The sequence below is a fragment of the Neodiprion pinetum genome, chromosome 1, assembly GCF_021155775.2.
Source record: "Neodiprion pinetum isolate iyNeoPine1 chromosome 1, iyNeoPine1.2, whole genome shotgun sequence".
Classification (NCBI taxonomy): domain Eukaryota; kingdom Metazoa; phylum Arthropoda; class Insecta; order Hymenoptera; family Diprionidae; genus Neodiprion; species Neodiprion pinetum.
Window position 1 is genome coordinate 3,505,398 of NC_060232.1, and position 243,793 is coordinate 3,749,190.

Below are 243,793 nucleotides of genomic sequence, written 5' to 3' on the forward strand. Positions count from 1 at the left end.
GATATCTATTTTTGAGACTGAACGTAAATCGAATTTAGAAAAAAGCAGAAAGGATACACAGGGTACTTTTTTACAAAAGGAATATTAAATATTTCGTAAGTAAGGACGTAAGCTAAAAAATACTCAATTTATAACCAATCTTTACGTGTATAAATATAATTAAGTATGTACACGTGGCATTCCACGACCCAAGTGGGTTTTAGATTGTTTTTGCAGATTTCTTTAACCACTAGTGAAATAAAAAAAAAAAAAAGAACGAAAAACCGATTCCAAAAGTGCCATTTTTTAAAAACTGATAAATTTCAAACCGGTTCTATGATTTAAAATGTGATTCTTAAACTCCACACGATAATGAGGTCTCAGTATTTACTATTATTTTCGCAAGTTTTTAGTTCTTCCATGTGAGAATTGCAGTTCTTATTTTTTGGATAGGTCACAATTTTCTCCAATATTGATTGATTCCAATTTATATGAAATTCAGAAAAATGCCACAAGTTCTGAGTACAGTTAATGCCGGTGAAATTTTTTTCACAAGTTATCCGAGCGAAAAAATCAAAACTCTAACTCCGACATGGAAAAACTAAAAACTTGCAAAAAAATAGTAAATATTGAGATCCCATTATCTTGCGGTGCTTCAAAATTATATTTTAAATCATTGAATCTTTGTGATTTTTTTGAAATTTCAACAAATAGCAATTTAGAATTGATTGTTCGACTTTCCTTAAATTTCACCGGTGGTAAAAGAAAATCTGAAAAAAATGTTGAGACCCTTTTGGGTCGGTAAAAACATCGTACTGAAACACGATCAAAATCAAAGGAGGTGAGGAAAATGGGCTGCTGATTTGACGCGAAACGCCTCATATCTAAATAGATTATTCGGATAAAATTTCATAGGCTTTACTCGTAATTTTTTTAAACGTGACCAATGAACTCGACTACATTTCAGAGTGAAAATTAATATGAAAAATCGGACATGTGTAATACGCTAAGGCCGATGTATCGGTAATATTGTTGACAAGAGTCCAATGATGATGATGCAATAAAAAATTTCGGAATCTTTAATCCAATAAACTCGTCTCGCGATTCTTGCAGCATTCCTCACAACAGTGCTAATTGCACCATAATAGGTTATTCGTACAATCTTGCAGTTAAAAATTTCTGCAATAATAAAACTCCGGGTGAATTGTTCGTAGACACGAGAGGACAAGAGGTTGAACGAAATCGGAAAAAAATAAAAATAACAGTCATTGCAATGATAATTAGAAGTAAGCGATTCGATAGATAAACAATTAATAACAAATAATTTATTCAAAACTTTCTTTGCATAATGTATTATACATATAAAATCGGGCATGGAATGCAGGCTAATTGATTTCACGAGGCTAGATAAAAGTGTCGATCACAGTTCCACTAATTTTCTAAGTATTCTTCAACCGGATCGTGACAGTTTTTTTCGCGGGTGATTTGGCGGTTGGAGGGTTATGCAGGTATAGGGTGTAAAGGCTTACCGGGGTAACCAGGATATACGCGGTACGCGAAAGCGTGGTTTAGAATATCGCGAGGGTTTGGAAAGGGAGCGTTTTGGTGCTGGGGGTGGGGTGGCGGAGGGGGATGGGATGGGGTGGGTTTCCACCATGATTTCCATTCGCCAGCCATCCATCTTGTTTGAGACTGGAAACTGACAGATAGACGCGGATCCGAGTGCCGGTGACGTGGCAAGTCTTGCGTGCGAACGCGTGTGCGTGCGTGCCTCGGGAGGCACGGGCGTGTGAGTAGGCGTGAGTAGTATGCGTGTGCGTGTGTGTGTGTGTGTGTGTGTGCTGGAACCTCACCGCTTTCCTCGGAGTGGGTTGAGAAGGGCTGCCTGCCACCACCCGCCTGTTTGCGCGCCAGTTCTCTTTCTCTTTCTCTCTTATATACAGCTCTCTCTCTTTCTCTCGCTTCTCTTCTCTTCTCTTCTCTTCTCTTCTCATCTCTTCTCATCTGATCCTCGCACTCCTGTATTTGCGCGTAAGGGACTAGCAACGCCGTTGTAACTTTTTTCCACGTTACTTTTTTTTTGCCATTTTTGTTTTTGCCAGTACACTTGTTTTTTTGATTTTGTTTTTTTTTTTTTTTATTTGAGGTGGGGGAGGCACGCGTTTTTGCTCTCCTTCTCTTTTGGTTTCGTCGGTTTTTTATCCTCCCAGATCGCATCGGTTTCTACTACGCACGAATTTTTTTCAATTATCGTTTGGCGCATGATGTTGTCGTACAGATTTTCATTTCTTTTCGCCGATCAGCGTAGTCAAGAATTCTGTGGTAATCATTCGTCATTTGAAGTTTTTATCAGAAAGACAACTACATTAGACGATGTCACGCGTATCTCAATTTTCACCATCCTGCAGGGCTTCGAATAATCGGAATAAATGCTTTTGTCAGATAAGGGAAAATTTTTGACACTTCTGATAACTCAGATTTTTTTTCTAATCACGTTGTAAGATCAACAAACTCGATTTTCTCCATTTAGGAATTTTATTCGATCAATAATTATTGAAGGGTCGTACAAAGATGTTTAGGATAATTTCGTAACGGATAGTTCTCGAAACGTATGGATGAAGCGTAACAACTAATGTAAAGTGCAACGTAAGGAAAATACCTGTCTACAAAGTTCGGGATCTATTACTTAGAATGAGTAAAGCATTATATCTATCCCCCTTTACTGTACACGTATTACAGAATCTACATGCTCCGATTCATTGACTTTGAACGAGGTTCGACATTCAAGCCGGGCCAAGAATTTGTGGATTGAACAGCACGGAAGAAAATAAGCGTTTACCGTTACAACGGTGTGTCATTTATGGCGATCTAACAGATACCCGTTACGACTATTGTACAGGCGGTTGAAAAAATACATGTTAGGTCAAAGTAGAACGACATATTTTGAGTGGGGGTAAAAATCCTGAAAGACCAAAACGTCGAGTAATCGAAAAGCCGAAATTTTCGAGATACGAATTTTAAAACGACGATCGATCAGTACCGAAATTGGGATTTTCGAAAAAATCACCCGGTAGAATAATTGTTTTCCCAAAAGCTTATTTAACCGAACGCTCCCTTATCCGAAAAAGTATTTTCAGAACAGTCGGCATTCCGAACGAACAAAGCACAGAATGTGGAGATACAGGAAAATGAAAGTTCCGAAATGAAAAATGTAGAGCAGCTGATACTTCGGACAGTAGCAAAACCGAAAAAATTAGTTGTCGACAATCGAAGTTCAGAAGGAGCAAAATTACGATTCGCAAAATGCAGAAAGGCCAGAAGGCCAAAAGGCCACAATACGGTTATTATGCTTATGTAGACGTATGCTAGATGGCACTGGACATCGGCCATCGGATACGCGTGCCGTTGCAGAAGATATATGTGTTTCTGACGTCATTCAACATTCCGGAATTTTGACCATTCTGTCGTTAACGGGTTTCGGGATTTCGACCTTTGGAGTCCTCGGTCAGCCGTTATTGACAAATTCTGACTCATAGATTTTCGACTAAGGCGCGAGTCTGACATTTGAAAAGTCGACTTCTTGACCCTCATTGCTGTAATCTAGGCCATGTTCCAAAATAAAAAAATGTCGGTATAAATTTATTTATACATTTTTGCATTCTCAATTTCTATCTTTTTACAAGTCGTCTTTTTACATTATTAACTGTCGGTAGTTTGACTTTCGTGAATTTGTCCCGTCGACTTTTTGGCCTTAGACATTTGTGTACCCCGTTCCATATTTTATAAAATATTTGTGAATCTCGGTTAGATTTGATCGTAAAATGTTAACAGCTTGAAAATTTTATGAACACGACACTTACAGGCCATCTGCAACTCCAGCCGAATAAACTCTACGAATAATTTCTACGACTTGTTTCATGCAGTCTTTGCAGAAATGCATAACGTTATACGCATATATAAGGTGGTCTACATTTGCGCGTATAAAAATATAGATATCGATATGATATAATACGCCTACACGGGTATCAACAGATCTCTCTCTCGGTGGCCTATCAATAAATACAATGCCCTGCAAAGTCGTACCCCCGACTGATCTATATAAGTATTTGAATTTGAATCAGATATTTTCACAGTCTGGATTTACCACGAATACGCCTTCGAAGGATTTGACTTTTATCCCGGATGAATAATGGATGAATAACGTCATAAAAGAATTGACTATCACAGGCTGGAAATCCTCGGGACTTCGCCGCAATTCTCACCGCAGGTTCTCGCCGCAGCGGCGCGATAGAAAGAAAGGCACTGTAAAGAGAAAAAAAAAAAGTAAAATAAACAAAATAAAAATTGAATCGCCAAAAATCTGCACGTATAGGCGACCATTTCTGCCGCACCGGGGCGAGTTCCTCCAGTTAAAATGTAGAAAAATTGAAATGGGAAAGGCGAAGAATGAATAAAGATCAGCCGAGGGGTCGGAGGGCTGAGGGTCGGCCTTCCCTCGCCCCAAACTCCGCAGAGGTTCCTCGGCGCGGTAACGCCACGTGATCCGGTTCGCGGGGGTGCTGCACGCGAGTGATATTAGGTAGAAACGCATGAACTTTGATATATTCGAGAGGGAGGGCCGCAGAGGCACCAGACTGCGGCAAGTATCCGAGCTATACGTGACCTGCAACTTTCCCCAGACATCCTCCTGCCGATATACGAATTACGTTTGGCCGATATTTCAGAGTCGCTTACCTTGCGCGCGTATGTTCGAAAAATTTTCCGACTACGATCAGTTTCCACGCCTCGGTGTTTTCGCTCCTCTTTCGCCACTAACGGCATCCCGCTAATTCGTCGTCCGTTTTGCAGCTCGACGATCGGAAAAGCGCGAAGAATTTCGAGGAATGGAATGACGGAATTTTTAAACCCGGTCGAAAGTTTCACACTGTTTTCGTATCCGCAATGGCAGACCGATAAGAAGCGAGAAAAGTGAAGACGCGGAGCGTAGGCGATGAAAACAACGGAAAATAAAGCAGAAAAAGAATCGTTGCAGGAAAAAGAATGAGGGCGCTGTCAGCTGGTGGAAATTATTCTGATTATGCTAATTCCGGTTCTGTTCCACTCCTTTACCCAGGCGTCCCCAGCCCCATTCCCTCCCTGCTGCTGTCTACGCCATCTTTCACGGCTGATATTTATAATATAGGGGCGCTCCGGCAGTTTCAAAACTCTTTTTGGCCATCGCGCGTACGAGTTCGCGTGCAGAAGGTGGATCGCGTGGGGTGGCTATGCGGGGAAAAATTTATTCATAATCGAAATTTCGGTGTTGGTATTCCGAGATGACGCGGTTCGTTCTATACCGGATTCTAAGTCTCGCAATCGAAAACTTGTAACTCATTTTTTGGGCAAACTTTCACGAAAATAGCGTTTGCAATGCGTACACAGAGGCCGCGTGTTGTGCTAATTCGCGGCGGGGGTTGGCGGGTTCATTGAACTTGCTAATTATATGGTTGCGGTAAATGGTTAGTGATTATAATTTTAATTGTCCGTATAAATATTCAAAGCGATAAAAACAGTGGAGCGTGACGTGTCGGTTCTTTGCGGGTTGGCAAAGGGGATGCTGATCCCCTCCACCCCCCTGCGAAAGGAACCCGGAGGGCAGCAGCTAGGATATCCACCCCATACTGCTTCTGTTCCGGACTGCCTTCCTTGTGCCTAAGTTATCCTTTTAATTAAAACCGCTTTATGCATAAATATATACGTATCGTGTATAAATTCACCCTCGGCGCTTACGATCTATGCCACGGTTCGTCCGACGTTTTCGATTCATTGTTAACGATTAAAGTACAGAAATATCGGGATATCTTCTCCTCTCGAAACGTAAATCGGCCCAACGCGCACGAGCCTCTTTTTACCTCGTGCCTGTAATTTCCCGATCGCTATAACCGATATAACCGCGGTGAGGCGGCGCGATCGAGCTTTTTAACCAGCTTACACAGTTTTTTTGAATCCACCTAGCGTGTTTCTACTCCGCTCTTCGTGACTCGCAGCGATGACAGATATCCGCAGTCTTTAATATTATTATACACACGCTCACGCACTCTGCACCGCGCGCATTACCGTACAGCACCAAATGTCCGGCCTTTTTATGTAATTGTTAGGAAATTACACGTTGGGTCAACCAATTATAACATAAAAGATCGATATTAGCTGTAGAGGTGAAAAAAAAAAAAAAACTGCAAAGAAACTTTGTTCCGAATTACAAAGCGCCAAAAATCAAGTAACATCAACCCTGTATCGTTTTCAACTATAGATATCAATTTTTCAACCCTCTTGTCATACAAAAATTGTTTGCTCCTCCGTCAAATGAATAGAATAATAAAAAAAAAAAAAGATCACAACGAAAATTAATTAATGCAATGAAAGAAAGAAATTTTCCAGAACAACATATGAACGACGATGAAAAAATCATGGTGTAATTTTTCGGAGAAGACCTGCTGGACTGATCTCAAGATGAGATGAGAAAATAGATACCTGTTTGGAAGGCAACAAGTATCTACTGGATGAGAACAAAACTACGATGTGACTTTTCGAAGCGACAATTTCACCCACAAAAAGCAGTAACAACTGTGCTGCAATGGAGGAATTCGTTGCGAGCAGCGAGGATTGCAGGGCCGGGAAGGCTGGCTGGCTGGCTCAATCAGTAATGGATTTTAATTATAGGAGGGTGAACGAGGGAGGACTGGGGGCTTCACGAGCGACATATTGCTGCCTCCTGTCATTAGCCGGAATCGAATCGAGAGCCCCGCATTTGCGGCGTGCCGAGTCCCCAGGCCCCGTTTCCGAAACTTGATCGCCGAACTCGACGTAGTCAACAAGTGCGACGTGATCCGTACATCGATTTCACCGGACTAGTGGAAACGCGCTCGGAGAGTTGGGAGTGAAAAGACGCGGTCTGAAGTGCCCTGGAATTATTTTACGGGGGGTTGAAACCCGAACACGGACAATTGCTCGCAGTCGCGAATCCGCTAACTCGGTTAATTATTTACAATACCGCCGTCTGCGTCATCGACGATGTTGAGAATGCGAGTGACCAGACCTTGAAAATCACACGGAACTTTTTGAGGTGGGTATCGAAGGTAAATAAGAGATAATGTCTCCCGTAAAATGTTTGTTTGACTCGGAACGATTTGCTCTCGAGTCCATTTGATACCCCTCCTGACGAGTATCGTCAAGGTTCTCGGTACTTCTCCTCGTTTTTCACAAACTCTATGCTTATTAGGGTGGTCCTCATTTAGAATGTTGACGAATTTATTCCGGATCACCCTACCAAATCAACTATAAATAATTCAAAAACAATTCACAATTTTTTTCAAATTTTTATATCAACCGTAACCCGTGCCTGTAAGAGGAAGGATGTCCCAATTTAAAATACACGTGTTTCGGACACGTTCTTAGGATAACTTTTACTGTAAGAGTAATAATGTTCGAAAAAATCCATTAATGTGAGGTTTTAGTGAGCATTATAAGTGCTACTATCTGAGAAAAAATTCACATCATCATACCAGGTAATATAGACAATTGCATTTGATTGGTTGGTATGATGATGTGAATTTTTTCACTAAATCTTCGCAATTACAGATTGATTCGAACATCGTCACTCTTACAATAAAATATATGCTGAGATTGTATCTGAAACAGGTGTATTTTAAACGGTGATATCCATCCATTGACATAAAAATCTGAAAGAATTAGGAAATTGTTTTTGAATCATTTATAGTTGATTTGGGGGGTGGTCTGAAAAAAAAATCATCAACACCCTGAGTAAGGATCACGGTTATTGGGTCAAATTTCTAATGCTCGCCAGTCTGTAATAATCATTGAATTTGATTCGGATGGGCTGCAATGAATCAGGGAGGCACGAAGTACCGGTAAACAGGATAAATCTGTGCTTACACCTTTTGTCGCGTTTCGTCGTATTCCAACAGTTTCGCCACACGTATCCGCCTTCCGTGTAAAATCGCGAAAAGAAAAAAGACGAGTAAAAGCCTATTTTCCCGTCAAACGGCAAAGCAGTTTTCGGCTATAAATTAGGTGTACTTTAAATTTTACCGAGATTTATTGCGCGCAGGAATCGAACGTGACGCGGAGATCAGCTGCGTTTCATTATTTTCAGCTAAAAACATTGGCACCCTTCTAGAAGAGAACTCTCAAAGACTGTAACTAAAACAACAACCCTCAATTCTTCAAGCTCCCCCATCCTCCACTACTGGAACTCGGAATTTCCGGCTACCGCCCGTTGGACGTTAGTTTCTGAATGTGGTAGGGGATCGGAATCGCCCTCGGGATATTAATCACGGGACTCAAGTGGGTCCGTGCATCCCGGTGCACTGTGGCAACGCCTGATCGCCCGGGGACTCTTTCTCCTTCGGAACGACGGCACAATACCGATGGGCACCTGGGGGAAGGAAGTGTTTGCATTCATCGTGACAGAGAGCGAGACACGAGCTTGTGCAGCTAGTCGAATCGAGCCGCTGAGGTGTCCGGCCTTACGTTTGGGCATTTACGCGCTTCGTAGGTGGCCAAGACGGAATTACTCGCTCGGGCGTTAATTAATCATATATTATGTGTATGAATATAATACACGAAACTCGCAAACGCGTTCAGACCACAGCACACTCAGACATTACCCAACGTGCCTATATACCTGCGATACGTATACGTATGACTGTATTATTTTCTATTTAAGTTGCCTCTCAACTTCCTCGAAACTTGCCCCTTTCGGAGGCGGGGTTCCAGCCATTGAATTCTGGGGCATTCACGGTGTAATCGTAGGCATACGGGGATCCCCGTGCCCCCCCGGACCCCGGCTTGCGGGGCCCCTACTGTCTGTACACAGGCCGCACCGTATAAACATGTCAGTCTGTCTGCCTGCCAGTCGAGCGTTCATCCATCACTCGGCGTCTCGGAGCAACGCGAGAGCTTCTATGGACCAGGATTTCGTGTCCTTTTGCCCCCGCTGCAGCTCGCCAATCTCCCACCTTCTCGTACGTATCTACTTACGTTTCGCAGATCTGCAAGTGCGAGCAAAAAATTTCAGCCTCACTGATGTGAAAAAATATACTTGTATGTAGGTACACGTGCGCATGGTCGAAAATCGCTGCGGTTGGAGATGCTTTTGGTCCGATTATCGCGCCGTCTTGATAAATTCATGTCGCGTTCATTTCTCCGAATCTCTACACGAAATCGTTGCGATTCGTAAGTAGGGTATACAGTTTCTTTTCTTTTTTCCTTTCTTTTATCCGCAGATACTTTTACAAACTGCAGAATTTTGCGGAACGACTTGATTAATCGGGATTACATTTTTTGACAGTTTTCACAATCTTTCGTGAATAGAGTTTACGAAGTATAGCCGCCGGGTGAAATTCTGAAGAAATGATCGAGGATTCTCGTAACAAAACTTTTTCTTGCACAGTTCGTACGCGTTTCAATATTTTTCGAAAGTACCTTTCGAAAAACTTTCGAAACGGACACACCAGTTTCTATTTGAATATTTTCACCTGTTTTCGTTTCCGGTGTATGATTAATGCTTGCTAAAATCCGCGAAGCGCAACGGTGAAAATCCGCGTGTATCCGGTCGTTTTAGTTTCGGATAAATCGTGCGTGGCGGCTACAATTTTCCAACTGCATTCGCATTTCGCACGTAAACGCGTAGGCATTATTCGCATTTCGTAGGTAAGGCGACGCTGCCGTGTAGGTACGTTGCTATATTCCCAATTCCCCTCGTAAATAACTCGTCGTCGTCGTCGTCGTCGCGACGGCAACGAACGACGCAAGTTTCAGGATCGAGTTGCTTCGTGAGGGAGTTCTCCTAGTGCTGCAGGAGATGAAAGATGGGCTGGCACGGCAGTTCCCGTTCCTCTCTATATCTATATAACCTGCATGCAGAGCCGAGGGCGGTTTAAAGGGTGGTGATGCCTGTGCCGGTGCGGTGTGACGTATGGCACGGCCTCGCGTATAGCCCGCGAATCTCGTCGTGGTGTGCGAAGAAACGGCGTCGAGGAAAGCGTCCGCACCGAGAAAAGCAACCGCCTCCCGATTCCGCGTCGACGACACGGCGGCATTGTTGCCAGGGAAATCAGACGAAAAGACGCGATAACTAACCGCATAATAAATGAAGTGTTCACAGGGGTGTACGTGCCTCTCCTCTCCTCACCTCTCGTAGCACCGTTCTTCAACATACGCAGGCTTTTCTCTCCGAGGCTGGCTAAAAGTGACATCGGAAGTAAAAGAGGGACTGAAAAGATTCGCCATCGACTACGCGCCGGTCCGACGGATGGGGGAAATTTTTTAAACATGCGTGCTTTGGAGAACCTGTTGTATCGGGGGCTAACTTTCATTATTCAATTCGCCAACGGAATCTTAGCAATTGTTGTCGAAAAACGAAAACAGAAAAGGACTGTCCACGATCAATCGAAACTAAAAATTTGTTAATGGGAATTGTTAAAATTGTTCAAAGAGTACTTGCTCAAGTTTCATACGTCAGTCGTTACTTGAAATCTGACAAAGTGTGGGAAAAGCAGTTTGTACTTAAGCACGCGAAGTACATCATACACAGTTGGCGAGGGAGAAACCGTAACGACCGTTATTGGAAATAAGAGTGTCAAATCTTTACTAATCAGTTTACTTTTACCGCAGTGAAAAATTTAGATTTTCACTCTTCGCAGAAAATTTTTATATTCAAATACCCTTTATAAAACTTCTTTGAAACCTAAGATTCCAACTATCCCAGAGTTCTGACCTTTCGTGGACGCTTTTCGTCCTCTTTCCGTTCAGCTGATGCACCCTGATTACCCCTGTGATATCTGAGACAGTATGCCACGTAACATCACCGCGTACTCCGCGGTTATGTGCATACCCATAATATCGAATGTCGGTTTGTTATCGGAGGTTCAACGAGGGCGGAGAATCGGGAGAAAAAGAACGAGGGAGTGAGACGAAGAGCAGGGGGGGGGGGGGAGGGAAGGTTTTCTATCAGAAAGTCATCGAGAGAGAACGAAGCCCGAGAAGGTGGGTCGTGATTGATACCTGGGGCTTCCTGGACCTCGGCTCATCATCATCACGAGCGACCTGGTCGTCGTCGCATAGCCGCATCATCAGGCCTCCGTCGCCTCGCTAATTCACTGATAAGAACCGGCAGAGGACCTTATTCGAAGGACTGCGGGGGTGGAACGGGGACAACCCCCGATACTTATTGGCTCGCAGTATCTCCGAGACGCGGGCTCGATACCCGCTAAAGAAGTAAAATTGCCGGGGTATCGTCGCGGCGGTAACTCGATCTAAATGAGCATCGCGGGGTTGTAAACTACGTCGATACACCGCCGACACCGGCTGACCGCGAAAATTTAAAAAAGGACGAGAATCGTTGGGACGACATCGCGTCGATGCGCGAATTGGCTCGCGAACTCCTCCTCGAGCCACGGATAAGGGTAGTGGAGAATTTGTCGCGAGTGTGGAGGGGAGGAGGGTGAAAGGTGGTTAGGCGCCTCCACTAAGAGCTGTCGGCCGATAATCCCCCGCGGGATCCAGTCTCCTATCAACACGGCAGTAAATTTAATGCGAGATTTCGCGATAGTCGGTTCTGCACCCGCAGCGAGGAGCGAGGGCGGGGGGTGCAGGTAATGTGCGACTAACGCTGTCAATTGATCTATCGGTGAATGCCGAACAAGGATCCTCGCTCCGCGCGGTTACGGATTCGAGAGAGCCTTAACGAAATCTGGTAATGGGCGAGATAGCAGGTGAATGAGTAGCGAGGTTTCCTTCGCGGGATATTCGCCCGGGGAGAAGAGGAGGGATTTTCTAACCCGAACGCGGTGGAACGATTCTACACCAGACTGCGGAAAGTACTGCGAATAAAATCGTGGAACTGGGTGAGAGTCTGGGGATGAAAATATCGGGTCCCAGACCATCGCCGTAGTTTGGAATAAAAATATTCCTAGCTGAAGTGGAAGACCGTAATTTCGAAATAAAGGAAAAAACAATAAAAACAATTAGTTTCCGAAAATTGACTACGTACCTACCTACAGAGAGTATTTCACCGTGCGATCTGTGATCGTCGATTTCTTTCCCAAGTACAAAAATCCACTCAACTTGAGACGTGACTGAAAAAAAGTTTATTTTTGATTGTACGCTCGAACTCGGGGAGCAAAATTCGAGGACAGCCAGTCGGAGCTGCTGCGCGGATCCGAGATTTGGTAGGGAAAGTAGGAGAGAGAGAGTCTCGACCCGAAACGCAATGAAGTGTCGCGGCGGGGGAGGCCGATAAGGCGGAGTGAGTAATGAGCAATGGCACGAGTGATATCGAGAGCGAGAACGAGGGAGAGTTTTCGAGGGCGAGCGAGAGAGACGGGGCTACAAATCAACTTTTATATCAAAAAAAGTTCATTATTGGTTCCCCATAAAAAGCAACGAGAAGATTCTCGGGGCTGAACGAAGGGGGCGAAGAGACGCAAGAAGGGGTAGCGGCAGATGAGGGGGGGGGGGGGAGGGATGGGGGACGGGGGGGGGAGTTTTAAGCACTTTCGTCAATTTTTGTCATTACCTTCGATAACGCGACTCTCGCCTAGCAGTCTCGATAGAATACAACGGGTGATTTTTTTGGCACCGCGACGTCTGCCCGAAGCCTTGAAATTTTTTTTCTCTTTTTTTGGTAAAGTTTTTACGATCACCCGTTTAATCGTTTGCTAATTTTTTTGAATCGTTTGAATATCTTTTCAGGCGCTGCACGGTTTTGCGGTGTTTAAAAATGCACCAAACCCCCTTTTGCACCGATGCAGAGGGGGTGTGTCGGTAAATCTAAACGGTTGTCGTTTCCACATCCTGTTTCACTGTTTTCCACCAAATAATTTCAGCTTCATTCTTCATTTAGCTTGGCACAAACTGCCGCAAACAAGCGAGCAGCCGTCGGTGCCGCACCCAAGTCGCCCCGGCAGCGGCCGCATTTATATTAAAATACTAAGAAAAACTTCCCCTGGAATCGTTAATTTTCTGCTTCCATTCGCTTCTCGTAAATTCTCTGCCACCGCCGACCGCCGCTTCGTCTCGCCTCTTCCTCCTCCTTGCGAGGCTCGCCGCGAAAAATAATACGAAAAGGAAACGTTGACCATTATTTCCCCCGTTAGTACAATTTCATTAAAACTGTTCTGTCTCCTCTTTTCTTTTTTTCTACCCGAAGCCGGGTTGTAATATACATGCGCGTACCGTGCAGCGGCGGAAATCCGATCCGTCAAATCGGTAACGACTGCAGGCATTCTCTTCGACTTCTTCGTCGAACGCGTCGATATCAGAGCACAGTGCAAATTGTGCAAAATCGATTTGAAAAGATCACCGACGTACGATAAATCGCGAGGAATCTCTCTCAGCTTGTCAGAGGCTGTGCAGCTGCTCTTCTGCAACCATCATTCTTGTTGTATCTTGTTCTCTCCCCTGAAATGCATGTAAGAAGTGCGGCCAGTCAGCGGGCCCAAAATATGATGCGAGTATCGGTTTGCTTGCGCGCACTCGCGAGAAAGAAACTCGACTTTCTCCTCTCCTCTCTCGGCTTCTTCTCTTCCCCTCTCTCTCCTTCTCCTCCTCGTCATCCTTCTTCTTCTCCTTGTCCCTCTCTTTCTCATTCTGCGACGGGGGCAGGTACCTCTATCTATGCTCTACCTACCGCCGAGATAAACCGCGGAATAAAGACGCCCCGGTGACAAAAGGAACGCGTCTTTAAAAAGACAACAAAATATGATAAATGATCCGCTGCACGAAGCGGCCCCGATTCCCGCGGCTTCCCTGCCGCCGTTTTGCCTCTCGCGCAATGCCGGCTCGATTCCGACTCGCCGTAGAGTGTTTGAGATTTAGAGGAATAAAGAAAAAGGGAGAAAAACGAGAAGTAAAACGACAGGCATACACACCTACCTACTTGAACGGAGGCGTTGGCTTGTGTGTGCGCCAGAGATCTCCTCGGCCATCGCGCAAGGCTTAAACTCCTGCGATCTCCTGAGATCCTACAGGCGGTCGTCTCCGGCGATCCTGGAGGTCGTCATGTTCGGCCGTCATACTCGCCCGGGGCTTTTTGGAATTATTAACGGCTACTCTGCACTGTTTCTTTATTGTGCGTATTATACGAAGAAACCGAGGACGATGCGCGTGACGAAAAAAGCGCCAGACAGAGTCAGACAAGAAGTTTTGAAATTCTCTAAGAAACTCGCGATTGGAATTTTGAACGACCCTCTTAACTCGATCCAATTCTCGCCTCATTTCGCACCGTCGAACTCCCGCGCTCTGTATATACACCGTTTGACAATTCTCGGATAGCTTTCGAGTACTTTCAGAGATAGGGATAAAAAGAGAGGCTCGGGACATGAATTAATAGCGCATTGCCCCTCCCTGCTAGGCACGCCGGCGACAGGATTCCCTGATATTATATGTCCAACATTCTACAAAATAATTTTTTCTCCTCGTAAGAAGAGTGGTGGGAAGGTCGGTGGGGAGGGTGGGAGGTCGCGAGGATAAGATTAATGACTGTGGGAGACAAGAACTTCAATAGAGCGACTCGCTTTGCAAATTAATCTTACACGTTTCTTTAAAACGTATTAATAACTTCTTTTTCCGCCAAAATATAGATTGTCGAGGAAAATTTTTATCTCCTTGAGAAAAAAAAAAAAAAAAAAAAAAAAAAACAACGAATTAATACTAGCGGCGTGATCACTGCACGTACACACTTCTTTGATAATTGATTCGCACGTACGTCAAGATCCGCGAACGCAATCCTTAAGGTACCGAACAAAAGGCTGGAAGCTCGGAACCTCTGCAAGGATCTGTACAATAAACGCTCTCAGCTATTCTTCGTGCAATCGGCTCGCTGCAAGTCCGCAAGCAATCACTGTCATCCTTGCGATCTTTTCACCCCGTGGGATGAATCCGCGGAGATTAATGTCGGGTTTAAGAACACCGTGGTGTTCGCATCCATGACGGCGATATTCCGAGCAACGAGTCGTACGAAGAGCTGCAGCGGCCCAGCTGTAATTCACGTCATAAAAAGGCCCAGTTTTCTTCTCATCTCACAGTATTATACGGTACACCGCAATACCCAGCTGACCGGTTGAACTGTTCCTGACCCGCAGCTTAAACGGTACCGTGCAACGGAATCCGAAGCGAAGCTGCGGAGCGTGGTGTAATGAATTGATACTTGTACTTGTTAGTGTAATTACCTCCGGCATACCTACATCTCTCTGCAGGGCTCTAAGAAGACTGATGATTCCTCCGGCAGCGGCGGCGGAGGCGGCGGCTGACCGCCTGTTGCTGCCTCGCCCTCGAATCACCCGGTTCTCTTACCTACGGGAGATGCCCTGACCGGGTCCCGGGCACCCTGGAAGATCGGGAGTGCGGTGCGTTTACATATATATATATATATATATATATACGGAATATGGGAGGAGCGCCGATCGTGAGTTTCGTCCGCTCGCGCACTACTTGACTAATCGAACGTCAAACGCTAATAAGCAACCACCGCCACGATCTGCGGACCCAATTTCCTCCGACTGACCCGCGTCGAAGAACCGGTGCAATAAGTCGGTTGAGGAGTAGTCACGCTCTGACTTAGATTTAACTTTCCATTCATTTTCGGCAGCGATGCAGCGGGAGGATCGAGCTAACCGTTTCGTTTGCCATTCCTGCGCCACCTTATTATAACGAAAAACCCAATCAGGCCCGCTTTTCTGACCGACTGTCAACGACACAGTTTATCACTTTTAGCCGCATGTATTTAAAAAAAAAAAAAAACAAACGTACTTTTACGATAAGTACAGTATGTGATCTGTCGATGATCGGCAGGTGAGCTTCGAACCTGTTCAAAAAGACGCAATAAGCTCACAGCCGACGTGTTTTTCCTCTTATTTCTCGTGAACAAAACGACGAAACCGAAAAAATTGTTTTTTTTTTTTTTATTTTACTTTCGACAGGCAAGAACAGGCTTCAGTCTGACTTATACCACGTTACGCCTGGCGGTGAGGTTGGTTCATTTTTCACGCGGTGTCTGTCATCTTGGAAGGGATCGGGCATGATTATTGATAATTACGTAATGGGGCAGGGATTATGCGAGAAAATTCAGGTGATCCCGTGCGGATGGAGGGGGCCTGACGGAGCATTTGCGAACGAATGATAATTCGAGAGCGAGAGACTCGTACCTGCGGGATGTTGCGTATTTATACAAAGTGTGCTTCGTCCTCCCGAAAACCGGGACTGCGGTAAGAACGGCGAGACGACCGCAGGCTTGGCTTTGTGCCTTTGACGTTTGACAAATAAGAAACAGGACTCAGCCGTATCATTACAGACAGGCCTATCCTATCCTTATCCTCGCGGTGCGGACCGCCAGCCGACCGGCCGACCGGCGGACGGTCGATCCTTGAAAACTCTTCGGCGACCTAATCAGGACGAAGACGCGCCGCCTCATTAGTCAAGTCTCGGGGATCCTGCGGCTCCTCGGTCCTCTCGCCTCGGGCTCTCGCCTATTACACCATCCTGCGCGAGCGCCAGCGATCCCTCCGGCACGGTCTCAAAAATGAAAATAATATCTAATGGGCGAACCGATTGTTCTTGTCAAGCCTCTCGGTCTCCTTCGGGGAAAGCTCGTTCCGGAACCTAGCGGTCCCCTGCCTGCTTCGAAAGCTCCCGCGACGCAGGAACCGCGACAAATCCACGTGTGAACCGGGCCTAAAGCTCCCTCGGCGATGCGACGTGTCACCACGGATGTTAACTATCCAATAAGAGGCAATCAACGCGTGTCAGTTCGCCCGGCTGTCGGGCTGTCGAGCCGGTGCCCCGAGACCACTTCGTTCCCGGCCCAGCCGTAGGTGATGGATGGGCCTCGGCGGCATGGTAACGCGCCTCATTCCGCTTCCCCAATTAAACAATTGCATTCAAGTTCGTTCATCCGAGGCTCTGCACCTTGTAGCCGCTGCACGGGCGAAACGATCGCTTCTTTCCGTCCGCACGCCTCGGTTTTATGTACTTTTTCACATTTTTACACTGATTTCGCGGACCCGTATCGACGCCGCTTTTTCTTCCCCGTCGGTCAGGGTGAACAGGATGCGCCCTTTGTAGGTGACGCACGTCCGCCGTGGGACCGAGGATCGCAATCGTATGCCGCCCGCATAAACTAACAGGCGCATCGGATTTCGCATAAAATTCTAGGCGACGCGACGCGCGATTTCAGGAACGACATGCAGACGTGACGCGTCGCGACGGATCGGACGAAACGAAACTGGAAACTGGACGGCTCCGGTTGTTATTGCAATTTCATAACGGCACGTTCGGGTGGAGGATGCGCGTCGTTCTTACCGTTTCATTTTCGCCGACTGCACGCCCGTATCCTCCTTTTTTCGCGTTTCCGGAATCAACGATCGGGTTATTGAATTTGTTTCGCATTTGCGCGATCGGGGGTGATAAATCATGGCGGATACGTACGTTCGCTGACCGGAGACGTGGAATCGCCTCACCCACTTACAGGTACCTACAACCCGAGCTTTATTATTCAACGATATTTCATCGGCCTCGGCTAATATGCCGAAACGTCTTCGGGCTCCCCGGGGATTATACTATCTTGATAAAACAGCAGCACTGCATATTTTGCAACGTACCTACTATAACGGACAGACGATACGCCGACGGCGTAGACGTAGACTCGACTACGTAAGACGATAAGAACGTCGAGCAGACCGAGTCTGGGCCAAGAAGAGGGTTGAAAAATGATGCACCGTCACTGGCTCGGCTAAAAGCACAAATAATTTTTTGGCACTGGTAAACACGCCTCCTTCGCCAGCCTGCAAAAACTTATACTTGCGGAACGTAGGTAACGCCGCGTGTGCCGCGTACGTGTTACACTTTCTCCTGTATTTTCAGCGCCGTGTTTCAACCCTCTATCAAATACCGATCCGATTGAATAATTGATTCCACCCCTCCCCCCCCCCCCCCCCCCTCCAATTACCTTCCTTTTGCCTTTAAAGTCTCGGGACCAACGCGAACCGCGTTTTCGGCAACCTGCGGAACGCCGATGACTCATCCCTGACCAAAACTCGCCCCCTGTTTCTCACCGCCGCCGCCGCCGCCGCCGCCACCCTCAGGGAAGACAAATGAGCCGGAGGTGAAAACTTGCCCGATAAATACCAAAGGCGACACAGTGTTTGACCGGGGAACGGAGAACGCGGGGCAAGAAATTTCTGCGGCCGGGCGGACCTCTCGCCCTTTCGAACCCCTGCCCTCTGGCCCTCGGCCCTCGGCCCTTTCGCCCTTCTTGCATCCAGCGGCACCCACCTCGCCTCTTAGACTGGACAACCGAGTAACGCGTGAGCCTCATTTACCCCGGCGAGTCTGGCGAGGCCCTTTTCTTGGCCTGAATTAAACTACTCGGCAGGTTAATTCGCCGGATTTTAATGGCCGCTGTTATCCAAACGGAGTTTTTTAGCCGGTGAATGGCCAGTTCGAATATGAAACTCGGGCGTTTTCTCTAGACACTTTTACCTCAAAGCCTCGAGTGCGGGATTCCCGCGTGATACAAGCGCGTTGACTACACTGTAATGACGTTTTCGGTCTTTTTTTTCCCCTCTCTTTTCAACTCCCGCGTCGCGCGTAGGCGAGGCTGGGAATGAATTTTTTTTAAATTCATTAATATACAAAAAAAATGTTAAGTGTAAGGGGGAGAAAATTGAAAAAAATTAAATACCACGGATAGGAGAAGAAAAACATCGCGAGTCGCCAACCCTCGCGGATTTCATAAGTTGCGTGAACGTGTAATAACATGGCGTTTCTCACACGCGTTCCGCGTTGCTTCGTGGCTGCAGCTCGGTGTTATTAATGAGACGCGTCTGCCGCATAATATTCATTACCACAAATAGTTGATTATGTACGTTGCCTCGTATATTACTACTGGCCCGACAAAGGACGAGAAACACGGTGAGGCCATGACGAATTAATCTACTGATTAAGGCAATCCCCTGACATCGTGCTGCTACCACATATTTAATACGTCACAGGAAATCAAATGGCTTCTCGCTTGTGATCGTGAGTTTTATTTTACTTCATTTTTGCATTTTTGTTTTCTTTCCTAGCCTCTCTTTTTTTCTCTCGTCACGTTATTCGCCTCGCTCTCTGCAGGTGCGCCGCTCGCGATGCTCAAGATACGTCGAAAGACCAACTTACGTGCACAACTTGTGCCATTATATCACTGTCGCACAAATTCTACTTATCTCCGTGTCGTGAACCTTGTCGCAATCGAGCGGGTTACGATATCAGTTGAAATTATTCTCAGTTCTACCACCAGATAAGTACGTTCGTTAAACCGTTTACAATATATTCAAACAATATTTCCCCGTAATTCGTACAATGACCAAACAGCGACGTAGATGCACTTACAAGTTACGACACAGTCATCTCTTTGATAATAGATGAAATAATAGATAGAGTAAAATTTTTCTCGGGGGATGATTGAACTATTCGATCTTCCATCTTTCAGAGGTTGGCTATTCGACGGCACTTTGTGATAATCGAGTACATCCTCTGCGGATTTGAAAACGTCAGACACGGAATCGAATTAATTATCCATGGATAAAGAATGAACGTACGGCAACCAGCAGCGGCAGGTGTGGCTCTGTGGATATAAAATGGATCGGCGGAGGACTAGTTGGGATGCAAACTGACAATCTGAGTCCCCTGGGCTTCATCTTTCTATTTCTGTCACAGTCTGTCGCTCATATCGATTCTTCGAAGACAGGAGACGTTCCAGGAGCCGGTTGAATCTCGGTCGGATCCCTAAGCGACTCGAGTTCCACCCCGTCCCGTAACGCGCGGCCCCTTTCGCCCCCTTCGACCCCCATTCCGCTCCAGTCGGTGCCGCTGGTTCAACCCCGTTATATACTTTATATATCGACGGCTCAGCCTTTGTTTTCAGTGACACGCCGCTGCAGCTACGGCAGCCCAAGAGCTCCTGGGATCGCGAAAAATCATTTTCTCATTCGACTCGGTCAATATTGGCGCGAGCCGAGTTTCTTCGTCTCCGCTTCGACGATCGGCCGGAAGGACTGCCAGACCTTATGAAAACGGATGGCAATCGTTTCGATGAATGAAATTTGCAATTCAATTGAAATACGGCAATTTATATACTCCCTGCGGTCCTCCAGGTGTCGATACACGAAACCAAACCTCGGAGCTGGACTCCATGCCTGTTTCTATAGGCAACATATGTACGACTGTTTCGTATCTATTGCTCTAAACTTTACTTACACCGAGTTCGAGGGTATATTTGCGCGAAATGAGGCTATATTTTCGCGCATCTACTCTTTGAACCCCGTTATTTTACCCGCGTCCAAAGGAATGCTACGTCTTCCGTAACCGATCGTTGCAATATCAGATGTGAATTCATCCAAGTGTTCGGTAGAATGATACACGGGAGATAAAAATCCGCGATGTGGCAACCCCGCCGTTTTATCAATGGTTTTTGTGACAACTCGATACAATTTCAGTGACAGATTACACAGCTATATTCAAGGATTCCACGCTCAATCCATCACCATTTTTCGATATTTCGGTACATTCATCCATCAAAGACGTTCAAAAATCTGAGCCCATTCTTATACGATGCACGGGTGGATTTCCAGCTTATACTGCACGCGTACAGGGCACACACGCGTGTTAGAGAATCGCTGCACGCGTGTCGAGTTGTTATTATTATTATTATTATTATTATTATTATTGTTCGCATTTGCGTGCGAGTAAAGTAAACGGCACTTGGGACTGGAAAAAAACAACCACTCGAAAGGAAAATTAATAACTATAAAGAAATTTTTCCGCAACACGTGCATCTCCGAGTGCCGCATTCGCGTCCTGACCTTTCGACGTCGAAACCCGTTGCATAACGCCAGACGGAACGCGGTGAGATATTAATCATTTTCCATCTAGGGAGCGAAAGGCGGCCGCATAATGCAGTTGCGCAGCCGCAACCACCTCACTCAACGAACGATAAAACCGCTGTAAGTCCGAGTTCTTCCATCGCGTATCGAGTATCTGGTACGATTATTACCACTTCCCAGTGCAGTCATTTTCACTGGGAGTGAAAACCGGCGCCAAAATTTGTATACCGTTTGACAGCTGAAACGCGCGGCCGCTGCGTGCGGAGATCGTATAACGCGGAGGTACGAATTTTCGGCAGGTAGGTGAAACCCCGCACGCTGTGTGAAAAATAATCGTGACAACGTGAGGGAAAAGCGACTATCATGGCGCCCGTTACACGCGAGGACGTATTTAGCATCACGAATTGATATAAGGCCGGGTATCACGTGACCCGTCGAGACATCAAAGGCCCTGGAGGGCACGATACCAGGGCGGGCCCTCAGGTGCCGGTTGGCTACCACTTGCTACCTACGATCGGCGGACTGTGTCACGAGGCACGCCTACGAGTCACGCGAGACATCTTCCACCCCCAAAGTATATCGGGCGTTGTAAAATTCGGGGAAAATTTGCAACGCCAAAGTTTAGCTTTTTGGTCGATCCATTTTCGGCGAGCGTTTGTGCCATGGTGTTCGAAAGAGGTGAAACGAAATCACCGCCATCTCTAAACGGCGACTGACTTTCATCGGGGCAAATTTACGGAGGTGCGGATCAGGGTGGATTTTGTAAACCGCTGTAGCGGTCGTGACGAGTGACCGATACGCGTTTGCCGAAGGTTGCGAGAGTCGGACTATCGGGCTTTACATCTCCGTGGCACCGAGCCGCTATCTTGTTGTAATCTCCAGCCTTCTCCGGGGGTAAATTACTCAAATAATATGCCGGAATTATTTCCGCAGGCTGCGCGATGTCCCGCAGATATGTATACACTGCAGGGGCCGGTTTGCTCGCATTATTGTGCCCCGGAGTCCACTGTAATGATATCCGTCATTATATCCGTCCGACTGTGAACGGTTTTTTACCTTTCGGTCTTTTTCCTCGTCGAGATCGCACGAGATACAGGAGCTGGCCAGCGTTCACGGACGAATTACACGGGTCCCTTCGCCGATCTTTCGGAGCTGGTTCGAGAATTTGGGCATATTTTTATCGGAAGCACAGCGGTACGGTACCTTCGTAATTCGTTTCAACGCGCATCAGGCCGACTAACGCATTTCATAAAAGCGGAGCTTATCAGCCGCTCGTCTTCAGCTTGCTAATAGACCACCGCGCGTCGTGTGTGGGTGTTCGGGTGATTTTTTTTTTCTTCTACTTCTTCTTCTTCTTCTGCTTCTTTGCAGCTCTTCTCGAGGGTGGGCGAAGCTTTTTCGGCCGAGAGTAGAATACGGCGGCTGCGGTACAACCAGCACACTCTCATCCGAGTCTCCGGCTCCCGTAGCGGCATTCGAATTGCAAATACCAGAATGTTTGCATGTTGTTGTCACCGCATCGGTGCCCGGTGGTGGGACGGGGCTCGGGGCTCGGGGGCGAGGCGGTTACGGGAGGAGAACTCCTCGGGAGGAAATGGAGAGGAACCGACTCAAGTCTCAGATAAAGACGAATAAAAATAGGCGAGCGGACGAAGAGATAGGGGGTGCGCAAGGGAGACGGCGTTTCCTGCCCGGGGAACATTAGCGCCCTCGATACCCCCGCCCCACGATCTTCTCATTCTTCCTCCCTTATTCCGCCACTTCTTATTCTGCCTCTTCTTATTCTTCTTCTTCTTCTTCTTCGTCTTCTTTGCCCTCGTTCAAACCGCGCCGAGTTCGCGTCGCGACGCCGCGCTGGCATGGCATCCAAAATCAGCCATCTCTCGTGTCCGATCCATCCCTTGGCTCGAAGCGTCGCGTCGTACATCCGTTCGCCCAGCTTCTTTGTGTACCGCGAAACGCGTTACGTTCAGGTGTATGATAACTCAAGCCGTGCGATTTGAATGGATGTTCAGTCAAGGGTTCCCGAAAATCGCGCATTCTTACCGAGATTACGTTTCCCGAGATAGGCGGCCCGCGCCTTGGAGCCGAAAACCGTTGCAGCGGCGGAAAAGGAGGAGAATTATTTTCGAAAAAACGCGTCCTTATCTTCCCTGTAACCGCGCGTGCATGCCGCGGTCTTCCGCACCTGCGGGACCACGGGTTCTTATTATATATACCTAAAGGAAGAACTTTTGCGGGCCCGATTACGATAATACTGGCTAATAATAGTGCGCTGGGGAGTCGGGCACGGATTGGCTGCCTTGGGCCTGCGGCCCCGTAATTGCGCCTGAGTGATGGTTATTGGCGGTGGATGGCCGATCACGATCGAGGAGTCGTCCCAGCGACCCCGAGGAGAATAAGAACAAGAAGAAGAAGAAGAATAAGAAGGCTCCAGCCCTGAACGCACCAATTACGCTCAAAATGCGACTTTGATGATTGGGTGCGGGCCAAGACGGCCATAGGGCCCATCGGACCGATGAGAGGGGGGCCCGCCGCGTTACCATCCTTCTCGACATCTCGGTGTGCCGGTTGAACGCGTCGAGCAAGGCCAGCTGCGGCCGCGGCGCGAGACGCGATAATTATATGCGAATACAGCCCGTCTACGAGCGGAAGAAACAGAATTTTCCCTCCTCGTTTTTCATGCTTTTCGCAAAACTATCGCGTAACGAGGGCTCGGAGCTATCGGCGGGTAATCGGAGACGAGCTTTTGCCCGAAATTCGAACAAGGCTGTCCGACCCTGCAGGACAAGAGAACAAGCGTTGACGCGGGAGGGTTCGTCTCGGGATCCGCCCGTCAGGCATCGGGGCTCATCAATACGCCTCCGTCGGCGTCTCGATGGGGTGACTGAGGACCCGGGAGGGAGAAGAAAGGATGCTGATGAGTGAGCCGCACACGCACCAATCCGTCTCCCTCCGTGTGGTGAGAATCGTCACGTGTTGAGCAGCCCTCGAACGAAACGTACGCCGTTCGCTTATCGCTCGATGTTTCCGCATGCTTCAACGTCAAGTGGGTAAGGTACCTACTTCACCAGGTGAAATCCACAAGTGCAAAGAGTCCTTCCTTCTTATTTCTCGCGGGACAGGTGCCGAGGGATAATTCCGCGTATCCGTCCGAAAATTACATACAACCTGGAAACGATTATTCGAAATAAACGCTTCGCGGCGTTTCGGGGAGCGAAAAATGCGCCTAAGAACGTTTCGCCGTACCGAATGGAAGACCACTTACATATGCCATGACCGTATGCTCCTATTTCACCTCGAACTTTCCGCCTAGCACGTATGCTTTCCACTGCGGCAGCGGCGGACCCGGCGTGTAATTAATTTCAATTATAAAAATATCATTGTCCTTTATGGGCGCCGGCAGGTGTTCCAGGGTCAGGGAGCGACGGCGTGCTCAGTTTTCGATCCTCGTCTGCGGTAATTCTATCCGTAACGAAAAGAAGAAAGAAAAAAAAAAAAAAAAACAACAACAACAAAAAAATTAACGCAATTAGCTTATTCGCGACGTTCGAATTAAGTATATTCTATCGTCGAGAAAATATCACTCAAAATTAGCGGCGCGGTGAAGAGAAGGGGGATGAGGGGAAGGCCGGAAGCTGTTCCCTTTCGCTCCGGTCGGGATCATCTTCCCCCGGTGACCCGGAGGCCGCCTTGACTCGGATCCGCGAAAGCGGTGTGAAACGGTTCGCGCTCTCTTCGCCCGACAAAAGAGCGGTTAATTATGATTCTTTTATGAATTGATTTAGCCGATCTCCGCGGACCGGTAGCTCGCTGCGAGCGTGAGCCTCTGTATAAATACGGGGCACATTGTGTGGGAATTAGCCGACTATTAGGCGTCGGACAATGGGAATTCTCTTCTTTCTTTCAGGCGAACCGGGATCACGCCTCTCGCTTCCCTTCATCGCTGTCAGGGGGTTGCAGCGAACGAACAGGCGGTTGAAAGCGCCTTGCCTCCCGCTCCACGGTACGGAATCGGCCCCGATATGTATCGGATTTGCTTTATTTTTCATCATCGAAATAAGTCAGCAGTACCGTTATCTCGCAACCCTTTTATAATTAAACGCGCTTCCCCTAAACGATCGCTTCTCCGGGAGGGGGGATAGCCACGCGGGGCTTCGCTCGAATCCGTTGGAACGGGACGGGAGGAGCGGTACACAAGCGGTTTTACTTTTAAATTTAGTACACGAACGGTTTTCTCCCCCCCCCCCCCCCCCCCCCTGCCTTTCCTCGCGGTTATTTACCTTTCCGATTGCTAAGTAAAATAGAGATTTAGTTCTTTCGGGGTTTATTTTAAAGGCGTTCCTGCGCGGTAGGTTTCGATAAATCAGCCTTCGGTTTCTGTTCCTGATTCCTATTCCCCGCGCAACGTTATCCTATAGCGCAAGGTACATCGAAGAAATATATCCCGCAAAGCAATGCACGTCTTTTACGTTTTTTTCCAAAAGTCAAAATCCCCCCTAAAAATCCCTCTGCAACGAATGTCTCACGTATCTATTTGTCCTGACGTTCAATATAAGCAGAGAGTGAAACAGGGAAAAACTAAAACCGAGGGCGACACTCCACAGGACCCTCCTAGATTGCTCTGACACAAATTACCTCTTTAACGGGGGTTAGTTGGTCCAGTCGCCTTCTCAAGATCCAGTCCAGGGTGGAAAGATGTAGTGGTCCCTGGAGGACCGGTCCGGAAAGAAAGAGTCTTCGGGCGTCCAACCGCCCGGCAGAGGCCAGCGTCAAGACGTCCAGTCGCGGCGTCCCGGTGACAAATAGACGCGGACTTCCCGCTCCCAGAATCCTCGGAACGAAATAGCGCTTCCGGAGCAAATCTCAAGGATTCGGTAACGGGGGATTCCGCGCGTCGACTCGATCGTTTCCAATTTTCCGATCGTCGTTCAGTGGGTCGATTTTCAGTTTAAACCGATCGATCGCGAGGCGACGACCTGGCGTGAAACTCTAATTAGCATGAGTGTTTTTAATTTTCGGAATAAGGGGGGCCTGCCGTCTTCGACCTCGGCCTCGAAGCCTCCGCGGCAACCCCGCGATAAGTTTGAGACTCCGCCTGCACCCTCTTCGTCTCCGGCTTCCGGCACTCCTCATATCTTTCCCCGCGCCTCCCAAACCCACTCTCATTATCCCGAGGAAATTAAATATGTCATCTGATTCTTAAAGTTAATTGGAAGTTCGGCCCACTTTAAAAGCTCGCCCAATTTCTAATTCATTAGAATAATGTATTGATGAGCTCGTGCAGGGGACGTCCCCAAAATTTAATCCAGCAGAACCGACGCTGACTGGTTTAACCTTGCATTCGGTCAATTCTCAGTTATAACTTATACGGCGAGAATCGACGCGTTCGCGGTAATCGGAACGCTGCGCGATGATTATTTCCAGAAAAAAGACCGCTCCCAGCAAACTTAGGGTTAATTCGCCTGGATATGGTCAAGGGACGACTGTATAATTAATAATTTCATTTCATCGCGTGACCCTTGATCCGAGACATCTTCCGGGTATGCACACAGACGGACACCTCGTACAGGTACACCAAAACGATTCTCGTGTTAATATTTTCTCACAGAACCGTTCAAGCCGTTCGAGGAAAGCTTTGATTAAACCGTGGGGTTCGTGATTCATGCCGCAACCGCGCTTTGTCTGTACCACTGATGATGACTATAATTATTATAAGCTTATCAATGCTGCGGTGTCTAGACTTGCCGGTATAATCGGATGCAGTGATGGAAGTTGTTCGCATAACTGACTCGACGAGCCCGAAGATGACCTTTGACACGATCCTGCGACCTGGCGCCCCTCGCATCTCCGCAATTGCGTAAGAATTTTGGCTCACACGATCGCTCAAGCCAACTCGGTTCTATTATTAGGTTAATTTTTTTTATACACACCGTAAGCTCGTTCATCATGATCACCGATCACTCGTCACTTCGCTTTGTTCGGCAGCGGGGGGACGGACCGAGCATGTGCTTCACCGAGGTTGTTGTTTTTTTTTTTTTCCCGGGACAATCCGTGGAACCAAATTCGACTCTCTTAGTCAGAATGCCCCAAAAATTTTCCGAATGACGCGTGGTAGACCTGCAGGACATCCACTCCTCTCCGCCCTAGCTCTGAGCTGCGCGATTAGTTCGTCCGGAGACAGCGTCATCCTCGTAACTATTTAGCAGTGTCAGGGTGATCTCGTTTCAGGGACAGATAAATGGAAGCGCAGGAACGGGGAATGAGGGGAGGACATGTGGAGAGACGCTCTTCTCTCGTCGAACACGCGGAATATCCGTCCGGATTGGCGGTGCGGAGGTTCGTGGCGGCCGACTGGCTAGTCACCGTTGCAAGTCATTCGCTTCCCGGAGTAGAACCGAGCCGAGCTGCGATGAGATGACTATACCCCGAAAACTACAGGCTCGTGCGGATAAGTTGATACAAACGTGATACGCAGGATGACTCGCGCTTCCAGGGATCAATAGCCGATCTATTGCTTTCGCTGCGGGTGTAAGCGGTAGGCGCGGCTTAAGACAGGTAATACCTGCGGGCACCGGAGCGCGTTCATGACCGTTGAAAAGTTTTACACCTTCGAGTGCTCGCGGCGTTACAACCGGTGTCCGAAAACAAATGATCACTTTCATCACCGCTGCTGGTTCGCTTTCGAGATCGAACGAAGGTTCTTTCTCTCGACAATTCTGAAGCTGGAAATGGATGGAAATGCGAATTTTTCGACAACAAGATCAATCGCACGGTGTGTACGAAAGGAGACCGGATAATGGTTATCCCCGGGCGTAGCGGCGTGCATGTAATCCTTGAATGTTTCATCTCCTTCGTTTGCAGGACGCAGAGAAGACGAGCGTCTTGTGGGTGGAATGAGATCCGTTGCGCAACCCTCGGATATCTCGCGTTTATTAGAAGCCGGGGGTAAGAGGATCACGCGGTAATAAACATCCAGTAACTCATGCTGCCGGAGAAATACCAACCCGAGGAACATTCGATTAGCTAATATCAAAACCGCAGGTCGGGAATACGCGCGTTTGTATACGTGTGTATACTTATATCGTTGCACCGACTTGACAACCTACGAGGGCAATTATCCGATTACAGTTTCGTACCGCAGCTGCAGCGAGCTAATGTCACTCCCCGTGAACCACACTTTGTGCATATCTGCAGTAGTAAAATATCACGTTTCGCTGCAGCATGTGAAGCAACCAAGAATCTTGGCCGCAGACGGTCAGACGATATGCAAACTGGGCAATGCAAAGAAGCGTATGTGTCTCGACATCCGCATTGCTTTGTTATAATCAATCACGTGCCGTTTTTCCTCTATTATTCATTCAATTTACAGCCTGCAATTAGAGAAGGTCGAAGGTGGTTTCTCAGCGGGATGTATAATGAGCGCGCGCCTTTGTCGATTCACCTGCAAAAGTCCGCGCGTCGTTGCGTGAAAAAAAAGGTACAAGCCGTACACGTGCGAGCGAAAGTTTTCGGTAGGAATTTCGAGAAGCTTTACTCAGGGATTTGAAAAAAGTCGAGCACTTCGGACACGCGTTGAGATCCAGTTATTTTTCATTAAACGGGTGCAGCGTGCCCACTTAATCGCTGGTAATCTATTTAATCAAACAAAGAAGGGAAAGTCCTTCGGATCTCGCATTCCAGAGTTGGCATGGTATTTGCATTACCAACCATCGTCGGCGAGGACTGCCCTTAACTCTGTTTGCCGTAGGTGGCCTATGTACCCAAGCCATGTACACACGCATACACGTCGTCGTACCCACGGCTCATCCCACACACAGCCACTGGTTACGGTTACCGCGGGATGTTCGTTGTGCGGGAGAGCAAGGGATGCTTTGCCGCCTCTAGGAGGGGCTGAGGGGGTGAGTCGGAGGAACGGGAGGAAGAACGAGAAACGCGGCCGCAACACACGCGGCGGCTGGGCCGAGGCAAACCAAACCAAAGATTAATGCACTACACTTACGAAGGTAATTTGCGCCAAGTGTCGGCTGGCCAGTGTCGCTCCTCGGGCCGTGGGCGTTGTTGCATGGTGTCCAAACGATCCTGCAGGAGGTGCCGTTGGATTCGGTGAATAGTTTCGGAGACGTCGGGATGCACCCTCCGAACACCTTGCAATTATTCTTCCTCGACTGTTGTTTTTCGTCCGCAGATCGCGGTGCAAGCCTCAGCCAGAAGAACCCGGTGGAAACGAATTCCACACGTGGAACACGCTGGAAAGGGATCTTAGACTCTGACACCTCGGAGCGCGCAGTGGAATGAGATGCAGGCAAATTAAACCTGCATAATTAAACCGAGATCGGCGCCCAGACTCTCTCGTCTCTCCAGCTGGCCCAGGACTCGAGCAAAAGGAAATTGGCCGCAAGTCAAGCCGCGACGTGTAGTCCGCACGTATATATCGCTAGCTAAACCAACAAGGATCAGGGTTTATTTCTGGCGGAGGCAGAGAGACGCTGTGCGGTAGCGCAGCAACATCTGGTCGCTATGAAGTATAAAGAGGCCCGCGATATCATCCACAGCGAATGCTTAATTAAAACCTCAGCCTCTATCCCCCTTCCTCCCTACCTTCTCATCCCCCTTCTCGACAACATCCACGTCGTTCGAACGGCCCTTCGCAAGAAGCGACCGCCGCGCTTTACTTGTATACGTTTCGTTGAGCTGTTCTTAGGGGTCTACGGGGATCCGGAGATGCAAGGGATGGGGATGGGGATGGGGAAAAGAGGAGGAAAGGCGCGCATCCTCAATACCATTCATTGTTGCTGGCTGACAAAGCAGGAAACCCCGACCAGCGGGGGATTACCGCGTAAAAATCGTTCGCTTGTGCAAAGTTTTATTCATTCATTCGTTCGTTCGTTCGTTCGTTCATTCATTCATTCATTTATTTATTTGTTTACTACCGGGTTGACTTCATAGCTCTTCGCATGCTGAATCTACTAACGTTTGGATGACCTGCTTTGGTTTTCTTCGATTCTCAGTTAGGCAGTGATAATTCGTTCACTGTATACATAAATAGAAATTGTCGTAGAAAGTCTTGTCCCGCGACTAGCACATTTTCTCAGCCTTTCGAACGATGTCTAATTACTCTGGGTCAATTAGAGCTCAGACCTTGAAATTTTCAGATTCAGTAATAACGGTTGTACAGTTGCAGCCGTTCGTCCCGTAGCCTCGATACGCTGTCACGCGAATTACGAACGGATAATTGCATACAACGAATACCAGAAAATGGGAAAAATTGCAGGTTGTACCGTTTTGAAAGTAGAGACGGATCATTCTGCAATGTCGATGAAACGACAGTTTTTAACGGAATTCCGCGACTTTCGTACCTATTGCATATTTATTCAGTGTATAAAAAAAAAAAGAAGAAAAAGTTGGGTGTTCACTCAAGTATTACGCAATGGAAAGAAAACGGAATTTTTGGTCCTGGGTTTGTAATGAGTTTTTCCCGGATGTCCCCGCACAGATGCGGCGGCCGGTGAAAAAAGGGAAAGTTTCGAAGTCGGGAGTTGGAAGTAGGCTGACTCCCCGAACCTCTCTCCCCCCGTTTTCCGTCCCTCGGTTTCTCTGCCGCACAGCAGCACCGCACTTATATTTCCCCTTCGGAAACTAGACTCGGAGCCCGTACCCAGTGATCCGATGATTGACAGTTGAGCCCCGCTCGACAACCGCCGCCTGCCACGCTAAAATGGCTCCGAAAGATGGTTTAATTTTAATGGCGGAAGCATAACACCGACGCACCGTTCGGGTACCTGCCCCGAACATACTTTTTCCATTAATGTTTGCCGACGATATTGATAACGCTAATCACGCTACGTCTCATTGTAACCTTCAAAGACCTCCACTGCCTTACCACTCAGTCCTACATCCAGCAATTCCTGTGTCAAAGTTCGAAAATTCGAGATGCGGTATGCACAAAAAATTGTTGTACCAAAATACGATACTGATTGTTTAGTTTGCGCTACGGAGGTTGACCTAATGGAATTCGATTTCAACTACATCCTCTTGACGTAGTGGGAGACGAGAATAATTAGTTACTGAAAATTCTAAAAACATTTCATTGTCTTATTACATAATTATGCATTGAAATTAATTTTGTGTTTGTACAAGTAGAATTTAAAAAAATAGAATTGATAAAACCGTTATTAGTTATGGTAAGTAATGAACTGAGTGTTTATTGGAACAAACTTGGTTCCAATGAGCCGGATAAAGGTCGAAGTAAGGGGTTGGTAGTGAGTGAAAGTCGTGGGTTGTATGAGGTAAAATGCGTGATCTATTTGTACCAGGCGCGTATAGTTTTCACGATACATTATACATCCTTCTAAGAGAGCCGGCGATGTCAATATATATGCAAACGCCGACATAACGATCTATCGGCACATAAAATATATACAGGGTGAAAGGGGAGGAGGCGGAGGAGGAGGATGGAGGGCGACGATGGTGGCCTGGGGAAACGATGGCAGCCAGGGGCTCCGTACTGCTGCGGGTTGGCGGGGGAGGCGGCTGAGAGAAAACTCCAAGCTTAATATAAAACTTCATTTCGCAATCGGTGGCAGGCACGAGTAGAAGAGAGGACTGCCTGCAGATAGAAATGCCAGTGACGTACGACGTCGGGGCGAGAGAGACACAGAGAGAGAGAGAGAGAGGTAGTAAGGGGGGACCATCGATTAATTCGCGTCCACAGCTTCTAGCGCAAATTATTATCATCGCCGTCATCTTCGGGTCTAATTTCACTCTCTCGGTAAAAAAAACGTCGTAAAACTTCGCTCGTGATTTAAAAACGAGACTGGTGTATAAAAATGTTACGAGAAATGAAAGATGCCAGCATCCAAGCGGAGTTCGCTACTTGACGTTTGTTGCTATGCGCATTTGATGTTGCAGGCTTTTCGGGATTCCTGCGATTTTTTTATCATTCAGACCAGTTGAAATCGGTCGAGGAAAGTCTCGAGGGTGCAGGTTGCGAAAGTGCCGAAGCTTTTGGAGCTGGTGAAGCGCCAGCACCACCCTGGCACCACCCCCGCACAGAACGGTGCGCGCCCACCACATCTGCCGCCAGATTTAACTATACATTACAGACACACGATATGTCAAAGTCCTATACTTCATATCGACTCTGCCATTTATTAAAAGTTTCATCGCGCAACGCTACTGGCTGTGCCTCCGAAATCCATCCTTCTCCATTCCCTGATACTTCGACGAAGAATGCCGTATGGGGAAAGCATATTTTTTGGAACTGAAAAATTTCCCTGCAAGCTTGATGAATTGATTTAAAAGCAGAAATAGAGGCAAATTTTTCATCAGTACCGCGTTGTTTGTTCACCGGATCGTCACACTTGCGACTAAAAATGCAGACGCGCCGGAGCGAATTGTAAAAATTGCGGACGAAGAAATACGTCGGAAGAATGACACGGTGGCATGACACTCGGAGACAATTAAGGTTTCAGTCTTGTCGGAAGTTCTCGAGTCTGTTTCAATGAAGAATCACTCGTCTGGCTCATATTCAAGAAATTCAAAACACCGGTGAGCGATTAGTCGAAAATCGTGTGACAAGGCGCTGTCGATCAGCGTCAGCTTCGCGAACTTCAATGTCCACCCACAGGCCACGGTACACCTACTCACAATGTTTACCGTATTTCAGAGAGGTGACGTCTCGCTCTGACGGTACGCTGTGCTTGTGCTAAAGTGATCATCAAAGTTAATCATTAATAAGTGACCATGAAAAACATGCGTGAGGTTTGTGAACAGTGTGGCCATGTAAGTGGAACGAGACGCGTCATGATTGAATCGGAGAAATTGAATGCTCATCCGTGCAAGCTGGTCGGCTATTCCTGCCACCTTCATCTGACCCCGTCTGCCAGGTTAGTAGCCGTCTCTTATTACACGCCAATGCAGCATCACGTTTATTTTGAATCTGGATGACCGAATAACAGCTATGACCAAACTGATGGCGAGGTATGTAACGATTCCATTTCGGTTTGGCACAAACAACGAATGACTTTATGTATTGAAAGAGCGTAAAAAGTGTGTTGACGAATCTCACGGACTGCTTTTGTGTACTTGGACTTTTTTCAACGCTCAAAATTCATCCCCTCTCCATCAACCGATCGGGTCACGCATCGTGTGAAAAAAATGCGTCCCGTTCTAACGGCACAAGTCACTTTCAGAGTCCAAGGGGTGTACCTACCTACGTAACGCTTTTTGTCGAATACAGTTTTTTAACGCCGTTCAAGTTCTCAATCAAACCGCCTGTCCAAATGAGAGCTTCTCCACAATGCGGATCAGGGTAATCTGTCATCGAGACTGACCCAATCTGTCTCGATGATGCCAGCCGGCGCCCTGCACGGTGCAGTATGGGCAACTAGTCGAACCGTTGGAACTACCGTAGGTTAACCTTAACCCAATGCGTAACTATGTGTACAACCATACATGCCTCAGTCCCTGTGAACTCTACGTCAAATCAAATCGCTATGCCAATGGACAATCTCTTCGTGATTCAAAACGTTGAATGACGTGTAATCATTACGAGTATTAAAGAGTATCACTTTCTGCATTGCCCTAAATCCTGAAATCTGATCCAGGATGAATTGTCGGGTTGAAAATTGCGCATCCAATGGTATCTTAAACAGAGTTGAGTCAAGGGTATAGGGTATAAGGCAGATCGAAGTGGTGGGGCTAATGGGACCACGGTGCTGAAGCGGGCTCAGCTGATCTCCTCAGTTCAGCTTGGGAAGTTGCACTGGCTACGTTTCTAAAAATTGTTGCACCCTCCACTCAACGGATTGTTCAGTGCGCGTCTTTCCATCGTAATAAAATTCACGAATTAGGTTGTTCGTAATAAAAAAATATAAGAAAAAAACCATTCCGAGTGTGTTCGATGACTGTTTAGGCTGTGATCATCAGCGAACATCGAATGTTCACCAAAGAGGAAAGCGACGTTAGTGGGTTATAAAAAATCGAACTCGTGAAAGGATTGTGGAAGCTGGAGAATAATAGTTTAAAACTGACCGATGATTGTCCGACGACGAAGAATGTATTTGCTTTCACAACACTACCTGAGGAACGGGGATGTCGTCCGACCATTTTGGATTGAAATGCGGTTAAACGAGTCACTATTCGATGACCATACGGTGTTCCTCGAGGTGAAGGTGTAGCTGGAGGACCAGCGGACCGCGTGGTCGAGCACGTGACGACACCCCCACCAAATTCCCGGCGTCCCGACGCCGCGCCAGCGCGTCCCGCCCACGCCGTGCGCCCGACGTCGCCGCCGCCCCAGCCGCCCTCGTGTACGACGACGACCTCTCCGGCGCACAGAGTCACTCGCTCGCACTCACGCCGACCGCACCGAAGACTCAAGCCGGTCCTCCGAGGACCTCCGAAGCCTCGCGCGAAGGCCTCTCACTACGCAGCCCACCAGCCCGCCTACGAAGAGAGGGTTGAGCTCTCCGGGCACCGCGGCCGCCCCGCCATTGGTCCGCCGGTTAGCTCACGTGACGTCCTCACGGACGATTGCGGAGTGCGGAGAGCGGCGAACGGAGTGCGGAGAGCGGAGAGCGGCGAGCGGAGAGCGGAGAGCGGAGAACGGCTTCGTAGGTTACCGAAGAAAAGAGACAGCAGTAACAACACCGACTCGTTACCAACAACATTCGTTGAGTGAAAAGGTACCAACCGCGGACTGGCTCACATCGCCGACCTCCATTCCGTGCGCGTTCCTAAGAGCGAGCCAGTCGGATTAGCAGGCTTGTGTCGCGGCTGTGTTTCCGTGTTACGAAATCCTACCGATTTCCTACTCGACCCAGTGACAGTGTTTATTTTATTCTCTTGTAGTTTTGAAAAACCATACACTTCTGTTTTTTTTTTATTTTCCTTTAACATCTTCCGAAATTGGTTCTAATTCGTTTGGGTCAATACCTAGACGGCATCTCCGTCGGCGTTACAATCACACGTAAGAGGGCTAGTGAATAGGGATACACAGTGAGCGCGTGTCGCCGATCAGTTTGGTTGTCAAGTGATCTCAACATCTCAAATGTGATACCCGCTGATAGTACTTTCTCGACAATTTTCTCCCATTTCGTTAAAAAGATGCGCTACTCGGCGGTGAACGCCGTCGTTCGCGATCGGCAAGTTCTGATTAGGTATGTGATATGATTTGGGGCGAAAGCTGAGGCCCGAGCGTTTAGTGAAACAGTGAGTAAGACCAGTGTGTTTGCGGTGGTTCCGCGCTCCCTGCATGCGCGATAAGCAGGGACCCGCCGTGCATCCTCAGGAGGCACACCGTCAGTCGCTGCACCATCAGCAGCAGGGCCTGCTTCAGGCCCACCTTCAGGGACTGACGGTCGACGACAAGGAGCTGGTAGCCGTGAAAACGCGGCCGTCAACCCCAGTCCTGGCGAACGACGGCTGCGGTGGTACCGCCGCCGGTGGAGGTGGTGGTTTCTGGTTGGCGTCGGTTGCGGCCGGGGCCGGGGCTGGCACCGGGCTGTCACCGCACGGGGCCCACCCGGCCATGGACCCAACCTGCGGCCCCGCCGAAACTGGCTTCATAAACAGCCAGCCGTCGATGGCGGAGTTCATGACCGCCCTGCCCCAACTCGCCGGCGATGGACCGCTGCAGCACTCGCCCGGAGCCGGGGGGCCTCTCAGTCCGGGGGCCCACCACCCTGGCTATCACGCGATGATGGACCCCCACGGAGTTCCCGATCCGTCCGGCGTCAACGTGCCCGAGTACCCGTGGATGAAGGAGAAGAAAACAACGAGGAAAAACAACCAGCAAGGTAAGACGGTCGTAGGATTATCCTCGCCGAGAGGCTTGCTGGCCCTGAAAGTGAGGGTACCTGTTTTCGATGATGAGTGGAAACAGTGGGAACTAGAGGACAAACGTGGCTGGATATTATATCGCGAATCACGGTGATCTGATGATAGGGTGCCACTAAGGAGAAACGAATACTCGGAGAGAAATCCTAATGATATAAAAATGGGTTTCATCGTGAAACAATTTTCGAGTTTTTACCGAGGATCGGTCGACCGATTTCGGTCCTGTGCTGACGTGTTTGTATCTGCAGAAACACGTAAATAATTACCCCGTGTAAGCAGTCGGGTACCGGCAGGTCCTGGTAACCTGTAATCAACTTACGCGGAAGTCTCGATTTGGCGCCCTTGAAGAATTTGCCGTAACGATTGGATCTGCGACTGTCTGGAGGACGATTTAACCCCGGTATTAAATTCCAATTCTCTACCACGCACGCGGTACATTGCAATTTGCGTGTTGCTCAAGGGCAGCTGACGTAACTTTTCGACCAGTTGTTGTTCTTCGCTGGAAACGCAGGAAAATAAATCCAGCTGCACCCAGCCCAGCAATTATGTTCCAATTTCCCAATCTTTCTTAGCCCGGACCAGTAAACTTGAGTAAACTTTATTCTCGAACCATATGCGAGAATCTGCGACGGACTTCGAGACTCATGATCACCGTCTCATTTCTCTGAATCACCAACGCGCCGGAGTGGTTAACCACTAATCCTTCGTCCATCTTGACTTCTATTATTGGTACACGCTCTTTGACGGTATAACTTGGAATTTTGCTCGTTCCTCGGCTCAACATAACGGGGTGCCGAAGTACCGTCGGTTAATGACACTCGGAGATACTTATTTCCGACCATAGATCCTTACCACATCTGGATAGCATAACGCAGCAAAAGCCGCACGGTTTTCAACCATTCGCAAACATTTCCCACTAAATCACGGTGTATCATTACTTCTGCCATTCCGTATTCCTCTACTCAGGTATACCACCAGACGCACGGTTACTCGGAATTATCCACGCTGTGGTGGTCACCATATGACCGACCATGCGGAACCCTTTGACTTTGGTACATTTGTCACGGTGGTGACTGAAATGTGTATTTCGAAATGTAAAGGCTTCGGCATGTATTTTTCTCTGCAAGAATCTAATGTTCGTAGAACTCTGCAACGTGCTCGCAACGTGTAGTTCCCCACAAATTAAACCTCACAGGAAAAGAAGGTATTCTTGTATTAATTTTCTTGTACCAAGATAGTTGAGGATGACGATCAAATCTAGAAGCAGTGAATGTTGGGCACGGTTCTTTTCGTGTAGCAACATTACCGGCGATTAAAGTGAACACTGCGTCGAGGGGAATAACAATTTGCGAAAATAGTCGATTAATTATTCAGCGAGGATACTTTGGGTGAATTTGAAAAACGCGTGGTAAATTCTAAATCGCAAGAGTCAAAGATCCGGGAGTACGGAGACAGGGAGTTTGATCGGGTCCCCGAGCACCCCTAAGGGACGTGGGTATCAGGGAGTCGTTTTCCGCTAACTTGTTGACTATTGTTGGCCCATCGAGAACCAATAAATCTGCGAAGCGGTCGAGGCCCGCGTCGGATGGAGGAGAGAGAGCGGAAAGGGCGAGACGCGCGGTGTTTCGCGTACAGGGCAGGCACATAAGCGTGCGGGCGTATAGCGTCGGGGCGCGAGCCGTCGCCGTCGCAGTTTTGGAAGGGGTTTTATGGCCCCGTCGAGGACGGGAAAGGGTCGCCGTTTAACGACGAGCGGTTTCGCGTTGCGGTGACAATTTAACGACAGACGATGCTTCCCGCGGGTTGCAGGGAAGATTAAGTATTTGGCAGGAAGGTTAACCGGGCGCCGGCCGGCGGTAACACGCGGAATCATCTGTAAATTGAGCGTCGCGTCGGGACGGCCATAACTCACCCGTGGGAGACCCACAGAAACGGGGAAAACTAGGAGGGACCGCCGCTCGGTGTGTCCTTATCACCGTCATTCGCTGACCGGCAGGACCCGCCGGCTTCGCGCAAGGGTCGCCGGACGGCGTCGCGACGCCTGGCCTTGCCCCCCCGCGTGATTTGCGGTCTATCCTAATATTTTCCCGGCTTATCGTCCAGCAATTGATCTATTAAACCGAGCAGACGCCTCTTAACGCGTGCCATTTGACCACCGAGTTGTCGTTTTTTAAGGGCCGTTATACTCCAAGGATGATCTCGTTTCTCCAACTCTGCGTGATATTATACGGGTTGTTTAGTTACAGTGTTTTCTTCATTGCACATTATGTGTACGAACAGCGGACAGTGATGGATTTCAAATGCCGTTATATTGCCGCGATAATGTATACCGTATACGCTGCGTCTCAAGTAGCTCGTAATGTAAGTGAAAAAAAAAAATTCATTTTCATAGTTTTAATAACTCGTGTGGAATAGCGCGCGGTTTTTTTTTCAATTCTGTTTTATTTTCACTAAAGTTTCGCTACGGCATGGCACTGATAAACTGCTCTCGTAATAATTCAGTCTTGGATTTGAAATTACCGTTATGTACGTTTTTAATGCATTAGATTAAATTAACAGCGTCCTGTCGTTGATAAATACTCGTCGATTCCACGCTCTTGCACCCGGTTTGTGTGTCGGTATCAGGTGCGGTGATTTTTTGGCCTGCTGCCGGAAGGTGGTATTTCGAAATCTAGAAATCCGGCCATAATTGATAGTCTCACACTTGCGGTAGAAAAGGCTCATCGACTGTACGATCGGTGAATATCTTAGAGCCAGCAATTAGATAGCTGTAAATATGAGAAACGCAGGGAGTAATGGAAGTTTTATTCTTCTTTACTTCTAATTAACCGAACACATTGAGAAACGCCGCCAAGCCGCCTTGCCTCCATAGAATGATGCATTTTAAAAGTTTCTGTCTACTATCCCATTTGTCAAAACTTTATAATCTTTATAGATAACGGTAAAGCTTGCAGAAATTACACACCGCGGACTGTTCGCGAAATTGCAAGAAGAAAATTCAAGCGCGTTCGGTGCGGGGATAAGAATTATCCTCGTGGCGCATATTGTGAAATGTAAATTACTGTATAATATCCGCAATTTTAAATCCTGCATTTGCCCATTTTTCCAAATTGCAAATTGAATATGTAATTTGTGCCCACCTTGTGCGACAAAATTCAACGTGTCGTTTATGTCTTGTAAAAATTATACACACACGTTTCGGTAAGACCTCAAAACGATGTTCGAAAAATTAGCTCCGGGACTTAACGCGTAAAATTGTGACGCCATGAAACTTCTCGGCTAATTAGGCACGTCCTTGACGTTGTCTGGTTGTTATTGCGGAGGTATCATACCGCGGCGATAATCTGTTACATCGCATCGTGTCCTCGTTCTCGATTGGGACCGACAATTTTTCAATACCCTCCCACGAGAAGACTTCCCAAAGTTGGCGGCTAATGGAGTATTTTGCATCGGATAGTTTCGCAGGGTATCCAGAGTCTTCTTTTTCTTAGGCCAAAATTTTTGAGTCTAAGTATGGAAGCGGACAGCAGCCGGAACAATGGCCGAAGACATAATATTCAAAGTCCGCGGGATGAAATACACGCGATGTTTTACCGGGTGAAAACTTCTCGATTAATTAATTATGTCCTCGGTGTTGTCTGCCTGCGAGGTATCAAATTCCAATCTGTTATATCGGGCCTTGTCCTCCTTGTCCTCGCGGCAGTCAGAAGACAGAGGTTTAGCGGATCTGAGCGACCGCATAGAACGGGCTAGGGGAGGGAACCCTGATTAGCCGAGTTATTTGCCAAGAGGCTTAGCAACTGATGTCTATACTTGACGGTAATTCTTGGCGTTAGTGACAAAAAGCTGATTCCTTGGGTGTTTTTGCGACGCCTTGTTCCGGGCGTCTCATCAGTCACCGCGTCAGCCGAGGCGTCGGCGTCGGCGTCGATCCAGCCGAGCCCTGGACTCCCTAAGACACCGATGTGTCAATTAATCCCCGCATCCCCAGGGATCAAGCCGGGCGAAGGCGGCCGCTGTCCTTCCTCGGCACCTCCTCCTCCCCGTCCGAATCGCAATTCGGTCCAGCGAGCACGAGGAGGATCTGTATCGAGGCCGCGTCGACGTATCCGATCTCGATTTCGGACGCCAATTTGCACGCTGTTTCAAAAATTTTCCCGAAGCGAACCGCACGGTCGCCTGATTTCGACCGAGCCGATCGTCCTCGATAAGGGTGATCGAGAATTGCCGAGCACCTGTCTGCAGGAGATAGAGAATAAAAAAGGAACTGCGATCAGCTCGACTCGAATCCCGCAAGAGAGAGCGTCTAATTTGAAGATTCATCGCCGAGTAAATCCTTGGCAAATTAGAGATCGCTCTGCCGAGATCAAATTCTTTCTGCGGCTGCGGGAAAATATCCTGCGAATCTGCCGTCGACGTACCCGCAACCGTCTACTTCTCCCCGGCATTCGACCGCGAACCGACTTTGCCACAGAGGAGAGAAGTGGAGAGGAGAGGACGGAGGACCGAGGGTCGGAGAAACCGGGCGACTATCTTGTTCCCCCGTTTCGCAAACGTCCGATAATTTAGGCAAGCCAAGCGACAGCGCGGCGGATCTCGGCCCAACCAACCAGGAACTTGATAGCTTGATTCTCTAACGTCGACCTACATAAACCTCCCTATCACCTCATCTCGAAATCCCCGCTAGGATGAACCTCGAAAGTTCTTCCACTCAAATTTGAATCCTCGAGTCGCTGAGTGACAAGGATCTCATTCGATTTTGACACAATTTTCCACCCCGGTTTGGCCGCAGTTTCACCTTGACGTATTTTTCTAGATGAAAATGCATCCGTCGTTTCGAGGCATTTTTCTGCCTTTCACGTCGATGCGGATCGAAAGAAAGCAACGACGTTACACGACCCGATCTTGAGCGAAGAAGCCTGCGGGCAAACCCTGAACGGCATCATGCAAATAGAGCGCGCGTTCCCTGCCGCGAAATAATAAACATGGAATAACAAATTGATAATCCGGTACCCCATAACCATACGCATATTTTCAACTAAATCTCTGGCTCGATGCTAAAAGAAGTTTCCTCGCCCGTTGTCGCGCCAAATGGGACGCTATAAAAGTGTAGGCTGCCCCTTTGCCGCCCGGTATTCACCCCCGTTCATTCCTATCTCTCTCTCAATCTCTCTCTATATTCTCTCAGAATCTGAATCAGAAAGGGAGCGAAAGCTTCTCGTGAAGTTCTTTGAATGCAACGCGATACTTTGTTCTAGCCAATCGCGCGGCGATGATTGGTCGAAAAAATGTGGAACTTTCATTTTAACCCCACAGAGCATTTATGCAAGTTCGAAAAAATTCGAAAATATAAAGCCAAGGAACGGAAAGGGAGGAAAAGTCCTGGCAAGACGGGGCGCCGAACCACCCGCTGCTTTTCTCCTTGATGATAATAATTTTATGTAAATGTTTTCGGTGAACGGCCTAGCGTAAGCGGAAGATCAGCGAGTAGGAAGGAGTGCAGCTCAACGCCTCGCGCGACTCCGGATTTTTCACCCGCGTTTGGCACCGGATGATGCCTGTGCGTATAGCGACGAGGGGGAGCGTTCCTGTTTTTGGATGGGTTCCTATATCTGTTACTTTAGTCACTCGTAAAAGGGAAGTAGGTGTAAAAATTTGCAGGGAGTCTGCTGAGTAATAGCATATGCAGGGGGATTTCGCGGCTGCGATATAACTATATACAGGGTGGATCGTAACGGTTTGTTACTCGAGTAAACCGAACCTAAAATTCGGTGAACCAGAAGGAGAGTCAGGAGGCTAGAAAATCTCCGCCAGTTGTACGAACGCTGCGATATATCAATAAGTGTTTTTTCATCCCTCCGTTTCTGCCTAACCGTATATACGGTGTGATTTTCCGAGACGTAAAGTATTCGGTTTCTCAAGATTCGGGGTAAAAAGTTTATTCGGAGAATATAATCCTCCTCGCTGCAAATTTCATTGGATTTAATGCTCGCTCTTTTTACACGTGTTTCACCTCAAGCTCGGAGAACTCTCGGGTCTGAGTGATGATGATAGAATATTTAAAATCTCTAGTGTCACGTTCTCTCAATTACTGTAGTTAGATGTAACGCGATTTTCTACTTTCTCAGGGTTTCACCGGCTCGCTTACGACTCTCAGATCCTATCTGGGCGTCAGTAAAATATGTATTCTTCACCCAACGAACAAGGACAATTCTGTAGATTCAAGAAGAGGTATCATGCGGTCTCACGTTTCATTCGTTTATTCCACGTCGCGCATACACGACGGTATTTTATTGTCTCGGCATAAATTACTCATAATTTGCTCCCCCTCCCCGCACCCTTCATTACACAACAATATACACGCTCTTGCGAAACTGTACAATTTCTCGTTCACGCGGGGAACGCTGCTGGTTGCCATTGTATAAGTAGCCAGACTACATCTATTTTTGAGGAGACAGCTAAGCTAATGGCCAACTTCCATTCAATTATTCTTTCCGAACTCAATACGGTTCCTGTCTTTTGAATGCCTGTATATCTGCTCGTCAAACATCACGTGGAAACCATCAATTGTACAATGTCGGGAGTCGCGTTAAGTGTACACGAAACATTTCACCGGCCTAATTGTGTGTCCAGTAAAAATACACGACGCGTTTTGATACTGGAGTGAAAATTTTTAAACGACTAGACATCGGAAAAAAATTACCCCAGTAACCTGTAATTCGAATGAAAATATTCATTCAACCACGATCCATATACGCCCTAAAACGAAGACAATTTTTCATCCCCGTAAAATTGCTAAAAAATTTCATATGATATTAATTTCCACTTTCATACGTGTTACGCTTGTTACTCACTTCGCAGATAATGATTCACTGATAAATTTCCTCGCCATCACCCTCAACCGAACCTTGGTATCAATGTCTACATGTGTTGAGCATCTGAAAAAGGTACATCAAAACCAGACTTAACAGGAGGTAAAAATTATCCTTATTGTCATGTCTGCCATACTTTGGTTATTCCTTTGGTTTTCCGACTTTTCCGTTATCTGCGAGTAGTCTCGGTTGGTCTAAGTGTAATACAGACCAGAAGAAAAATCGAGAATAATATTTACTGTGATTCAGCAATGGGTGAATGTAAGTCGATGGTATAATGGGAGCGACTGCGCGTGTTTTTTGCGTTTGTTATTGTCAATTCGGTATCAGCGCATCTCCTGGAAAAAGAGAAACGAAAATAAATCGTTGCAATTGGTAATCGGCGATCTTCCGGCGTTCCTCGTACTTCGTTTCTAGGCCAGATTTTCAACTCGTTGAAGTTAATTCGCGGGATCGGAAGAAACTCCGAATGACCCAGCTAATGAATTGCCGGACTGGGACTGTTTATAAACCGTTTAACCGTTGGCAGGATCGTGTTTCGAGGTGGTCGCTTGCGCGGCTCGAACTTGCGGAGGTGGACGGCAATGTTTATGGCCTAGCGAAGAAAGGAGACCAAGGAGAAACGGAGAGGAGAAGAGTGGGCAGGAGAGGGTTGGCCGAGGGAGGCAGTGATGGATGGAGTTGGACAGGTCGCGGAACTCTGCACCCTCGCGGACCAGACCTACAATTATATATTATTTATGAATATTATTAACATAAATCAGGCGATCGGAAAAGTCGATCCACGCTTCTCATTCGGCGAGATTTCGTCGCACGATCGTACCATCGTAATCTCATCGCTGAGGAGAACAATCAAACCCGGAATACTAAAGTAATAAAGAAATTCTTTACGGCAACGCTTCTCTAAAAGGGCGATTCTATCTCCCGCACGCTGCAATGTTGGAGGTAACACGCGTGTAAACCTGTTTACAATAACGAGCTCAACGCCTAGCTTGTGTTACAGGATTACCGAGCCGCTGGTGACTCTGCAAGATCATTTCACAGTCGCTGTCGGGGGGGAATCGGTTGTTGGTAAAGCGGCGAGAGCGCGAGATTGGAGGGACTACCAGAGTGTTGATTGCGGTCTTTGATAGTGGCTGAGATTCTCCTCTTCTTGCAACCTGTTCCGCGTACCGATCATCGCCGATTTTTATTTTCATTTTAAATCCAGAGGATAGCCGAAGTTCGCACAACGAGCCCGCATCGCGGCGATGATGAATTCACCCGGAATACCGGGTGACTGGGCATTTCGCCGTAAAAAAAAACGATTCGCCAAAACGCAGAACGTACGTACGTACGTACAGCGCAAGCTGATAAATTCTCCACAGAACGTATAATCACTGCAAGTAATATGTGTGTATAATACGACGCGTTTGTTTTTTCGCGGAGCTAAAGCCACGGTTTTTCTCGCGTGTATTCGTAAATCTCTTGACTTCAGCGACCGGCTAGTCGTATCGCCGTATTCTTTTTGCCCGAGTCCTGCAGCACCGGCCCCGCCAACTCTCCCCTTTTATATTAAAAATGAACTGTCGCTTCCACTGACGACGTCGACGGGTATTTGACTGTACTACCGCTTTTATTTGATAAATCGCAGAACGACCTCCTCTTTTGGTCATCTGAATTTCTAATGCATTATTTTCCCCAGGTCGTACCATCCGCCCGGCAACGTCGAACGTCGAGGGTGAGGGTGAGGGTGCAGGCTTCCCGGAACGGGGGTGGGGCTTTCTGCCTCTCTTTCTCCTCCCCCTCCCCCTCCCCCGCCCCCGCTTCTCTTATCTCCCTCTCTCTCTCTCTCTCTCTCTCTCTCTCTTTCTCTCTCTGTCTCTCTCGCTCTTATTTTCTACCGTCCTCTTCACCGCCGAGTTGCGGCTCCTTCAACCTCAGGCTCATCTCCATAATTTGTCATTATGATATTATTACGCCGAGACGATGTTTGCTTCCTTGATGTCGTTGTCGTATGAGCCACTCAAGTTGTTAATATTAATAGCGAACGCGTCTACAGGAGTGAGTATTTATTATGTCTATCAGAAAACGCTGCATGCAGCAGGGCAGCGGCCACTGCCTGATTCTGCTCCCCCCTTCCTTATCTACGTACTCGTCAACGCAATTAATGGAATAATTAACCAATTAACCGTCCAGCATTCTCGACTCAATTTTTATTCCCTCCTGCCGCCGCGGCCATGCTTTGAATACAACAAAACCTGTTGTCTACCGTATACAACCTGACCATGGAGATTATAGTCTGCAACTAAAGGGCATTATTCGTCCGAGATGCAGCAACCGCAGCAGCCGAGGCACAGACCGATATTTCATCAACGCCAACTGTTTAAGCTTTGTAACACCCGAAGACGCCAGTCATTCCGTATCAAAGTGTGCCGCGCGTCACGTTCTTTCCGATCCAATATAAGGCGTTTTCCGCGCTGCATTGCATATTCACTCGCATCTTTTGTGAATCGATTTTTTCTTCAGTCATATTTCCGTTTGCTTCGCACTCGTCGCTGAGGGTTTACTTGCGCAATTAACAGAGGGAATTATCAGCGCTGCGAAAAATCACCGCATTGTCGGAATCCTTTAAAGTCGCGGTACGTATCTACCTTAGAAAACCGGAGGGTTGCGGACTTCATAGCAAAACATGAATGCCTCGTAATTGGTTCAAAAAAGGAATGACTTAGTCACTTTGAGCAATGTATCAAAACCAGTTATTTCAAAAGCGAAAGAAAATAGTTTTCTACTCTCTGGTCTTGAATTTTTGTTCTATTTTCAGTCGTTTACTGAAGTAGAATCTGAAATAGCGCCGTAGGTCTCCGTTTTTTGAACCTCGCAAGTGAGAATTGTGGACTGAAAAATAGAAAGGGTGAATATCGACTGATTAAAGTCAACCGTCACCCTCTCAACGACTTAAAGAATTTACCGAGTCCAGTAGCCCGGCATCCACATCCGGTCTTCACCAAGCATTTCACTTTTAAGGGACATTAGGTAGGGGTAATCCCCGCTAGCCTACTGCGGCATTCGCACCCTCCTTCCTCTTTCCTCCTTCCTCCGGTGATTCCCGGATCTTCTTTCTCCTTGGGGTCCCTCGTTCCCTCATCCTCGAATAAGGACTCGGTGGGGTTGTCCTGGGGGTAATTAGCCGGGAGCCAAGACCGTCTCGCGTTGAAAGATTTCCTGCCGGCAAACCGTGCATACGGTGAGCTCGAGCTCGAGGAGTTGTAGAGGCAGAGACTCGTTGAGGCTCTGTTTAGAAAATGTCAGGCCGCCAATAAAAAGTCATGCAACATCAAACAGCAGCTGAGGAGAGACGGAACGAGAGGGACGAACGCCGAGGATGGGGTCGTAGCTGCAACGAGTGCGAGAAGGAAGTGACGTCGAGAGGAGGGTGGATTTCACAGCTTCATTATCAAGCCGTGCAATTACCTTTCTGCCGGGACGAAAGACGCCACCTCATGCCGGAGCCGAGTCCGATGACTCCGCTGCCCCATGTGACACTTTCAAAAAAGGTTACCTTCTTCCCGAAGGACGCATTAAGCCGGCCTATAATCGTACTTTCAGACAGTCTATGAAGTATGTGTCTGCAGTCTGACAACGCGACGTGAGGCGTACATGTATCGCTGGAAGTACTCTGTCAAAAACTGGAACACTTGGTGTGCGTTGCAATTTGCAGATGATCCTTTGAGGAAACCAAGCAACGCTTGCAAATACCGAAGACTGAAACCGTGCGCTGGAAGGTGGAACTACCAGATACTAGAAGCCGTCTCGATCTCAGGGTGTGGAGCAAAATTCGCGGCATGGTAGTGGAAGGGGGATCGGCGTGACTCGGAGATCTGTACCGTCGGATACACGGACACCCGGGTCACTGTGCACGCTGGCCGACCCACGGCTGGACGGCTGACTGCCTTTCTGATTGATGACCGCTACCGGACTCCATGCCGCCATGCCATGCCATGCCATGCAAAGCGCCCATTCCCCCGAGTCCCGAGTCCTGAGTCCAGCTCCGGGCCGCCTGGGTTCGTTCGACCGTTCGTTGAACACAGCCGATTCATTCCAGACTTCGCACCTTCACCCCAATCCCTTCAGCACGATTCAAATAACACCTTGTTTTCATGCGGACCCATAAAAATTAATTATTGCTCCCGGATAATCAACGTTCCAAACTGTGGCTGCAGGAGGCGGCGTGATTGTGAAACTACAAAGGATTTTTCAGTCTCTCCGTATCCTTCTACGAGTCTATTCCACGGGACAGGATCTTGTGCCTGTGAAACTGATGAGGATAGTGCGAAAGGAGTCGTAATGCTTATCGATTCGTGGTGCACGGGCTGAGTTATCGGATGGGCTCGATAACTGGGAGATAACCGGAAGACGGGATTGGAACAAGCCGCTGGTGTTAGGCGATGATGAAGGGCGATGCCGAGTGATGAAAAGTGACTTGGCAAAAGCGGCCCCTGCCCAGGACCCCCGCTAGGACGAACCTGGCTCCCGGGATCTTCGCTCCCCGTTTCCCTACCACAGCACAGAAGCGATATTCTCCCCGCAGTTGTAACACCGGCGGTCCCTTGAAGTTCTTTCGCTCTTCGATCATGCATGTTCCCGGACGAACCTTCGATTTTCGGAGCTTAAAAAAAAACCGATCCTAGATAGTTTTATACCCTACCATTTCACCAACTTATTTGTCTTTCAGCGTATAAGCTTGGCACTCCAGACACTCAAGGTGAAGCCAGTCGTCGTCATACTCACAATCGGACCAACGACGTTGTTTATCGAAGACGTTTGAATTTTAAAGAGGATATTTTACGACCAGCCATTGGTTGGAGCAAGGCGAAGTACAGCAAGCTCGATATCCGATCCGACAAGTCCGATTCATTCGTAGAATTCGGGCGGTAAGTTTCTTTCTTGAAGAATATCGTATTGGGAGAAATTTGACGATGAAATGAATGAAAGGAAGCGGCGTCTTTTCAAACGGCCGGATTAATCCACATCCGAATAAGACAGAAGGACCTGGTTTTACCGCGGCTACTTAACCCTCGCTTAGGGGCAGATTTCCACGTGGACGACCCGGAGGACGCAGGGCGGCGTAAGCGAAGAAGCGGTTACAAGGGCGCCGCGAGGTTCCCGGCCGTTCCGGTGCTGCTCCCTTTCATTGGGGGCAATATTTCTTTCCGCGAGTCCCCCAAGTCTTTATCTAACAAGGAGCAAATCATTTCCCTATTATTTGCTCGCTATAAACCTCTCTCGTTCTCGCTCTCGCTCTCCACCTCCGTTTCCTTTCCTTCTCCGATCTCTGCCGCATATTCAAACTCTAACTCACTACAATATTTTTCTGGAGATAGTCCAAACCGCTCTCCAGTTCCTCTTACCCCCTCGAGTTATGAAGCGACCGCTTTTCAACCATTCGGGAAACGATCTTTTAGTATTTACATCTATCTGGAACTCGTATTTCACCACCGAGGTTCGTATTAAAATATGATCAACTGCGCCTATAGAGTTCACCGCCGTTTATATGTATACGTTATACATGCACACCTTAACGATCGCTCTTAACATTGGTCAAGATTCACGCGGTGACATCATTCTCGATTTAATTTTTCTGTAACATCAGCATTCGCAGAATAAAATGAACGGTACATAAAGCATTAAGTATTGCTCCTCGTTAATCAAGAGGTCAAGTGAAGAATTTCGAGACGAAAAAACGACGAGATACCTGCAGTCAAGACGAAGTCACGTCGGGGGCGATTCCATCGCAATTAGGCATTCGCGAGTCGAGTCCGGGTGCATGGAGTAGGTACATTACGCTTGTACGCGAACAAACGGACTCGGCAGGGACTCGAGAGAGGCAGACAGGGGTAGGTGGTCAGTTTAAACAATTATCACGAGGGTTGGGAAGCATGCATTGAGTCGACAGGGGTGATAAGTAATGGCGGCCACGTTCCCCGGCGGGAAGCGTGAAGCGAGAGTGAGACCGAGAGAGAAAGAAAGAGAGAGAGAGAGAGAGAGAGTTCCTGGTGGTCAAGAACCGCTTGGATTTACTCTCTCCGGGTTTCGAAACAGCGCCTGGGGATCTGCCCGGCGCTTATTGTAGGGTCTGATTTTTACACCCTGGGTAATTAAACTCGACCGAGGACGATTAACGCCCGAAATCCAGAAAGCAATATGCAGCGCAACAACGCCACTCGAATTTCTGGTCAAGCTGAGGACGCTGTTCGATAAAGAAGTCGGAAAGTAATTTTTGCCGGATTGATCCGGGCGCCGTGTCCGGCTTCGGGATCGAGGGTACGCTACGGGGGGCAGATGGCTCTCGTAAATCCGGTGCAGTACGACGCGATGAGAGTCGGAAGAGGGTCAGCGTGTGTTCTTTATAGCATTGTTAACAACTAATGTATGCGGCTTCGGTAGGCCTTCGCGATCCCTCCCACATTTAACATTCTTTAACATTATTGTACACATGGCGCCCGTCCCCCCCCCCCCCCCCCCCCCGACCTAACCGCCCAGTTTTCCTCACCTAGAATCTTTTGGCTCCCGCACGTGGACTCACAGCTACACGTAGCATACATTACGAGGGGCATCTCTTCCCTCGGTGGTTGGAAAAAGATTCCTTGTCTCGTTCTCTCTCTCTCTCTCTCTCTCTCTCTCTCGCTCACTCTTTTTTATCTGTTTTACCTTCCTCTTCCTCCGTTCCTTCTACCCGTTTTATTCCCGGGACCCGCACGGAACCCCTTTTCTTTTTCGCATTACGCTCCCAAGCGCTGCCTAAAACCGTTTGTATTTTAATACCGGCTGGGTATTAAATTAGCCCCAAGGATTTTTTTAAGCCCTTCGTTTGGGCGCAAATTTTTACCCCAGTTTGGTAAATTTTACTCTAGTCTGATTTTCAACAGCTTTTCGCGGTTTTTTTTGTTCTTTTTTTTGTCATCGCTCCGTTCAATTTTCCTTATTCTAGCAATAAGTGTCGGGTGAGTATGTGTTTTTATACGTACGTATTGTATCAGCGACACGCGGACTGCAGCCACCTTTACGCAATCCCATTTTACTCGTGCGTTTAGCATCCGTTTATTCTTCGCCAGCTGTCAAGTCTAACACCACAAAGAATCATTAGTCATTTCTGCTAATAGATCTCCTATCAAGATAGTGCCTACGTATTAATTAACGTCTAGCTTCTCAAGTTAAATATAATTACTACATACCTACCCATTCGGAACCGAGTTGAAGAGAAAAGAAGGGAGATAGAAGGAGAAAGAGAAGAAAACAGTGAGCGGCTATTCCGTGCTCTGTATAGTTACACGGAAGAATTGTGTGATGTTGAACTCTCGGGAGGTTGAGAAACTGGATGAACAAAGATGAAGCGAACCATGTTTTATCATCGTGTCGGTAACCCAGGACGTAAAGTTGATAATACGTGTAATTTTATTCACCATCTTCATCCGTTGCGAGCGATTATTGGCGGCGAGCATCAAGGCCTTCTCAACGCGGCGTATAACGTGGATTGCAAATATATTCCGTACAACACTTAATTTCTCTACAGCAATAACTCAACGTTCCGGGGATTTATGGAACATGCAAGTGCATTACTTAGTACGCGTACGTGGTACGTGCACCGATTAATTAACCGCGAGCCGGCATCGAAGCTAATTACTTGTGGAATGATTACAAATCTCTGCGCACGACCGCGAAAGCAAACACGTGACCGGTGAAAAATGATCGAAAAGACACGAACCATTTTATTCATTCATTTTCTGTACATTTCTATTCTCTCATTTCGCTCAATTTTAAATTCTCTCATTTTTTTATTAACTACCATCACGGGTGGAACGAACTCAACCGCGCGCACGAATATATATATTCATCCATCCTCGTAGTACAGTTCCTCAATGATTTACGGCCCTTCACATTTTATTACCTTCCCATCACGTATGTATATCGCATACGCGTACCTGTGTTTGCACAAATGCAAGTTACGTGTATCTGCCTACGTACGTACGGCTAAATGCATGCGATCCGTAGGTAGAACACTGCGGTAGGATACAGCACAGCCTCGGTATTACCGACGGTAATGACGTCTGCTTTTTCTGGTTGGTTGAGGTGTTTTCGCAAGATTAACCCTGATGCCAGTAAATTATACGTTTGTACCGTACACGTGTGTACTGTGTATAGGAAATAGCAGTGCCAACCTGGTATAAGGTACACTGTGATACAAGCGGTCGACTAATATCCGTTTTTCGTACCATCTTCATTTTCTAAGCCTCGCAGGGCCGCGAAACAGGCGGATACGATACGAACTCAAATAATTGTTATTTATCGGGGGGAGGGGAAAATAGCGGAGAAAACGGGATGAGAAAAAATAATAATATACGTGGAGAACAAATAAATAAGAAATGAAAAATAAAAAAGTCCAAGGCAAACTTTTAGCAAGTGTACGAAGAGATACGAGATTTAGGCCGTCGCTGAGGGCTTACTTTATGCCGCTCGGTTTTCTAGTTACTTGCGGAAAGCTGTGCAGAGGATTTAAAATTTGTAAAGATTAAAATAAACTTTTTATCCCGTGGCTTGCGGGCTCGGTGTCTTCTCCGGGGCATGGGACACGGGGAGCGAGGCGGATGGTAGGGGGAGAGGGGGGGGGGTGGAAAAAAGTGCCAGGGGGGGGAAGAAAAAGCGGCGATGCGGTGTGGTGGGAGGGGTGGAACGGTCGCGATACCCTGTAGCAATGGAACGCAAAGTCCAACTCGCGAGAACTCCGGCGTGGCGCAAGCTCGGCGAGGAGAAGAGGAAGCGAGAACGTTGATCCCGCCGCGAATCAGAAAGAGAAAGAGAGGCGGAGAGAGATAAAGGAGCGGAGAGAGGGTCCCGAACGCAAATTATCAAGAAATTAGTTTGGAGTTCTTCTTTCTCGGTGTAGGCGCGGATGTGTCCTCCGTCTCGGGAGAGAGAAGCCGGCTTCGTCCTTCTTTCGAGAAGAGGAGATTCGAGCCGTTCCCTGCAAACGCGGATAAAGTTGGGCTTCTGCCTGGCTAAGGGATGACGGAAGGGGTGGGGAGAGGATACGGGGTGCGACAAAGACGGCTCCCTGAGGACGCCAGGCATCTCGCCGTTATACGGCAGATTGATTTCGCGCGAGCTCCTCTGATAATAGGACAGAGTTCCAGGACCCCCGGCTCCCAGGCTCTCCGGCCGCCCTTCGCGCTAATGTGATTAAAATAATCCAAAGAGAAAAGTTGCGCCGGTGCCGCGTGACATCGTAGCCTACCCCTAAAAATACACCCGTTAGGTCTTTCAACCCTGCACTTTATTCAGATAACAATGCCCCCTGCGATTTTAGCTACATTTTCCAACCGATAACGCGCGGCGTAGAATCCGCGGTTCCCGACATTTATTTTTCTCATGCTGTGAAAACTCTCCAGAGTCACAAGGTGACCCTTTGGCTTGCCAATTCATACCCCCGCAAGATTTCATCTCCAACTCCCCTCACGTGTGGCCGGTTAATCCGACGCATAAGCAATCTCGAGTAGTAAAGAGGAGCGGGTTTTTGGAGGTCGGCCATGCTTTTCTTGGCTCGGAAATTAGACAGTCACCTTCAGCTGAGCGAGCCCAGACCTGTAATCCCGAGTGGCATGGTCTGTACGCTCCTCCGTGGCGTGCCTCGATTTAATCGCTCCCTCGTGAATATCTTGGTCCGCGTTGTGTGCACAGTGCACGCGAGCCGGATCGACGAAGCATGCCGCGGTGATCTGTGTGTGAATCGGCCGTGGTGTGCACGGAGCATCGCACGGAACCTGCAGGGACTAGAGGCAGATATACCCGTAGGTACCAAAGTACGTATAATACCGGAATCGGCACGCACACCGTTGGACTCGGAAAGTGCAGCCCGTTCCCCGAGGAACCTGAGGAACGCAAGGCGAAACGCTGCACAAGTCGGATGGGAACGCAGGGCTTGGAGCTCACTCGCCCCACCCCGATGATTGCCGGTTGCATCGGCACGCCTCTGCAGACTCGTCCATGTGCTCGGCGCTCTTCGCTCGCCATATCCAGACGCGTACCCTGTGCACCTATATCCAATTTTCTAGACCCCGCATGTCCGCCGCTCTGGCTGGCCACCATAATCACAGGTTAGCGGGCCCTGCGCCGTTACTGCAACGGTGGTCGGACCGCAGTCCAAGCATGGCTGCCACCATCCACGAGTCAGGCAGGCAAGACCGCGGTCAGCACGTACAACCTGTGCCAGAGTGAGTAGTGGTACCTACTCGGTTGGACGCGGAGGTTTTTATTTTTTCGTCTCTCCTTGGGGCTTTTTTTCCACCGACAATACCGCCATCCGGTCGAGCGAGCCTTCCTCGAGCTTGCACTGTTATTATCCGCCGCGGCGAAATAGCTATGTAAAACGTTATGCTAATGTACATCAGCTCTCATCGGTACTTGACAAGATATGCGAGTTGTGAAAAATAAAGGCGAGTTTCCGAGGGGTTCGCCACCCCCTTATTCCTACGTTCGACTTACTTCAAGTGGGAGTATAATGATACGGTACGTCGTACGTCCCCGAGGTAGAGAAGCGGAGAGAAGAGAGAGCCAGCTTTTTGCATAAAATCGATGCAGGATTATGGTTTGACTGCTGCAGGGGGGCAGGGATGATACGCAGGAAGCCAAAACCTCGCCGAGGGGTCGCGTCGAGATCGGGTCTAGTCTCTTGCCGAAGAAGAAGTCGACGGGTTTGCCGGCTTTTCAACTCTCCCTAAGGCGTAACTCGTATCCCACTATGCGGTATGGAGATTGGTTCTACCCGATACCGCACATTCTGAACACCCAATATTCACGGGTCTACTTGCAGTTTAGATGCGGTTCGGTCCATAGATTGACTTTCCACAATGCCGAGGACGCTCTGCAGACATCGAGTCATTCTGCAACCTAGTTTCACCCCGCAAAACATCTTGGTCCGATCAATTTACTCGTTCTCGAAAAAAGCAGGAAGCTTTTTTGGCGCCTTTTTTTTCAATCTACCTCCGGAAAGGTATATGGGTAACTATCGATGCGAGGGTATATAGCAAAAAATGTTTTCGGTTGGGAAGAGGGACGGCAGAGAGAGAGAGAGAAAGTAACGCCAATATGGCGAGACCAGGGGCATCGAGGTGTGGAATATTTTGGAGCAGTGGCCACTACTGGTCAGCCGGCGAGTTCTTGTTTTGCTCTGTTAATTGATTATAGGTCGACCCCAAGCCGAACCTCGAACCCCGAACTTCGCATCGTCCTAGCAGGATATACACCCATCGTGGCTAAAACCTCCCATGCACACAATTTTGTTTTCGGTCTACTCCCTTCCATTTCGTGATCACGTTTCGCATAAATCTATAATAAACTCCGTTCTCCACCGATTCCGGTACATGATACCCGCAACTACCTACCCCCGAAATTACTTACCTACCCACTGGGTGTTATCTACTCCGATACCCCAGGCCTGCACACGTTTCACACCCTTGCTCATAAATCGGTTTCTGCCACCCACAATGCGAATCGCGATTACTCGGCCATTCTTTCCTCACATGTGTTCTCTAAAATATTTTTCAAAACGATTATTTCCAATGATACGATCCCTCCTCTTCTTCAACATTCTTTCAATCAGAGTTCACACTGCGGAGGAAATAAATCCAACCATTCAGTGACACCGAAGAGGTTGGATAATTATATCCACTGCAGCTACGATCGTGCCAAATATTTCAAGCCAGGAAGATGGTACTATGGGCCTCGAGAATAACGGCTGTAAGTATGGGGCGTACCTGGTTATCCCTGCAATGGAAGAAGCGGATAAACAGTTAGCTCACGGCCGAGTATCGTGCACGTCGCGTTAGGAACGGATGTTGAAACGCAATTAAGTATTATTTGGCTAATGATGGAACGTCGGTGAGTTTCCTATTATAGGTGATCTTGTCCCATTTTTTTTCTTTTGCCGTTTTTTCACCAACGTTTGGTCCGTCCGCCGCGTCAAGAGAGCCGGTCGGCGATGAGGAGGAGGAGGAAGAGGAGGAGGAGGATGGCAGCGTCTGTCCCGTCATTTATTTGAAACTCCCGTCACTCATTTTTCATACGTTTACCCCAGACATCCACCGCGTAGCCAAACCAAGGCCCGCTCTCTCGGACGGAGTATATCTCCTTCGTTTGTCCGTCAGTGTTGGTACCGGGTCTTTCCGCCCTTTGTTCTTTCACAAGTTTTCTTCTTTCCTACGCAGGCACACAAACAAGCCCGCGCCCAGGGGGAAAACAAAAGACAAATTACAGAGACGGCCATCATGTGACCCTTCCCACCTGTCTATAGACGCCCTGCCGGAGAAACCTTCGGGCGCTCGGCGAGAGAAGGAAAGAGAGAGAGAGAGAGAGAGAAAGGGAGAGAGACGCCGAAGGCGAACGAAACGGCGGAGAGAAGGAGAGACCCAAAGCCGCGGCGCCTCTTCCGAGAGCCACTCGATTCGGTCGCGTGTGCTCTCATTCTCCACGGAGTACCGCGTGCAGTACGCCGTTTTCCCCCCTTCACCTTCCTGCCGAGATCCTTCCTTCCCGGAGGCTGGGCAATGACACGAAATAGGCACCCCCTGGTCCTTTGTTGTTCGCCACGCTTTCCTCAACTTCATGCAGCTACCATCACGCACTCTGCAATGCATGCACTAAGAGTAAAGAAATTTAATCGGGGAGATAAAATTCATTTGTTGGGGAAACTTTACTTGTGAGATAAAATTCGTAATATTGCTCGACTCGTTGTTGAATTGATTCATTTACTAGATGCGACAAAATCTTATAGTAGTCAGCACCAAAAGCTTGTCTCAACTGCGAACGACCAATATTGCTCCTGCTTGCGAGACGTGAACTTATATTTAGAAAACCTGGTCTCATTTGTATTCCAAATCGATAAAGAACATATGTCATGTGGGGGTTCTGTGAAATCAAGTGTACCTTCAAAAGTATTTCGATGTAAACTCGTATATACATATTTGTCGGTTTCGTTAGTTGCACTAAAAAATTTAAACACATGATAATGCTGCACCATATCTGTACTAGTGCATGGATCAAACAAAAAAAAACTAGACTCAAAACAACGATGAAGCTTATCCAACGAGAGAAATCATACAGGAGAAAGAAATATGTTTAGTCCTGTACTGTAAATGATTTCAAGTGCTGCATTTCGTAGAACCGGATTCAAGTTATTGCGTATAAATAACAAAAATGAATCCTTGATGAAAAACAAAAATAAGAACGTTTTTTTCATGTTACATAATGCTCTGTTCCCACTACACGTCATTACTATGCATAGCAAATTAGTTTTTTACACGGATTTTGTTATATGTACTAAATGAATGAGTTATGTACACCAGGTAAAAAAATTATTTGATACATATGAAGAGACAATTAATTGTGTAACTAGTAAAAAAGATTTTTTATAGGTAAAACATATTTGTAGTAGTGATAATAGAATTTTTATTTATTTATTTTTTTTGTTATTGCAGCGCACACTCAGGAAAAACTTGTTGCTATTTTAGATAAATCAATTTGCAGGCGTATTTTGCAGAAAAAATTTTCGTGGGAACACAATATTTTGCTGTAAATACCAAAATTAATGTAACAATTGTTTTAAAATTGCAAAAAAAAATTTGATTGGATCAAATATACGAGTACTTATAAATACGAAATCTCGATTTTAATTTTGTCAATTGAATGAAATATTACATTTTCCATGGTAAAATCAAAATATTGAGTCCCTTCTGATAGATACAACTAAATTTTTTCATACTATTCACTAAATCTATTCAGGGAATCAAGATTAGACAATTTTACGAAATCATGAGAGCTACTAATTAATTACCCTTATCAAATAATACGTCACATCGTAGATCTAAAAAAATTTTTGTTCAAATGGCAAAATACTCTCTGTAACAAGACAAAAATCTATTCTCGCAAGAAAAGTAAGATGAGCAGTTATTATTAGGGGATGCAGACATCTGTCTAATATAATCAGTAGAACTAAATCATTCGTGGTGTAATACCATTAAATCAGGCTGTCAATTCGCAATGGCATATTTCTTTGGCATTATTTCAAGCGACTCTTAATTTATATGTCATAAATTACAATTTATCGATAATTTTTTCAGTTACAACAATTAAACAATCATTTTTCAACTTTTACAAAATAATTTCAAGGCGTACATCTGATTTCTCAATCGTAAGAGAATCTTCGGGATATTGACACACCTTTTCTTAGACACTCGTAAAAAAAACTATTTTCTGTGCACTATAAAATCAACTAAACTCTGTGGTTGTGTAAAAGTAATGTTTGCTTGCATGTATATTAACCCTGAAATTTGATTTTGAAGACGAAATTTTCGTTATTGCAACCAAATTTTTTTCTTACTGCAATGAAACCACTAAATTTGGACCCCAAATTGTCGCTTCAACTCCACCGAACAGTTAAACTCGGCGAACCCTCGTAGGTGGTACGTGAAGCTTTTAGTCAGTCCAGAAATGCTCCCATTGAAAGCAGCTTGAACTTTGGTTAGGTACTTGCGTCTTGGACATGCAAATAGTTGATTTGGTGATGTTCTCAATGAGGAAATAGCTGCCGCTTTTGCATATTTGAGATTGGTCTGTACTCGTTGGGTTACCTACGTAAATTTTTGCTTGTGTAAGGTAGAATCTTATGGGGCACGAGAAAATTTGCGAAATAGTGCACGAGTCACCAAGCATTTTAAATGATGATGCTGATGAAAATCAATGTTTTCTAGGCTGGATAAAAATGTTGTCTTCTACATTATTGTGAATAATGGCCGAAGCTAGTGTTGACGCTTAAAAATAATGCGCCATATCCGTTAATTGTACTTGTGTGAGTATGACACGTACATTATTAATGCCGATACGTAAGGTACAATGAACAACGATCTTCACGTTGATATAATTATCTCGAAATTAGATCTATGTAGACCGTCTTGCTGTTGACCTGCCGAGTCGCGCTGGAGCGCGCAAAATACCGTGTTTCAAATTGAACCCCTTCGTGGAATAACAGAGTGAACGCGAGGTGCCCCTGCCAAGATAACGGACTGCAGGGTTTGAAACATAAAATCTGAAATATTTGGTTCTTCGAAAGCTCAGAAGTTATTTCGAGAGCAGAATAGCAATTATTAGAGCGGTGTATAATAATAAATTATAGAACAATGTCTATCTGTAAATAATCAATATCAGCAAATCGAATCATTCTGTCATTTAAAATTGACTAGAAGAGTCACAACGACTCATCTTTTCAAAGACGCATACTTGTAACTTAATTATGAACGCAGGAAAAGATCAGAGGAATATTTATCATCGCAATTACGGTGTTAACCCACTCAAGAGGCTCAATAGTGAACTGCCACAATATAATCAGTTCGTTGCAATAACTATTAGCTACCTGCCAATCAGGCAAAGGTGTCTTAGTATCGATAGAAAGGAAAATGAAAGGAAGAGTGCACATGAATATCAGAGGTTTGTTCACAGATCGTTTATTAACTATTCATTGTACATTTTGTCAGGCACATAAAATACATGAAAGAATTCGCAGCCTCATCTCACAATCGTCATTTCTGCAATTAGACTGATTCGTTTCAAAGATTCGATACTTCCTTACACGTAAGTTTAGTTGCAGGGATTTCAATTTTTCCGCACATATTTTAAGTCTAATATTGCAAGTTTCTGACCGCGATAGATTATTGGAAAGCACCTTAGAACCGAAGCTTATACTAGGCCGAGGATTATTCTTCACCTCGTATCGTAACAAATAGATGTGAATGTTGGCACTGCTTAAATAAGACCGTTAAGAAAACAATGGGACGCATCACTCAGCCGGTCGTCCGGTTGCGAGAGGCGGGAGGAATCGGCGTCCGGAGGCGAGCCAGGCGCTCAACGTCGACGTCTTGGCCAGGCGTACGTCGGCGACAAGTGCGAAGCGACGGCCGTCGGACGCGGCAACATCATTCGCTCGAGTTTTCTACGCCCGACGAGTGACACCCGTCCAGAAATAATTCAGCATCCGGTCACAACTATTTACTCATATGTACATACATCTACCTACGAGCAGCTGACAATGAGCCGCTTTGCACTCGCCCTATTGTGTCTCGACGTTTCCCGTTATTTCCGCACTAGCGACAGCTTTATCCGTTTCCAGTTCTTATTTCCGCTGTACGATTATACCCTAGGAGTCACCGACGAAAGACGGTTTCGTCTCGTTTACCTTGGAAACCGATTCCCTCGATGGTCACCGAGAAATCAGTAAAATTTTCGTGAAGATCGATCACGATATCGAACGATCACAAGCACGAGCAAAAATTTGCAATATTTGCAATTTCCAAGTAACTAAGAGTGAAGACATGACCTGCTCGCAAAATAGAAGGTGCAAATGCGCATGGTCAGAAACGAAGACTGCAATTCCTGCACAGCTATTGATCCGATCGACTTGAAAGTTTAGTGTTACAAGTTGATGCTGGTTCAAATTTTGTAGAACCGGTTTTCTCATTGCTCAACAATTTGTTAGTCTTATAAATTTACTGATCAGTGACATGAATGAAAAATTTCATCCAAGTTCCTTAAAATACGTCTAGCTGTTTGCCAAAAACGAATGTACGCGAGTAAAGTCGGTCTGCGAACAGTTGACGAACAATGATGCGCGTTTTACGTGAAAATCTCAAGTCCGTCAGATGCCTAGTCACGGAGGAAATGTGTTCAGCGTTTTCACCGTTGCTCGGTGACACCGATTTTGATTACATATAAAATTTCTTCTCGAGCTGAAGGCTCTCGATAAAGGATGAGAAAGCCTTTGAAAGTGCGAATATAACAATTCTCGACAATTCTGACGAAGCCTTCTCGCAGCCTGACCCACTTTTCGTGACGAGAACGTTGCGAATTTAGGTAGGTACAGCCGTAAGCACGAACTTGTCAAAAAATCGCAAGACCTTTCAGTTCTGGTTTTATAAATGCGGACGTTATATTTCAAATTTAGCGTGGCCAATCTTAGCGCAGCTCGCTTCGCCGCCCCGCGTCTCGCTCGCTACGAAGCCGACCGTCACTCTTCGGTAGGATGCCGTGAGACTTTGTCTGGCAGTCCATCAACCGGTCTCCTCTCACGACAGTCAAAGATGAAGATACACTGCGTTGATATTTTTATTCCCTTGGTACCTCGAGTACAGAAATCTTAAGGAATATTTATTTGCAACAAAAAGCATCCGAAGAACGTCATCGTCCATTTTTAGACCTCTTTAATCAGACAAGATCCTGTTTGACTTCTGACTGGTAAGATTTCATTAATTACCTACACGCCATGGTACGATGGCTGTGTTTGAGGCACAACTACGACACCTCTATACCTGTTCCGTCTTCGCGAAATATATTCAAATTATCTTTCTTATCCATCCACCGGCCGTTGATACTGTATATTGTTGAATTTCAAGTTCTGGAAGAGCTTGGGTTTTATCTCCCCGCGATTTCAATCACCCGCTGAATAACGAAGAGCTTAAAAATCGGTTGCCATAGAGCTCGGACTCGTGTCACGCAGAGAGAATTCGTGCAGCGGGTCGGTTGGACGGTACTTGCAATAGGCGTGGATACTTTTGATTGACAGGTTCGTCTAGCCAATCACGAGGCCGGAATGCTGATGAGGCCCACGTCAATCACGCGATACTTTCATCTCACCCCCGCGCTCCGCAGCCGTCTCCACCCCGTCGGCCCTTGGCCCACGTCAACCCCTTCCACCTCGAAACACCCCAGCGATATCCCCGCAACACCCAGACGCCCCTGCCACCCTTACATCCGCTTGCACGCCATGGGGTAGTTTGGCCATTCGCCCTCGTTTTTCCGCGGCTACACAACACTACATCGCATCCTTCTAACCGACGAGCGAAAATACAACGAAAGCGGATGAAACGGGGTCGACGGCAGCATGTAGTTATAATAATTACTCGGTCAATCTGTGTGCCAAGTGCTTTATTCTCATTTGACTGGAGCTGAGGGTGGTTGAAACTGTTACAACGGGATGATACGATTTTGCCCAATTAAAATAGGCTAGAATACGCTGTGGCAGGTGATACTGTAACGAAAGAGGATAGTTGAGCTCATATGGATTTAGATGCTCTGGAAGAAAAATTAAAAACAACCAACAATGAGACCTACGATCGAACATCTTTTTGTTAAAATCGATGTAGTACGAAGTAACAGCGAATACAGTGTTCTTGAAATTTCATCCATTCGAATGAATGTTACACAGCTAGGTCACCCATTATCGTTATAAGAATTGGTATCGCACGTGTTGACTGGACTCCAAACTTTGTGCTCCGATATCTTGACAAAAGATCGAGGAAGATGGAAACGAACAACAAGATTGTCTATAGTTGGGTAAACATGCTCACGAATAATGACATCTAGGTATAGGTATATATGAATACTCTTGGCGCGAGGCACGAAGGAATTTTCTAATAATCCCCCGGCATCAGTTTCTTGTCTCGTAACAATTAGCTGACGTTTGAATTGATATACGAAATACTTGCAGTGGGAAACTTGATGGAAACTTTGTAAGTAGTTAGCTTAAGGTCGTTACTGCTCGGTTCCATACACTCTGATAATACCTCGTCTACGTATACTTGCCGGCGAAAGCATCTCTGACGTTGTCGAAATATTCGCTGAAACTTGCCTCGATCAAACAGCGAAACTTTCCCGACAACGCAGCTACTGTCATGGAACAACAATTCAAGCACCCATTCACTTGTAACCATCAAGTAGAGAAGAGAGAGAGGTGGATGGAGAGTCGTTGCTGGAAGCGAAGATACGTGATTTGACTACATTCGTAACGAATCTCGCAATCTTGTGTGTTTCAGAAAACGGTCTTCCCAGGAGATTGCGAACCGCGTACACGAACACTCAGCTACTGGAACTGGAGAAGGAGTTTCACTTCAACAAATACCTGTGCAGACCACGGAGAATCGAAATTGCAGCCTCGCTGGATCTTTCCGAGAGACAAGTGAGTTTCTAGAGCTATCCGTTATAAATCGAAACGTTAATCGTATCAGTGGACGGAAACAGTACTAAAAGAAATGACTAACTCGTTCATTGATGTTCGCAGGTAAAAGTGTGGTTTCAGAACCGACGAATGAAGCACAAGCGTCAAACTTTGAGTAAAGAGGACGGAGACGATAAGGACGGGACGTCGCAGGATGGTATCGAGAAGTCTAAGAGCGATAAGATGATGCTGATGGACGAGGATGAGAAGAAGAGCTGTCACAACTGCGACATTTCCGGTGTCGGAGACGTGGGTAGTTCGTTGGGTGAGGTGCCTGAACTGCGAGCGTCGGACCGAGGCGCGGGCAGCAATAACAACAACACGCCAAGTGCGACGAACAACAACACGGGCTTCAGCACGAACAGCAACGGAGCGAGCAGCGTCGGTAGCACGAACAGCGTCTCAAGCTCCTTCGAGAAGATGATAGCCGACGACGATTCCCGGTCTCAAGATGGCAGCGAGGTAACCTCGCCCAGCGTCGCAGCGAAGAAGGTTTCCGGCGAGGTGCGGGTGAAGGTCGAGGGCGGGCACAAGAGTCCAAACCCAGCGAAACAGGTATCCGTCAGCAAAAAATCACCGCCTGCAAGCTCCAAGGACATGCAATGCTCGATGAACAGCAACGGCGTCCTCCTCGCGATGCCAGACTCCACGGTGAGTACGCCCGCATTGGCCGGAGGCCAGGGATCGACGCGGAGTTTAACGCCGTCCTCGACGCCGGGGACGCCGGCGTCGGTTCAGTTGCAGCAGGGAAGTCCCCTGGGAATCCAGGCGGTGCACGTCGCCTACATGCAGAGGCCGAGGAGCTCGCCGTCGTCGGCAAGCTCGGTGCCCACCAGTGTTCTCCACGGGTCGTCAAACCCCAGCGGAATCTCGCCCCACACCGGGAGACCGATTCCCAACGCCCAGGGCCACTTTCAGCAGGGTTCTTACCAGCCCGCAGGCGTCGATTACAGGAACGGAATTGCCTCGAGCCGGCAATCCGCTCCGGCGGTGACGCAGCACACGCAACAGCCGCAGAACACCTACTGTCCCCGAGAACCTTACCAGCAGCGGATCGCCTACCCCGGCGAAATTCACCCCATTTACGCACGGCAGAATCAGGGCATGACGCGGGGCCACCACGGTCGAAACGCAGCCGCAACGCGACCGGTTTACAACTCGGGGATGCAGTTTCACCAGCAGCAGACCCAGCAGTACGCTGCCGCGGGTGATTACAACGGCTACGCGATTTCCGTCCAGGGCGGAAACGCTGCTGGATACCATGCCGGATACCACAGGAACGTCCAGGGCTCCGCGTACGCCACGAGTCAAGGCTACGCAGCCGCTCAGGCCGATCAGGGCGCCGAGTCTTACGGGGCCGCTGGTGCCTACGGCTACCCGGGGACCGGGACCACCGGGTACCACGCCAATACCGACACCCTCGGCGCCCTGGGTGCCCATGGACACGCCGGCGTCGTGACGCAGGCTTCGCAAGCTTCGCAGCACGCGTATTACGGCGAAATGCAACAGCCGCAACAGCAGCAGCAGCAGCAGCACGGTGCCGAAGGGTACGTAGCTCACCAGGGTGCCGTTCACTCAAACACCGGCGATTACAGGAGCGGCAACAAGTGCCACCAGAACACCTACTACGAGCAAGCCAGCCAGCCCCACGTTCACCAGGGCGGTGAGGCCTCCAGTATACCCAGCAGCTACGTTTCTTCACCGGATCCGTTTCCGGCACCTGGTATGACCACGACGGCGACAGCTATCGCCGCCGCCACAGCCGCTGTCATGACGCCCCCGGGAAGTGCCGGGCAGTCGGACGCGAACAGCGAAAGCTACGGTAATTTTGGAAACTTTTACGGGGAACCCGTCCACGCCGCTGCGCCACCACCCTCAGCCGACAACAGCAACAGCTCCTCAGATTTCAACTTCTTGAGCAATCTGGCCAACGATTTTGCACCCGAGTATTATCAGCTCAGCTGAGCCCCGGAAAATGATCAATTGTTGTGGCAAACCGATTGGGCTGATGGACAATATTTACAAAACTAATTGTGAAGAGTTGGTTTTTCAATGAGAGAGTCAAGCGTGCTGGCGTTTTATAGCGTGCAATGCTGATGAGTCGATTGTATATATTGTAGAGGACAGTGTGGAATTATTTAATCGGGTGATTCTAAGGATTTCTTCTCTTTCTCTCTGGTCCTATCTGCCCCTTGCATCAAGTTCGCGGCGGAAACAAGTGCAATCAAGACGAATAAATTTATTTCTTTAATCGGTGAATCAGGTCGGATCACTCTCGAGCGATGAAACCTGAAAAATGTGTTATCTTGTCCGACAGTAAAGCAATTGTTCATCACTCTTGTTGAATGAAATGAAGCAAAGTCAGTGATAAAACAGACTTCTTCATAGGATCAGTTCCTTAGGCTCGCGTGGTCTGTTATTAAAAACGGAGATTGACGTGAGCCTATTCTACAGAGAAAAAAAAAAGTTGTGAATGAAAAAATACGACAGTGTACGATAAACAGTTTACAAATGAATATGTGTATCGTACAATACGAGATGAGAATCTAGTTGATGCAGTACCTCATCGAACAACTGAATATAGGTGTTAAGTACGAAAATCGCATCTATACACAATCACGCCTAGAATAAACGTATGATAATTATTTATAAATAAACAATAATGAGTAATAATAAATTTTAAACACGAATAGTAGCCGTAATATAAGCTTTAAATAAATGGAACAAATACTTGGGCAGCCTATACTGTAGTCTAGAACATTCGGAGGTCTTGTTTTTCTTCAACTCTGTTAAAGAAATCGAAAATCAACAGTAACCCATCGGGGAATAAAATTTTCTGCTATCACATAACGTGTTGAGGTAAAGTCCAGGTGATAGCCTCATTAAAAACATTTTTAAAAAATACCGCAGTCAACGAGTTTCTACTCTCTGCACTAATTTACCCGTAAAATCAGTTCCTTCGCTGAACATCCCACCCGCGATCATTAAGATCTTCAGTATTCGACGAAGTGAAATGTTCGAGAATAGACACGAGAGTAAAATAATGATCGCATCCTAGAGCAGCTCAACGCACGTCCAAGTTCGTGTAGAAACGAAATTGTAATTACATAATGTTAATTCGATATTGAAACAGATGTAGGTATCTAAGATGCTGTCTTTTTGTATAAAATATTGCATATAAATATATGTATATGTATATTTAGGTAATATATATACATATAAATATATCTATGTAAACCATTGTTGTTTGTATAAATATTTCCTGTAAATATTGCAACGATACGGTAATCTCATGTATTATGTTTATTCATTCAGAGTGAAGTGGATAGTGTGAGCGTATATAGAGTACGCTGTATACGAGCTACGCCGCCATGATGAATCTACCGCACTTGTACATTCGTTCCACTTAATACACTTGTCAAATACAGATTATAGCAAAACATGAAATTTTTTACTGCTCATTACGTCATATGATCCCCAGAAGAACCAATACCTGCGGTGCACGTAGAGATGCGTGGGTGTCGTAAGACTACACATTATTAAAAGTGGTAGTAGGTGCATGGCGATACGTCGAGGCTGGATGTATCAGCGTGTAGTCGAGTTGTCATTTTTATTCCAGGTACGCGCAAATCGGCGAAAATGTTCTAAAATTTGATCGCACGATTGGAGTGACACCCCGGGAATAGATATCAGAAGTTGACAAGCCGGGAACAACCGTACACACGTGCGTTCCGGCGACGTAGGTATATAACGCGCGGTACGACGTACACTGGACACGCACCGGACTGGCGGCGCTAAGAGGGTGACAATGATGGATGAGGGTTAGTGATCCGACGACTGTGAGTCCGTGAGTCAGGGGCCTGCCATGCCGGCTGCTGCCTCTGCGGTCTGCACCCCAACGCATCCCCATGCCCGGCAAAGCCCTGCACTCGCGAGTGTTCAATTTCGGTAACGAACCCACCGCGAAATACGGCGAACCTTGCAGGCTGGGACGTTAGGCCCTGAGGGTCCAGAGGCTTTGAATCTTGAATTAAAGCGTCGCGTAATCGCGTTTCGGAAGGAGGCATTGATGGAGGAGAGAAGGACTTGTGAAAGTTGGAAGTAACCAACTTCGAAGTGCGTTGTCGACGAGATGAAAGTGTATTATTGCTTTTGTTGGACATTGTGACGCTTCCAGCGGGGACGGTGGGATGTTGAGGTCAACACTGGGGTCCTTAGCGTCCGCGAGGAGTCAAGGGTTAGTCGACCCGGCCGGCGTGTCGCTCCATAAATCTCACAGCTCCCAAGGGCCCGAACCATTCACGACTTCCACCGTCTTCCGTTATATACCGAAAGCTGTGAGATTCACGGCCCTCTGCAAGATACGGATACGAATCATGCACTCAGAGAGTGTTTAGCAATCAATTTGCGAATGATTTAACCTTTCAATTCTTGACCCCTGATCCAGCATGCGGATGCAAATGATGGGCGCGGATCGGCGGACGTGACAAATGATGTACAGCTCTCATCCGGTTTCAGGTATTTGCATAGAACAGGTGTAGCTAATTGTCCTCGAGGCAGAAACTGCGGTCCGAGTAATTATAAAAGAGGCTGGAAGACCTCCCGAGTCAAGGCCGCTCGTTCAACGGTCCGTCAGTCGAGCTCTGCGTGTCTGCAGACCGCGAGAGAAATCTTGTGAACGCTTAAATGGTAACAAATGTCGGCGGAGAATATAGAGGGTCCTCTCGAGGTTCAGGCCTCAGGAGAAAGACAGGTAATATCGTACTCATTGGTTATGGTAGTGGTGGTGGTGATGTTGATGGTGTTCGTAGAGCCTGGTAGCCGAGCTGCCTCAACGAGTCGGAAGACTGAAGCGTACCTTTGCAATAGTGAGCAGTGTGAAGGCGGCTGCTTTTGAGGCCGGTTTGTCATGGTTCGTATGATAAATGAAGGAAACGGTGGAAGGACCGAAGGATTCTCTGATGCCGGCTTGCCCCCTCCAATCCAACACGCGATACCATTTCCACACAGCAAATAGGATGCGAAGCGAACGTCCTGCCTCCCGTCGTTTATACATCGCGAAATTACAACTTCGCGAAAAAGTACCGTCACAACCACCCTTTTTCTGCTCGACAGTAGAATCTTCAGGCTGGCGATCGTCGCACGTCTTCTCCGCATAATCATCCGAGATGGTCTTAGGCTCCGTGCAGTCCTTGGTCTATCCGACTATCCGACCACTTGGGATATATTTTGCAGCCTGACTAAGAAGTCAAGGATTATCCCCCGATTGGGTACGCGTCATAAATCTCACGGGGGCCATGAGGGTGCAGGGCAGGGTGCCGCGGGTGATAGGGGATTAAGGAGTGGAAGGCGGAATAGCGGAGCTTGGGACCTCTTCAAGGATCCGAGTCAGGCCGAATGTAGGCGCCCGAAACCGACGAGCGGATGGACAGGCAGTCAGCCAGTCACGGACACGAACTCTCCTTGTGGTACAATCATTCCTATGATTAGTGGCTCCGTGTCACGACAGTCTTCGAGTATCAGTCGGAGCCGAGCAGCTCTAGCCCGTTTTCCTCCCGAGGCACTCCCTGTAATTTATTAATTTTTCTTTTCACTCCTACATTTGTTTTCGCTGAATACGGGCAACAGTTTATAACGGTACGCGTTTTCACAGGTATGTACATCCAGAACCTCATCCCAGAGTCCTGACGTATCACGTGGCCAGCGTAGGTGTAAGGCAAATTGATTGGCTATTGATTTGTTACCGCCGAAAGTGTGGAATCCTAGATCGGCGCAGGGGGATCACCAGTCATGCTGAGGTTTTAACTCCCAGCTCAGTGAACCTCGGCGATCTGCACCTCGGCCAGTCAACGCAGCTCACCGTCCCAGCCGGAGCGTGGATGATAAACGATTCGGTATCCAGCAGGGGTTGTTTTCGGATGTACGGGGTCTCATTGACACGATATATCTCTCTCCTGATCTCCCGCGCTCCTAATCTGCCTGCAAGATTATCAAGATGACTCAATACTTTGATTCAATCTCTTACTCGCTTCTTCACGCCACGTGGTGCAACCGTTGCAAGGGTTTAATTGAAATAGAACACATAGTTCTGTCAGTGCAGTACTTGATATACACCAACTTTATACCAACGCGACTGAATATTTTGGGAGGAAAATGGTTTAGGATCCATTTAATGACACGCGCCTATCATGAGAAAAATAAAAAGGGGAGAATCGGGACAATTTGTCGAATGGGCTTCTATATCTTGACAACTAACCCGGATAGTACCTGGAAACTTGGAGACTGACGTATAATGGTAAAGGGGCTGAAGAGGTAGGTTAGTCATATTTTCGTGAGCCGCCGGCTGGTGCCAGGAGGTAGGGAGAGACGTCCTCCCCGACGGCCCTGGCTCTGCCTGCAAAGGCTCCCCAAACATTAATCATTATCCGTAAAACAATATAGATAATTAATACGTGGTTTAACATAATTGGATACATGGATTCGCTGTAATGGGATGGAAATCTAAAACTGAGGTACGTCAATCGATCAACTCACGAAATAATACCAACCCTACAAATAGATATTCTTGACTCGACCGCGGTTTTGTATATTCTTCGCAAGCTAAACGGATTTCAATCTGCAGATGACCAGATATTGTTTCGTATTACAAAGCACAGTGGAGATACTAAACTGCTTATGAGTAATCATTTATCTGCTAATTACAAAATCTCGAAAATTTCCAACTATATCCAAATATGAACTTCTACATTAATCAACAGTAGAAGTGATGCGAAAAACCCATTCATCCTTGGTGTCAACGCCGCAACCTTCTGTACTTATTATGATGGACCTAGGACAATATGTGACCAAGGTAAGTAAAATCTTTAGCGATTATAGTCGGTTTGATCGCACATACATTTCAATTCTTGATCATTAACTGACAAATATGGTTGGAATTCGCCATCATCAAGTAAATCAACAACGATTATGCGAAAGGTTTACAATCTAAATGGTATTTGAAATTCTACACCCTGAAACTTATTTTCTGTATCTAAAAGTAAATCCATTAAACGTGTAGATTTTAATGGAGTGATATGTATTTCAATATTCAAGAACAATTGTTGACGTGATATCAACTGAAGGAGGAAGATCCATAACAACATTTTGTCTACAACGATGCAGGATATCCGACAGTCGGATCCACCCTGGAAGAATTTCAATGAGGATAACACAGGAGATTCCAACTGCTGGGTTGCTCTACCCAACAGGTCGATCAGGGCGGCATCCAGCTGTTGAGCATGAAACGGAGCGGTAAGCCTTGGCTCAATTGGAAAGCGGATTTCTACACAACCTGCAAGGCAAGTCCCATCCTTGCCGACTCCAGATATTATACAGCGGTCACAAATCTCGACGGCAACCATCAGACGAGAAATTTAAACGTGGATTAGCTGCGGAAGAAAAGCTTTTTACAGACAGCATGAAAGGTACCAACGTATCATAAATGATATACCAAATTTTTCTGAATACTACTAGGAAAAGAATTTAATTCTAAACTGTCCACCTAAAGGCTTTTCATTTCGCCATTTGGTTGTCGAACGGGATCTGCAAAAAACTGGTGAACTTTAGAACGAAATTAAGACAACGACAGAAAACGGAATATACTAGACATAATAGTGAACATGAGCGACATGGAAATTGCACGGTTCAGGTAGAACGCCGTAAAATACGTACAAAAAGTACGGAAAATGCGATATCCGTCCTTTTTGCAAAAGTACGCCACGATACCGTCGGATAAATATATTGTTATAGCATTTTCAAAATTTAAGAAAATACAGAGAAGTTATCGTGAATACACTTCCCACTAGCTGGACTGACAGAAGTCCGGCAACGTGACAAAAACTTCGAAGAATTAAAGAATGCGGAAACTTGATAATTTTATTCGGTTTTTTAAGTGTAACTCAATTTTCAATTCTCGTAGCGACTTTAGGCTATGCGTGGACGGTTTTTGTTCCAGACTGATGCCGGAATAGCGTCGAAATTGCTTGATTCCTGTGCTGTCAAGAATTAGAATAACTTTGACGAAAACATACGAAGGTAGTATAGAGCATCGGTATAACTAGAATTTTGAGGCCGAAGTGATTTTGTGTCGAAATGGATTTGCAGGATCCGTTATTCATAAAGTGGACCTTCAACCACTGAAAGAACCTGCAAAAATGTGAAGAAGACTTACAGAATGGCGTAAGACCAGAAGCTGTCCAAACAATTTGCGAGGTCGAGGATTCCTTGCTCGTAATGCGGGGTCGGAGTATAAGACTTTGTGTCACATAAATAATTTCGATAATTATTTCTATACTAATTGTGTCTCTACAAATTGGAAAAAGGCATTTGAAACATCGTAAGACCGAACCGACAGATAGCTAGAAATGAGGTAGAATGATTATTATTTTTTGGTTGTAACTCTTGATCCGTTTCTCGCAGAGTATTCGGACTGCGCCCAATCCATTCCACTCACAAAATTATGTCGATATAATGCATGAAACAATTGATTTCAGCGTTTCTCGAAAACTTCAAAGTTTTCACGAAAACTCTGAAGGGCCTTAGCCTTACTTTTTAATTGAGCAAATGATCTTTTGACTCAGATTTGATTTCTGTGATTATTTCTAGACTGATTGGGCCCGCAAAAGTTCTGGAACACCAAAGGACCAATAGTTAAGAATATACAAGATAATTAGGGTATAAACTGATTCTTTGGCTATTTTGGTACGAGTTACACAACATGAAGATCATACAATGTCGTTCATCGTCAATTTTACACTGTGGAGCGTTTTGTACCTGTATGCGGGCCAAAACTTATGCTAGATTTCGATGACATATTAAAAACTATCCGACGTGGTATTTTTCATATTGTACTTGAGACGATTTGTATAATACACCAATTTCTACGAATGATATTAAGATTTCTCATATGATATTTATTCAAAATTTTTTAGTCCTCATGACCTTCGACTTTGATTCTATTTGTGTGTTTGAAAACTGACTACACACTCACACATAAACACTTGTAACAGTATTACGATTTGAATAAACTGGGATTGAAATATAATTTTGTGATTTTACTTACCCACTGTGAGGACGGGTCATAAGATTTTATATTTCGACCGTATTTGGAGAAGAAAATTGAAAGCTGAGATATGGGAATTAGGGACGGGAAACATCTCAGGACCGACAGCTGTGAAGAAGCTGGGCGATTTTCTAGTGATTCGGGTGTAACTTCTGATCCGTTGCTCACAGCGTATTTGGACTGCGCCCACTCAGTTTCTCTCGCAAAATTACGTCAAAATAGTGCCATGCAGAAATATTTCCAGCACTTTCTAAAATCGTGGAAATTTTCGCCTAAAATACAAAGGGGTTAACCTTAACTTTTTGCGAACATTTCGACGAAAAACTTCAGATCTCGAATTCAATTGAAATGACCCTGATCTGACTATTTGGACCATCAGGAACTCAGAAAACACAGCGAAAAGAGCGTGGGATCAACAGAAGAGAAATTACAAAGGAAAAGGCACCAGCTGAAAAATGAGATAAACTCAGGTTCTGGGTTTTCGGCTCTAACTTTTGATGCGTTGATCGCAGCGTATTGGGACTGCGCTCAATCGATTTTTCTCGCGAATTTACGTCGGAATAGTGCTCCAAAGCTTTGATTCCAGCACTTTTCAAAATCGCGAAAATTTTCGCCAAAAACACAAAGGGGTTAGCCTTACTTCTTTTTTGGGCAAAAAACTTTTGGTCTCAGATTCGATTTAAATGACCCTTATCTGACCAATTGGACCCTCAGGAACTCAGGAATCGCAGCGAAAAGAGCGTAGGACAAACAGGAGAGAAATGGCGAGCAAAAAAGCACCTGCTGAAAAATGTCGAAAATTTAGGTTCTGGTTTTTCAACTGTAACTTTTGATGCGTTGATCGCAGCGTATTGGGACTGCGCCCAATCGATTTTTCTCGCAAATTTACGTCGGAATAGTGCTCCAAAGCTTTGATTCCAGCACTTTTCAAAATCGCGAAAATTTTCGCCAAAAACACAAAGGGGTTAGCCTTACTTTTTTTTTGGGCAAAAAAATTTGGTCTCAGATTCGATTTAGATGACCCTTATCCGACCAATTGGACCCTCAGGAACTCAGGAATCGCAGCGAAAAGAGCGTAGGACAAACAGGAGAGAAATGGCGAGCAAAAAAGCACCTGCTGAAAAATGTCGAAAATTTAGGTTCTGGTTTTTCAACTGTAACTTTTGATGCGTTGATCGCAGCGTATTGGGACTGCGCCCAATCGATTTTTCTCGCAAATTTACGTCGGAATAGTGCTCCAAAGCTTTGATTCCAGAACTTTTCAAAATCGCGAAAATTTTCGCCAAAAACACAAAGGGGTTAGCCTTACTTTTTTTTTGGGCAAAAAACTTTTGGTCTCAGATTCGATTTAAATGACCCTTATCTGACCAATTGGACCCTCAGGAACTCAGGAATCGCAGCGAAAAGAGCGTAGGACAAACAGGAGAGAAATGGCGAGCAAAAAAGCACCTGCTGAAAAATGTCGAAAATTTAGGTTCTGGTTTTTCAACTGTAACTTTTGATGCGTTGATCGCAGCGTATTGGGACTGCGCCCAATCGATTTTTCTCGCAAATTTACGTCGGAATAGTGCTCCAAAGCTTTGATTCCAGCACTTTTCAAAATCGCGAAAATTTTCGCCAAAAACACAAAGGGGTTAGCCTTACTTTTTTTTTGGGCAAAAAACTTTTGGTCTCAGATTCGATTTAAATTACCCTTATCTGACCAATTGGACCCTCAGAAACTCAGGAATCGCAGCGAAAAGAGCGTAGGACAAACAGGAGAGAAATGGCGAGCAAAAAAGCACCTGCTGAAAAATGTCGAAAATTTAGGTTCTGGTTTTTCAACTGTAACTTTTGATGCGTTGATCGCAGCGTATTCGGACTGCGCCCAATCGACTTTTCTCGCAAATTTACGTCGGAATAGTGCTCCAAAGCTTTGATTCCAGCACTTTTCAAAATCGCGAAATTTTCGCCAAAAACACAAAGGGGTTAGCCTTACTTTTTTTTTTGGGCAAGAAACTTTTGATCTCAGATTCGATTTAAATGACCCTTATCTGACCAATTGGACCCTCAGGAACTCAGGAATCGCAGCGAAAAGAGCGTAGGACAAACAGGAGAGAAATGGCGAGCAAAAAAGCACCTGCTGAAAAATGTCGAAAATTTAGGTTCTGGTTTTTCAACTGTAACTTTTGATGCGTTGATCGCAGCGTATTGGGACTGCGCCCAATCGATTTTTCTCGCAAATTTACGTCGGAATAGTGCTCCAAAGCTTTGATTCCAGCACTTTTCAAAATCGCGAAAATTTTCGCCAAAAACACAAAGGGGTTAGCCTTACTTTTTTTTTGGGCAAAAAACTTTTGGTCTCAGATTCGATTTAAATGACCCTTATCTGACCAATTGGACCCTCAGGAACTCAGGAATCGCAGCGAAAAGAGCGTAGGACAAACAGGAGAGAAATGGCGAGCAAAAAAGCACCTGCTGAAAAATGTCGAAAATTTAGGTTCTGGTTTTTCAACTGTAACTTTTGATGCGTTGATCGCAGCGTATTGGGACTGCGCCCAATCGATTTTTCTCGCAAATTCACGTCGGAATAGTGCTCCAAAGCTTTGATTCCAGCACTTTTCAAAATCGCGAAAATTTTCGCCAAAAACACAAAGGGGTTAGCCTTACTTTTTTTTTGGGCAAAAACTTTTGGTCTCAGATTCGATTTAAATGACCCTTATCTGACCAATTGGACCCTCAGGAACTCAGGAATCGCAGCGAGAAGAGCGTAGGACAAACAGGAGAGAGATGGCGAGCAAAAAAGCACCTGCTGAAAAATGTCGAAAATTTAGGTTCTGGTTTTTCAACTGTAACTTTTGATGCGTTGATCGCAGCGTATTGGGACTGCGCCCAATCGATTTTTCTCGCAAATTTACGTCGGAATAGTGCTCCAAAGCTTTAATTCCAGCACTTTTCAAAATCGCGAGAATTTTCGCCAAAAACACATAGGGGTTAGCCTTACTTTTTTTTTGGGCAAAAAACTTTTGGTCTCAGATTCGATTTAGATGACCCTTATCTGACCAATTGGACCCTCAGGAACTCAGGAATCGCAGCGAAAAGAGCGTAGGACAAACAGGAGAGAAATGGCGAGCAAAAAAGCACCTGCTGAAAAATGTCGAAAATTTAGGTTCCGGTTTTTCAACTGTAACTTTTGATGCGTTGATCGCAGCGTACTGGGACTGCGCTCAATCGATTTTTCTCGCAAATTTACGTCGGAATAGTGCTCCAAAGCTTTGATTCCAGCACTTTTCAAAATCGCGAAAATTTTCGCCAAAAACACAAAGGGGTTAGCCTTACTTTTTTTTTGGGCAAAAAACTTTTGGTCTCAGATTCGATTTAAATGACCCTTATCTGACCAATTGGACCCTCAGGAACTCAGGAATCGCAGCAAAAAGAGCGTCTGACAAACAGGAGAGAAATGGCGAGCAAAAAAGCACCTGCTGAAAAATGTCGAAAATTTAGGTTCTGGTTTTTCAACTGTAACTTTTGATGCGTTGATCGCAGCGTATTGGGACTGCGCCCAATCGATTTTTTTCGCAAATTCACGTCGGAATAGTGCTCCAAAGCTTTGATTCCAGCACTTTTCAAAATCGCGAAAATTTTCGCCAAAAACACAAAGGGGTTAGCCTTACTTTTTTTTTGGGCAAAAAACTTTTGGTCTCAGATTCGATTTAAATGACCCTTATCTGACCAATTGGACCCTCAGGAACTCAGGAATCGCAGCGAAAAAAGCGTAGGACAAACAGGAGAGAAATGGCGAGCAAAAAAGCACCTGCTGAAAAATGTCGAAAATTTAGGTTCTGGTTTTTCAACTGTAACTTTTGATGCGTTGATCGCAGCGTATTGGGACTGCGCCCAATCGATTTTTCTCGCAAATTTACGTCGGAATAGTGCTCCAAAGCTTTGATTCCAGCACTTTTCAAAATCGCGAAAATTTTCGCCAAAAACACAAAGGGGTTAGCCTTACTTTTTTTTTGGGCAAAAAACTTTTGGTCTCAGATCCGATTTAAATGACCCTTATCTGACCAATTGGACCCTCAGGAACTCAGGAATCGCAGCGAAAAGAGCGTAGGACAAACAGGAGAGAAATGGCGAGCAAAAAAGCACCTGCTGAAAAATGTCGAAAATTTAGGTTCTGGTTTTTCTACTGTAACTTTTGATGCGTTGATCGCAGCGTATTGGGACTGCGCCCAATCGATTTTTCTCGCAAATTTACGTCGGAATAGTGCTCCAAAGCTTTGATTCCAGCACTTTTCAAAATCGCGAAAATTTTCGCCAAAAACACAAAGGGGTTAGCCTTACTTTTTTTTTGGGCAAAAAACTTTTGGTCTCAGATCCGATTTAAATGACCCTTATCTGACCAATTGGACCCTCAGGAACTCAGGAATCGCAGCGAAAAGAGCGTAGGACAAACAGGAGAGAAATGGCGAGCAAAAAAGCACCTGCTGAAAAATGTCGAAAATTTAGGTTCTGGTTTTTCAACTGTAACTTTTGATGCGTTGATCGCAGCGTATTGGGACTGCGCCCAATCGATTTTTCTCGCAAATTTACGTCGGAATAGTGCTCCAAAGCTTTGATTCCAGCACTTTTCAAAATCGCGAAAATTTTCGCCAAAAACACAAAGGGGTTAGCCTTACTTTTTTTTTGGGCAAAAAACTTTTGGTCTCAGATTCGATTTAAATGACCCTTATCTGACCAATTGGACCCTCAGGAACTCAGGAATCGCAGCGAGAAGAGCGTAGGACAAACAGGAGAGAGATGGCGAGCAAAAAAGCACCTGCTGAAAAATGTCGAAAATTTAGGTTCTGGTTTTTCAACTGTAACTTTTGATGCGTTGATCGCAGCGTATTAGGACTGCGCCCAATCGATTTTTCTCGCAAATTTACGTCGGAATAGTGCTCCAAAGCTTTAATTCCAGCACTTTTCAAAATCGCGAGAATTTTCGCCAAAAACACATAGGGGTTAGCCTTACTTTTTTTTTGGGCAAAAAACTTTTGGTCTCAGATTCGATTTAGATGACCCTTATCTCACCAATTGGACCCTCAGGAACTCAGGAATCGCAGCGAAAAGAGCGTAGGACAAACAGGAGAGAAATGGCGAGCAAAAAAGCACCTGCTGAAAAATGTCGAAAATTTAGGTTCTGGTTTTTCAACTGTAACTTTTGATGCGTTGATCGCAGCGTATTGGAACTGCGCCCAATCGATTTTTCTCGCAAATTCACGTCGGAATAGTGCTCCAAAGCTTTGATTCCAGCACTTTTCAAAATCGCGAAAATTTTCGCCAAAAACACAAAGGGGTTAGCCTTACTTTTTTTTTGGGCAAAAAACTTTTGGTCTCAGATTCGATTTAAATGACCCTTATCTGACCAATTGGACCCTCAGGAACTCAGGAATCGCAGCGAAAAGAGCGTAGGACAAACAGGAGAGAAATGGCGAGCAAAAAAGCACCTGCTGAAAAATGTCGAAAATTTAGGTTCTGGTTTTTCAACTGTAACTTTTGATGCGTTGATCGCAGCGTATTGGGACTGCGCCAAATCGATTTTTCTCGCAAATTTACGTCGGAATAGTGCTCCAAAGCTTTGATTCCAGCACTTTTCAAAATCGCGAAAATTTTCGCCAAAAACACAAAGGGGTTAGCCTTACTTTTTTTTTGGGCAAAAAACTTTTGGTCTCAGATCCGATTTAAATGACCCTTATCTGACCAATTGGACCCTCAGGAACTCAGGAATCGCAGCGAAAAGAGCGTAGGACAAACAGGAGAGAAATGGCGAGCAAAAAAGCACCTGCTGAAAAATGTCGAAAATTTAGGTTCTGGTTTTTCAACTGTAACTTTTGATGCGTTGATCGCAGCGTATTGGGACTGCGCCCAATCGATTTTTTTCGCAAATTCACGTCGGAATAGTGCTCCAAAGCTTTGATTCCAGCACTTTTCAAAATCGCGAAAATTTTCGCCAAAAACACAAAGGGGTTAGCCTTACTTTTTTTTTGGGCAAAAAACTTTTGGTCTCAGATTCGATTTAAATGACCCTTATCTGACCAATTGGACCCTCAGGAACTCAGGAATCGCAGCGAAAAGAGCGTAGGACAAACAGGAGAGAAATGGCGAGCAAAAAAGCACCTGCTGAAAAATGTCGAAAATTTAGGTTCTGGTTTTTCAACTGTAACTTTTGATGCGTTGATCGCAGCGTATTGGGACTGCGCCCAATCGATTTTTCTCGCAAATTTACGTCGGAATAGTGCTCCAAAGCTTTGATTCCAGCACTTTTCAAAATCGCGAAAATTATCGCCAAAAACACAAAGGGGTTAGCCTTACTTTTTTTTTGGGCAAAAAACTTTTGGTCTCAGATTCGATTTAAATGACCCCTATCTGACCAATTGGACCCTCAGGAACTCAGGAATCGCAGCGAAAAGAGCGTAGGACAAACAGGAGAGAAATGGCGAGCAAAAAAGCACCTGCTGAAAAATGTCGAAAATTTAGGTTCTGGTTTTTCAACTGTTACTTTTGATGCGTTGATCGCAGCGTATTGGGACTGCGCCCAATCGATTTTTCTCGCAAATTTACGTCGGAATAGTGCTCCAAAGCTTTGATTCCAGCACTTTTCAAAATCGCGAAAATTTTCGCCAAAAACACAAAGGGGTTAGCCTTACTTTTTTTTTGGGCAAAAAACTTTTGGTCTCAGATTCGATTTAAATGACCCTTATCTGACCAATTGGACCCTCAGGAACTCAGGAATCGCAGCGAAAAGAGCGTAGGACAAACAGGAGAGAAATGGCGAGCAAAAAAGCACCTGCTGAAAAATGTCGAAAATTTAGGTTCTGGTTTTTCAACTGTAACTTTTGATGCGTTGATCGCAGCGTATTGGGACTGCGCCCAATCGATTTTTCTCGCAAATTCACGTCGGAATAGTGCTCCAAAGCTTTGATTCCAGCACTTTTCAAAATCGCGAAAATTTTCGCCAAAAACACAAAGGGGTTAGCCTTACTTTTTTTTTGGGCAAAAAACTTTTGGTCTCAGATTCGATTTAAATGACCCTTATCTGACCAATTGGACCCTCAGGAACTCAGGAATCGCAGCGAGAAGAGCGTAGGACAAACAGGAGAGAGATGGCGAGCAAAAAAGCATCTGCTGAAAAATGTCGAAAATTTAGGTTCTGGTTTTTCAACTGTAACTTTTGATGCGTTGATCGCAGCGTATTGGGACTGCGCCCAATCGATTTTTCTCGCAAATTTACGTCGGAATAGTGCTCCAAAGCTTTGATTCCAGCACTTTTCAAAATCGCGAAAATTTTCGCCAAAAACACAAAGGGGTTAGCCTTACTTTTTTTTTGGGCAAAAAACTTTTGGTCTCAGATTCGATTTAAATGACCCTTATCTGACCAATTGGACCCTCAGGAACTCAGGAATCGCAGCGAAAAGAGCGTAGGACAAACAGGAGAGAAATGGCGAGCAAAAAAGCACCTGCTGAAAAATGTCGAAAATTTAGGTTCTGGTTTTTCAACTGTAACTTTTGATGCGTTGATCGCAGCGTATTGGGACTGCGCCCAATCGATTTTTCTCGCAAATTTACGTCGGAATAGTGCTCCAAAGCTTTGATTCCAGCACTTTTCAAAATCGCGAAAATTTTCGCCAAAAACACAAAGGGGTTAGCCTTACTTTTTTTTTGGGCAAAAAACTTTTGGTCTCAGATTCGATTTAAATGACCCTTATCTGACCAATTGGACCCTCAGGAACTCAGGAATCGCAGCGAAAAGAGCGTAGGACAAACAGGAGAGAAATGGCGAGCAAAAAAGCACCTGCTGAAAAATGTCGAAAATTTAGGTTCTGGTTTTTCAACTGTAACTTTTGATGCGTTGACCGCAGCGTATTGGGACTGCGCCCAATCGATTTTTCTCGCAAATTTACGTCGGAATAGTGCTCCAAAGCTTTGATTCCAGCACTTTTCAAAATCGCGAAAATTTTCGCCAAAAACACAAAGGGGTTAGCCTTACTTTTTTTTTGGGCAAAAAACTTTTGGTCTCAGATTCGATTTAAATGACCCTTATCTGACCAATTGGACCCTCAGGAACTCAGGAATCGCAGCGAAAAGAGCGTAGGACAAACAGGAGAGAAATGGCGAGCAAAAAAGCACCTGCTGAAAAATGTCGAAAATTTAGGTTCTGGTTTTTCAACTTTAACTTTTGATGCGTTGATCGCAGCGTATTGGGACTGCGCCCAATCGATTTTTCTCGCAAATTTACGTCGGAATAGTGCTCCAAAGCTTTGATTCCAGCACTTTTCAAAATCGCGAAAATTTTCGCCATAAACACAAAGGGGTTAGCCTTACTTTTTTTTTGGGCAAAAAACTTTTGGTCTCAGATTCGATTTAAATGACCCTTATCTGACCAATTGGACCCTCAGGAACTCAGGAATCGCAGCGAAAAGAGCGTAGGACAAACAGGAGAGAAATGGCGAGCAAAAAAGCACCTGCTGAAAAATGTCGGAAATTTAGGTTCTGGTTTTTCAACTGTAACTTTTGATGCGTTGATCGCAGCGTATTGGGACTGCGCCCAATCGATTTTTCTCGCAAATTTACGTCGGAATAGTGCTCCAAAGCTTTGATTCCAGCACTTTTTAAAATCGCGAAAATTTTCGCCAAAAACACATAGGGGTTAGCCTTACTTTTTTTTTGGGCAAAAAACTTTTGGTCTCAGATTCGATTTAAATGACCCTTATCTGACCAATTGGACCCTTAGGAACTCAGGAATCGCAGCGAAAAGAGCGTAGGACAAACAGGAGAGAAATGGCGAGCAAAAAAGCACCTGCTGAAAAATGTCGAAAATTTAGGTTCTGGTTTTTCAACTGTAACTTTTGATGCGTTGATCGCAGCGTATTGGGACTGCGCCCAATCGATTTTTCTCGCAAATTTACGTCGGAATAGTGCTCCAAAGCTTTGATTCCAGCACTTTTCAAAATCGCGAAAATTTTCGCCAAAAACACAAAGGGGTTAGCCTTACTTTTTTTTTGGGCAAAAAACTGTTGGTCTCAGATCCGATTTAAATGACCCTTATCTGACCAATTGGACCCTCAGGAACTCAGGAATCGCAGCGAAAAGAGCGTAGGACAAACAGGAGAGAAATGGCGAGCAAAAAAGCACCTGCTGAAAAATGTCGAAAATTTAGGTTCTGGTTTTTCAACTGTAACTTTTGATGCGTTGATCGCAGCGTATTGGGACTGCGCCCAATCGATTTTTCTCGCAAATTTACGTCGGAATAGTGCTCCAAAGCTTTAATTCCAGCACTTTTCAAAATCGCGAAAATTTTCGCCAAAAACACAAAGGGGTTAGCCTTACTTTTTTTTTGGGCAAAAAACTTTTGGTCTCAGATTCGATTTAAATGACCCTTATCTGACCAATTGGACCCTCAGGAACTCAGGAATCGCAGCGAAAAGAGCGTAGGACAAACAGGAGAGAAATGGCGAGCAAAAAAGCACCTGCTGAAAAATGTCGAAAATTTAGGTTCTGGTTTTTCAACTTTAACTTTTGATGCGTTGATCGCAGCGTATTAGGACTGCGCCCAATCGATTTTTCTCGCAAATTTACGTCGGAATAGTGCTCCAAAGCTTTGATTCCAGCACTTTTCAAAATCGCGAAAATTTTCGCCAAAAACACAAAGGGGTTAGCCTTACTTTTTTTTTGGGCAAAAAACTTTTGGTCTCAGATCCGATTTAAATGACCCTTATCTGACCAATTGGACCCTCAGGAACTCAGGAATCGCAGCGAAAAGAGCGTAGGACAAACAGGAGAGAAATGGCGAGCAAAAAAGCACCTGCTGAAAAATGTCGAAAATTTAGGTTCTGGTTTTTCAACTGTAACTTTTGATGCGTTGATCGCAGCGTATTGGGACTGCGCCCAATCGATTTTTCTCGCAAATTTACGTCGGAATAGTGCTCCAAAGCTTTAATTCCAGCACTTTTCAAAATCGCGAAAATTTTCGCCAAAAACACAAAGGGGTTAGCCTTACTTTTTTTTTGGGCAAAAAACTTTTGGTCTCAGATTCGATTTAAATGACCCTTATCTGACCAATTGGACCCTCAGGAACTCAGGAATCGCAGCGAAAAGAGCGTAGGACAAACAGGAGAGAAATGGCGAGCAAAAAAGCACCTGCTGAAAAATGTCGGAAATTTAGGTTCTGGTTTTTCAACTTTAACTTTTGATGCGTTGATCGCAGCGTATTGGGACTGCGCCCAATCGATTTTTCTCGCAAATTTACGTCGGAATAGTGCTCCAAAGCTTTGATTCCAGCACTTTTCAAAATCGCGAAAATTTTCGCCAAAAACACAAAGGGGTTAGCCTTACTTTTTTTTTGGGCAAAAAACTTTTGGTCTCAGATTCGATTTAAATGACCCTTATCTGACCAATTGGACCCTCAGGAACTCAGGAATCGCAGCGAAAAGAGCGTAGGACAAACAGGAGAGAAATGGCGAGCAAAAAAGCACCTGCTGAAAAATGTCGAAAATTTAGGTTCTGGTTTTTCAACTGTAACTTTTGATGCGTTGATCGCAGCGTATTGGGACTGCGCCCAATCGATTTTTCTCGCAAATTTACGTCGGAATAGTGCTCCAAAGCTTTGATTCCAGCACTTTTTAAAATCGCGAAAATTTTCGCCAAAAACACATAGGGGTTAGCCTTACTTTTTTTTTGGGCAAAAAACTTTTGGTCTCAGATTCGATTTAAATGACCCTTATCTGACCAATTGGACCCTTAGGAACTCAGGAATCGCAGCGAAAAGAGCGTAGGACAAACAGGAGAGAAATGGCGAGCAAAAAAGCACCTGCTGAAAAATGTCGAAAATTTAGGTTCTGGTTTTTCTACTGTAACTTTTGATGCGTTGATCGCAGCGTATTGGGACTGCGCCCAATCGATTTTTCTCGCAAATTTACGTCGGAATAGTGCTCCAAAGCTTTGATTCCAGCACTTTTCAAAATCGCGAAAATTTTCGCCAAAAACACAAAGGGGTTAGCCTTACTTTTTTTTTGGGCAAAAAACTTTTGGTCTCAGATCCGATTTAAATGACCCTTATCTGACCAATTGGACCCTCAGGAACTCAGGAATCGCAGCGAAAAGAGCGTAGGACAAACAGGAGAGAAATGGCGAGCAAAAAAGCACCTGCTGAAAAATGTCGAAAATTTAGGTTCTGGTTTTTCAACTGTAACTTTTGATGCGTTGATCGCAGCGTATTGGGACTGCGCCCAATCGATTTTTCTCGCAAATTTACGTCGGAATAGTGCTCCAAAGCTTTAATTCCAGCACTTTTCAAAATCGCGAAAATTTTCGCCAAAAACACAAAGGGGTTAGCCTTACTTTTTTTTTGGGCAAAAAACTTTTGGTCTCAGATTCGATTTAAATGACCCTTATCTGACCAATTGGACCCTCAGGAACTCAGGAATCGCAGCGAAAAGAGCGTAGGACAAACAGGAGAGAAATGGCGAGCAAAAAAGCACCTGCTGAAAAATGTCGAAAATTTAGGTTCTGGTTTTTCAACTTTAACTTTTGATGCGTTGATCGCAGCGTATTGGGACTGCGCCCAATCGATTTTTCTCGCAAATTTACGTCGGAATAGTGCTCCAAAGCTTTGATTCCAGCACTTTTCAAAATCGCGAAAATTTTCGCCAAAAACACAAAGGGGTTAGCCTTACTTTTTTTTTGGGCAAAAAACTTTTGGTCTCAGATCCGATTTAAATGACCCTTATCTGACCAATTGGACCCTCAGGAACTCAGGAATCGCAGCGAAAAGAGCGTAGGACAAACAGGAGAGAAATGGCGAGCAAAAAAGCACCTGCTGAAAAATGTCGAAAATTTAGGTTCTGGTTTTTCAACTGTAACTTTTGATGCGTTGATCGCAGCGTATTGGGACTGCGCCCAATCGATTTTTCTCGCAAATTTACGTCGGAATAGTGCTCCAAAGCTTTAATTCCAGCACTTTTCAAAATCGCGAAAATTTTCGCCAAAAACACAAAGGGGTTAGCCTTACTTTTTTTTTGGGCAAAAAACTTTTGGTCTCAGATTCGATTTAAATGACCCTTATCTGACCAATTGGACCCTCAGGAACTCAGGAATCGCAGCGAAAAGAGCGTAGGACAAACAGGAGAGAAATGGCGAGCAAAAAAGCACCTGCTGAAAAATGTCGAAAATTTAGGTTCTGGTTTTTCAACTTTAACTTTTGATGCGTTGATCGCAGCGTATTGGGACTGCGCCCAATCGATTTTTCTCGCAAATTTACGTCGGAATAGTGCTCCAAAGCTTTGATTCCAGCACTTTTCAAAATCGCGAAAATTTTCGCCAAAAACACAAAGGGGTTAGCCTTACTTTTTTTTTGGGCAAAAAACTTTTGGTCTCAGATTCGATTTAAATGACCCTTATCTGACCAATTGGACCCTCAGGAACTCAGGAATCGCAGCGAAAAGAGCGTAGGACAAACAGGAGAGAAATGGCGAGCAAAAAAGCACCTGCTGAAAAATGTCGAAAATTTAGGTTCTGGTTTTTCAACTGTAACTTTTGATGCGTTGATCGCAGCGTATTGGGACTGCGCCCAATCGATTTTTCTCGCAAATTTACGTCGGAATAGTGCTCCAAAGCTTTGATTCCAGCACTTTTTAAAATCGCGAAAATTTTCGCCAAAAACACATAGGGGTTAGCCTTACTTTTTTTTTGGGCAAAAAACTTTTGGTCTCAGATTCGATTTAAATGACCCTTATCTGACCAATTGGACCCTTAGGAACTCAGGAATCGCAGCGAAAAGAGCGTAGGACAAACAGGAGAGAAATGGCGAGCAAAAAAGCACCTGCTGAAAAATGTCGAAAATTTAGGTTCTGGTTTTTCTACTGTAACTTTTGATGCGTTGATCGCAGCGTATTGGGACTGCGCCCAATCGATTTTTCTCGCAAATTTACGTCGGAATAGTGCTCCAAAGCTTTGATTCCAGCACTTTTCAAAATCGCGAAAATTTTCGCCAAAAACACAAAGGGGTTAGCCTTACTTTTTTTTTGGGCAAAAAACTTTTGGTCTCAGATCCGATTTAAATGACCCTTATCTGACCAATTGGACCCTCAGGAACTCAGGAATCGCAGCGAAAAGAGCGTAGGACAAACAGGAGAGAAATGGCGAGCAAAAAAGCACCTGCTGAAAAATGTCGAAAATTTAGGTTCTGGTTTTTCAACTGTAACTTTTGATGCGTTGATCGCAGCGTATTGGGACTGCGCCCAATCGATTTTTCTCGCAAATTTACGTCGGAATAGTGCTCCAAAGCTTTGATTCCAGCACTTTTCAAAATCGCGAAAATTTTCGCCAAAAACACAAAGGGGTTAGCCTTACTTTTTTTTTGGGCAAAAAACTTTTGGTCTCAGATTCGATTTAAATGACCCTTATCTGACCAATTGGACCCTCAGGAACTCAGGAATCGCAGCGAAAAGAGCGTAGGACAAACAGGAGAGAAATGGCGAGCAAAAAAGCACCTGCTGAAAAATGTCGAAAATTTAGGTTCTGGTTTTTCAACTGTAACTTTTGATGCGTTGACCGCAGCGTATTGGGACTGCGCCCAATCGATTTTTCTCGCAAATTTACGTCGGAATAGTGCTCCAAAGCTTTGATTCCAGCACTTTTCAAAATCGCGAAAATTTTCGCCAAAAACACAAAGGGGTTAGCCTTACTTTTTTTTTGGGCAAAAAACTTTTGGTCTCAGATTCGATTTAAATGACCCTTATCTGACCAATTGGACCCTCAGGAACTCAGGAATCGCAGCGAAAAGAGCGTAGGACAAACAGGAGAGAAATGGCGAGCAAAAAAGCACCTGCTGAAAAATGTCGAAAATTTAGGTTCTGGTTTTTCAACTTTAACTTTTGATGCGTTGATCGCAGCGTATTGGGACTGCGCCCAATCGATTTTTCTCGCAAATTTACGTCGGAATAGTGCTCCAAAGCTTTGATTCCAGCACTTTTCAAAATCGCGAAAATTTTCGCCATAAACACAAAGGGGTTAGCCTTACTTTTTTTTTGGGCAAAAAACTTTTGGTCTCAGATTCGATTTAAATGACCCTTATCTGACCAATTGGACCCTCAGGAACTCAGGAATCGCAGCGAAAAGAGCGTAGGACAAACAGGAGAGAAATGGCGAGCAAAAAAGCACCTGCTGAAAAATGTCGGAAATTTAGGTTCTGGTTTTTCAACTGTAACTTTTGATGCGTTGATCGCAGCGTATTGGGACTGCGCCCAATCGATTTTTCTCGCAAATTTACGTCGGAATAGTGCTCCAAAGCTTTGATTCCAGCACTTTTTAAAATCGCGAAAATTTTCGCCAAAAACACATAGGGGTTAGCCTTACTTTTTTTTTGGGCAAAAAACTGTTGGTCTCAGATCCGATTTAAATGACCCTTATCTGACCAATTGGACCCTCAGGAACTCAGGAATCGCAGCGAAAAGAGCGTAGGACAAACAGGAGAGAAATGGCGAGCAAAAAAGCACCTGCTGAAAAATGTCGAAAATTTAGGTTCTGGTTTTTCAACTGTAACTTTTGATGCGTTGATCGCAGCGTATTGGGACTGCGCCCAATCGATTTTTCTCGCAAATTTACGTCGGAATAGTGCTCCAAAGCTTTAATTCCAGCACTTTTCAAAATCGCGAAAATTTTCGCCAAAAACACAAAGGGGTTAGCCTTACTTTTTTTTTGGGCAAAAAACTTTTGGTCTCAGATTCGATTTAAATGACCCTTATCTGACCAATTGGACCCTCAGGAACTCAGGAATCGCAGCGAAAAGAGCGTAGGACAAACAGGAGAGAAATGGCGAGCAAAAAAGCACCTGCTGAAAAATGTCGAAAATTTAGGTTCTGGTTTTTCAACTTTAACTTTTGATGCGTTGATCGCAGCGTATTAGGACTGCGCCCAATCGATTTTTCTCGCAAATTTACGTCGGAATAGTGCTCCAAAGCTTTGATTCCAGCACTTTTCAAAATCGCGAAAATTTTCGCCAAAAACACAAAGGGGTTAGCCTTACTTTTTTTTTGGGCAAAAAACTTTTGGTCTCAGATCCGATTTAAATGACCCTTATCTGACCAATTGGACCCTCAGGAACTCAGGAATCGCAGCGAAAAGAGCGTAGGACAAACAGGAGAGAAATGGCGAGCAAAAAAGCACCTGCTGAAAAATGTCGAAAATTTAGGTTCTGGTTTTTCAACTGTAACTTTTGATGCGTTGATCGCAGCGTATTGGGACTGCGCCCAATCGATTTTTCTCGCAAATTTACGTCGGAATAGTGCTCCAAAGCTTTAATTCCAGCACTTTTCAAAATCGCGAAAATTTTCGCCAAAAACACAAAGGGGTTAGCCTTACTTTTTTTTTGGGCAAAAAACTTTTGGTCTCAGATTCGATTTAAATGACCCTTATCTGACCAATTGGACCCTCAGGAACTCAGGAATCGCAGCGAAAAGAGCGTAGGACAAACAGGAGAGAAATGGCGAGCAAAAAAGCACCTGCTGAAAAATGTCGGAAATTTAGGTTCTGGTTTTTCAACTTTAACTTTTGATGCGTTGATCGCAGCGTATTGGGACTGCGCCCAATCGATTTTTCTCGCAAATTTACGTCGGAATAGTGCTCCAAAGCTTTGATTCCAGCACTTTTCAAAATCGCGAAAATTTTCGCCAAAAACACAAAGGGGTTAGCCTTACTTTTTTTTTGGGCAAAAAACTTTTGGTCTCAGATTCGATTTAAATGACCCTTATCTGACCAATTGGACCCTCAGGAACTCAGGAATCGCAGCGAAAAGAGCGTAGGACAAACAGGAGAGAAATGGCGAGCAAAAAAGCACCTGCTGAAAAATGTCGAAAATTTAGGTTCTGGTTTTTCAACTGTAACTTTTGATGCGTTGATCGCAGCGTATTGGGACTGCGCCCAATCGATTTTTCTCGCAAATTTACGTCGGAATAGTGCTCCAAAGCTTTGATTCCAGCACTTTTTAAAATCGCGAAAATTTTCGCCAAAAACACATAGGGGTTAGCCTTACTTTTTTTTTGGGCAAAAAACTTTTGGTCTCAGATTCGATTTAAATGACCCTTATCTGACCAATTGGACCCTTAGGAACTCAGGAATCGCAGCGAAAAGAGCGTAGGACAAACAGGAGAGAAATGGCGAGCAAAAAAGCACCTGCTGAAAAATGTCGAAAATTTAGGTTCTGGTTTTTCTACTGTAACTTTTGATGCGTTGATCGCAGCGTATTGGGACTGCGCCCAATCGATTTTTCTCGCAAATTTACGTCGGAATAGTGCTCCAAAGCTTTGATTCCAGCACTTTTCAAAATCGCGAAAATTTTCGCCAAAAACACAAAGGGGTTAGCCTTACTTTTTTTTTGGGCAAAAAACTTTTGGTCTCAGATCCGATTTAAATGACCCTTATCTGACCAATTGGACCCTCAGGAACTCAGGAATCGCAGCGAAAAGAGCGTAGGACAAACAGGAGAGAAATGGCGAGCAAAAAAGCACCTGCTGAAAAATGTCGAAAATTTAGGTTCTGGTTTTTCAACTGTAACTTTTGATGCGTTGATCGCAGCGTATTGGGACTGCGCCCAATCGATTTTTCTCGCAAATTTACGTCGGAATAGTGCTCCAAAGCTTTAATTCCAGCACTTTTCAAAATCGCGAAAATTTTCGCCAAAAACACAAAGGGGTTAGCCTTACTTTTTTTTTGGGCAAAAAACTTTTGGTCTCAGATTCGATTTAAATGACCCTTATCTGACCAATTGGACCCTCAGGAACTCAGGAATCGCAGCGAAAAGAGCGTAGGACAAACAGGAGAGAAATGGCGAGCAAAAAAGCACCTGCTGAAAAATGTCGAAAATTTAGGTTCTGGTTTTTCAACTTTAACTTTTGATGCGTTGATCGCAGCGTATTGGGACTGCGCCCAATCGATTTTTCTCGCAAATTTACGTCGGAATAGTGCTCCAAAGCTTTGATTCCAGCACTTTTCAAAATCGCGAAAATTTTCGCCAAAAACACAAAGGGGTTAGCCTTACTTTTTTTTTGGGCAAAAAACTTTTGGTCTCAGATCCGATTTAAATGACCCTTATCTGACCAATTGGACCCTCAGGAACTCAGGAATCGCAGCGAAAAGAGCGTAGGACAAACAGGAGAGAAATGGCGAGCAAAAAAGCACCTGCTGAAAAATGTCGAAAATTTAGGTTCTGGTTTTTCAACTGTAACTTTTGATGCGTTGATCGCAGCGTATTGGGACTGCGCCCAATCGATTTTTCTCGCAAATTTACGTCGGAATAGTGCTCCAAAGCTTTAATTCCAGCACTTTTCAAAATCGCGAAAATTTTCGCCAAAAACACAAAGGGGTTAGCCTTACTTTTTTTTTGGGCAAAAAACTTTTGGTCTCAGATTCGATTTAAATGACCCTTATCTGACCAATTGGACCCTCAGGAACTCAGGAATCGCAGCGAAAAGAGCGTAGGACAAACAGGAGAGAAATGGCGAGCAAAAAAGCACCTGCTGAAAAATGTCGAAAATTTAGGTTCTGGTTTTTCAACTTTAACTTTTGATGCGTTGATCGCAGCGTATTGGGACTGCGCCCAATCGATTTTTCTCGCAAATTTACGTCGGAATAGTGCTCCAAAGCTTTGATTCCAGCACTTTTCAAAATCGCGAAAATTTTCGCCAAAAACACAAAGGGGTTAGCCTTACTTTTTTTTTGGGCAAAAAACTTTTGGTCTCAGATTCGATTTAAATGACCCTTATCTGACCAATTGGACCCTCAGGAACTCAGGAATCGCAGCGAAAAGAGCGTAGGACAAACAGGAGAGAAATGGCGAGCAAAAAAGCACCTGCTGAAAAATGTCGAAAATTTAGGTTCTGGTTTTTCAACTGTAACTTTTGATGCGTTGATCGCAGCGTATTGGGACTGCGCCCAATCGATTTTTCTCGCAAATTTACGTCGGAATAGTGCTCCAAAGCTTTGATTCCAGCACTTTTTAAAATCGCGAAAATTTTCGCCAAAAACACATAGGGGTTAGCCTTACTTTTTTTTTGGGCAAAAAACTTTTGGTCTCAGATTCGATTTAAATGACCCTTATCTGACCAATTGGACCCTTAGGAACTCAGGAATCGCAGCGAAAAGAGCGTAGGACAAACAGGAGAGAAATGGCGAGCAAAAAAGCACCTGCTGAAAAATGTCGAAAATTTAGGTTCTGGTTTTTCTACTGTAACTTTTGATGCGTTGATCGCAGCGTATTGGGACTGCGCCCAATCGATTTTTCTCGCAAATTTACGTCGGAATAGTGCTCCAAAGCTTTGATTCCAGCACTTTTCAAAATCGCGAAAATTTTCGCCAAAAACACAAAGGGGTTAGCCTTACTTTTTTTTTGGGCAAAAAACTTTTGGTCTCAGATCCGATTTAAATGACCCTTATCTGACCAATTGGACCCTCAGGAACTCAGGAATCGCAGCGAAAAGAGCGTAGGACAAACAGGAGAGAAATGGCGAGCAAAAAAGCACCTGCTGAAAAATGTCGAAAATTTAGGTTCTGGTTTTTCAACTGTAACTTTTGATGCGTTGATCGCAGCGTATTGGGACTGCGCCCAATCGATTTTTCTCGCAAATTTACGTCGGAATAGTGCTCCAAAGCTTTGATTCCAGCACTTTTCAAAATCGCGAAAATTTTCGCCAAAAACACAAAGGGGTTAGCCTTACTTTTTTTTTGGGCAAAAAACTTTTGGTCTCAGATTCGATTTAAATGACCCTTATCTGACCAATTGGACCCTCAGGAACTCAGGAATCGCAGCGAAAAGAGCGTAGGACAAACAGGAGAGAAATGGCGAGCAAAAAAGCACCTGCTGAAAAATGTCGAAAATTTAGGTTCTGGTTTTTCAACTGTAACTTTTGATGCGTTGACCGCAGCGTATTGGGACTGCGCCCAATCGATTTTTCTCGCAAATTTACGTCGGAATAGTGCTCCAAAGCTTTGATTCCAGCACTTTTCAAAATCGCGAAAATTTTCGCCAAAAACACAAAGGGGTTAGCCTTACTTTTTTTTTGGGCAAAAAACTTTTGGTCTCAGATTCGATTTAAATGACCCTTATCTGACCAATTGGACCCTCAGGAACTCAGGAATCGCAGCGAAAAGAGCGTAGGACAAACAGGAGAGAAATGGCGAGCAAAAAAGCACCTGCTGAAAAATGTCGAAAATTTAGGTTCTGGTTTTTCAACTTTAACTTTTGATGCGTTGATCGCAGCGTATTGGGACTGCGCCCAATCGATTTTTCTCGCAAATTTACGTCGGAATAGTGCTCCAAAGCTTTGATTCCAGCACTTTTCAAAATCGCGAAAATTTTCGCCATAAACACAAAGGGGTTAGCCTTACTTTTTTTTTGGGCAAAAAACTTTTGGTCTCAGATTCGATTTAAATGACCCTTATCTGACCAATTGGACCCTCAGGAACTCAGGAATCGCAGCGAAAAGAGCGTAGGACAAACAGGAGAGAAATGGCGAGCAAAAAAGCACCTGCTGAAAAATGTCGGAAATTTAGGTTCTGGTTTTTCAACTGTAACTTTTGATGCGTTGATCGCAGCGTATTGGGACTGCGCCCAATCGATTTTTCTCGCAAATTTACGTCGGAATAGTGCTCCAAAGCTTTGATTCCAGCACTTTTTAAAATCGCGAAAATTTTCGCCAAAAACACATAGGGGTTAGCCTTACTTTTTTTTTGGGCAAAAAACTTTTGGTCTCAGATTCGATTTAAATGACCCTTATCTGACCAATTGGACCCTTAGGAACTCAGGAATCGCAGCGAAAAGAGCGTAGGACAAACAGGAGAGAAATGGCGAGCAAAAAAGCACCTGCTGAAAAATGTCGAAAATTTAGGTTCTGGTTTTTCAACTGTAACTTTTGATGCGTTGATCGCAGCGTATTGGGACTGCGCCCAATCGATTTTTCTCGCAAATTTACGTCGGAATAGTGCTCCAAAGCTTTGATTCCAGCACTTTTCAAAATCGCGAAAATTTTCGCCAAAAACACAAAGGGGTTAGCCTTACTTTTTTTTTGGGCAAAAAACTGTTGGTCTCAGATCCGATTTAAATGACCCTTATCTGACCAATTGGACCCTCAGGAACTCAGGAATCGCAGCGAAAAGAGCGTAGGACAAACAGGAGAGAAATGGCGAGCAAAAAAGCACCTGCTGAAAAATGTCGAAAATTTAGGTTCTGGTTTTTCAACTGTAACTTTTGATGCGTTGATCGCAGCGTATTGGGACTGCGCCCAATCGATTTTTCTCGCAAATTTACGTCGGAATAGTGCTCCAAAGCTTTAATTCCAGCACTTTTCAAAATCGCGAAAATTTTCGCCAAAAACACAAAGGGGTTAGCCTTACTTTTTTTTTGGGCAAAAAACTTTTGGTCTCAGATTCGATTTAAATGACCCTTATCTGACCAATTGGACCCTCAGGAACTCAGGAATCGCAGCGAAAAGAGCGTAGGACAAACAGGAGAGAAATGGCGAGCAAAAAAGCACCTGCTGAAAAATGTCGAAAATTTAGGTTCTGGTTTTTCAACTTTAACTTTTGATGCGTTGATCGCAGCGTATTAGGACTGCGCCCAATCGATTTTTCTCGCAAATTTACGTCGGAATAGTGCTCCAAAGCTTTGATTCCAGCACTTTTCAAAATCGCGAAAATTTTCGCCAAAAACACAAAGGGGTTAGCCTTACTTTTTTTTTGGGCAAAAAACTTTTGGTCTCAGATCCGATTTAAATGACCCTTATCTGACCAATTGGACCCTCAGGAACTCAGGAATCGCAGCGAAAAGAGCGTAGGACAAACAGGAGAGAAATGGCGAGCAAAAAAGCACCTGCTGAAAAATGTCGAAAATTTAGGTTCTGGTTTTTCAACTGTAACTTTTGATGCGTTGATCGCAGCGTATTGGGACTGCGCCCAATCGATTTTTCTCGCAAATTTACGTCGGAATAGTGCTCCAAAGCTTTAATTCCAGCACTTTTCAAAATCGCGAAAATTTTCGCCAAAAACACAAAGGGGTTAGCCTTACTTTTTTTTTGGGCAAAAAACTTTTGGTCTCAGATTCGATTTAAATGACCCTTATCTGACCAATTGGACCCTCAGGAACTCAGGAATCGCAGCGAAAAGAGCGTAGGACAAACAGGAGAGAAATGGCGAGCAAAAAAGCACCTGCTGAAAAATGTCGGAAATTTAGGTTCTGGTTTTTCAACTTTAACTTTTGATGCGTTGATCGCAGCGTATTGGGACTGCGCCCAATCGATTTTTCTCGCAAATTTACGTCGGAATAGTGCTCCAAAGCTTTGATTCCAGCACTTTTCAAAATCGCGAAAATTTTCGCCAAAAACACAAAGGGGTTAGCCTTACTTTTTTTTTGGGCAAAAAACTTTTGGTCTCAGATTCGATTTAAATGACCCTTATCTGACCAATTGGACCCTCAGGAACTCAGGAATCGCAGCGAAAAGAGCGTAGGACAAACAGGAGAGAAATGGCGAGCAAAAAAGCACCTGCTGAAAAATGTCGAAAATTTAGGTTCTGGTTTTTCAACTGTAACTTTTGATGCGTTGATCGCAGCGTATTGGGACTGCGCCCAATCGATTTTTCTCGCAAATTTACGTCGGAATAGTGCTCCAAAGCTTTGATTCCAGCACTTTTTAAAATCGCGAAAATTTTCGCCAAAAACACATAGGGGTTAGCCTTACTTTTTTTTTGGGCAAAAAACTTTTGGTCTCAGATTCGATTTAAATGACCCTTATCTGACCAATTGGACCCTTAGGAACTCAGGAATCGCAGCGAAAAGAGCGTAGGACAAACAGGAGAGAAATGGCGAGCAAAAAAGCACCTGCTGAAAAATGTCGAAAATTTAGGTTCTGGTTTTTCTACTGTAACTTTTGATGCGTTGATCGCAGCGTATTGGGACTGCGCCCAATCGATTTTTCTCGCAAATTTACGTCGGAATAGTGCTCCAAAGCTTTGATTCCAGCACTTTTCAAAATCGCGAAAATTTTCGCCAAAAACACAAAGGGGTTAGCCTTACTTTTTTTTTGGGCAAAAAACTTTTGGTCTCAGATCCGATTTAAATGACCCTTATCTGACCAATTGGACCCTCAGGAACTCAGGAATCGCAGCGAAAAGAGCGTAGGACAAACAGGAGAGAAATGGCGAGCAAAAAAGCACCTGCTGAAAAATGTCGAAAATTTAGGTTCTGGTTTTTCAACTGTAACTTTTGATGCGTTGATCGCAGCGTATTGGGACTGCGCCCAATCGATTTTTCTCGCAAATTTACGTCGGAATAGTGCTCCAAAGCTTTAATTCCAGCACTTTTCAAAATCGCGAAAATTTTCGCCAAAAACACAAAGGGGTTAGCCTTACTTTTTTTTTGGGCAAAAAACTTTTGGTCTCAGATTCGATTTAAATGACCCTTATCTGACCAATTGGACCCTCAGGAACTCAGGAATCGCAGCGAAAAGAGCGTAGGACAAACAGGAGAGAAATGGCGAGCAAAAAAGCACCTGCTGAAAAATGTCGAAAATTTAGGTTCTGGTTTTTCAACTTTAACTTTTGATGCGTTGATCGCAGCGTATTGGGACTGCGCCCAATCGATTTTTCTCGCAAATTTACGTCGGAATAGTGCTCCAAAGCTTTGATTCCAGCACTTTTCAAAATCGCGAAAATTTTCGCCAAAAACACAAAGGGGTTAGCCTTACTTTTTTTTTGGGCAAAAAACTTTTGGTCTCAGATCCGATTTAAATGACCCTTATCTGACCAATTGGACCCTCAGGAACTCAGGAATCGCAGCGAAAAGAGCGTAGGACAAACAGGAGAGAAATGGCGAGCAAAAAAGCACCTGCTGAAAAATGTCGAAAATTTAGGTTCTGGTTTTTCAACTGTAACTTTTGATGCGTTGATCGCAGCGTATTGGGACTGCGCCCAATCGATTTTTCTCGCAAATTTACGTCGGAATAGTGCTCCAAAGCTTTAATTCCAGCACTTTTCAAAATCGCGAAAATTTTCGCCAAAAACACAAAGGGGTTAGCCTTACTTTTTTTTTGGGCAAAAAACTTTTGGTCTCAGATTCGATTTAAATGACCCTTATCTGACCAATTGGACCCTCAGGAACTCAGGAATCGCAGCGAAAAGAGCGTAGGACAAACAGGAGAGAAATGGCGAGCAAAAAAGCACCTGCTGAAAAATGTCGAAAATTTAGGTTCTGGTTTTTCAACTTTAACTTTTGATGCGTTGATCGCAGCGTATTGGGACTGCGCCCAATCGATTTTTCTCGCAAATTTACGTCGGAATAGTGCTCCAAAGCTTTGATTCCAGCACTTTTCAAAATCGCGAAAATTTTCGCCAAAAACACAAAGGGGTTAGCCTTACTTTTTTTTTGGGCAAAAAACTTTTGGTCTCAGATTCGATTTAAATGACCCTTATCTGACCAATTGGACCCTCAGGAACTCAGGAATCGCAGCGAAAAGAGCGTAGGACAAACAGGAGAGAAATGGCGAGCAAAAAAGCACCTGCTGAAAAATGTCGAAAATTTAGGTTCTGGTTTTTCAACTGTAACTTTTGATGCGTTGATCGCAGCGTATTGGGACTGCGCCCAATCGATTTTTCTCGCAAATTTACGTCGGAATAGTGCTCCAAAGCTTTGATTCCAGCACTTTTTAAAATCGCGAAAATTTTCGCCAAAAACACATAGGGGTTAGCCTTACTTTTTTTTTGGGCAAAAAACTTTTGGTCTCAGATTCGATTTAAATGACCCTTATCTGACCAATTGGACCCTTAGGAACTCAGGAATCGCAGCGAAAAGAGCGTAGGACAAACAGGAGAGAAATGGCGAGCAAAAAAGCACCTGCTGAAAAATGTCGAAAATTTAGGTTCTGGTTTTTCTACTGTAACTTTTGATGCGTTGATCGCAGCGTATTGGGACTGCGCCCAATCGATTTTTCTCGCAAATTTACGTCGGAATAGTGCTCCAAAGCTTTGATTCCAGCACTTTTCAAAATCGCGAAAATTTTCGCCAAAAACACAAAGGGGTTAGCCTTACTTTTTTTTTGGGCAAAAAACTTTTGGTCTCAGATCCGATTTAAATGACCCTTATCTGACCAATTGGACCCTCAGGAACTCAGGAATCGCAGCGAAAAGAGCGTAGGACAAACAGGAGAGAAATGGCGAGCAAAAAAGCACCTGCTGAAAAATGTCGAAAATTTAGGTTCTGGTTTTTCAACTGTAACTTTTGATGCGTTGATCGCAGCGTATTGGGACTGCGCCCAATCGATTTTTCTCGCAAATTTACGTCGGAATAGTGCTCCAAAGCTTTGATTCCAGCACTTTTCAAAATCGCGAAAATTTTCGCCAAAAACACAAAGGGGTTAGCCTTACTTTTTTTTTGGGCAAAAAACTTTTGGTCTCAGATTCGATTTAATTGACCCTTATCTGACCAATTGGACCCTCAGGAACTCAGGAATCGCAGCGAAAAGAGCGTAGGACAAACAGGAGAGAAATGGCGAGCAAAAAAGCACCTGCTGAAAAATGTCGAAAATTTAGGTTCTGGTTTTTCAACTTTAACTTTTGATGCGTTGATCGCAGCGTATTGGGACTGCGCCCAATCGATTTTTCTCGCAAATTTACGTCGGAATAGTGCTCCAAAGCTTTGATTCCAGCACTTTTCAAAATCGCGAAAATTTTCGCCAAAAACACAAAGGGGTTAGCCTTACTTTTTTTTTGGGCAAAAAACTTTTGGTCTCAGATTCGATTTAAATGACCCTTATCTGACCAATTGGACCCTCAGAAACTCAGGAATCGCAGCGAAAAGAGCGTAGGACAAACAGGAGAGAAATGGCGAGCAAAAAAGCACCTGCTGAAAAATGTCGAAAATTTAGGTTCTGGTTTTTCAACTGTAACTTTTGATGCGTTGATCGCAGCGTATTGGGACTGCGCCCAATCGATTTTTCTCGCAAATTTACGTCGGAATAGTGCTCCAAAGCTTTGATTCCAGCACTTTTTAAAATCGCGAAAATTTTCGCCAAAAACACATAGGGGTTAGCCTTACTTTTTTTTTGGGCAAAAAACTTTTGGTCTCAGATTCGATTTAAATGACCCTTATCTGACCAATTGGACCCTTAGGAACTCAGGAATCGCAGCGAAAAGAGCGTAGGACAAACAGGAGAGAAATGGCGAGCAAAAAAGCACCTGCTGAAAAATGTCGAAAATTTAGGTTCTGGTTTTTCAACTGTAACTTTTGATGCGTTGATCGCAGCGTATTGGGACTGCGCCCAATCGATTTTTCTCGCAAATTTACGTCGGAATAGTGCTCCAAAGCTTTGATTCCAGCACTTTTCAAAATCGCGAAAATTTTCGCCAAAAACACAAAGGGGTTAGCCTTACTTTTTTTTTGGGCAAAAAACTTTTGGTCTCAGATTCGATCTAAATGACCCTTATCTGACCAATTGGACCCTCAGGAACTCAGGAATCGCAGCGAAAAGAGCGTAGGACAAACAGGAGAGAAATGGCGAGCAAAAAAGCACCTGCTGAAAAATGTCGAAAATTTAGGTTCTGGTTTTTCAACTTTAACTTTTGATGCGTTGATCGCAGCGTATTGGGACTGCGCCCAATCGATTTTTCTCGCAAATTTACGTCGGAATAGTGCTCCAAAGCTTTGATTCCAGCACTTTTCAAAATCGCGAAAATTTTCGCCAAAAACACAAAGGGGTTAGCCTTACTTTTTTTTTGGGCAAAAAACTTTTGGTCTCAGATTCGATTTAAATGACCCTTATCTGACCAATTGGACCCTCAGGAACTCAGGAATCGCAGCGAAAAGAGCGTAGGACAAACAGGAGAGAAATGGCGAGCAAAAAAGCACCTGCTGAAAAATGTCGAAAATTTAGGTTCTGGTTTTTCAACTGTAACTTTTGATGCGTTGATCGCAGCGTATTGGGACTGCGCCCAATCGATTTTTCTCGCAAATTTACGTCGGAATAGTGCTCCAAAGCTTTGATTCCAGCACTTTTTAAAATCGCGAAAATTTTCGCCAAAAACACAAAGGGGTTAGCCTTACTTTTTTTTTGGGCAAAAAACTTTTGGTCTCAGATTCGATTTAAATGACCCTTATCTGACCAATTGGACCCTCAGGAACTCAGGAATCGCAGCGAAAAGAGCGTAGGACAAACAGGAGAGAAATGGCGAGCAAAAAAGCACCTGCTGAAAAATGTCGAAAATTTAGGTTCTGGTTTTTCAACTGTAACTTTTGATGCGTTGATCGCAGCGTATTGGGACTGCGCCCAATCGATTTTTCTCGCAAATTTACGTCGGAATAGTGCTCCAAAGCTTTGATTCCAGCACTTTTCAAAATCGCGAAAATTTTCGCCAAAAACACAAAGGGGTTAGCCTTACTTTTTTTTTGGGCAAAAAACTTTTGGTCTCAGATTCGATCTAAATGACCCTTATCTGACCAATTGGACCCTCAGGAACTCAGGAATCGCAGCGAAAAGAGCGTAGGACAAACAGGAGAGAAATGGCGAGCAAAAAAGCACCTGCTGAAAAATGTCGAAAATTTAGGTTCTGGTTTTTCAACTTTAACTTTTGATGCGTTGATCGCAGCGTATTGGGACTGCGCCCAATCGATTTTTCTCGCAAATTTACGTCGGAATAGTGCTCCAAAGCTTTGATTCCAGCACTTTTCAAAATCGCGAAAATTTTCGCCAAAAACACAAAGGGGTTAGCCTTACTTTTTTTTTGGGCAAAAAACTTTTGGTCTCAGATTCGATTTAAATGACCCTTATCTGACCAATTGGACCCTCAGGAACTCAGGAATCGCAGCGAAAAGAGCGTAGGACAAACAGGAGAGAAATGGCGAGCAAAAAAGCACCTGCTGAAAAATGTCGAAAATTTAGGTTCTGGTTTTTCAACTGTAACTTTTGATGCGTTGATCGCAGCGTATTGGGACTGCGCCCAATCGATTTTTCTCGCAAATTTACGTCGGAATAGTGCTCCAAAGCTTTGATTCCAGCACTTTTTAAAATCGCGAAAATTTTCGCCAAAAACACAAAGGGGTTAGCCTTACTTTTTTTTTGGGCAAAAAACTTTTGGTCTCAGATTCGATTTAAATGACCCTTATCTGACCAATTGGACCCTCAGGAACTCAGGAATCGCAGCGAAAAGAGCGTAGGACAAACAGGAGAGAAATGGCGAGCAAAAAAGCACCTGCTGAAAAATGTCGAAAATTTAGGTTCTGGTTTTTCAACTGTAACTTTTGATGCGTTGATCGCAGCGTATTGGGACTGCGCCCAATCGATTTTTCTCGCAAATTTACGTCGGAATAGTGCTCCAAAGCTTTGATTCCAGCACTTTTTAAAATCGCGAAAATTTTCGCCAAAAACACATAGGGGTTAGCCTTACTTTTTTTTTGGGCAAAAAACTTTTGGTCTCAGATTCGATTTAAATGACCCTTATCTGACCAATTGGACCCTTAGGAACTCAGGAATCGCAGCGAAAAGAGCGTAGGACAAACAGGAGAGAAATGGCGAGCAAAAAAGCACCTGCTGAAAAATGTCGAAAATTTAGGTTCTGGTTTTTCAACTGTAACTTTTGATGCGTTGATCGCAGCGTATTGGGACTGCGCCCAATCGATTTTTCTCGCAAATTTACGTCGGAATAGTGCTCCAAAGCTTTGATTCCAGCACTTTTCAAAATCGCGAAAATTTTCGCCAAAAACACAAAGGGGTTAGCCTTACTTTTTTTTTGGGCAAAAAACTTTTGGTCTCAGATCCGATTTAAATGACCCTTATCTGACCAATTGGACCCTCAGGAACTCAGGAATCGCAGCGAAAAGAGCGTAGGACAAACAGGAGAGAAATGGCGAGAAAAAAAAGCACCTGCTGAAAAATGTCGAAAATTTAGGTTCTGGTTTTTCAACTGTAACTTTTGATGCGTTGATCGCAGCGTATTGGGACTGCGCACAATCGATTTTTCTCGCAAATTTACGTCGGAATAGTGCTCCAAAGCTTTGATTCCAGCACTTTTCAAAATCGCGAAAATTTTCGCCAAAAACACAAAGGGGTTAGCCTTACTTTTTTTTTGGGCAAAAGACTTTTGGTCTCAGATTCGATTTAAATGACCCTTATCTGACCAATTGGACCCTCAGGAACTCAGGAATCGCAGCGAAAAGAGCGTAGGACAAACAGGAGAGAAATGGCGAGCAAAAAAGCACCTGCTGAAAAATGTCGAAAATTTAGGTTCTGGTTTTTCAACTGTAACTTTTGATGCGTTGATCGCAGCGTATTGGGACTGCGCCCAATCGATTTTTCTCGCAAATTTACGTCGGAATAGTGCTCCAAAGCTTTGATTCCAGCACTTTTCAAAATCGCGAAAATTTTCGCCAAAAACACAAAGGGGTTAGCCTTACTTTTTTTTTGGGCAAAAAACTTTTGGTCTCAGATTCGATTCAAATGACCCTTATCTGACCAATTGGACCCTCAGGAACTCAGGAATCGCAGCGAAAAGAGCGTAGGACAAACAGGAGAGAAATGGCGAGCAAAAAAGCACCTGCTGAAAAATGTCGAAAATTTAGGTTCTGGTTTTTCAACTGTAACTTTTGATGCGTTGATCGCAGCGTATTGGGACTGCGCCCAATCGATTTTTCTCGCAAATTTACGTCGGAATAGTGCTCCAAAGCTTTGATTCCAGCACTTTTCAAAATCGCGAAAATTTTCGCCAAAAACACAAAGGGGTTAGCCTTACTTTTTTTTTGGGCAAAAAACTTTTGGTCTCAGATTTGATTTCAATGACCCTTATCTGACCAATTGGACCCTCAGGAACTCAGGAATCGCAGCGAAAAGAGCGTAGGACAAACAGGAGAGAAATGGCGAGCAAAAAAGCACCTACTGAAAAATGTCGAAAATTTAGGTTCTGGTTTTTCAACTGTAACTTTTGATGCGTTGATCGCAGCGTATTGGGACTGCGCCTAATCGATTTTTCTCGCAAATTTACGTCGGAATAGTGCTCCAAAGCTTTGATTCCAGCACTTTTCAAAATCGCGAAAATTTTCGCCAAAAACACAAAGGGGTTAGCCTTACTTTTTTTTTGGGCAAAAAACTTTTGGTCTCAGATTCGATTTAAATGACCCTTATCTGACCAATTGGACCCTCAGGAACTCAGGAATCGCAGCGAAAAGAGCGTAGGACAAACAGGAGAGAAATGGCGAGCAAAAAAGCACCTGCTGAAAAATGTCGAAAATTTAGGTTCTGGTTTTTCAACTGTAACTTTTGATGCGTTGATCGCAGCGTATTGGGACTGCGCCCAATCGATTTTTCTCGCAAATTTACGTCGGAATAGTGCTCCAAAGCTTTGATTCCAGCACTTTTCAAAATCGCGAAAATTTTCGCCAAAAACACAAAGGGGTTAGCCTTACTTTTTTTTTGGGCAAAAAACTTTTGGTCTCAGATTCGATTTAAATGACCCTTATCTGACCAATTGGACCCTCAGGAACTCAGGAATCGCAGCGAAAAGAGCGTAGGACAAACAGGAGAGAAATGGCGAGCAAAAAAGCACCTGCTGAAAAATGTCGAAAATTTAGGTTCTGGTTTTTCAACTTTAACTTTTGATGCGTTGATCGCAGCGTATTGGGACTGCGCCCAATCGATTTTTCTCGCAAATTTACGTCGGAATAGTGCTCCAAAGCTTTGATTCCAGCACTTTTCAAAATCGCGAAAATTTTCGCCAAAAACACAAAGGGGTTAGCCTTACTTTTTTTTTGGGCAGAAAACTTTTGGTCTCAGATTCGATTTAAATGACCCTTATCTGACCAATTGGACCCTCAGGAACTCAGAAAACGCAGCGAAAAGAGCGTGGGATCAACAGAAGAGAAATTACGAAGGAAAAAGCACCAGCTGAAAAATGGGATAAACTCAGGTTCTGGTTTTTCGGCTCTTACTTTTGATGCGTTGATCGCAGCGTATTGGGACTGCGCCCAATCGATTTTGCTCGCAAAATTACGTCGGAATAGTGCTACAATTGATTCATTCCAGCACTCCTCAAAATCGCGAAAATTCTTGCCAAAAATGCAAAGGGGTTAGCCTAACTTTTTTTTTGGGCAAAAACTTCTGGTCTCGGATTTGATTCAAATGACCCTTACCTGACTAATTGGACCCTCAGGAACTCAGAAAACGCAGCGAAAAGAGCGTGGGATCAACAGAAGAGAAATTACGAAGGAAAAAGCACTCGCTGAAAAATGTCAAAACACAGGTGCTGGTTCCTCGGCTCTAACTTCTGATGCGTTGATCGCAACGTATTTGGACTGCGCTCAATCAATTACTTTCGCAAAATTACTCCGGAATAATACGATACAGAATCTATTCCAGCACTTTTCAGACTCGCGAAAACTTTCGTCAAAAAAGCGATGGGATTAGACGAGCAAAAAGTCCCACGTCTTAGATTTGATTTTTACGACTGACTTCTGAGTCATCGAACTCTGAGAATTGCGAAAACTTAATATCTATCAGCAGAGGATCTCTCGTTGAAGAAATACAAACGAAGTGCGGCGAAAAATATTTTATTAGTCATTTTCATACAGATTACATAAAATAGGGACAAAACAATATCGTACATCACATATTTCAATTCGCGGAGGCCTGTTGCACCTACACACAGACCGAAACTCCTGTGATCTAGAAATACGGTACTTAGAACTGAGTTATATAGTATTCTATACATTCTACTCAAGACAATATTTATTGCACACCAATTTTCGCACACAATCATCAAATTTTGTCACATTGTGTTCAAGCATATTTTCCAGTCCTCTGTGTTTTTCACTTCAACTGTCTTCGCCGATTCGTCCAATAGCCACACCGACATCTGACATTCGTACTATTTACAAGGTTTATTGAATAAACTAAAACACTGAGCTCTGAATTTACAATTTTTTTTGTTCGCCTTTCTTGGAACCCGTCAGAAATCTCATGTAGCTTATCCGTAATTTACAATTCGTTATGCACATGGCAAACCTTGCATCTCCAGTGATTGACGAAGACAAATCGGACCCTTAGAAATGTACAATAGACGTGTAAAACAGCAAAGGATCAACTGCTGAATAACCACTATGGAATTTCCTCGTTTGTCGGTTGCAACTCAAGATTCGTTGCTTGTAGCGTATTTGGACTGTGCGCAATGAATTTCTTCTGTAAAATTACGGCATATGCATAATGTCTGATCGAATTGAATACAGCAGCTTCATAAATATCGAATCCAATCGGGTTAACGTTCCTATTTTGTTATTCTTAAAGCTAAGAACTCTGAGGTGGACCCCAACAAATTCAGTAAAGACATATGAAACATCACTGGATTAATGGTTGAGAATTTACGAAGGAAATGTTACGATTTCAGGCTTTAACTTCCGATCTACTCTCTTGTTTGCTGCAGCGATCCGCGACGACACAAATCTTTCATTCGCTCCAAGAAAGTTAAAATAGTAATTTCCGATTGAATCGATATCAGCGTTATTACAAAATCTTTTCAAGTTTGCTAAAAAATCTGTTAATGCTTCCGAAATCTCTGAGACAATAATGCTGTTTTGTTTTTCATCTTACTTCGAATACAATTTCTCAGGAATCCGATTTTACTTTACATTTTTCTCTTTAACAATTGCCGGTTTATTTCTGTTTAAGATTCACGTTGCGCGACGAAGAGCGACAGTTTTCCGAATCACAAGTGCTCTTCATTATGTCTCGTTACTATCACAAGTTCATTTAATTCATAGTGTTATAAACATTCATTTTGGTAAAAAAACATGAGCGCACACCTTTTGTCTATCAAAATATTCGTGGTAACACGTCTGATGACATTCGTGCGAACACCCCAATCGTTCATTTGATTTACGATCCTTCTATTTCCTCCTTGACTCAATCTTCATCTATAATGATAAACAGCTTTTGTATGACATACAATATTGTTATGGTTTTTTGCTCCACTATCAGTATCGTACCCAATCTGTTTGCAAATCCACCGTCTTCCGTTCTCTTGATTCACTCAGGCAATGTGTGTGCAATTTCAGCCGCGCAAACTTGTGGACATTTCCTTCTGCCACGTGCAGTACAAGTTCTACGTTGATTTCCCGCTTTCTTGACTGGCACAGGTCACCAAACCATCGAGCCTGTAAGATAATTCATCCGGGTTAATGTAATTTTCAAACCGCGACTCCAACATTAAAACTATCCTTTTTGATTGTTCTTTTTTGTAAATTGTTCTGACTTTTACAGTACGATAACTGCTAAGAATAAGATTTGACGCTCTTTACACCAATGGAAAAAAATATCGAGTGTTTGACTAGTATCAAAGATAGTCACAAATGATTATAGGGTAGCAATGTATCGATATGCCCATTTGAACAGCAAAGAATCCATATGAAATTCTTTACGGCTCTGATCATCTGTTATTCCATGAAATACCAGTGAGTGAAATGTATTTCTCAACCAACGAATGTTTGAATCAAGTAGAAATTGTTAAGAGAAAAATGGTTTCAGGTATGAAAAACGTCACATCCGAGCACGCGTACCGTGGTGGAAGCGAACATTTCTATTCTACGTTGAATGAAATTCCCTAATAGAAACTTCAGCGAAGATTGGCAGCATCTGTGCTGCCTGGGCGAATCGGGCGAGGCTTTACGGGTGCAGGGGGCTTCACTGCGATCTTGTGTTGACGCACGAAAGGCCCCGAAACGCCCGCCGTCCAATCGATCTTCGTCAGACTTGATTTCGCAGCAATACAATCATCCAGCAAATAGAATTGTACGGAGCCCCATGCGATCTCTAGACACGCTTACGAAGTACAACTGCCGTTATTCCATACTCCGACTTTTTCCTTCTTTGTACCTTTCCCACTTTTCTAAGTGAGGCTATCCATTTCTATGTTTGCGTTGACAATCTCCGAAGTGATTCAGTTGTTTCCTTTTCGCAATCTTCATAAATTGCACATCCCACAGTGATCACTGAGGTATAAGCAGATTCATTGTTTAAATGCAATGCTATGAAACTCGAGGGCATAGTCATACCGCAATGAAAGATGGTCAGAGTCCACTGGTTGAATGTGACGAGAGGCCAACAGTACATCTGCGCGAAGTGGGCACCGTATGCCGGACGGCGTTTACAGGTGGGGCCTTATTCAGGGATCCCTGAAAGAAAGTTATCACGGTGAGATCAGTGGACTGCATAATTGGTATGATTGATATTTAGAGGGTTGGTTAGCATATTTACACCAACAATGGCCGTGCCGCGTTTTAATTAAAACGTTACCGGTTCCCGGACCTGCTGCCATACCTATAATTACGAACGTCTGAACGGACCAAGAGCGTCGAACCATATGTGGGTTAAAGTGGCCCCATGACACGCGCAATAGTCCCACGCGACTCTGTGGTCTGCGTGTGAAAAGACTGTAGCTCGCGAAAACTCGACGCGAATGTGGAGAAGCCCTTTCAAAGGACGGAGGAGGTGAAAAGAAGGTGAAAGAAAGGCGGAGGAAACGGGCCGGTGGAGAAGGAGGAGGAAGCAGTGGCAGCGAGAAGAATGTCATAGCTAGTTGTTTCTGGCGAGGGGGGCGGCTGACACCTTCGTGATGGATGGCCGACGCCCGCCAAAGCTGCTGCTGCTGCCGACGCTGCGGAACTGAACGGTGTACTGGAACCCCAGGAACCCCGCCGGGGCTTCTCGTTCTCCACGTCCTCGGCTCATTTCGATCAGGTTCGGGTCATTTCGGCAGCGGCGCTCCTGCGGATCGGGTCCAGCAGGCGATCCGGAGACCCGCTCAGACCAAACTCCGCAAATCATAACGCTCTCTCGTCAACACTGACTTCCGTCCATCGACAACAGTTGCAGACTGAGGTAGCTCGACCCGACTTAAACCTATTCGCCATCTTTGCATGGATAAAAAATGATCAAGTCTCACTAGTGCGGAGTAACGATTGGCGATACGCATGTCAGATCGATGACTTCTCAATCACGCGTGACACTTGATCCGGACCGCAAATCTCATCGTGCCCGTTACCGTTTGCTGCCACTTCAGAAGACGTTCCCCATTGACAACTATTGGATAAACCGTAATCTTGATCCAGCAGCTTGAACCTGCCGTTATTGTGATTACTCTCTTGATCTAACCGGTCGAAACAGTTAAGAACGATATTCGGTACGCCTCGCAGCATTGGTAGCAGCGTGCAAATCTCTGAAGAATAATCAGAGATACCTCCGACGATGCTCTGAATCGGTACTCGCGAACGAACAGACGTTGCGATAGTTCTGTCCTCCGATCTCCGTAGCTCATGCCTGATGTCGAAAGCGTACGGAGAGCATCCAGCCTCTCGATACACAAACCTAAAGGTTGCCTGCGCAGAGGGACCGTGGATGTGTGCGGCCGCTACCGATGGGAGCGTGCTAATGGCCACTGACATGCAGTTTTGATGGATCGGGGAATCCCCCACCTCTTTGGCGAGCAAGACTCCGCACGACGGAACGTAGGTATATACGAGCCGGCAATAGAAGGCAGAAACGCGAATTACGAACCGTGAAGAAAACGACCGAGCGTGAACGAGCGGCGTCGAGCCGGCCTAGGTATACGCACCCAAGCACCGCGCCGAGTACGCGGCGTCGCGACGCCTCTGCTCCCCGCCGTCGCTGGCTGCTAGTCCGCAGACGTCTCTGCGTTGACGTATCTGTCCCTCAGGACGACCCTGATCCAAGAACCGCGATGAGAACACTGACGTTTTCAGACACTTCCAAACGCCAGACACATTCCTCCTTCGACATGTTGTTCGGTACTCCCTCTCAACGGCGATGAATTAGATTTTTCAAACCTAGCTTCGACCTGAGAAACCGGAACAGAATGTTTAGAAGGGAAAATTTTTTCAACTTCTGCCTTAATCCTCCACGGGAGAATTTTGCCGAACACGGATGGCTGACATTACCGACTTTAGGACCTGCGGCAAAGCATGCTGAAGAAAGCGAACGAAGTATTAATACCGTGGTGAACCGGTGCAAAGAAACTTTTGGGCACGTTTTGAGGTTGCCGCCAATATTCGGCGATCAATCTTTTGATTGTTAATACCTAAACACGATTTGAAACTGCATTTATGATAAGCGGCGCCTTCCAGACGCGACGACTTTAGATAAAAATGATATATCACGAACAGTGCAGGAACCGGGCAAAAACCATGTATATGATAAACGGCGATATCAACGACCGGATGGGTTGTGTCATTTTTTATAATTGATTCTAGCCAATCTTTGCCAAAGGACTACAGCGTCCGACCAAATCAGACATCTGCATGACAATTCCTTGCAAAGTTCTAAATAGGTTTTCTAAAGTTCTTACAGATTATGTCTACAAATACTGATAATACACGTTAAAACTTTCATATTCTAAATCACATAACGCAACTGGCTTCTACAAGGCGCGCGTTTTCAGGAATGTACCGCATGAACTTTGAATACCAACCCTCGGGGATTTGACGGGCAGTAAGCACGAAGTACGGGACCATGTAGGGATCGAAGACAAGACCGCGACAGGAACCAACAATGCGGCCGATCCCAAGCCCCGAAGAAGTCCCATGGGATTGCCGCTTTACCTGCGGTCTTGAGGCGAGCAGCAGTTTGAGGTTGGTTGGAAACAAGCCACGGTGACGTACCATTCGAAAAAATCTGCTGCGACGCTATCGTGTCGGAATTGGACGTTCCTTCTGGGTACCGCAGTCGAAGGAAAAATATTTTTTTGTTTCAAGAATGTAATTTTTGAGTTTACTTCCTACCTCAGAATATTCCTAACTTGCAGAGACTCTAATACCTGCTGGATGATTACTTGTGGATCTTGAGACAAGGTTTGTTGGGTTTTGAGGAAAAGAAACTGAAATTGTTCGTGCAGGGTTCTTCAGAAATTATCGAGCCATCGGGATGAATAAAAAAGGGAAATAATGACTTCATCGATATCAGGAAACTATACCCACAACGAACAAACGCGTCATTAGTTATGTTTTACCTATAAGAATGATGGATGGCCTCGTATGGAAGAAGTGGTGTGAAGATTTGTGTCCCCTGTCAGTATAGGGAGGATGATGCGAATGCGATGATCACATATACCTGTTTAAAAATGAAAAATCGATCCTATACTAACGACAGTAAAATCGTCGGCTTTCGTCGAACGAGTTCAATAATCACACGTGTAATACCTGAAAAAGTATTACGTGGTTCATTTAAATCGGAGCATATAATACGAGTACATCAGATCCTGTCAATAGAATAAATGATCGTGTATAGTGCAGATATCTCGAAGCCAAAATCGAGTTTGAGGAAATTAATTGACCGCTGGACACGGCTAATCATTGCATAACAAAGAAACGCCTAATACACCTGCAATGTAACCAAAATACAGCACTTACCATTACAAAAAATTCGGACAATCTTTCCGACAACGTTAATAAATTACAAGATAATTATTATACATCTAACTGTCCCCGATGATCAAGCATCATCAATTATTCCTGTATGGCACTTGGTTAATACATCAACGATGTTTGGTAAGCGAGTGCGAAAAAAAGTTTCGTACGTTACCCAAAGCACTCAATTTGAGGAATGATCAATTCACCTGCAATCTACGATTCATGAGCGGCCGATATATGAAGATGGAAGGTATAATATAATTATAAACGGACATTCGCTAGCCCGCAACAAGGCTGGAGACTAGGCTTCAAGTGCAAGCTATCTCCTCTCCCTTCTATAGTGAAAATAAGACGACGGAGACGTGGGAGAAAAGCAACGCTTAGAACAACGGGTCCATCTTACCTTACCTTACCTTAGGCTCATGACGCGTGAGCGCGAGGCGGTCATATATTGGTCATTTCAAGCTTGTAGTGTGGTTGGTAAAGGACGAGAGCGGGTATATAAGGGACTCTGCAGTCGATACGCTCACTGAAAATGACAGGTACACGGTCTCGAGGCTGAGGACGCGGGGTTGATATCGCGACCACATCTGACACAACCGTGGCTAGCCGGCAGATCCTACCCGATCCTGCCAGGTCGTTCCGTCCAGTTTCGACGGCGTCCAGGCTCTCAGAGTCCCGTGTCTGCCTGCCAATATCCCCGCCTGTCAACACATTCCGGATTCAATTAACTCGGGAAGAGCGCCACGCCTGTGTAATGACGCGTGTGACTAACCCAACCTCAACCCTCTCCCTTTATTCCTAAGCTTGCCACCCGTCGGGGCTCGAGGACAATTAGGACAATTATCGCTTCGACTATTTAACTCCGAAACACCTTAATTAATCCCGCCGAAATTTCTATTTCGTCCATCGAATACCTCTGATTTGTGATTTCGGTCTTACATAAGTGCTTCGAAGTACCATCTGATGGAGTCACGTAGTTTTCACATAATTCCAAATCCATGATGAAAATTTTTTTATATTTGATTCTACGGTTCTGTAACATTTTAGCGAATCTTATTTTTTGCTTGAAAATGTCAGTAAAAACGATTAAAGGCTAAAAGTCGATTCATGATCGAATCATGAAAATTAAATAATTCATCCCGACAGAAGAACCAGACGATCTCCATCGGTGAGAAAATGATCATTTTTCAGCTTCATATAAGCGTCATTTTTAAATCAAAGTGGCTATGTTTTTGTAATAACAATACGGAGTAGCTGTAGTAACGAAACGCGTACCTAATTACAATCACGATTCATTTTACTCATGAATTATTTATTACCAAAATATTACATATTTGGTAAAAATAAAGTTTTTTTCAGGCGCATGCGATTACTAACGTAGCAGAAACATACAGGCAAGTCCGATGCCAAACCGATAAGTGAAAGGCAAACATTTTTGGGCATACAAAATAAACATTCGTAGAACCTTGCGAAACGTCAAGATTGGTACGTGCGATAGGTTTTCACAGTTTCGGTCCTAAGATACCCTATTTGATAACAGTTAGATTTTTCGAAACATTCCCTATCGCACGATATTCGGTACAACGGAGTAATGAACCTTGGGAAACATACCTGAACAAGGATTCGAAAGTCAGTCTCATTAGTCAGTGAATTTTTCAAATCTGAAAAAAGTCGCAGGAATTGCAATGAAACACATGCTAAGAAAGAAACGAGTGAGCGAGACTAGGCGAGGTGCAGAAACGTCGTATCGATAGGTGTGCATCGGAGTGTTTTATACCATCATTAGAATATCGACTGGAGTCGGGGCTATTGATACGATCACCTTGTTCCGGAGATATCTCGGAGATGGGAGTGACTCGAGCAGGTCTCCTCGTGCCTGTAGGACCTCTTATTTTCGTCCGTCTTCTCGTCTCCTTGGCGTCAGAAGGATCAGTTTCCGACTGGCCGAGTTCTCTGAGAACCGAAAAAACCTTGGAGCCAGAAAGATAAGTCAAATAGAATATGAGATCGTTGGCTCAATTGATAGGAAATAAAACCTACTTGTTCTTTGTTGAAAAGTGCGCAAAAGTTTACCATGCGGTTTTCGATTGAATAGTATTTTTCTGCGAGCGTAAAAATAGTCGATATTTAGAGACAAGATTGTTTTCTATTGTTTCCTTTCCCTTTCATTTCGCAAGATCCCAATCTCTGTTGGAAGAGAACGACAACACGAGACGAGCTTTGTAACAGCGGGGACGATGTCCGCGTTATTTACAATTTCCAAAACGTACACTATGGACTATTTGTCGTCTTGTAGTTTGCCCAGTATACAAGTTTGACATGAGCTGCAGCAAGAATGAATATGCTACCGATACACAAGTATATGTACATAAATTGTAGATTAGAAGCAACGGGCACTCGAGCGGCGGCGTACCCATACCCACCGGAAACGTGAGGTTCCTTACCAAGGTGTGCTCGTGTGGGAGTTCACAATCTCTGGGGGCGGGTATGGCACGGAGGCTAGCTGTCAGCAGATCAGAGAAGATTACCCGCCGGAGATAGAGATAGTCGGTATCTACGGTAAACATTCCATTCTCGGAGCGCTTATCAGCGGCGGAATTAAAAGGCTTAGGCTTGCCAGTTTAAATGAAATTAAAATCGGTCTTTCCAAACGCCGTGTTTCCACGTCCGTTATCGCGAGATAGCGATTGTTTCGATCGAAAGTAGATCGTCGCGTTCTCGGCGGTGGGAACGGTAAGAAGAAAAAAAATTGTGAGAAAGAAAAATTAAAATCAAAAATACACCCGGTACAGTTCCATTCGTCCGTATTTCTGCACAGATCGACACTGTACCGGATAATTACGCGGAACGTCTTCGGGTCTGACGCATTTTCACGAAGAGCTAGAAATGACAGCTTGAACTTGCGTCCCGTGAAGATAGTCAAATCCACTGATAATATCTTCTTGATAATTTATTGCGAGTTAACAAATACACGACCGCGATTTCGAATTCGTATTACAGACATAGTGCCAAAACGATAACACATATACTTACGATACGTATACTTTGTGTGGTTTAATCAGTGTTCGCGATTCACAAATGATGGGAGCAATATTTCACGTGGCAAAATCTTACCAAAGTCCATTGCACTGTCACATTTCGTATCAATGTATAATTTATTGGTCACGTGACTCAGGTGCTCATCGTCAAACTCTGGGAATGATGAAAAGTCAGAAAAATGTTCAGAGCGAGTCTGGATGAGTAAACAATAACAGTACAATGCGTGTAACGATGAGAAAAGGTTTTTAAAAACACTCGCGTCGATTTGACGCGGTGGTGGCTGTTTAGAAATAGATATGTATATAAAACGCGATATTATTAATTTTACAACATCGGTGCTGAGTATTTTACAACATGTTTATAAATAATCAAATCTTTCGAAGGTATCCGATATATGGCCGCGGTTAAATATATATCAACGGGTTAATCCAAACAAATCAAGGAACAAACAACGCGTCTAATCCGAGCATGAAATACGGCAACGATGTCAATCGCTAGCGGCTTGCCGATGGCTTCACCTCTCGAACTGACTGAGGGGAATACTGTGAAACCTTTCTCATGAATTTAAAAAACCGGCTAATATTGATCAAAGGGAATTAACACATTGGGCGAACAAAAAGTTTTCGTATCACGAGCCGCCACTGTCTGTGCAGGCTGTTCGCGAATAAAACAGAAAATACAGTTGAGTGCCATCAGTCGCCCCTCGCACGGTCCAACCAGTCCATTCATTAGCACTTCGTATCCCGAGCGACGGGTTCGTAACAAGCTTGTCATAATTACCATGCTAACTTTATTACGGCAGATAGACGCCCGAGCGTATAATCATTCGCGTCACACGGTAGTCAAATTAACCCGTTTTCCTGCACACATAACGCTCGTCGCTAACTAAACGTGAAACGAATGATTTCGCGTTGCGAAAATGTGTGGCACTTGAACAGAAAGGAGAACGTGGAAGCCACTTGATCGCTTATTTTCCAGCGATTTGTTCGATTTTTTTTCAATGCATAACTTTCCACGAAGCTTTTATGATACTCTTACAAGTTCGAGTAGTTGATCAGTTTAATGACATTGAACAAAACCTTACCGTATAGGGTATAGTAGGGATGAAGGGCTCAACAATCTGGGTGTAAGAACGAGTCACTTTGCCACAGCTGTACTCACACGCTTGTGTGTGTATGTGTGTGTGTGTGTGTGTGAGCGAATACTAGGTGAGCTATAGGATACACAGGAACAGTTACCTCAGCTCAATTTCTTTAATCGCATACGTACGATCTGATCTCTCCATACGCCGAACGATACAAGCATAAGTACAAAATCTCTTTGAATTTATGAGTACGATGAAATCGTACGGACGGCTGGAGCCTCTCTGCCAAATCATCGTTTGCTTATTATAATGCGTTTCCGTTTGTAGCAATGACTGTGAAATGTAACGTCATTCGATACGGCTGTACCGATCATTAATATTTATACGCGTATCGTAAGTTACGTGTTTTACGTACCGTAGAACGAAACAGTGCAATGCACTCCGGGAATCGTATCTTCATTATTCCTCTCACTGTACGAACGTAATTAATAATGTTTCCACTGCAAAATAATACAAACGAAGCAATTTAGATAAGAATAATTTTTCATAACCAAGATAATTTTATACTAATTATGCCTACGGTTCCACGTCCACTTTGATGATTAAGTTCAATAGGACAGGTTTCGACTCCCGACTAAGTAGAAAGAATTATTTCAACTCCACGCCTTGAGTACGCTCGCCACGAAATTACCAAGCGACGGCAAATTTGGCCATTTAACTAATAATTTGTCGGTCAGAATGAAAAAGGGGGAAACAAAACAAAAAGAAAAGAAATATTACTAGACCTCTATCGGATCATTATCTGTCAAACAATTGACCAGGGACCAGACTCACCCTGTTACCGCACGTTCAGTTATAATAATACACCTACTTTCCGTACACTTCCCCCATATGTGCGTACATTCCTAATGCCAAGGACCCTAATTATATTTATTCAATATTTACGAAGATAGTATCAGTGTACGGGGAATGGATGTCGTGAGTCAGGTTGAATGAAATGGCAGATCATAGCTTGCAGCGTCATTGTGCACCGGCCGACAGTTCCGTTCTAATCCACGTGTGCCCAACGCTATTCCACGCCAGTGAAACCGGCACCATTCTCACATGGCGTAAATTTGTTTTTAAAGAAGATCGCGATTGCAATTGGGAACCAAAGACGGTGGTAAATTTTTTAAGTCACATCTTCCAGCCCTGATATTGGGGAGCTGGAGCAATTCGTTGCCAAACGATTCACGCAACTTTTATCCCTTTTTCCGGGACTACATGACGTTTCCAGGTGATCGAATTGATATTGAATTGTTTCTTGGGGTATATTTTAACGGGCAACAAAGGTACCTGGGACTGCAAGGGTATCCCACACGAGCTTATCCGCGATGTTTGTTTGCGGAGCGCTTAGGTTGTCAGTAGAACCCGCCACGGCACTATCAGACAGGGGCGTACCTCGGCCGCGCTGCGTACAGAAGTATATCTTCGCCGCCTATATCTGAGGTTACGGACGGTAGCCGGAGCGCTTGACACGTTAATACCCACCAGCGAGGCCGTTAGCGCACGGTAACCCCGGGATTAGAGACGAAGAGAGACTCAGGGGTGTAAGAGAGGGGCGAAAAGAGAGGAAAAACCGGAGGGGCGACGTGCCAGGCTCCTCCGCATCTAGCCTTATGTGGGTCCGCTGGGTGCAGGTATATGGCTACTTTTATCACGCGGTGTAACCCCAGATCAGAGAAAAGCCTTCGGTCCCCCGAAAAATGCGTATCTGCCGGTAATGAACCTCTGCCAACGTAATAAAATAAGAAATCACAGCGCACGAAAAAATCATCCTCCATAAAAGAGGTGATAAATTATCTACAACGGGTGTAGTATGTACGTGTAGGTACACCTGGCAGCTAGTCTCTAGTATCTGCAAAGGCATTTCATCAAATGATGATGATGACAACTTTACCTACCCCTCATCGTATCCATCTCATATATTCATCGATTTCAATACATCGTTCAGAAAAAACATCATCTGGTGAAGTTTATAAAACATCATAACTTAATCAGAATGTAGAATGATTTGAAATTTGTTAAAATGTTTGTTTATTTTCTGTATATTAAAATTGAATTTGAATATCTGTCAAGGAAGCAAACGATTAACTTGGAACGAAACTTTAATCGCATTTGCGTTAGAGTAGACATTAAAATCAAACAAAGCACGTAGTGTCACAGACACGTATGTGCAGGTGGGGCGTAAGTTCGATGCCAATTAATTTGATCTCACGGTTCATCGCAACCGTATTTGCTAATCAATTAAGTCGTCAGACAGTGGCGAATGGTGATAATTAGTTTCCCGTAGATCAGGTGAGCCAGCCTGCAGAGACGGTAGCAAGGGAAGCAAATGGCCGATCTTATCGGGCTCCCTTCATCTCCTAGTCGAATGAGTGTGTAACTTATAATTGACGCACATGCGTGTCTCGGCTAGCGCCACTACTGGTCACCCTCTTCCCGTGACTACGTCAATGTGCATTACTTGTCTCCGCAATTTTTATTCATTACACAAATAGTACATTTCACACATCTCGAAATTTGTCGTTGCTACAAGAACCTTACTCAAGTTTCATTTCCGGGCTCAAAAGTCCCGAAGTCACAAGCCATCAATGCAGTCCTCGGAAAGTTTTGTCTGTAGATATCGAACTACAGAGTACAAGAGTGATAAAAGGGTGCAAAAAATAAGAAGCGACAAGTTAACGCAGTGACAATATGAATAACCGGACGTGATGAGGATCGATTCGTCAGCTGCGGGGACAAGCCACTTATTTTCCGCATGATAGGCGGCATCCGAATCATATTCTAGGTCACACAAACATTTTCATCGAAGAAAATGAATTAAATATAAGATCTAGTGATGAAAATGCAAATACGGATGTTAGGGGTAAGAACCGAGACTTACAGTTGACACCGTTCTCTCTAAATCGATGAAGGACTACCGAAAATAGATGGCGAATCCTTCACGCCGCGGGGTTTTCTGATATCCATAGATAGGAAAATCCGGATAGAGTATTTTCCTGCACTTTCAAATGTATCTGATTACATTCGCATGGAATCTAGGCAGCGGCGGGAGCTGCTGCAGCGTGCTGCGGAGTTGGGTCGGGCAATTGAACTGTTTCTCGAGATGATGGATGACTCTATTGTGAAGAGGCATTGGACAGTCCTCGTCCACGTCGTCGTTACGAGTTCTATGCACCCCCGGGTATTTTCATCGGAGGGTACGTCAGCTCGCACTCGTCGTTCGATTTTCCGAAACAGTCTGAATTACGCCGATATTTGGAAATGGAAAATTCCCTATTCCTCGACGCCGTACCCCGAGGATCCCCGGCAACGCGTCCTCCGATAGGTACTGCAAACAGTGGATGATGGGGGTCGGCTAGAAACCATCAGGACCGCGAACGAAGGCGCAAAGTAGACAATGATGCGACATTGGCGACGGTCCTAGGCGTGGCAGTCCGAGTCAGGCGACCACAGACGGCAGGATGAGGTCTCTCTCAGGGGAAATTGGCTTCTTCCAAATTCCGCCCATAGTCTGACAACTTTTCTTTATCTCACGGGCACCCAGCACCGTCAGCATTCACTGCTGTTTGGAACAGTTAAACGGTCAATGAATACGCTATTATAGTTAAGGCTGACCCCGGGGTCCTCTACTACCTTCACTGTGAATGCTGTTTTTCGGAGTATTAGTAGATACCACCCGTCAAAAAAGGAGTGTTGTGACTTGATGTTTGAGTGACACCAGACGTGGGGGCAACCGTTTAACAACTGACAGTGGACCGTCCCACGGTTGCATTGTCCAGCTCTTTGACTACGGGTTAGTTCGAGTAAAACCCACTTCGAATCTATCCAAGCCAGAAGACGAGTCCCTCGTCTGCAATCGCACCCGAATCCGGAGCAGCACTTCCAGGATAATGGAATATAAAGGTAAATGTTACGCTTTTTATAGCGCTGGACGAGGTCCTCGAAACGTCCTGGACGAAGGCGACCACCTCGACCATCCCCGGTGTAGCTGCTCAACATCACGGTCCGAGCCTAGGCGACGGTCGGATCGGAAGGGCCGAGATGGGAGTAAAGTTTGTGGCTCTCGGCATGACAATGCAGGTGCCTCATCCCACGTCAAAACTCAGCGTGGCGCCAAACAAGATAGCTGGAGCCATACAGCCGCAGCCAACTAAACCATAATTGTTTAAGAGGATTATCCGTCGCAGTTTACACGCTGCTAGAAAAGGCTGTAGCGTGTACACCAAATCCCCCGGACGATATTTATCCGGGCATTAGATGGCTGAGCTCGAAATTACCAGGATAAGCTTGGAAATATCGTTAAAACCCATCGATTGCTTCAGTTGTTTAGTTGCTAATCACACGCCTCAGTGGTGGCGTTAACGTTAACTACGGTCATTCCTACCTGGCCTTCGCCGGAAATACCACCGTTACCCATCCGAAAAGATCACTCTTGAGAACCTGACTTCCTTGACGCTCAGTGTCAAGGATCCCAGAGACAGAAACACTCGCTGATTCACATCTTCGACGAGAAAGGACCGTCGCTACTAGCATTCCGAGTCTTCGCCGTCAAAGATCCGACTAATTATCTGCGTCAAATTCAGGATATTATTATTCCGCAGAGCCGAGAACCGCGGGGATGCAACGTCATCCAATTTTTGGACGCTGTATACCTCATTAATGATAGTTTTTTACTTGACTCATTATACGAATAAAGTACTCTACGTGTGACACACGTTTTCATTTTCGTAGGACTGTTGAAAAGTCAACCATTGTCAATTTCATGTGTAATCCAAAATGGCCGAACTGTTCGCCCTGTTGTCTAGTAACTAGTCGACTTTTAGTGGATGGTACGCGGTTCGGATCGTCTAAAGTATATTTGTCAAGAAGTGACAACAGCCGATCAATTTGGTGGTGTTAATGAGTAACGATGACCAAGCGGCGAGGAGCAAACGGCAACCGGTACAGAGAGCTGGCCAATTAGGTTTGGGCCGATGGAAGGGGGCTTGTAGTGACACCTCGGTGTTATTGATCTCTTAATCTGTTCCTAATGAAATGACGAATGGCCGTATTGTTTGGAGCCAGCCGGGATTTGTGCCCGCCTATATGTATATAATATATCAGTCGGCTCCAACCAAACATCCGACAGATTGCTTAATTACTCTCAAATATTATCATTATAGATTCACGAGGCAAGACGGCGATCACCCGGACCGTTTTTAAGCCTGCACGCACCGGACACTTTCGGATCAGCTGACCATTCTCGATACCGCTTCATCGACCACCGAGGTCCGCTCGATGAAGATGACTTAAACGTACGACGAAACAGGTCGTAATGCGGCCGCGTCAAATCGGTACGTAAAGAGAAGTCGGTACGACTTCATGCGCCGAACGGTCGGAGGAATAAGGCTGATCGGAACGTCTCGATTAGGATCAAGATGGGCGATGCGACTCGGTCAAGTCAGGATGCTCGCCAGCTCCACGTCTCGGCGATGCTCGCCGTGGTTCCTCGACCTGGTGCTAGGTAAGATCGGTGGTTGCGGGTGGCCGCAGGTGGCCGCAGGTGGCGCCCTTGCCATAAGCTCCTTTTCCAGACTCCAACTACTACACTGCCCGACTCTCCGTTCAACTCCTGATACAGAACATGGCTCGAATCTCTCACGGTGGAATGTGTCATCCTGTCACTGAACTCACAAGGCGTGCATGTCTCGCGGCCCCGTCGTGAAGTCCTAGCCTTCCTTTCTCTCTCCTCGGCGTCCTCTCATCTGCCATCTTCTTTCCTCGACGGTTTGTTTCGGAGTCCTGAAAGAAGGACCCTCTACGCGTGCGTGAATCAGCGGGACACCTCCAGACCCGACGCTCTCAGCATTAGGCTACGTACCTTTGAAGGACAACTGAGCGATGCCGATGCGAAGGTATCAATGATGTCTCAGAAAAAATTCGCACGAGTTTGTTAAACGAAACTTTCAAATTTCGCACCTTCTTGTACAATATTCAATAAAGAATACCGTGTAGTGCGCAAACGAGTTTGCCGTCGTCATTTCTTAATGCCTTTATCTCTATCGACCCTTTGATAATCTCCGACATACCAAGATCGGAGGACTGGGACATCTTCGTAGGTTCTTTTGTTCTCAGATCGGTGAATTTTGCACCTAAAATGGCTGCCGTATGCTGGATTGAGTTTAAAATTCGGCCATTTTATTCGCAGCTTGTCGCTTGAAATAACATCCCAATGGGTAGATGTACCGGCCAATCAATCTTTTGCACAGAAAAAGAGCTAATCCAGAAGCAGGAGTTTATTACGATACCTGCGTAAATGTATACCTATACACTTCACCGTTCTCAACCCACATATATTTAGGTAAATCTTTGGAATCGAAAGTACGTTTTGAGTTGAGTAAAAAATAAAAACTTGTTTTTAATATAAAGAAGATTATCGACAGATTTTAGATCGTTTACCTCATACAGTATTCACCTACAATTCCCACGACTGTTTCACGTATACGCAAAACCCATGACAAATCGGAAATTGCTACATCGTATATGCAATCTGTCCTCGATTTGTGAGGAGGTTAAATTTCAAGATACAACCGAGACAACCCGAAAGTGAACCATTCTTTCCGCAAACGTTTCACGGCTTATGTTCACACTCCAATGTCTCGGGATCGGTGTAAGAGTTCGCGGCAAGAAAAAGCGCAGAATACGGCTGCATAACAAGATGGATTGGACGGTGGCTGAATAGTGCCAGAAGAAGAAAAAAAAAAGGTCGAAAGTCGAGGCACGTAGCCATCTACAGGGTGTTCCTGAATTTTTTAAACAGAGGATTCTGTTTCGTCGGCTAACCATAGCAGCGGCTACAAATGTGAACAATTTTCTCCAAGAAGAGCACACGGTGATTTCTCAGCTACAAAACTATTAGCTATGATCGGTAATTCAAGTTCTCGTCAATTCTTCACGTAGAAATTATAACAGACTCCATTAAAATCTTAATCGGACGCGAAAAGTCAAAGCACTGATTCAGTATTTCGTAAATCTTTATACATCACGTCTTGTTTTACACGCGTTATTATTCGGAGTCACCCCGTATACACGAATCTACATATTCGTTCGGGTAGATACATATTTATTTAGGAATAGGTATAGGTATACACATATACGCGTATTATACTGGCGGAGGCACTCGCCGAGTGAGAGACCCAGTAATTTCCTGCGAATATATGGCGAACGATGGGTATAACGTGATGCGGGGCCCCGAAAGTCTAAATCGGTTCGGCATCGGCTTTCAATCGGCGTCTAATCTCTTGAAGAGCGAAGAGTGGGTATTGTTGAGGGAAAGCAGCGTTGACATGGAGATGATGAATTTCATCGGCCGGCTGGAAAATCACAAATTATTTCGTAAGCCGCTCCGAGGACCCGCAGGAGGGTGCAGGCGGTTCCTTTTTTCAACGCGTTTGTATACCGTATGCCGGGCTCGCGAGAAAATTGAGGAATATTTTATTCATAAATGCGATTAACATCCAACCGAAGATCACACGTCGCCGTTCCATGACGCTGATATTTTATAACACTAAAAATTCGTGGTCGATAATGTTCGCATTTGATATTAACTAAATAATATTTTGAAGCTCCGAGTGAAATTTAAGTATCAACATCTCAAAAACAATTCTCCCTTCTACGGTGTGTACTGTAATAAGCAAAACACGAACTTTGTTCATCCAATACTTGGGACGCCGGTAATTTATTTTCGCAAGATGTAATGAATTCGAAATATTCCGCAATAAAAAGCGATGCTGATTTGCAGCGTCGTATCCTAATTAGGAGAAACTATATTTTTTACATTCATCAACTGCGAAAAAATCTTTGTTCTATCAATAATTTACGCTAATCTTTGATGAAATATTATATTTCGTACGTTCCGAATTTTCATTCGAGTTACAATAAATACTGTTTTGCAGAATAAAACACTTATCATGGTTTGTCCCAATACCCGGCTAATAAAGAGCAACATAATAATGTCCTCACCTTCTGTAAACCAGGATTCAATGCCACTAAAACATTGAAAAGAAAAGCGTCGTCGGTATTCTCTGTGTTTTACAAGATAAATAATTCTATCAATGCTGCCCTAACTGAAAAAACTCTCTGAATTGGGAGTCCGAATTTATACCCAAGTTGAGGGTTTTTACCGTAAGGGTGGTATCAGCCTACACAATTAAACTGAGAATCTGGAGGAAAACTTTCACTAATGTCTGCTTTAAGCAAAAAAATCGTTGCTTCTGTCGACCGTCGATACTAATTTCTTTTTCTTGCTCGTGATGTTAAAATTGACGCGTCGGAAACTGCACATATAAATTTAGATAGAGGATTTCCTCCATTCTTCCGCAGGTTATTCTAAATCAACAATCTTATCCGAACCATTTTCTCATTAGGAGCACTTCAAGATATACTTATTAAATCATGAACAACGTTGGTGGACTACGTTCATTCACACCTAGGCCGTGAGGAACTTTTGAATGAAAATCTAACTTGAACCCTTTTCCAGGTAAAACCTAAGACGCGTTAATCAGCTAATGATACCCTCGTTGCTAAAACGGACTGACAATATCCAACCAAATCAAAGTACACAGAATATATGAAACTAGTTGAAAATACGCTCTTCAAGAAAATACCTAATGATCGTTAAATTGTTTATTCTCCAACAGCTAAATCAAAATTCACTAAAAGAAGTTTGTCAAGCATGTCGCGGTGATAATGCCAAAAGGGTTTATATATTTTTTTCCAATATTTAGCTTGAAAATAAGTCTACGGAACGATTGGTAATGAAAAAACAAGTTATACGCTCTTTTAGCTTTTATAGATAGCTCTCCAAAGCCAAAAGGGCGTATGAATAAATATAAGCTCTTTTGGCATTAGCACCGCGACATAACTGCCAAGTACCGGTTTGATTTTTTACTAAATGTTAAAGCTTGAAGGGTTTGTTCGAGACGATATAATCGGTAACAGGTTTGGTCAGCTTGCTTCATAATCGTTCAACGCACATTTAACCGCAACACCTAAAATCTTTTCGATTATTTCGTAATCTCCAGAGGTAATAAAAAAAAACCCTTACGAAATTCCCCATCACCCGAATTTACCGATGGTGAACGAAACGTTGCGAAATTAAAATGTATATGGAAAACGCAGACTTGAAGAGCGAGGAAGCCAAAGGGGATGCCGACATACGTATGTCTCGCGGTGCTGGAGGGGTGACTCTGGGGGTGGGGTTGGGTTTGGTCGGGTCGGGTGTCGCCGGCCGAAGGAAGGTGGCACCGATATTACGGGGGCATTGTATATACGTATATACATATATACGATACGTGTCAACTGCAGCATGGGAGATAAAAGGAATGAAAATAGAATCTGAGGCCGATCCATCATGCGGCCGGAGAGCGGCGACGGCGCAGCTCTCTCCCTATTGGCCGAGTCCTCCCACCGAAGGTCACGTGGTACCAGGCCCGACCCTCCGCCACTTCCTCCGGTCTCCCCAAACCCGGGAACTACGCTGATCCTCACCTAGGCAGGGGATACTCTGCGGCGCACCTGGTGCGCGGACTCAAAGCACGAGTGCCCGTGGACTCGCCACCGCGTTCGACCGCCACGTTCTTCGACCGGCTGCCATCGAGTTAGCTCCGAAGTTTTCGCGGCATCCGCGCAAGTTGAGTTTGAAATCGGTTCGCCTCCGCATCGATCGACGGGTTCCCGGTGTGGCGGTTCTGCGGAAGCCGCAGGTGGATCGCGAGTCGCGTAAGAGTGACAATTCCGCGTCCGTCGCTGAGCGGAAAAACCGCGTCAGGAGATCTTGGACGGGATAGTAGTCAGCGTTACCGCTCCGCGCAGCGTCATCGTCCGGAAGTGGCTCACCCTCCGCATCTCGGAAAGAGGACTGTTTAAGAGTGAAGTGAATTACGTAGGACAAACAGTGCGGAAGGTACGGAGGCGCGTTTGTGCGTTTATTGACACGGGGGAAAAGTGACGGGGTCAGTGGGTTGATCGCCTGGCGTCGACGGACACCGCCGCGGTGCCGAGGCCGGTGCCGTCCGCCGGACGATTAGGCCTAATTAATCGGACGGACGCGGAGTTCGGCGAGAAAACGCGGCTTAACGCCGGACCAGGGCGAGGTGGTTTCGGCCGTCGCAGATTCCCGCATTCAGATAGACGTTGGGATTAATGTACCTGTTTCGGGAGGATGATGATGATGGACATGGGCATGTACGGGACCTACGGCAAGCCTGACTCCTATCCGAACTACGGTTTCGCCGGGCAAACGGGCCACCAGCCCGCCGCTCACGGGCCGCTTCCGCAGTCCCCTGAGCTCGCGACTACCCACTACTATCCCCAGACCGCGGTCGCCCCGTACTCATCCTCCTCCTCGGAGCCCTTTCTGCCCTCCGGGGAGTCCGGGCCGTCCAGCACTCCACCCCAGGGCTTCTACTCGCCGACGGGTGCCGTCCTCCACGAGGACGGGACCGCCATCATATCCTCGGAGAACGGGCTCAGCTACACCAACCTCGACTATGCCTCCTACCCTGCTCAGCACCCCGGCTGCCATCCGGCCGCAGACCCTCACCACCCCCAGACTTACCACATCCAGCCGACCGGGTACAGGGAAGATCCACCGGGCCTCCACCAACCCGGCCCCGTTGTACAGACACATCAACACCCCGAGCACGAGCAGCTCCATCATCAGCAGTCTAGTCATCACGAGGTCGACTACCAGATCACTCTCGGTGGATCCTCCAACTACCTTCACCAGCTCCCCGAGGACGCTCTACACTACGGCCAGTCATCCATCCACCAGTCCGAGTATCCCGGTCATCCCGCTGCTCACTACAAGGAAGAAACTCCCGACCCCACTGGCTACCACTCGATTCAGCAGTCCGCACACCAGCACCACTCCCACCATCCTCTTGGACATCCACATCCGCACCATCACCAACATCCCCATGGCCACTCACATCCCCAGCAACAGCAGCAGCAGCTACAGCAGCAGCAACAACAGCAGCAAGCTCAGGTGCCCACCTACAAATGGATGCAAGTTAAGAGGAACGTGCCAAAACCAGTGGGTAAGTAGATGAGTGAAGTAAAGATGGTCCGTACCACGTGTGAATTATACAAACAGCTTGTAGGGATTTGTATGTGAAAAAAGAGATAGGTTGAAAAAAGGGGGATCGAATTTGTTAGATAAGTTGAGCTTGTTGTTGACCGTGAATGAATGGCGCTTTCTTCTATGCCTCCATGGGCCAAAGGATTTTAGCTTATTTTACGCTTGTCTTTCAACTGCGCCTTTCAACGAGCGTAAAATTATCAATTGTTGAAAGGCGGTCCGGGATAGATCGTTAACACGAAAGTGATTTGTGAGACTCGTTTAAGTTTCGGTAGGATGGGAAGAAGTGGAGTGATTCAGGAAATTGCGGAATCATTCAACGCCCGAGTTCACAATTTTTCACACTACGCCCCACTACGAGCATCGCCTTCCCGCTTTAGTTGACCGCGTATCGGAATATGGCGAATCGTGAATGTGATTAATTTCTTGTACCAGCAATTCAAATGGGAAGAAAAACTGTGCTAAGTATAATAGAAAAATTGAATATGGGTTAAAGAGTGAAGGGAGAAAGACGTGGTCCCAAAAAAATAAATAAATGACACCACTATCTTGATACACGGAAGTGATTTCTTGCTGACAATTAACGGCCGAGTGTCCGAGTCACGATCGCGATCCCTCGGGATCATGTACCCCGTACCTAACATAGCGTGTCGCTAGCAGTTGCTTGTCACGATTTTAGTTACCTCCTCAACTCCGTGGCTACTTATCATTGGGACATTTTCAACCTGTGGAAGATGTGCGTGTAATAACGATTTCATACCTAGGATAAACTCGGGGACGAGAACCACGTTCAAAGGACTGCAAAGGCTTGGTGGGCCAGGAAATGAGCTCGAGTAGAACGGTGCGATTCTAATCTTCTAATTAGTGTTGGACAGAGACCGTATAGCTTTCGGGTCCTGCCGAAGACATTCTAGAATATTACCTGGGCCCAAAACTCCTTCTGCTAAACAAGAAATATATGAGCGCTCACATGCACTAGACACGTTGAATATTTATCATTTTCGTCAACCACATTCTCCGTTCAATCCTTGAGCGAATCTATCATAAAAATTTTCATCTGCAGCAAAGTGCTAAAGTACAGAGTATAAAGTGTTAATGTCAGGTCATAGAGTAAATTGGTTTAAGATTGCATGATTTGTAATACACGGTATTTACCCATTTACAACTGGTAATTGCGCTGAAATTGGACATGTAATTTATCCGGACCATATCGTGCCCAGAATGTTAAAAGACGTTCGAAAAATTTATTTGACCCCTGTCCTTTCTGCCGTCTGAAAGAGGAGTACATGCCTTAAAGATGTTGTTTCCACGTCCTACCTCCCTCTTGATTCACTGTTTAGTCGAAAACGGAACGCAAGTTGTTTTCTTACGTTACCTACTTCCGTACCGCATTTGATGTCTCGGTGTTAAATTTCGATCTCTCGCTGTTTACCTGAGCTGCTCTTATCGTCGGGGTGTTGGTGGCAAACAGGATCCCTCGAATGCCGATGCACTCGGTAACAAATGCAACAGATAAGCGGAACTCTAACAGGGAACCTGCACACACCCGCATAAACCGTAACCACAGGCTCAAGTATCTCCCTTGCATGCGGCAGTACCTACTTTACACCCACCCGAGTAAGTATATGGCAGTCCTGCACAATCGTTCACGCACACGCAGTTGTTCAAAGGCCATAAATCAAACACAGCTACCCTCATGCATGCAATCTCTCTTGCACTCGTCGTTTTGCCGGATGCAAATATGCCACAATATCTCTTTCACCGACAAGGTTTGCACGCTGCCGTAGTCCGGTTGTTCGATAACACGAGAACCTCTCTCTCTCTCTCTCTCTCCGGTTTAATCACCGATTTTTATTCGACTCGTTCATCCCAGTATATCAGTGGTATTATATCTGCGTCTATCCTCGACACGGTCGTTGCTTTGGTGCATGAGCAGTAATCCTGCTGTCCACTTGTCAGAATCTTCTGTCTGACACCTCGGGCCAGGTGCAGTTGAATTCGGCTTTTAATTAGTCCTGTAAGATATGAGAAATCGACCAAAAGACGCGTCGAGGGTTGACGCATACAACTTCGCAGAAATATTGCACGCCTATTGATTGTACGGACAACCAAGTTTTTCTAGTCTAATAACAATTCACTGTTGCTAAGATCATTTCTGAACCCGCCAACTCATCTGCACAGCTTTATCTCGGAGATATTACAGGTGTCAGTTAATTATCCGCACTGATTGGATATCTTGTAGAGTGAATCGAAAAAGAAATAATCGGCATAATCTTCGTCACATTGTAAATTGGTAGGGAGTGGAAGAAAAAATTTTTCTGGACATGATGTTCGGGATACATTGTTCTTTTTTCCCCCGCTGAAACCGAAGAGGATCTTTGAGAAATAAATTTCCAGAGTTCGTTCGATCGTAAAAAATTCTGCGCATCTTGATTTTTCTGTGTGCATGGGAACGACGATCCGACAAAAGATGACAGCTGCAGACTGGCGCCGCGGCCTGTCCCACTATCGAAACTCTCACGGACAATAATGTAGGTGTGTTGAACTGTTGGGAACCGAGTATAGGGACACAGTTAAACGCGTTGGATCAATTAACACGTTAACCTAGCCAGTCAAGAAATCGTTATCTTGACACCGGGGACGGTGATCAGCAGAACACAATAAGGTTCTAAGGTCCTTAGAAGAGAAATAAATAAAAGCAATTGAATCGCAGATGAATAAGAGGCACAACAAGAGCAAGTGTAAAGATACGGTCTTGAGTAATTGAATTAATATATTAAACGATCGTTAGCTGAGCGGGAAGGTATCACTTTGGAGTGGGCGAAGGCATAAGTGCGGTAAAAAGCACCCGTTTTTACGATAACGAAATGAGCATCGAGCACTTCAGATTCAATATAGAACGGAGCTATTTCGTTTGATTAATTTCACTATCGGAGTTTTGTTCACGATGATCTCTCCGTGTCGCGGCAACTGACAGATGTCTCGCTTCGATCTCGATGGAAAGCTCTTCCCTCGTGAATTAAGTCATTGATATATGCCCCTGTCCGCTAATTGCTTTAAAAATAGCAAATTAATTCCATCAATGTCTTACACTATCGCCAGCGGTGGTCACATATTTAAAACCACACATGAGCATTGCGGAATCGGATCTCTCAATTCGGTATATCAAGTTAATCGCTGAAAAGCACTTGAAAACGTTTCGTTTTAGGAACGGGTTTAGGTACTCAACAAGGCTTGCTACTGGATTACGCGGGTTACGAGCTTAATAGCTCATTATAATCGAATTAATAATGCCTACGGTTCGTTGTACGAGGGTGAAACGCCAAGACTCATTGCACCGGGACATGCAAACCGTAATAACGTCAACTATAGTCGTTTAGGTCGACCCACCAACCGGCTAACCAACCCCGCTTTAGACTCGTAACTTTAAATATCCCCCGCACCCCTCCTCACACCCTACTGATTTCATAATTGGTAATTACCACCCCGCAACTTGTTGCCTCTCCTAAACTCTTAAACTCCCGTTAAGATTTATCGACGTACCATTACCTGGTCACATTGCGAAATATTTGAAGACAATAATTCGCAGGTAATCACGGGTACAATTATGATACAAACGAGTCAATTCAGCCAAGCACTTGGACTTTGTCGTTCGATTGAACTAATCGTAAGTGTTTTCGCAAGCCATACATTCGTTTATGATATTATTGATTTTCAACCCACTGATAGCGACTAAATTTGTGAATTTACACTAATTGCATAGAACCAACTCAAGTCTTAGCCTTTTCAAAGAGGTTGACTTGTAACTAAAAGTTACATTCGATGGTTTTTGCAAAGAAGTTTGATTAGTAATTGTTACAGACAGCGAATTTTCATAGCGACGTTAAGGCCAGCAAATGAAGAAACAAGAACAAAATCGAATACCATCCTCATCGACGTTCAAGTTCTCTCTTGATTTTTACTCCAACTGTTTCAACTGAACTATTCAATCACACTCTCTTATTACATCGAATTCTAAAAGCTCAAAATATAATTCTGGAGGAAAATCGAAGGCACAAGTTATCCTTGGCGACGAGGGCTGCAAGAGGGTGGGTTATAGGCATAATCCGAATGGTAAATAGCATTATTGGGTAACACTAGAAGAAATTGAGCCAAGTTTGATAGATCGGGGAGGGAACGGCCGACGCTGTGCGGAGCCTCCATCGAGGGTGCGACCCGAACCGGACCTTGGTAACCCCGAAGGACGAAGCGACGCGACGCGGCGATCCGCTGGGCAACTCGCACCCCATCCGACGCTCTGGCCATGGTACAGAAGCTCTATTGTCGTCTGCAACCAGGGAGACCCGTCCAACCAAATCTCTGCGAAATTCTCCTCCCAGGATTTTACCGCCACGCCCATCTGGTTAGACTCTTCAGCGTCGCGACGCTGATACGTCCGATATATACGTTCGGTTATCTGTATAAGTAGCCACGCGTATCGGATCCACCTCAGGTAGAGAACCTGTTATCCACGGATTAACTCACGGATTCATCCGCCAAATCGGCGCCTCTTTGACGTTCTCAACCGCCGATACGAGCCCATGGTTTAATATTTCATCCTCGATTCGACGCGATCAGTAATCCTGACTTCGAAAAATATTCAGGCTTCACCTGGGACAAGGGCAGAGGAAATTATTACTTCCATTTGACAGAATAAATTTTTTAATTCCGTGAGTATTATAAATCTTCTAGAAGAAAAATGTAGCGTATGCTTTCCGATGAGATTCCAACAAAAAATTTACCCAGTATTAGACCGATCGAAAAATTGCATCCAAAATAGGACCCTGCACAGATGACTGTCGTATATAGAAAATATTTTGAAATTTTGTGAGCGGTATCACAGCGAAACATGTACCTAGTTATCTAGTGATCTATGCGGATCGTGACGTGTATAGAATTCGATGCAAAGCACTTGGGTTAATTGAAAAACAAAATAAAAATAACACCAATTTCACACTACGAACTCCATATTTTTAATTCAATTTCCCCAGTTATTATTTGCGGTAATTTCAACGCCAACCTTTTTTACCCTGAAATTACACCCTCAAAAATTTCGAATTCCGACCTATGCATTTAATGTCGAATCGTGACTACGAAGTTCGTTTCAAGTGCTGATGTAGCTATTGCGATACGGATCGCGACACGCTGGATTGTGACGGTTTTCCAAACCTGAACCAACGGATTTTAGGACTCTGTTTTTCACTCTGTTTTTGAACCCTTCGTGTAGTTAAGAGAAACGGAAGAACCTAGAGGTTTCTAAAAAGTGATATTGAATAACCAATAGAATTAATAATAATAATCTTCGTTTTTCGTGAAGATTTTTTGAAGGTTAACCGAAAATTAGTCCTAATGCGCCCATATTTATGCAATTCAAATCATTGCTACGCCGTGCTTTATGTTGTTGTTATTTAAGAACGAACAACTGACCTGCACTTTTATTGCTTCTACGTCGTATAGGTAGGTTAGCTACCAGTCACACCCATTACATCAAGCTCGCCTCGATTATGGTAGCTCCGATAACGTCAGGTCTGAATTCAAAGATTCCGCTCGTTCCAGAAAATAAAACAAAGAGTAGTTCGCTTTGTAATTTCAGAAATAGAAGGTTAAACACATACAGGTAATTCTGCAGCATTTTATCGTCTTGCACGTTCCTGGTTCGTGTATCATTGATAAAATTAAGACTCTTTTTCTCGTTTCAGAATTCTAACCGAGTGTCAAAAACATGAATAAAAAAAGTCGTCAAGATCTTCTCACTATACTCATTGTCAATACACATTTGATTGATGGTTCATTTGCAGCATGCATAACATGAGGGATGAAACGAAATAAATGATACACTGTCGACGGGTGGCGATGTTTTGGCCGAGCAGAGGAATTGCACAACCGCACGTGATGAGAAATTCCAAAATTGTAGAGAACCCGACCCTCTTTTGCGAAACCTATAGGCGTATGCCCTGACCACTGCGATAAGCTTACCGCATACCTGCCACCTAAGCCGAGCCTCAGACCTTAACCATAGAGTAGGATGTAACGACATCGGGCGCGCTTCGTCCTGGGAATATAAAGATGGTGGGGTGTTGGAGCGCTCCTAACCGTGGCTAGTAGCTCGTAGTGGACTCGAGGCTAGTCCTCGACTGCAGCCAGGTAGGTACACGTGTACGTAACTCACACGTTAAACCAGGGCTAGTAGGGCCAGTGGACGCGTGAGTGAGCGGCCGATATCTGCCGAGGGGATCTGAGGATCGCTCGCGTGTTCTCCTATGTGTTCCTATCGCGCCTGCCGCCACCCGCTGCCACCCGCCGACGCCAACGCCAACGCCAACGGCAACGGATCCCCGACCCCGAACCCGTCCACGTGTCGAGACGGCTCGGGGCGGTGATTTTTAATTCCGCAAGCCTCGAGTGCTCCGGGTGAAATTTTTGCTGAAATTCTTTTTCGTTCCTTAAGCTTCAACCCTAGAAAAAATGACGCGAAATTGCTTCCCTTCGGGAAGGTCGAAAGCGGAGAAGAGCGTCTGGATATGAAAAGTGAACGCCAAAGGGTGAAAGAAGGAAAGGCAAAATACTGTTCGGAACAGAAAATTACAGGCGGGGTAGCTACAGCCACCGGGTTCGCACCCTAAAAAAAAGTTCCTGGGCAACCAACCCCCTGCAGCCCACCTAATTTGTAGCGTACAAGGCTAGTACCTGCAGCACGCACGCGGCCAAGGGGCCAAGTGATATCACGTGACGGTTGCTTTCCATATTTTACTATGACTCAGGATATTACCTATCACAACGTTCAGCCCCGCTGCCCCCGCGGCACTCGAAAAATTTGACGTCCGGTGGATGCTTGGCTCCGACCATATTGTAACTCTGGAATGTCAATTAAATCTTTTGACAGGTTGGGCATACACTAACACTACCGACGGAACGCCGGGACCAACTTACTATGCCGTGAGCAAATTCCCATGAATTTTAGCTTTGCTCTACGCTGAGTTGATTTTTGACTTAATCGTCGAAATTCTCAATGGACGAATCGCTCTGGTTCAAGCCAAAGATATACCTCGAATATATATTATGGTTATTTCGATAATAAGAATGAAAACCACAGAGTAGAAGTTACAAAATAGAAATCTGCACGGTATTAAACTCCTCTGAAAACAATATATAATACATACATATACAATATATTTTTTTAATTCATCCATCTGTATTGTTTACATCTAGATCATGACGATTAACCAGCGATCAGATTGTGACCGATGGACAAAAAGGGGGCACAACATTCGTGCGGCACCTATGAAGTGAAATTAGCTAGAATCGATCGGCATTTTACGTCTTGGAAGGCATTTGAGATGGCTGAGCTATTACCGCAAGGTACTGCGGATTTTTGCAGTAAATAGGACGGATAAGAGTGATACGGGCCAATAATATTTGTCCCATTAATATAACTGTACTAACCTTTACGACAGCCATTAAAACTGTTGATATTCCGCAACACGGGTCGAGCCGGCATGGTGATGCAGTACCTAGTCGAATGGTCAAGTAATCCGTGCCTTGCTCTGCTCAACTGGCACCTTACATCTACATTCACGCAGTGCCAGCAGCGTACAAAGAGGACCTGGCAAAACGCAATAAGAATCGAACGGATTGTTCCTTGTGTCGATTGCATATGATGAACTTTTTTCCATGCGTTTTATTCTAAATCAGTATGATTCCACAGGCACACAAAAGAAAGTGTTTTGTCCGGCAGACTAGATCACACATGTATGGTTTTGGAAATGTTGAATCTGAATTCGATGCTAGAATTGCTCCATCACCCCTAGATTTTGACTTGTTATATGGGGTATTCCACTCTGACTTTCACATAACAACATCTTGCGATGTTCGAGGTCGATGAACGAATGTTTCAGGCAGGAGTACTGAAAATGTAAGGATGATTGAGCAATTCTGACACCTTTATTCGTATGCAGCATTTTCAAAAGCATGAAAGTGTGGCAGTCAAAAGACACTTTGTTTTTTGTGTGCCAGTGTTACTGACAGCTCTTTGGCACTTGTCAATTTTTTTAAATAAATCCGTCACGACTAAACTTGTGTCAAGAATTGCTAATTCCCGTTAGAGTATACCAGTAAGTGTTTAACCAGCAATTTCCGTATAAATGCATCAATGGAAATATGAAATAGGGAATTAACTTGAGGAGCGTTATTTCGACGTGGGGAAAAATATCTTTCGTGCACACGAGTTATTAGCAACGATATACGGAGCCTGCATAGTCACATGAGGTCGTACTCACGGTGTACAACTTAACTCCACGCCGTCGTGACGACGTAAAGGTGGGTAATAGCGAAGGTGTGGGTCAGAGAGTCGTGCATGCGATTCGGCCTCCTTCGTTCGGTGGCCAGTAGAGATTAAATCTTACGAAGCTTAATATTATTATTTTACGTACCCAAGCCGTGCGCCGGCCGGCCAGCCATGGCCTACCTGCCTACCGCTACAAACTCCTGCCTTGTACCTACCAACGACGTCGAAAAGTTTCCAACCTCGACGCCTAGCCACAGCTCGGTGCTTGTTGGCTCGGCGCTTGTTGTCGGCTCGGTGCTTAAACGCAGCGGAGACCGCTGGCACACCGACCTTATCGATTTGTCTGCCACAATAAAGAATCCGCGAAGGCCGATGGTGATACCCAGAATGGTGTGCGTATGCCGTCCAGGGGCCAAAATTCGCTTTTGCCGATCACGACGTAGGTCCATTTTAGGGTCATCCGCATATTTCGGGCAAAGTATCTTGTTGCACCGAGTGTCATTATAAGCTTTATCTAACGAGAAAGGTAGCCCAGGCGACATGTATTTTATTTATTTTTTTTTTATGACGGCGCGATTTGGGAGATTCACGCAAAAGAATATCATATTTTTCAACCAATCCAGCTGGAAAAGTTTTTTAATTTTCATGGTTTCACCCCCTTAAACTGTTTAACGGCGAATAATAAAAAATACGTGTCGCTCAGTTTTCAGTCTACTATAATATATTAAAAAAGAAGTCAAATCGGAGAGATCAATCTGGGATACCTTCCTTGTAAGTGGAAATGATCGAAGAAAAGCTCGTGTGTATTGGAGAAAAAATCCGAAATATCTGAAAAGTGTACATTTCGAAGTAACTCTATTCGGCCCTTGTCAAGTGCAGGAAATATTGGACAAGCTTTCGTCCCGACGTTCTTTTTCTCCTCTTTTTATTTCACAGACACGTATATAGCGCATAAACGCGAAGGCCCGGCGCACAGACACGCGATGTACAGCGTAATAATCTCTAGGCATGAATCGACTATTAGTAACTTAGCAATTATATCAAAGGTTGATAAAAAAAAAAAAAGTCAACCGCTGATACACCCACTCACTCTTCTACATCGCGTCTGTATTTTACTCGTTACAAAACGTGACACTGACCTGCAATCGCAACGCTCCGGCAACCTGGCGCAGATTTGTATTTTTTGAACATTCCATTCGTTCTACGGGGAAAAACTCTGATCCAATGGTCCGCACATAACCATCGGTATCCCGCCACCGTTTGTAGAATCCACTCGAACGCCGTTGGCACTCTGAAACAAACGTGAACCAGGTTATGTAGAGTAATTCTTCAAAGTGGGTTTTAATTTATTCAAGTATACGATCAACGTGGTCGGTCGGGAACAGAAAAATTTATGTTTCAAGGGTAGTAGACTACCGGTACGAAAATTTTGAACTCTTCAGACAGCCACAGGGGTTAACTTTCGACTGTCAGATGTATCGGAACCCTTTTACCATGGCGATGGAAAAGCCAATCCAGTAAGTATACACAGGATCATCTGCTCGAGGCGGTACCGGATCATCGTCATCCCCTACGGAGAGCGCATTACGCAATTCAAATATTATTCAGTGGCTAAAAGCCGGTGAGCCAACATCAGGAGGAGAAGGACAACGATGAGCACGCTGCACTGCAGGGCTCGAAGAAGCGAAGAGGGCGATCATTCGGTGGCACGTTACGGGGAGAAGTTGGCCGGTATGGGTGTATAACGAATACGCGGTTGTACCTTCGTATGCATCTCGGTGTTCCGTTACCAGGAGAGAAGCTCGCTACGTAATATTACATCGAAGAGAGCCGAGAGATCGGCGCTCAGCTTTGAGGGATGGAGTGGCTCCTCGGGTGGATCCATCCGCCTTCGCGGCTACCGTTTTCCCGCATTAACACGACGTGCTCTTACGCACCTGCTTCCCCCACGTGATAACGTGCGACGTTGAGGACAGATAGCCGTGAATGTCAAAAGTTAAATTTCAGCCATAGTCAAAAGAACGTGCGTCATTCAAAAGAATATGCACCAAAACAGCTCAATACCGGACTGACAATGAGTCAAAAGCCTGTATATACATATCTTATGTGTGATACGGTGGAACGGATGATGAAGTTGCTTATGAAACACGTGTCGCCGTCTTAGCCGACGAATAGACGGTGAGCTAGAAGAAGACGACCGAATGAAAAATAACGCGCACAGAAGAAACGCAAAAGCCCGACAACGGAATGCTTATGCGAACGACTTTATCTCTTCGTTCATCTATGCCTGTCCGGCCATGTCCAGATGCTTATAAACGTCCGCATATCCATCTCACGAACGAGTATGTTCAAAAAATAAGTCACATGTAAAACTCGGGCGTGCACTTCGGGTTCTGCGTATTATTTACGATCTGCGCAGAATATATGACGTAGAAACTGTGCTGATTTTCGCGAGATATTTCGAGTCCATTTAGATGCAAAAACATTTAAAAAGTATAACCGTATCATCCGAGGACTAAGTGCAACGGGGCTGAAGAAACACGTTAGCCATCACCGTCGGTAGCCGAAACCATCCCCAGCTGTATTTGTCCAATATCCGCTCCCTGAGTCCCGATTACACGGAGTAACGCCTACGGTAGGTTGCAGCACACGTTCCTGTACCAATATTTGAAATCCAGCATCTCGTCGGGCAATAAGGGAACGTTCGATTTAAATTTTTTCTCCCAGTTTTCCACGAGTGAAACATATATAACGACCCATTGTCAGCCGGACTGCAGTATGTAGAACATATATGTTATACAAAGCGAACTGTTAATCTTGCACGCGTAAATCTACGATAAGACTCATTATAAATGTCGGTACTAGACGTGATCTGTATCGTGATTAGACTGAGCGTAAAAGAAGAAAAAAAAAAAAAACAACAAGAACCCTAAAGCGACTGACGTCTCAATTGCACATGTATTATAACACAACGAGTACCTCGTAACCGACATTCCAAATTATACGATCCACGATGTACGTACAGTATATACGTATACATATATGATGTCTAAAAGTGTTTGCACTTGTGTTTTGCCTACAGGCGCCTACCTGGCAAAGTGGTTCGTGCTAATATCGATCAATTGCGGATAGACTGACAGTCCACGATTACGTGCAATGATGATCAATAAACAAATGTACGGGCATCTCGGAGTACCTGTAGAGTACACGTGAGAAACGAATGAAATTTCAATCGCAGAAGAGATGTTGAATTTCGGTGAAATTGGGATGAGGAAATCGAAACCAAGGTGAGATAACAAGGGGGTGAGATCAGCCCAGGGGAGTCGTACGTTAACTAACTGTTTCGGCCCGGCGTTAACACGGCAGAGTTAGTTATGCGGTAGTAATTAGCGACCTCGAGGACTCTCTTGACTCAGCATTATCCACAGCTCACCTCGTCACTCGTGTCAACTCGGCTCCACCCCTTTCGCTTGTGCTTTACCCACTTACTTCTCACTCCCGTTTCACCGTAATTTTGCACTGCAGCCACACGGGTACTAATTATTAACGGAATTCACGATAAGGATTAAACGATAAGGGCGGAGTGCGAGATGTTTCGTCACATACTCAGTTGTGCGCACAGTCGGATGAACAACGTGAAGAATAAACAGTTAAGAATTACACTAACGAAGAATGATGATCGAACGTTTACGCGGCTTATTCAATAGACACATCAGTTCGTTGGTTTCATGGCATTTTCTGGCACCTGAAAGTCGACCGCGACATTGCGAATCCAATTACATCGATAGTTGCAACTACATAATCTCCAAATTTCAATTACGAATTTATGAACATATGTTATCAATATTACCTATACCACATATGGTCGAGTTCAAACTTGATCAAATTTTTATGTAACCTGACCGCGAACGCGGACTATACGCTTATCAAGGCTTTATTGTTTCATCGATGTACGGTTATTCATAATACGCAACATCTTTTTAATGCGATAGATTCAATTTTCAAAAATATTTCAGACGGTCCTAAATCACCCATTGGCATTGGGATATCAGAAACGGAAGTTCACAATACCGAGTGCTCTAGCTCTCAGCAAAAAGCCATCTTTCGAAACCTCGTTATATCGAAAAATCCCATGGTGGACCCATTACGTCCTTCGAGAAACACCCGAGATAAGAAAGTTGCCAGTCATTAGTTGGATAATACAATTTTTCGGGTCAAACGTGTGTGCCTGCTCCTCGGAAAAATTCGAAACATTTTTTCCAACTCCGTTTATAGTTGCGTAAACTTACCCGATATAAAGCTATGAAAGGCACAAATCCCTAGCATCTTTAAAAGAGTAAATTGCATTTCGAGAATTCTCTGCTTGGAAAAAACTGACAAGACATACTTCAGACGTAAAAAAAACTATATCTTTAAATTCGAACAGCGAAAGCGGCAATCACTTTTTGAAATTAATGAATTTATCGTACGAATATTGAAGGTCAAGAACGGAATTGTAAAAGGTGAAATAACTTAAGGCTATCTAGCCATGGAAGATCGCTCACTTATAGCCAAAGTAGAAGCGTGAAATACAGAAAAGTTGCGTGCACCCATTAAGGCCGCAGGTTTCTCTGACCGTATAATAAACTTGGACAAGTTCTATTAGCTGCGTAGGCGCCTATGTACCAACGGAATAGAATGAAATCTCTCTCGTGTCTCATTCATCAATTTAGCGGCTGTAAGTTAAAGTCCGCAGTATATTGCCACTGATGAATTACCTGAGTTGGAGCAAAGTAGTCGCAGTATCTTTGAATACAACTATCCTAGAATATTTTATGTCGTGTGTGCAATAGCCAGTCCGCCGATGAAAACGCATCCAGTTCAACCTGATCGTCACCAGCATCGCGATTAACGCATTTCCTGTGGATCGCATATTAATATTAAGCCTACAGCTTCTTCATTTATTTATTCATTCATTTATTTTCTCCTCCGACTCGCCGATATTTTTGCCTGAAGACCGGACGACCGGTGGAAGTTATACCAACGCGCTTCTATACTTATACGTGTAAACGAACGTCTCCGAGCTGCGCGCGACACCCAAAGATTAGGTAATGAGCCACAAGACGGATCATCCTGTTCCATCCGATACCTCCCGCCGTTCTCCGCCATTCCCTCTCCGATCCCTCTATTTCATCCCCTACTCGAATTAATTTTTACCTCCCTCCATTCCCCGTTCTCCCGTTCTTTTTCACCCTTCAGCCTCATCCTTTTCGCCGATCTCGCAAACTACGAACCAATAAATAGCTCGGCACCGAATGATTCGTATTGCTCTACAGGTTGGCCATATTTTATGAATTCTGTGAATTAACATGCAAGCGAAAACGATCGTGAGCGAACAAAGTAATTGTATTATAAACGTTGCGGATGTAATTACAGAATTATTGAAGAGGAAAGCAATTGGACGGAAGAGGTTTCAAAAATGCGTAAAACGTGAGGAAGATCTTCACGTTTGTGCTCGTGTAATATAAGACATTGTATAAAAGATTGACGGGAGAAAAGGAAATAAAAAGCAGCGAAAAAAGAAAACATGGATTAGACAGAGAGGAGCAGAGACGTTGGATATAATATAAGAGGGAGAGTTTACGCATATATTATCAGTAAGATGATGCAAAGGCGGTGCCACGGGTCGTTTTTTCCCATCACCCTCTTCCATTACGCAAATTGACTGCGACATACTTGCAGACTAAATAATCCACTAATTTTTATAATGTACCGAACCGCTATATGTCCACAAAACCAGTGCAGAGTTTTTCAGCATATACCTATGTATAGACATTGAGGTATTTTTTCAGGAATTTGAAAAAAAATACAACTACCATAATTAAGGAAAACAATCAGTTACTATTTCTTGTGATTAAAGCATTCGTGTTCCTTTAAATCGTCGAAAATGCGAAAGAATCAATTTCACCTTGATAAGGAAATCCTTCAATTAGCTAAGAACATCGCGAAGGGTCGACGAAACGATTCAATATTCCCCTCAAATCTGGCAGGACAGTGAGTAGGCGGTATCGGTCGATGTCCAGCTAAAACAGGAAGTCACTGTTTGCTCTGTAAGGATTACGTCCTTGCAGACCGTAGGGGCTAGCTGTCCTGGACGTCTGGAACGTATACCCAAGCTATCAAATTCTATCCTGCGCTAATACGCAACCCCATCACCACGTCGCGTCGCGTCGCCCGACGATCGACCCCCAGAATACCCTGACCCGAGCCGACGTAAAGGATGACCCAACAACTGACCAGCTGTGTTGAACAATCTACAGCTGTCAAGCGACGATCACGGCTTAATCCGTTCCCATATTGGACATCCCGCTTCTTCTCGAATCGTTCCATTTCACCCTTACGAGTAGGTACATAGCGTGGGTCTGACAAGCTATTTGCGCGATTCGCTAATCCGTCGGAAATGATTTCTCTTATTGCAAATGTGTTTTCCGTTGAAACGTCACGGAAGCTTATTTTTAGGTTTTCGTACCTCAAAAGAAAAAAAAAACGCAACCCTTGCAGCATCACTTCGTTATATCTGTCAAGATATCAAATACTAAAGTCTACGGTCCTTTGAAAGTGTAAAAAATTCAACTTTATAAGTCAACGCAATCAAAAGATACAAGCGCTTATGTCACATATTTTGATAGTCGCAAACTCACTCATCAAAACCAGTAGGGTACTTTCCGTTGACCTAGAGTCATTCAATTTGGAGAGAAGCAAGGTCTCACAGCACAAGTGAAGAAAAAAAATTCGAAAATAGTTCATTTGTAGTTATATATAATATGTATAAAAAAGAAAAATGATCAAGTTTGTACGGAGCCCTCAGGGAGCGAGTCCTTCTCGCACTTGTCCTGTTTTCTTCTATTTTAATACGTTTCCCGTTTCCGTTTCAGCGCCAAAAACGAACCCCCCCGGTAACGAATTCGTCGGCAGCGCAGTGGGCACCTCGGGAACGACGGTATACGCGACTTCGGCAACGGGGGCAGTGAGCTGTCTGAGCAGCGGCACCCTGGCCGGGATCCCGGGTGGCTTCAACAACACGGGTCGCACGAACTTCACGAACAAACAGCTGACCGAGCTCGAGAAGGAGTTCCACTTCAACAAGTACCTGACGAGGGCGAGGCGGATCGAGATCGCCTCGGCCTTGCAGCTTAACGAAACGCAGGTGAAAATTTGGTTCCAAAACAGGAGGATGAAGCAGAAGAAGCGGATGAAGGAGGGCCTCATTCCGTCGGACAACGCTGCCGGTTCCGGCCAGCTTAATCAGCTCGGTCAATTGAGCGGGGCACGAAGCAGCAGCAGTTCGCCAACCGGATCCAACCTCGAGATGGCTGGTATCGGACTGGCCAATTTCACCAGCGACAACAGCAGGGAATCCCCGAATTCTTCTTCCAAGGAATAAGCCGCGTCATTTGGGTCGTCTGAACTTTGAAGCGGCTTTTTCGCCGACAGCGAAAAGGGGTGAAATGGGGAAAACTGGAAAGATTTCGAAGCCGCGCGTTGTTTTTTCGGATCTCTTCTTGACCTCGCAGTGACACAAGTGGTGTTGCGCTTCGAAGTGTGTGTGTGTGTACTTTCATTTTTTTTTTTGTTTTTTTTCTTCTCTTACAAGTGTTTCATTTGGTCGACGCAAAGAAATACGTCAATATGGATAATTGTGACTATAGTATGAGTGAATCGAGAATCCACAAGTAAAGACGATCGTGTTGCGCTAGATTTTTTTATCTTTCGTTTTTTAACCGTGGTTCAGTGGACCGATTTTAGCGATAATTTCGACACTTTGGCAAATTGATTTTACCCGTCGACGCATGTACGCGATGCGTCTTGATTCGCCAGCTGATTGTGTAAAACTGACTTGATTGAAGAGTGCAGGCATCGCGGAAACGATACGTTGTATAGCGTACATCGCATTGATAGTTATTCAGAAATCAAAATATACAGAATCGTAATTTCACGAGAAAAGCACCATGAATAAACTGTCATGTATGTAACAAACTTCGAAAAGCAGTCACTCAGAATCAGTCGCAACTAAAATTATCTATACCGAATTATTAACAGCATCTCATTGCATTGGAAATATCCCCAATTCGACAATGTACGCAATTCTCTATATTGTCACGATAGCTTAAATTTCAAAAAAAAAATCACATATTTTCAACACTTGGAGACGAAAATTTTAGTTCCGGGGTATCGATGATATTTCAAATACAGTGCGCGTGATCTTCGGAACAGTTTTGATTCAGTCAGCGAAAGTCACTAGCTTAATTAATTATCTTGACAATTGCGAAATACTACAGTGAATAGTCTGTACTATCCTATTGTGATAGTGTGATAATGATAAATATGCCTGTTGAATATACGGTGTATGTATGTAAATAGAATCCTTTGCAAATCTTTGATAATTAGAAAATTAGGGGAGCATTGCTGACAAAAATTAAATAGATTATTTTCATTTCATATAATAATTATCAAGTACTACGACCATACTTGATTTCTTATACCCGCACAATTATTTATTACAATAATTGATAATGCGCGCTGTTATTGGAAAAAAAAACTGTATCCTCCTTTGAGTTTGTAACTGTTACCATGATTCGTGCGGCTGTAACCTCGAATGCGCAAAATTAAATACAAGATTTGCACAGGTTTCAAAATAATTAAATTAATTCCATAAATTATAAGATCTATAGAAGATAGATAATTATAATTAAAATAGTATACGCGCATCACCGTGAACAATGCAAGGCTCTGTACCTAAAAAATTCCTATTATTATAAATTATGCTTAGTTATAATATCTTGTAGGAATCTTGTAGAAAGAATAAAGTATTATTGTATTAAACCATGCGCTAGGTTGTTAAAATTGATAATAATAATAATAATAATAATAATAATCACCCATTCTCCATCCTCCCAATAACGAATGCATATCGTGTCAAATGACAAACCTCATTGTCTTGTTCATACAAAAATATACAAAAATTATTTAAAAATTATACTCTCACCTTTAGGATGCAGGGTAAATATCATCTTTATCGACCAATGGTAAGTTGTTCGTCGGTTGGTATCCTCGCTGCTGTACCGACAGATTTCATCATCAAGTCCAGGTAAAATCATTTTGGTCACTCTAGCATCTTGCGACAGAACACATGAATGAAATTAATATCAATTAAGTTACTTTTTATACACAAGTCAATACATTTTTTGTAATTCAGGGTATCAATTGATAAAACTGAAGGAACTGGCTAACACAAAAAATTAGAAATCAATGGTTGCATGATGACTTCGTGAACAGATGTCACTACCGCTTGTAAAGCTGAAAGCACCCTTCGTTGTCCTTGAACCTGGCATCACTCGACGTAAAGCACGTAATCCGGTTGGTAGGCGAAGTTCTTGTCTCTAGATTTCAGGGAGATAAGCAGTATAAACATGACGGAAGTGAACGAGCTTGTTCGATATCAACGAGAATTGAAAGAGGAGGAGGAACTGATTGTTTCAATGCTGTCGAAAATAGACGAGCAGCTTCACGCACTCCAGGCAAGAATATTTTTTAGTATTTATATACACGGTATTAGAGCGAAAATCGGGCAAAATATTACTGAATGCTTCAAGAGTCACAAATGCAAACGTAATATAAGTAAAATAAAATTGTATTTCAGTGGATTCTAATTCGCTCTTAAGCTGTTTTAGGTCGAACAGCTTCATCTAGCGAATGCTTCAAATGCTGGGAAGCAAACAGTACCAGCGTCGCAAGATTCGGTCGGCACAAATGCAGTGCCGATGGAAACTAACGTAAAGAAGGAACTAGATCTTGAGGTTCCGAATACTTGGCAGGAGAGTGAAAATGACGAGGAAGAAGACAGCAACTAACAAAACAAATCATATCGATCATCAATTGAAAAATAAGGATTTAAACAGAGAATTTCATCTTATATTTTTACAAGAGAAAACTTTATGATTTTCACAATTATCCAATGTGTGTAAAGACAAACCTTGCCGGCTTAATTGGAATAATAACAACGTAATCTCCGCTGACTCCTGGTGCCTATTTGAATGACAATGATATCGCATCGCAGGATTGTTGCTACTTGTTTTAATTCCAGACTAAAGAAAAAATGTTATATTATAAATAACTTTACCAGTGATTATGTATAAAACTGTCAGATCTACGTAGATTTGAAGTTTTTTGACCTATAGAAGTACTTTACATTCCAGGCTTCAAAGTATCATTCCCTGAGATTTTTCAGTTTTTACCCAATTTGCAGCAACCCTGCGTTTATTATTACAGCCATACTTTTCTTTTCACGAACTGATCTCATACAATGTAATGTCGCCAAGTAATGGCAGAGTACCCAAAGAAGTTTGATTAATAAACGAAACCATACATAGACTGCAATAAAACATCATAATTTTTCTTGCTTGCACACTATAAATATGAGTCCGTCTGGAACGTCTATGTTGATCCGAAAGTACCCGCGGTTGTGGGTAAATTAAAGAATTGTCAGATAAGGTCGAACCTTTTATTCGATCGGCGATTATTCAGACATCGCCGATATTTGAAATATAAAGAAACTAATGAATTGTAGTACCCTAATATGGTGGAGGAACTAAAGCTAAAGCTTATTAAGAATAGTTTCTCGACTCTGCGAGCGTCGGGGGAGGGCCAAGCTGGGAGGGATCCTCTGGAACAAGGGTAGGGGGTTTGAATTGCTCGGCTGAAAGCCTGGTGAATAATATACCGATGCCTTCTATCAGCGCCAATAAAACACCGCCTATAATCGCACTCCCTGCCATCGCTGGGACACCGTTTCGCGCAGCCAATATTCCGCCCGTCGCCGCCCCACTGATAATAGAATTCCACGGATCTTCTTTATGCCTGAAGTGTACCAAGGTACAGTCGATCGTTGAGAACATACCGCCCCAGACGGCAAAGTTTCCGGCAATGATAGGCGATCTCTGTTTTATGGCCATCAAACTTCCGACGAACCGTTTGTTCATACCGCTCGGTGCATTCCTGAATCCCTTAATGCTCTGAAACAGGGCACCCCCGATCGCTCCCATTGTGAACGCGCCTCCGCAATCGTCGACAATCCGCCATGGACAAGGTTCTCTCGCGTATTCCTCCATCCTCAGATCGACTATAGATTTGTAAACAAGAATAAATTATAGCAGCTAAACTTAACTGTTGAGAATTTTCTCAGTGATGAATTTGCACTAAACGCAGAAAATTCGAATGAAACATGAGCCGCTGATTATAAATCGTGTAACTCAATTTCACCGTAAAATATTCTGAGGCAAGAACACCGTGCAATGCTACCCGGTAATAGAAAAAAAATTAAATCATCCCACTCGACGATCAACGGACCATCGATAAGAGCAATTTGTATCGGTGGAATAGAGGTTAGGATGACGAAACGATCGCCAAAGTGACAACTGACAGCTTACACGCGAATGATTCTCGCGGTGAAATATCTGTGTGAAAAATGTATCCGTAGCTTATATCAATTATAAAATGTCTGGTTTAAAACACTCGTTAATACTTACCGTGGATATAATTTTCTTTCGTCCGATGTTGCGACGGATTATTCTACGGGCACACACGAGCGTTGCTCTGAAGGACTACGCAGCTCAGTTTCAAGACCTTGCTAATCACAAAATACTTGATGGTTCCAAATGCGTTCACAATTTCCCCAAAAAACACTGTTCGATAAAGCAATATTACAAACTAACATTTTCATTCAATTATCGAGCTTTAAAATCGATTCATATTCTACGAAGAGTATTTGTTTTAACTTTTCGTGCGCAGTCTCGTTTCGGTCGAACGACGAAAGAAAGCGTCGGCGCAAGAATTCAAGCCTCGGAAACGTGATAATGCCGATTGAAACTGCATTTAGAATAACTGAGAGACATTTATAATCGAGACCGGTAAATCTGAGTGTTATTTTCGTAGCAACGCAATCTGGTCGGTTTTATTTCGTTCAATGCTTATCTTCGTACAATCATACCCTAAATTCCAATTGTGAAAGAAACGATCACTGTTACAAGGCCTGCAAGTATGCATGTATGTACATCCATCCATGTAACGCCTGAACGCGCAGCTGTGAAAGTACCAAAATAACGCGTACGCAGTGATTTCCAAAAATACATTGAAGAGCCAGTTGATTCTCATTTCCCGCTGCTCTGGACGTAAGTATATTACAGAGGATTTATATCTCTCTCTCTTTCTCAATTCATCCAATGGAAGCTGATTACGTTATATTCCGTCATCGGATATATATTGATTGGCAATCGTTCTTCCCGGAATAAACAAGTGCAGTTGCAACGACCGGAAATACCGGAAGACAATCAAGAAATAATTGTGCGCTTGCTTCAATCGTCTCGGTTCTCCTTTTACCGTTTTGATCATTGCTCTGGAAGGATTTCCTTCAGTTTTATCGATCATTCCCTGAAACTTGATTGTGATTTAACAGCAGATAAATATGTCGGACAACGTTGAGGCCGTTTGTAACGCTGGCGGTGACTCCGGCGCCCAGACAATCACCGAAATTAATACTTCGCCACCCGTCCAAAATACTGGTGACAACGTTGTCGTTCCTCCGATTGACGCCTCCTCGGAATCAAACGCTGAGCAGAAGGTATCATCGTCGTCACCAATTGTAGAGCCTCAGTCACCTGAAAAGGTAATAATTGATGAAGCATACAAGTCATTTCAAGATTTTTCCAAAATAGAAACTCACATCAATATAATATCATCATCAAATTATTCCCAGGAGGAGAGCAATAAGAGTTCAGAAAACACGATAAAGCAGAACGGAAAGGAGTCTTCTGAAGTGTCGAAACTTGAGCTGGAAATTCAGGTAAATTGTCCAGGGTATTTTGCAACCAGTCTATCTTATACCTCATTGCGGTAACTGATCATCCTCTGGTATCAACAGAAAAGGATACACGAGCGTGATAATTACAAAAAAAAATTGACCGACACGGAGAGAAGGCTGAACGCGCTTCAGGCATCGTACAACGCGGTAACGAGCGGAGAAGGTGATGAAATAACTCTGCGAAGAGAGAAGGAAGACCTGAAGAATATGCTTACGCAGACTCAGCTGATGCTCGACGACCGTGGTCGTCTTATCACCAATCAACAGACCCAAATAAGCGCCCTGTCAAAGCAGGTTTCATCCCTAAAGGAGGTGGTTGCGATCACCAAAGATCTTCTCAACATAAGAAATATGGAGGTGAAGCATCTGCAGGTGAGCCGAAGCCTTCAGTTTCTACTTTGCTCGCTACCGATGAACTCTAACGTTATTTCTTTTTGTTATCTCGTTACAGGATGACGTCGACTCGATGGAGAGCAAGATCACTGCCGAACGTGAGAAGCATAATCTAATGATGAACAAAATGGACTCTGCTGTACGACTCAACGCTGATCTGAAGAAGGAATACGAGACGCAGCTGCACCTGTTCCAAGACCTTCGCGGAAAGTATGAGCAAAAGGTGACGCTGCTTTCGGAGGAAAATCGGGCCCTGGAGGCCGCCAATCAATCGGCCGTCGTCTAACGATCGTTGTCAGAAGTCGTTCACTCTTGCTACCGTTACGATATAACGCAACGCGACATTTTACGTACTACACATAATTATATAACGACCGACAAGTCTGTGTCGTGCCGATTATTTCCTATGCGTTGTATAACATTTCTGTAAGAAATTTGATACCATTTTTTCTACCAGCGATCACTGATCGTTGTATGCAATAAAAAAAAAAAAAAAAAAGAAGCTTCATCCAAGAATACAATTATTTTTTTAGCAGCGTCGAATAGCGAGAATAATTTCTCGTTTTCATATCCCGCTACTACTGGGGCAATTTTCTAATCAAGAGACCGGATAACTGGCTTGCGCAGCAGGTGGTACGAGCTCTAATCGCTACGACGCGACGTGCGTTACGTTAACTTGATGTTCAGTCTTATTAAAATCCTCGGTATAAGTTTCTCGCGGGATTCACGAGACTTCAGTACCGACGCAACTGTCCCGCGATTAGAATCAGTATGAAGCTTCAGGGTACCGTAAACGCGGTTTTTATTCTCGGAGTGGCAGCCGGGCTCACTGAAATAGCGAGCGGCGTCTGCATAGTAAGAAACACCCCCGAGACGAAGGTGTACAGATACCAGTGTTTCAGGTCGAACAATTACTTGGCCGATCTGACGGCGGCACCGATCGACGTACCGAAAATATCGTTCACCAACGCGAGGATACAATACCTGCGAAACAAATCGTTCGCTCGTTTCGGTCCCGGGTTGAAAAGCGTTCAGATCAACTATTCCGAGCTGGGAGAAATCGAGGACAGTCCCTTTGAGGGCCTCGTCGAGTTACGATCGCTGCTAATTACCGGGTGCAACTTACAGATTGTGAAGGGAACGTGGTTCGAGGGGCTTTCGAAGCTGGACACGATCATCCTGGACCACAACGAGATCAAAAGCGTTGAAAGCAGCTTCTTCAAGATCGTCCAGCCGCTCAAGTCTCTCGATCTTTCTTTCAACCAGATAAGCTGCATCCCCGTAGCTTCAATTTACGGTTTTCGTACGCAATCTTTTCACCTCGAAGGAAATCACTTGGCTTGGGCTTGCCTGGCTCAACTCCTCGACTGGTTTAAAAAGAACAATATCAAGCATGATTTCGCGGCGATAGGACCCTTCCCGCCAATGGAACCCTTGATCAATATGTGCGTGGAGAGACATCCGAGTTACAAACTGGACGAAACGGGCCTGGAGAAATGCATTCGGAAGAAACTAATGGACTTCTTTCCGCCTGGGGATAATTACACGGTCGAACAAGCTTGCAGATTTTTGACGGATAAACCGTCCCCGTTTTTGAACTGTTTCGACATTTGAATATTTATACTTACGTGAATGTATTAGGCAGTTGCCATACCTTTGCAATAATTATATTAGTGCTGTATACTAAATAACTCGTTTTTAAACTCAGCTTTATCTGTATAAGAATAAGAAAAATATATAACAAAATGAAAATATATTTTACAGCAATATTCCTTCATCCAATTCCCACTTTACCCTACAACCACACTAGTCATTCATACATTTATTCGGCTTCAAAATTTCTTCGGTTCAACTTACTCACATGAGAATATATTGCGAGATTCTTTTTACAGTTGCACAAAATTTCAGGATGTCTCTGTTTCTAGACTATTATTCAGCTCCGGAATTCAGCAGAACGTTTGCATTCAGGGTAGTAAATATTGACGCCGAAGGTAGCGATCAGCCCTCAATCAAGAACTTCACTTTGCTATGGTCGAAATTTCACTGATACTGTTGCTTCAGTTTATATCATCATTTGGTAGCGTATTGGACAATCTTGAAATATATTCAAAGCCAAAAAAATTTGGGACCCAATGCGACTTCAACATAATCAGTTTACTTGGACCTACGCATGTCGTTCGAATAATAAATTGGGTATAAAGAAAAAGTATCAATTTCGGACGAGGCAATTTAAACCCTTCTCCACGTAAAAGAATGGAGCTCGGCGAATATTACATGACGAATCATGTGAACCAAATTTCTGACCGAAAAGCGGAAGAATATAAATATGTTAATTGGAAGCTCGTGTCCTTCTATTGACTTGAAAAAAACTAAACCAACACTAATTTCTTAATTCGAGTTCATTGGCCACATCCTGTAATAAATGTTGAAAATATTTCTAACTATTTAAAAAGGCGTTTCCTAATCGCCATACTCGAGCATAGACAAGGTCCAACGTCTTTATCATATGCAGTCTGAATAACGCACGTGTAGCAATTATGCGCTAGATACAATTGGACAGACGGAACAACACTGCTCGGTATAAGATTCCCCTCACAATTCGCGAGAGTTTAGTAGACGTCTAGCTCAGAATCAGTATGAAGCTCCAAAGTGTCGTCGTGTTTGTTGCTCTCTGCGTTTTGGGCCTGACCGAAATGGCCAGCGCCATTTGTTTGCTGAGGAACGTTACGCGGCCCGTTCAATACTGGTACCAGTGCTTCAGATCGGACAATAATTATTTATCCGAGTTAAAAAAGTCACCGATCGACATACCGATCGTGACATTCACGAACTCGAGGATACCAATAATACGGAACGGATCCTTCACTCGTTTTGGCAGAACTTTGGAGACCCTCGGATTTCTGTTCAGCGGTGTCGAGGAGATCGAGGATCGTGCGTTTTGGGGCCTTCGCCAGTTGAACGTGCTCGCTCTCCCCGGAAATAAATTGAAAATTATGAAAAGTGTATGGTTCGAGGGACTTCCAAATTTGCGGAGAGTTTCGTTCGAAAATAATCAGATAAAACGCATCGAAGAAAACGTATTTGCGGTTCTCCCGCCGCTGGAATGGCTTGACGTTTCCAGTAACAAGCTCAGCTGCATCCCGACAGCTAAGGTTGCCAATTTCAAAGCACGCGACTTCCAGTTTCGACACAACCGGCTCACCTGGTCCTGCCAGGTCTTGGTGATGGACTGGCTCAAGGAAACAGGCATCAGGACGGACTACCTTGACTTTGGCAACCTGGACCCACCGTATGACCTTGCGAAAATTTGCGTGTCGAAGCTGCCGACCCTTAAGCTGGACGAAGCGTTTCTCAACAAATGCGTCGGGGAGACCACCCGCAAATATTTACCCCCCATGGCTGATTACACTGTTAAAGATATGTGCGAATACCTCAGAGACAAGCCCTCTCCGTTCTTGGATTGTTCCATATAAAGAAGATTGAGAATGACCGTCACGTACTTTTAATATACATGTAACAAGTAATAACGATCTTGTATCATGTTGCAAATTGAGCTGTCTTAATTATTAAATTACCTTCTATATTGCTTCTGTCCTGTATATAAGTAGGCAGCACTTGAGCTGTTTCGCCATGAAAATTCATACTGCAATGAGTCACATTTTTGAAAATAGTGGAATTACCAAAATGTAGTATAAAGAATCTAACGCAAGTGTTTTTCATTACGAAATATACCTTCCACATTTTCGGCATGTCCCTATAATGTTGAGTTCTTCTGCACCAAGGCAATAATTTTCAACCCCCACCCAATTTGACAAACTATCAGTTATACTTGCCTCTTTAACCAGGCCAACTAGTTCGCAGAAGGTTGTTCCAGTAATAGACACTCTGGGGAAGTTGCACGAGGATAATCTTCGAGCACGCGGTCTTCCATATTATCGTCTCTTCTTCTCTATTGGTTGAATTACGCGCTGGAGTCGGAGAGCGCGACATCCGCGGTATAAGATTTCGCTGACCATTCGGGATAATTCAGTCTGCGTTCGTTCAAGGATCAGTATGAAGCTCCACGGTTTGTTAGCATTCATCTTCGGCACGGTAGGGTTTGCCCGTTTGTCCAGGAGTTCGTGTTTGCTTCGAAATGCGAAGCCGAATGTGTACTGGTACCAGTGCTTCAGGACGAATAATTATTTGGCCGATGTGGAAAGGGCACCAATCGACGTGGACAGAGTGACGTTTGGTAATTCTAACATAAAAATTGTGCTGGACAGATCTTTCGACCGTTTGAGTAAGAATTTGGCACGATTGGGATTTTTCTACTGTGGTACCGAAGAAATCGAGAACAACGCTTTTCAGGGACTGACAGAGCTGGAATTTTTGGCCGTCACCGGAGGCAAATTGCAGGTCATAAAGGGCGCCTGGTTTGAGGGACTTTCGAAATTGCGGGTTGTTTCGTTCCAAAACAATCAAATTAAGCACATAGAAGACAGTTTCTTCTCCACGTCCCCGTTGCAAGTGGTGGACATTTCCTCGAACAAGATAACGTGTCTTCCAATTGCTTCGTTAACCAATTTCAAAGTGAAGGAGCTCTACTTCCAGTTCAATCGTCTCACGTGGATGTGCCAAGACATGATAATAGACTGGTTGAAGGGCAAGAACATTGAGACAGGGCACCACTTCCCCGAGTATAAAGATGCACCCTACGAGCTTATTAAAATGTGTTCAAACAAATTACCCAAGTCTTATCTTGACGAAGAAAGTTTTAACAAATGTATTGAAAACAGAACCAGCGAATTATTACCCAACCGAGAGAATTACACCATTAAACAGTTCTGCGAATTTCTGGAGAAAAAACCGTCACCTTTCTTAGATTGTAATGAAGATTGAAAATAAGTAGAATAGCTCGAATAATGTGTCATAACTTAACGCTTAATACGGCTATTAATACTGTATCTAATTAGAAATTAGGTCACACTTCTTACCAATGCCCACAATATTTCTCCGCGTTGTTCACATCTCGTGATCACTCCAAAGGTAATATTCTGATTGACCATCGATTGTTGTCAGATCTGCAATTATGTGAGGCAGTGTTAATAAAATGTAGATTACATTCTCTGAAAATTCACTACAAAGAAATATTATACTCACACTGTGTTGACGTGCTTATATGCAATTATTTCAAAATTTAATTTTCCCAATCCCCCCCTTTTTTTTGTTGTTGCGGCAGTCGAGTCTTACATAAGTGAAACTGCAAATATATGGAAATTGAGCTGGATTAACCTCGGTATATTAACCCTTGTTGTTATTCTCCTACAGTTACACTGTATTGTAATTTAAGGATCGTTTTCCCAGAATTTATACGTAGCTGTAGCGAGTCATGCCAACCTACACGAAAGTAGACAAGTGCAAATAGTCTATCCTCTATGCATATAAGCACGAATCCGCATGAAAATGATTATGCAAATTATATATTACTGATGGCACACTAGACTTTGACTCTGCAGTCACTGACCGATTTATCGGAGTTTACAGATCGATAAAGCGAATCAGAGGTTACAACATTTTGTCATTCAATTTATGTTATTGTAAACAATTGCATTTGCAGCAACTAAAAAATTCTTGCGTATAAATATATCTTGTGTACATTAATCGCAATTATTCACTGTTCAGTGTTTTCCTCTATCTCGGCAGTATGGGGTTTCATCGCGAGAAGCTGACCGTAATTCTAATTCTCTGCATTATTGGCAACGATTTATAGTTTTCGCAGAATTTCGTAAAGCTGGAAATCGTTAAGTCGACGGTCACAGTAATCGAGGACGACGATTACGTACCTACCCGGAAATGAACGCGAGGTTGTAAAGGAAGCTCCGAGGTTCCAGGGCCTTCCGAACCTGCCGATAATCTCGCTGAATGATTAACGAATCCAACAAATTGATTCATGATATTAGCTACAACAAATTACATGCGTTTCAAGATCAGCCCTCGCGATTTCCAAGCCGCAGACATCGCACACGAGTATAATGTGTGGTCTTGAAAATGAAGAAATACACCAGAAGACTGGATGGACGAGAACCATGTTAGATACAGCCCGTAACTCATTATTGAAAATGTTTATCGACGCGCTCGTTATGATTTTTTTTCGTAATTATTTGATAGACGAGTGATAGCGATATAACGCGTGTCTCACTTTGAACTCATGAGAGAAGCTAGGAATTTCAACGTACGTTTACATTATACAATTATTATTGCAATTCTTCTGAAGATGAAAAACGAGAATTTGTTACGTACAGAGAGAAATCACGGTGCGATGGATAACAAAAAGCACAACTTCGTAGTTTCAATGTAATAATTACATGTAGATTTTAGATTTGTGCAATTTTTCAAAACATTTCGTAATTTCACGTTATCCTATAGAGTCGAACTCTATCGGATATTCAAGTTTCTCATCTTTCATGACAGTGTGAGTATCTCAATGTATTCTAGTTGCCGAGATGAACGATTTTCTTATTTATACACGATACAAATGAATTCAATCCACCTCTTATTGTTAATATTCAATCAGTCCAAAGTATCTTCGTAACTCTTTGTCCCCTTTCAGTCCAGTGACACAACGACAGGTGCTTCATCGTCTTCTTCGTCTTGCAGACAAGTAAAGTCCCAGAGAAACTTTTTCGTGAGTCTATCGCGCACTCGGACCGCCTGGGTTTTCAGACGTCCGTCGACTTTGTCGTTAGATTCAATATTGGCAAACAAATTACGCAAGTTGTGATATACGAAATTATTGCTAGCCACAATGTCGCACAGCACTTCTTCCGGGACGCAGGCCACTTGAGCCTCCAATGTGTTTAGAAACTCGGAGTAAATGGAACGCCGCAACGGTATCGCCGTGTCGGCCCCGCACAAAAGACCGACCAACTTCTTCCAGTGCTCAAACGCATCCAAGCTCTGTCCTACCAGGAAGCAGATGAACGCCAGCTGAAGTTCTCCCATTATTTCTATCGGGCTGTAATTTCATGATTTTCAATTAATAGCCGTATACAACTTTCGCTCCTTATTCCAAATGAAAACCAGATACTCCACAGACTTTTTCAATTCAGCCAACATCTTTTCCAGGGCGTAACTCGAATCAAGAGAATGTTGCGTTATTTCGGCAGGTGTTGCTCCATCAGGATAGCTTTTATCCGGTAGCTTAGTTAGCCTCAGTTCAGTTCCAGCTCTTGGTTTCAATTGGGGAAGCAGCTGCTGCTCTCTCTCCTCAGCAGACAAACCGCTGCGTCGAGTTCGCTTCTCCACAGCCTCTCCTCCTCGTGGTCTAGAAGCATCGTCACAATTCTCCAACTCCAGAGCTGATCGGATGTACCTGAAAAATGAGCAGTATTAGTATATGTGAGTAAATAGAGGAGTTATTAATGACGAAAGCTTTCCATACCCACAAACTGGTGTACATCTTTCTACAACCGCATGGTCAATTGTGTTGGTCAATCCCTTCCACTGTTCCCAAATGTCATAAGGATAGGGGCCAAGAAACTGATCAAGGCTAGTCAGATTCTGTTTTAAGCTACGTACTGTTTCTTCCGAAGGAGCTGCAAGAGAAAAAGGTGTCAATATGTGGATGCCGATGTAAATTGTATACGGGAAGAATTAAGAAGTCCGTACGTTTTGTGCTGACATCCTCTTTCTCCGCGTCCCAAGACATGGCCAAGAATTCAGACTTCTTGAAGTTGTGAATGAAGCCTGAACGGGGTGCAAGATCTCCAAACTCATTGACAGCACTGCAACATATCAAGTGGAATGAATAGAGTTTGTTTCAATCATCGATGATTCTATCATAAAGCCTTGCTAATTCTTGTTCACAGTTTCATTCACCTGTAATGAATATAGTGAAACCCTGGAGGAATCATTTTAACGCCCTTGAACTTTTCACCGGTGTTCCAAGACTTCATATCAACTCCAAAATCCGTCCCCAGAGGAACATTGAGCAGAACCAAAGTCGCCCCTTCAACCAAGAGGCGTTTAGCCAATTCCTGATCCATTCCGACACTTTCCTTGTTGCTCATTTTTCAAATAATCCTTCAAAGTCACACTTTGGACATCGAATCTTTACATCCTCTACAAAACATAATAAAAATGAAATAAGCGTGTACATATGTTAAGATTGAAGTATAGTTTATAACCTATTTACTCACCGATTTTACATTAATGCTGCGACGTACGTATGTCAAGTACGATTTTACGCTCTGAAATTAAAAGAGGCATCGACAAATTTGCGTCGTTCTCATGTCGCCATTTTGTAATTATTTGTAATGCACAAAATTAAGACTTTTTGACAAACACGGTGAACCGTCACGCACATAATTCACAAGCCGACAGTCGGAGTTGCGGCCGATTGGGGGACGCGCATCTACAGCTGATTTTGTATGTCCATGGATTTCAGAGATTTCTGACTCCATGTTTCATGTTTCCATCTATCGTACCGATCCAAGCGTCACCTGTAATGTGTTTTACAGCCTGCCGGCAAAATAGAATTTAATGCGAACGTTCTTTGCAGCGGCAATAGAGTTATTGATTTTACCAATAATTATTTCACGCAATATTATTACTTCAATTACTTCCAAGGCTTTTTTTCAAATTAAGCATAACCGGCGATCTGATTATGATCCGAGAATTCCTGATACACATATCTATTGATTACTAATTTTCTAAAGCTACAGTGTTGGTAATTATTAAATTACATTAATTTGTCCTAGTTTTATATAATTATTAGAGTCTCAGAATATGCGCTTATATATGTTCCAATTACAAGTGTAAGAAATTTGAAATGATATGAAAAGGATTAATTGAATGACACAAGATGGAATTAAATTGCCAATGATAACACAGGCCTGCGAAATGTAACTTTTAAATTTTTTTTAGGTATTTAGGTATGTTGAATTAATATAGCGCTTGTTTTTTTGCAGCACATCGAGATTTGTTTTTATGCATTTTCGAACTATTTTGATGGAAAAAAGAAGATAAATAAATAAAAATAAATATAAAACTGAATGTTTAGGTATAAAATGAACAGCATGATGTTCAAACAAGACTAAAGAGACTAGATAAATCGAACAGACTTGTGATATCCTTCTCTACTTTATTCAAAACTCCTGTTCAATGATAAGATGAACCGAATCGTCAGTACAATAGAAACAGATTGAACAGGAATTTTTAAGAAAGTATAAAAAGATATTACAAGTCTGTTTGATTTATCTGGTCTCTCAAGTCTTGTTTGAACCTAATTCTGTACATTTTGTACCTAAACATTCAGTTTCATATTCATTTTATTTATTTTTTTCATAAAAATAAATCTCGATGTGCTGTAAAAATAACTAGGACTATATTTTAATTCAACTTACCTAAATACCTAAAAAAAAGCATTATTACGTGAGGGAGAAATCAAAAGTTATCGCTTTCAAAAATAAAATTGGTACATCTTATATTTACGTAATTTCAATTTATTAATCTTGTCACGTTACCGTAATTTCCTTACATATTACCTAATTCATTTACATTAAAACTATTTAAATATTTTATGATATATGTATACGGTTGTGTATAGATATATATATGTGTGTATATATATATATATATATATATATATATATATATACATATATATATATCTATACATATCTATTTATTCATTTATTCATTGACCTATATTCATGTATCAACTATTTACACGTGTGTATCGATATTACAATGATATATCACGGTTATTGAAATCATAATACGATGATAATACGTTCCTTCTACATGTTAAATTGAATATAATACAAACAATCGTATATAATAACCGTCGATCAGAATCCTGGTCATTGTCAGCCCATGCTAGCTAACTTACATTTTCTATCCATTGTAATAATTGAAATATAAAAATAATAGCCTCCGTTAGGCAGCTCCGAAGCTGTTTTGGAGGGGCACCAGATTATTCATACTGGCTGCACAATTTCTGGTTTCTGAGCATTTATACCGCGTTTATACATAGAAAGCGGCCTCATCTTACGAAAATTTGTAACCAAGTACTGCCGGGCGAACGCAAAATATATATGTATATATATATGTAATTCATTTAATTTTTACTTTGCCGTACCGCGCAAAATCTTCTGTTTAGGCACTACAATTACAATATAAGTGATGTCCTTCAGTCCTATATTTATTAATCTTATGTTTTTCCTAATTTTTCTCCTTTCTCAGCTACGTTACTTAGATAGGTATTTATAATTAAATCACATTTTACTCTGTGACTATGTGTGTTATAGATTGTTGATTATTTTTAATAATATTATTATTACTAATATTATGTATTTTATCATCGTTATTTTTATCATTATCATTACGAATAATAAATTGGTTGAAGCAAGGAACTGTGTAGTATAATAGTACTTTAAAATCGTAACGTTATAGAATTATTCAAGTTCACGGTAAATATCACTCGCAAGCTCCTAATAAAGAAAAATAAAAACGAGTGACAGGTGCAGAAAATTCAACAAGGTAATTTTTCATATTACTTGCCAATACACGCAAAATTATACGTTGGAAATAAGATTTTTCATTTAAAAAGCGCGAAAAAAGATCTGAATGACTAATCTGACTTGAGGAGAAATTCCGTGATTGTACATACAAAATACGTGCAGATGCCTTTCACATGTTTCACACTTGCTAACTGCATAAAAAATCTATTTCGAATGTGTATAAACACTCGTACTCGTTACATTTATCATTTTCACGCTCGTGCAAAAGTTGAGTAATAAATAAAGGGGATAAGAAAAAGTAATAAATTTGAAACGAGTTTAGAATAAAAAGGAACAAATGCTTGTTGGAATAAAAGCATCTTATCTTTTCTGATGTATGCCACACATGGAATGAATCACCTCCACGACTGCTAATTGTTCTACACGACCGTGTATCAAAACGTGATTATAAAAATGAAGATATAACTTGAAAAAGTTGCCTATCAATACATCTAGTACAATTATAATAATCCACTCTATTGGATAAGATAGAATGTACCATTGTAGACAGCAGAAGGTCAGTAACTTTCGGAGTAAAATTTCATGTAAACAAATTCCATTCAAGTTGGATATTTCCCTAGTTTTTTTTTTTTTTTTCGTATTCTAACAAAAAAAAATTGTGATCGTTCAACAAAATATTATTCACTACAATTCAATATTAAAATAAATGAATCGCGTGACATCCGATTTAATATGTTATTCTTCGAAAAAGTTAAGTTTTACTCGGAAAGTTTAAATCCAACTGTGTCTCGCAGTGCCCAGTTTAGAATCTCTTTTTAAACCAGCAATGATTAGCTACCAAAAGTAGACCAAGTAATGAAAGATTTGCGATGCAAATCCATTCTTGACATATTGCTTAATAAATTAACAAACCGAAAATAATAGTAATAATCATAATTTTACTAAGAATATGTATAATATATACAAACAATTGCTTACAATTTATAACAGCGTCAAATTGATTTTGGCTTGTTACTGGTGAAAATCAATTTCTTTTTCACTCTCTACATCACTCGATAAGTCATAATCATATATTTATTATTATAACTGCAATTAGTCAATTCGTAACAAATTTCTACACGCACGTATAGACAGGATGGAATCGATTCAAGTAATCAAGCTCACAAGTTTCATCATCAAAAAATAAAAATAAATACATGCATAAATGCGATGATGTTAAATAATTATTTATAAATTAAGCATCGCTGGAAATTGGGTGACTCTCGAGGGAGTCACACTCGGCGAGGGCTTCGCCTCGTCTTAACGGAAACTCATCTGTAGTAAGACTTTCTGCGATTAAAGCAGCCGAATCAATGCTATCGAAATATCTTGGCGGCCATACAGCAGAGCTCGTGCGAAAGTGTCGCGTCGGTGATCCTAATATAAATTCAACGCGGGTAGATCCAGTTACCGAGGATGTCTCTTGGTTCAAAGAATCTGGGTACAAGGAAGATTCGCTGTGCCTGAAGCTGCCGCTCGTAGAACACCAAGAGCTCGGAGGATCGGTGAATCCCTAGAAAATCACAGCCCCTAATAAACTCGCTGTTCGTATTGTAGGATAATCGGTAGTAGTGAGAATAACAAAGTAGAATTCATCGAATTACACATTTCAAATAAGCTTGACATTACAGGGATCGATCTTTACCTGTAAAAATTGAAAACAAAATTTATTTTCCAGGAAGTGCAATACTAACATAAAAAACTGAGTCATTTGATCTTTCCCCACAAAATTTGTACATTGGAAAACAAGATAAGGAATTCGAGAAAACGGTGTTTTTGTTTTTTCTCAAGCTTTGGTACATAGTGGACCATAACGATATCATCAAAAATCGCGGATTACTATTACAGTATTCCTGAATATAACAGACAAAACGGTCATTGAACCTCAGGCCAAGCAGGTACAAGCGTGTGGTATCGAATTGTTTGATTTGTACTTAACAAGTGCCGTTGTAATTTATAGATTTATACACGGAGTGACCGCATCCATGATGATCAGGCATATATGTAAAAACTAGCAAATAAACAATACTTGAGCAAATTAAATAGCAATAAATAAAAAGAAAAACTTATATGTAAAACAATTAAAGTGTAAAGAAGAATATGACGATGCTTAACAATGTGTGAATGAATATGCCATGTATACCAATAGTTGTTTTTCGATCTGACTTGTTTCGTGTGCGCGAATATTGCGGTTCATTGTCGATGTCACATGATCGATTTATCTCAAAGAGTACCATCAGATTAATGAAGTAAATGAATGAATAGATGAACCGAAATGGTAAACAAGGATACGATGATCCATGAATGAAGGATAATGGCCATAAGGGTGGGTTTTTCTAGGATCTAAACGCCATTTACAAAACTATAGAGAGGCTTTCCTGTTCACATGCATTACTACGGTACTCTCCCACAGAAACCAGGACATGAAAAAAAAATATATATATACCCTTGACCAATACCGTAACAAAAGCTTCCTACCTACGAATTAAAAAACCAAACCAAACCAAACCAAACCAAACCAAAGGCAATCGAGATTGCACTCAAAGTCTTGTGCTCAGTACAAAAGTTTCTCCAAACTTAAATACCGTTAAAATTTTTCAAATTTACTGTCAATACGACTTTTTGCATACTGGAGTAGCATTTTTAAGCTACGATCAGAGATTCGAAAGAGAAGAAGCCTCGGAGACAGACAGACTTTTTAGACAGAAACGTGATCTGGATTCCCTGAAATCTGGAATACTGGGTAAGTGAAATCCAACAGCGTGCAATAACATCAGATTATTACCAAGTCTACTACTGCTAACTCCATATCCATATTTAGAACGATAATGACGTAGGTGTCATTTGGCAAATATGTATATAATTATACCGTCACAAGCTACACGTTTGTATGTGATAAAGTCGAGGTAAATAAAAAGAAACATAAACGGGTTACATGTTTTCTACGTACATACTACCATTCTACAGGCAATAACAGCTTACCACATCCAAGAAAAGCGTTGAAAGCAAATGATAATAAAAGAAGCATAACTTACGAGAAGACCGACGGACGGACGGACTGACTGACTGACTGACGCGAGAAGGGGCCGTTTATTTTGGCCATTGTGTTCGTTTGGACGACTTTGGGACGGTCTCGAACGCACACTCGCTGCGCTCCAGATCAGACTTTTGGTAGAAGAAGTGGATGGTGGTTGATTGATTGGTGCTATTCGATTAACGGTACCATAGCTGTGTTCTTGTTCGTCAATTATTAAAGAAAATAAAAGGGATCGGTATCGACGTCAGTCGTCAGTTTCGTTTTCATTTCTTGTAAACATACACGGCATATATTCTTTTTGTTGTTGTTGTTGTTGTTGTTGTTCTTGTTTTCATTTATATATATGTATATTTATTACACAACGATGGTCGACGAGGGTAGTCGCAAGTGCACACTCGATGTTCAGTAATCGTCAGACGAAGATCCCGTCATCGATATTTCCACGTCAGAGATAAACGTTACACGTGTCAACACCGTGGGTTGCATGATTGGTTTTTTTTTTTTATTTTGTTTAACAGTTTTCGCATGGATATTAGTTTGTTTGCTTTTCGTCAGTTTCAATTTCACAATGAAAATCCTACCTCTTTGTCGTCTGGCAAGTGTACTGAAATTTGAAATTAGAAAGAAAAAAATCAGCGTAAAGAGGTGGTCGCGATCTGACATTTCTGTCATCTACATAAGTAACAGTTGATTTAATTTATAAATGATATGACAATGGCGATTATGAGGATGACGATGAAGGTATAACTTATAATGACGTGAAAACAAGTCAATAGAATAAGAGAAGAAAGAAAAAAAACATTTTGAACAAAGATGAATCCTTATGTCGATACACGGGGTTCCGGCTACTAACGCTTCTTTTTCCCACCGCACTAAAAAAATATTCGTAATTTCATATCAAGCGGTTCAGTGTCCGAGTGTATGTGCAATATGCTTTGTGTATGACGATGGTGAAGATGATGAATTAGTGACGAGGACCGAGGATCATCGGGACGACGAGGAAGCGGTGTCAAAGATAGGAGGAGGGAATGTATGTACGAGACCGAGGCCGAGGTACAGCCGTGGATTATCGTCCCGTGATCTAATGTGTGTCCCTACTACGTCGGGCCATTTGACAACGGTGATTTCAGCCAGCTGCTCCAAAAAAATTGCTTTGCTGGTCGTACCTTTCCTGTGTCAGACTCAACGGAGGGACGTGCAAGACTGTGGGCACGACGTGCAGGCGCGGGTGGACGCCGCGGAGGAGTTCCCGGTGAATTAACGACGTTCTGCACCCCACCGGACTCGAGAGAGTCTCTCGCCTCCCTGCCGACAGAACCGCGAGACAAAGAGGAGGAAGATTTGTTCAAAGAGTCACGGCTGTTCGGGCTGCAGTTATAATTGTTATGCCGAGGCAAAGATCTGTTTAGGGAATCCTTGCTGGCTGAAGCAGTTTGATCCTTGTTATTAATACTATTGTTCAAATTCCCACTTCTACTTCCACTTCCGGCGTTGCCCGTTGTTCTCGGTAAACTCTTGTTACTCAACGACTCGCGACTCGAGTCTCTCGTTTTTGAAAATGATTTCCCACCGAGACTGTCACGGCTCGAATCCCTCGGCTGTCTCGTAAGAGACTTCAAGGATTCTCGGCTGTTGTTCCGGCCGTGGGTCGGCGGTTTTGGAGCCGTTTGCTTCGCCCCGGGAAGCGGTATTCTACTGGGTCGACGACGAGGCGATGGTACCATTTCCTGGTGGTGATCTCTCGCCGATTCCGTACTGCTGCCGGGCTCAAGACAGCCCTGATCGCTACCTCTGGCCGTCTCGATGTCGCTGTCGTTAAGATCGACTTCTGTCGGCGGTCGATGCTGAAAACGCTCAAGAACCCGTACTCGGGCCCGCGTTCCTTCCAGCTCGATATTTCTCTCTGCAAGCTGAAACGTAAGAGAAATTCGTTACGGATCATTGGGAAATTTAGATCCAAGGATAAACGAGCGTGCGCCAATTGCAATCGATGATAAAAATGATAAATTATAACGTACTTGAAATCGGAGGTCATCGTTCTCCTCTCGCGTTTTGTCTAAACGATCCGTGAGGATTTCAGAATTCTTTTCAGCTTCGTTCAGTCGCTCTTGCAGAGTCTGGAAAAACAAGTGATAGCGAAAAACATCGTTAGTTAATTACTAAATGACTTTGTCAGGAACAGACGTTGCTACTGTCGAATATACGAGTATTAATTCTAGATATGCCGTGGTATATAAAATAGCAACACATCCTCCTCACCTGATTATGGACGGTGGTAGTGATAAGGTGTCGCTGAAGTTCAATTGGCGAATGCTCGTGTAAAATGGCGACAATTTTTTTCGAATCAACATTTTTCGGCCGTCGAAGATCCTTGGGCGATATAAGTACAGAGTCCAACCGTCCGAGTCGACACCTATTCGCGTCATCGTTAGACTTGGGAATATCATCGTCCGTGTTCCTAGATGCCTCCTTGTAGCTAACCTGGTTATTAATATTAGCGATTACATTTTTCTCAATGGTCCTCGTCCGAAATCTATTCTTATGGGATTTGCTCGCGGAACCAACGCAGGCGAATGCGGAAACGTTGCTTCTGATATCCCCGGGTGATTTCGGTGACGATATGGGTGGTGGACTGTCGGTCACTATCCTCTGCGGTCCGGGTGCGTGGAGGATCTCTCTCTTGGACTCGATCTCTGCCCTGAGGCGATCCTCGAGGCCGTTTCTGAGGGCGGCCAAGGCCTCGAGTTCCGATTGTAGTTCCTGAGCCCGTACCCGACTCGATATCGTCTCGGCCTCCAGTTCGGTCACCTTGTCGATGAGGTGTTCCTTCTCTCTGCGTAACGCCGTCACCTGAACCTTGTCGTCGTCCTCGATCCTGGCCGACTCCTCGGGCCTGGCGACCTTTCTGACAGCCTCGAGAACGTCGTCGGACAGGCCGAGTTCCTCGGGCGCCGCGCTCTCGAGCCGCCCCTGGAGGCACTCGACTTCCTCGCGTAGCCGCGTTCCCCGCCTATGGATGACGTCGAGGAGGTTCCATAACTCGTCCTCGGCCTCGTCGAGTACCGGCCGGGGGCTCGGAGGTCGCGGAATGGCCGTCGAGGCGCTGTCCTTGGAGGAGGTCTCCGTGCTGAAGCCGGAGTCCTGGACCGTGGCGCTGTGCTTGTTACCGCCGCTGTGGGAGTTGCTCCGGCTCCGGGGTAGAGACGAGGAGGATTCGCCCTCCCTCGGCGCTCGTCGCCTCACTCGTCCCGGTTCCCATTCGGCGATACGACGCGACGAGGGACTCGTCAACGGCTGTAGGGGAATGTTCGTTGTCGACGACATCACGGACGCCGAAGACGCGGGCGACGCCGAGGCGGCCATCTTGTGCCGTAGGTTTGGGAACGTCTCGATGACGAGGTCCCGGAACTCGAGCAGGGCGCCGACTTCATTCTGTAGCTCCTGTAACGCCACCAGGGACTTGGCCTGCTCGCTTATCAGGTAGTGGAACGGTCCCGGTCGGAGGGGCAGACAGTCCATACCACCACCTCCGCTGACTACTCCGCCTTCCGTCGAGCCACTGCTACATTGCTGAAACAGAACGAAACGGAATTCACGGTCACTCCTCGATTCGAAACCACGCAAAAAATTTTGCCAAAATTTTTCTCGAATAAAATCTCCCGACGTTTTCCCACGAAACTTGAGCAAATTTTACGACCAAAAGCTCCAGAAGTTATACACCTTGAATATATATATTTGAATCTAAAAAACACAAACAGTATTGCTTAGTTTCGCACGAATAATTAGAAACTGAACGATATACAATTTCCGAAAGTTAGCTCAACTGAATTCGCGAAGCTTATAGCTGAAGTTTGAGAACCATCTATGAAAAAAAAAAAATGTACGTTCAACCCTACGGCCCGTCGGAATTCCCGGACTTTTCCCGGTTTTCCTGGTTTATCGCTACCCCGTTTATTGCACATAATATTACTCTGTAACAGTTTGAGGTGAGATCCATAAATGTTTCAATGTCCGCAAACTGATAGTACAGACACCGGCACGGATTTTTCATCATTTCACCACGGTACGAATTATGTCCAACAATTCAACGACAGTCACTTTGCATCGTATCACGGTTCGAACAGTACTGAAATGATTTTAAGGGTGATTAAGGACGACCTGGGGAACGTCACGCCGATTGGGCCAGCACGGCCTATTATTATTATGTAAACCGAATTACGGACGTTATTTACTAGGAATACACGCAGGAAATATACGTGTAGAACAATCAGCCTCTCTGTCTGCTGAGCTTATAACTGACTCATGGAAAATATTTACTTTGCTTTGTAGAATGACTGTAGGGTTTAGAATTTAAAGTCCATGTTATATCTGTAACCGTCAACAGCTATATCACTTTGCGAGCAAGGAGGAAAAAAAAAAAGAGATAAAGAGAGAAACAAAAGGATGAAACGTGATATTTATGCACGTTGACAGGGAAGTTACGCATTAAACACCGAACAATTTCACGAGTTCGTCGTCAATTATTCGCAATTATTCGAAACAAAGATTTTCAAATCCATATATATATATATATATATATATATACAATCACTGATTCACTATGAAATGACTTCTGTTCTCTCAAAATTTCTGCACAAACGGAATTCACGTGAAAATTGCACGAATTATACTTCCGAAGTTTAAACCAGTCAACAATGCCGGAGCAAGAATATTTCTAGTATATATCCAAATACCCCAAAATAGCATCACAAAAATTTTTCCAAAACGATTGTCACAGCGGGTATACGAATACATGTAACACACACACACCAGATACATCTACGACGATACATACGACTTATCGTTGTCTACCTGTTATGACTCATTGTCAGTTATAACGAGCATTAGGTGAGACCGCCTGTTTATCCTAGGATTAAATCGCGCCTCCCCCGCTACTACGGCTGTTAGTGTATAATATATAACCGTGATAAATACGTACACACTACCGACTCACTCTCACGACTTTGTTACGCTAACTTAAATAATTCACTTGACATTCGTGCGGTCGCGTTGTTGTCGTCAGAGTGTGACAGGCCGAATGACGTCGAGGAAAACTGAGTGAAATTCGAAACTTTCGCAGTGTATAAACAACGCGTTCTTCACAAATCGACTCTTACGCGCGTCCGGGAGTTGAGGATTAAAAGAGCGATAAAAAGAGGAGAAAAAGAGATACTGTTCGTGTAACGTTACGTAAAGAAAGACCTCTCATCATCCAGCGGATTTCCGATAAGTCTCTGTTATAAACCGTCTTCCGTGATTCCGCAATTGACCGGCAAGACCGGAATCCAACCCGTATTCCAGCATCAATGTTTATTCCGCTCTTGTTATTCCACACTTTTACGCAGTCAAAAGTTTGCATGGACGATCGGTGTAGACGATATTTATCGCATACAAAAAACGCCGCATGAGTCTCGTATATATTACGTATATCAGATACTCTTGGGCAGAGCATGGTTCTCGGGTTCTTCCATTCATTTCAACGACACACAAAGTGTTCCTCGTGCCTGCCTGCCGCACGTCCATGGCATCGTCGGCGACTGACGTTCTCCTCGCTCTCCTCAAAGCCAGGTAGGCTTTGCCTCTCCTTGCATACAGAAGCATAAATGTGCACTACGGCAAAGAAGATATATAGGCAGCCGTGCACGTATCGGATCTTTCCCCTAGTACTTACTTACACTCGCAATTCCATCGGCAATGACACAAGAGCCCGCGAAGCATAACAACTACCAGAGGACATTTATCTGGCCGTTGAAGCGTGCCTTTACGCAGAGAGAAGCACAGATTGCGAGGGTCTATCCGTTTCTAGGACATATAATGTAAATCTTATTTGAACGTGCGACAAACGATGCTTGCGTATTACTGACTCGTGACGGCGCACTGCAAGTTTCACATTTCGACCTGCAGGGTTCAAGCTCACCAGAGGCTCGGACGATCATTTTCAAGATCTATTAACCCTGCGCCTGAGCGTGAGCCATATTGCATCGGGAGAGAATTAAGCCGTCGAGTTTCATAAAATTTACGTTTTTTCATTTCATTTCTTCTCAAACACGTAACGCATCTTCGATTGATTTAAAAGCACGAGAAGAACTGAGCTTTCGTTACGCACCTATGATTGTAACTATGCAGCCATTCGGCAACCTGAGTTCCGCTGTTGTTGCTTATTGTGCAACACTCGGGGATATTTGTTATACAGATAAAGTAGCTTCGGTTATTTTTAACTTTTACAGTTTCTTCTCTTCGCTCGGTTGTTTTCACCGCTAGACCTTTCCACCTCGTCTTATTTAATACTGTTATTAGCCGAGTGCACGGTCCGGTGACACTTGTAAGACCCCCTCGAGACAGCCGCGACTCGCGAGTGATCGTCGACAGGGAGAGTGGAAAAAAAATGAATAAATAATCCAAAAAGCTGTTGTCTTCTCCCTGCATATACGACAGACGTAGAAAAAATATCCGAGAGTCGGCGGAATGGAAAATTCGTAATATTCTCAGCCGAGGAAGTGACTTGGATATTATTAAATCTTGCACGTATAAAATTATTATTACGATCAGCGAATAAATACAAAACTTTGAAAGAAAATATTTCAAATTCGCTTGCACCGATTCGGCTCGTCTCTGAGACGTATTTCATGTTATTTTCTCCAGGTTCGTAATAAACCATCGTAATCAAAGGATTGATCATTAAAACTTGGTCCGACGTTACAAAAGGGTTTCTTTCCACCATGATTGTCGGGGGCGGGGGAGATTCTAAGGATGATTAAAAGTTGGGCCTTCCCGTCTGTCAAAGTCGACTCTCGTGTAAGCGAAGTGGTCTCGCCTAAAGGGACGTCTTATAAGGTGGTCTCGAAAGACGTTTTTGAATGAAAGTTATAACAGAGGCTCGCGATACGTACGTAGATAACAAGTTGAAGACGGTGGGTCCGAGGCATCGCATAATTCGCACGTCAAGAAACATCGCTTCAGACGGGTTATAATTAGGTATTTAAATACACGTATGTACGAGAAAAGCCCATTATATATCTATACATACGTATATTGTATTTTCGCTTGAGAATTATACGGTTCTGGGCCTACGTACGGTAGCCCACGCACATGTACGTACGTACGTACGTAAAATACCGTGCCGACCAATACGATATTCGTATGCGGGGGGGTTTGCGTTTTACATAATCATTATACTGCAGCCCGCCTGTGTGGCATGAATAATGCCAATTTCTATACTTGACGCTTCTTGTTTTAACTTAACCTACCTGAAAAGACGGTCGCGGTATTACACGTCCATATACGGAAATTATAATTATTCCGCAGAATGCAATCGGGCACGCGTAGCCTCATTTTCCGCCAATTGAAACAACATGCACCGATCTTGAGTCTCGAGAATTTTTAATCGCTATTGAAAAACCGCGAAATCTGTTCTCCCTGCAGACAAGGCTTACAGAAAAAATAAGCTCCAAAGTTTCGTCGAAATTCCCGTCGTTCACAGTTCGGTATTAAAAAAAAAAAAGAGAAAAAGAAATCTAAACGTCAGAAAAAAAAAAAAAAAAAACGATCGACGCCACTTTATCATCGACAAATATTTGGCGGAGAGTTGTAAAATTGGTACTGCCAGACCTGTAATTTTTCAAACACCGTCTCATTGTTGCGGTAAAACCGCACGAGATATCTGAGAGCGGATTGCATTGCTGGCAAAAAAGCGCAGCAAGCTAGCAGTTGCTAATTAGCCGAATATCTTATTCATGCACCGCGTTGTTTCCCACCGTTTGTATTCTTAGATGATAATTATGACGTCAGTCAGATGCACAAGTAGTAGTAAAAGTTGATATTTAAAAACACACCGTATTGGTATAAATCCCACGGTTTTACTATACTATAATCGTCGAAATATAGAATCCTTGTACCTGAGAAAAACTGAGAACAAAACAACCGATAAACCGACAGAATAAAATGCAAAATTCGAAAGGTAATTGTATAAGTAAAATAATTTGTGGGTATAAAAATTGGAAATTACCGTCGAGCGTAGCACAAGAATCGAAAGCTGAATTCCTTTATGGAAAAACGCGCATCTTCTACTTGCAATATACGTATACATATATTGTAACGTAGGTACGTACCTCATATCCACATTACCGTAAGAAATATGTTGCAACATTCTCATAGCGTATCGGTGTACATATATATTGTGTATACAATATGTAACGTACGTATGTTATGCCCAGAAATAATAATATGCTTCAAGTATGCATGCCATCAAGTTGGGAAACGACTTAATAATGCCATGGTGTAGTACGCGTGTAAGCAATTACATTATACCTATAAACCTCGTGCAAAGGGTTAGGCTTGAAAAAAAAAGAAAAAAACTGCAGAAAGTGTAAAAACGGATCGTTATAATAGCGTCTTGAAATAATTTCAGTAAAAAGAAATCCGTAAATTGGTGAAATCTATCTACCGCGTGTAACAATTGGGATGACGACAAACAATGACGCAGTTCATTTCGCACCTAGAATGCAATTTATAAAAACAAATTATAAATGAAAATGTGCAGTTTCCATAATTGTATACTGTATGGATATATATATATATATATATATACACACACACACACACGAATGACGAACTTTGGGTATTATAAACGCGATTGATTCAATTGTATCTGAGAAGCAGGGTGATAAGCACGTGACTTTCAAAGTCGCGGAAAAACTCATCAGCAAGGTACGTGCTTGGATTGCCACGTGGGGTTTAATTAGTCAATACATGTATAACTGCAGAAGCAGACTCGGTGCTAAGCCTCGAACGTCAAATTATACGTAGCTTTGGCCGCGCAAATTGGAGTGAAAATTAAGCCAGTGACGTCAGCAGCAAATCACAGCATTTCTGTGAATGAGCTGAACAAATTGAAACGAAAAAAAAACGAACACTAGCCGTGATTTTCTTTTTCACACAATAACAATAATAGAAATGAAGAATATTTTTAATCTGATAAGATTAACATTACAAAGTACAGAAAATTCGGAAACTATACTATAAAAGTTAAACTAGCGAACGTGAAAATTTGAGAATCATGAAATTTGCACGTGAAATGGAACGACACCTGAGATACTATAGCGAATTCTCGAAAGATGAGGTTACGATTTTGCGAAGATGTAAAATCCGGGTAAACGATGCTAATTTGTTTAACAAGACGACTCGTGAATATTGCTCTTCTGAATCGGCATACGGTAATAAACTGCGGTTTACGAACACGTACGAACGTCGAGTGCGCGAAAGAAAGTCCTGTACAAATCGGTTCAACGTCAAATGCATCTATACAACGTACGTTACACTGTATGCATGGGTAGATACTGCGGTGCATCGTTTCTCACTCGGCGTGTAATATCGCAAAGAAATTCTGGCTATACACAATACATACGGATGTATAATACCGTAACAAAATGGTAATCTTTAATTTTTCAATTCGTCTTCTAACACCCGAAACTATTTTTAGGAGAAAGATTTCATGGATTATAAATTGTAAAAGTTTTGTAATTTTGCATAACGCGCAGGCAATACGTACAACGCAGAAAAAAAAACTGATTCAATCTTGAAATTATCACTGCACGAAGAAGATAATAAACAAGGCTGAAAAACGTTTCATTTCTATTACGTGTATATCAATATACAGAGAGGTGTATAATACAGGCAAAGTATTTTTTGTCATCGTCGTCAATTCGTACGATAGATGAAAAATAATCTGTAGCAACGATAAAGAACGCGGCCAATTAGTAATATTTATCTGTACAAATGAGTGTAGAGGCAAGAACGCGACAGAATGCACGTACACACATTTTACCTATGCCCACATATCGGGTGTCGCAATCGCCGAGGAGAGACTGGCGCTGTCTGCTTCCTCCCACCACCACCAACAGCAGCAGCAGCAAAACCGACTCGGTCTACCTTCGCTCGAATGAATCACGCAGCCCCGGGACTTACGAATGGTCTGCCCCGAACACAGATGCAAAATTCTATTACGACAAACGCACAAACACACACGCGCGCATGCGGTGCCTGAGAAAAGTCACTCACGATATTCGTTTACATCTGTAAAACGCGCAAATTGTATTATAAATCATGCTAAAGCGATGAGATGTGTGAATAATACATTTATATAGATTATGATCTGGTTAATGCAAATAATTAGTTCCTAAGTATATGTTTTATATATATGTATATATATGTATATACGTTGTACATCCATCACCGTGTGTTACTTATATCATGTATACAAATGATGAATAAATATATATATATATATACACATATGTGTATATATATGTGTATAATGTATAGGCCCAACCGGTTATTCTGAACGGGTTTATAGCAATCGGAGAGAAGGTATAACTCGTTGTGCCCTGAACCCACGCATCGATATACAATGTACAGGACGATTCAGGGATGATAATAAGGATGTGATGAAATTTTGCAAGTTCAATTGATCGTCGTGATTAGTCTGCGAATAAAGTTATTTTACGACATTCTTTTCCAAGCTCGGCATTATCGGGTATATAACGTAAATTGCTGAGAAATTGAATGAGATGATAAGAGGTGATTAATTGAACGAAATGTTCTGGGAATCTCGGAGTCGACGCGATAATGGGTAATCGATTCGCCGAAATAATATTACACATCCGGCTATTGCAATTATCACGCGGAAGGAGGAATTAATCGAAAGCGATTTTAACTATCCTTTTTATTCTCATTCCCCGACACTTCTTTCATCGATTTTATTACGATCGGCTTCTTCTATTGCATTAAGTACTTGCAGTATTTTTACCTTTTTATTCCCGTTCTTTTTATTTTTCTTCTTCATTCAGCGTTGTTTTCTTCAAATATTCAACGATTTCTACAAACGTGCAATGTAAGTATATAATTATAAGTTGCCCGGATTTCAGCAGCGTCACGATTCTCATTTATAATCTAATTCGACGAGACCGATTGAACCTAATTGCAAACGGCATTTATCATCGCTTCTACATAGATAGAACGCGCTTCTTATATACCGCAGGATTGAAAAGCCACTTCACACTGCTGCTACGATTCGTCTTTACGTAACATTCGTAAAAATTCAACATTGTGTCGTAGCGTAGGTATATTGTACATTATCTCGCGGACGCTGAAATATACCCGAAACAAAGTCATCTCTCCTTAATAAGAAAAAGATACAGAGAAAGAGAGAAGAAGATGAGCGTTTTTTTTTTTTTTTAGAACCGGATAAAATTTTTTATACATGCTCGCAGTACGACTCTCAAAGAATTCTCGCGACATCTCGCTTAATGGAGTGAAAAATTTTAATCTTATTTAACAGGCTAAGAGATAAATTATTGAACTGAAATAAAATAGAACGATGTGGAACATATGAATTTTGAAGCTGCTTTTCAACATCGCAATTTCAATCTCTAATCACATTTTTCCATACGCTGAACGATCTTCGTAAAATCGTTTCAAGGAGGCGGAGGTGATGAAAACGATTTCGAACAAAGTTCAAAAAAATCAAAGAGAAAGAACTATCCGGCAGAGAATCTCTCGGTAAGATGAATTCTTAAATGACACAGTGATTCAGTGATTATTCACGGAGTGAATAAAATTGAATAGAAAAATTTCCAAAGCCGGTTTCTTGATTTCGACACTTTATCCCGTCACGATGCGGTTCGCATTTTCTGTACGATGTAGGACGCGTTCGTTTCTATAGAACTCTTTGCTCTACCGCATGGCAGCGAGCACAGCCGAGATAAATATTGCGAATGATCCTGTTGCGCGAAGTCTTTTCACAGAATGTGCAACAAAGTGCAGAATAGATAGGTTGACGAAAGAAGAAGAGAAAGGTACGTTTTGTCCTCCCAAGGGCGCCGCCAACCCGATGAAAAAAAAAGCGGTGATTCACCACCGGAACATCCGGACAAGCTATCGCGCTCTCTCTCTCTCTCTCTATTTCTTCCTTTTTCTCACGAGAGAGAGGAAAATAGAGATGCAGGCCCCCGCAGCATCCGTCTTAAGATCCTTTCTCAGTACGGCCGAGATTTGTGAATACCAGAGAGAATAAAATCGAGAGACGACCTGCACGTGAGTCTGAATATTCAAGAAATGAATTCACAGTATATTCAGATTGATTATTTCAATTGAAAATGTGTGATAAATCGGTATAAGAAAAAGCCTCTCACGTAATACCGAAGTCAATTTTGTTATTGTTTAGGAAAACTGATAATTAATTGCTGCGGTCATAATTCAGAGGGTAAAATTTGCTATTCACTTCACCATTAATCATTCAAAATGATTCTCGCGAAAACAAAATAAAAAGAAAAAACTATAAAATGCAGAATTTGAACAGTTGTATCGGTACGATAATTTGTTGGTATAAAAATTCGAAATTACTTTCCAATCGGGATTTCAATCATCGTGATTCATGCTGACGAAAAAACCGTCATTTCGCGATTTCGGAACTGTTTGAAATTTTTCAAACCAAAACATACTGATCTTTTTCAATCTCAGTTCCATTGAAATCAATGTGACGGTAAAAACAAAAATAAATACAATAAAACAATGTTAATTTGTTACCGACTTCAACCTCGTGTATTCTCGATAGTTCGAAATGCGGAAAAAGACGAGTCTGACATCTCTGAACGTTATACTCGAAGTATGATAATAATTGGACGTCGGTGCAGCGATCGCGAAGCATCGAGCGTGGGTGTGTCAAGGTAGGTGCTAATCGTAAGTCAGTGTTCTCCATAGCCGTTCCATACTCTTCCATTCACGAGGGCCAACGACCATCATCCTTCGCATATACTGTTATAAATTATTGCAACATCTAAACGCGTATATAGACATGTACGGAGATTAAGTAACGGCAAAAAAAAAAAAAAAAAAAAAATGACGTGCGACGAGAGATTTCAACGTTCGTTTCGACGACGTCATTGGACATTGCGAAGAGGAGAAAATAAATGTCGAAGAAAGGTGATGACTGTCTATTTTATAGGACCGATCTTCTTCCTCCTTCTCGTTCTCCTTGTTCTTCGCGCTCTCTTGGTCCCGATAAAAGTTTAATTTCATCGCAATATCATCGGTGAGCGGTAGCGCCGTGCGATGCTTTTAATTCTACTAGATCATCCGTAACGACGGGGATATCGGCTCGGTCTCGTTCTCTGTACAAGAGGAGTTCCTTAACCCCGTGAGGTTGTTTCATGGCCGGCGGTGCGGCATCGGTAACGTTGTTGGTAAAATACCCGCGAGATTCTTCTTCAACGTCCTATCGGGCATTGGAAAAGCCCGTACGAAACACTCCCTCGGATGTCTATAAATAGGAGAAATGTGTTTATAGATACCGGGGCTACCAATCACGCGTATAAGTAATCGTTGATTACCGAGGCGGCGAACCCTTCTGGCTCGTTGTTATTCCTCGTCGTCACGTCGCGTCGGGGCAAAGTTATTTTGTCTGACCGAACGTCACGACACGGGTTCGGATGTAAATCACGGAATGTTATTAACTAACTAAGCGTGAATTGAAACGATAAAAAGTGCGAGACATGGATTACGCGTAGAGAGTAGTCTAAGCGTATCTGTAAGACCGGCCGTTTCTTCCGAACTCCTCGTGTTCTAAATCGAGTTTCTTTTATTTAAATATATTCAATGTCAACTTGCTGCGCGTGCTCTCTGCGACGCTACATTTGTTACACCGTCATAATCTTTTCCCGTTCCGGTTCATATACGTATATCGCATATATGGATACGAGGCATTCCACACCAAACCGACCTACGTACGACCCTCGACATCGGCCATTTTTTTTATTCTCAAGCACGGCGTGTCGGGCATAAAGTAATTTTTTAACCAAACAATTTCACTTCGTTTCAACCGAGTTCTTTTCTTCTCAAATAACGCGGCATGAATAAATACGTAAATGAGAGTAAAGTCGGGAACCCGTAATCGAATTGAATTGAAGAATCTCACAGTATAGTTACATATATAGGTTAATCGCGACATTTTCGTGATTCGATAATATCTAGATCAAATTATACCCGAATACACGACGAGGACGCCCTGACTCTTGGTAATCTCTTTTCGGTCTTACGCCCGTACCTACGAGGTAATATAACAACCTTCTATACACACATAAACACATGCACACATCCTACATGGTACGTAAGATAATTCAGTTTGGCCACACGATGGATAATTGGAGGTATAATTTTCCCCTGCGTTTCACACGCAAGTCTACATGCATACATGTGTAAGACGTGTACGAACAGTTCTGAAGAGATTTAAACACGGGGGTGTAGGTTTCCATCGACGAATTTCACGTGCGCGTGTATAAATATACATATATATATATACATATACACACGAACGCCCGCATGCGAGAAACCAAACTCGTGGGGCTTCTCAAGCGGATTTTCATTTCGATATAACGACGAAGAGTTTCACCTTCCTCCAAAAAAAAAAAAAAAAGGACAGGGAAAAAAAACGTGAGTATAATCGCACGTGCAGCTTACGACATCGATTATTATTATCAGAGGGAAGACGTGGCGTAGGCGTAAAAAAAAACTTGAATCGTTGATTCGTAGAAGGACGAGAATATCGAATTTTCATGTGAGAATTTAAAAAAGTGGAAAGTTTAAGTAGAGAAAATTGAAAACACAAGTAAGTCGAAATACGGAAAGACAAAGTATAGAAAGATCAAAACATGGAACAGCAAAATCGAGAATCTGTATACGATTCTAGTATATTATCGAGAGAAATTCTGACGATTCTATACAGTTTTCTTTCAAAATTTTTAAATTCAATGTATTAAGATTTCTTTCTTTTAAACATTCTATACCGCGGCCCTTCGAATTTTTCATCTTTCTATATTTTCACCCTCACTCGGTATAACCTACGCATATTACAGTTGTATCATAATCATCTGATACGGCATGTTAATTAGCAAATTGCTAATGAAACGTGAAGAAGGATTGTCTGTCGTGCCGTCGTTGAGTAGCCGCGTGATGAGCGATTACCCGGGCTTTTTTCTTTTAACACCGGCGTGAAACGGTGAGAACGGGCCTCTTGAGATTCGGAGGATTCAGAGACCTTTGACCTACGACCTGCATTGACCGGGGATCGTTTGTTGGCTGAGGAGATCGAGATCGAGATCGAGAGGAACGAATCCTGACCGCGGTTCGACAGGCAAAAAGTAGTAAGCATTCTTATCCCCTTGTCGATGGTAAAGAGAGGGGGAGGAAAAAAAAGAAGAAAAAAAAGAAGAAAAAAAAATAAGAAAAAAAAAGAAGAACGTCGACGGTACGAAGGATATAACGTTAGATACGTACCTGTAATACAAAACATAAGTATACATACATAGGTAAAGCTTTCTCGTGATTGGAGTTTAAATTGTGCGTTATTTGAATACACGTGCCTCAGGTTTTTACTGACTGAAGTAAGGAGGGACGGTTTTTATTTTTGAATTTATAGCCAATTTCGAGTTCTCAAATTTTGCGTAAGGTTAAGGAAAATTAAGTTTCTATTCTTGCTAGACAAAATTTCTTCAACGGAAAAAAGAACGAAGTTGGAAAATTCTGCGAGTTATAATTCGTTCTCGTAAAAAATTAAATTCATCTCAGTTCCACGTTCGAAGATTTTTTTTTTCCCTTTCATACCGTTTCACACACTCTGATTGGCTCATAATTTTACAAAATACCGATCAACATTCTATTAATCGAAAATCTCGATTTCTTGAATATCAAGCAGAGATGCGCACGGTATGATAATAAAATAAAATCGACACGAGCGGGCTTTAATGTACAAATTATACGCAGACGCATTATACATATTTACCTTCGTAAAAGTTACTATATAAAAAAATTAATAGAAAAAAAAAGAAAAGAAACTAATCGATATTGATATGTAAATTTTTTGGCGAAAGCAACCCAAGAAATACATGTGTTATACTCGCTGCAGGTATATACGGTATTCCAAAGCGAAGTGAAAACTAGGTTTGAGGTCAAGTTTAGTCACAAAAATTATTACAAGTTTCACTCATACAACCTGCAGCTCATGTTTCTCGATGTACGAATGACACACGCCGATCACTTATCCGCAAACCGACGCGGTGCTGAAAATATACGGCAATATACCCGTGAATATACAACGCGGATGAAATTAGACGGTAAAGTATATCCGGTTCAACCGATGCTGCGCCCAAAGTACCGTTTTCCGCATTGGTAAAGAGGCACAATGCCGATTTAAATTAGATATTCCGACATGCCTGAAGCCGGATTAAATTACCTGAATCTAATCGTGAGGTTTTGGTTTTGAAGATTCGTCGGTAATCCTGACGTCGATCGAAATCTGCACGGTAAAATTTAAGTATTTAACATTATGGCGGTCCTTAGTTGGGTTGTATTTGAATTTTTATGCTCTCAGGGGCTTGAACGCTTTCAAATTGACCAAAAAAAAATAATTCCATGAAAATTTCTACTCTGTACATAAACTCTAAGATAGTCCGTTCTGTGATCGAAGTATCTTGTGGAATTAAAATGGGAAAAACCGTTTTTGCCTTATTGAAATATTACAAGTCATTGGCGAATATACCAACAATATTTAACGGAAAATACATGTTTTCGTAGAGAATTGAACGGTCTAAAAAAAAATCGCTGAGAGATAAAATTCGTAAATGAAAACGTTCGCATGTTGATTAACGTTCAAAGTTTAATTCGTATAAAATTATCATTCCGTCAAGCACAGTTAAGAAATAAAAAACTGTATCATAAAATACATCACAATGTTTGTCAACGACTTTGTACTTTTTCCCACGTTATTTCCATAAGACGATAACATTAGAGTTGATACAGAGAGCTTAAATTTTCAGGGATTTTCTTGTTCACCAATCTGAGAGCGTTTGAGCCCCTGGGAGTATAAAAATTCAAAAACAATACCATCAGGAACCACCCTAACCTAACGTACAACGCTACGAGGGTATATTTTCCTATCACAAATCGTAAATTGACGGGATTATCGTTGTATCGAGACAATTTTCAGCCCCCTGTCACGGCTTCGTTCCGTTTACACGGTGGGCAGTATTTTTCACGATACCTCGTACATGTGGCACATAACACGTATGTTTGTAGATCGCGTCGACGCGGGATATCCGCTAGCTGGTAGTGTATATCCTTCGCGGCATGTTTCCGACAATACGGTAACGCTAAGTGATTTCTAACTGTAGGCTGCAGAAGTTGACGCGAGACTCGCGTCGAGTATCTGCAGGAGCAAATCAACGCAAGAGCGGGTAACTGTTTATAATCGAATTACCGTCACCCGTTTGACCAATGCACGGACAGAGACGCAGTGTGTAACATACTGTTACAGTTAAACGCGGTGTAACTTGTCAGCTGCGTTGCAGCTGCTGCATCGCATACGGATGCGTGAGTTTGTCGCTGTAAGACATATCGCACCAGCACTTGAAACCGGAGTGATTTTTAAAGCGGCTTGATTCACACCGCAGAATGATTATTGTAACATTGTTAAAAGGGATTTTTGTTTCATTTTTCTAACGTACATACATTCGAGTATGTGCACCGAAAATTTTACGTAGATTTGACAAATAGTCTCGAAGTTAAGCGCATATTTGCAAAGAAGCCGCGGAGCGTTTGAAAGTGCTTTGTTTGAAAAAACTAGGTTTTCAAATTCGGTGAGCAAGATTTCTCGGAAACTCAAATTTTTACACAAGTTTCGTGAATATATTTTTCAGTCCTTGATCGAAGATTTATTCACGCCGATAAATATTTTTCATTTTACAAACAGATTGGGGCAAAATTTTTTATTGCGAACCCGACGTTTTATTAAAAATTAATACTATGCTTGCTCCTTCGATTACAAACGTTGCAATACCTTATATTAACTGAATCGTTTTTGTTTTTGTTTTTTTTATTTCGTACGATGCAGCCAAAAATGATTATTATCATATAATCGATGCAAAAAGAGAGATTTCGGTTTCTTTATTTAAATTTTTTTTTTTTTGTGTCGAAGATGTTTAACTCAGGCGAACATTTTTCTCGACACGACTAACATTGACACTGTAACACTTGTTCTTGCAACAGGTAATCCCACAAGATTCTGACGTCATCGAAGCGGCGTAATTAACCTGACGCGTATAAATTGCACGCGTCATTCAAGATACAGCGAGTAAAAAGCCTGCCGCACCACCAATTACGCAAAGTGTGATTGGACGTGTGACGTACATGACGCCGCGAAGTGCACGACGGACGTGGGTGTTCAACGGAATGACACCATGAAGGATCCGTGATCTCACGTTCGCCCGCGTAAATCATGTCTCGATAGCACAGGTCTGCAAAAAATTATTTTTTTTTTTCAGCTACTTGAAATATTTTTGGTAAATGTTATGTTTTCGAGTGCGCTGAATCCAAAAATTGCCTCCATTTCCCTCCATCACGTACAGTATTCTTGCAAAATAAAAGGTGTTTGCATAAGTTAAGCATAACAATAATGAAAAAACCATCACTTTATTACGATGAACAATATTTCTTATAAAATTAAAGAAAGAATTTCTTTATGAAATATATTCAACAGTCCGTGTTCATTCTTTTTGCTTATAAAATCTTTGGTTCTTCTGTTTCATACTTTTCCGAATACTTTCCCGACGATTTTTAAAAGTCAAGAATAAGATACCAGATTTCGAATCAAACGAGAGTTTTATTCTGTACGAAACTACAAGCGCGAGTTTCAAGAAATAAAAAAACCCGACGCGATTGAACTTTTTAGAGTATTTTTCCCCGTTTCAGCGAGTGAAAATCTACAAGAAACAGTATAAAAAAAAAGGAAAACTTTCCAACACGTCAAAGAATCGCATTATATAGTTATACGTAATATATTCCCTTGGTTATGTAATAGAAACATGCGAATAGACTCTGATTTTAACGTCTAAAATTGCAAATTTTTCCTCGCCTCATATTCCGCAGCGTTACCGCAGAGGGTTGATTGCGCAGTCGGGAGGAGTCCTGTCTCTAACTTCTGTTAGGGATTTATCGAATGGACTGCCCGATTCGAGGTATTTATATAAAGCACGACGGCTGTGCAGGATCGATGTATAAGGAGATCTTCGTAAGAGATCGGCAAAGCCAGACTGGACTGTCCGTCGTCTCTGATCTCCCCCAGGTTGGCCGGCCATGGACCCGTTATTCAGCCGTGATCTCGATTCTCAACCCCCTTACATTCGATTGATCGACATTGAATATCGCCGTGTGCTACACGTGACGCGGACATCGCTGAAACCGTCGGCAAATTTATTCTTTCTACCGACAGTACGTACGTGTGATTTGTAGAAAAATATTCGATACAAGAAAAGCCACCATTTTATCCCTGGGGGAAAATATCGTTGAATCCGGTAAAAGACCGTCAAGACGGTTGAGCGAATACAACAAATTTTACCGCGAGTGTACAAACAAATGGGACGGGTGAATGAAGTTTCGAAAATCAGAATTACCAGGATTTCAAACGTAAAAATATCGAAAATCCGAAACAAAGAAAGACCGAAATAACTCGCGTTTATTTATTTAGCACCTCGTGTGGAACGAAGTCGAAACTAGCAGTCAGAGTTCGAAGCCAAACATGTTAAACTTTAGGGAAATAAAAAAAAACATGCAGTTTAGTTTTATCCTGATAATTCTAAAAAAGTATCGGGGGTTCAAACCATATCGCAAAGTTTTAATTTTCGGACTTGACCGCCTTATTCGAACGAACATTAGAACTTTTTGCTTCCAATTCTGGCTGCTAGCTTCAGCCTCGTTCACGTGGACCCGTATCCTACGGGATTTGTAAGTCCAACTGAAAGAGTACCCGAACCCACGTTTTGCAGAGGTTGAAGAAAGGCCAATGCTGCGGCGTCTCGAAGCGTTGGGCAACTTTAATTAATCCGTAAATAAACGACTGGATAACGTATTGTTCGCCATATAGAACCCAGCCATGCAGCGTGCCTAGCCCAGTCTTTACACAACACAATTGACGCATGGTAGGTCATTATAACAGGTTAAATACGGTTCGCGTTTTGTCCCAATTAATTAACAAAGTGCCGAGGCTTCGTTGTTCCCGCTGCAGGGTGCAGCTCTCGCAAAGCGAGGAAAAAGATAGGCGAGACCTATATTCCAAGATCGCCGCGCCCCTTTTGATATGCCCCGAGGTGATTTTAACAAACCGTTGATATTACGACAGCAGTAAAAGATAAGCGAGGAATCCGCCGCGCGACGCATGCCGGATGGCTGGTAATATAAACCCAGATTTCAAATCCCCGACATTTTATGTTCCATGGTATCCGGTAAAGAATCCCTAACAAATTAAAGGACATTCGTTCGGGAAGGATAAACGTACACGGTATGTGAACGCAGAGGTCAGAGGGCACTGTACGTAATCGACGCGATTCCTGTTAGTAGGGAAAAAAAACAAAAAACGCGATTCGAGGCTGAAATCCACTTTTTAAAAACGGTTACTCGGTGAACAAAAAAAAATAAAAAATATCCAGGCTTTTTAAAGACAAGCAAAATTCAAGAACGTTTCCAGGATCGCCGAAGACCGTGTAGTGCGTACAAGGTTTTCATGAAATTCCATTTAAATTTCCACGACGACGAGGAACGTAACGCGACGTGTAAAATGAGCAGGCAACCGCCTGCAGCGCCGAAGCCGTAAAAGAAAGACGAACCATAGAAAATTCCTGGTTACCTCTACGTCGCTGATTCGGTTGAATCTGTCACGTGAATTTGCCCTCCCAGCAACTCCGGCTAATCTCGAATTCCTCCCCTTCTATCCGAAGTCACGAAAGTCACCCCAACAGTTAGTCGTAACCCAGATTATACGGGGCGGTTCTTCCCGCGACCGATGGTACCGCCAACCAGCCAGACAAACCGCAGCAAAGCTCAGCAGCTATCTTTTATTGCGGTTAAGGTTGGTTAAATCTATCCCTGTTTCGTACATATGTACCGTAAGAATGTGTGCGTATATACGCCTTTTGCGCCTATTTTTATCGCCGAACCCTACTTAATGCACTGCAGGTCGTGGAAGACTCTCGTCGTACCTGAAACTACTCGCTTTCTCAGACATTCGTACAATTTTTTCAGTCTCGTTGTTTCTACGTATCTCCGTTATGTGAACCGAAATTATTGAACGAGTAGTCGCAAAGGCTGATTCCCTTGCAATTTTTGTTCCACTTCTTATTTCGTTTCATGGATTTATCTTCTCGCGGATGTCTTTTTACAGTGGCCTTGTACAGACCTCATTAATCTGTACCTACTATAACTACGTTGTTAATCGAGAAAATAGAACAAGAAGTGAAAAAAGCATTAAGAATCGTGTTTGCGAATATGGTGTTATTGTAATATACTTCCAACGCGCCATACGTGTTTCAAAGTGTTTTTCTTTTTCTTTTTCTTTTTTTTTTATGAAAATGTACAACACGTGTATATAACGGTCCATGTTATGCAACATTTTATATGCAACACGCAGTAATATCGAGCACCTGATTAATCAAAGTTTACGTAAAGTAAAACGTGCTATTGAAAAACAAACACGTAAAAGTGAAATACTAATAATAATAATAAACATCACCGTATGTACAACGATTGTTTAGATGATTCGATAACAATACCGGATATCATCATCACACGGATGCACATTATGTGCAACATAATGCGCCAGATTGTAAGTACCAACAATTGCGCAACAGCGACACTGACAAAAACAGCAGCAGAGGTGGTCTTTCATTCACGATGCACGATACATCCGGAGAATAAGACAAGTAATTAAGAATGACAAAGGAGCTGTAATAATGAGCCGAGATTGCGTCGAAGAATCACGAATGTTCAGGGTTTATTTATCAGGCTGAAGTTAGTAACGAAACCTCAGATTAAAAAAAATCATCATCATCGTTGTTAAGTTTAAAAATGACTTTCAGCGAGTTGACTTTTAAAAATGAAATTACGTTTCTCGGAGATTCCCACGTATATGCGAAGTAGCGATTTTTCTTAAAGAACACACGCATCGTTGCAGTAACGTTTCTAACTTCGTTCCAATGTTTATTTTCGACCGAGGTTTCAAAAATTCTTCACTCGACGTTGCCGGCCGCGTATTTCCGGCTACTCGTGTCACTCGTCGTGACTACAGATTGGAAGTTAGTCAGTCACTCAGTCAGTGAGTCAGTCAGTCAGTCAGTCAGTGAGCCGTGGGGGGTTGTCGTGTTATTATCTTTCGGCAAAGTGTTCGTAGCTATGCCGCGTGTCTATGCAACTGTATAAATATACCCAGAGTCAAAATCCGGGGTGTGGTGACACCGACGATCTGCAGGAATCGACCCACCCGGGGATGTTTGTGCCTGGCGCATCGCTGCTCGCGAACCTTTCTTCTACCTCCGTTTCTTGACGTCGTTTATTAAATTACGAACGACAGAAGTACGAGGTATCAGGCTAGAACCGATGATGGAACCGCACGATAGGCCGCGGCCTTAAAATTCGAGGCGAGTGTCCTTGTCGGAGTTCAAAATTGAACCGTGCAAAAAACTCGATTATCCCTCAGAGGTTTGGCTGCGAAATTATTCGATCCCAATCGAAATTCGATTTAAAACGAATGTCGCGTGCTTGCAATGATCGTTCGTTCACAGCTACCGATAAATCATTTAATGAGTATAAGAGAGAGAAAGATAGAGAGAGAGAGAGAGAGAGAGAGAGAGAGAGAGAGAGAGAGAGAGAGAGAGAGAGAGAGAGAGAGAGAGAGAGAGAGAGAGAGAGAGAGAGAGAGAGAGAGAGAGAGAGAGAGTGAAATTTTCACCATTCGTTGCTGTAACGTGACTCAAGAAATCTGTACATTTTTTCTTCTTTCTATAAATATACTTTTTCCTTGCTTAAATTCTTTCCTTTCATCTTTTTAGAATTTTCTTAAACAACAAAGATAGACAGCCGGAAATTTATACAACAAAGATTTATACACGTATATGCATATATTGTAAAATATATATCCGCATGGTTGAGGCGGCCAATAAACTGTCCGGATATAGATAGGTTACGTGTATTATAGTTATAGAGTAAGATTCTATGTAGCCAGCATCGCAGGAGGAGAAAACGGGGCCGCAGGATGTGACTGATTGGCAAGTAGGTATGCGCATTGCATTACAGTATATCCAGCGTTGCACGCTTTGCAAAGTGCAGTCGTACAATATTCCTGATAGATGAAAAAAAAAAGACAAAAAACCAAATCGATCAACGACAAAATTACCTCCAAGATCAGTATCGATTTTCTGGTATGTAACATAAATGAGGAAAAAGGATCTGCGATACCGTAAGTCAAGATCAAAACGAAGAAAAGAATGAAAAAGATCAAAATCATTTTCAGTTCCTGATACGTACGCGTATTGTATACCTACGTTCTAATAATCGGCGCCCTTGATGATCGTTATTATATTTCCTGCCTAGATAATCAAGCAAGGATAGATATACTTGTAAACTATAGACGGTGAGACGCAGAGGCAGCAAAACGTGTCGATGTCAGCATGGCGGGGCAGCCGGTTGCGTTGAGGAGAATCGGTAGTGATTGCCCGTATTATACATTAACATTGGTATACTCCGTACAGGCATAATCGTTGTTTGCTTCGAGTGTGTTTAATTACAGGTGAACAGCTGACGTGACTCACGCGGGTTCCCTCTTACTCCCAACAGCACCAGCGTCGATCCGTGGGCACAGGTATCGTATGTACGCATGTGTAACGTACGTGTATACCCAGTCACCGGATCCGACTTCCCTGCAAACCGCATCCAAAGCCAAAGAGCCATAGCCATAGCCGTAGCCATAGCCGTAGTCATAGCCCAGCGCTGATTTCTGTCACGCTTCACGATCACGAACAAAATAGGAACGAGTTCTCTCTTTATGTTCACCGAAACGCCCAGCAGCATTTGCTGCTGGTGCTGCTGTTGCCGCACAGTCGGGAACCTGGCGAATTGAAACACACCAATTACACCTGTATAATAACCGATCCTGCCGTCGAGTAATGGTGCGGGATGTTTTATTCCTCCGAATTAGGTTACGCAATCACTTTTAGGAGTTTTGCGTCTGTGCGGCTGTGCGATCGTTTCACCGTACAGCCATTGGGTACTGCGTTATACCTACCTCATCGTTGTCTGGTAAAAACACACTTTGGAACTAGTCTTCCGTATACCCTGGTACAGGTATTAAAATGAAAAGCGGAAACGAGTGTCGGGCGTTACAAGTCGAGACGTAGGAAAGATGGAGGAACGTTACCTCTTAACTACCTTCACTCGTCCCAGCCACATTAATTCTCGGCCAATGACGAGGCTCTATTCGTAAACTTTCAGAAATCATCGGAAACTAATAACCGTAGCACTGCAGCATATTTCTTTCTTACGCACGGATGATTTCCGGCAGCTGGAATCCGTGAAATGAAAATGCACGCGGTGAAAAAACGCGTCGGTTGCTTTCGTTGCGAGACTAAAGGCAACAAACTATTCTCACCATCTTTATGGAGAGGCTGTAGTGTGTACGATACACGTATAATAGAGATGAGAAGTACCTCGTATGGGTTTTACATCTAAAAAAATTATCCACGAAAGAGCAGGAAATGGCCGTTAAAATGGCGCCAATAAGCAACAATTAAGCGAAACAATCTGATTGGCGTTCGGCAATCAGAGTTCAATGGGATTGGATCTGATCGACGATTTGTGGAACGTTTACCGCATCACCGCCATCTTAAAACACTTTTTATACACGGATATTGTCCTCCTCGCCTCCACCCCCGCCATAGTTTACGAGGTACCTGAACTCCTCGTAATTCGTTTTTCGAACGTATCAAGAAGGTACGGGAAGGATGTTTGATCGATAGTGTAGTACGGAATGCCGAGCGATCGGTACGGTCTAATATACCGGAGACCGCACCCAGCAGCGTGCCGCGGGAAGGAGCGAAACAGGTAAAAAGGCTATAGAAGGCTATTAGATAAAAATGATGGACCAAAAAAGGAGGCTCGCGATTGGAGAACGGGGAGCGAGTTCAAGGTTGTCTGGTAACCTTGCAGAGGAACTGGCTCTTCGTGTCTTTACAACCACCGCTTCCAGCACATTCGAATAACGTATTTTCTGTGCCCCGCGTTCACCGTCGATACCAATAAAATTGATCATACTCTATTTTCGGAATTATTATGCATTGCCGTGTACCTGTTACACGACTATTACTACGCAAACACGTGTAATACGTATATGCAGGCCTATTTTATCGTAAACTTTTCCCAAACGCACCGCCGTTCCGTTCCGTCCATATATCTCCTAATTCTCATTCTTTTTCGACTTTACGTATCTTCCAGGTATAACCCTCGAACGCATCAAATCGCAGGACTCTTTGTTCTATATGGTGTACTATATGCTGACAAATCTCTGAAAGACTCACGTCGATACCGCTGTGAAGAAATCTTTGACCCGGCCGCTGACGGTTCGCCAACAGAGTTCGACGAACTCCAAAAATTTTTTTCCCTCTGCTTCCTAATCTTTCTTTTTCTTTGCTTCGTTTTCTATTCTTTTCTTCCGCTTGTTCAACGCTGCACTTTTAAAGCAGGTTGGGCTCACTGCCAATTGGTTTTAACACGTTACACGAACTTGTTACGTAGGATATTATAGAGATTTCCTTCTTTGAGTATTGGATTGCATTGCTTTTTTTTATTTTTTGTTGACAAATCCTTTATCGATGTCGATGCATACATATATATATATATATATATATATACGTTATCTTGTATGAATAACGAGATGTGTTCCCCACCCAATGCAGGCGAATAAAGGAAATGATTGAATAAAAAAACGACGTAGAATAGCAAAGTGCAATAATTGAAAACCCGATACAACTATGCCTATACCTCTCCATCCGTCTATACGTTTGTCCGTCTATCAATACGCAGCAACGCTTAACTCGGTGATTGCGTGCTTACGTAAATCGAACGGTCAAATGGATGACAAAAAGCAAGGCTCGAACCGGCAGTCAGTCGGGACTGCCCTACCCTTTTCAGCGTTATTATTCCTGCGCGATCCCTTTGAACTGCGGATAAAAAAAAAAATCTCATGTGAATATATAGACAAACGTACAGGTGTATCTATACATACGTGTGAGAAACAGGTAACCAGGGATATTCCACTGGCGTAACGAAGGTGACAGGTAGATACGACTACCAAGGACGAATGGATGCTGTATACGCATAAGTATTTATGCATACACACACAAATGTAAAACGTCGCGTTACGTAGAGAAGTGATCGTTGAAAAACGTTTAGTCTATGATATAAAAAGTTACCTCACAATTTTTTTCCCTCCCCACAAAAACCAAATTTACCGCATGTTCTCTTTACTTATTATATTATTATATACTTGAACAATGATTTTGATGATTATGACGATGATAATAATAATAGAAGTGATAACGCGATACGTAGAGTAGGCAGAGATGGACGTGAAATTTCTGGCAATATTTCTATGAAACACCATCCGATGCACAAATTTGCAGGTATTGCGAAACGTAATTCGGGGAGACGCGTAAAACACGTAGAAAAATTATATGGTTAGGGAGTGAAATTGAGCTGAAGAAACGAGTAAATTTGTACCAATTCCGTCCGTGCCTATTGCATGAGTAAAATTTAGATACATGCGTGTGGCAATCCGTACAACAACCGACAATTTCAAAACCTTTTTGCAGATATATAAGCAGCTTCCCAGTCGCGGTCGTCATCGTCATTACACACCCTCGTAAAGGCGTAATGGCGCAACGTGCTCACTTATAATATTTTACGGTATAATCTTAAACTCTTCAATAACAGGCGCGCGGTACGTCGTGCAATTGGAGTCGCCGCTAACTTGGGTGATAAAAAACTTGGAGATACGCGTATATTAAATTGTATAAAAAAAATGTACTATTTTTTTTTGCAAAATTCGAGTCGAAAACATTGTTTTGACTCAAGAAAAAAAATGCTGTACTAGTTTCAGCACTCAATATGAATATTGTGGATTTTCTATTTCCCGTTTAAATAACGTGGGATTTTTCTTTTTTCTTTTTACTTTGAAATTTTATAACTCGTCAACGCATTAGTCTATCGATAAGACTGGAACGCATTTTTGTTGGGAATTCGACGTACTACAAAAAAGGTCTCTCATCATTTTATCATAAATCTACTCCTTCAAAAGTTATTTAAAGTCCTGTGAATAATTTTTCACCTGAAATAACTTTTGAAAGAGTAGATTTATAGAAATCAGGCAGCGATGCAAACCGTTTTAAAAATTTCTTTCGTGTAATGTGTTTTGAAATATCTTAAAAGATCATCCCTGCTGCATGGTAAAAAAAAAAAAAAAACCTAAACGGTGAAAATTGATCAGTTTTAATACCTAGTAATAAAAATTTTCGTCACTCGATGCTCTGCCTCTCCTTTGCAACTCGGGACTTTTGCAATACTCGTGAATATTTTTAACGGTGCAAATTGCTCTAACTACACACACGCACGCACGTAAGTTATTATACGTACATACACCTATACAAAAATTCTGCGATGTCTCATATCCTCGAGTAACTAAACCGCTCACTTGCCGTTCGCAGATCTACAAACCACGGGGCGATTCCGCCCATCAATCATCGTTAATTCCCTCGTCCCACATGATTATAAAGCAGGGAGGGGAAAAAATAGGGAGAAGAATTTCGCGATTTCATCACCGCGAAACGCTTCCGCAACGTGTAAAGAAAAATCACTCGCAACAATGTTGTATTATTTTTTTCTCGATTCTGAATCTAACTTAACATTCGTCTTCTTGGTAGATATTTTCGTCATCATCGTCGTCAAAACGGTACAACAGAAAAAGAAGAGGAGAAGGAGGAGGAGGAGAGCCACCTACAACACAACTCCGAAATCAGCTGCTGTTGAAAAAAAAACCAGCATCGACAGATGCAGCACGTCGAAAAGATTGGCAACAGGTGGCGGATGCTGAGAAATTTTGTACCTGCGGACCGTCTATGCATATACTCGTATACATTTATATAAGAAACACCGAGTCGAAAATCGAGATGAAACACGTAGTTGTAACAGCCAACAGCATTCGGTAGCAAACATAAAATCTTTCGAAGATCTGAAGGTATAAAAAAAACAAAAAAAAAAAAAAACGAACGCGTAATCAATCAATCATTTTCCCGTATGGGTATAATTACTCTTTAATTTTGTACTACATACTGTATACATGTAAGGTATACCACTCCAACTTATCTTAATTCGCACCCTTAGAGCCGGCAAAAAGAAATAAACACTTCTTTCTACTCTCAAACTTAATTCTCTCATGCTTTTTAAATCCCCAACTCAGTTATTACTCGCGAGTTGGTGCGTGAAAAAATTAGTGCTCCTCGTACCGAAACGACGAAAGAATGTTGGCCGACAGGATCCTCTTTAAATCTACTGGCCATACTATTCGATATATATATATATACAATAATAATGTAATGAAAAATATGTATAGTATTTTGTAGGGGAATTCCCGCAGTGGAGATTCGTGCGTGACTATATTCTCGGCAGATGATAATATAGCAATAAGAGAAACAACGTTCTTGTTTTTTTATATATATATAATCCTACAGGGTATCACCGACCGACGTACGTGATTTTTGTATTTTAATCTCAGGTATGGCAGCAATGGTTCGAAGATCCTCCGCACGAACCTGACATTCGACATTACGGTAGATAATTTCTTCTACATAATCCGTTGTGTCACAGCGCGTGTAATATTTTATATATCAAGAACAGAAAAAAAAAAATTATATCTGTTTCTCTCGTTCCTTCTAATACACCGGAATCGTGCTATATTATATATATATATATATATATATATATATATATATATATATATATATATATATATATATATATATATATATATATATATTATGGTTCGAAGAGATAGAATAATATCGTGCCTGCGAGTACTCTCGAATATCGATGAAACGGAAGTGAAACGAACGAAACGAAACGAAACGAAACGCCAACGATAAGTAGGTAGGTTATAACTACGTATACCTTTGCCAGCTACTACGCTATCTCTTACATATACATATATATATAATATATATAATATATATATGGGTACCTTATTACCAACGAACGAATATCGCGCGATAGCGAAAGCTGTTCAACGTCGTTGTCGGACCTATACACATGAAATCTGACTAACTTGGTGAATATATAATATAATTGATTCCACCTCGTAGGTACTTATCCAGAATGAGTTAAGCATGAAAGTACACAATACAATATAATACCTACTACTGACGTAGAACTGCAGATTCATGATGACTCCGATCGATGCGCAGCGGTAATAAAAATTAGTTAAACGTATACGCACATTAAATCGCGTCGATTATTATACTCTAAGGTTATACTAAATGCCTGCAACGTGCCTTTATACAGATACACGTATACACGTGTAAATACACGTAGGATGAGATTATTTTACAATATTAAAAGATCGAGCTGCGCGTGTCGCAATATAGTGAGGGTGTATCTAATCTTATACACACCGCGAATTATATGCCAGTGGTTTATAATACTGTAGGTGTATAAATAGTTGTTAACATTAATGTACCTTAGCGAGCAGCTGATATCTTGCGATATCATCGCGATCCAATCCTTTTGCTGCTGCTGCTGCTGCTGCTGCAGCCGCGACGACGCGACGGTAAGTTTCTACTACGTGAATTTTTCAGAGCGTGTCGAAATGCGTTGTGCTTTATCCCTCTTCTTTTATCCATCGATACATACAAATTTATATATATATAAACATAAACACATAAACACGTACACTTTACGGTATACGATATATCATAATAGCCGCATGAGTAAATTCTACCCTGCACTGCATGAGCCACTGTCCGTTAGTTTTATTATACCGTGGCTAATTTTCCGTTCATGGAGAATATACGTTATGTGTATAATGTAATTACATAGATATATACCTAGAATATACATTTGTAGAGAAGGCACTAGATTTGAGAAAGGCCTGAGATATTGTAAGCTTTTACTGTCAAAGAAAATACCGCAGAGGCGAGTCGAGTCAGCAGCCTTTAATGCGCGACGCGACACGCATAATATATATACATATAAATAATAATATACATATATATGTACGTATAATGATTCGATCGTTACAACTTTCTTGCATGCCCGGCTAATTATAACGCAAGGTCCATTTGTATTGTACGTACGTTTCTATACAATATACTGTCTTCGAAGAATGAAAAAATTGTTCGTTTTTTATTTTTTTTTTAAATTTATTTATTTATTTCTTTATTTTTTTGCACCAAAGTTACGTTTTAATCAAGTTGCTTCTCTCCGACTTTTACCCGGATAATTCGTTCTTCATTTTAACTTCTCATTTTTTTTTTTCACTCTTCTACCTTTCGGTACAATTCAAGTATAAGTGAAATTTTCACCCGTATCTACAACGTTGTACGTTATATTTGGAAGCTATAATGGAGCAACCGGAAGAAATAAAACGGATGTTATGCATTCGTGTGAAGCGAGTTACTCGAGCTGCGCTCGGTGTGAAAAAAAAATCGGCAAATACCGTATTGAGAGGAAATCGTGTACTCTATAACATACGTGACGATGTACATCATATGTGACTGTACGATTTTGTTCAAATTTATGAATGAAATTTATAAAAATATCCAAAATTTCATCGTATTAAATGAAAATCAACTTCATGGATCAGTACAAAAAAATCGGGTTAGGGTACGCATGTTGTAATTAATTTTTCATTTCTTCCTAGTGTATCACAAGGTTTCAGAATTTCATTAATCATTCTTCTTGTCAGCCGCCATGCGTATGATATGATACCTGCGCCGTGATGATATCACCCAATAATCACATCCCGGATCGAATGAGCGATTCAACGAGACCGAAAAGAAGAAATCGAAGAGCGTTTTATCCGTATTTAATGTTGAAAAAAAATTGAAAAAAAAAAAAAATAGTTGCACAAACATAAATATTTTTCAATGTATGTACTATAATAGCCAGGTTATAAATGCGGAAATGTCTGTATTGAATAATATTATACTCGTATACATACACCAGGCACGTATAAATGTAGGTTCACGCAATAGTCTAAACTATAATCAACGTGCGAACCTTAAAAAGTTTGACCTTTCTGTCCTGACAAGGTCTTCCCCGCATCGTTAGATCGCGAAATCATCGCCGTTGGATGAGCCTACGAAAAGATGATCGCGAATTGGTTGGTCGATTAAAAAAAAGAACCTTGAAAAATGAGATTGATAAAATGTCGGTGATATATTTACGAAAAGAAATCTCAACCTAATTAAATCCATAATTAAGCCAATAATAAATCGCGTCGCTATTATGGATATTTTTGTTTTTTTTGTTTTCATAATTACAGGACGTGCATAAAGCGTGGAGAAAAAAAAATCGCACCTCTTTAATTATACACAAGTATTTCTCAAGATTCATATATTATATATGAGGCATTCTACCCCAATCCGACTTACGTCTGATCCTCATTATCGGCGATTTGGTGTAGAATGCCTTATTTTTTTTTTTCTAGTTGATTCTCCATTCTCTTCTTCATTTTTACAATTCCTTCGCATAAATTACTTTTAATTATGTGTACATATATACATATATGTATATATATGAAATGTTTAAAAAAAAAACCGGCAGTCGTCTCGCGAATCCGCGTCGCAGGAATGGAAAAACGGATATGCAAGGAGGTAAAAGTGCAGTGTAAATATAAGTATAATTCACGACGACGACGTTAGCCACAATATAAAACGGTTTACCGGAGCGTGGACCCTCCGTGCATCCGTTTCCGCAGGATACACGAACGCGTCGTGTTTTTCGATTTCTGGTAGGCATAACACGTGTGTTAAACACGCGCGCAACGGACGCATACCTGTAAAGCGAATTTGGGATAGGCCCGAAGCAAATTACGCCCGCGAATCATTGCATCTTTGTATAAAATGTGTATACAATGGCTGACAAATGCCTCGGTTAACAATTGGGCCGCGTTGTAATTAAATAAATATTGTTTCTACCTCCTTTATTTATTCATTTTCTTACAATTATTTATTTTTATTTCTTCTTTCCTGTAATCTTCGCTTTCACAGATTCAAAATCATTTCACCGCGACAATAAGAACAGTTCCGAGATCACGTGAGTTATATTGCAAAAACCGAGCGATATTTGAATTTTCTTTTCATTTTGTTTCCTCTTATACACAGCACCGTTCAAGGGTTGCGTATGTTCGCGCCACGTACTAAAACACCGTAATCTTATTACAAAGATGTGGAATCTCGAGTAAGTACATCATCGTCATCAGGTAAGATTACAAAATATGTACGTACAATACAGACCTAAGAAACTAAAATATGGAAAATAGAAGCTGCATTTTTCCACCTCAAACCTCATGCTTTACGTAGAAAACCAAATAGAGAATGAAAACGATTAAAATTAAAAAAACAAAAACGTGTATTTACATATTAATCCAGGCCCGACTCATCGTCATAATCATCATCATGGTCATCATCGTCTATTCGTGTAACGTGCAATATACTGTAGGTACACGTCACGTACCACCTATGTAGGTATGTACGATGATGAGCAGCTTTAATGCACGCTCCGCAGCGCTGCATCTCTATGTACACTGTACAGACGCACATTATGTTATGCATATATGTATATGTATATTAACCCGCATGAAAAGTGGTCGAGACTTCGCATGCCCTTTTTCGTTGCGCCTCAACTGCAAGTGCATACATACATATACCTGAATAAAGGAGCGCAGGGGCAACACCATCACCACCATCACCATCCACCGAGGAGTTCATCGTCTAACCATAAACGCATATAAACGGGTTCCGCAAAAGTAGACGACCTCCAGAAAATACCTCGTCGTCGTCTCTGCACGTATGGGCGGAGAGCTTTTCGCGTACCTATTTCATACAACCCCGGCCAGAATTACGAAGACGACGACGACGACGACGATGATGATGATCGCGTTACTCGATATTAAAATATACAATAAATTCTGTAAAACTTGCACACACGTAATCAGTTTGCCACAGGATATAAATCCAAATACTTTAGTCAATGATATTAGAAAACGAGATATCGTTTACACATAATGACTAAAGATAAATGAAATATAGATGAGAAAAATCAAACTTAGAGACAAAAAATTGTATGACATTATAATGAGATAAATGTACACGTGGTAACTCTTAACAAGCCATATTAATAAAGAAAGAATAAAAGTTTGAAAGAGCGAAGTTTCGTCTTGCAAAATTCTTTCGACGTAGGTACGTTTATCATTGATTACGTTAACGTGCAAAACTTTCAGGTATTATCACTTACCACTTGCGCGATGCGGGTTAGAATGACGGTTAAACGTCAACGTGCTTATTATACGGGTTTTGTCTTTTTATGCGCTTGTGTACACCTATTATAAAATGTATAATATAAGCTTGTACCGCGGCTACGAAATGAAAGTTAGTCGCAATACTTACTCACCAAGTTTAACTAACTAATTGTAAGTAAGCAAACAATTCGGCACGTGGTTACTTGAACGTGGGGACAAATGGCAACGTTATTGTAAAACTTTCTTTTTTTATGCACATTTTTAAGATTGGAATACACGGTGTACGCCTTATACGGATAAAAAGAGCATTAAAAATTTCTGGATCGAATTGACCTTTGACCCTGCAAAAACTGAGCGTAACTTTTCAAACTCTTACGTTTTTTTTTTTTTTTTGTTTGTTTACCATGTTTTTCTGCTTTTTTTCTCTCTCCTTTTCGAAAAAAGCGAAAGTCCCGCTACAGCTGCGCCTCGACGTCTAACTATAAATGTTTCTACGTGTGCCAACAACGATGCTTAATATTATACGTATGCTCGTTGAGGTAAGATTAATTTTCAAGATAGAAAAACGGTATTCCAAATTAGCCGAGGCATGTATTACCTAGGCATAGATTGAAGTTAGGTAGGTATGCGTATAATGTGTACCTATATTTACTCAACTACCGTATACTTTCGTGAAAAGTAGAATAATAAGATTCGGTTTTTCGAAAGCTGAATTGCGCCGAGCCAACCAAACGACCAAATTAGGAAACCGTAAAAATTGAATTTTTTCTTATATTTAAATTCAACCTTCGCAGCGTATCGCGCACGTTGTAAAATATGTCGGGTGGGGTTGAAAAATTAGAATGGCCGATTTATAGAAAGGTCAAAATATCGATTTTTCAAAAGCGGGAAAACGATATAATTCGTACAATATAAGAAAATGTGGAAAGTCCACGAATAGAAAGTTGAAAATATACAAATTCCAAATTTATAGAATGAGGTTAAAACATAGAAGGGCAAAATTTACAATCTCTATACGATTCTACATTTTGGAATTCTATGTATATTCCGATCTCTCTATTCTTCTCGATACTTTTAACATTTTTGAAAATCTCTAAATTAGAATTTTCGCTTCATTGAATACCGTGCCCCTTCTATTTCTTCACCCCAATCCAATATCTCTATAAAAAAAAAAAAGATCACGCGCAATAAAATACCTCGTCAAATTTTTCAAAAATATGCACAAGTATATTTATACATAGACCATACCGGCGAACAAAAAATATTATCCCGACTGAGAGTGTAATATTTTCCATCGAATCATCGAATAAGTTACAAACTTCACTCATAATCACGTATGCAAATTATCGTCGAACCGATCGTTCCTACTTTTCATTTTATCTTCGTTTCTCCTGTTTTTTTTTTTTTCTTCCTTTTTACCAATCAAGCCGATTTTAACCTATCGAAGAAAAAAAAATCGTACTCGTTACGTAACAGTTAATGATTCGCTTCGCTCCGCTTAATTATTTACCTCGGCAAATACATATTTTTTCTACTGTGTGGGTAGATATACCGCATCATATTCTTTCGATTCGCCTTAAAAGTTTCGATACATGGCGGAAGAAAAAAAAACAAAAAAAATACGAAAACGACTTCGTACGAAAATTGACCGGTAACCTGAGAACGTCGGTTTGCTACAAGGTTGCGGAGTCGATAATAGGTGGTTAGAAAGGGAATGAATAAAAATAAAAGAAATATGAGCAAAGCGAAGAATAAAATTGAAAGAGATAAATAATAAGAATAACAACAATAATTATAATTATAACAACAACAACAAACAAGAAAAAGAAAACAATTCAACCCAACGACGAGTTCGCGTGGGCGGAAGTTAACGGTTCACTCTCCTCTCTCCATAAATATATTCTACGTATATATTTGTATGTCCATTATATATACACATATATATATATGTATATATTATATTTTATACAACAGTTCGTGTCAATTTGTAATTATATGTATAGTGAAAGACTGTGTTGCACAGCGTGCAGGCGTAGGCGAGGCTTAATAATAATTATAACCTGTGCACACAATATTCGTATTGTAACTTTTCACGATGTCCGAATAGAAATTTAATTTCCTATTATACACATAGATATGGTACATATATGAATTCGTAAAAAAAGAAAGATAAATTGGTTGTAATGTTTCTTCGATTCTTTTTTATCAAATATTTTTCAATAATACACGAGTACGTATCGTATCTACAAGATGAATAAGACAGAATTTCGTTGATAAATTAAAATTTTCTCACGCGATACGAATTATGGATAATTGTTGAATACTTATAGCACATCCGTGCGATAAATCCGATCTCCTCGCATATATTTCGCATCCGTAAATAATGTATACGTGATAATAAGTCTGCAGTCATGCAGGTGTAGAGATCGTATTTAATAAATAAGGCCAATTAAATTTATACTGAGAATCAAATCGAATACCGGAAGTGTTTAATTGCAAACGAGCAATATTTTGCTGTGTGTCAGGTATGAAGGTACATGCACAGGCGTGTGCGTGCAATAAACGTAAGTAGAGAACGCGAGGTATTACATGCGGCACATGTATTATACATATATATATGTGTGTGTGTGTGTGTGGATAGGGTTGGATGCATTAATCAGTTCGCGTCTACTGTCGCTTTGCAGGAATTACAGGAATTACAATAGAGTAGATACTCGGCACGTATTACAGTCGGAAGCTCTACGACCGGAACATTTTACCCGTTAATAATAATTACAAGTTTCTACGCACACACACACATGCATATATTCATAAATTTATACATTTATACGCAGCTGCGGTCTTCTCAATAATTTCAAGTTAAATATATACAATGCGTATAATACACATTGCGCGGTTTGCAGGCTCCTGTTTTTTTTTTTTTATAATCTTCCTTAATCACACGAGATACGTGTATACCTATGACGATGTATAAAACATGGGCATTTTAACTATCGGTGGAATTTACGCACGGTAGGTAAATAGTAATTTCATCGTTGCAGTGATATTTTTACGATGCGTGTAATTATAACGAGAGCAATTTTTCCGTACGTTGTCGATTAGGATAAAAAAATTAAATTTAAAATTTGACTGTTAAACTGTTATATACAATACTAATATAATAACAGAGCAAACACAAGTTCGATGAAAACTCTGCATCTCCGTGATAAAAATCGTTCGTCAAATTGCAAAATACACAGCGATACTATTTTCCAAATTTTCGAAAAAAAAAAAATCAACAGCAGTAATTTGTGTACTTTGCTCAACTGAATGATTGTAAAATGAATCTTTATTTCCAAGTTTATTGAAATTTTCTTCTACAACACCGATAGAATTATCTTTCTTTTTTCGTTGTTGTTAATATTGTTTCTTTTCCGATACACGCCGAGGCGCCGGAGGGACAAAAACGATCAATGAAACCGCTGGATGGCGTTTATAATATATGCCAGTCGGTCAATCGGTGGCTAATAGCTCACCGCTGAAATGAAGCTATCGAGATCGGTACCGTTACGTTATAATCCTTTGGTCGAGTAACCTCCGTTCCTACTGCTGCTCCAGGCTTAGTTAGTGCCAACCTTACGTGTTATATACATGCCTGCCTGTGCCTAAAACTGACTTACAATTAGCTATACTGCACCACCGATCGTTAAAAGAGATTACTAATTTTTCTATCGCCCGCAGTAATTACCTATAACATACATGTACAATGGATGTACACGCGTGACATCTTATCCTGAAAGCAACTCCTTTGAGATGAAATTTTCTTCTTTTTGCTCCTAATTCTTTGCCTTCTTTCTTTCGGTTCTTTAATTATTTTCCTTTTTTTTTTTTTAGATTCATTTGGTGAATTGAAAAGAAATGAGCGCGTCTGTGTGACAGAGAGAGAGAGAGAGAGAGAAAGAAAGAGTATAAAGTACACCGTGATGATTGTAATGAGAGAAATTAAATTCCCGTGAAGATTGGTGAGTTTTTTTTTTTTTTTATTTTTTTTTTTACAATACCTTTTGCACATATTTAATCTTCGATTACTCAAATGAATGAGTGGGGCAACGACTATCGACCGAATCGATTTAGGTCCTTCGCTTCACTTGTGTCTATTACCCATTTATCGTTTTGAAATTACTCATTTAACCTACTCTACATATTCTCTGATTTGATTCAATCAGTTCGTTCTTTCTTTTTCCTTTTCCTTTTCCTTTTTTTTTTTTTGTCCGCAATGTAACAGCTGAATTAATCATGATTCAAGCAGATCGTAACCTCACGAAATGAATAAATAAATACATACATGAATATATAACTTGCGTCAGTCGATTTTTTGTTTAAAAAAAAAAATTTGAAAATGTACAACAGGTATTGTAGTATGTATTTTGTGGCAGAAAGAAAAAAACAACAACAAAAACGAAGGTTATAAAAAGACAAAAATGGAGATGCTTTGACGCAATACACTGTTGTCCGTGTATATCGTATACAAATAATAACTGCACTATAATAATACGTAAGTATTTATAAGCCTCGAACGAACAAAGGAAGGTCTTTTATCTCGAGATCATCGGCATTATATGTGTCATCTGGCCCAGCTGGATTCTGAATAATTACTTCAATTGTGTAATTGTCGTAGAGACAGTAGTAGATAATTAAGACATATGCAATGTATATATGATAAACAGTAGATATTATACATAATATGTTGGACCTTACATAATTATATTTTCGCAAGTTATTTGATTAGTTTCAACAAGAGATCGGCGGTGAAACACTTTGTACGAATATAATTCGATACTCTGACGGTTAAGTAAGTAAGTCATGAACCTGTACACAGGAATACTTGAGATTCCTAAGCTACAATCCACTTTTTCCCTGTGCCTTGAAGAAAAATGAAATAAATTAAGAACTGATAACCGGAATCAGCGAAAGAAAAATACAATAAAAATAACGCGTCAAGAATTTTATCGAAATCTATAATCACTATAACTTAGGCATTTTATTATTCTCTACGTAATTCTTGGATTTCTTACGTGTCAATCAAATGGCGAGTAAAAAAGCTCTCGATGCGACACCGCTTAAAAAATCGCACGGCGGTTTTTTTCACGAGGTTCAACGTTACGTTATAAACTATGGTTTCACGAAGTGAGAGATCGAAAAAGAATAAAGTTTTTTTTTTTTTTTTTTTAAGGCGGTCTGATGATACACGCATACACGTGACATTCGTACATAGAGAAAGAGAGAGAGAGAGAGAAAGAGACGCTTGAGTGGGTCGTTGACGTTTTAAAATAATGTTACATGCATACAAGTACACGTTACCTACAAAATCCACGCATAGGCTAACCTATCATTCTCTTCGCAGGTACATAATATAATGATATTCGCGTTTCTGTATCCGTATATCGCACACCTACGCACAAATTATATGCAAGACCTCCCCACCCCCAAAACTCCTCCTCTTCCGCGTGGCGTGGTCATTCATTCAAGGAAACTTCTGTCGTACAGACATTGCACGCATCGTATAGACGTGCTTAACGCTTGTTCACTTGGCCAGAAAACGACAGACGTCGTTTAGTATAACAAATAAAGATCAAATACCACCGCATCTAAGTGTAAGCCTGTCGAAATTTTTATGCGACACATCAATTCACAGCAGTGTTTGAAACGTTTTTGTAACATTTATAAATAAAGGTTTAAATATACGTTCGACGTTAATTTTACTGTGCGTAAAAATTAAACTAGTAAAATCTATCGAGGGATATTTGGTCGAAACGTTCTTGCTGATTAAATAGTGAATCATGAATCGTTGTAAAACTATAAAGTTTAAAAAAAAAAAAAGAGGTCGCACAGGTCGCGATGTAGAAATCGTGATTAACCGATCTTTCGCGTCACTCCGTGTGAGTAAGAGGGTCGTCTCGTGCTCCGAGTAAGCAAGACTCACAAATATTGTACCTCGGTTAGACATTATTATGTACCGTATAATGAAAACAACGTATTCTGGGTATTTTAAACTTGCTGCTGCTGTTGCTGTTCCACGATGCTAATTAAAACGAAAATTAAAACGGTCACCGAAAGAGTATATATATACATATACCTACATGATAACTTTCCGTACACACGGACATCTATATGCGTAGAGTATCACGGTCCTTAAAGTTTTGTTATGATATACGTTAACCCTTTCAGTCACAGTGGAATGCTCAGCGTCCCACCTTAAAAATTTCCACGTCCTAGCCCTAATCACAGTTAATTTACAACTTCAAAATAATTCGTCGCCACTTCGTAAAGCACCAAGTTTTGGCAAGGATCGTCGAATTTTGATAGTTTTTTTTTTTTTTTTTTTAATCACTCTTTATACCAGTTTTCGTCTTGTCGCTATTTCTCGGTCATGTTAGTAAGAGAAAAAAGATAATCACAGGGGAAAAAGTTAATTTGAAACGTACCCGTACGCGTACTATCTATGACAATATATGTGTAGGTACGACGACGTCTGGTGCAGAGGAGTACAAATCGAGTGATAAACGAGGCTGTCTTACGATGCTGACGTGAAACTGACGTATCCGGTGCTAGTATACGTATTCATGGCCTTCGATGTATCTTCCATGTCACACCCCGTGTACAATATTATACATACGTCATTCCGCGATCTGAGTTTAATGTCGCCTTATTAATCAAACACATTGCGGACTTACGATTATAAACGCCTAAAAATTACACCGTTTCTTTTTCTTCTTCCACTTTCTTGAACGTCTCTTCTTTAATTTCTGTCAACAAGTTTTCTATGTAATACGACATACAAGTCAGCGGCACGATTACAAGATTATTAAATTACAGGTATTAATTATGAATCCGAGGGCGACAGCTTTTTTGTTTTTTTTTTTTTTTTTTTGGTCAATTATATATTTGTATGTAACGAGATTACAGCGTTAGCGAGACACATTTTTGTCAAAGTATTATTACGCATGTGAGATGTCAGGAAGTGATCTCCGCGCCTTGTAGGTATAATAAATAAAACGCTAAATGTCCGTATAACGTAGTTTCATAAGCGAAATTAATTGGACGTCTGTCGAGAGAAATGAACAGGATACTTGGGCCTTCCGTCCTGTTCGTGTGCCCAACTACATCACGTGAACTCTGACACCAAGCGTCGAGATAACCGTGCAACTTGGGCTTCGCAGGTGTCACGAGCTCAAGCTCGACCGCTTCTGATATTAACGCAAGTTGTGTAAAATACACGTATTGTAATAAACACGCGGAAAGACGTGTTAATTGCCCCCCTCGTTATAAGGAGAAATTAACAAGCTGTCGCGTTGTTAGTAAAAGAAAGAGAAATTGATACGAAAGAAGCGAGACAAATTTATCACTGCCAAGCGGTGCGGAAGATCCAAATTTCTTTTAACCGAACGGGGCGGAATTCAAATTCCGAATTTGAATAGTTCCGAAAGCGCTTAATTAAGAATTATTTGGTGCAGGTGAAAGTTGAAGTTAAGAAATAAAACTTTGAAGAAACAACAAAGTTTCGAAATGCAAGATTACGATTGAGGCAAAGTTACGAAAAGTAAAGTTTCCCCGCGATAAAAATTCGGCATTTCAACGTCGCCCCAACTAAATCATCACTGCAACCGTACTCGGTGCGCGTTGATTCGACTTGTCATCTGTTTCGTATCGCATTATTGTGTACGTTACAACACGTCTGAAAATTTTACATAGCGTACGTCCGTTTCTCGCAGCAATCAACGAAGGAATAGGAGGCGCAAGGCGTCGACAGGAACAACCAAAGGACGAGCGTTGCATACGAAAAACGAGTCGGCCGGTACAAAATGAAAGAAGATAAAAAAAAAAAAAAAGGAAGGAGGAAAAAGAGAGGAAAGAATAAAGAACCGCTCGTTTCTTTGACGCGACGTTGAATTAATACCTGACCTCTCTTCCGGTCCACTCGTCACGCGACCTTTGTTAACGATATGCGTAAATTACTTACGACATTCGGCGAAGTAAAGAATTGAAAATCGATCAATATTTTTTTCTTTCTTTCGATCTCATTCCTTCGGCGTTTACTTGATTGATTAACATACGTTTGTATTTTTTTTTTTTTTTTTCATTTTTTCAACAGCCAATTAAATACCTTTACAAACGAGTTCATCAAAATTCGATATTAATTAATATCAACGCGATGTTGTATAAAAGAAAAAACAAAAAATAACAAGCTGTCTGCTGAATAAAATTAGAGTAATCGCAGAGTAAAATCAAACAAATACGTACACGGGTGGATTATTTTTTTTTTTTTTGGAATGAAAAATTTATATCCAACCTTTCGTTAATAATTTTTTATTTTTTCACGATCTTTGAACTCCTACAGCGTTTAAGTGTTCCGTATTTTGGCGAATGTAAAAGCCGGCGTTGCAGCAACGCAGGAAGCATAAAAGCCGCTTTAGTCGCTCAACTTTACTACGTGAAGTGCATCGATCAGCTCTGATTGTGCAGAGCCTTCAATTACACTGTTATACTGTATATATACATAGCTGCAATTAAATGCGGCCTCGATTAACGGTGAACGATCTTTATAGAGGAGGCGTGCTATTTATTTATACAGTAATTCTATTCTCGCCGTTATGCTTCCTTTCATTGCAACACTTGGAATGTTTGAATTAAATTGTAAAATCCGAATTATATACGCTCAAATTATTGCGCTACAGTCAGTAAAAAAAAAAAAAATAAAAATATCGTCCAATTATTGGTAAAGCGATACTAAAAGTGTTATTCTATTGATATCGACACATATATCAATGATAATCATGATTACAATGATAGCAATAGGTCGTACGTACAGCGCGTGTATTGAAAAACGATAACTTGAAATTACTTTCAACAACGTATACAACATTCAAAACTTCATCAAACGAATATATAACGTCTGAAGAGATCGAGCGAAAATTCTATTAGATAATAAATTTGAAAGTTCAAAGTTACAAAACGGAGAAGCTCTACACCTTAATTCCTCATGCCCGGGCTTTAAATTCAGTTTGCATTTTATCTCCTCTGATGATTAAGAAAAAAAAATGTCTTGTCCGAAAGGATACCACGAATCTCACCTCGCTTAATAATCCTGCACAGACTCATTACCGCTTTCTGATTACACATTATATATGATGTATGGACGTACCAACTTATCGCAGATTATTTAGATATATTCGTTCGTGAGATACATTATTATCCGCGAACCTTTAGCCAGACACGAATCGATCTGAAAAATTTTACAGACCATGATGCCGCCCTTGTTTTTTCGACTTTATAATTCGAACTATATATTCGATTAGACTATCGCTTATACGCGTTAAAAAGTTATCTTTTCGTAGTATATGTGTCGCATATACTATATTATACAGCAGTGATATCTAGATAATACAATATGCGAGCAGGAAAGATTAGATATAAAATACTGCATTAGGTACGAAGGTGTTTTGACACTTGAAATTTCGAGTCAATTTAACATACCTAGATCGTCATTCTCACAATCATACGATCAGCAGATCAAACCAACGCCGATAGCATCAAAACCTCAAAATAGTAAGTAACCGATCGACAGTTTCGAGTTTCCCGTATGTTCGATGGTCGATTGTCATACGCCAACAATGATAAAACACTGCAGCCGCAGATTTGAAAGTAAAATTTTTCGAATGAGAACCGAGTATGCATGTATATGTGTATTACACGTATATCTATGTATCATCTAGATACGCAGTTTCGTGAGCCGATGCTTGTTACTATTCGGGCAAACGATTATACGTCGAAAAATCTGTGGAGTGACTCGGTGGATTTTTATTTATACATATATATTAAATATGTATGAGTGTTCTTTCAAGGAAAACAAATTCAACGGTAAAATTGCTTCAAATTATACACACCTAGATATGGTTCGAGTCGATACGGCATATTAAATAGAGCATGATTGCTGCACTATTCACGCAGAAATAATACGTAAAATAAGAAGGAGAGGGAGAGAAAAAACGAAAAGTACGAGTAAATTTATGAAATAAAATGTAGAGAGAACAAGGAACACGCAAAAACAGTGCAACGTGTAAGCAGAGTTTTTTTTTCAATTTGCCTCATTTTGTTTATAAAATAAAGCAATAAAATGCATACAGCCAAGGATAGGAATAAGTCAACGGTGCATAACTGCGGTTTTGATCGTGAATGATCAACGTATTTCTAATTATATACAGGTCTGTGTTCCGTACCTACAATTGTTTTGATTATCATTACGTGAAATACAAGTTGGAATTGAAAAAAAAAAAAGAAGTGACCTGAAAACACAATACCTATAAAATTCTTCTTACACCAACCGTAAAATTTACAATCCCATAACGACAATGATTAATTTATTTGCAAGACAAATTTTGTCGTACAGATAGTTAGGATTTTTCATTTCAGAAATCAATGAAAATCGTACAACGTATAATAATAGCAAAACAGACAGCGTTGGTAAACTGTGAATAAAAGAAAGTTGAAAGAAAAAAGAAAAGAAAAACTCAAGAAAATCATTGCGAATTTAGGATAAAAGATAGATGCTGCTCATAACGAGTCGAGAAAGTATATAATTTACGAATAATATCGACATGTACGGCAGAATAATCACACGCAGCACGGCTCGATCAAGATTATATTACGAAAAACGACGAAAGCACGACTCACGGTGGTTAAAGTAGATTCTCATGATTTTATTTTCATTTCGCATCATATATCCGGGTATAACCTGCAGCTGTGCAAGGATAAACGAACGGAAGTTGATAACGTCAAGTGAAACTGTTCAACCTCAGCTTCACCGTGATTATAATAATAACGAGATCGAACATCAAATGCGAGAATAATCGCATAAACGGGTGTCTAAAATGATATCAGTAATAATAATTTGGAAAAAAAATAAATAAATTTGCACTGCACTCGTTAATGGTGATATTTTCAAAAATTTAATTACACGTTAAAAGAGAGAGTCAACAACGTCTTGATTATTATCTTAAATTCGATTAATTTAAAATATCAACGTGTCCCCGTGTCTTGCAGAATTTCATTTTTTGTTGTATCTATATCGAACTTATCACCGGATAAAAAATTATCCTGAGAAAGTTGTACATTTTCGAATAAAGAATATTTGAGTTGAAACAAAAACGTATCATTGCAATCAAAAAAAAAAAAAAACTACTCCATCCTTCACGGCATCACCAGTTACGATGCTGAATAGCGTGAAAAAAATCCTCCATCCAACTTTTGTAGGACACATTTTCCAATTGAACCATTAGGTCGGCCGAAAACGTAACGCGTCTTTTAAATTGGGACACTGTATAGGTTCTTCTCAAAGAGTGCACTGCACACCACGTAACCCGCTTTCTACAAAGTTCCCGTGCGCATGATTTGACGTTCGCACGATAAGAACGCTTCACGTGCAACGCGGTAAAAACAAAGCAGAAAAAAAAAGTGCCCCCCTCATCGTCGATGATCGTTGCTTCTTTAACGAACCGAATCGCGTCACTTTTTGAACCTAAATTTAAACCGAGAAAATCTTCGCAAGCGTGTAATAGTCGCAGAAGAAGAGTGCGAAAAGCAAAACATCCGTAAAGCAAAAGCCATTTCTCTCCGCCAAGGAATTTGGTGAAAATGAACGTGAAAGGAACAATCGATACATACATATATAATTATATATTTTTACACGGCTCGGTATCGTGAAATTATACATAAATATTATAATGATATTTATAGAGTACTGAGAATATCATCTGTAATAAATGTAATAATAGTGCGAAACTTTGATAGATAGAGGCATGAATTTTTATGACAACGGCGCGTGCGAATCGTGTTGTACAGATAACGCATGACGCGATTATAATTTTCTCCCATAATTATTACATTATACACACGTGCACACAGAGGCAAATTATAAAACGTACACAGAATATCGTGGGTATAAATCCACGTAATAGTGCAGCTGCAGGATACGTTCGAATACGTGTTTGGCACGTTCCTGCAGTATTTTTCGCATAAAATTAACATATATAACCACGCTTTTATTACGCAACCGGTTAGATATGTTGTACAGTATTGGAGCAGTTTTGAAATTCCGAATTTGAAAAGTTCCAAGGGCGACAAATTCCGAATTTTTTAGCGACAAAACTTGAAGTAAAGAAATCAAACTTTGACGAAACATCAAAGTTTCGAATGCATGTAATAATGCACAGAGCTGAGGGTAAAATCACGCGTTTATAACATATGCACGAACAAAGGGATCGAATTTTTGCATCTGGGTCAGGTGACAAACCTGCCATACGTGCAGGCAAATGCAGCAACTTTCCATACGATGGATGCGCGAGCGAACTGCGCCCGGCATATACAATAACGTCCAAAAATTTTCTTGGCGTAATAATACGTATGCAAGGAAAAGGAAAAAAATTATTCTAGCGTGATTTTTCCATACAATTTATCGCAATAATTGCTCACGATATTCGTGATACGATTTAAATGAGGATAATTGAAAGAATTATCGTGAGCAAAGAAAAAATGTCGATAAAAAAAAAAAGATAAAAAAAAACCGGTTCTATTTCAATTGTTTTAAACATAACAATTTATTATACCGTTATTAAAATTTGTTACTCATAGGATGAACGGGTCGAATGATTTCATCTCACATGAACAAATTGAAATGAACGAAAATAAAATAAAACGATACGTCACGCGGAATTAACGGTAAGAAAAATTAATAGAATATAATATTGAATAAAAATGAGATGAGTAAGAGACGATGAAGTTTATAAAAAAAAAAAAAAAGTATGTAAACGATCAATCGTCGTAGAAATATTTTGTAACACGGTTCACCAACTTGTCGATAATGTACCTACTTCAATTCACAAGTTCTTTTCTCTATGATCGTATAATAAACGATGATGATGATGATGATGATATCGAGAGCTCGAGCAGTAATCGCAGTACAGTAAATCACCATCCGACCGCGGTGATGGAAGGCGATGAATAATGTACGCGTGTTTAGAATAAACAAACCTAAATTGCTAGAGAGACAATAGAAAGAATTCTACGCGCCATCACGTCGCGTCTCTCTCTCTCTCTCCCTCTGTCCCTCGGTTCAGAAGTGCAACGACTGAAGGTATTTCTCTTCGGCCATATTAATTGTTTAAATTACACGCGTCCTCGATTTTCCCTTTATTTTTACTTGTCTTTACTTATTATTCATTTTACGTAGTACAAATTTTTTCCATTCACCAAACTATGTTCATCAAGCGTTTCAATATTTATTTTTCTCTGTGTAAATGTAAATATATATATAATAAAATATATATATAATGTAAAAGTGAAATTTCAGCAGTAGCTTTTCTCTAACGGTACGTCACATTGAACGATTACGGATAGATGCGATCTTGTACACCTTCTGCAAAAATTCCGCATTGGTTAATAGCCGTGCAACGATTTGGGCGAAACCAACGATTTTGCATACACATATTATAAGTGTAAAAATCGCATACACAGACAATTCGCAACGAGCTGTTGGATATCGCACTTCTTTTATTTTCCCTACTTTCTTTTATTTGTTAATAAGTATGATGCATTATTACAAAAATCAATTGTACAGGTATAAGATATGATATTAAAAATGATTTTCCTATTCGAATGTCGATTTTTTTTTTCTTTTTTTTTGATTATTTTCGGGCAAATTTACATTCAGTATATCGGAGGCTCGTCGTCGCGGTGACGAAACTGTTTCCGAAGAAGAGCGCGAAGAACGGCGTTGTAGTACTGATCAGCGGCATCATCGACAACATCGTCATCCTCACGGCCTTCGGACAGCTGCTGCTGCTGCTGTTCATTCGGATCCGCGACCTCGGATATTACGCTACTGCTTTCACTCCTACGTATAATTTATGTACAACAACGACGATGAGCACGCTAATATGTTACACATTATACGTATACCAGGGTGTTTCGGAAAACAAAAAAAAAAATGTTTGCTCCGGTCAAAGAAAAGATCCTGTGAAAAGATGAGCGTTCCACGTTATGTGGAATACGGCGCTTAGTTGATTTTTCACTTATTTTCACACTTTTTTCAATGTATGAAGAAAAAAGTTGCAGTACTTTAATTATTATTTCTATCCTGACATTTATATTCAACCCAAAGATCACGATTCGTAATACAACGATATATCATTCGGGAATCTCATTCTCCTAAATTAAAAGTTCATATTAAATTATAATTATTTTACGAGATTGAATTAATAATGAAAAGATCGTCAGATACACTTCTCAAACATCAACCGGAGACTTGACATGACTAGTGTGGGTCTTTTTTGTCACGTAAATTGATATAAAAAGTTTATAAAAATGTGTAAAAGTGAAGCATCAACTAATGAGCGCGATATTCCACATGAAGTAAAACGCTCATCTTTTGACAAGAATCTTTCCTTTAACCTAAACAAACTTTTTAGGGGTGCCACGATCTAAAATCGCTAATTATTTTTTTCTGAAACACCTTGATGTATGCGTGAAGTAAATTTCATCCATTCGACGTAATGATTATTGTTGTTATTATAGAAACGTATAGTTAAGATCGTCAAATTGGTCGAAATAAAAGAACAAAGTTAATTGCCTGCCGTAAGATTGCCATTGCAAGAAAAACCCAACAAGATATGTGCAATTCGATACTTCATCCCCTGCAAATAATATTATTCATGTACATATGTTAATATATATATATTTCTTTTTTTCTACCCGAGGGGAAACATAATTCAACATATTTTTACACCGTTGTGCCAAGTTTTCAGTTTCCTCATAATCAGGTTTGTTCTAATTTTAATTAAATTTTACAACCTCGTTAGCTTATATAGAAGGTGGAACAACGTTGCGAATAATAAACATTGAACATTGTTTCTTTGTTATTACAGGTTGGTAATTAACATAAATAGTAATAGTGAAACTGTACAGATAATAAAATTAATCTTTGTTAAGACAGAGAAACTATTCTGTTTACTCGTCGGCTTCAGTTCCCGGCCTCCATAAGATAGAAAGAAATATAGAACATTATATAATATATCGATGACTAATCAAATTAGCCACATTAAACTTCAAGTGAATAATAATAAAATTTTGTCGACACAAATTTGTTACGTATGATAAATTATACCGTCGCAGATTCGCCCACGACTTTTATTACGCCTATCCGTCATATTTTCGTTCTCTAGTCGTCGTTCCGTTGAAAGTAAGAGTCAACGCGAGGATAGAAAAACGAGATGAATAAAAAAAAAAAAAAAAGAAGTATGCATAAGATAATGGGTGTCGAGAAAGGATCGAAGGCTGGATGACGGCCTCAACTTTTGCCACATAAGCAAACATGAATTATATGCGAAATATATACATAAGGAAGATCGCAAATGTAGATAATAAATGTGTAAGACGCGAGAGGGAAATTACTCACTGAATTGATGTGTCAATAGGTTTGTGAATTAATTATAGCTCACCTAAATTAATGCGAAATAACTAAATCAATGATAATTAACTATGAGCAAATAACTGATTTATGAGAAATTGAGTAAAATTTATTTAAATTAGTTTGGATTCGTGCCGGAATTATTTGTTTAGAGAGAAAAAAAATATAAAAGATTGGATTGAAATTTTTCGAAACTCACCTGAATTAGAATCGATTATCGAGAATTATCGAATAAAAAATTGAAATTCGTGAATTGAAACGAATTAGGTTCGTTCAAAGAATTTTATCTGATTAAAAAAAATTTAAGTTGAATTACTGAATTAATTTAAATTAATTTAACTCGAAAAATTATTATCCCACTCAAATCTGCATTTATTTCTCCCTCAGTACGACAAGGACTATGAAATACTCAAACGTATAATAAACGATAGCATTTTTATCAGTACTTATAAGCCTGTGCATAATAATATAGCAATAGAAAAATGAACGGTTTATTATATGTATTATAGCGGAGGAGGTTGGAAAATTTCCGCACCGAAAACAATATTCTATTTTACATGCTGGAGTAAGATTTGAAAACGAAATGCATCACACGTTACCAATTGGAGTCGCTGCCACGTCTGTTATAATCAATCTTCTCGATCAATTCATTTTTCAATTAGTCTGTAACAACGTCGACAACAAAGTCTAAGTCACGGGGTCAGTTATATATAAGTATATTTATATAAATCTGGCCTGCTCTGCAACTCCGTGAACTTTTACGCGAAACAGAGCAGAGATTTCACGGTACTAAAAGGAAAAGAATTCGTATTATTCTTCCCATTCTTCTTTCTTTCGCGATTTTTATCTAACGCGAATGAATTCGGTAAGGATATATAAGACCAAGATTATCGACTAATTAAAAAAGTACGAAAAAAAAGTTTCATTTTATTTCTCGATCATTACGCGAAATGTTAACGACTGAAAAAAAAAAAAAAAGAAACAAGATGTCTCGACAATGTCGATGAGAAGTTTAATTTCGCTGATAATCAATACCATCCGAGATAGCCCCATCGTATGTTAGTTTTTTTTTTTTTTTCTGGCGAATGTTGAATCCACGCAACAAAGCTTGCGGAGCATAATATATTATATCGAGGGGCTTCTCGATACAGATATCGATCATTCGCCATTTACGATTTGTTTTACATCCTTCCTTGTAATGAAAAATATTCCGCCTTAAATATGAAATGAGTAAAATCATTCGGACGACGATACTAACGATAATATTGTTTTCAAATACCAAGTAACAATAATTAATTAATAAAGTAAACCGTCGAAAATACGATGGCAAATAAAATTGTAAAAAATAAAAGAAAATCCGACTTTATAAAAAAAATTGTAGATCCTAATTGATTGTACGATTATTTTTCTTTCTATTTTTTTTCCGTTTTTCTACAATCCCAAGTATATATAAATTAAATACGTCAACAAAAAGTATACTACAGGTATTTAGATATTTATATATACTACGCTGTGCGGTCTGGGGGAGAAAAGAAGCCATAATAAAACGGTGTACACGAAGGTAAATCAGGGTGTATCGAGTGATACGTTAACCGACACCCTCTGAGGTTTACGTTTTTTTTTTTCTTCTTCTTCTTCTTCTTCTATTTTTAATTTTAATACTTTTCTCTCTATCTTGCTGTCGGAATAATACAATACTATTTATAACAAACGACGCACGGTACGAGTAGCTATGGCAGGTAAATATAAGGCGGTGTGCAACATCTGTTTATGGTCATCGGAACCTTACGCGAAGACAAGCCTCGATGGCCGCGGCGGTTCCTTCTACCGTAAATCCGCTTAATTAAATCTTAAGGAGGTTGCGCTGTTATAATACCGCTAGAAAAAAAAACCTCCACCACGGTCCGCGTTATAAATACATTATACGTATTACAAATTCGCACAGAGTATAATGTACAATAACGCGTAATGTATATGTGTGTTATGCCGGAGAGCGACGTTGACCGTATAATTTAAATCTCAAAACTTCACAACGTCCAGCAGCTAAAAAACTTATTAGGTATAATCATGATAATCTGTCAACTATACGTAACGTAGGTATAATAATACTACATTTTATTCAAAATAAAATTTCTCCGCATCATCAATTCATTCATCGGTGAAGAAGAAAATTCAAAAAATTTTCCATATTATGAAAATTTTATATAATTTTTACGTAGTATGATTAGAAAAAAAAAGAAGGCAAAGAATTTAGAGAATTAAACGCGTCAATTAGATAGAAATAATGAAGGCTAGTCATTATATACGTTACAGGAAACAAAAGGTTGGATATTACAAGTATATAGAAATATGTAAAGTCTGAAATCCACTGTCAAATATTTTGCCCCTGGACATAAAATTAAAAATATACGCATAATGATATTCAGACGTAGGGAGAAATGTTGGAAAAATCCAATCGTGGCACACATCGAATAATCTATCGGCAAGGTTCAACAATTTTTCATCGAAAATGATTAATATAATAATAAGAGAAAAAGGCTATCCTGCCGCATTGTTAGACCCTAATTTCCTCCTTTCTCCCGTCCTTCCTGAATTATACATAATCTGAATAAATATACATATATACATATGGTATACATGTACTAGTTTTGAGGGTGTAATCGTGCACGGCTGACAAGGCTTGCAAAGCTGCCTTCGGGTTGGATATGATAAAACTCCGCAGTGTTTCAGGAATCTATATAACCAGGTAAAACATCAAAATCCATACTTCGTGCCAGGCCCCTAGTCGTCACGAACGGAATCTTGATACTTCGGGAGTACAAGTACGCGACCCGGGTACCCGGACACGACCATCGCCTACACATATATACCTATATATAACACGCGAATTCGCTGCTAATCGTGGTTGTAACTGTGCAGAATATCGCGGGACAAAATTTTCCAAATTATCACAAGTAGGTCCCACCATTTCTTTAATTTTTCGGCCAGAAAACATAAGAAACAAAACCACGGATGAAATTTTGCGTGTACCATTAGCAATTTATTCTCGTGCATTGATAAATATATCATCAGGTTAACGCGTGTTAAATAAATCCTAGATTTCTGTACTGACTTTGGTAAGAATTAATTATTCCAGCATTGCAACGTAAAAAGAATAAATTTCATTCAATTAATTGCAGGTATGGTATTATTATTTTACTCGTGATTCAGCGCAATGATACTTCAAAGTGAACAGAAAAGAGAGAAATTGTAATTAACTTTATTATAAATATTCCAATTCAACTTTACCGTTAGAATAATGACGAAAATAATAATAGTATGTTAATAATGCACTCTTATAGATAATACGATTTTTCTTGAAACGAGTTGAATTGATTCTAACTAATAAACAATCATTCTGAGGCACGCATTTGTAATAATGCAAAATTGCAGAACCCGATATCTTCGCTACTTATCCACCACCTCACCTCACATCATGCGTTAGACTTTATCTAGACACCGAACGAACGACGAGACGAATGAGTCAGACACGAGAATATCGCGTAATAGCCACGTGGTAGTAACGAAGGTGTGTGAAAATCTAGCGTTGAATTCGTTTCAGCGAATAAAACGGGATTTTTGCAATTACCTACCTAACTGAGTATAGATAAACGAGCGTGCGACTCTGGAATTCTGCTCTCTTCGTTGGTGGAGAAAATACAAAAAAAAATTAAAAAATGTAAAACTGTGGAAATACACTTTTAAAAAACGATAATATTCTCCGAATGATTACGACGATAATGCGACTACCAATATAGCTAGTACATACGTTAATATAATATGCCCCAAATTACGGAAGAAATGACTTTCAAAGTTGTTTAACGATCTCGTCAGCAGCGGCTATGTGATATCTTTGAAAGTAATAAAAAGCCTAATTCGTACGGCTCACTTCCGGCGCTGATTGCCATCGGTATTATAAACGACGGTGAAAGCTAGCGAGGATTCCCAGCCGTGCCATGATATTGTCAACAATAATAATCGTTGACAATGTTATATTACCTACACATTATACAATGCAAGGATACGATGTAAAATGAAATTTCACTCTCCACGACGTATATATGTATATTATTTTATTTTACACATATATGTGGGGCATTCAACTTCAGTCAGGATTTTAAGAATTTCCATTTTCATGTAAAGGATATTTATCGCGAGATTTTTCAAAAATTAGAGATAACATTTTTTTACCGAAGCAAACCAAAAAATCCATTCGACATCGAAATTCGAGGCGGTGAAGTCCATGACCCGTCGACTTGACGGGGAATGCTCCATATATATATATATATACCCACACCTTTATAGTTTAATAAGTTTTTTTTTCCGTTCAGCAAAGTCGAAGGAAACGAAATATATTCATTGCATAATATACGCGATAATAATGACTCGGTGCAGATCTTATTTGCAATTAGGCCACGATCAAATTTATTTTTCTTTTTTTTCTTTTGTGCTACGCGTATTATTCCCGTCACCGTTCATAAGCCACTCTCGTATATCTCGTGTCCAGTTATTGCTCGAAACCATTTCCGCCCGTGCTGGATTACCTGCACTATATGAGGATAGGTAGTTCGGTATAGCAATAATAATAATAACAATAACAATAATAATAATAATATAACCTGATATAGTTGCAAATGTAAACCAACAACCGCATATACATACATATATGAATATACCGTTACTCGTACCTTTCAGCGCGTATAAAATGTGCGCGATTATTAAAAGTTCTATATATACATGTATACGATGTATAATTACATATTTTCAACATCTCTCAAAACTATCATTCTCTTCTTACTCCACAACGTAATCATCGTGTACAGCACATATTTATATATATATTTCATATCACCTAAACTTTTCGATTTAGCAATATGTTTTTTACATTTCTTTCTTTATTTTTTTTGTTCATTTCTCGTATTGTTTTACCGTCTTGTTTCGACAAGTATACATACATATACGTAGATAACCGCGTTACATTGTATAAAAATATGTTATACATTTGCACGTGTAACATGTGTGTGCCTACCCATGTGTTCACCTACACGTAGACGGTACAGTATTATTCGCGGTTCGAAACGCAAAGAGAAACCGCATCGCATGCATGGCTCGCTTACTCGCGGTGTCATGACAGCGGCGATCGTCGCGAAAATCGAGCAGTCGCATACACGATAGTATTCATACAAACGATGACCAAAAGTATCAACGCGCGTTCGTGTGCGTGCGTCAGAGTATCGAATTGCAATTTGACTCGAGGAGACGACGGATGCACACGCATTTATTGCTGCGTGAATACGCGCAACGCGGAAGAATCGCATGCGACGTCTACGTCGACGAGAAAAGAGAAAAAGATAGAAAAGACACTGGATATGTATATCAGAGAAAGAGAAACTGGAGCGTGCGAATTGTCGCCTGTCTAGGTGCGCTTTTTTTTCAATTACTTCTTCCTTCGCGCCACACTCGCAAAATCGAAACTTAGATTTTGTATGAATAGAGAGAATTTGAATGTAATAGAGAATCAGTGGGGTATAAAAGCCTGTGAGTCTCCTAATAAAGAAAATGAGAGACATCCGCAACCATCTATCAACGACATCGATATCAGTAGTGGTAAAAAATGGCAGACTCGGGTTCTTTCTTTTTTACTCAAAGTTACCACGAATCGTACATCGTTTCATATTCCTTCCGCCGTTCTCCGGGGACTCCAGAAATATACAGATACACAGGCTCAAAGTTGATCCTGACGCAGGTCCTGCTGCAGGAACCCGACCAATTCGCTCTCACTCTCTCTCTCTCTCTTTGGACTCTGTTTTGTGGTCTACGGTCTCCATCAAGATACGGTGTAAGTTTTCACAAGGAACATGATCACTCTGCGCGATAACTTCGAAAAACCTGACTCCCTTTTTTTACCATTGAAATCAATAAAGTCAGCTAACTAACTAACAATAAGATTATTTGTTCCCTCACTGCAGCTGGTTGAAGGCATTTTTGTATCCTCATACTGTTATGAAAATGCTGAGACCAGAATAGGATGACGGCATTTACGGAAGATTTATGAGATTGAAGTTAGTAAAGTTACTGTAACAATCAACGTTTAGGGAAAATTGTTGCTTTGTACCTTTGGGATCGTCTGCCGATATATTCAGTAAATCTTGATAAAAAAAATTATAGTTATAATTTGAAAAACCAACTAATGATTTTTTCCCCCTAGCGTTATTTCGCTACACGTTATAACGTTACTAACTTCAGCCTGGAGGAGATTTGTCTATCGTCGATGATTATGTCTCTTATGCATTATAGGATCATCAGCTGCATACGTTGCTAGAGTTTTTGGATACCAATGGACTAACAGTAAGTTCCTTCCACGGTTCTTCGGTTCACCGAATCGTCGTCTAGATCACTGATCCCCTGCAGTCTTTTTTGATTGCTAATATCTTCCAATATTTGCCAGAAGAATTAACCACCTTTGCAGGTAATGATCAGGTTCAACGCAATGTCTACGCTTACCCGACTGTTCCAATGATTGAGCCGTTTCTTTCTACTTCACGGCGACTTTCGGCTCTATTTTGGGTCACGTTCGGTTCGACACGTGACTCTTCCGATTGTTGAGGATAAATAAAATGATCCGATCGGATTTCAGGGGCGTCACGAGTTCGTCTATCCAACTGCACGTGGACCTCGGCTCTAAGTATAGTACATACGTGAGACCCGTTGACTTGCCGCGAGAATGATTGAACAAATAAAGGCGTTTAATCAATATCGCTACATAACGAATCATTAAACAAATTCGCACCCTTCCAAATTAGCTGCGTCCATGACATCAAATTCATCGGCAACGATCATCGTGCTTGTATCATTTCCCGAACTTCTCTGTCGAACACGAGGATTTGTAATAGTGACCGTGGATGAAATCAAGGGAATTGTAGTCGCGGAATTTCCGATAACTACGTCCTCCATCGCCATCGCTGTTGTTAATCAAAAACCGTCACGGGTTTAACGCACGAGTATATCAGCGTATGGATCTCCCATTTATGTAGAATACAGGACCAAGGAAAAAAACAATTTTTTAAAATAAAAGAAGTAGTCAAATTTGGACATCCAATTACGTAACGTGAAATAAATTTTATACATATTTCATTTACTCGACGACCGCAACAGCGGCGGTCCAACAGCATCGTCGATAATTACGGGTATCGTCTTAGAAATTTCTGATAATTTTTCCGCCACCGCAGCAACACGTTCGTCTACATTTTTATTATCATAATCCTCGTTGTACGGACGCTGTGATCTCTGATCGAAGTCTATAATTATCGTTGTACCAGGGCGATTATGGATTGATTAATTTGGTTATCAACAAATATAATAATGATAATGATAATTACGCACCCGACGCAATTCCCCCGTTTTCGGAAATCACGGGAAAGGGTTCGACCGATGAAACGACGACAATTTGCTCCTCGGTTTTAACGTTTCTCTGACTGCTTTTAAACCTCATCAACCGTCTGAAGTGGCTACCGATACTCGACATTCTGGATGGAACTCGGCTCGAATAATTTGTCCGAGATTCGTTGGAGACCGATGATGAGCCGGTCTTCACGGTATTCGAAGAACCGATCGAAGTCTCTTCTGGTTCTTTGCTGCCAGGGCCGATAATTATGCGATTCCGTGAAAGAAACTTTGAGAGACGAAAGAATCCTTTTCCCTCTTTACTGTTCCCGCGGCTCCTACTCTTATCATTATTATTATTACTCTCCTGCGGGCAGTAATGAAACGACGATGACGACGATAAAGACACAGGCAGTGTAAAATATACAATCAACAACCTTCGATCCGTTCGCAATATTAATTAATGAATACCTTAGAATCTGATGATTTTGAATGATTTTCTGCAAACCGATCGGCCTCGGCAGCAATGTCCGACAATACTCCCGTTGATTCTAACGATAAAGTTTCGGGAATTCCGACGATCTTTGGAGAAATTTTATCCCCTGGGTGAAGGGGGAGCGTTTCCTTGTCGCTCATGACGGCGAGGATGATAACGGGAGAGGGGGGAGGGATTTAATTGATCGAAAACTAGCGTGGAGAGTTGGAATCTTGGTTGGAGGTTGGGAACTGAAAATTTTGACAATTCATCGCTTCACGACAAAAGACCGCCGACTGCTTTTGTCGCTTGAAAAATCATCGATGACTATCGATCTCACGTTTCCGTAGTTCATAAATTGAAACACGTACAAATCGAAGGCTTTTAATATAATAATTTACATGCATTCTTGAGAATTCGTTTATGCATCGCCCCTCCTCCTCATCTCTCGTCTGCTGCAGCTAATTACGGCTCGTGTCTTTCGTCAACGAGTTTATAAAGTCTGTTGCAAGTTTTACGCGTCCTTCGAGAGCCTTTTACAACAGACTTTAATACGGGGCTGAATGCTTTACGATATTAACTTCACCGGTGTCTCGGCGGCATATATTTTTTAAAACATTAAAATTCACACTTGTAATGCAAACTTTTCGTCGGAGGTAATCGAGATCAACGCAACGGTATTCTTTCGTATAACGTACTGACGTTCGGACGATAAGTTACGCAAATTAATATACACCGTGTGCATGCCGTATTAAATTCCGTGCGACTTTTCACCCGGTTTTTACCTCTCCGTGTATCCTGGACAATAGCGGTCGTGACTCAAGAGACGGGATTTGTGACGTAAGAAAGCAGTTGCCTGCCTAGTTTCATATCGAGAGACAAAACTATCGTAGCAGTCGAGCCATGTGAAACGAACGAACGAGACGACGACGAATAACCAGGTGTTGAAAGCTGTCGAATCGTACGTGCTGAATGTCAACCACACCGCGATGTACGCATCGAAGCCGGAAAATGAAACGACAAGAAATGTATCAATAGCGATACAATATGTACATAAGTACATACAATCATCTGACTTCCGGAGCCCAAATAGCGTCGATAACAACGGCAGAGATAATAAGAATGATAATAAAGGCAAATCCGCGTTGTGCGGTGTAAAAAAAAAAATGCACACACACACTCGCATACATAGATCGTACCACATTCGAAGAGACAATGAATCGAGGATAGAAATGAAGGGGGGGATGAATACTCACCGGATATGCGTACGGTGCACAGGCTACGTAGAATCCTCTGTTCATAATCGGTACTCCAAAAACCGTGATAAAATCCAGTCGTCGATGGTTTCGATTGTAAGAAGAACGGCGTCGAGGCGACAAGTCCGTACGTCAAAACAGAACCAGCGCCATCTTAAGCCTGTTGCAAGGTCGTCAATCTGTCAGTTGTCCGATCGTCGGAGCTGCTGAGTAATTGGTAAAACTAATCGGTAGGTATCGCCGATCGATCGTATTGCGATTATAATAAGCTGGCGTCGGGACGGCGTTTTCGACGGTTTAAAATAACGGTTCAAACGGCGCGTCGCAAACGATTAGCACTTTCACAGCAGGTACGATTCACACGATACGTCGTCGTCGTCGTCGTTGTCGTCGAGTGTTAAAAGCACAGATTTCGGTCTGTCATTCGAGGACGCTCTTGGTTCGAAACGGTTCGATAAGGTAAACAAGAAAGGATCGCAAATAACGCCGTTCGTCGCGAACGTCGGGCATCTTTGACGGAGCATAGAAACACTCCGCGAGATCACACGATTGCTTATTGACCACGCGAATCCCCCCCTTGCCTCTTCATCCCTTTACTCCATTTTAATTCACCACTGTATTAATGGAATAAAAAAGGTAGAGCCGTGACTCTTTCGTTCACTCCTCTCGTATCGCGAACCTTGGCGATTGTCACTGCCTCGCTGCTGCCACGGCACTGTTTCTGACTGCCCGGCATTTACTCGGAACTTGGCACCTCGGCCGTATTACCAATCGCGAGGAACGTCGCTTCAACGTCGCGACACTCGCTGGACTACGCCATTTTCGCCGAGAACATCCGTCGCTCCTTCTGTCTCTCTCTGTCTGTTTTTTTTCTCTTTCTCGCTCGCTCGTTCTCGGTCGCGACGCGCACCGTCACGACGTCACTCGTTCACTGCCGCCACCCGTCACGCGAATGTAGATTTGCGAACGTCGCCCCACCGCCGACCGTGCTGCCACCACTCGACTTTCTTCACCGCGTCGGTAACGTCGAAATTCCTCCTTCCGACCGTCGGGTGAACCCAAGGCTTTCGCCTTTTGTTTTTCTTTTCGAATAATCGAATATGACTCTTGGAGAAGCTTAAACTTAAACATAAAATATTATAAATTCCAATCCAATTTCTCACTTACAGGCTTGGCTTAATATTATATACAGAAAAAGCATGCTGTTTTCATAATTGTGACAATCAGTACGTAGGTATCTGGCATTGATAATCGGTGATGACGTGCCGCGGCTTTCACCTTTACACATAAAATGAACGTGCCTGCAAAAGGTAAATTCAAACGGATGATTTGATAATGCGGGGCTCCATCGTGTTATTTCTTTTTCTCTTATTTTTGTCATACACTTGCACTACTAATGTTACAACGGCATTAATTTGTTAGCAATTATCGCCTACAATTTCAGCTTCAATTAGTAGTGCAAATTAATTGGTTCACTGGCAAATAATACCAGTAGACTGAAACCGAGTTTTCAGTTTGAATAGGAAAACCTGTACAGGCGTTTATTGTCATTACTTAGGTCATGTTCTGTTATAGATACATGAATGATGAACGATCAGTGTAATGGTTCGATAAGCGTACAATTTCTTCTCCCGGTGGTTCTATATTGAAATTTGAATAGGTCTGAATCCAGGCGGAATAACGTGAATATCTGTAAGTGACGGATTCCATCGTCTCAAAATTCTACCTGCATATACAACCAACTTATAAAGCTCGTTATCCATTGCGTTGAAATATACTCCGTCGTATTTCATCGATTGAAGTCGCTATACAGTTTAACCCCCCATACGGTTATTAACACAAAGATCGAGGTACAAAAACGTGACGTAACTCGCCGACGTCAATGCAGATATCCTCCACTGGAAAATTGGAGAGCGGTACCTACTGGTGTTCTTCCAGCTATGTCGCATCTTTCTTACGATCCGGACTACGCAGCTCTAATTTATGCCAACCCAATGGCTGGGATCATATACCCTCGCCTTTGAGATTGATTAATTAATAAATTGAGGTAGCGTGAGTATTATATACATATGTAACCAAGTATATATATGTTTGTGTTATACACATTCGTTTCGTATGTATTCAAGAATAAAACACTCAGATACCATCAATCAAGCATAGAACGACAACATTCTCGATAAAAATTATTGTATTATCCGTCATAAAAAATCTTCCGGCCCACAAATTAACCCTCGTATAACAAATGGTTCTTCAGTACCGACTTGTTGCCTCCGTGCAAACGTCGAAGAATGACTGCGCGAACTCCTTTTTACAAATTTCAGCCCTATTCTATCAGACCCTCTGCAGAGTGAACTTTCGTTCGAAGAATCGTCCTGCTCCCTCCTAGAGGACATCGACGTCTCGCTACGATCCGTTGGCCTTTCACAGGTCAAAACCGTACCCGAAGAACTCGACGACGTCTCGACACTCCGATTGCCTCTCTGGTCTCGACGATTGAAGGGGACATCAGGATGCTCGATTCTCAAGACTTTGTGCCCGGCTCTAGAGACGGCGGCTTCTTCTGGCCTAGAAAAACTGAACACCGGTTCAGCCGGAGGATCGGGCATAGGGCCAATATACGAGATCGGAACTATACAAATTCTGTCCAAAAAGTCGGGAAGTCGGATTTCCGGTGCTGTCGGATGATTCTCGGAAGATTCCGCCACCTTTTTTTCACTTTCAAGGGTTCCGACTTCCGGTTTTGGATTGTCAAGCCTCGGAGGCGATGCTGTGCAAATATGAACCGAAGACAATTTTCGGTCCGTACAACCCAGTGGAGAAGTGAAACATGGCCATTCCATTTCCTGTTTGCAATTCTCCGAGCCACCAATCTCATCCACGGGCACGCCAATGTCCACGCCAGGGTGACTCAGGGTGTTTTCAGTCGATTTGGCCTCGATGAGGTCTTTCAAGCCGTAGAACGTCGGGCTGACTTCGGTAGCTGCGGACAACAGCTGGACAAACGGACATCGATAAGTCGCGTAGTTGGTCCCGTCGAAATCCGAGACCTTGTGGTTGCTTGGGAGGTTCGGAGCCTCCATTTCGTTTTGAAAAACAGGGTTGTCATCTGCGCGGAAATAGTCGCTTAGAATGAAATCGTCTTTGACAGGTTTGACCTGAGGTCGGCATGCAGGGTTTCCGAGGATATCGGACCTCGTCCAATTCATCATTTTGGGCAGCTTGATCATGCCATTGATACAGGACAGGTTGTAGTCGAGGTTCAGAGCTCTGACCTTGCCGCGAATTTCGCTGAGCTCGTTTTGTAGCGGTCCAAGTTCCCCTTCTATGCGGGAGAGCGGATCGTACGACTTGTTCGTCGTTGTCAAACGCTGGGACTCCAACTCTCGGTGACATAAACTTGAACATTTGTGACTGAGAGGTTCGTTGCTCGGCGTCGCAGGTGGCATACTAGCGCCACTTAGACTCGGTGAAAAGGTGTAATCGGAAGCAAATTTGGAATTCCTTGTGATCGGTAGGACGTTCAACGCCTCGGCGGAGTCCTTGAGACTATTGACAACTCTTATTCTTGCAGAGCGTGAACTCTGGGAAACAGGGCGACAATACATGCCGCTGATTTCCACTTCGCTCGCGCGATCTGTCGATGCTTTGCATCGTGGACTCGCGTCTGCATCCTCCGATAACTCCGGAAACAGGGAATGTCTTGATTCGTCGTGAAATCTCGTCGTGCCGGAGGAATTCGAACCGTCCATGCACGCCGCTATCAGCCGCATTTTTTCCCTGATGTCAACCGGCGAGTCGGACACCAGACGTTCCGCCGGTATGTGAACGTCGGGATACTCGTAGGATCCCCAGGGTGTGGCGACCCTGATCACAGGCAGGGACTCCGACTTGTTCGCATCGCTCTCGACCTTTGGAGCCACGAAGTACTCCGTTCGCTTCAGGCTCATTTCGTCGACATCGACACTCGTGCTCGATGACACTTCCGACCCTTCATTCCGATGGCTCGGGTTGCGGGAACCCATCGACGGGGTCTGACGCTCCGGGAAATCGATCCTGGGCGAGTCAGAGGTGCCTGCAGTTCATCATTTATCTCATTCATCATCATGCGTTATTATAGGGACTCACAGTCAGAGAAGGATACCGGATCAGTCGCGAGGATCGTGAATGGAGAACGCTAACCTACGATCGTGTTACTGGCAGCTGTGAGCTCATTTTGCGCGGCACTATCTTCATCGGGAAACAGGACGGCGTCTACCAACTGGGGGACGATGGTACCGCTGGTAGAACGAGCTAAGTTATTCGATGGTTTGCGGCAGTCTGCACCTGCCCGAGGACTGTGATGACCTTCGCTGGAGGTTTCATAATCGCCTTCCGAGTCCGTAGCAGCGATGACGAGTGGTGTAATTTGGCTCAAGGACACCGAGGTTAGGCCGGAGGAGGCGAGACTCTGACCAAACGGAGGATCGCGGAGAGAAATGGTAGTGTGGCGGGCGTTAAAACCGTCGCATTCTGTCATGACGACTTTCCAATTTGAGGGTACAGTCGACTTTGTTACACAGACGCACGGATTCGGGAGGGAGAAAAAAAGAGGAGAAAGAAAAATGTGAATAATTGCAAGAGAAAAAAAAAAACAAGCAAGCGGAGCGAAACACGGGATCTCGCAGGATTTCGATTGTATGGCTCGCACCTCGATAATTCGTTATACGAAACCGAATCGCTGCCAACATCAGACCGCGATATGCAACCGAGACATTATCGTTGATAAGCGACGAACTGCAATATCGTTCTGTTACAGGCTGAAGTTTTTATAACGTTATTGTAATAATGCGTCTATAGAAACTCGTTATTTTTCAACTTTAGAATTCTCTAAAATTTGGGAAACCATTGATGAAGCATGAACAAACTCAGATTTAGTAAATTCAACTTTTTAGTTATTCTAAAGTTTCAAAATAGTAATTTTTATTACAACGTTTCGATACGATAACGTTAGTAACTTCAGCCTCGTCGTTCTGTCACATACGTACAATTCATGATTTTAAAAAATTTCCACGTCACTTTCGCCTGGCCTTTGTGCAGCAGGGATTATCGCCGCAACATGCACCACCCCTGGCGGAGAGATAATTCGGTGGGCCCCTGGAGGAGGGGTGCTTCTTTTTCCTGGCCTCGATGACGATGTTTGCGGGGAGCAGTATGTCCTCCCAGGGGATTTCGACGTCGTCTAAATCGCAGAGCTCCTCCTCCGGCATCGGGCGTATTTCAACCGGCCTTTCGAAGGCGAGATCCTCCCAGGGTATCTCCAGGGTCGAATCGCAGAGCGCACCATCGGCCCGGAGTCGCGGCTGCGGGGCGACCGTGTCCATCACCAGGAGGTCGTTCCACGGGAGCTTCATCTTCCCGGTCGATTCCTTCGAATCGACTCCCTCGCTGTCCTCGCCGCCGATTTCCCGGAGCTGAGCTGCCTCCTCGACTGGCTCCTCCTTGACCGTGACGTTAGGCCTGATCCTCATGGCAACAGGTGGGAGAGCGATGTCTCGCCACGGCAGCTCGATCTTCGAGTCGCACGGTATCGACTTTTGCGAAAATTCCTTACGAAGGCAGTGCATATACGGCTCGTGCCATATCTCTTCGTCCGGATTGTGCACCAGCGTTTGCCGCTTTCTCTTGCTCGACGGCTTCGGCTTGTTACCTCCTGTGCCTTTCTTTCGTCTGCTGCAGAAGCACTCGCCCGCCTTACGCTGCTCCGCCATAAAACTCAATTTACACGCAGCAAAGAGCTCGGGGTTTGTTACTTTTCTTTCTTTTTTTTTCCCCACTTCTTTCTTTCTTTTTTGATATAACTTTTTTCGCCTCTCTTACTTCGGTTCAGCAAGTTAAATCGCGCATGCCTTATTGTACCGTTACCGTATGACGCTCGTCGCCTTTAGACTTGTTAATTTTTATATTTATTTATTTTTTTTCCTTCCTGTTAACGGTTTATGTAACCTCGCATCGTGGCACGCGTGACGTCTGTTCTTTGCGTTTTGTTTCATCATCGATTAATCCACTCCACATGGATACAGATGTAATATTATCCACTGCATACACATTACGCGTCGTTTTCCGCAATATACATTCGTAGAAATTCATATTACCGAAGAACGTTGTTCCGTATGATCGAATATTTTTATTAATAAATACCTAATGTTTTTCTTCTACGCTGCAGGAGGACTCGATAGTTTTAAACTGAATTTGACGAATTGTATGATACTTCGAATAAAAAAAAATGATTTAAGATGACGTACACACTTGTGAGTTACCTAATTTTAATCCCTCCGAAAAATATCGCATGTTACAGAAATAGAACGTAATTTAAATGCAGGTTGAAAAGACATTTCGAATACTCGTCTAATAAAATGCTGTGCAGCCGAATCGCGCAAAAAGAAGAGAAGAGAGAAAAAAAAAAGATTTGACACGCCGAGAAAGGTGTGAAATACGCGGTTGCGCGTCACAAGGCTTCTTTGAAAATCTGTTTACGTCATGCTGGTTACGTGAAATGAGGATTTTATAAAAGTAGCCGCCATATTCGACGAGTGTCAATGCCGCGTCGGTATGGCGGGAAACCGAATGACCGGCTGCCGGTCGGGCGGCGCATAACGCGAAAGTCTCTACAATCCGCGTTCGCCGGTAGAAGGAAATCCGTGGAGTCTGGATCGAGTTGGAGATCAAGAAGTGAATAAAAACTGATCGAATCGATAGTGCCGTTGGATTTTAGTCGGCTAACGGATATTTTTGAAATTCCGATAATTTCTCCCCGCGTTGAACGATACCGGCGAGTCGGTGGAGGCCAGTAAAAGGTGGCATGCAGACAATAGCTTGAACGACGTAGTGAGACGACGTTTAGAAGGCAGCCATCTTGCAATCCCTAATCAAAGATCCTTGGCTAGCGGGTTTCGTTGTCTGGGTTTCAGCCAGTTTATATCAATACACAGTCCATCAAATGGCTTTAAAACGAATTAATAAGGTACGTCAACGATTCCTAGTGTTAATACTTCATAAAAAGTATCCGCGGACAGTGTGCTGTGCGTTAAATCAAATTGAACGCCCTTAACAATTTTGCAGTGAAGCAATGTGAGCCAGCATTGAAAATCATGTTGGCTTTTACCCCTTTTTTTCACCGTTCCGACTCTCCGTTACCCGATTGTGCTTTCGTTTATCGCCTGTCCCATCGCGTATTCAAATCACTGTATTCCCAACGTGTTGCTCGGTCAATTATTTTCATTGTGATTATTCCACAATGACAGTGAAAATACGATAAATCCTTGGTAGATGGCCGATAAATAGCCGGAAGTAACGTAAAACCCTGCGTTATATGTCTGTATATGCCTACACCTATATATCCATCCATATACATGTGCTTATATACACGGCTATAGATAACTCTGAAACTGGGAGAAAAAAGAATATACCCCCATAAACGCCAATTCCATGACCTGCAAAGTTCGCGCAATAAACCAATCGCTGTCCGGATAAAACAAATTTACTAATATTTTATCATCGTTACTTTTCCTCCGACAAAATCTTTGCCATTTTGAATAAAGACTCGCTGGCGTTGTGTCATTTCTGTGGCTTAGAACCAGTTGGAACGTTATCGTGACGTCATTGATCTCTGGACCTGATTGTTATGGTCAACTCGTAGAATAACCAGAAAATGTTCTGGAACATTCTGAGTCATTGATATCGAGTGGCGTTGCGATTTAATCAAGCATAGATCTAGCTGCTAATTGATTTGGCAAATTCTACAAGTGCACTTAACTCTGTTTTTTAACATTTCAGGAACTCCAGGATCTGGGAAGGGATCCACCTGCACAATGCTCCGCTGGTCCAGTAGGAGACGATTGTAAGTTACAAACTGCACCACCTTATTTTCAATAAGTCGACATTGACTCCTTCATATTCATTTCGCTTCCTGCCTCGCCCAAAACATCTTCATCTTTCTTCCTCTGACTCAATTTTTCTGCACCTGAAATCTTAAAGTTTCAGGTGTTACAACTGCAGCTAGAGATTTCATTACTTGTCTGTGTGATTCAGAAATGTCACCCATTGTTCATATATTTCATATAATTTATCTTTGTTCGAATTTACAAGTTCAGAATCAACAGTTGCAGACTTGTACTTTTTGCCAAGTGTACCTCGATGTCTCTTTTCGACTGTCTTAAATTTAACTTCACGATTTGAAAAATGTTAGAGCTTCAAAAATTTGGCAATTTTATATATCTCACCATAGCAAAAGTTTTAAGTATTCTTTGTCTGACACTGGTCAGTCTTGAACACAAATTTCAGGCGATTAAGAATAAAGTATATGAATTGAACTGTGGATTGTAAGAAATGAGCTCTCAAATAATATAAGGAAAACTTTGTTAAGAGCTAGAGCGATTGTTTCAAAACTCATTACTGGGCAACACATTTCAATAACACACATAAATGCGTCTTTAATCATGTCGGTTAGATATAACTGACTGCTCGGTATATGCGCAAGTACTTATAAGCGTTACCTTTATTAGGATGAATGCTTCTTTGATGTATAAAAGCTCTGCCTTTACTACGGCAGATAACCTGGATTTTTAAATAAGAATTTTGCTAGCATTCATATAGAATCTATAAATAGTTCAGACCAATGTGGTAGTCGACACCCACTACTTACCAATACCTGCTCTTCAAACTATTTTTCTCTACATTTTTTTTAGTTTATATTGCAACAGGTTTTGGTATTGAATGCCAATTATAAAATAAACTTGATTCCCTTTCGACTGGTCGGCACGATGTTGACCAGATACTTAGTTTGAAAATCTTTACAGAAATGCTTATTTGCTTTCAACTTGCCTGAACGCAAAATATTTATCTGAACAACTAACGAACTTTGCCTATAAACTTGCATTTTAATTTTCAATTGAGATTGAAACCAAGTTCATTATCCGCACACCAATGAATCGGGTGCTTGAAACTATTTCAGCCGGCTTCAAAAGTCTTTCAGCAGCTTTCATGTCATGGTATTTTATTCTTGGGCCATGTGACTCATCCTCTTGGGTATCGTTAGTATGTGACTTGACAATAGGACAGAAAATTGCTGTTTTGCCAGACTACGACTAATCTATCTTTTTCTCCCTTCCCTCCTTTCCCTCTCCCTATCTTGGCGGAGACTTGAGAAAAGTTTTCCAACTCCCGAGAATGTTATTTGTATGAAATGAGAAGCATATATTAATTTCATAACAAACCGTCAACGTTGAAACTTGACACTTTGTCTTTCAATTTTCAAAATATGATAAAGTTATATCCATAAGACATCCGGATACAGGAACTTCTTTTCTCTAGCCATAGAGTTTCATATAATATTATCACACGCTTGTTCATGCAGGAAAATATTTTACTATTTACGTCTTAAGATTTGTATACATCGGTTCAGCTTAAAATGCATTAACGAAATGTTAATTACACTTACGTGAAAACTCGTTAGGAACTTGCTTCTTATTCCATGTATTATACTTCTTGGATATGACTGGCTGGCCAATTGATCTATGAACAAACATTTAGATATATAATTATCTTCTCATGTTACACATTTTCGCAACAATACAATTGTATGTCTTTCTTTCTTTAATTTCAGTATTCCACTGGCAGGCCACCATAATGGGACCAGTGAGTAATAAACAATATTCATCGTTTTATCCTCACACAACATCTAATCTGTGATTTCTTCATTTTTCGTCTCATGTTCTACATCGCATACCGCACATCTCTCAAAACGAGTTCAGCAAATTGTCATTTCAATATTATGTTCACAGTTTACATAATGTACCGTTAACTTATTATATATATATTTTAGTTATCAACAGTAGGTGGAAATTTAGTCGCATATAAAAAATGTCATGCATATATTTTCAGCCCGATAGTCCATACCAGGGAGGAGTATTTTTCTTAACAATTCACTTCCCAACAGACTATCCCTTCAAGCCTCCTAAGGTACGGTGACGTGTCAATTTTATCCAACTACCTTATGTGTTCTTATAACCAGTTCGATATTATTCAACGCATATGTCCTTTTCCTAGGTTGCTTTCACAACCAGAATCTATCACCCCAATATCAACAGTAACGGAAGTATCTGCTTGGATATACTAAGATCGCAGTGGTCGCCAGCACTTACTATTTCAAAGGGTACATTCGTTATAGTTTAATATATTAAATTTAACAATACCATATAAACACGAATAGTTTGCCTTGTCAATTATTTCAAATATATCTATAACATTCGTTCCTCGACCAGGCAGTTCAGATAATCACAATGTAATAGTAGCTGTATTAAATTTGCTTCTTTATCGGCACTGCTTGGTGTTAGAGATCAATTATAGATAATTATTTATGTTTTGCCACGTCCATTTCTATTGCACTTTTTGTGTCATTGCCAACTTCGTGCAACGTTTGAACTATTTATAGTGATCGAACTACGTATTTTGCCATTTTTAATTCTATGATGTATCTTCGATATCTCTGGCATCGTATCACGCGTGTCCATTTTCTGTTCAACACGGTTTGCGATTGCAGACTTCTCAACGATATATACTGTGGTGATTTTTATTTATTTATTCATTTATTTTTTCCTTTTCGGTTCCAATTGGCGGCAAAATTCTGCTAGCACAGTTGGTAATCTGTTGCAAATATCACGAGTGTATATTGTTAACAATATTGTTGCGATAACAACTCGGTTCAAACATTCTGCACGTACGACACGCGTTGCAAAAGAAATGGAAGGACGTATTTTGTGGTATTGAATAATTGATAGTGAAAGATGAAGGTGAAAAATGATGAATAATAATTATGATTAATCTGTATAATTGCAGTGTTGCTGTCAATATGTTCTCTATTGTGCGACCCAAATCCTGACGATCCACTGGTGCCAGAGATAGCAAGGATATACAAAACCGACAGGGAGAAGTATAACGAATTGGCACGCGAATGGACGCGCAAGTATGCCATGTGATGCGCCAATTCTCGTTTACCTTAACATCTAAACGCCACGTCTGTCAGCAAACAACCCCAGCCATCATTATGCCACTAACCGATCAACACCGATTCAACCTAGCAGCGGCCTGTCTCTTTTTATACGTTCGCACTGCCACCCAAGCTTGTAGAACACGTTCGGACCAGTCGTGACCAGTTGTGATCAATATGATCTGTTCTCCCTTCGCGTCCTGAGAATAGCCAGTGGGTTTTAAGACGATGCCGCGGCGACAGCAGCAGTTGAGACAATTAAGAATTTTTAATAGGTGGTCACACACTCACACTCACGCAAGATACACATTTTCACACAAATAAGCCAAAACACTACACGCACACGTACACACACAGACACACACACACACACGCAAAGATCCTCTCTCCCTGACCGAATATTATTGGAATAATTAAACACATGTGAAACAGGAAAGAAACAAGGAAGAGAAATAAATAAAGACAACATCAACAACAACAACAACAACAACAAGTAATATCGATTAATAATATCTGCTTTGATTTTCGTAAATAAATTAAATTAAAATAACCAAATATAGGAAAGTAAAAGTAGGATTTATATTTGAACTTGAGATACTACTATTTCTAATAATTGTGCTTATATGATATTATGATATTGTACACCTACTTTCTTGGTAAAAGATGAAAAAACGAAAAGATATAGGCAACAAAATGAATAAACTACACAATATTTAAAGAAAGGAGAGAAACAAAACAAGCGATTTAACAAGTAATGAAAAAGCAAAAAAAAAAAAAAACCTCGACTGACAACCTGCTGATTGTTAGTTTTTCGACGTGTAACGGAAGCGACATTTGCCCGTCCTTTTAAATGTGCGGTGATTTCTACTTTTTTTTTTTTTTTTTTTTTTTCTCTTGTAAGACTGGGCTTCTATATATAAATACTACTGAAACTATACCTATAAATTTTGTTTCATTATTCAAATTCCTCCACCCGTTTAACGATGTTCCGATGATAAAAAATCATTCAACTGTATCCGTATCGAGTTATACATACATACATGCATACATTAGTAATACGTTCATTTACACTCAACTGCCATAAAGATAATAATAATAATGATAATAGTTAACGAGCGGTTTGCCTGCAGATGGCCAGTTGCAACGTCTGAAACTGTACGTCGGGTCCTCGCGAGAAGTCATACGCGGATTTTTCACGCGTGTCTGCCGCATTTCTTGCGATACAAAATTAAAAAATCATTCGGTACCAACACCCTGTGTCCCCGTCCCCCTCAAACCCCCCTATCATTAATGTAGACTCCTTGTGTTTTTCACCTTAAATAGCGTAGAGTAATTTTTCCGTTTAGCGTATGATCTTTCGTTTTACATGCAATTCATTTTTTTTTTTCCTATTCTCATTTTTTTCTTATTTTTTAGACTTTGCTTGGAATGAGCAAACCTTTCATCCACAATATAATTGAAAAAAAAAAAAAAATGACGTTTAAAAAATCTAAAAAAAAAAGAAGTCGTAGTATACAATATTATATTATAATACACAGTATATGATTTGTAATTTGCCCATGTTTTTAAATAGCAATTAACAATGTATATGTATAGTGATGAGATATGTGTATCAATTTTAATTATTGTCACAGGTATTCGCAAAACTTTGTATTTTATAATTATATATATATATATATATATATTGTGGTTGTAAAGGATGATAAAAATGATGATTATGATTATAATGACAATGAGATGGTGATAATGATGAGGATGATGATGATGATGATTTAACATGAAAAAAGTAATCTCTTTGTTCGTTTCTCAACAATGAAAAATACATGTATCCAACGTTCTCGCGATCATACGGACTTGTAAGTGATAATAATTACTGGAAAAAATTTAAAAATATTCAAAAAAACACAAAAAAAATAAAATAAATAAATTTAAAAAAAGAATATGAAATAATGATAAATGGATATGCTCATCAAAATAGCGTTTATCATTTTAGAAAGACATACGTTGTACACTAAATAAGACTATTTAAAACCATGTAATAATCGTACACAATAGAATACCTTAGCGTCTTTAAACAGTGTTATTTCGATCCTCGCGTTCATGTCAAAGAACCTACTATACTTATATATGTTTTAAATATGGGCGTTGGGTTCAATTTTCACCTACCCCCGGCTTGGTAAAAATAATTGAATGTAAATTTGCGAATGGCTTGTTTTTTTTTTTTGTTCTGTTTCAAATAATAGACTTCCGATGAAAACAGGTGATATTTGCATATATACATATATAACTGCGTCGCGACTCGCGTGTATAATTGAATGTATTTTACGTTTAAAGCTAGGATTTATAAATCGAAAGTTGACTCGAGTTGGTGCGAAGAGATAAAAGGCAGGTTTCTTGTTGTTGCCCTACATGGTTTTTCTTTTTTCATAACTGTGAGGTTAATAAATTTAAAAGGAAAGAAAAATATGGAAAAGTAATGGAAAATTCATTTGAACGAAGAATTAATATTATTACTATTCAAATTAAACGATGCAAGATAATGCCTACTTTGTATGTAAAAGCGGATAGTAAGTTCATTGGGATTTCGATCTTTTCTCTGATCGAACGATGATATTAACATACATATTACGTATAGTTAACTGTAATTTAATTCTTTTTTCTGTATTTTTTTCCTCCCCTACCCCCTTTTGAATCAAACGCGGCAACGTATAGGTATTTAAAAAAAAAACTTTCTCCTCCATTGATAATTGTTCGTTCTGTAATGAAGATGAGAAACAAAAAAAAAAAAAAAAAAAAAAAAAAAACGAAGAGAAAAAAGTGAAAAAAAAGTGAAAAATAACAATGATGAGAAGAAGTAATAGAAAGGTTAAAAAGAAAAACAAGGAGAAAAAAAAAAACTTTGAAATAAAATAAAATAGAAAGGAAGGAAAAATATTCATGTGTAATTATTATGTTAATAACGCAATAACGAACATTTTTAATAACTTATCCTGTGTAAATTTTAAACGTTGGCACTTTATGGAATAAAGTTTGCATAACGATTACTATAGTGCGTACCGATTATTTACATGCTCACAATATCAGATCTCCATTATCCTATTACTATATTTTGGTTACTATTGTATTTAACTTTGGTTACTGTTCAATAGATGATAAATATTTCTTACCTACTACATTACCAGGGTAGAGACACCACTCGATGAAAAGTTTAGTTAACGAATTCTGAACTGGTGGCTCTACTCTAGTTGTAAAATTGAAATCGATAAGAAGGTTTTACGAATTAGACGATATAAAAATATATACAATACCTACGTATACCTCGTTTACTTGTAATTTCTCATCGTATCCGATATCATTCTCCAACCAATGTAACATACATAATGTAACACTATACATATACACGATTCATATCTCATGGTTATTATACTGGAAAGGAAATAGTTTTGTTTAATTGAATAAAATGCGCAAAAAAAAAAAAAAACCGAAACGCTTATGGAACATTTCGCCTCACGCAGGACAGAACATATTAAAATTATATGCACATAATAAAAAAAAAAAGAAACGCAAAAACTCCTCAGTTATTCAGAAACAACAAACTGTAAAAGACAGAAATTTTATTCTTCCAACCATACTAAAAAAAAAAAGTTCAAAAATGTTGGTTCAAAAAACTTGGATAAAAAATTGAGACATAGTGAAAATTCGATGATAATTTTAAACCCATTTAACGACGGATTGCGAAACTGCCTCCCGCCACGGGAAATTTGCGAACCTGCTACAAGGATCGAGGCGGTGATTGCGCTTGCGAAAAAGGAGGGACCGCGGGAAAATCGAAATTGCGGAATCCGGATGGCCTCGTCTAGGAGTCGGGGAGGCGGTCTGGCGCAGTGCGGCTCTTTGCACTCCCTACCACGCGTTCGCCGATTCAATGAACGCCGTACACCGAAGTCCACACAAAACGGATTCCGAGGGAGTGTTCCGGTCAACTCAGTCCTTTCCGTTCCTCCAAGAGAGTCGGTGGCGGCTGTCGCTGGATCGACGTCGTTTAGTTCTGACATGCAACAACTGCAGCCGTTTCTCTATTAGCCGAAACAATTCGCGAATATAGTAAACGTCGTTTAATCTTCGCGCCGCTGATCAAGGTACGTGCGATTATTATTCCTCAAATTCAAAATCAAATCGTGAACGGTGCGGACAATTTCTCGTATCATTCTGCTCATGTTTCTTATTTTAATCGCACTTTTTTCTCATTACGCTAATCGACCGTAATATTTCCTACATTATATTCGTACTATCGTATACTCGTCTCTGAACGATGCTAAATCTGATTAACGAGTGTGTCGCGATGTTCTGGGAGAGTGGAAAGTTTCGACCTTGTCCATCTTCGGTTAATTGAGACTAGAGTAAGTGGATATAATATACGTATATACTCCTCGCGTCGATATGTTCTTGGTATTATCCGCAATGTCCATTTTCGTTGCTGATAACAATCAGGTAGAATAAGGAAATTTTTATACAGGCATGTAATTCGAAAAAGAGCAAACTGTGCTCTACCGAAAGAGGATAAAAAAACCGTGCATCTGTCACATCCCGTGTACCCAATTTGTTATTTTAATTTTCTCTTCGAATTCTCCGCTACGTACAATAATTGGAGCGCGTCGCGATATCCCGCTTCCTTTTTTTATTGTACTTTCAACAACGTACGTTCGATATAATACACGTATGTGCCTACCTGACAATTATCGTATTTTCTAAATTAGTAAGTAGGAGAAACGTCGTTGCGCTGCAGTTCGAACAACGAATGAAAAATTATTTATTTCTTTTGTAAAAATTAAATTTCAGACGACAGCATATAATCTAGATTCCCGAGTTTTGTGATACAAATTCCAAACTAATTGCATTCAGGAAACGCGGATCGTATAAAAGCGATTACCCTGTATTTTGTAACACACTCGCCAACGTGATAATTTTCCTTCGATGCGTGCAGCGAGTGCAGTTACGTCGATATTGTCCACTTGACAGCATCTGCATTATGCCCCCGCAGTGTCGTCGACGGTAGGTTCATCATTGAGCCTGAATAACGGCAGCTTGAATAATAAAATCGTCTAGTCAAGCCGCCGCACATTACGAATGCGGTACACGAAGTATAAGTATGAGAATTTCTTAAATCCAAATGAACTTTTGCGGTCCGCGCTATGCCGAGTGTCTTGGTTCGACTATACCGTGCATGTTACAGCTCAACTTTCACGCTGAAAAGAATAAGAAAAAGTATACAAACAGCTAGCGAACCCATTACGCTGTAGAGACACGAAAGATGCCCGGAATATACGCGGTCAATGATCGCTTGAACGCTCTTTCGTGGTTTCTTTATCCTAAAAGCATAAAAAACCAATTACCGGATTTCAAAAGTGAACGGCGTGAAGAATATTCAAGTAATAATCTGACTGATCTAGTTTACATGAAATTGTTGCAGTCAAAGTATTCGAGTGACATGTAAATTCAATTCAATCCTCGTGGAATTTCGCCAGCTCTTTAACGACGAATAAAAGGAATAAAATATGCACGTACATATTGATCAAGGTTTGCGACAAATTGTGATAAATTGCTGTATCGAACTGCGATATATTTACATCTGTACCAAATGTACCTAGCCATTCGTTGTCTAGCAATGCACGCGATTGATTCACGGTGAAGCTTCCAGCCGACTTTCTCGCCGATTAGAAGCGAGAGATTGCCTGGAAGCCAAAGAGCGGTGAGAGTAAACCTGGAGGTAGTCAGGCCATTGAGTGGTCCTCGTCTTCCTTCTTGACCATGCCGGATCGGATCCCCTTCTCTCCAAAAGTCTTGCGGATATTCTTTCCGTTGTCGATCTTGGCTCGTCGACTAATATGTAGGCCAGTTCGGATGGTCCCGTGTTCGGAGAATTGACTAGCGAGTTTTAAGAACCGCTCTTTACAACTCGGGGAAGTGGTTTTGTAAAATATTTTCTCTTTGCGTACCGCAAAAAAAAAAAAAAACGGGAAAAGCGTTATGTCAACCTGTATTGGGAAATTGTCCAGTTCGCAGCCATGCGTATTTATCATTGAGGCATTATCTATCAGCTTGCCATTCGTCAAACAGGGCAAAGGTCGAAAAATTTGCAAGTTTTAAAGGGAATCGTAATCTCTCAAGTTGTTGATTTCATTCTCACGATCACAACAACGGAACAAACGTCGAGTGTAATCAAGTGCGTACTGCGAATTATTGCCCTGACACTTCAACAAGTATCGACGCCTTGAAAATATCTTAATTATCAAAACACCGTCCGACAGAGGGGATTTTATCTTGTGATTAGATCTTGCGCAGTCACGTTTCTGCTCTGTATTAATTATCGCGGATCGTTGTAATAAAACAACAATAACATTGCTCAATATAGTAATTACCTTTACTATCAAACAATTTTTACCGTGAAAATTGCTGCGATCGAAAAACCCTACGAAAATTAAAATTCGACGTCCCTTTCGAAAATCTGGAAATACCTCGTACCCTTGATTCGCTAATCGTTCGAACTTCGTTTCACTCCCAATTTTCACAGGGTCGTTCCAATGATGAAATTACTGGCAGGGGTAGAAGAATGCGACAAGCAAGGAACGGCGACTGGAAACGGCCACGTGGCGGGTACCACGAGGGAAAGACAGGGTGTCAAGGCAGCCCAGGAAGACGGAAAGCCCCTGGTAGCTGAGGTCGGTACATTTTGTTTGTTTATTCACGAAGTAAGTTTGTTTCATCGACTCAATGACGTAAATGTTGTGACCTTGTTTTGACCGTGGATGTCCTAATTATCACGCGAATATCGGATGGCGATTTGTACTCGGCTATTAGCTTGAATTAATTAACGGTTAGAAGTTTAGACGTCAATGATTTTCTGTTTGCGATTATATTACCATTTACTTGATCGCCGTCGATTTTCAGGAGGTTCGAATTATCTATCCCGCGTAACCTTGATCCGATCGTACGTTACAATCGGAATAAAAATCAGGGACAAGATTGACGTTAGTTATTCCGACACCCGGGGCGATCCTTTGGGTTATCGAACTTGTGCGACTATAATAGAGAACAAGGTGGACGAACGTTTGACGTTGTTTCGTATGAATTTAAGTCCATGTGTATATGTATAAAAGGGAACGGAATACGCCAGTGTAATACTCTGTGCAAACATTTTTAGCGATGGCCATTGAGCTAAAAATAATCAATGCATCGATCAATCGGGTCCAAAAAAATAATCGAGTATGACTCGATTGAATCGATAAGAATTGATCGATTAATCGAGTTCGAAAAATAATCGATTACACTCGAATAATCGGGAAAAGATAATCGATTATTTTTGGTGATTCTTACTCGATAGATACATGTCGTAATACGTAAGGTAGACGTAAAATGCGTCGACTAATTCGCAAACTGATTGGCACAACATTATGCGTATTGACATTCTTGTGCTGATTATTTTGAAAACATTCGTTCAACGTTTCACCGTAATAAGTTCCTTTCACAACGCGACACTAACACACAAACACGCAAGCATCACGACGCTGATATTGCATTTGCTCGAAGGTCAATTCAAATCGAATAAACCAGCTAAAAAGAAATTGGCGTGCCACGTTATTCGATTAAAGACGCGTGCTTTCGCCTCATTACAAGCAACCACACATCTTTTCCTCTTCCTCTTTTGGTATTTTTATTGTTTTATTTTTGCGTTTCTCGATCCCATTTCTTCTTTATTTTCCTCCACGTAACGCTTGAAACCCGAGGCGAATGCTTTCCTTATCGCTTAAAGCTAGAGCCTCGGGTGCCAACTGCATCAATTCTCTTGAAGCGTTTATTAAACTGGTTTCGATCGTACCGAAGCATTCGTTGTTTGCGAAATCGTAGTGAGGGCGAAAGAATTTTTTTACGACAATAACTATCTTCGGTTATAAAAATTTGACGGCTGCAAGCCTACGGAGAGTCACCGTATATGAGTTGTCAGACGATTTTTTTCAATCTTACGATTGTGCGATGAGAAATTCTCTTCAGAGAAACGTAGCACATCCCGTCGGTTTTCAAGAAAGCGTGGAATGAAATACGGACGTAATTATACAACTGCTCTCGATTGTTGTCATCGAGTTATACGTCATCGCGATTACTAAGTCAAAGTCAAATCGAAGCAGAAATTTGAATTATTACCTCAAGTATTCACCGGTTCCGAATCATCTGTCACATTACACAGCCTGCAGCTGATCATTCGTTACATTGTAGAAACCGAGAAGCTGGTCCCGTTGTGACCTACTAGCCGCTCTTTCTCCTTTCGTATCCTCCTCTCCTTTTTGCCGAAGCAGCATGTTTCTCGTGACTCTCTCCTGTAGTTTGAATCCTTTACTGCTTCACCATAAACAATCGTTATAAACTTCGTGAATCCATCGCCGCTTTTACTCTGCGTAAAAATGTTGCACCATGTGAAAAATAGATTTACCACACAAATGGCTGTCGCAATACTCTATTCGCATCGTATCCGCTGTAAGTCAAAGGTCGCGAGATTGTCCCATCAGGTGGACGTTTGCGCTGTTATAATTTAAACCGCACGTTGATTTTGCAAAAACGCGAATTTTAAGGCACCAGGATGGATTGATTGGTAGGTACGTATCATCTTCAGCGAAAAGAGATGAGACACGCGATGGCAGTTTTGTTTCGTTTCTTACCCGATGCCCCGGGGCTCCAGCGGACGTAGAATCGTGTCGAAAGTACCTAGGCGCAAAATCATGTTGAAGTAAAAATTTGCTTCGAAGGGGTTCGTGGCCGTGGCTCTTTATGGCCTACTTATAACGCCGGCGTCGCGGAGAAATCCGATGTATTAAGCGTGTCCGGTGCGTCGACTTCTCGACCTTGATGATGTATTATCATTCAACGTGGAAGCATTCTCGAACAATTCGAGATTTGATATATCTTTCTGCTCGAGTCTCGTGCGAAAATCGCCTTGTCCTTAATAATGAAGAAAAAAAAAAAGAGTGCGGAAAGAGAGTGAGATTGACCAAAACCAATTACAAAGTGGTACAACCGCCTAGACTTTACGTACGTACGGCGATTCGAAAGTTGACTATCCTTAAATTCCGCTGTAAACCTAACTTTGTAACTCCATACGAGTCGGATGGGCAGAACTCAGTTTTTTGCTTTGCATAAAAAAGTTCGCGTAGTATGTTATCCACTGCAGAAATACGGCTAAGGCCATTAAATTCCTGCAACACTTAATTCGATATTGCATATTTATTGCTAGTACACACCGACCTTCGGTGTTTAGCGTTCCTCAAATATTTTGCAACTTATCTTCGACTGTTGGGCTAAAGAAAGTCGGTACACACGCTTCTCTCCCGCCCGGTCAACACGGGCGGAATAAAATTCTGTAGTAAATTATTCTTACAATAAATAAGAATGAATAACGCGAGAAAATTTATTGGATAATCAATTCGGAGGTTATTATATCCGAAAGGGACTTGCGTGATCGTTTGAGCTCGAATGAAATTTTCACGCAATGGTGAAAATTATATTCATATTGGGTACTTAACATGCGCGCTATCGGAGCTCACGACTTTCCGTAATCACTTGCATAATAAACTACGCCGACTTGAACGACAGGAAGAGAAGGTGAACAATTGTATACGGCTGATTGAAAATTTATATGCTCAACGTGAATGATGCATGAACGGGTCTCTCAACGCGTTCGGATATTACCCATTCAGGAAACACGATAGCTCAGTCAATCTCGACTTTTTCGTTCAACGGTTATCGGACATGAGAATTTCGGCGGTTGATTGTCAGTTTGAAATTCAGCAGATCCGGTAGTTAGACAAGCGTTGTTTTGATCGCTTGTAAATTTGCATGAAAAAAAAAAAGAAAACACTGATCGTTAATCTGTTGTTCAATAGTTGACCAAAGAGAACGATAACCCGGCAAGTTCCGCGATCAAGGAAACGTCAGCCTTCGAGGATGAGGAAAGAATGCGAAGGATACTGCCGTTCGCAGAGGCACCTGAATACCTCCAGTTCAATCCGTACATCTTGCACGGTTACCGAGGATACTTGACCACCAAATTGTGCCTTGAAAGGTCAGTCAGTCTACCGAGAAAGCTGATCGCGGTCTTTGAAACTCCTTGAACTTGCCTCAAACAATTATGTAAAACAAGCCGGTCAAACACTTTGCCTTCGACTTGATACGCGTCGATTATAAACGAACCTGTTTTTCTCTCTTCCAAATTGCCTCGCAGTATATTTTGGTGGACGAACGAGACGATAAACATATGGAGCCACATATTCGGCTGGATGCTGTTCCTCGGATTAACGCTCTACGATCTCTGTTTGCTCAACATACACGCGCCGTTCGGTGACAAGGTGATCGTCGCTCTCCTGCTCATATGCTTTCAGGTAATGACAACAAATCGCGTCTATTTAACACCAATCGGTACTTTGGCTAGTACGGACCATATCAAAAAACTGATCGTCGCGTGGAATAATCAGTCGCTAAAAATCGCACCTGTTTCCAGGCATGCATGATCCTGTCTTCCATGTACCACACATTTTCCTGCCGGAGCGAGAAGGACTACTGGTGTTTCCTGTCCTTCGACCTCTTCGGCATCGCCCTCAGTCTGCTGGCGATCTACATGTCGGGAGTTTACTACGCCTTCTGGTGCCACAAGGTGAGTGAGCCGTCACCGTAAAGAGCGAGACCAAGAACATGTCCGAGTCTATCCCCCTACGTCTCGATATGTCCAGGAACTTCAGGAGTTCTACCTGATTACCGTACTGCTGATATTCGTCGTGGCGATGCTACTGCAAGTACCGAAGTTCAACGTGAACGGGAACGTCAAATTGCTGGTATTCGTCGCGTGGGCGGCATACGGTGTCCTGCCAACCCTTCACTGGAGCATCGCCATGGGGGGGATGGAGAACCCGATGGTGGCAATGCTGCTGCCCAGGGTCCTCGGCATGTACGTTATAAGCGGGGGTGCCTTCCTCATATACATGAGCCGTGTACCGGAGCGTTTTTTCCCCGGTAAGTGGGTGTGAATGGTGAGTTATCAAGTTCGAAAATCGCCGGTATACCAACCTCGGCTCGCCTTCCAGGATCCGTCGACTACATCGGCTCGTCCCATCAGTGGTGGCACGCCCTCGTCGTCGCGGCTCTCTACTACTGGCACAACACCGGAATGCTCTACGTCGAGTACAGACTGAACCACGGATGTCCAAATAACATGCGACTCTGACACGGGGATTCGGCTACTTCGAACTCGGGTTTGTTCCGCATTCTTCATGCTCTGCATCCTGCATTTTTCCGCTATTCGAACCTTGATCGTAATATCCTTCCTCTTGCTGATCCAGGACCGTATTTTTCGATGGAGTGTGCCTGCGCCATGGAGCTCAAGACATGGCGGTCGGGTTGGTACAAGAAGGGAATCCCTTTCTATGCTAGAGAAGCTTTGGAAAGTTGCATCTTGGAGGATCCGATATCCTCCTACATCGCTCTACGCGGTGGGACTTGACGTGGTGGACGTTTGTGGAGATTGACAGTTCCGCAATGCCGGTTCGCGTCTTGTGACGAACATCGCTCAGCTCAAGGTTGCAGGATCGCACTGCATTCGCGCCGTCGGAGTGAGATAGCCGTTTGTTTTTACGTAAAAAGAGAACCTTTACGCAATCGGACGAGTCAGTTCATTGTTGAAACGGAACAAATACGGAGGGAAATGAACAAAACGGGAATCGAGATATCGAGTCAATTCAAAGAAATTTAGGGTCAATGCGAATATTGTGTTCATTTTCATTTTTCACCGAGTTAAAAAAGAAAAACACGCTTAATAAATCTGAAATAGTAAATTGACGTGAAGGGTTTAGGACATTTCAATACAGCTATGGTATACTTTTATAGAACTGTGTGCGACTCGTTGTTGGTATTGAAGAAAAAATTAAAACAAAAATATATACCACATTGATTGCGAGTCGCGCTATTGCTCCATTTTTTTGTTCCGATGAGCTGTTCTCATGCGTTTGAATACTTACATTACACAAACATATTATCTATACGTGATTCAGTGATAATAATTCGTAAGATTTTTATACTATATTATAGTAGCTTGTAGGTATACGTGAAATAATTTTCTTGTCAAGTTGTTGTTTTGTAATTTTAGTTAAATAATTGATAACGGTTGCACCAGGGAATTATTTACACTTATTGTAAGTGTCCCTGATGTGGCGAATCCTTAGTGCCTTGGTGCCACGGCAATCAAATGTTTTCCTGCCGTTTCAGCAGTATTCAAAATACACGCGAGGCAAAAAATCCGTAGAAATGTATCGAGGTTGGATGAATTTTTCCTAGGATATAAAATTTTCATGTACCTAATCGAACACACTTGCTTAAACACTTCGTTTGCTGAGTATAAAAGTGTGCAAGTGAATAAGTCAGTTTCTAAGTGTATAATTTAGTATACTCGAAGGGTGCGTTTCATCATGCCAAACCTTTGAGAAGCATCAATCATACACACACAGCATATTGCACTATACGGTACACACCCTATGCTAATGAATTAATTGTTGTTAACCCTGTTATAAATTATTGAACAATATATTTATGGTAGCACGAATCTGCGTTGCTAATTTTTCCATGTGTGACCAGCTGTTCCCTTGTCTGTTAAGAACCCGCCTTCTCGTATTGATCAGAGCCTGATCTACCTGCAAAAACCTTTCGAATCATTAAAATATGCGTGAAAGCACGTTTGCCATCAACATTCGATGGTTGCTCAAAGGCAGCGTAAAATCTTTGATATTTTATGGCTTTATGGCAAGCAGTTAGGCAGGTTTTCAGGTTGAGCAAAAACTGTGGCGACATAGGACGTCGTTGGGACACATCGGACTTTGAAACCATCGATGCCAACGTCTTTTCTTTCACATTTCTTTAAATTACCCCCTCAAGGACTCGATTAAAACCCATTAGAGTCTAGTAAAGTAAATTCGACAGTTATACTCCTATCACGTAAATCGAAAAAGTTGCCACCGAATTTTTCTCAGTTCTTACTTGGCGATGGTAACGTTGGTATTCTCACTAGTCACCGACTGACGAGCATCGTCCTCGTTACTTGCCTTCGATCTTCGGTCGCTTTAAAAAACCGATCAATGGTACTGGTATGATTTTCAAAATAGAAGACGTCAGGCTTCATTTCTGTACCACGATCAGCAATGCGTACGGTGATCTGAAAAAAGAATGATCAATAAGTAAAAGATTTACAAGACAGATCGCGTGGAAAGTGATGCTCGAATGGTAAGCGAGGTTTTGTGGCACTCTGCATTTGTCCCACCAACTTTCTACACCCAATCACATCTTCAGCCTCATGCACGCTCATTCATTAGCCTTATCTTACATATAATCACCGAAGAGCTGGCGCCCTCTTGATTCTGCAGGTGCTGTATACGAAAGTCGGTATATTAAACAATTCGATTACAGGTGGATGAATTTTGATAATAGATTTTCTGGAAAAAGCAAAGAAAAACTAGAGTTATCAAAATCCAAATCGCATCAATTTGCGCCCACTCGTAAAAGATACTGTAACGTTCTGTAAACGCTTGGGAATAGAAAATAAAATAGAAAAATGAATAATAATATACAAAATAGTTTGAGGTAGTGTCAGAAATAGACTGATTGTTTATTTTTGTGTTATATTATAAAATTTCTGGTATGAATTCGTTAATAACCACATAGGTAAATGGATAATCTATTTTTGACATTATTTCAAACTATGTTGTATATTATTTTTCATTCGTCTATTTTATTCCATTTCCAAGCGTTCGTAAAACGTTAAAGTACACAATATTATCTGATCATCGTTTTCGAAGTTACGATGAAGTAACTCTTTTTTATTTGCAAACCTCAGCAAACAAGTTCTTGTAAACAATTTGAATTTCACTGAATTGAAATCAGAGAACTCGTTGCAGAAACTAACGATACGGTGAAACGTTACGGCTGTAAAATTACCACGGTATAAAGGATAGAATTGAAACTTTTCACGGAATATGTAAAGAAAGATATAAAATAAGGGAGGGTTTCCTGTTTGACGCTAGGCAAAGAGAAAGGATAGAGAGAGTCTGACAGTCGACTATCACTTTCCCCCGTAAAGGCAATGCGTTTAACCGAGCAAGCGATTCTTTACTGGAAGAAAGCAAGTGGGGCGGAAGAATTTACGTGGCTCTTAATCCCGCCGCTTAGAGGCCTCGGCAATATCGCTCTACTTCACATCTTTAGGGTAGGTAGCTGCTTTCTTTACACCTCGTTGTTCTCTCGCGTTGAATTATTCCCTTCTATTTCCACGCGAAGCAGCGTTGGTACCTGTGTACATTTTTGTTTGTTTATTTTTTTTTATTTTAGAATTTGCATTTTAATATCGATTGATTTAGTGCCGTATCCGTTTCCCGCGAACGTAGAATTTGCAGCTTTGGCCAAGAGCAGCTAAGAAATGAACTTCTGCGCCGGTCGAAACACAACCGCGACCATAAATTGTCGTCAAATTAAAATCGCATCGATTTGATTGAAGTTTAACGTACTAAATTCCTAAGGGATAAAACGTAACGGATAATCGTGTCGCGTAGCTCAGGCGTAATCGCGTACAAGAAAAGCGACTTTCGACGAGACCAGTCACGAGTATGAACCACCGTCGGAGAGCTCAGCCTGGATATTTCCAGTGGCGCCGCGGAGCAATTGAAGCGCGAAAAGCTTCAAGCAGTCACCTCTTCTCACGTCGATCGATAAAGCAACGACAAACTACCCCAGGAGTGCCTCGCGCCACGTTTCAAAGTGCGGTAAGGTCGCGGGTTTTTTGATCCAACGCTACGTCGACGGAAGGTGAGTGAAAACCAAGTCCGCGGAAACGAGACGTCAAAAAAGTGTGTCGGGATTGTCAAGCCCAAGTGCCGACCGGCAAAGTCCGCGAGCTTTTCGGTGATTTCTTTCTTCCACCATGCGGAAGATCCGCGGATGCGGTGGAGGGATGACGTGCAGCGAAGAGTCTGCGAGGCAGGAAAAACGGAGAGACGAACGCATGCGTCCCGGAGACTCAATAAACATCTGGAGGAGCCAGAGTGTAATCCTTGGCCTGCGCTCTGGATTACCGTAGGAGTTTTCCTTTACTTTTTTGAGCGCCTGCTTCTTCGCCCTGCGCTTCGGGGACCGAACCCAGAGCGGAGAACGGAATCCGTCACATCCCCTGTTCGCCGTTTCCCCAGCGATCCGAGTCCCGTAGGTACATACAGGAATAGAAACGCGGTGAAACTTCGAGTGTGGAGTGTAACGGAGTAGGAAAACGGCCGAGACTATTAGTGACTTCGATCGGAGAACGAACGTCTTGCAGCGCGAGATTAAAGGGTCAGATTTATGTAAACGAGGGTCAGGCTTAGACGGATATAACCGAGGAATGTTTCTCTAGGAATTAAATAGCACAAAATTTTTCTAAACCTTTTTACTCAGCGCCGCGGGAATCCCTCGAGGGCGTCGAGTTAGTCTTTAGGTTCGTCTGTTATACATATATCCCGAGTCCAAGCACCTTCTCACCGTACTCGTACGAGATAGGAACTTGAATCGAAACAAGATGGAGTCCGTGCACTCAAGTCTCGGTATTTAGTCGGCTAATCCTTCGCCGGAGTCAAGTGGATGTGAAGATCCACTTCCAGGCACTCGGTATCATTTTTTCAACTCAATTATCGAGACAAGAGGCACATCGAAAAGATTGCGATGGCTGGTAGGTACCAAGGATTTTTTACGGGTAGCACGCCACCTCCAAACATAAAGTATCTAGTATTAGAATAATGAGACACAAGTAACTGAGCGAAACTGGATTACAAATACATGCGAAGAAGGATGTTGGAACCGAATTTCCCGTCCTCCTCCGCGCGAGCAATATATCGCCTTTTTGTAAAAATTGTGCCTTGTCGTTAGTTAGCTGGGCGCCGGTATACATACGTATAACGCAGGTACATAACAAGCTGTGTTGCATGTCTAGTCTGTAGTAAAGGCGACGACGAGACTTGCATACGTGGAATGTAAATAAAATACACTCAGAACCGTGCACGGAAAGCGACGCGAAGTGCTGAGTAAACGCCATAAGCCGTTCTAATTGAAACGTTCCACAAACGAGTGCATGTCACGAGTTCTTTATCCGATCCGGAGAAGAACCGGCATATTACATCCGTCATCCCGCATGCCATACTTTTCTACCTCGACCGATTACAAAGAGTCGTGATTAAAAATGTTCAGCGTTTGATTTCGTTTCCAGGCATCATTTTCTTTCAACTATAAAATGACAATACTGATCCGAAAATCAAGAGAAGAAACTTTTAGCTTCGCAGCGATATTTAAACGCTGAAATTTGGCAAGCTCATTAGTGCGGATAATTATGAAGCACAACCGCATTGCATCTGGAGGGCGAAACGAGTGCGACACACTTGTCAGCAGAAGCCAAACATCATACGGCCGGGCTATCTTAACAGTAATCTCGTATCATGAGCAAGGACGTTATCGCTCCGAGCAAACAATTATCACTCTCTTGTCTGCAGGTCTCCTGTTCTCTTCCTCCGCGAGGCATGTACAACTGCATACATACTGTAATATACCCGCGATCATCAAGCAACGCCTCGGGGAGATTACTTTTGTTTTGATTATTCGGCACAAGGACTTCGGTAAAGACGTGAGAAAAATTTGTACAGCAAGTGTAATGATAGGTACATAAAAGAATAAAAAAAAAAAAAAAAACAGCGAGATTCGAATTTATCCACTTTACACAGCAAAGATAGTTGTGTGTGTGTGTATCCTTTACATGGATAGCGATGTTTAAAGAAAGTTGTTTTAAACGCGAGGGGAAGGAATTTTGACTTGCTAAACGATCCGCT

General features: G+C 42.6%; 13 protein-coding genes across 18 annotated transcripts; 9 read left to right on the top strand and 4 right to left on the bottom strand.

Moving 5' to 3' along the window:
• Positions 1-34,277: 34,277 nt before the first annotated feature.
• Positions 34,278-65,119, top strand: LOC124220176 (homeotic protein proboscipedia). Its single transcript, XM_046628684.2, has 3 exons — positions 34,278-35,701; positions 61,504-61,646; positions 61,749-65,119. Exons 1-3 carry the CDS (start codon positions 35,158-35,160, stop codon positions 63,648-63,650), a joined length of 2,589 nt encoding a protein of 862 aa, XP_046484640.1. The 5' UTR covers positions 34,278-35,157; the 3' UTR covers positions 63,651-65,119.
• A 55,860-nt stretch (positions 65,120-120,979) lies between these two features.
• On the top strand, positions 120,980-139,717 carry LOC124223466 (homeobox protein Hox-B1a). Its single transcript, XM_046635462.1, has 2 exons — positions 120,980-122,488; positions 137,767-139,717. The coding sequence occupies exons 1-2, from the start codon at positions 121,612-121,614 to the stop codon at positions 138,273-138,275; spliced, it is 1,386 nt and encodes a 461-aa protein (XP_046491418.1). The 5' UTR covers positions 120,980-121,611; the 3' UTR covers positions 138,276-139,717.
• A 409-nt stretch (positions 139,718-140,126) lies between these two features.
• LOC138190351 (uncharacterized) lies at positions 140,127-140,907 on the top strand. The gene is made up of 2 exons (XM_069133094.1): positions 140,127-140,409; positions 140,563-140,907. The coding sequence occupies exons 1-2, from the start codon at positions 140,302-140,304 to the stop codon at positions 140,740-140,742; spliced, it is 288 nt and encodes a 95-aa protein (XP_068989195.1). The 5' UTR covers positions 140,127-140,301; the 3' UTR covers positions 140,743-140,907.
• On the bottom strand, positions 140,782-142,575 carry LOC124223504 (mitochondrial import inner membrane translocase subunit Tim17-B). Its single transcript, XM_046635516.2, has 2 exons — positions 142,417-142,575; positions 140,782-142,010 (listed from the first exon to the last, which is right to left on the bottom strand). Exon 2 carries the CDS (start codon positions 141,997-141,999, stop codon positions 141,496-141,498), a length of 504 nt encoding a protein of 167 aa, XP_046491472.1. The 5' UTR covers positions 142,000-142,010; positions 142,417-142,575; the 3' UTR covers positions 140,782-141,495.
• Positions 142,576-142,759: 184 nt separating this feature from the next.
• On the top strand, positions 142,760-145,896 carry LOC124223482 (ELKS/Rab6-interacting/CAST family member 1). Of its 2 annotated transcripts, XM_046635486.2 has the most exons (5): positions 142,760-143,058; positions 143,343-143,552; positions 143,643-143,729; positions 143,808-144,119; positions 144,199-145,896. In XM_046635486.2, the coding sequence occupies exons 2-5, from the start codon at positions 143,352-143,354 to the stop codon at positions 144,424-144,426; spliced, it is 828 nt and encodes a 275-aa protein (XP_046491442.1). In that variant the 5' UTR covers positions 142,760-143,058; positions 143,343-143,351; the 3' UTR covers positions 144,427-145,896. The 2 variants fall into 2 exon arrangements, with proteins under 2 accessions (XP_046491442.1, XP_046491448.1); XM_046635492.2 differs by lacking the exon at positions 142,760-143,058 and having other exon boundaries at positions 143,245-143,552.
• On the top strand, positions 144,912-145,754 carry LOC124217885 (SLIT and NTRK-like protein 5). The gene has a single exon (XM_046624048.1). It carries the CDS (start codon positions 144,912-144,914, stop codon positions 145,752-145,754), a length of 843 nt encoding a protein of 280 aa, XP_046480004.1.
• An 880-nt stretch (positions 145,897-146,776) lies between the features above and the next one.
• LOC124217895 (leucine-rich repeat, immunoglobulin-like domain and transmembrane domain-containing protein 2) lies at positions 146,777-147,613 on the top strand. The gene has a single exon (XM_046624058.1). The coding sequence runs from the start codon at positions 146,777-146,779 to the stop codon at positions 147,611-147,613; it is 837 nt and encodes a 278-aa protein (XP_046480014.1).
• Positions 147,614-148,193: 580 nt separating this feature from the next.
• Positions 148,194-149,021, top strand: LOC124217923 (toll-like receptor 7). Its single transcript, XM_046624096.1, has one exon. It carries the CDS (start codon positions 148,194-148,196, stop codon positions 149,019-149,021), a length of 828 nt encoding a protein of 275 aa, XP_046480052.1.
• Positions 148,523-152,533, bottom strand: LOC124223476 (protein AAR2 homolog). The gene is made up of 6 exons (XM_046635472.2): positions 152,321-152,533; positions 152,001-152,243; positions 151,791-151,906; positions 151,564-151,717; positions 151,219-151,494; positions 148,523-151,137 (listed from the first exon to the last, which is right to left on the bottom strand). The coding sequence occupies exons 2-6, from the start codon at positions 152,189-152,191 to the stop codon at positions 150,729-150,731; spliced, it is 1,146 nt and encodes a 381-aa protein (XP_046491428.1). The 5' UTR covers positions 152,192-152,243; positions 152,321-152,533; the 3' UTR covers positions 148,523-150,728.
• A 1,071-nt stretch (positions 152,534-153,604) lies between these two features.
• jvl (javelin-like) lies at positions 153,605-216,774 on the bottom strand. 3 transcript variants are annotated; one of them, XM_046635431.2, is made up of 5 exons: positions 215,846-216,774; positions 159,981-161,291; positions 159,740-159,838; positions 158,888-159,631; positions 153,605-156,197 (listed from the first exon to the last, which is right to left on the bottom strand). In XM_046635431.2, exons 1-5 carry the CDS (start codon positions 215,888-215,890, stop codon positions 155,880-155,882), a joined length of 2,517 nt encoding a protein of 838 aa, XP_046491387.1. In that variant the 5' UTR covers positions 215,891-216,774; the 3' UTR covers positions 153,605-155,879. The 3 variants fall into 3 exon arrangements, with proteins under 3 accessions (XP_046491387.1, XP_046491382.1, XP_046491406.1); XM_046635426.2 differs by lacking the exon at positions 215,846-216,774 and adding an exon at positions 161,692-161,844; XM_046635450.2 differs by lacking the exons at positions 153,605-156,197; positions 215,846-216,774 and adding exons at positions 158,147-158,325; positions 161,692-161,844.
• A 4,070-nt stretch (positions 216,775-220,844) lies between these two features.
• Positions 220,845-221,923, bottom strand: LOC124223495 (uncharacterized). Its single transcript, XM_046635504.2, has one exon. The coding sequence runs from the start codon at positions 221,590-221,592 to the stop codon at positions 220,897-220,899; it is 696 nt and encodes a 231-aa protein (XP_046491460.1). The 5' UTR covers positions 221,593-221,923; the 3' UTR covers positions 220,845-220,896.
• Positions 221,924-222,511: 588 nt separating this feature from the next.
• eff (ubiquitin-conjugating enzyme E2 eff) lies at positions 222,512-229,840 on the top strand. Its single transcript, XM_046635531.2, has 6 exons — positions 222,512-222,845; positions 223,658-223,721; positions 225,486-225,517; positions 225,764-225,841; positions 225,929-226,034; positions 226,718-229,840. The coding sequence occupies exons 1-6, from the start codon at positions 222,822-222,824 to the stop codon at positions 226,855-226,857; spliced, it is 444 nt and encodes a 147-aa protein (XP_046491487.1). The 5' UTR covers positions 222,512-222,821; the 3' UTR covers positions 226,858-229,840.
• Positions 229,841-230,814: 974 nt separating this feature from the next.
• On the top strand, positions 230,815-239,505 carry LOC124218169 (progestin and adipoQ receptor family member 3). Of its 3 annotated transcripts, none has more exons than XM_069135862.1 (8): positions 230,815-231,007; positions 233,440-233,587; positions 236,801-236,979; positions 237,139-237,295; positions 237,415-237,567; positions 237,644-237,923; positions 237,995-238,162; positions 238,250-239,505. In XM_069135862.1, the coding sequence occupies exons 2-7, from the start codon at positions 233,450-233,452 to the stop codon at positions 238,132-238,134; spliced, it is 1,047 nt and encodes a 348-aa protein (XP_068991963.1). In that variant the 5' UTR covers positions 230,815-231,007; positions 233,440-233,449; the 3' UTR covers positions 238,135-238,162; positions 238,250-239,505. The 3 variants fall into 3 exon arrangements, with proteins under 3 accessions (XP_068991963.1, XP_068991964.1, XP_068991965.1); XM_069135863.1 differs by lacking the exon at positions 230,815-231,007 and adding an exon at positions 231,027-231,268; XM_069135864.1 differs by lacking the exon at positions 230,815-231,007 and adding an exon at positions 232,766-233,091.
• The last annotated feature ends 4,288 nt before the right edge of the window (positions 239,506-243,793 follow it).

What these genes read in the sequence shown, in the direction of transcription:
- LOC124220176 (XM_046628684.2), top strand. Translation starts at nt 35,158, where the DNA reads ATGCGCGATAAGCAGGGACCCGCCGTGCATCCTCAGGAGGCACACCGT. An exon ending in GAGGAAAAACAACCAGCAAG is followed by an intron (nt 35,702 to 61,503) that starts GTAAGACGGTCG and finishes TGTGTGTTTCAG; the next exon opens with AAAACGGTCTTCCCAGGAGA. An exon ending in TGGATCTTTCCGAGAGACAA is followed by an intron (nt 61,647 to 61,748) that starts GTGAGTTTCTAG and finishes TGATGTTCGCAG; the next exon opens with GTAAAAGTGTGGTTTCAGAA.
- LOC124223466 (XM_046635462.1), top strand. Translation starts at nt 121,612, where the DNA reads ATGATGATGATGGACATGGGCATGTACGGGACCTACGGCAAGCCTGAC. An exon ending in GAACGTGCCAAAACCAGTGG is followed by an intron (nt 122,489 to 137,766) that starts GTAAGTAGATGA and finishes TTTCCGTTTCAG; the next exon opens with CGCCAAAAACGAACCCCCCC.
- LOC138190351 (XM_069133094.1), top strand. Translation starts at nt 140,302, where the DNA reads ATGACGGAAGTGAACGAGCTTGTTCGATATCAACGAGAATTGAAAGAG. An exon ending in AGCAGCTTCACGCACTCCAG is followed by an intron (nt 140,410 to 140,562) that starts GCAAGAATATTT and finishes AAGCTGTTTTAG; the next exon opens with GTCGAACAGCTTCATCTAGC.
- LOC124223504 (XM_046635516.2), bottom strand. Translation starts at nt 141,999, where the DNA reads ATGGAGGAATACGCGAGAGAACCTTGTCCATGGCGGATTGTCGACGAT.
- LOC124223482 (XM_046635486.2), top strand. Translation starts at nt 143,352, where the DNA reads ATGTCGGACAACGTTGAGGCCGTTTGTAACGCTGGCGGTGACTCCGGC. An exon ending in AGCCTCAGTCACCTGAAAAG is followed by an intron (nt 143,553 to 143,642) that starts GTAATAATTGAT and finishes AATTATTCCCAG; the next exon opens with GAGGAGAGCAATAAGAGTTC. An exon ending in AACTTGAGCTGGAAATTCAG is followed by an intron (nt 143,730 to 143,807) that starts GTAAATTGTCCA and finishes TGGTATCAACAG; the next exon opens with AAAAGGATACACGAGCGTGA.
- LOC124217885 (XM_046624048.1), top strand. Translation starts at nt 144,912, where the DNA reads ATGAAGCTTCAGGGTACCGTAAACGCGGTTTTTATTCTCGGAGTGGCA.
- LOC124217895 (XM_046624058.1), top strand. Translation starts at nt 146,777, where the DNA reads ATGAAGCTCCAAAGTGTCGTCGTGTTTGTTGCTCTCTGCGTTTTGGGC.
- LOC124217923 (XM_046624096.1), top strand. Translation starts at nt 148,194, where the DNA reads ATGAAGCTCCACGGTTTGTTAGCATTCATCTTCGGCACGGTAGGGTTT.
- LOC124223476 (XM_046635472.2), bottom strand. Translation starts at nt 152,191, where the DNA reads ATGAGCAACAAGGAAAGTGTCGGAATGGATCAGGAATTGGCTAAACGC. An exon ending in TTTCACTATATTCATTACAG is followed by an intron (nt 151,907 to 152,000) that starts GTGAATGAAACT and finishes GATATGTTGCAG; the next exon opens with TGCTGTCAATGAGTTTGGAG. An exon ending in ATGTTGGCTGAATTGAAAAA is followed by an intron (nt 151,138 to 151,218) that starts GTCTGTGGAGTA and finishes ATGAAATTACAG; the next exon opens with CCCGATAGAAATAATGGGAG.
- jvl (XM_046635426.2), bottom strand. Translation starts at nt 161,775, where the DNA reads ATGATGAAAAATCCGTGCCGGTGTCTGTACTATCAGTTTGCGGACATT. An exon ending in CTACCACCGTCCATAATCAG is followed by an intron (nt 159,839 to 159,980) that starts GTGAGGAGGATG and finishes TTGTTTTTCCAG; the next exon opens with ACTCTGCAAGAGCGACTGAA. An exon ending in ACGATGACCTCCGATTTCAA is followed by an intron (nt 159,632 to 159,739) that starts GTACGTTATAAT and finishes CTTACGTTTCAG; the next exon opens with CTTGCAGAGAGAAATATCGA.
- LOC124223495 (XM_046635504.2), bottom strand. Translation starts at nt 221,592, where the DNA reads ATGGCGGAGCAGCGTAAGGCGGGCGAGTGCTTCTGCAGCAGACGAAAG.
- eff (XM_046635531.2), top strand. Translation starts at nt 222,822, where the DNA reads ATGGCTTTAAAACGAATTAATAAG. An exon ending in AGGCCACCATAATGGGACCA is followed by an intron (nt 225,518 to 225,763) that starts GTGAGTAATAAA and finishes ATATATTTTCAG; the next exon opens with CCCGATAGTCCATACCAGGG. An exon ending in ATCCCTTCAAGCCTCCTAAG is followed by an intron (nt 225,842 to 225,928) that starts GTACGGTGACGT and finishes TCCTTTTCCTAG; the next exon opens with GTTGCTTTCACAACCAGAAT.
- LOC124218169 (XM_069135862.1), top strand. Translation starts at nt 233,450, where the DNA reads ATGATGAAATTACTGGCAGGGGTAGAAGAATGCGACAAGCAAGGAACG. An exon ending in ACGCCTTCTGGTGCCACAAG is followed by an intron (nt 237,568 to 237,643) that starts GTGAGTGAGCCG and finishes CGATATGTCCAG; the next exon opens with GAACTTCAGGAGTTCTACCT. An exon ending in ACCGGAGCGTTTTTTCCCCG is followed by an intron (nt 237,924 to 237,994) that starts GTAAGTGGGTGT and finishes CTCGCCTTCCAG; the next exon opens with GATCCGTCGACTACATCGGC.